Source organism: Barbatula barbatula (genome assembly GCF_947034865.1).
Source record: "Barbatula barbatula genome assembly, chromosome: 10".
Taxonomy (NCBI): domain Eukaryota; kingdom Metazoa; phylum Chordata; class Actinopteri; order Cypriniformes; family Nemacheilidae; genus Barbatula; species Barbatula barbatula.
In genome coordinates this window covers 131,510-396,614 of record NC_136773.1, presented here as the reverse complement: position 1 = coordinate 396,614, position 265,105 = coordinate 131,510, and the positions used below count along the sequence as shown (strand labels likewise).

At 43.1% G+C, this 265,105-nt stretch overlaps 4 protein-coding genes across 12 annotated transcripts; 2 read left to right on the top strand and 2 right to left on the bottom strand.

Annotated features, from left to right (window-relative positions):
• Positions 1 to 2,809: 2,809 nt before the first annotated feature.
• On the top strand, positions 2,810 to 14,736 carry LOC306899215 (sodium- and chloride-dependent GABA transporter 2-like; the record flags this gene model as incomplete). Its single annotated transcript, XM_079465330.1, has 14 exons — positions 2,810 to 2,924; positions 3,004 to 3,138; positions 3,421 to 3,561; positions 3,651 to 3,738; positions 3,826 to 3,958; positions 4,325 to 4,459; positions 4,678 to 4,781; positions 4,965 to 5,089; positions 5,170 to 5,282; positions 12,700 to 12,837; positions 12,996 to 13,098; positions 14,163 to 14,263; positions 14,375 to 14,545; positions 14,629 to 14,736. The coding sequence occupies exons 2-14, from the start codon at positions 3,075 to 3,077 to the stop codon at positions 14,734 to 14,736; spliced, it is 1,524 nt and encodes a 507-aa protein (XP_079321456.1). The 5' UTR covers positions 2,810 to 2,924; positions 3,004 to 3,074.
• A 15,645-nt stretch (positions 14,737 to 30,381) lies between these two features.
• reln (reelin) lies at positions 30,382 to 162,747 on the bottom strand (the record flags this gene model as incomplete). The annotated part of the gene is made up of 65 exons (XM_079465327.1): positions 30,382 to 31,350; positions 44,653 to 44,751; positions 45,686 to 45,883; positions 45,978 to 46,197; positions 46,289 to 46,446; positions 46,530 to 46,691; positions 46,786 to 46,859; positions 46,949 to 47,124; positions 47,206 to 47,448; positions 48,239 to 48,345; positions 49,373 to 49,548; positions 49,632 to 49,809; positions 50,515 to 50,729; positions 50,815 to 50,969; positions 52,335 to 52,585; positions 52,703 to 52,896; positions 54,790 to 54,967; positions 55,043 to 55,183; positions 55,270 to 55,438; positions 55,536 to 55,785; positions 56,570 to 56,828; positions 56,906 to 57,056; positions 57,418 to 57,641; positions 57,725 to 57,951; positions 58,067 to 58,169; positions 58,376 to 58,544; positions 59,677 to 59,859; positions 59,948 to 60,032; positions 60,141 to 60,318; positions 60,413 to 60,553; positions 60,645 to 60,918; positions 64,434 to 64,628; positions 64,737 to 64,895; positions 65,605 to 65,681; positions 65,780 to 65,993; positions 67,411 to 67,568; positions 68,113 to 68,348; positions 68,771 to 68,977; positions 69,385 to 69,556; positions 69,656 to 69,861; positions 70,045 to 70,231; positions 72,650 to 72,787; positions 73,079 to 73,191; positions 73,276 to 73,468; positions 73,687 to 73,923; positions 74,176 to 74,337; positions 82,096 to 82,329; positions 82,433 to 82,499; positions 84,218 to 84,327; positions 84,440 to 84,568; positions 85,569 to 85,777; positions 86,963 to 87,078; positions 87,519 to 87,670; positions 88,018 to 88,163; positions 88,485 to 88,725; positions 88,824 to 88,920; positions 89,061 to 89,112; positions 89,775 to 89,871; positions 96,533 to 96,611; positions 96,730 to 96,762; positions 106,388 to 106,458; positions 116,094 to 116,229; positions 144,060 to 144,167; positions 159,676 to 159,957; positions 162,654 to 162,747. 65 exons carry the CDS (start codon positions 162,745 to 162,747, stop codon positions 31,254 to 31,256), a joined length of 10,542 nt encoding a protein of 3,513 aa, XP_079321453.1. The 3' UTR covers positions 30,382 to 31,253.
• Positions 162,748 to 187,279: 24,532 nt separating this feature from the next.
• On the bottom strand, positions 187,280 to 230,136 carry ppfia1 (PTPRF interacting protein alpha 1). Of its 5 annotated transcripts, none has more exons than XM_079465231.1 (29): positions 229,377 to 230,136; positions 227,484 to 227,744; positions 223,332 to 223,433; positions 223,081 to 223,245; positions 222,927 to 223,001; positions 222,749 to 222,847; positions 220,546 to 220,767; positions 220,329 to 220,475; positions 218,631 to 218,765; positions 216,596 to 216,679; positions 216,153 to 216,284; positions 215,853 to 215,915; positions 215,678 to 215,760; positions 215,339 to 215,480; positions 213,003 to 213,226; positions 212,429 to 212,633; positions 209,590 to 209,705; positions 209,120 to 209,289; positions 205,810 to 205,900; positions 202,882 to 202,963; positions 200,951 to 201,151; positions 199,933 to 199,995; positions 196,695 to 196,870; positions 194,631 to 194,728; positions 192,627 to 192,802; positions 192,491 to 192,559; positions 191,180 to 191,348; positions 191,004 to 191,072; positions 187,280 to 188,298 (listed from the first exon to the last, which is right to left on the bottom strand). In XM_079465231.1, exons 2-28 carry the CDS (start codon positions 227,742 to 227,744, stop codon positions 191,014 to 191,016), a joined length of 3,609 nt encoding a protein of 1,202 aa, XP_079321357.1. In that variant the 5' UTR covers positions 229,377 to 230,136; the 3' UTR covers positions 187,280 to 188,298; positions 191,004 to 191,013. The 5 variants fall into 5 exon arrangements, with proteins under 5 accessions (XP_079321357.1, XP_079321358.1, XP_079321359.1 ...); XM_079465232.1 differs by having other exon boundaries at positions 220,546 to 220,764; positions 229,377 to 230,082; XM_079465233.1 differs by lacking the exon at positions 199,933 to 199,995.
• A 705-nt stretch (positions 230,137 to 230,841) lies between these two features.
• Positions 230,842 to 264,832, top strand: st7 (suppression of tumorigenicity 7). 5 transcript variants are annotated; one of them, XM_079465561.1, is made up of 16 exons: positions 230,842 to 230,944; positions 231,448 to 231,637; positions 233,387 to 233,469; positions 236,081 to 236,240; positions 236,353 to 236,407; positions 236,826 to 236,941; positions 237,039 to 237,114; positions 247,137 to 247,291; positions 251,047 to 251,144; positions 253,130 to 253,244; positions 255,491 to 255,563; positions 255,655 to 255,757; positions 255,830 to 255,980; positions 258,367 to 258,459; positions 261,484 to 261,623; positions 262,210 to 264,832. In XM_079465561.1, the coding sequence occupies exons 2-16, from the start codon at positions 231,616 to 231,618 to the stop codon at positions 262,303 to 262,305; spliced, it is 1,536 nt and encodes a 511-aa protein (XP_079321687.1). In that variant the 5' UTR covers positions 230,842 to 230,944; positions 231,448 to 231,615; the 3' UTR covers positions 262,306 to 264,832. The 5 variants fall into 5 exon arrangements, with proteins under 5 accessions (XP_079321687.1, XP_079321684.1, XP_079321688.1 ...); XM_079465558.1 differs by having other exon boundaries at positions 261,481 to 261,623; XM_079465560.1 differs by having other exon boundaries at positions 230,909 to 230,981; positions 261,481 to 261,623.
• The last annotated feature ends 273 nt before the right edge of the window (positions 264,833 to 265,105 follow it).

Below are 265,105 nucleotides of genomic sequence, written 5' to 3'. Positions count from 1 at the left end.
AATACTGTGTTGACCCCCTTTCGTCTTCAGAACTGCCTTAATTCTATTGATAGGATATTGATAGGATAGCATCTTGCAGTTGATGGAGATTTGTGGGATGCACATCCATGGCACGAAGCTCCCTTTCCACCACATCCCAAAGATGCTCTATCGGGTTGAGATCAGGCCATTTTAGTACAGTGAACTCATTGTCATGTTCAAGAAAACAATTTAAAATTATTCAAGCTTTGTGACATGGTGCATTATCCTGCTGGAAGTAGCCATCAGAGGATGGGTACATGGTGCTCATAAAGGGATTGACATGGTCAGAAACAATGCTCAGGTAGGCCGTGGCATTTAAACGATGCCCAACTGGCACTAAGGGGCCTAAAGTGTGCCAAGAAAACATCCCCCACACCATTACACCACCACCACCAGCCTGCACAGTGGTAACAAGGCATGATGGATCCATGTTCTCATTCTGTTTATGCCAAATTCTGACTCAACAGAAATCGAGACTCATCAGACCAGGCATCATTTTTCCAGTCTTCAACTGTCCAATTTTGGTGAGCTCGTGCAAATTGTAGCCTCTTTTTCCTATTTGTAGTGGAGATGAGTGGTACCTGGTGGGGTCTTCTGCTGTTGTAGCCTCAAGGTTGTGCGTGTTGTGGCTTCACAATTGCTTTGCTGCATACCTCGGTTGTAACGAGTGGATATTTCAGTCAAAGTTGCTCTTCTATCAGCTTGAATCAGTTGGCCCATTCTCCTCTGACCTCTAGCATCAACAAGGCATTTTCTCCCACAGGACTGCCGCATACTGGATGTTTTTCCTTTTTCACACCATTCTTTGTAAACCCTAGATATGGTTGGGGGTGAAAATCCCAGTAACTGAACAGATTGTGAAATACTCAGACCGGCCCGTCTGGCACCAACAACCATGCCACACTCAAAATAGCTTAAGTCACCTTTCTTTCCCATTCTGACATTCAGTTTGGAGTTCAGGAGATGGTCTTGAGCAGGACCACACCCCTAAAAGCATTGAAGCAACTGCCATATGATTGGTTGATAAAATAATTGCATTAATGAGAAATTGAACAGTTGTTTCTAATAATCCTTTAGGTGAGTGTATATATATATGTGAAAGTGAAAGTAACCAATTTGTCAGTTATGGTGAACCATACCTGAAATGTGACCTCTGCATTTAACCCATCCAGTGAGTAGTGAACACACGCACAGCAAGTGGTGAACACACATACACCCGGAGCAGTGGGCAGCTATTACTGCAGTGCCCGGGGAGCAGGTAGGGGTAAAGTGCCTTGCTGAAGGGCACCTCAGTCGTTTCCTGCCGGCCCTGAGGAGCGAACTGGCAACTTCCTGGTCACGAGTCCAACTCTCTAACCATTAGGCCACGACTGCCAATATATGTACATATATTTCAATTAGTTCCATATTCTACTAATAACTTGATTTATGTCCACAGACCACAGTCTCACTTACGGATAAATTGTTATTTTCCTTTGATAAGATCGAGAACAAACAAAACACTGCAGTTATTTCCATTACTTATAAACATCTTACAGGTTTACATTAGGCCTCCATTCAATTTAACTTAGTTTTATAAAAAATTAACAAACGTATTAAACATATAACAACTTTAAAAAGTGCATGTTCCTAGAGTACTGATACTCGTATGCCGACCGGTCTGAACAACACCCCATGAAAGTGAAACAAATTAGTGTCTTGCAAATAGCCTTGTGACACTTGTGCATACCAGTGCATGCTTGTATTGGATCGGACAACCAGAACAATTAATATTTATTATGATGTTTTGAACAATCAAATGAAGGTGAAGGGTTAAGACACCTGGCGAGCCACATGATTTTTGAAAAGAGCCACAGGTTCCAGTCCACTGGGTTAAACGTTAGAAATCTGTTAATGAGTCGATTCCTTTTTCGACACATTTCAACCTGACAAATCTAATCTAGTACATTTTCTATTTCTCAGATCATATACTTTGGTTTTAACAGGCCCGTTGCCAGGGGGGGTTCAGGTGGTTCAAACGACCCACCCCTCACTGTCATTTTTTGTGACATTTGGTATTGAAAATGTGTCCTCTTAAATAACTGTGTGAAAAAACGACTCAATCAGGTTCGAATCCAGCTTTCACCAAACTAACTTCTAAATTTTTATATCAAATATTTCGTGCAGGCATTTATTTTTCAATAACGTACAACAAAATTGTTGACAGTGAAAATGCCAGGTGGCTAGTGTAACAGCGACCAGTGAGAGAGAGCTGTGCAAGTAAACCTGACTACCAGACTTCAAGAATTGCTCATCTTTAGAGCCCTCTTATCCCATACCAGACAGATGCTGGTTCCAGAAGCAATTAGTCATTTTGGAAAACAAGTTAATGTATTAATTATCACCTCAAAGTAAAACTAACTAAAGAGACACGTTATAAAGAACAAAGGAGTTCTTCTGAGTATTTGTAATGAGCAGCTAGATTCGTAGCGGTCCTCAGATTACACATTTAACCGTTTGTATGGAGAATGGGGCATTCACATAAACATTGTAAGAGTAAGAGCATACAAGTATTTAATAAATGTAGGGGGAAACGACAGAAATGGTCCACTTTTTGATAAAAAGAACCACCCCCTTCCACAAGGCTGGCTACGGCCCTGTTTAATTTAAACTGGGAAAAAAGATTCAATGAATAGCTTGCTGCATTTACGTTAACTTAAGCGGTAAACCCTTTGCCGTTGTGGTATTACAGAAGTCTGGACATCATTTGAAACTGTTGAAAGTTATGAGTGGAACAGAAGCACAGATAGAGGACAGAGGGTACTGGGGAAGTAAAGCAGAATTTCTTCTGGCTGTGGCGGGGAATGTGGTCGGACTGGGTAATGTGTGGAGGTTTCCATACCTCTGCTACAAACATGGAGGAGGTACGAGACCACCAGCAGTCTAAAACATCTCAGACTTTTGCTATGTGGTATTAGTGTTATAATAAAATGTTGTACTAAGGTGCGTTCCTGATACCCTACCTGGTGTTTGTGGTTACCTGTGGGGTTCCACTGTTCCTGCTGGAGACGGCAATGGGACAGTACACACGGGAAGGTGGCATTACAAGTTGGCGTCGCCTCTGTCCTCTGGCCGAGGGTGAGTCAGAAAGAAACAAATCTCTTTTTGAAATGATTGTAACGACTCTTTAAAGCCATTGCGTATGCATGTTAAATATGATACAATAAGAAACAGGTTATTTTAGGATATAGTCTCGATTTGACTACTTTAGATGGAGGATGAAGGAATACATTTATTTTAATATATAACCAAAAGGATAAGGATAAAACTCAAAGTGCAGAAACAACTGTAATGTATTCATGAAGGTCAATCATTCTTAAGTTATTTTCCTTCTAGTTAGTGTGTTTTGTGTTTCGTCAGGTATTGGCTATGCAGGACAGATGATTCTACTGTACAGCTGCATGTGTTACATCATCATTCTGGCCTGGGCACTTCTCTACCTCTTCTTTTCTTTCAGCTCTGAACTCCCATGGGCCAGCTGTGACAACACATGGAACACAGGTGATCATTTCACCAGCACATAAATCAAAACATAAAGAGTTAACCATTGTTGAATGAAATCACAAACAGAGTTCGTATATCTGTGTTAGATAACTGTGTAGATGGTGCTGCAAGGAATCTGACCGTCAACCGCACAACACCAATGAATTCAACTTCTCCAGCTACTGAGTTCTGGGAGTAAATAAATCAAATTAGACTTTCATAAAGAGAACATTTACACAAAAAATAGTTATTAGCCAATGCTTTTCTCATGACATTATACAGACGCAGAGTGCTATCTCTCTCTGGAGGTATTGAGCAGATGGGTCACATCAACTTGGAGCTTCTTTTGTGTCTCATTGTAATGTGGATCACGTGTTATTTCTGTATCTGGAAAGGAGTCAAATCTACAGGCAAGGTGTGTAATACGCTCAGCACGACTCGCTTTACTTCGGCTCAGGTTGCTATTCCACTGCAGTTTAGTACCGTTTCAAAGTGGGTGGGATTATAGACTTATCGTTATAGTTGCACCACCTATACTGCTGTGGCTTCATCGTATAAGATACACAAACAGATTCACAACACAGGTGTAACGGAGCAAATGGATAGAGTGGTCTTCTTGATTCTTGGAATGTGGATGTCTTTCCCTGCAAGATGAAGTTTGTTTGTTTAGAAAGAGGTTGATGCCAGCAAAACAGAAGAAAATGCAGAAGAAGAAGATGCAGAAGAAAATAATTAATCAGATCCCGTGGAATCATGAGCATTTTTTGTATTGTACCTGTAGGTGGTTTATTTCACAGCCACGTTTCCTTACGCGATGTTGCTGGTGTTACTGATTCGTGGGTTGACTCTTCCAGGAGCCTTACAGGGGATCATGTTTTACCTTTACCCTGAACCTGCCCGTCTCTCTGATCCACAGGTACTTCACCATCTGCACTCTTCCTCCATGGTACCTTATAAACACATTTAAATGCACATCAGGTTAGCTAGAATCAACTAGAATGATAGAAAGTGTCCAATTGTCAAAAAATCTTAGTTTATGAGTTTACATCATAGATTATTACAAGCATTAGAAAAAAAACTTTTTAAAATAAAACTAGTAGTTGGTGTATTGAAATCAGGGTGTTGTGTGTGCAGGTTTGGATGGAGGCTGGAGCTCAGATCTTTTTCTCCTACAGTCTGTCTGTCGGCTCTCTCACTGTATTAGGCAGCTACAATAAATACAACAACAACTGCTACAGGTTAGTTATCGTGCAGTGGAAGGAAGAATAAGGATTGAAAAAATGTGAATAAATGAAAGGCTTTTTGTTGTGTTGTTAGATCCTGCAGATGTCTTCAACAGAGAAGAGCATTTCTTAAACATGTATAATGACAGACAAGCATATTGTTGTGTGTTTGTCTGTAATCTATGTTTGTTCTACTAGAGACAGTTTGTGGCTGTGTCTACTGAACAGTGGTACCAGTTTAGTCGCTGGTTTTGCTGTGTTTTCTGTCTTGGGTTTCATGGCCCATCAGCAGGGCGCCCCCATTGAAGAGGTGGCCGAATCAGGTACTGCACAGCATAACAAGGTGTAAGACATTAGAAACAACATTTCTTCCAAAGAATATATTCTCAAACTTCTTTTTCAGGTCCAGGTCTAGCGTTCATAGCTTATCCCCAGGCTGTGGCTATGATGCCTCTCCCTCAGTTGTGGGCTGTATGTTTCTTCATCATGATTATTTTGCTGGGTCTAGATACACAGGTGACACTTAACACACATACAGTACAAACATAAAGGTGCAAGTGTGATGAGCTGACTCTAGTTATCAGTGATAATGTAAAATTCTTTACAGACACACTGATACTGCTAAACACTATCAAAACATATCCAAATTTTAAACCATGGATGAACTCACAGATAAAATATCTCTTGTATAAGAAACAACGTGCCTGCAAGATCAAGATTATAAACCAGGACATTAAAAATGAAATCCCCAAGGCAAAAAAATCTTAGCCAAAAAGCTATTCAGCTGATCAGGCTTCAGTTAAACAGACTACTTGTGTGTCTGAAAACGATGACGTCAAAGTCATGCTTATTACGCGTTCAGTCTGTAGGCATGCGCAACTATTACTAAAACAATCATGGCGGCCTCCGTACTGTATGTTTGTCCTTCATGACAAACCTATTATCATTTCTTCATCAAAAAGTAGATTAACTGCACCACTAGGACCATCTAAAAAATACAAATGGAAACACACATACACTCCGACAAAGTCTATTAAAAGCATTTTTAACTTAAAACAGGGTATGCATATATGCTGAGGCACATTAATAATGCAGTGTTCCCTTTCGAGGGCATTTCCGCTGCGTTGCCATTCAGCGCTCTTGTGGAACGGCTCTGCGATACTGCGTCTGAAGTTTGTTTGTCTAAATATACATTTGTGAAATGGTATATCAAAGGCGGGATGACGTATTGGACCAGGAAGTATAAAAGGGGCATCCAAAACCGGGATTTTCAGCTTTGATGGCTCAGTGTTGTATTGTCCTTTTTCTTTAGTGTAGAAGTAGTCCAGAAGCTGGGAAAATGTCAAAGCATGTGTTCTCCTTGCGTCTCCTTGTCTGCGTTACATCTTGGATGAAACGAATACACTGAACCGCTGCTTCATTATCACAATGCACTTAGCAGTCCATTCTCTTCCCCACAGAAAGGCTGCAACGACGAGAGTGTAGAACTCGAATAGAGCTGAGGACTGTGGTGAGTCTTGCAGCTGGGGGGGGCACTGGGGAAGAAAATAAGCTATTATAGAGGGAGGATAGACCGTTCAATTGTTTTAAAATGCTATCCATAGAGAAAATTTGAAGCTATGAGGATTATCCTATTGCTTTTAGCCTCAAGTAGAGAAGCCTGGAGTTTGGTCAAATCTAAGTTGATTCCTAGAAATTTGATGAATGTGTCGGGCCCATAGTTTTTTCCTGGGTGATGGGAATGTGTGGGAATCATTTTTGGACTGTAAGGATGTGTGAGGTTGAGACAGTGTCGTGGGGGCGAGATGATTACGAAATCTACTAGGAAATGAATATGGTAGGGAAATGCATACTGTTGACAAAATCCAACTAACAGCCTCTGAAAGCATTGAAAAATATATAAAAAATATATATTTATGATGCCAGAAAACAGGTGCCAAAACTCTGGATCTACATTTTTTCAGCATTTCGATTGTGTGGTTGAAATTGTGGTATTTAAGAGACAATTCTTTGAGGTGAATGAAGTTGTTTATGCCTGGAAACTGAGAATTATTCAGTCGTTTCTTGCCTGAGAATTTCCCCAAAAGCATAGTTTGCCAACTATGGTCGCAAATTCCGTTTCCAGCATAGTTTTATGAGTTAAGTATTGCGTAGTTGGAACCACAGGTCCTAGAGCTGTATTGAGAAGCATCGTTATGACATGTAGACTCACATGCAACAAGTAAGCAAGCAACATGCAGTGTATTCCATATCCATCATTCTTAATTAATATATACAAATATATTCTCCATAAATGAATTAGATAAAACAACAGATAACAAAAAATAGGATAACAAAAGTAGTCCTTAAATGCAATAATTTGACATTAATTCGATCTAAATGTATTTATTAGTAGACGTCATTTTTCCACCACCTGTGTAAAATAGATTGGTTCAAACAATTGATTTCCGACGACAGAGTTACTACGGTTCCGGGAAACCGTCATAACTACATTGTTAATTTACCCAACGATGCATCATGCTATGGTGGTTAGCCAGCGAGATATGTAGTTGTTCAGGAAACGCACCACTGATCCGGTTAATATTGGGAACGGGGGAGTATCAAAAGGGCGGATCATAGAGCCAGATTCTACTTTTTCAATCATATTATTTATGCCTACGGCCCAGCATACTGGCCCGGAAAGCACGACCGGCGTAGCGTACTAAACCTCAGGGTGGCATTCGCTCGCTGCAGTCATCGCAACTCGCCCAAACGCCTCCTCCCGTGGAGACAGCAGGTGGCAAAGCCCCTGCATGTCACACGCCCACCGGGTGTCCTGAACCAGACAGCCAAGCGCTCTCTCGTCAGTTGACACCTCGTGGGAAGTGACGACTCCACCCCTGCGGGCCGGCTTGGGTGTGGTTTGGGCGGGCACAGGTGGACCTGTTGCCTCCCTGAACACCACCCAGTACCGCTGGGCACTCCCTGGACGAGGCCCCCCCCTCGACACGGAGGCCCTAGCGCGCAGCTGGGCGCGGGACAAGCGGAAGTACGCTTCCCCCCAGTGAGCTTCATTGCGCAGGTCCTGTGCAAGGTCTGGGAAGGGAGTATCAAGTGCTGCTAGTTGCGCCTACGGGCCCAACTACACTTGGTCCTCGGAGCTAATACTCCTGACGACAACTCCCCCTGGCCAAATCCCCAGGCGAAGGGCCTACTCGCAGGGGGATGGGCACGTTGTGGCATTCGAGCCGGATCTTTGGGTCTGGCTCCTGGATGGGACGAGGAGTTCCTGGATGATCTACCCCCCACAGTGGTGGAGACTATCACTCAGGCAAGGGCCATGCCCACAAGGCTGGATGCCTTTAAGTGGCGCCCCTTCTCGTCCTGGTGCTCTTCTCGAGGAGAAGACCCGCGGAATTGCTCGCTCAGGAACGTGCTGTCCTATTGCAGGAGAGGCTGGGGAGTAATCTCCCCTTCCACATTGGAGCGTGGGTACCCGTTGTCGTGGTCATCACGTACCAGTTGCTGGTGAGCCTATGGGGCGGCATGACCTGATTATTAGGTTCCTCTAGGGCGCGAGGGGCTAAGGCCTCGTCCGCGCCCCGAACCCTCTTGGGACCTTAAGGTGGACCTTTGGGTCCCCTTTTTTCGGGCCCTGCGGAGAGCCTCCTTCCTCGTTCTGCGAGGGGGGTTGGCTCTCCTGCTGGGGCTCGAGTCCATCCAGAGGGTGAGGCACCTGCAAGCATTCCGTGTCCACCAATTGCCAAAATTAAGGCCCGGTAACTCTCACGTGATCCTGAGACCCTGGCCGACTTACGTGCCCAAAGTTCCGCAGCCCCCCTTTTGGAACTAGGTGGTGAACTTGCAGGCGCTCCCACACTGGGAGAAAGACCCAACCTGTACGTGGGGTGTCCAGTAAGCGCATTGCGCCTCTACTCGAACCACACGGAGGGCTTCAAGGCCCTGAGCAGCTCTTGTCTGTTATGGAGGTCAGCAACGGGAGTGCTGTCTCCGAGGAGAGTTGTCGTGCTGGATCGCACACGCCGTCACTACGGCGTGCCGATCCTAGCCCGTGCCCAATTGAGTGAAGGTACACTCTGTTTGGGGTGTGGCCTCCTCGTGGGCATCGGCTCAGTGCGCCTCTCTGGCAGACATCTGTAGAGTTGCGGGTTGGGCTACGCTATACCTCGCAGAGGCTTGCAAACCTCCGTGGGGACTCGGCAGCTCGAATCTTGCCAACAGGTGAGACCAGCAGTCGTAGGGCGTACGCCTGCGCATAGCGCCATTCCCCTTCTTAGGTGGATCAGTGCGCTATGGGCTGCCTCCCTTCTTTCCCCAAGGGTGAAGAATAGGCAGTCCGTCCATCCATCAATAAGCACTCAGGGCGGCGGGCTCGGCGGAGCAGCCCTGCCGCCTATGGCCGGGTATCAAGCTGAGTTATTACATATAGCTCTAACCGGACCTAGTGCCCCACACGTAGTAACCCCCCACTAGGGTGGTTCCGTCTGAGATGTCGTCATGAGATGGTTCCCCGCGTGGCAACCCATGACCTCCCCCAGGTGGACATCCACCTTGCGGAATTCCTCACATACCTCCCATGAGTTCTCCCCTATTTGGGGAGACCATGTTGGTGTCTCCACTGTATTCCCCCCTATTGTGGGAAGTGGTCTCCGTAGCGCACGTCCACATTGAGGGAACAGCGCTTACCCAGTAGCCCTACGTTAACGGACGGCTTCTCGTTTAGAGAACAAGGCCTCCGTCTGTGGTGGCCGAGGGCAGGGGCTACTCATCTTTGCCAAGCTCTGGGAGCCCCTGCCTGCCCACTGGAAGGTTACAAATTTCACGATAGCGCTCACGTGTGGCTCGCCCAGGCCGGTCAACGTTGCTTCGCTAGAGATTGTGACGCGGCTTAGTGCTGTGGCGTTTTCAATAGGAACCCCATCCGTCGGTTCGACACAACGTCGAGAGACCGACAGAAAGGGAACGTCTCGGTTACGTATGTAACCTCTGTTCCCTGATGGAGGGAATGAGACGTTGTGTCCCTCATGCCACAACATTAGCCGTCCGCTGCAGCGATCGTGAGATGCTCTCAGGCTCCTCAGCACAAAAGGTGAATGAATGAGCACGCCGGCTCCCCTTTTATACCCGGATATCCGGGGGCGGAGCCCGGCATGCAAATTTAATTCGCCAATATCATTGGCCTTTTCAAAATAGTCAGAAGATGATAGGTTCTCAGGGGCGAACCCCATCTGTAGGTTCGACACAACGTCTCGTTCCCTCCATCAGGGAACAGAGGTTACATACGTAACCGAGACGGTTGTTTTGATAACGCTGTCGTGTGTGCGTGAAACTTTTCAGAAACGTGAAGGAAAACTTTTTTTATGAACTCTAATTGAAAAGTGGTCACACACTCCATGGGGCCAGTGAAAGTCTGAAAAATGTAAAACTGAATTAACTGACTCACACTTGACGCATACTTGAAATAAGCAGAGCCCACAGTCCTAAATTGTAACAAAGAAAATAAAACAACTTCTAAGCACTGCTAACCAAGTCTGCACCAGATATCTGCAATTAGAACAGACACCAAAAGATGCTACAGAGTTATTATAGTTTTGATTTCAGTCAGTTTTTATTAATATTTCAATTTCGTTAAATTTTTCGTTAAAGATTTAGCTTTGATATATGCTTTTGTCATTTTATTATTTATTGTTTATATTGCTATAAAGATTCATTACTTTAGCTTTGTTTATTATCATCATTTTAGTGCTTTTAACTTATTTCAGTATATTTCTGAGGCAACATTTCAGTTTTTATTAGTTGATTTTTTCCAATTATTTTTAGGCCAATATTTTATTTGATTTCAATAAATAAAAAGCTTTCAAAGTTTTTATTTTAGTTAACTGAAATTACCACGGTCACCAAGAAAAAGAAGAAAACAAATGAATACAGCACTATTCCTTACAAAACTCATAACAAAAATGGAAAATATAAAAAGAAAATTAACAAACCAAATTAAACTTAAAAACACAAAACAAAAACACATTAATTGCTCCCAGGCTTTATATCCAAATGTATAGGAACCGCCGTGAACAAACAGTGAAGGGTGACAGGGCTCACATACTTTCAACATCTGCAAGATCAATCCGTCATTTAAAAATAAATTAACAATGTGTCAGGGATTGGAAGGAGAACCCAAGCGCAGGGAGCAGTGAAGGGGTTAAACAGGCTTTAATAAATAATAAACACAAATTACAAATAATACACCCACGATGGGGGGAAAACTGAACTGAGGCACGATACAAAAACAGAAGACAAAGACTTCCCACGAGGGGGCATAAAAATGTATATACATACACCAAAACAAGGGGCAAGGTAATATTCTGCAAGACACAACTGAGGAACAAGACACGGGTACGGGTACGGGTACGGGTTCGGGTACGGGTTCGGGTTCGGGTACGGGTACGGGTACGGGTACGGGTACGGGTACGGGTACGGGTACGCTTGACGTGAGTTACAAGTATAACGAACGAGCACAAGACAATAGACATGAGGGCATTAAATAGGGAAACTAACAAAGGATTATTAACAAGGGACAGGTGAGGGTAATGAAACACTCAGGGGAAGCTAACAAGGAAACGAGAGGGGCGGGGCCAGAGACGAGACCGGAGAGAACACATATTATGTCAAAACTGACAATAATATGTTTCTCTCCACACAAAACACATGGACCTGTCATGATCCTGCCACTAGACTAGGAAATCAAGACATGAGAAGGCAGGATCATGACACAATGAATATATTTCACTGTTGTATGTGTCTATGTTATGTTGTATGTGTCTAGAATATGAACCTTTACTGAATAGACTGGTGTGTGTTTTAATTCACTTTTGGGAAACACTTTAGAATAATGGTTCGTTGCTATCAAGTAACTATGCAGTAACACGTTATGAAGTAATACGCAGTTCTACATTAACACTGAACATAAGCCTATTAACTAATATGGAACACAGCTAATCAGTAACTAATAGCAAATTTGGGACAATGGTAGAGCCTTATTAGGTATTCCATAATTACTCAATATAAATATCCTCAATGAGAACTACTTGTGAACTGTGACTAATTATTAGGAAGTACCAATTAATTACTGATAATCACAACATAAACATGCCGAGAAAGTGAGTAATCATATATTTTTTTTAAATGTGTAAAAAATAATAACTTCAAAGTTCTGCTGAATAACTAAAAATTTAACAATTGACTAACCATATTTGTATTTATTTCCATTTCTATTATTGCTATAATTGTTTATAATTCATGTAAAGCTGATATGCAACAAACATAAAAATGTGTGCCCTTTAAAAAAGTGCTATATAAATAAAATTTTATTGAACAACTCGTAATATGAACTCTATTTCGTATCAATTCGTCTTCAACTCCAAAAGACCTACCTAGAGGGGAAGACTTCGCTTTAGCATATGATGACGTTATGGGTTAGGGTTAGGGTTGCCAATGACGTTCTCTTGTCAAAAAAAAAATATCTTCCGGATTACTAATTGTTTTTTTAGAATATCACCAGTGCCGCACCGAAACGTATGGCTGTACAGTATGTATCATATAAAAATATATTAAACAACTTGTGAAATCTATGTCAACTCCTTACTACTTATACAAGTTTTACCTTGTTCATCTGCAAGAACTTCTTGTGATGTGGACCAATATTTTAAAGTGCAAAACAATTAATGGTTAGAGAATCAGACTTGTGACCAGAAGGTTTCCGGATTGATCCCTTGCCAAGAAGTCCTCAGAACGTGGCCACAAAGTAATGTCACGGTGACCAAATGAAGACAAACTGGCGACGTAGTCAGAACGTACTGTTTTAGCTGGGCAGTTACTTGTTAACAACGGACCATTATTCTAAAGTGTTACCCAATTTAGTTTTTCTATATCTTTAAAGTTTGTTGGAATGGAGGTCGTCATGACGTCTGTCATGGATCTGTTCCCCACGGTGTTGCGCAAAACAGGACGAAGAGAAATGTTTCTACTTATCTTTTGTCTCATCTGCTTCTTTGGTCAACTCGTCATGGTTACAGAGGTGAAAGGTGTCAAATTACTGAAATAATTATCACATAAATGTGAATTTTATTGGAAATAAAACAGAAGAATGCTGATTGCGTGTTATAAGCACCTTATACTACATAGTAGGCATGTGACACCTTGTCCTCAGTTGTAATGTTGTATTGTGACTCGCAGGGAGGAATGTATGTGTTCCAGTTGTTTGACTACTATGCCTGCAATGGAGCCTGTGTTCTGTTCCTATCTGTATTTGAGTCTCTGGCCATGGGATGGACATTCGGTGAGTCAAAAACAAGCAACAGAAATTAAAAGAATAGTTCACCCAAAATGACAGTTGGATATAGCGGAATTAAATATAATAGCAGTACACGCTGACTAATAATAATAATTATTATTATATTAATAATTTATTCATATGTAGAGGACAGTGGTAACAGACATGAGCATGAGGGTGAGCCGGTCTGAGATCAGGACATGACGTAGGTCGGACTCTAACCCCAGTCCCTGTGAGCGAACATATGTGTGTCTAACCACTGGGTTACAGCTCTGACACTATGCTCACTAAGGTTAAATAAAGAAAAAATTTACTTTTTAAAACCCGTTTCACACCGCACGTGTAAGCAGTGCATAAGCAGTGCATGTATTCTTCATTGCACATGTTAAAACATGAGAGCATTGTAAGCAGCATTGCAGAGATCATTTCGTCACTGAGTCTATTTTCCCGACACGCTGCTCCTGCTGCGCCTACGCACTGCTTTCGCGCTGTAACGGCTACCTAGTGTTTAGCAGGGTTCATGACATGAAGGATGATGTGCCTTTAAGATGACTTCTTCTATGGCGTACGTTATTGTATGCGTGCTGTTCTTGTGAGCGCGTGCGCAGTGAGAGTGAGAATGCTCGTGCAAAGGAGGTGGATGACCGCTCTACTGCTGACTTATTATAATGTGTTTACGTCTAATTTGATTTGTAGCGTGTTTCAGAGTGTTATCTTTTCCCTGTTAACATTCACTCATTGACATGTATGTGAAGAGTGTGTTTAACTAAGGAGAAACATATATAAACGACTCGTGGAACTACCAGTCCGGTTGTACTGTGTCTTTCATATTCTTCATCTGTGCAGACTTCAAACTCTCTGAAAGACGTCACAGCGTGCAGTGTGAAACGGGCGTTAAAGTGGGTAATACAGCCATTTACTTGATTCCATTGAGCTGGGAATTCATTACATGATCTTCTTTAGGGTTTTCAGCAGCACTTTTGGTTGAACTATTTCTTTGACATACTACAGTATAAACAAATACACAAGGACAGTATTTATGCACCAGTCTCCCCATATACATACCCCAGGTGCTGAGAGAATGTTTGACATCATTGAGGACATGACAAAGACTCGACCCAACTACATATTCATGTTGTGCTGGAAATACTTTACTCCTCTAGTGTCACTGGTATGTGTCTGAATCTGTTAAATTTATAATTTAGTATATCTGTTACTTGAAGCATTTCTCCTGTCATCTGTCTGATCTTGTACTCACAGTTTCTCATTATTACAACATCAGGTGTCTTTAGTCTATTCTCTGGTGGAGTACCAACCCCTGACATTTAACCGCTGGTATGTGTACCCAGACTGGGCCTACGCATTAGGCTGGTTACTGGCTCTTTCTACTATTCTGCTGGTACCTGGATGGGCACTGGGACGACTGTTTACTGGAAAAGGGAATCTGAAACAGGTGAAGCTAATTTACATTACAATTACATTTTCAAAAACCGCCAAGCTTCTCTACTAGTAAACTGTTTACTCTGTGTATCTTAGCGTTGGCGTCACCTGTGTAGTCCTGACAAGAACCTCCCACTCACCTGTAAACAACACACTCAAATGCAGCAGATGATGCGCACCACAGAGATGGAAGATTTGATTTGATAGTAGTGATGCAGAGGAACATGTCAATATACAATGAAAGACTATTTACTAGTCATGAAAATGATCTACCAGCAGTAGAATCAGGACATAAAGGAAACTTCCTTTTCTTCCCATGCATTAAGCAAAATAATAAATCTCCCAATGAAACTCTTTTAAGATCGTCTTTTTTACATTGGTATTTATGCATTTTCCCATAATGTTTTCGAATATTTACTTATAAGACATACATATGCTAGCAACAATAACTTGGCCTACGCGTGTGGCAGGATTCGGCCCATTCGATTTAAACAGTCCGACTGCTTTAAGAGAATACCTTTCTGAGCAAAGATGTTCCTGGGTCTTCAATCAACCAAACTTTTCTCACATTTGTGGCGCCTTGGAACGTAGGATTGGAATAACGTGGTGACTCCTGAATTCAATGTTCCTGAAAGACAGGTTCACACAGCTTACTCATGAAGTCTTATTGAAGTCTTATTGAGGTGACAGCCATCATCATACATGGCATCTATAATAATAATACTGCATTTTATTTCATGGCACCTTTCAAAACACCCAAGGTCGCCTCACAAGCAATATACTGATCACATAAAAAAAAACAGCATATACATGTACAGTGCAGATAAGTCTCAGTAAAACATGTTATAAAAAAGCCTGTTTAAAAAGATATGTCTTTAGACGCGTTTTAAAAGTAAGCAAGCACTCACTATTGCGAACATCAAGAGGAAGAGAGTTCCATAGGCGGGGGGCAGCATAACTAAAGGATCTAGCACCCATGGTGGTAAGTCGGATCCGAGGTACAACAAGAGAAATTGAAGAAGAAGATCTGAGTGCACGTGAAGGGGTGTAAACATGGAGAAGATGAGTAAGGTATTTTGGTGCAAGATTATGAAGTGCCTTATAAGTGAGTAGCAAGATTTTAAATTCAACTCTATAGAGAAATGGGTCAGTATAGGGTGTTCTAGAGAGAACACAAGCTACAGAATTCTGAACCAACTGAAGCTTATACAGCAATTTAGAGGCAATACCTGTGAGAAAAGCATTACAGGAGTCTATATTTGAGAGAAAGGGATGGAGGCGGTTGATATTGCGCAAATGGAAGTGTGCAATTCGTGTGATATTATTAATGTGTGCTTTAAAGGATAGTGTACCATCCATGATGACACCCAAACTTTTGACCTCAGAAGAAGGACAAATTTCAATATTGTCAATGTATAAAGAAAAGCAGTTTGATTTAGACACAGCAGATTTTGTGCCAACAATCAGAGCCTCAGTTTTATTGCCATTTAACTTCAAGAAGTTTGCTGATCCGCATAACAGTGAAAATGGATAGCATATTTCCTTAGAATATTACCAAGAGGGAGCAAATAGATAATGAAAAGAAGCGAGCCCAAAACAGAACCTTGGGGAACACCGGTGGTGACTGTCGATATTCTTGAACTAAAACCTTTTAATTTAAAGTGCTGACTGTGTCCAGATAGATAAGACCTATTAACCTGTCAAGGAGTATCTGATGTGAGACAGTATCAAAGGCAGCGCTCACATCAAGAAGGACAAGTATGGTTAAAAGACAAGAGTCAGCTGCCATCAGTCGATCATTAGTTATTCTGATAAGAGCAGTCTCAGTGCTGTGGTGGGGACGAAAACCAGATTGGAATTGTTCATACAAGTTTTTATTGGAGAGATGCTCATGAATTTGAATTGCAATAAATTTTTCCACTACCTTAGAGATAAATGGTACATTTGAAATTGGACGAAAATTTTCAAAATTAAATGGATCACCCCCTGGCTTAAGGGGACGATTGGCTGGTAAAGCGAGAGATGTGGTTAAGGTGTCCCTGCGAACCCGTCCTGATCTGAGTGCTAGTGAGCTCCCAAGTGCAGCATTTGACATACTGAAACGTAACTTAATTTAAGCCATCTGAGAAGCGGAGTGCCGCTGAGGTCCAGGAGCGATTAGATGGTCATCCAAGGGATCTAAAGAGAGTCTCTTCCCGGATGCAGCACACAATGTCCTTGTCAGCTTGTAACCAATGCACTGCTATGGCAGGCCTTAGTCCTGAGTCCAGTTCTCCTCAGCAGCCTGTTTCCATGCCAGCCCAGTCACTGTCTCCTGAAACTCATCTCAATTCTAATGGTGTTCCTTTCTCTCCAGACACCAGCCTTCAGCACATGGTTGCTATTCTGGATAGAGTCCTGTCACTGTGCACTGCCTCTTTACCTTCATCCCGTCAAGTTCATACAGGCAAAACTTCACATATCAAAACCAACTTAAGCTCCGCATGTAGGGTCTGTAGATCCAAGGAACACATCACGTACGAACATTGTAGACGTCAGAGGCTATGTCGTCACTGTCTCAGTCCTGGCCACTTTAAGAATGACTGTCCTAAAGCAGCAAGCCCTGTGGGAACTGAAGAGCCCATGCAATGAGAGGGGTAGCATGGACAATTCAAATAAAACCTCCCTTGCAGAAGATGTGCGAAATGTTTTTGTTGACAGCTGCAAACTACTGCCAGAAGACAAAACTGTGTTATATGTGGGTGTGGGGTTTCTGAGGTCTGGAAGAGGAAATTGGTGGATCTTCTTTTGTCCTATCATGATGTTTTCTCCAAGGACAAGCTGGATTGTGGAGAGACAAAGGATTTTGTGCACAGGATCCATATTTATGATGAGCGCCCATTCCGTCTGCCCTATTGCCGCATCCCTCCTGCCCACTATCAAAAATTGAGAGAAGTGTTGTCAGAGATGGAGGAAAAAGGCATAATCAGCAAGTCTGTCAGTGAATATGTATCACCCTTAGTGATGGTCTGGAAAAAAGACAGTAATCTGAGGGTCTGCACTGATTTTTGTTGGCTCAATGCTAAAACATTCAAGGATGCCCACCCTCTGCCCCATCAAGCTGACTGTCTTGCAGCCTTGCCCTTTTCAGCACCATGGACTTAACTTCAGGATTTTACAACATCCCACTCCATGTGTCTGTCTGACGATACACTGCCTTCACAACACCAATGGGCTTGTATGAGTATAATCGTCTCCTTCAAGGTCTTTGCAATAGCCCCGCGGCTTTCATGCGCATGATGCTCAGCATTTTTGGAGACCTTAACTTTTCCAGTCTTCTCTGCTATCTTGATGACCTGTTAGTCTTTGCACCTTCTGAAAAGGAGGCATTGAACTGGTTGGAGATCGTGTTTTCTCGATTGAGAACCAGCAACCTGAAGCTAGCACCTAAAAAGTGTCACTTTCTGAGAAAGTCCGTAAAGTTCCTGGGCCATGTGATAGATGGTGCTGGTGTTTCAGTTGATGAGGAGAAAGTTAAAGTCATCTCTGCTTTCCAGAAGGAGGACTTAATGAAGGAAAACAGAACCACACCGTCACAAAAAAAGATCAGATCGTTTCTTGGTATGGTCCTGTACTACCAATCCTTCATTCCAAGTTGCTCACGCATTGCCAGACCATTATTCAACTAAACAGCTGGCCAGAAACGCTCAGTGAAAGCTGCTGGTAGTCACAAGAAAGCAGGCACTTTTCGGGAGTTGACATCCCAGGACTGGACCCCTGACTGTGATGTGGCATTTGAAGAGCTAAAAAGGGCCCTTGTTGACAGTGTGGTGCTGGCTCATCCTGATTTTGAGCGTCCTTCTCTTCTCTGTACTGACGCCTCATTGGATGGCATAGGTGCAGTACTCTCTCAGATCCCTGCTGGTGAGGACAAGGCTAATAGCCAATAGCGTTTGCTAGCAAGGCTTTGAGCCGCAGCCAAACAAAGAGTCCTGCACACAGACTGGATTTTTTAGCTCTGAAGTGGGCGGTGTGTGACAAGTTCAGTCACTGGCTTAAGGGCCATGAGTTTACTGTGTGGAGGGACAATAATCCGCTGACATTATGACCAAGCCAAAGTTGGATGCATGTGAGCAGCGCTGGGTCTCGAAACTTGCGCCATTTCTTTTGAGATCAAAAATGTTCCTGGAAAACTCAACGTGGTGGCAGATGCGCTCAGTAGGAATCCATTTGTCAGGCCAGTGAGCCAGCGGCTTTTGTCCGAGCCTTATTCTGAAATGTTGCGACAAGTACACAGTGTAGAGGATGGAAATGTGTAAGAGGTGTTTCGTCTTACCTGCCAACCGCAAACATTAGGGACAGGATCACTTGATGCTGGGCTGGATACATCAATGTCCGCTGATGATGTGCCTTCCATTTTGTCCTCCTGTGATGAATAGGAAACAGGAACTGAATGTAGAGCAACATCTTTTGCAGAACATCTGAACTCTTTGATTAGTGGAGGCGAGGAAGTGTTTCATTATCTTTCACTGATAGACTTGCAAAAACATCAGCACAAAGACCCTGTCATTGCTAGGGTGGCTTATTATGTCGAAAGGAAGCACAGACCATCAAGATGTGAACGTGCCAATGATAACCAGTGCGTGCTGAAGATTCTGAAGCAGTGGGACAAACTTTCTTTGCTTAATGGAATCCTGTACAGAGCTATTAAAGAACCTGCTCACCAAGCACAAAAAGTTCCAATTCGTTTTACATGACTCCTTGAAATCTGAGGCACTTTCGGGCGTTCATGACTGGTCATCAAGGGCAGCATCGCACGCTGTCTTTGACCCGTCAGAGGTTTTCTGGCTTGACATGGGGCATGAGGTGCGGGATTACGTGAAAAAATGTCCCAGATGTGTCCTGAGCAAGACTCCAGAGCCTGCAGCGAGAGCCACTTTGGAGAGTATTAAAACCACAGCCCCACTGGAGCTCGTTTGCATTGACTTCTGGTCTGCTGAAGATCGAAATAACAAATCTGTGGAGGTTTTAGTGGTCACGGATCACTTCACAAAACTGCCGCATGCATTCCCGTGTCAGGGCCAGACAGCAAAAAGAGTGGCTAAGAAACTCTGGGACAGCTTTTTCTGTCTCTATGGATTTCCCCAACGCATCCATTCTGATCAGGGGGCTACCTTTGAGAGTGAGTTGATTGCTGAGCTCCTTGAACTGTCCGGAGTTGACAAGTCGAGAACCACCCAATGGGGAATGGTGGTACCGAACGTTTCAAGAGGACATTAGGAAATTTGCTGAGGTCTCTTCCACCTAGGCCTAAGTAGAAGTGGCCGCAATTGAAACAGACCATGACATTTGTGTACAACTGCACAGCACACAAAACAACAGGTTTTGCCCCTTTTTACCTAATGTTCGGTAGGGTACAGAGATTGCCAGTTGACCTCATGTTCCGCAGTGTCCTGCAGGATAAGACAATCTGTGACTATGACAAGTATGTCAAATCTCTTGCCAGCGACCTCCAGTCTGCCATGGCATTAGCACAAAAGAATGCTGTTGTGGAACAAAAACACCAGTCCAGCCAGTACAACAAAAGAGCCAAAGGCCTACCTCTAGCCGTTGGTGATCAAGTGCTTGTGGCTTACAAGGGTTGTAGAGGGAAACAAAAACTTGCTGACAAATGGGAGCCAGTCATGTACACTGTCGTTGCCTCAAAGCCTTCCATCCATGTCTATAAGATCCGTGACAGGGCTGGTAATGAGAGAATAGTGCATCGAAATCTTCTTCTTCAAGTGAACTTCCTCCCTCTGCTTGAACCAGAAATGGTTAGTTCTGATCATGAGATTGCTGAAGCACTTGCCTGTAGTGTACCTTCACAGATATCTGATGCAGCACACTGTGGTGGTCCAACCGAGCAAACATGCAGTGGTGAGTCCTATGTTGCCGAGATTTGGTCTGCTGGGAACGCAGATGATGTGCAGAATGAGGCTGAGGAACTCTCACATGCAGACTCTGTGTCGAACATCTCCAATGTTGCTACTTATGGTGAAAACCGCACTTCTTCATGGGTGCATTCTCAGTTGTCCAATCAAGAGCAGCCAAATGCACAAGTTGCTGTGTCATTGACTGATGATAGTACCGTGGCTGTGGCTGGTGCTATTCACTCTCTCCAAACTCCTGTCTCTGCCAGTGAACCCTTTGGGCAAGATCCTGAAGCTAATTTAAATCCAGATGATTGTTACACTACAAGGCTTGGTAGAGTAATTAAGCCTGTTCGTAGGTTGATTGAGTCAATGGTTCAACTCGAAGTCTTACTTGGTCTGGAGTCTGTATCCCCTGTTCATGTTTAGATCTGTTTTCTTTTCCTTCTTCCTGCTGTCTCTGACAATGCTAGTGTAATGGGCACTATGGTAATGCCTACAAAATGTGTAAAAGTTCTTCCAAAATGTCTAAAAGTACTTTCTTCATATTTGTATCCCTTTCATTTGGGTAGCTTTTTATGCTTTATCTTCATTGTGGGCAATGTAATTCTAGTGACCAGTGTTTTTTTTGTTATACTCTGGGAATTTTGTGTAAATTCTGAGGGGTGAGTGTACAGGTACAGAAAGTGTACTGTTAAATATATGTATTATTAATTCTCACAAAATTGTTCATTTACATACACCTGATGACTGCCTAAGTGAAGTGAGTGCCTTTCCCCTTTAATTGATGTGACGTCGTGAATCCATAGAATTTCCTGTTCTGTCCCCTCCTCTTCCTCTTTGCATTGGTTATGCAGTGGAGAGGTGAGGTTATTTTGGACTCCTCCATCCATCCATCCATCCATTTTCTACCGCTTATCCGGGGCCGGGTCACGGGGGCAGCAGTCTAAGCAGAGATGCCCAGACATCCCTCACCCTAGACACTTCCTCCAGCTCTTCCGGGGGGACACCGAGGCGTTCCCAGGCCAGCCGGGAGACATAGTCCCACCAGCGTGTCCTAGGTCTTCCCCGGGGTCTCCTCCCGGTCGGACGGGCCCGGAGCACCTTCCGGGGAAGGCGTCCAGTAGGTATCCTTAACAGATGCCCAAGCCACCTCAGCTGACCCCTCTCGATGTGGAGGAGCAGCGGCTCTACTCCGAGCTCCTCCCGGGTGACCGAGCTTCTCACCCTATCTCTAAGGGATCGCCCAGCCACCCTGCGGAGGAAGCTAATTTCAGCCGCCTGTATCCGGGATCTTGTCCTTTCGGTCATGACCCAAAGCTCATGACCATAGGTGAGAGTAGGAACGTAGATTGACTGGTAAATTGAGAGCTTCGCCTTGCGGCTCAGCTCTTTCTTCACCACAACGGACCGGTACATCGACCGCATTACTGCAGAAGCTGCACCGATCCGTCTGTCAATCTCCTGTTCCATCCTTCCCTCACTCGTGAACAAGACCCCGAGATACTTAAACTCCTCCACTTGAGGAAGGAACTCTCCACCAACCTGAAGTGGGCAAGCCACCCTTTTCCGACTGAGGACCATGGCCTCGGATTTGGAGGTACTGATTTTCATTCCAGCCGCTTCACACTCTGCTGTAAACCGTCCCAGTGCATGCTGAAGGTCCTGGTTTGAAGGGGCCAACACGACAACATCATCCGCAAATAGCAGAGACGAGATCATGTCGTCCCCAAACCTGACACCCTCCGGCCCCTGGCTGCGCCTAGAAATTCTGTCCATAAAAATTACGAACAGAACCGGTGACAAAGGGCAGCCCTGCCGGAGTCCGACATGCACTGGGAACAAGTCCGACTTACTGCCGGCAATGCGAACCAAGCTCCTGCTTCGGCCGTACAGGGACCTGACAGCCCTTAGCAAAGGACCACAGACCCCATACTCCGAAGCACCCTCCACTGGATGCCACGAGGGAAACAGTCGAATGCCTTCTCCAAATCCACAAAACACATGTGGATTGGTTGAGCAAACTCCCATGAACCCTCCAGCACCCTGTAGAGGGTGTAGAGCTGGTCCAGCGTTCCACGGCCTGGACGAAAACCACACTGTTCCTCCTGAATCCGAGGTTCTACTATCGGCCGTATTCTCCTCTCCAGTACCCTGGCATAGACTTTCCCGGGAAGGCTGAGAAGTGTGATCCCCCTGTAGTTGTAACACACCCTCCGGTCCCCCTTATTAAAAAGAGGGACCACCACCCCGGTCTGCCATCCCAGAGGCACTGTCCCCGACCGCCACGCGATGTTGCAGAGGCGTGTCAGCCAAGACAGCCCCACAACATCCAGAGACTTGAGGTACTCAGGGCAAATCTCATCCACCCCCGGTGCCTTGCCACTGAGGAGTTTCTTGACTACCTCAGTGACTTCGGCTTGGGTGATGGACGAGTCCACCTCTGAGCCCTCAGCTTCTGCTTCCTCAATGGAGGACGTGACGGTGGGATTGAGGAGATCCTCGAAGTACTCCTTCCACCGTCCGACGACATCCCCAGTTGAGGTCAACAGCCTCCCACCTCCACTGTAAACAGCATTGGTAGGGCACTGTTTCCTTCTCCTGAGGCGCCGGACGGTTTGCCAGAATCTCTTCGAGGCCAGTCGATAGTCCTTCTCCATGGCCTCACCAAACTCCTCCCAGGCCTGAGTTTTTGCCTCCACAACCACCCGGGCAGCAGTCCGCTTGGCCTGCTGAGACCTGTCAGCTGCCTCAGGAGTGCCACAAGGCAATCAGGCCCGATAAGACTCCTTCTTCAGCTCGACGGTTTCCCTTACTTCCGGTGTCCACCACCGGGTTCGGGGATTCCCGTCTCGACAGGCACCGGAGACTTTACAGCCACAGCTCCGAGTGGCCGCTTCGACAATGGAGGCGGAGAACATGGTCTACTCGGACTCAATGTTTCCAGCCTCCCTCGGGATCTGGTTGAAGCTCTGCCGGAGGTGGGAGTTAAAGATCTCTCTGACAGGAGACTCGGCCAGGCGTTCCCAGCAGACCCTTACAGTACGTTTGGGTCTGCCGAGTCTGTCCAGCTTCCTCTCCTGCCATCGGATCCAACTCACCACCAGGTGGTAATCAGTTGACAGCTCCGCCCCTCTCTTAACCCGAGTGTCCAAACCTGCGGCCTAGGGTGTCCTGGTGCCACGTGCACTGATGGACACCCTTATGCTTGAACATGGTGTTCGTTATAGACAAACTGTGACTAGCACAGAAGTCCAATAACTGAACACCGCTCGGGTTCAGATCAGGGGGGCCGTTCCTCCCAATCACGCCCCTCTAGGTGTCACTGTCGTTGCCAACATGGGCGTTGAAGTCCCCCAGTAGGACGACGGAGTCCCCAGTCGGAGTACTTTCCAGCACCCCTCCCAGAGACTCCAAGAAGGTCGGGTACTCTGCACTGCCGTTCGGCCCGTAGGCACAAACAACAGTGAGAGACCTATCCCCGACCTGTAGGCGCAGTGAGACGACCCTCTCGTTCACCGGGGTAAACTCCAACACATGGCGGGAGAGCTGGGGGGCTATAAGCAGACCCACACCAGCCCGCCGCCTCTCCCCATGGGCAACTCCAGAGTGATGAAGTGTCCATCCTCTCTCGAGGAGTGTGGTTCCAGAGCCCAAGTCATGCGTAGAGGTGATCCCGACTATCTCTAGTCGGAACCTCTCAACCTCACGCACCATCTCAGGCTCCTTCCCCGCCAGCGAGGTGACGTTCCACGTCCCTAGAGCTAGCTTCCGTGTCCAAGGATCGGGCTGTCGAGGCACTCTCCTCCGACTGCCGCCCGATCCACTACGCACCGACCCCCTATGGTCCCTCCCGCACGTGGTGAGCCCACGGGAAGGCGGCCCCACGTCGCTCCTTCGGGCTGAGCCCGGCCGGACCCCGTGGGGAAAGGCCCGGCCACCAGGCGCTCGCATACGGGCACCGACCCCGGGCCTGGCTCCAGGGTGGTGCCCCGGTTGCGCCATACCGGGCGACGTCACGGTCCTTGTTATATTCAACATCATAAGGGGTTTTTGAACCACTCTTAGTCTGACCCGTCGCCTAGGACCTATTTGCCTTGGGAGACCCTACCAGGGGCATATAGCCCCCGACAACATAGCTCCTAGGGTCACTCGGGTACTCAAACCCCTCCACCACGTTTAGGTGGCGGTTCAAGGAAGGGCTGTCTAAATTTTATTGTTGCTTTTATGTCTATATTTTCACTCTAATTTATGTATATAGTATTAATTTACCTATCTGTGTGGTTATTTTTGTCATTTCATCCCGTTTAAGTTATATTTTTTATCTGGGCCTAAAAGTGAAATGAGAGCACATGTGATAAATGTATATCACATTTGCTTTATAGAGTAACCAAGGGCAACTTTTACTAAGAGGCTGATTACATTTGTTTGTGTACATCATGGAATAAAAGATCAGCGAAACTGCGAATGCTGTCCTGTTCTTCTAAATACTGTGATGGAAATTTTCATGACGTGGGTTTCTTCATGCTAATCTCTGTAAAAATTGATTCAAGACTTTCTATCTTGTTGTTCTTAAATTCCTGAGAAATGTTTTGCTGCGTGGCAGACCACTCAGCTCCTTTGCCCTTGAGCAAAGACCAAGAGGTTCTGGTAAAGATAAGGGATGGCGACACATTTGTGTTACCAAAGATACGTTCTTGCTCAAGGGAGGGGAAAAGAAGGGGTGTCATGTTTGGATCATATAAAAGCCCCTGTAAATGAGCAGGAAGGGGCCTTTGCTCTGCACCATGCTCATTGCTTATGATGCAGATTAAACGACAATAAAATACTTTGCAAAGTACCTGATGTCTCTGTGTGTTGCGTTTGTCAAAATTGACTCACCTTGATTAAGAAATAAGAAAATTCCACAACAATACACAACGCAGACAATAGACCAGTTACACTTACATACCACAGGGATCGGTTCTAGGACCCTTGCTATTCTCCTAATACATGCTGCCCCTCGGAGACATTATTAAAAACATGGAATTAGCTTCCATTGCTATGCAGATGATACTGTATTCTAATGATGAAATATTCTATGTGTTGCTGACGCGGAGAAGCTTATTTATGCATTTATGACCTCAAGACTTGACTACTGTAATGCACTACTTAGTGTTTGTCCTGAATCATCAATAAACAAACTACAGTTAGTTCAGAACGCAGCTGCCAGAGTTCTGACCAGGTTCAGAAAATACCATCACATAACCCCAATGATATCAACCCTTCACTGGCTACACATTAAGTATCGTATTGACTTTAAAGTTCTTTTAATCACTTATAAAGCCTTAAAGGGTTTAGCCCCTACCTACCTAACAGAGCTTCTATCACACTACAACCCATCACGCTCTCTAAGATCTCAAAACGCAGGACTTTTGATAACACCTAGAATAACTAAATCCACCAAAGGGGGTCGAGCTTTCTCATACGTAGCACCTAAACTCTGGAATAACCTTCCTGATATTATTCCAGGATCAGACACACTCACCCAATTCAAATCTAGACTAAAGACACATCTTTACAGACAAGCATTCACTTCATGCAAAAAAACCACCGGGAGAGATTTACTATAATAATCTTGCTTGTTATATAAACACCATGTACTGTGCTGTGTTTTACCTTTCTAGTTTTTTTAGGTTTTCTTATTTTCTCCTGTAAAGCTGCTTTGGAACAATGCAGATTGTGAAAAGCGCTATATACATATAATTGAATTGAAATGGTAATGTTTGGTATTTCAGTCTCCTGAGACCTCAGCTTGTAACTGTTTTTTTCCAGAAATAAATATCATAAATGTGAATGGCGATTATGCAGACATGATCATGTCAATAAGCATTGTATGTATCTTGATAGATGTCATAGACTGCATCATAGCCCCCTGAGGCCTCAGGTTATTATCCAAAAATAAATTATAATATTTGGAGGTGTTTAAGTATTATTATTTTAATATTTCAGATTAGTAACAGTATATCAATCAAAACGGAATTGAATCAATAAGGAAGCTGACTGATTATAGTCTCCTAGACCAGCCCTTCTTAAAGTCTGGAGCGACCGCCAAGAGCCAAGCAAACATGTGCAGGCACGCATGTACACACACACACACACACACACAGGCACCGCATGCACAAACCAGTGTAGGGGCCACATAGAAAGCAATTAATACTGTTAGATATGTCTCCTTTGAATTGTTTTCAGTTGGCCGAGGCTGTTTTGTGTGATGCTTATGTGCACCTGGCGCCTCACGTTTTCGCCGCCTTCAGCAGTGTTTACCGACTTCTTTAGGTAAGGTGTGTAGATTTGCTTTGCAGACGCAACTTGTCTCTCTCTATCTGTGCAGCGACCGGCAGAAAACAGCAGCATATTCAACTGATGGAACAAAACGGTGTTTCAAAACTCTGTCACTGTGACAGTCTGCCTGGGCACATGAACATGAATGTACTTTGTCTGTAAATATTCTCATAGGTTGCTACCCAGACAGATATTTGTGCTGCATGATTCACTAAAAGTTACATTGAAGTACTATTTTATAAACAGAAAATATGTAAACGAGAACGGCTTTATGCATTTTGTTGTATAAAAATCATCACTGTATGTAACAGTTAAGACATTAAACGCAGGTACGACTAGATAACGCCATGAATATGATGATTAGCATATGAAGAGTTGATCTGCAAATAATAACTTGTTCAGAAGATGTTAAAAAACAATGTTTTATTGTGCATATGAATATCGTTGAAACTGCTTTTGGGTTTTTTGATTAAGTAATAATATAAAATACAGCTAACTAACACAATAAAAACATGTCCTAGACAGTGTTTGACTTATTGTGCTCCTATCACCAGCACTGAAACAAAATGGTCTGGGTCAGCATGAGTGAAGAATCTTCAGTTTACTTTAATGTGGCAAGAGAATTGAAGTGTCATTCTCAATGTATTACATGCTGGGCCTAACGGAACTGTATTTTTCCTCAACACAGGTGATTATGATGGGAGTGTGTTTGAAGACCATTCCCTGACCCAAACCTGTTACACTGCAGCTCCAGTCACGCCAAGATCATCATCAGGAATAACCTTTGGGCAACTGAGAGGAAGGATTTGTGTGTTTTTAAAAGTCTGAGGATTGAACCTGACGGGGCCTGTAACACATCATCCGAAAAGAGAGGAGACCTGTGATGGAGGTGCAGCCTGATGATGATCTCTTAGACCTTCATGAGATATCAGTTTTGGAAGAAAATGTCTTTATGATTCTTAAAATAAAAACAACACAAACATGCTTAGGCCAACATGCATTTCATTTGAATGGATCATAGGCAGGTATCAGTCAACGTTTGCCAGCAATTAGAGATGTTAGGTCTGTAAAGAATGTTAGAAATAGTGATGTAGCACTTACTGTAAAGTTCCCTTTAACACAGCCCTATCTCCAGTTTTAGTTTTGGCTATATGTTCTAGATCTGTCATGGTCCTGTCCTCCTTGTCTTGAAATTTCTAGTTTTGTGGAAAGGGTCATGACAGTACCCTCCCGGTTTGTATTATTAATCTAGTTAATTAATGTCTAGTGTTGTATGTAGTCTTGTCTAGTGTAGTTAGTATTTGTTCCCGTTTACCCTCCATGTTAAACCCTTGTTCTGAGGTTTTACCCCTTGTGGGTTTTTGTTTTGTATTTTTATTAAATTAGTCTTGTTAACAGTCTGCGCCTGGGTCCTCTGTCCTTCTGTTCCCTCACTGATCGTGACAGAATGCATAGAAAGATCATTCCACAACCTAGGGGCCACGATTGAAAATGCTTGATCTCCCTATTTTTAAGTTTTAAGAATTGTTGGTCAGCAGACCTTAATGACCTCAGGGGATTATGTGTCTTCATTAGATCATCTATGTATATTGGGGCTTGACCATGAAGAGATTTAAAAACAAACAATCAAATCTTAAACTTAATTCTAAAACAAACTGGTAGCCAATGAAGAGAGGCAAGAACAGGCATAATATGCTCTCGTTTACAAGTACCTGTAAGGAGTCGAGCGGCAGCATTCTGAACCATTTGCAATCTAGAGAGAGGCCTGGTTAATTCCTATATATAAAGCATTACAATTATCCAGGCGAGTGGTGATTAAAGCATGTATAACCCTCTCAAAATCTTTAAAAGATGAAAATGGTTTCAATTTGGTTAGTAGCCTTAGTTGAAAGAAACTAGCTTTAACAACAGAATGTATCTGTTTCTCTAGTTGAAGATCACTATCCATCTTAACACCAAGGCTCGTTACCATAAACTTGACGTAGGGCGTCAGAGGTCCCAGGTCCAGTTTGGAGGTGCTAGTAAAACTGCTGGGTCTAAAAATCATAATTTCAGTTTTACTTTCATTAAAATGTAGAATGTTTAAAGCCATCCATGCTTTAATGTCATAAAAACAATCTAACAGCTTAACAAACAATAATGAGGAAACGGGAGGACGGAGACAAAGACAACACTGTAGAGAGTGCATATTATGCCATAACAAACAATAATATGTCTCTCTCCACAAAAATGATTCTGCCACTAGACCAAGAAAGACATGACATGATGAGGGAAGAATCATGACTAGATCAATGTCTAAGTTTTTGCTTTTTAATTTGAATATGTTCATCCTTTAAAGACTTTATATTACCTTAAACATGTATAAAAGGATGAGTCTTGTACCTTTGTTGAGGAGAAGTGAATAATCCACATAAAATTAACACAACAAAATTGACTTTCCTCATCTCTGTACCACTGTGCAGACTCCGTAGCTTTAGATGATGTGGACTCCTACAACTGCATCTGAGATAATGCAATTGAAATTTTCTTGAAATAATTAACTTCTCTAATGGTAAGTCAGCTGAGACACTTTCTTCAGTGTTTTATGTAATAAACTCTAATTTGTATTGAAACACTTCATTCTGTGTAGGAAAAATGCCATCTCATTGCAAACAATTTCTAAAAAAAAAATACATTTTGTTTATCAGTTATATTGTAACTGCTTCTAAAATGTTACAAATATCTAGACATTTCATATTCAACTTTTTGCAAGAGATACCTGTTTGTGCAGGTATTTCTGACATTTTAATAAGGTTTTTAAATGAGTCATAATCTTCAAGCAGCGTTAAAACAAATATGGACGTAAGTACGCCTTTAGACCGAACAATCGGCCAATAGCAGCGTTGCTGATCAATGGTGCTTTTATGATATATGCTGTTTTTCCAAACAGCATGAGAGCGAGGATGATTTTCCAATATATTCTAGATATACTTATCGTACACAACACGTGTGTTCGAAGAACCGTACTAGTCAGAACAGTCTTAGCGCGATAATTTGATCTTGGATATAATAAGCAACCTACAAAGACTTGACTGCACTGTGTGTTTGTGCTGCTCAACATACTTATTAACATCTCTAAAGCAAAAAGTAGATCAACTGAGTCATATTTTTATTTAAATTCGCCAGACTTTAAACACACATATATGTTGAGGGTATAAAATGGTATAAAAATCACTTTTGAGTTAAAAACATGCATATGTGCTCAGGTGCGCAGTGTTTATTTACTAGGTGACATCCCAACCACTGGCCTGGCATTAATAATACAGCATTTCTAAGTAGTTTTCGCAAATCTGTGTAAACAGTGTCTATGTAATCATAAAATGCAAAGAAAAAAACTTTTCAGTTTCTCATGGTATGAACGTAGCTATTTTCTAGATTGTTGTGTCACTCATTTGACATGCATAATTGTTCTTTGTTTCAGATTAATCTTACTTACGCAGAACTTTACTGTATAGTCTGCCATTAAACAAACAACATAAATAAAAACACTTTTAGTTGGTGGTTTTGATAGTTCTTTATTTCACTTTTATAATGTAATGGATGTATATATATATATATATATATATATATATACACACATCCATCCACTGGGATACTGAAAAGCTACACCAAGAAGGGCAGAGGGGAACATTATAACACTGACAACGGAAACGTTCAGGTATCAACCAAAAAGGGGAAATGAGGAGATGGATAATGGCACAACTGGATGACATTGAATATGGAGGGTAGAGTGTTGATAGGGCAACCAAGAAACATACTTTTGTCGAATAACTTAAAATAAAATACATATTCCACGCACAGTGTATTTTAAGTGGAGAACCATTTACCATAAATATTTTAAGTAAAATGAGATTTATCAACATCAACAAAACAATGTTAGTCTGTCTTTTTTGTCTTTTCATTCATTCACTTTTTTTCCTTTATTCGTGCTGACGTCTCCATGTGCTTTGTCTCACAAAAGAAAAAAGATGAAACCCAAAAATACAAGTTAGTAAAAAACTAACAAATGAGCGGAACACCACAATCAACGCATTACAAAACAAACCCAACACAGACACACAACAGCAAAACACATTATCATTAACTCCCTTGTTACAACGGCTTCGACGTAAGTCATCTTCTGTTTACCTCTGTGGTTAATGATCATCATAACCTTTAGATTACTTCACAGTGTGGTAGAGAGTGAGGTGAATTCAGGAGCGCTTTGTAAGAGTTCACATCAAGAGAATAAAAATAAGAAAACCATAATAAAAAAGAACAGTTCATTAAGAGAATATAAAATTGGCCACGTTTAGGTGCTTTGTCTTTCCCATGACACTGCTTTGGGAAGGCGTTGATTGGCTAGAAATAGGACTGGATGGTCCACGTATAGTTCAGATGGGAGAGGATGGCCAAATGTTGACAGAAGTGACATAACACGGTGTTTTTTATAAGGGAAATCATATTATGTGATTGGCAGGTTCCGGTTCAGGTTCGCTGTCGCAATGCCCGCCTCTTCCTGTTGTAGTAGTGGTGTAGACCGGTCTGTCTAGAGTAGTTCATCATGTAGTTTTGTTTGCGAGTGCTGTGAGGAAGAATTCAGAAAGAAATAGAGGAGGTAGTTGGCCTTGGTGATTAAAAACAGCAACCATTCATGTGTTTAACATCTACAGTATTAATTTAGCCCCTTCACAAACTGTACAACCAAACCACTCGTAACCTCAAACACAGTCTTCACACAGTTTCACAGGACTGGGTACACAATGCAAACAAACATTGTTGGGGGTCAGAATACTGATGTGTAATACTGATGGTTTGGTGGTTCTGGCTTTCTCAGCCATCTTCTTGAAAACCTAAAATCACTACACAACCTGAAAAGAAAATCTTATCATTTATCTAGCTAAATTGGAGTACAGGCTAAATATGTTCACATCTGTCACAATGAAGGTTATCTGATTCGACAGAAGGAATTTTACTAAAGCTTTGGAAAAAGAGAAAGCACCGTGTAATATCCCTTTAATAGCATCTACAGATAAAAATACCACCAACATATGCATTCATCCAGAATGGAAAGATGCTAAAAACAAGAAGGACAGTGTCTTACATTGTTGAATGCAAGACAGGATGTAAGAATACAGATCCAAGGTCTGCCAAAATTGATGCAGTGCTCACTGAAATCATTGCCCCTGGCAACCAACTATTTTAAGTGGATTTGACTACATTTACATTTTACATTTAGTCATTTAGCAGACGCTTTTATCCAAAGCGACTTACAGATGAGGAAACATTGGAAGCAATTATAACAACATAGGCAACAAAATACATAAGTGCATCAAACTAGTCCATTAAAGCCTAGCACAGTATAAAAAGCTAAGAATAGTGAGGTTAGTAATTTTTTATTTTTTTTTATAAAGAAGGAAAGGGAAAAGAATTAGGAAAAATCAATCAGCGACGTGTTGACGAAAGAGATGCGTTTTTAGGCGTTTTTTAAAGATGGCAACCGAGTCTGCTGATATTGTAGCAGCTGGTAGATCGTTCCACCAATGTGGAACAGATCCAGAGAAGGTAAGGGAGAGTGACTTTTTTCCTTTTTGGGATGATACCACTAGTCGTTGTTCCTTTGCAGACCGCAGTGATCTGGCAGGAACATAGATCTGCATTAGCGAGTGGAGATACGATGGTGCAGATCCGGTGTTGGTCTTGTAGGCCAGGAGCATAGCTTTGAACTTTATGCGGGCGGCAACAGGGAGCCAGTGTAACCTGATGAAGAGCGGAGTTCCGTGCGCTCTCTTTGGTTCATTGAAGACCACTCTTGCCGCCGCATTCTGGATCATCTGGAGAGGTTTGATTGTGCAAGCAGGCAGTCCAGCCAGAAGCGCATTGCAATAATCCAGTTTGGACAGGACAAGAGCCTGGACTAGGACTTGCGTAGAGTGCTCCGATAGGAAAGGTCTAATTTTCCCAATGTTGTAGAGGATGAATCTACAGGACCGGGTGGTGCTGGCAACATGACTTGTGAGGTTAAGCCGATCAAAGCTTTGTCTAAAATTCCAATCATGGTGACAGCCCCTTCATAGCCCACACAACTGGTTGAAAGAACACATGTGCATTTCATCTCTAAGGTCTGGTCTAGAATATAAGTGATGACACACTGTTTTGCACTGTTTGCCTGGCCGGGGGAGCTGCTAGAATTTGATAGTCTTATTTAATTAACACTGCATATAGGAATTTATTTTGTGTCTGATATTTGACCTGTGTTCTGACTTGCTTAACATTATATGTTTTACTTATAGTCAATGTTTTCTTGTACAGCTGCTTTGTAACAATGAAAATTGTAAAAAGCGCTATATAAATAAAGCTGACTTGACTTGACACACACAGCCTGAACATGCTGGAAGATTAGGATATTGTGATGAAATATGTCCAGAAGTGGGCACTGAATGTGTATGCAGCCAAACCTGCTGCTTATCTGAGTTTTTAGCAGTTTGCATTATCCCCAGTGTGACTGTTTCTGATTAAATGTCTTGGTTACGACTGTAACCTCATTTCCCCGATTGAGGTAACAAGAAGTTGTTTTGAGACAGAATGGGGTCATCTCTGATTGTACTTTTAAAAGGCATGGCATGACAGTCTACGCCCTGTGCATATGGGTTTACAAGGCATGGCATGACAGTCTACGCCCTGTGCATATGGGTATAAAAGGAAGAGGGCATGCCCATTCATTCACATTTTGTGCTGTGGAACCTGAGAGGCATCTCCTGGTCACTGCAGCAGATGACAAAGCTTTGTGTCAAGAAGGACACAACGTCTCGTTTCCTCCATCAGGAAACAGAGGTTATAGTCGTAACCGAGATGTTCCCTTTCTCTCTGTCTCTCGACGTTGAGTCGAGACAGAATGTGGTCCCTGTAAGACACACAACAGCGCTGAGCCCTGTCACAAGCTCTAACGGAGCAACACTGACTGGCATGGGTGTGTCACAAGTGTGCGTTACAGCAAATTATGACCTTCCAGTTGTGTAGTGAGGTGTCAGTTTGAGAGTGTCAATGACGAGAGGCCCTTGCCATTGGCCATCGCAGGCGGTGGCCTTCCTTCTCCAGAAACAAGATAGCTGCCCAGCACTGCAAGGTATGGGGAGTGCTACGGAGGCCACATCCTACTGTCCAAGAGACTTACCCCCAACAAGCATGTGATTTGTGGCAACAAACACCTTGAGGGTGGCAGGGCAGAGGTTGTTATCAAGTTTTTCCTAGAGAAAGGACAGCACGACATCGATAGCACAACTTTGTGGGTCTTCCCCACAGGACAAACACCAGGACAAGAAGAGACGCACCTTAAAGGCATTCAGGCATCTGGAGCTCTGGCCTGCGTGATGGTGTTGGTGACTGCCGGTTGCAGGTCACTCAGGATCTCCTCGTCCCATCAAGGAGCCTGGTCTCAAGTGCCACATCACGCCCTTCCCATAAGAAGTCATTGTGAGAAGCATCAGCTCGGAGAACCAAATCTGGCTGGTCCAAGAGGGCACAACTAGCAGCACTTGATGCTCCTCTTTCCTGACCTTGCACAAGACCTGTGCAAGCAGGCTCAATTGGGGGAAGAAGTACTTATGGTGGTCAAGATCAGCTGTGTGCTAAGGCATCCGTGCCGAGGGGGCCTCGGTCAGAGAGTACCAAAGCAGGAAATGGGTGGTACCAGGGAGGCGAACAGGTCTACCTCTGCCTGCCCGAATAACTCCCAGATGAGCTGGGCAGCGCGGGGTGGAGTCGCCACTCTTCATGGAGCGTGACCTACTGAGAGAACTCGCCGGCTGTCTGTGCCGGAACCACGGCACAAAGAACGGTGACATCTTGGCAGTGGGGCTTGATGGTAATATGCCTTGTGCCTCTGTGCCACGCTCTCCAGGGAACTGGACTGCTGAGGATGCCATGTGCCCCTGGAGCCTCTGAAAGAGTTTGAGTGGGACCACTGGTTGCCGTCTGCAGAGTCAGGCAGTTCAGCACTGAATGGGTACACTTCTTTTTAAGGTGCACTGTCATAGTGACAGAGTCTAGCTCCATACTGAGGTAAGAGATGCTCTGCGCAGGGGAAAGCTTGCTCTTGTCCCAGTTGACCCAAAGGCCCAGTGGGTCAGGTGCTGAAGCACAAGGTCCCTGTGCGTATACAACAGATCTCTTGAGTATGCCAAGATGTGCCATTAGATGTGCCAAAATTGTTGAGAATATGCCGGGTTGAGCCAGAGGTGTCTCTCCTGGACCACCAGAGTGGACATCGTTTGACCCAGCATCACCTTGGTCACCCGGAGAGTGAAGTCTGCAGTGGAGCGGACAGCTAGGTCTTGTCTACCCTCGTTCAGTTGTTTCAACGCCTTGGCCTGTTGGCCTGGTGGTGCTACTTGGAACCGCATTAGCCTCGTCCTGGGCTCAACCAGCCGAAGCCAGGAGCTACAGGGAGTCTTTGGGGTCCGATGACAGCGAGTCGCCAGTTGATGCAGCAACAGAAACCTTATCATGCTGCATGGATCTGCGAAGGGACGGTTGACTGCCGCCTATTGGAGATGGGTTCAGTGAGCTTGGCAGGGCATGGACGGCATGCGGGGCTGGCACCGGCAGATTAATGTCCATGGGAGTCCTCATATCAACATGTCGCTGTGGATGGCTGGGTAGTCGCCGTGGGATGTGAAGCATACAAAGTCGTGGCTGCGTCTAGGAAGAACACAGCCAACCGTGACCGCAACACCTTGATAAACATGTGCTTGCAGTGCGGGCATGTCGTATCAATGAAGGCTACCTCAGCATGCTGGCGACCCAAGGGTATCATACCCGTAGTGTTGGAGGATGAGGCGGCCGCATTCATGGGCACAGGTGGTGAGACATGTATTGAGAAAAGTGCACGCTGTTAGATATTGCTCTTTTAGACACTTCGGTCCGATGCCGAAAAGCCAAGTCGCACACCAAGAGGACGAGTCCGGCAGGATCATCTCTTCAAACGCTCAGCATAAGTAAATGCCTAGCTGGTTCTGAAGAACAAAAGGTGAATGAAACGGCACGCGATCTTCCTTTTAAGTTCATTGGCCTTTTAAAGTACAATCAGTGATTATAGGTTCTCAAGTTCAAACCCCATTCTGTCTTGATACAATGTGGAGAGGCCCTCAGAAAGGGAACTGATGCTTACCATTCTTGGAGATCTTTACAACTTTACAAGACCATGCCTAACATCCTGACAGGGCAAAAAAAGCTTTATGCGTGAGCTTGTTTTAAACACCAGCACCACTGACCAGGAACATCATGTGCAACCCACCCTCCACTGTGTCAACTCACGAGGAGCCAGCTTTCCTAACAACTGTGCTTTCTGTTAAGTTACTCAAGTTTGAATATGAAAAAACAGTTAATGCGATACTTGTTAAATGTTTTGTATATATGTAGTGAAACCTTTACATTCAGTTTTGTTCTCATGCATTTACTTTATTCACTATTTCACTTTGCATGTTATAATCAGAAATTGTTTCATCGGTTATTGTGTCCAACTTAGCTATCAGCAAAAAACAATATCTGTTCAAATGTAAATGAAACATGACCATAACATGACAGAAAGTGTTATATTGCTTATAGACAACAATTCAACTGACATGGTATATAGTTAAAACAAAAATGTGCCTGAAAACCCCTTCTGTGTGTGGAAATTACTATCTTATATTTTTACAGCAACCAGGAGTGGAGATAAATAAATGTTGATGTATAAAGTAGCATAAAAAAGCTGAACCACTTAACCATTCGTATTAGTTACGGGTTCTTAAAAAATGTAGACAGATCTTACAAAGATGACTGGACACACCCTTAATACAGTGCTTGAGGTTAGAGGTTAGAGCTTGAGCAAAGACAAAACCGATGGAACAATAAAGAGACAAACAACAGTGAATGATTGTGAGGAGGAGACTGACAGTGTCAAATAAATGCGAAAAAATTGTGAGTTGCTGTTGCTTAGCCTGTCATTGCCTCTTCTGTCCGTCAGGTTGGGACCAATGAGCCAGGAATGCAGCCAGAAGAGGAGGGGGCTTCTGCAAAGCATGAAGGGACAGGAGGGTGGGAGATGATGCTGTGATGAGGGTGAAGGCCGTTGAAAGAGATCTGTGCTTATCTGTGACGCTTTGGACTAGTGGAGATACAACCATGCCAACAGAGCCGTCCACACCAAGCACCAGGACCTGGTTGACGGGCTGCACTGGGCACTGGCGGACCCCACCCGGAGCGCCGCAAAGGACAGTGCACATCGATGGCCGGCCAGTGACAGCCACCCTCGACTCGGGAAGCTCCGTCACACTGGCCTAACCCAGGATCATCCTGGCCCAGGCGGGGAGGTCATCCATGATCCCCATTACCTGTGTGCACGGGGATACTCAGGAGTTCACCGCCTACCAGGTCACCATGGCCACACGGCAAGGATCCTGGGTACTGGAGGTAGGGGTTGTGGATGACCTACCGGTCAGGATTACCCGGATTTTGAGCAGCTGATGGCCACATCCATCAGGCCCACCGATCGGGGAGGTTGCCGTCGACGACAACCACGGCCCAGGACGAGGGAGCAACGCCCGGCACTAATGGCCACGGAGAGCGAACGGGAGGGTGAGTACCAAGACCATAATCTCTTCTCTGACCTGTTCCAACAGATAACAGGAGGAGGTTCGTTTGGAAGGGAGCAAAGAGAGGATGAACGACTCCGAAACTGTTGGGACCAGGTACGAGTAGTCGAGGAAGAAGTCCGACTCCCTGGCCCGCACACTCTCCCGTACTTCATCATAAAAAATGGTCTGTTGTACTGGGTCGCCCAGAGGCGGGGGGAGGAAAAACAGCTATTGGTGGTACCCAAAGGGAAGACAGCAACCATTCTGGAGCTGGCTCACACTCACACCATGGCAGGTCACCTGGGAGCCGCCAATACGGCGCAACGCATAAAGGACCGGTTTCACTGGCCCGGTCTGGAGGCAGAGGTAAAGAGACACTGCCAAGCCTGCCCGACGTGCCAGAAAAAGTCTCCCAAACGACCTCCCCCCAGCCCTCTCATTCCTTTACCCATCATCGAGGTACCCTTCGAGCGCGTGGGGATGGACCTGGTGGGACCGCTGTCCAAGTCTGCCCGGGGACATGAGCACATATTGGTCAAAGTCGATTACGCCATCCGGTACCATACCCCTGAGGAAGGCCACCTCCAAGGCCATCGCAAAGGAGTTGTTCCTGTTCTTCAGCCGGGTGGGTATCCCCTCGGAGATACTGACCACCCAGGGGACCCCATTCATGTCCCAGTTGATGGTCAACCTCTGCCACCTGTTAAAGGTAAAACAACTTCGCACATCCGTGTACCACCCGCAGACGGATGGACTGGTGGAAAGGTTTAATCAAACCCTGAAGCGGATGTTACGACTAGTGGTGGCAGAGGATGGGCGCGACTGGGACCTTATGCTGCCGTACGTGCTGTTCGGGGTCCATGAGGTGCCCCAAGCCTCCACAGGGGTTACCCCATTTGAACTTCTCTTTGGCTGGCAACCTAGAGGCTTACTCGACGTGGCCAAGGAAGCTTGGGAGCAACAACCAGCTGCACACCGCAGCATCATCGAGCACATACGTCAGATGAAGACCTGCATCGATAGAGTGATGCCTCTGGTACGGGAACACCTCGTAGAGGCCCAGCGTGCCCAACGGAGGCTGTATGACCGGCCCGCCCAACCTCGGGAGTTCCAGCCATGTGACCGGGTGCTGCTCTTACTCCCGACGGCAACCTCAAAGTTCCTGGCATCCTTGAGTGTGCGCTGTCGTGGAAAAGGTGGGGCCGGTCAACTACCGCGTTCATCAACCGGGACGTCGAAAAGAGGAGAAGCTGTAACATGTGAACATACTAAAGAGATGGATAGCGCCGCCAGCCCAGATGGGCGCTTTCGCAGTAACAGAGCCGCCAGAGATCCCCATGGGAGAGCACTTATCCGCCATTCAGATGCAAGATCTTCGCAACCTGGTCATTCAGTTCCACAACATGTTCTCCCAGAGGCCCGGGCAGACTAGGATCATCCAACATGAGATTCGGACCCTTCCCGGGCTCATCATCAGGCAGCGGCCCTACCGGGTCCCGGAAGCTTGCCGACTGGCTATAGAAGAGGAGATCACCCACATGAAGGAGTTGGGGGTGAGAGAGCCTTCCCGCAGCCCCTGGTCGACCCCCATAGTGATGGTCCCAAAGCCCGATGGCACTCTCCGTTTTTGCAATGACTTTCGCCGACTAAACGAGGCCTCCAGTTTCGACGCATACCCAGGAGAAGAAGGTGGAGGCCATCCGGAAAGCCCCACAACCTCGGAACAAGAACCAGGTACGAGCTTTTCTGGGACTGGCGGGATACTACCAGTGTTTCATCCCTAACTTCTCTTCTGTCATTCCCCTGACCGACCTGACCTAAAAAGGCAGCCAGAGACTGTCAGCTGGAACCCGGAGGCTGAACAGGCCTTCCAGACCCTACGGCAGGCCTTGTCGTCGTCACCAATACTCCACGCCCCACACTACAGCTGCCCCTTTACCCTTCAGACCGATGCCTCGGACACCGGCCTGGGCGCGGTGTTATCGCAAAATCGCGGGGGTGAGGAACACCCGGTGGTCTATAACAGCAAGAAGCTCACCCCCGCAGAAACTTGTTACGCCACTGTTGAAAAGGAGGCCCTGGCCATAAAGTGGGCAGTCCTGGAGCTGCAATACTATCTACTGGGGATCTACTAGTTACCGACCATGCACCTCTCCAGTGGATGGCAAAAGCAAAGAACACGAATGCCCGGATAACCCACTGGTTCTTGGCGCTCCAGGACTTCCACTTCACGGTGACGCACCGGGCCGGGCCTCCCACGGAAATGGCGACGGTCTGTCAAGGATGTGGGCAGGTTGGACGTCCCGGTCAGGTAAGGAAAAAAACCCTCCCCTACAGACACAGCCATCAAGCAGCAGGACGTCCCGCCATTACAAGTCGACGCTTAGGGGGGTGATGTGGCGAGTTACCCCTAGCGCAATCAGCGTCGCCATGGCAACAGCGAGAGGTAACGAGGCACAGCTGTCGGTCGTCAGAGAATCATCTCAACCGGCATAAAAGCCAGTTGTACAGACAACACGGGGAGCTACCACTCCATAACATGCCAATGCCTAATGTTGATTTCTCCTGTTTATCCCAGGTTCCGTTTGACGGCCGACTGCAACCACGTACCCACGCTTACCGCAGCAAGACTCTACAAGGGATTGCCCGGACACGAGCACACGGGATCGCACGGATAAAAGGGACTTCACAGACACGAGGGATTGCACGGGCCCGAGGGACTACACGCAGACAGGGATCAAAGAAGAGCACGGCTCACCACCCTGCAACGTACCCCGGCGCACCGAGACACTGTCTTTTTGTTTAATTTTGGACCCTTTAATAAATTCCCCTCCGGGGCATTGAAAGAACAGGAAGAGTTGTACGTGTCGTTTCTCCACTCGTTACAAACATAATAACAGTTCCCTTTCTGTCGGTCTCTTAGTGTTGTGTCGAGACTGACAGAATGGGGTTTGACTTGAGAACCTATCATCTCCGATTCTACTTTGAAAAGGCCAATGAACTTGGCGAATGGGATGGCACGCCAGACTCCGCCCCGTACATACGGGTAATAATAATAATAAATTTAATTTATATAGCGCTTTCAAGTACTCAAAGTCGCTTTACAGGAAGGTACAAAAAAAGACAAAAAAACTAAACGGGGCCTAGATGAAGAGGGGAGGGGCATGGGGCTATGGATAGGCAGAGATGGGTCTTGAGGCGGGACTGGAAGATGGTAAGTGACCCAGAGGTGCGAATGTCATAGGGGAGGGAGTTCCAGAGCCTGGGAGCTGCCCTAGAGAATGCTCTGTACCCAAAACTGCGGAGTTTGGACTTTTGGATGGAGGGGAGACCGGCTGAGGTGGATCTGAGGGTTGGTACAGGGAGAGGAGGTCAGTGAGATATGTTTGGGCCAGATAGTGGAGGGCTTTATAGGTGAGGACCAGGATTTTGTAGGTGATCTGGTGGGAGATGGGAAGCCAGTGGAGTTGTTTTAGGACTGGAGTGATGTGATGCCAGGATTTGGAGCGGGTGATGAGTCGGGCGGCTGAGTTCTGGATCAGTTGGAGTCGGTTGATGTTGGTAGAGCTGATGCCGAGGAGAGGTGAGTTGCAGTAGTCCAGTCGGGAGCAGATAAAGGCATGAATGAGTCTTTCAGCAGCTGGGAGTGTGAGAGAGGGTCTGATTTTGGCGATTTTGCGGAGGTGTAAGAAGGAGGTTTTAACGACTTGACGGATGCGAGGCTCAAGGGAGAGGGTGTAGTCAAAAACCATGCCAAGGTTGCGGGCCTGGGGAGATGGGGAGACAATGGTGCCGTCGATGGCGAGAGTGGGGTTATGAGGAGGAATTCCGTTTTATCGCTGTTGAGTTTGAGAAAGTTGTGTTGCATCAAAGTTTTAACAGCTGACAGACAGAAATTGATGTGGGAGAGGGGAGGATTGTGGGGAGATTTGGTGCTGAGTTTGATCTGGGTGTCATCAGCATAGCAGTGGCTATGGGACATGTACTTCGTGCCTCGATTCTCCGGCAGACTGTTTCTTCGGGTTTGCTCTCAAGGGTCGAGCTTACAAGTACAGTCTCCTTCCCCTAGGTTTGGCCCTGCCTTCCTGAAGTGTAGCGTCCTCGAGGTGTAGCGTCCTTGTCAGAAGTATCATCCCTTGGCTGGCAGATCTCAGGCCCCTGCCCACTGTAGTGACGCTCACTCCGCCGGAGTGCAGCCTCCTAGTGGGCACGGGCTCAGTGCGCCTCTGTGGCACACATCTGCAGAGCTGCGGGTTGGGCTGCGTACAGCCTTTTTTCGCATGGCCGTCAAACCTGTGTCGGACCGGGTTGTGAGTGAGACTGACGGTGGCTGGGTGTACGCCTGCGAAGCGCCCTCTCCCCTCTTCAGGCAAGTAAGCCAGTGTAACAACTCGCATAACAGCTGCCTAGATGACATCTCAGCTTGAAAGAGCATCACCTCCAGCTGAACCTGGCCAAAATAGAACTACTCGTGTTCCCGGCACACCCCACGGTGCAACACGATCTCACCATCCAACTTGGCAATTCCACTATCTCTCCCTCCGAATCAGCCAGGCTGAGTCATATTTGATGAACAGGTGTCCTTCAATTATCACATTGCAAAGACAATGCTACCCTGTCGATATGCCTAATTCAACATTCAAAAGGTTAGACCCTACCTCACTGAGCATGCGGCACTCCTTGTCCAGGACCCGGGTGATCTCAAGGTTGGCACAACTGCAATGCTCTCCTTGCTGATCTTTCTGCAAAGGCTATCAAACAACTTCAGCTGGTCCAAAACGCAGCAGCATGCCTCATCTTCCAACAGCCCAAGAGGGCTCATGTGACACCCCTTTTCATCTCTCTCCACTGGCTACCGGTTGAAACCTGGATCAGATTCAAGTCACCCCATCAAGAACCCTGCATTCAGCAAGCAAGTGGCACCTTGTAATCGCTTCGCATAAGGGTATTAAATCTCTGTTCCAGCCTCCATATTTCCTCCATTAGACGGAGTATAGGAATTCCATCCATCACTAAGCACTTGGGGGTACGAGCCTGGTGGAGCAGCTCGTATTCATGCCCAGTATATGTGAGTTTCCCTCACGAGGTAAACCTTTGTACCTGGGCGAGTGCTTCACATGTACTGACTCCCCTCCTTGGGTAGTCCCGTCTGACGGGGTCAGCTGTGGCCTAATGGTTAGAGCATTGCCGGTTGCTGCTACGAATCTCAGTGCCAGCAGGTCATGACTGAAGTGCCCTTGAGCAAGGCACCTTACCCCGATTGCTCTGCAGTAATGTGACACTGTAAATAACTACTTGTTAGTCGCTTTGGATAAAAGCGTCTGCCAAATGAATAAATTTAAATATAAATGTGACGCTTTCTCACTATTGGTTCCCCTGTCGGCGAACCTGTGACCTCCCCTTGGTGGTCTCCACCACTTATGTGAACCCCTGGTTTCGGCTCCCATAAGTTCCCTCCACTTGTGAGACCGTATAGGTATTCCACATATGATTTCCCTTCGGCAGATGTGGTCTCTGTAGCGATTCCCAGTGGTCCTTATGGTGTCGGGCGGCCTACTCGCCTCTTAAGTAGCAAGGCCACCGCCTGTATGGCCAGAAGTAAGAACCTCTCATCGTGACTTCACAAATTGATGTCTTACTGCACCAATGGATGGTTACCATTCGCGAGGACGCTCATTCGTGACTCGCCTAGGTTGGTCAGTGTCGTTCTGCTGGAAATCGTGACTCGACGCAGCAAGTGGCGTTTTCGACAGGGACCCCATTCTGTCAGTCTTGTGTCATTCATGCCACAAGCGTTGTGCCGGCCCGCTGCAGCGAACGAGAGTGCCTCTCAAGTTCCTCATCCCAAAAAGGTGAAGGAATGCCGTCCCATTCGCCAAGTTCATTGGCCTTTTCAAAGTAGAATAGGTTCTCAAGTCAAACCCCATTATGTCAGACTCGACACAACCTCTCTTTCCCTCCATCAGGGAACTGAGGTTACATACGTAACCGAGACAGTACTCAAAACCTTTTTCAGAACCAAATATCTTACAGGTTACATTCCAAATATTTCAGTGTTCTTCTATTCGCTTTAGGTTTTTTGTCATTTATCCAAGCTTCTTCAGGAGTAATATGATGTAGATCACACCATATCGTGAATTAGGACCAGAATTGTTTATGAATTGAAGTCTTTGCATGAATGAGAATCCAGTGGCTTCATAAATGTGTTCTGAAGCTGTTTGTAAGAAAACTATTAACATTTTAACAAATGTAGCAAAATCCACAACGAACCAAACACCTCAGCGCTAAAATCAAATATTGCAGCACACCAAATAGCTTTCGATCTCGATTGGCTCTTGCATGTTTTGTGTTTAGAGATATTTTTTCAGATTACATTATGAAAGTGTAATTGACAAATCGCTGTGAGGCTGTTATGTTGGCCTTGACAATCTATCTCTGTGTATCTCAGTGTTTACAGCAGCCTGATGGGCTCATGCCATAAAGAATTTACAATAGTCTGACCACATTTGACTTCATATTTACAGCCAATTCATTTTTGTAACAGACAATAAAATAAATTTAATGTTTTTACAATATGTACATTAGATGGGCAGATACGGAAATGGAGATGAACCTTCTGTGACTGCCCTTTGAAACCGTGTTTGTGTTATGATTTAGTCACTTTGAACTTTTCAGGTGCCGTTTCCTACTTTGTCCATCTCTGTGGACTCTGTGCTGATGTACAAGACAGATGAGATGAGGGAAGGGAGAGCACGGGCATGCATTCTGCCAAGAGCAAAGCACTTACCTGACACTACAGCCATGCCAAGGGGAGCACAATACAGAAGAAAGGAAAGGTTATAAGATGCAGGAAAGGACTGCTGCTGGCTTGCACAAAGGTCTGGGGTTTGGAGTAGCCTGACCTGCGTTGGCAGGACCAGAGCAACAGAGGGAACAATGTTGGGGGATGTAACGGTGGAGATCAGAGCAGCGGGACATGAAGTAGGCAAACGGGTCATGTTATTGCATGCAGAAGGGGGATAAGAGAGAGAGAGAAATAGAGAGAGTGTGAGGACAAGAAAGCCAGGGGGGCGGGAAAGAGATGTGTGGGTGTATGTGAAGAGAATAGGAAGTGTATGTAACGTATCATGTGTCTACTCAACCACACATCAGGAGAAACTGTGGTATTAAACGTGTATTATCATCATTAGCTTCTTGTGTCTGATTACTCATAAACACTTTTTACTGATGTCTGAGGGAGGAGCTGTAAATATGCAGGCACAAGTACTCACAGAATGACTTCCACATGGTCCAGCGCCCACTGGTCATGACCCGCAGCCTCGTGTCGCGGCTGCCACCATCGTAACTGCACCCCCCTCACGCGAGCCTCACTACAGCAAAGAGCAGACACTGTTTCATCTCATGCACATCATTCAGACATTGAGACTCTGTGCAAAAAGTAACATCAGTTCATCTACATGTGTAGACATTATGATTTTGTGAAGGAACGTGAAATGATGGGAGTTGTGGCCTTTACTCTTCATTGCCGATGGAAATCAATTCGACTCACAAATCATGCTCATGTAAGACAAAGTTATATATAACCTAAGCCATTGGTAGCTTGATCGAATCGACAACATAAACAACTACTATCTGGCAGGGGTTAAACTGGGATTTGTTATGTCAGGGGCCTACAGTGCTGCAGTATTTAATAGTATTGGCGTTTATTACAAAACATAAATTATTTGAATTTAAACATGCCTGATTCTGGGATAATACTAATAATTCAGGATGCATTTGAGCAGAAAACAACACTTAATATAATATATTATACAACACAATTACTCAAATGTCTAGACAAGCTTGATATGAGCTTCGGTGATGACATGATCACATTAAAACAGATCTTCTGATCCACAGTCATATCTATATGATGAGTCTGTTGCGTTTCACAGGAGGCCAAATTTCGGTACATCCCAATGTTATGTTGAGACTTCGCCAGATTTAACCACTGCTACTTAAATATTTTGGAAGTTTTTTGGAAACCACGGATTACGTTTTCAAGACACCATCAAGAGGCGACACATTTCTCTAGATTCAAACATTCTCGTACACATTTGGAATAATGTAAAGAAAACAACAATATGTGCTAGGGGTTTTGATATTTTTAAATGTGTATTTTAACAAAATGGATATTGTCAAAGGTCCTGCTACGGATGGGCTACGACTTTATCTGGAGCGATATAAAGTGCATTCTAGCTATACTGTATGTTTGATCGTAAATAGAATATGTGATGTGCGTAAAACACATGTTTGGAGACTTACAGTGGGATGTTGTAGGACACTCTCTGGGCTTTGATGAAGTCTTTCGGCTGATGCTGTGCTATGACATGCCAGCTAACGCCGTTATTGACACTGTATTGGAGAAGGACGGCCCGGTCCACCGCATCAGCCTTATCCAGAGCAGCATTACAGCTGTCTGTTTGAGATACACTGCCTATCTGCAGCACGAACATGATTTTACTGGAGGAGAGAAACAAGTGCCCAGGATAGTCAGTGATGGCATGAGCCAAACAATCTCAGTAAAGTAAAAACCAAGAGATCCAACAGACGCTACCTGGCACGAGTCAGATCCAGAAGCCGGGTGATAGCTTGTCTCATCTTGCAGCCATTGAAGTACAGCGAGTCTCCATGAGCATGAGGAGAGAGCTGACCACAGCCGCTGCCCACCCCGCCACCCTGAATCAAACTCCAGATCTCCTGGGACACTGCACCGGACTCAAAGTTATCTTTTATAGTGCTGGGCAGCTCGCTGCTGGATGAAGAGCAGTCGTCACCTGAGAAAGACAAAAGTTGTTCCCGTTCGTTCTTCTGCGTTGCAAGTTTCACACCATCACAGATGTTACCAAGGTTAAAGCGCATGCCCACCGTGAAATCCTTCATCACAGATGCAGACGGGTCCACTGGTGCAGTACCCGTGACCGCTGCACAGACCCGGACACGCTTCCCCGATATACACGTGGTCTACGCCCCAGCTGTAGCGCTCACCGGCAGCCTCCTGCTGAATCCAGCGAAATTGTGTGGCACTGAAGACGAAAAAGAGATTCAGCGGTTCACTGAAATGTTCAGTGGCTCCTTAAACTCATATGATTGCTTTATAATGCCGTACCCAGAAGAAACATGGTCGGGCAGTTGAATGGTGACTCTGGTCCACGCCGAACTGTTGACAGGACTGTAAATGGTAGACTCGTGAAACTGGAATGGTGAGCAGCCCACGTTGCTAACAGAAGAAGGGAGACAGGCAGACTGGACCAACTGCCACACATCTGACCTGAGGTGCCAAAGATTTCACCAAATACAACATATTACTGACCAATTCCTTTCTCATTTCTGCTCTCTCTTTCTCTCTCTCTCTCCATAATCACCTGGCATCCTTCCTGTACTGTAAAAGCACTGAATGATGGTCGTCACATATGTCGGCCTCGCAGCCAACCACGATCTAAATAGAATGGAGAGCAGAATTAAGTGTTCATGAGTTGCAAGTACATGTGGCATTTGAATAGAAAACCATGCCCAGAGTATACTGACCTTGAACTGTAGGATGTACCCAGGCTGAACAATAAGCTCCCGGGTTGCCAGGATATTGTGGGACCCATCTAGGTTCTTGTTGGGCCAGTACAAGTGGAAAGAGGGGTTTCCACAGAACCCCGCTGTGCGGACAGCGTTGGGATAGAAGCTCCAGCTCTCTTCATGAGAGGCACCCTCTGGAAGAAAGAGAAGATGAACTGAACTCCGGAACAGAGCGAGTGGTCGCTTTGTACAGTGAATAACAAATGTCAGCTCACCATCATCAAACGTGTCCAGTAGAGTGCTGGGGTTGATGTCAGATCCTCCGACTAGGATGTTGTCTAAAGCCCACTGAGCACGCTCCACACTCGGCCTGACCAGACCTGACCACAGCGAGAACGGCTGCCACCAACGCAGACGCGTAGCGTTGGTCAGAGCTCTCTCGGGCAACACGATGTAATCTCTTCTCACCGATACATATTTCAAATAGTCCATCTCATGGAGCAATGTCCAAGACACACCTGGCCAGAGTGAACAGCAAAAACACATATTAGAACGTCAGCCTTTTTCAAAGATTGCACACCGTTGCTAAAAAGTGACATTTATTTGAAGAAACGGATCAAATGCATGTTATTCTGTTATTCTTGTGTTGCATTTTTAAGTAGGGTTATAGAGAAGACTCAAGCTATGGCGATTATTGGTTGCAAGGTAGCAATTTCACTGCCGTTGGGGAGGGGCTCAAATGCACTTTGTTTGCAACGATAGATGTGGAAACGTTTGTGTACAAGATTTACAACACATTGATTAATTATTTTGATAAATCGTAGCAGTAACTGCTTTTTAATAGACTTGGTTAAGTCTGCAGCAATGACAAAACAGGCTGTATAAAAATGTAAGGGCTGAACAGTGTTCAGTACTTACACAGTAAATGTGTTTATTGCACAATATCACATTTATAACAAAATGAACATACAACAAAATTCAACAAATCGTTTATTAAATACAATTATTAGACAGTAAAATAATAATACAAATGAATTAACATAACTGATATAAAATATAAATAGTTATTTTATTAGACATAAATTATTAGATTTATATAACAGCTGAAGATATCCTAAAATAGCAAAGGATGATGGTTTAACCTAGTCGGCAGTTTAAGACAATAAAAATAATGTTCTGTAATGCTATTTTTAACTTATTATTAAATATCGGATAAAGATGGTTTAAAAACAACAAATCAAGAATCAGTGTTTTAAAAAAACATTATGTACTAGTAACACCTGTGTATGTGTTTTCGATGAAACATACCTCCATCAATAGAATAATCCAGTAACACACCCTCCTTGCGACAGGTTGGACGATGGCACAGTGTAATATTCTCCTCACTGCCAATTCTAGCCCAGTACTCAACAAATCTGAAACATTCAAAATGGCAAAAATACTGTATACAGCTGCTTCTTAAAAAACTTGACAAGCCTCAACATTTGTTTGTAATTTAGATAAAAGTATATAATTATTTATTGTCGAACTTGATCAAATTCCCGGAGGGCCACAGCTCTATGGAGTTCAGCTCCAACCCTAATTAAACATAACAACGAATCAATATCTTCAGGACTACTACAAACTTCCAAGCAGTGTGGTTGGAACTAAACTCTGCTAAACACAGACTCTCCAGGAACTAAGTCTGACAACTGTGAATGAGGAGAATTACAAATATTAGTGTAGAATTATTAACAACAGAAAGAGCATAAAAACATGTCTGATAAAAAGTAGAAACGTGCAGTTAGGGACAGTTGCATAATAAGGGGCTTAACTTTCTGCATTCAACGTTGCATGTTGTGTGAGGAAACAAGGACTCAAAATGTAATTCCATGTTCCCATTCAGTACAGTACAGCTGAAGAGAGTCATTTATGGCACGAAGGTCAGTAAATGATAAGAGACTCTGCAGCAGGATTTTTTACTCATTAGCCTGAATTATGTTTTGGCCTTGGGAGTTGGATGATTTGTGACCCAGGATCACAAAACGAATCAAAGGGGTCAATTTTGTGAAATTGAGATTTATACATTACATCATCTGAAAGCTGAATACATAAGCTTGATGTGTATGGTTTGGTAGGATAGGACAATATTTTGCCATGATACAACTATTTAAAACTCAGGAAAAGAAAATTTATACTTTTTTTAGTTTTTGGCTATGGTTACAAGACCCGTGCTACTTATGACTGGTTTTGTGGTTCAGAGTTATATATTACACCAATTAAAGCATCTATTATATACATGTAAGTTTTCTTACATTCACAAATTTATATTTATAAATAAAAAATAGAACAAGAACAAATAAAAAAAACAGATCAAATGTATGTATTTTGCATCATACAAATTGTCGTGTCACAAAAACCCTAAACCTAAAAAGTCATGCTGGCATGAGCGAAAGTAGTTACTTTGCCCCACGCAAATCCAGATCTTTAGTGACTGCCTGTCTGGCGTCCGCCCCATTAAAATACAATGCTGTTCCCTCCACCAGCACACCGCAGTCAGTGCACGGGTAACCACCCTCCAACAGCTGCCACTGCGCTCCACGGACGCCGTCCCAGTCAAAGCGTTCCTTCAGTGATGCCTGCTGGGTAAACAGTGACAGCATGATGCTAGCCGTACGTATGTTTGTACGTTGAGTATGCTCAACACCGTGTTCTGTTTTACCTTGAGAGTCGTGCTGGCGTAGCAGTTGGGTCCAGTGAACCCTGGGTCACACAGGCACTGTTGGTCCAGACAGTCTCCATGACCTCCACAGTGGTTTTCACAAACAGGACCAATGTAAAAATTCTCCACTGCCCAATGCACATCTGCATGCTTCTGATAGAACCGGAAACGAACCGTACTGTGGACAACACAGAACAGATCCATCATTCACCCAATTTAGTCAGTTCTTTAAGTGCTGTGTTTCTTAAAGATGTCAAGACTATGTTGCTGTGTATTATGTATCGGTGTTATGAGTGTTTGTGGGCAGAGCTTAGGTGGAGGAAGAAAGAATCCCCTGAACACTTTACTAAGGCTAGCAAGCATGTATTGTAAACTTGTTTTTTGATATTGACTGGACAAATTGTTACTTAATTTTAATATGTAATGTCATTTTGGGACCACGATTGTTGTTGAAAAAGCTAATTTCAAATAAGCAGACCGTTTAGTAAAGAGAATCTGCGAAGCAATATGAATATTTAGATGTCTAATTGAACACATACAACACAGCATAAGCCTTCTTAATGTTCCCTCTCTCTCTCTTTCTACTAATGCACTTATGGAAACTGTAGAAAAATGGACGATATATTTAGTCTTTGGTCATAAGCTGACTGCTAGTTGTACCATAAACAAAGTTAGCTTATAAAGTGAGAGAAATAATTATTTATTGTAAGTTTGCCTGCTTAAAAAGAAATGAAAGGTCTATAATTTGTATGGTATGTTTATTTTAACTGATAGAAATGGAATATAATTTGGACTGGAGTATTTTTTCCCTTTTGATAACAAAATTAAAGTTTCAATGTTCACTCTGTACAGAACCTGAGAAACGAGTGCGATATATGCTCACGTGTCTGCAAGACTGTTTGGTAGAGTGTAGACCGCTCGCTTCCAGCCATCTGCTGGGAAAAACACAGACGGCTGTGACACTTGTCCGGTACAGTGCGCGTCTGCAGGTAAACACTGAGAGACCAGGTACTTCCAGGTCACACCGAAGTTCATGGAGTACTGTACATGAACCTGTCTCTCTGCAGGCTTCTCCGGTACACTGCAGCCAACCGCTATCTAAAGATAAACCCAACAAAACATCTGAATAAACGGACAAATCAACAAACAATAAAGAGCATGCACACAATAGTCAAGAATTTACCTTAAACTGCATGGCCCAGCCTTTGGCAGGCACTATGTCATGTGTGACAGCATTAACTTCCTGTCCATCAGTGCCGCCGCACACCATAACCCCGTCCGGAGAGTTACAGAAACGCTTGATGGAGCAATCCTCAGAGAACAGCCAGTGATCACTCACTGACAGACACACAAACGTCAGACAATGAACCACTTTCACTGGATTTACTAAACTGGGTTTAATTTGGCGAATGCACTTTACTCACATGCTCATGTCATTCACAGACACACACATACACTCACCTAAAGGATTATTAGGAACACCATACTAATACTTCGTTTGACCCCCTTTCGCCTTCAGAACTGCCTTAATTCTACGTGGCATTGATTCAACAAGGTGCTGAAAGCATTCTTTAGAAATGTTGGCCCATATTGATAGGATAGCATCTTGCAGTTGATTGAGATTTGTGGGATGCACATCCAGGGCACGAAGCTCCTGTTCCACCACATCCCAAAGATGCTCTATTGGGTTGAGATCTGGTGACTGTGGGGACCATTTTAGTACAGTGAACTCATTGTCATGTTCAAGAAACCAATTTGAAATTATTCGAGCTTTGTGACATGGTGCATTATCCTGCTGGAAGTAGCCATCAGAGGATGGGTACATGGTGGTCATAAAGGGATGGACGTGGTCAGAAACAAAGCTCAAGTAGGCTGAGGCATTTAAACGATGCCCAATTTGCACTAAGGGGGCCTACAGTGTGCCAAGAAAACATCCCCCACACCATTACACCACCACCACCAGCCTGCACAGTGGTAACAAAGCATGATGGATCCATGTTCTAAGCCAAATTCTGACTCTACCATCTGAATGTCTCAACAGAAATCGAGACTCATCAGACCAGGAAACATTTTTCCAGTCTTCAACAGTCCAATTTTGGTGAGCTCGTGCAAATTGTAGCCTCTTTTTCCTATTTGTAGTGGAGATGAGTGGTATCCGGTGGGGCCTTCTGCTGTTGTAGCCCATCCGCCTCAAGGTTGTGCATGTTGTGGCTTCACAATTGCTTTGCTGCATACCTCGGTTGTAACGAGTGGATATGTCAGTCAAATTTGCTCTTCTATCAGCCAGAATCAGTCGTTCCATTCTCCTCTGACCTCTAGCATCAAAAAGGCGTTTTCGCCCACAGGACTGCCGTATACTGGATGTTTTTCCCTTTTCACACCATTCTTTGTAAACCCTAGAAATGGTTGTGCGTGAAAATCCCAGTAACTGAGCAGATTGTGAAATACTCAGACCGGCCCGTCTGGCACCAACAACCATGCCACGCTCAAAACGACTTTAATCACCTTTCTTTCCCAATCTGACATTCAGTTTGGAGTTCAGGAGATTGTCTTGACCAGGACCACACCCCTAAATGCATTGAAGCAACTGCATTAATGAGAAATTGAACAGGTTTTCCTAATAATGCTTTAGGTGATATATAGACACCATTCCCATGCTCCTTTACCCAATGAAAGCAAGGTCAGAAAAATGTCATCTCATACCGACAATGTCGTCGTAGTGGGTGAATGAGCCGCTGTTGCGGGCATGAGTGCCGTCTGCGGGCGCTCTCTCGTGACTGGGAAGTGCCACTCCACTAAAAGTGTCTGAGATCTGAGCGTGAGAATCTGACCCAGAGATCAGCACATTATCCAGAGCCCAGTCGCTGCGATCAGCCCCATCATGCTGAGGTTGCCACCAGCGGATCCGAACGCCTAGTGCCCGGGCCGCTGGGGGTAGCAGAACATTTACAAACCTAAAAAAAAACACAATTATATAACATTTTATTCAGCTGTATAGTTATCATATGGTTGTCTTAGAGCAGATGAGATATGAGGAATAAAAAAAGCGTGAAAACTACTGGGAGACCTACTCAGGCTTGCGGTACTGGTCATAGAAGATCTCGGTGAGCAGGTTCCAGCTGATCCCAGCGTTAATGCTGAACTCCAGGAGAACACCCTGATTACGACCGCTGGGCGCGATCATGCAGCCGTACATGAAGTAGAACTGAATGAATTCAGCGTTGGTCAGATTCAGATCCACTGTGACCAGCTGACGTGAACAGCTCTGTCAAACATCATAGAAGACATTCACTGTTACTTTACCATAATGTGGTGAAGTGAGTTACTCGTTACCACATCATCCTCATTCTGTATTTAGCCAATGGGGTACCGCCCTTAGCGTATATAGACTCTGTGTTCGTGCCTCCTGCATCATTGTCGGAAGCCCGCCCCTTGTCTTCATTCCAAGAGATCGCGGAGGTATGAGTTTCAGCTGTGCAGCGGGTTGTTTTGATTTTAGTATTAGGTAATGTTGCATCTTTCTTTATTTGTATTTGTTTAGTGTGAGAGTTGGCCATCAAGGCTGCTCGTGGTTTTCGTGGTGACATCCACACATCCACATTGTAAGTTTTAATGTTGTATCGTAACTTTTCGGGAAGTTTGTTTGTTTTTTTGTTGGAATGATCTGGAATGCATTTTAGGGCGGTGTGCCTTCGGGGCTTCCATCGGTGTGGCATCTCTTGGTGGGCGTGTCGGAGTGCCAGCTGTTTGTTGACTCGCTAACAGATCCATCGTATGACTGTGTGCCTGTGATTACGTGTGCGTGTGTGTGTGCTTGCCGATATTCAATCAGGGTGAGTACATTAGCTATTGATTCGTTTTAATCTGCAATTGTTTTAATTAGATATTTAATAAATATATGTTTAGGAAATCCCTTTGCTCTCGTTAAAGCCAGGTTGAGCCGCTATATTCAAAACTTAATGTCAAGTGACCCTTGCTTATCGAGCTACGTCTGCTGCTTTGGGGGGAAACAGAACTTACTTGGGATCCCATCTCGTCTGTTGCTCAGATGATCTGTCTTAGGCTCTAGTGGGCCTTAAAGGGTTCTTGTTTCTGTTATTTCATGATTTTGTTTATGTGTCCGTCTTTGTAAAGATTTGGCTGGTTCTGTCACCAGTCCTTTAGCTGCATGATCATCGCTGTTTAATTAATTGCATGGATTGATCGCAGCCAAATGGTCATGTAATTTATATAATTTTTGTGATTGATTTTGTGACGTGACCACGTCATGTTGAATGTGTGTTTTGTCATAGATTGTTGTTTTCTGTCTTTGTTTAAGTGGATTGTTTATCTTTATTTCTTTTATTTCATTATTCTGCAGGAGCTAGTTTTTTTCTGGAAGTGGGCCGGTGTTGGTAGCTAACTAGGGGTTTATTAGTGCTGTGTTATGTCTGATCACTATTTGTAGTGGAGCATGACTTTCTGATTGTGGTGTTTCTGCCGTATGCAGCTATAGCTAGCCCGCTTTCGGGGCCTTAGCCCTTGCAGTGATCTACCTATTTTTGTCTTTTTGTTTACGGATCAAGATAATTTATTGTGAGTTGTTATTATTTGGTTAATTGTTCTCTTTAATAAAATTTTTTGTTTAATTGTGAACTCACACCTCCTGCCTTTCTTGAGCAAACTGACTTGTGTCCTGTTCATTAGATTATTTCCCTGGTAATTCGGGGTGGCGTAGTCACTACTAGTCGAGCCACGTTTTGCTACAATAACATAAGGGAACAGACAGACGGACACAGAGTTTGCCGGGAGACATGTAAGAAACACAACTGAAGCAAGATTTCATGGTCTGATGAAGCTAAAATTGTGAAGTACAGCAGGGGCCAGAAACTCATAAAGAAACAATGAAAAATGGATGGAAATCAGTATGTTTAAAACATGAGCAGAGCCACTTGAGTAAGGGGACTGAATCTTCCTGAAAGAAGCCGTTTCCCAAAGGAGCTCCTCTCTATTAACTCTGGAAACTTCTTCCTGGAAGTACTTCGAATTTAAATTTGTTTGTTTTTATTAAACACTTTTCTATGAGATTACAGATACTGTTACAAAAAAGTTGGAAAGGGACACAATTGTCAACTTTTTAAAGCAGTTATGTAACTGGGGTGAGAGATTGTTGTTTTACCCCGCTGAAGTGCAGGGCTGATCCAGAGGCCACAGCTCCACACACAGTGCTGATCTTGGCACCAGTAAGCAGGTGCCAGTGATTGAGCGCTGGAGCTCGATTGAAACTGTCCTTCAGCTGCGTGGGCAGAGAGACCAGAGTCTCGTCACAGATCTCACCACCCCACTCAGGATCACATCTAAGAGAGAAGAGTCATGATGAATTGAAAAGACATTAAATTTACTGACGCCATTACATTGTGCAAGCAACTTACACACAGGTGCTCTGTCTACAGAACCCACGGCCAGAACACATTTCAGGACAACCTTCGCCGATGTAAAGGTTATCCAGAGCCCACGTCTGCTGCTTATCAAACGGTGCTGGCTGAAACCAGCGGAACCTCGTGGCTGTGGACCTAAGAGTGTGTTACGATAAAAAAAGTTGTTAAAAAGTTCACTTCAACATGTTCCGAGGTCTGTGCATGTGTGTGTGTGCGCCTACCTAGCATGAGGTGGGATGGGTAAAGTAACTCTTCCCCACTTGTTGTAAGTATCGGACACCAGCAGTCTCTGCAGTGTATATGAGGTGCAGTCAGGACTCGTGGGTAAACAATCCCTCACCAGTGGCATCCACCTGAGACCCAGATCCAACGAGTACTCCAGTTCCACCGCTGAGTACACACAAAACAATCTGAGAAACACACTTCTAACCTCTTTCAGGGAAAACGCTCCACGAGAGCTTATGGGAAGTATTTTTGCAAGGCGTACTGTAGCAAGAAGATGTGACGGAGCAAGAAGCTGAAAAATCAAACTGGATGAAGGCGTCCGGCCCCAAACTGATGTCCGTGGTGACACCGTAGCGCGTGTTTGACTTCTCGATGAAGGCGAAAGCTTCACCGTCAGAGCCACACACTGGCATTCGTGTACCACCAGGGTGCAGCAGCCAAGAGCGTTCGTTTGTGGAAGAGAAGTCATCCTCTAATGGCCCCCAACCACTGGCACTGCCGCCCACCACCAACTGCACACACAAACATAGAGAGTGCTAAAACACATTCCAGTATTGACAAGCACATTTATTGCGTGTATAAGATATGCTTTGAGAACTTTGCTCAACGATTTCCTAAACTTCTTTTACTGAAACTAGTCTTCTGTGCTAAATTAAGGATCTTTAATATGGCCAAGAAAATGAATAATACACTGAACAGCCACAGCATATAAAGCACAGACAGATGAAGTGAAAAGCACTGGCACCTGTTCAGGAGTGGGATATTAGGCAGCAGGTGACAATATCCGAGTAATTTTGTAACTGAGCCAGATTACTTGGCCTGTGGGGTGTTACGGTATGCAGGAACGAAAATAGGTGAACCGGCATTTCCGCACCCAAGTTCACACACTGTGTCCGAGCACTGAAAAAACCGACTGCTCCCCATAATAACAGTTCAGTCATCACAATTCTTGAATTGATGATTTCATCCAGCATTTATTAGCATGGACATGAAATGTCAAAGCTTGATTTTGGCGCACAATATCTGCTACTGCTGAGATAATACAAAATAAAATTTCAGCTTGGTCAAAAATAACAAAGGAAGGCAAGAATGTAGAACCCCCGTAGCAGATCTCTACATGTGGAGCTGGGGATGAGGAGGGATAAAATATGCTTTGATAATCGTGAAGCATGCTGAGCACAGGTTAAAATGCCATATACTGTATATGATTACGTTTATTAGGAACTTAGCCTCATATCGAATCATATTTATTTGCATATTAAGCAATATGCATGTCACGTATGTCTTGGTGTTTACCTTATCTATAACCCAGGGACTATGGAAATGGCCATTCTCAGATGGCTGCCACCAGCGCAGGCGTGTCGCTGAAGTACGGCCTTTGAGTGGAATCTCGAGGGCCACCAGGTGTGCCTGGTTACTGCTGTTGCTGTAAAGGAATTCCTGAACAAGAGTCCAGCTCAGCCCTCCATCCATGGAAAACTGTAGGAGCACGGGCTGAGAGCGTGGATCAGGAGAGGCTTTTCCACATCCCAGTCTCAGAAAAAACTGAATAAACCTGTTCAGTAACACATAAAGGTTTACAGAAGGGTATCCGTGTAAATTGAATTATTCCTGTGTTTGTGTGTGGAATACCTGGCATTAGACAAGTCAAGATCTAAAGTCTCCAGCATACGCAGACCATCCTCGCTGAAAAACAGATGATTGCCGCTGGTGGTGATGCCACACTTTCTGGAAGGTTTTCCGCCACTCATCAACTTGAAATGCTCAAATTCCAAAACACCACCTACATTTGACACAAGAAATGCTACACATGAAAAGCTACAGAAAGCAAACATGCAGACATTGGCACCTTTACAATATGTTTCAACCCTGTTGATTGACGAGGAGAATGTGTTTCAAGCAAGACAGCTTAGAGGTACAGTATGCACAATAAGTAGTGTTATATCAACATACTTGGGAAAAGAAATGTCAAAGGCAATTTTCCTTAACCCATGACATGCTACTTGCCATCAGCGGCAGGTGGCTTTAAAAGTACATTTGACTAAAACTAAAACTGTACTGATGGTATTAAGCAGACTTGACAAGCATTGTGCTGGAAGAGACAGACGTCTGAAACGCAAGTATCTGTTTCCATATATCATTACCTTCAAAATCCTCCTTCAGGAAATCTGGATTTGGCATGTCAGGGATAGAGCAGTCAGGTCCAGAGTAACCCGGATCACAGTTACAGTGAGTGCCCTGAACACACGCACCGTGCCCGTTACACATGTTCTGGCACTGAGGGCCGATGTAAACGCTGTCCAGAGCCCAGGTGGGTGGGCTCATGCCTCCGGAATAAAATCCCTGGTACCAGCGGAACCTCACAGAGCTATGAAACGAATTGACACACTGTCAGAAAAAGCTGTGAACAACAACAACTACAACAGAAGTTTTGTGGGCTCTTGAACTCACCCACACAATCGCAGCTTGCCAAAGGGGATAACCTCTCTTCTCCAGCCCTGGGTGGTGCCAGGATAGTAGATACTGGCAGGGTGGAGCTCAGTGGAACAAAGAGAGCTGAGTCTGGGTCCTCCGGCACACAGAGGAACTAACAGATGCCACGTGGCTCCAAAGTCTCGTGAAAACTCCAGATGAACCGGGTTTAAGGATGAGCTGTCTGATGTGCAGCCCACATTAATCTACAAAAAATGTAAATTAATTTCATTCTGATGAAGGAATGTTTGCCATTCCCGAACACAAAAATTATTGAATCCAGATTTTTACTTTACAATGAAAAGTGTCTTGTGTACCTACCTCGAACTGAATGACGGTGTTCTCATTTACATCAATATCTCTGGTGGTAATCGAGTGTTCACCCAATTCACTGGACATAAACACCATGGCCGAATCATCTTCCCTGCAGGCACAGGACGAGGGAATAATGTTAAATTCAGCATTTATAAAACCAAACTACAGCAATGCACTGACAGCTGTACCCTGTACCCTGGTTAACGTCCTTGCTGTGACACGAGCTGTGCTGAGGTTGCTCTGTGTATCCAGGGCTTTGAGCTAGGTATGAGCTGCATACATCATTTGTAATGACAGTGTGAATAAGGTACTCACAGTCCTCCCCTCTGGTACGGGCAGAAGAACCCAGTGTTGCCACCAGGATTAAACAGCCAGTTTCCATCCTGAGGTCCACCCTCAAAACTCTCTAATATCACTGGTGGATTATTGGCAGTGCTTCCATCTATGATGAAGTCATCAATCACCCACACTTCTTCCTTCTTACCTGTGGAATTAAAAGAAGACTGGATGGTAAGGATTTTTATCTTCAGAAGATCACATGTCTGTAATTATTATCATTTCTCCTGCAGAAAGTAGATTTACTGCACCACTACAATCAGTGGAGACATAGTATTTATATGCACACTACTATAAACACACATATACAGTGACAGTGTATTAAAGCGCTTTTAGTTTAAAACAGTATATGTGGATGTGCACAAGCACATAGGGTTTCTTTATAGCACAACAGTGCCATCCACTGGCCTGGGCTGCATAATACATAGTTTTTTGTTCGTTTTCCCGGATCCGCGTAAAAGCAGATCGTTTTGATAACTCTGTCATGTGCACCTAAAACATTTCAAAAACGCAAAGGAAAAACCTTTTTATCGTGTAACCGTACTCTAAGGTCCTGTCCACACAAAACAGGTATTTTCAAAACCACAGGTTTTTCTATGTACTTTGGCCATTCGTCCACACGCAGTTCCCGGTCACTGAAACCGAAGGTTTTAGAAAATTCCGGCCAGGGTGAAGAAATTTAGAAACTCTGATTTCAGTGTTGTCATGTAGAGCCGCTATCTCCTTTGTTTGACGTCAGATTCCAGGCTTCTAATTGGCCAACACGGCTTTATGGTTAGGGTTATATCACCACCTGTTGGGTTGGCATGCTTTTGACAGTGCTTTATAGCGTGTTTTTGCTTTTTCGTGTGGACGCAGGTTTTTTTTTTAAAAAGAAGGAAAAACTCAGATTATAAAAATTCCTGTGTACGTGTGGACTAGGCCTGAGAAGGTTTCTCATATGTCTCTCTTTTCTAAAAACAGCACAGTGCAGATGAGCAATTCTTTACAACAACCCAACATTTGCCCTGCAGACAAGAAACACCGGAACAGTAAACACTTCAGAAGACCTTGACTAACACAAGTTTAAAAGGTATGGGGTTCTTATGACCTTTGTCCTGACCAGGACAAACATGAGGAGTGACTGCCAAATATATTCAATTACTTGTTTTGAAGCCATTGTCCATGCTTTTACAAATTATGTATTCACCTTCAGGCACATTCCCAGGTTCACAGACTAGAGCTAAAGTACTGAAAACATTTTATCAGTATGGATGTGCATGCACACAACTCTGTCTCACCACTGTTGTATGGCTGCCACAATCTAAAGCGTGTAGCATTTGTCTGTGCACTGTGGGGTAAAGCCATGTGAACAAACATTGTGTCAGTAGATGTGGGAAAATAAAACTCGTCTATGAGCAGCCAGCTGATTCCTCCATTCACTGAATACTGCAGCAACACAGAGTGAGAGCGCTCGGGTACTCCTGCACACAAAAGGAGAACAAACCACTACAATCATCCATTCATTAATACAACAAAACAAACAAAAATCAGGCTTAAAACCAGACTGACCTTTTGTTATGAACTTGAAGGAAAACTGGATGTACATTGTGTTCATGCAATCTAAATCTGTTGAAACCAGCATACGCAGTCCCTCCTGGCAGAAAACATGACACATACTCAAAATAATCAAAGTAAAGATAAAACCAGCTTACAAGATGGCTTGATAATTCTCCATCTTTATAAATCTGTCTGGGACACTCACCCCTTTAAAGATGAGTGCCGTTCCTGATTTCAGGGGTTCTCCACTCAAAGTGCCCCTCTCTGCCCCGTACACCTCCGGCCAGGTATCTAGTTTTAGGTTCTCATTGAAATCTTCCTTCAGAACAGACGGCAGAGGAACTAAGGGCACACAATGAGCACTGCCATAACCTTTGTCACAGCTGAACGAGAGAGAAAATGAGAGTGGTTCAGAACAGACCAATCTTCACAAATGATCAGTCTGAGAAGCATAATGTTGCTAGCGTAGACACTCACATGCAGCGTCCGTTGTCACACATCCCATGTCCTGAACACATCCAGGGACAGCCAGGGGTAAGCAGCACATTGTCCAGAGCCCAACCATCTGCTCCTGGAGCAAAGAGGGGTTGAATCCAGCGAAACCTTGTTCTAGGTGAGCTAAAGATTTAGACAGAGGTTGGTATGTTGGACACTCAGTCTGATTCTGTACTAAAGGAAAAGTAAGGAAAATTTAAAAATGCAATCATACATGGCGGCACTTGGAAGATAGACGGTGACCCTCCTCCACTGCAGATACTGAGGAGCGCTATACACAGATCTCTGTGTGTATCCAGAGCAGCCGATGGACGGAGGCACACACTCCGCTGTGATGAGAGTCCAGTGACGACCAGAGTCTGTGGAGAACTCCAAGCTTACTCCGTGGGCTGGAGATGCAGCCTTACTGCAACCCATGCTCAGATCAAACTGGAGGAACGAAGAGCCAGACACCTCAAAATCCCAGCTCTCAGCGTAACGTGGCCTCTCTAGTGAAGGAGATAGCATTTCAGTGATATTATCAAACAATAATTGCAAGGTCATGTACTAAATTCTAGGCTTTTAGGTAATGTACCAGTACAGGAGAACAAGACAAAATACTGATATACAAAAACTGGTCACACCAATTTACGCACTACTAAACAATTTTGCATTGCACCATTACACTTAGCTGAAGTGTAACTCAATGTTTAAACTAAATATTTACTCATTCATCCTTCATTCATTTTCTTCCGCTTATCCGGGGCCGGGTCGCGGGGGCAGCAGTCTAAGCAGAGATGCCCAGACATCCCTCACCCTAGACACTTCCTTTAGCTCTTCCGGGGGGACACCGAGGCGTTCCCAGGCCAGCCGGGAGACATAGTCCCACCAGCGTGTCCTAGGTCTTCCCCGGGGTTTCCTCCCGGTCGGACGGGCCCGGAACACCTTCCGGGGAAGGCGTCCACTAGGCATCCGGAACAGATGCCCAAGCCACCTCAGCTGACCCCTCTCGATGTGGAGGAGCACCGGCTCTACTCCGACCTCCTCCCGGGTGACCGAGCTTCTCACCCTATCTCTAAGTGATCGCCCTGCCACCCTGCGGAGGAAGCTCATTTTGGCCGCCTATATCCGGGATCTTGTTCTTTCGGTACCAAAGCTCATGACCATAGGTGAGAGTAGGAATGTAGATTGACCGGTAAATCGAGAGCTTCGCCTTGCGGCTCAGCTCTTTCTTCACCACGACAGACCGGTACATCGACCGCATTACTGCAGAAGCTGCACCGATCCGTCTGTTAATCTCCCGTTCCATCCTTCCCTCACTCGTGAACAAGACCCCAAGATACTTAAACTCCTCCACTTGAGGCAGGAACTCTCCACCAACCTGAAGTGGGCAAGCCACCCTTTTCCGACTGAGGACCATGGCCTCGGATTTGGAGGTACTGATTTTCATTCCAGCCGCTTCGCACTCGGCTGTAAACCGTCCCAGTGCATGCTGAAGGTCCTGGTTTGACACAACAACTTCATCCGCAAAGAGCAGAGACGAGATCGTGTGGTCCCCAAACCTGACACCCTCCGGCCCCTGGCTGCGCCTAGAAATTCTGTCCATAAAAATTACAAACAGAACCGGTGACAAAGGGCAGCCCTGCTGGAGTCCGACATGCACTGGGAACAAGTCCGATTTACTGCTGGCAATGCAAACCAAGCTCCTGCTTCGGTCGTACAGGCCTTAGCAAAGGACCCCGGACCCCATACTCCCGAAGCACCCTCCACAGGACGCCGCGAGGGACACAGTCGAATACCTTCTCCAAATCCACAAAACATATGTGGATTGGTTGAGCAAACCCCCTGTAGAGGGTGAAGAGCTGGTCCAGCGTTCCACGGCCAGGACGAAAACCACAGGTTTCCTCCTGAATCCGAGGTTCTACTATCGGCCGTATTCTCCTTTCCAGTACTCTGGCATAGACTTTCCCGGGAAGGCTGAGAAGTGTGATCCCCCTGTAGTTGGAACACACCCTCCGGTCCCCCTTCTTAAAAAGAGGGACCACCACCCCGGTTTGCCATCCCAAAGGCACTGTTCTCGACCGCCACGCAAGACAGCCCCACAACATCCAGCGACTTGAGGTAATCAGGGCGAATCTCATCCACCCCTGGTGCCTTGCCACCGAGGAGTTTCTTGACTACCTCAGTGACTTCGGCTTGGGTGATGGAAGAGTCCACCTCTGAGTTCTCAGCCTCTGCTTCCTCTAGGAAGACATGACGGAGGGATTAAGGAGATCCTCGAAGTACTCCTTCCACCGTCCGACGACATCCCCAGTTGAGGTCAACAGCTGCCCACCTCCACTGTAAACAGCGTTGGTAGGGCACTGTTTCCCTCTCCTGAGGCGCCGGACGGTTTGCTAGAATCTCTTCAAGGACAGTCGATAGTCTTTCTCCATGGCCTCACCAAACTCCTCCCAGGCCCGAGTTTTTGCCTCCACAACCACCCGGGCAGCAGTCCGCTTGGCCTGCCGGTACAAGTCAGCTGCCTCAGGAGTCCCACAAGCCAACCAGGCCAGATAGGACTCCTTCTTCAGCTTGATGGTTTCCCTTACTTCCGGTGTCCACCACCGGGTTCGGGGATTGCCACCTCGACAGGCACCGAAGACCTTACGGCCACAGCTCTGAACGGCTGCTTCGACAATGGAGGTGGAGAACATGGTCTACTCGGACTCAATATCTCCAGCCTCCCTCGGGATCCGGTTGAAGCTCTGCCGGAGGTTAAAGATCTCTCTGACAGGAGACTCGGCCAGACGTTCCCAGCAGACCCTTACAGTACGTTTGGGTTTGCCGTGTCTGTCCAGCTTCCTCTCTTGCCATCAGAACCAACTCACCACCAGGTGACAGCTCTGCCCCTCTCTTAACCCGAGTGTCCAAAACATACGGTCGCAGGTCAGATGAAACGACCACAGAGTCGATCATCGACCTGCGGCCTAGGGTGTCCTGGTGCCACGTGTACTGATGGACACCCTTATGCTTGAACATGGTGTTCGTTATAGACAAACTGTGACTACCACAAAAGTCCAATAACTGAACACCCCCCGGGTTCAGTTCAGATCAGGGGGGCCGTTCCTCCCAATCACGCCCCTCCAGGTGTCACTGTCGTTACCCACATGGGTGTTGAAGTCCCCCAGTAGAACGATGAAGTCCCCAGTCGGAGCACTTTCCAGCACCCCTCCCAGAGACTCCAAGAAGGTCGGGTACTCTGCACTGCCGTTCGGCCCGTAAGCACAAACAACAGTGAGAGACCTATCCCCGACCTGTAGGCGCAGTGAGACGACCCTCTCGTTCACCGGGGTAAACTCCAACACATGGCGGGAGAGCTGGGGGGCTATAAGCAAACCCACACCAGCCCGCCGCCTCACACCATGGGCAACTCCAGAGTGGTGAAGTTTCCATCCTCTCTCGAGGAGTGTGGTGCCAGAGCCCAAGCCATGCGTAGAGGTGATCCCGACTATCTCTAGTCGGAACCTCTCAACCTCACGCACCATCTCAGGCTCCTTCCCCCGCCAGCGGGGTGACATTCCACGTCACTAGAGCTAGTTTCCGTGTCCAGGGATCGGGTTGTCGAGGCCCTCCCCTCCGACTGCCGCCCGATCCACTATGCACCGACCCCCTATGGTCCCTCCCGCACGTGGTGAGCCCACGGGAAGGCGGCCCCAAGTTGCTCCTTCGGGCTGAGCCCGGCCGGACCCCATGGGGAAAGGCTCGGCCACCAGGCGCTCGCATACGAGCACCGACCCCGGGCCTGGCTACAGGGTGGTGCCCCGGTTGCGCCATACCAGGCGACGTCACGGTCCTTGAAATCTTACTCATCATATGTTTTTTTTTTATATATTTACTATTGAATAAAATGTATTATTGTATAGGAGTAAAACTGGCTGAACTAAATCAATAAAAATACTTAAATTCTCGCACTCTGCTGAACTAGTCAAATTTACATACTGGTCCCGTTGAAACATGTGCAGGTGATGTGCGAGTTACTCACTGTTCATGATTTCAGAGTTGAAGTTTAACACAGAGTCTCCAGTCAGACAGTCTGCTGTGATCTCTGCACCCACAACTCGATACCAGTTGTGTCTTAATGGAGATGCGCCATCAAACGTGTCATTAAATCCACTTCTAGCACTGTCGTTCATTCCAATGAGAATACTATCCAGACCCCACTGGGCTGAGTGTTTACCTAAACAAAATATTTGAATAAAAGGTCATTAGAATTACAATCAGGGCTTTTCCAAGTGATCAAAATGCACATGTAGTCATGATGGTGTGTATTCTGTAATGCGTTCACCCTGTTGAGGTTGCCACCAGCGGAACACAGTGTGTGGTGTCTTTGCTGCAGGGGGGAGCTCAATAGTCACCACCTGAGGTTCCAGAAACAACCCAAAATCCAACTCTCGTAAGAGGTGCCACTGGACACCGTTGTTTGTTGAAAACTGGACAATCACACCTGTCAAACACAGTACACTTTGAGCGGATATAAAAAACAATATCAGTAGACTCATGAATGTGAAATAATTCTAAACTCATAATTCTAGTTAGAAATCAGGACAAGAATAACAGTTCATGGTTTTCGTTCCTGCTGTTATACTGCAGCGCTTTACACATAGATTTTAAGAGTGATTTCACAACATAAAAATACACCTGTGATAACAGTTTTTTTCTAGTTGTGATATAGTGGGCTGTATTGACTTTTAGTTTCTGTAAAACTTGTAACTTGTAGTGATGTCAAACGTTGCCGTTGCACATTTGTTGTACTGCTTGGACCATGCATTACTTACAATAAATAACCTAATGATGAGTCTGTTTACATGCACCTTCATAACCCTACAGAAACTAAAACAGCTGGTTTGGCAATTTTTTTTAGCTGGCCAAAACGAGATTTACCTGGTCAGGCTGGAACCTACCAACTAAAACCAGCTAAACACCATGCAACTTGACCTGCCAGGCTGTGTGGATAAGCTTAAACCAACCACTTTCATCCTAAATCAGCTGAGACCACCAAGTCCAGCCTGTAAGTGAATTATTGATGTGTAATATTAAGATGAAAGAATATATAAAACAAATTACTTAGTTCCATTCTAATACATGTATGAAAAAGTATAATCTGTATTTTGCATACATGTATTTTCAACCATTAATTTGTCCACTGGCTTCACCTTCATTGCGGGAGCGGGGTCGTGTACAGGTCGGACCCATGTTCTTCCCTCCGATCCGAATGTAAAACTGATTCAAACTGAACAAGAGCAAACAAGAAACTAGTGAGGATTATCTCTCTAGATTAAAACAATACAAACATCACTTTCACTTTTCTCAAGACTGGGTGACCCTGACCGAATGTTGGTGGTATCCAGGGGTATGGTACGGGCCTCGCGTCTGCCAGGGCTGTTGAAGTAAAGGGCTTTGCCTTCACTGATGGTGCCACATCCATCCCCAATGTGTGCCCCACTCAGGCTTTGCCACAGCGGGCTGAGTTTACTCTCAAAGTCCTCGATTAGTTCAGTGGGACTTGGTGAAGATGGGACACAACTCGACCAATCAGCCTCCACTGGAATAACAAAACATATAGACAGGCGACTGAGAAACTTCTAGATAATTCTAGATAGAAAACGAGATAGTTAAAAGCCGCTGGCGCGTTGTGGCTGCTGCTTCTCCAACCCTGTTTTGTTATTTTAAAGTTTTAATTTTGGCTGGATCTGGATTCCGAACTGGATCTAACAGTATACGCACTGGTGTAAATGCCGCTCAAGATCGGAACTGTATGTACTGTATGCTGGCATCATCTGATGTCGCACAGCACTGGCTCCACTGCTTGCTCAGATGTTTCTACATGTGAGAGCAGGACAGCAGATTTGGTTTGCTCTATTGGGTTGGTGTTAAATTATTGTTTTATTATTCTTTTATCCAAAGCGACTTACAAGTAGTTTTTTTACAGTGGCACATTACTACAGAGCAATCAGGGGTAAGCTCAAGGGCACTTCAGTCATGACCTGCTGGCACTGAGATTCAAACCTTCTGATCACAAGCCCAATGCTCTAACCACTAGGCCACACTACCAAACACTACTATTACTGACATGCAGCCATTGAAAAGCTCAACTATCACTTTTTCGGGTTTTTGAAATGGTTGGGATTGACACCATTGTTGCTAGAGTCTTGCCACTAAATTCAATGACTCCTGGATCCACTAAGAAGTATATTGCATCAATTTGTCAATTTATCGATATCATGAGTCATTTATTAAATATCGAATCGTATCGTGAGGTACCCTGTGATTCCCATCCCTACTTCACAGCTGTGGAATATTGTTGTTATTTTTGAATAATTATTTGATGCACAATATTAAACATATTACAAAAATTGCCTTCTATCAGCCCAAGAATATTGCTCGAGTTCGACCTTTCCTTTCATTTGCTTATGCTAAAAGACTCATACATCCCTTTATTACTTCTAGGTAAGATTATTGTAATGCCCTGTTCTCTGGACTTCCAGCTTCATCTCTAAACAAGTTACAGTATGTTCAAAATTCTTCTGCTTGTGTGCTTACTCGTACCTTTCCTTGTGAACACATTACACCGGTTCTCTCACAGTTACATTGGCTTCACATTGATGCTAGAATTGATTTAAAATGTTTAGTTTTAACATACAAAGCATTACATGGGATAGCACCAGCAAATCTGTGTGATTTGATCAGTTCACTTACTCCTCTTTTCTCTGCTAAAACGTTTCTACTTTACCAGCCTGATAAAATGTAATCTTAATACAATGGGGGCAAGAGATTTTTTATTTAAAGCCCCCAAGCTATGAAATACACTTTCTTTTACTATAAGAAATACTTTGGAACATTCTTAAAAGATGACTAAGACTCGATGTATAATTTTTTTATAAACTTTGGGTCTAAGAAAAATGCCTTAAGAATAAAATGCATTAATATTATTATGTAAAGTTGAAGACAGGTATAGTTACCTGTATAACCCATATCACAGAAACAGACCCCTGAGATACAGTCTCCATGACCCCCGCAATGATTAGGACAGGGCTCTGAGATGTAGACGCCATCCAGAGCAAATGCAGGGACGTCCCGGTGTACACTGCTCTCCTGAAACCAACGGAAGCGCATCTTACTGAAAACAGAGAGAAACACAAGGATGTATAGAAGTTCTTGAGTAAAAAACAATCGTCTTGTGCTTTCTATAATGGAACAAAAACTGTGCCTATAATTACATGACACTTCCCTTATTTCAGTTAGCGTCTATAAAAAGATGATCTTTCTACAAACATTTTCAAATGCACTTTTAAACCTCACATAAACATCACAAGATTCAAATAACATGTAAAACTATCAACAAAATAAATATGCTGTTTGACCATCTAGTACATTTCTGCCACTAGTTTAAATGCAGTGTGCTAACTAACTGCATCTCAACTGCCACCTTTTTTACAATTACATTTTGGACAAAGGCGTTCGCTAAATAAATAAATGAAATGTAAGTGTCAATTGTTTCTGTTTGCTGTGTTTAGAGTTTTATCCAGGGCTGGAGATGGGGGAATGTGGGGAGATGGAGTTCTGCATTGATGAGTTCAGAAAATATTTCCACAACTAGAGCCCACAGTGAATCTCAGCCATTTCCAACACTTGTTACATGAGATATCCAAGTGACCAGGTACCTGCTTGTTACGATCCGTGGTAAAATGACAGTGATTCTTGTCCAGCGCTCATAGTCTCCTGTGTTGTAAACCGTGGGCTCGCGGAGTTCACGTCCACTTCCCTCACAGTTCGATGCCCCCGGGGATCCTGGGTAACAGCCCTCCTGTAAAAGAGTCCATGTGCGGCCTGCGTCGTGAGAGTACTGAAGCAGTACGGGCGCCAGGGCACTGAAGACCGACTCACAGCCTATGTTCAGCTGAAGAAGACAGAACAACTCACAATTACTGAGAAGTAAACAAACCAAAGGAAGAGATTAAATTAAGAGATTTAATCATGGCGTCATGACTCATTGCCTCGTGCTGAAAAAATCTCAGGATTTTTGGTTCTTGCACTTGTTCAGCGTCTAACACAAAGACTTCCTTCGGCAGGTGGCCATATGCTGAAGGAATGTGTCAGGGGTGCCCAAGGCTGTTGCTGGATCTACTGTCTGTTTCTTTTCAAGTCAGCAAACCTTGATAAACTCAGGTGTGTTTCTTTTGGGTTGGAGCTGAACTCTGCAGGGAAGTAGATCTCCAGGAGCAGGACTGGGCACCCCTGGAATAGAAGCACACCCTCTCGATTGCTGTGGATGTAAATCAGCTCTCCTCTATAGGACAATTAATGAGTCTGACAGCGTACCTTAAACTGCAATGTGTAGCCAGGACGGAGAGAGAGATCTCGAGTCACAGCCATCCGGTCTCCATCGGAGCGGCCGAACACTATGGCAGAGGGTGTGGGTGCACAGAAACTCCCGTTCCGATCCTTGTCCATTCCCTCATTTCCCAGCATCAGCCACACGCCCATCTGATTCAGTGGATGATCAAACGCTGGTTTCTCGTAGAAGTTCTACATAATGAAATTAAGCAAAGTGTCATTTATTGTGTTAAGCTGAATCGATGAACGATGTGCCTACTGGAGAATTGAAGAAACCTATTCGAAAACAATCATAGCTTAAGCTAAACTTACATTATCCGCTAACATTTGCTGTAATTGTTGGAAACGGTTAGCATTCATCATTTGGTGCTACATCTCAACACTGGAAAACAGTGGCTAGTTAGGGAGTGATGCTGTTGCATTTACTTTTATGCATTGATAATTGTATCCAAAGTGACTTACATTGCATCGCACTATACATTTTGTTTGTAACTATGTGCAATCCCCTGGAATCGAACCCATGAACTTGAGCACCATGCTCTAACCACTGAGCCACACGAAAGCTCACTGCTTGTGTGGCTTTCGAAGGAGAAGCTCACCTGAGGACGTGTGGGATCAGCCATCGGTATCACATGCTTCTCTTTCTCAGAAAGGATGATGACATCATCGATGGCCCACTGGTCATAACCCTCACCTGAGTGAATGGGTTGCCACCAGCGGAAACGGGTGCAGGGCGTTTTAGAAGCCAGAGGAAGCTCATAATGAACAAATCTATGGCCAAACAATGAACATCATTATCAGTTTCTCCACACAGACACAACACACAGAGAGATCACGTAACAGAGCCATGTGTCGCTGTTGTGTTCTCACCTGGGTTTGGTGAAGTCAGTGAAGTACATCTCTGCTATCAGACCCCAGCTGATTCCACCATCATTACTGTACTGCAACAGAAGCCCTTCCTCTCTGCTGTCTGCTTGATTACACTCCGCCCCGTCTCCACCCATACGCAGATAAAACTGCACAAACTCCGCCCACTCTGTGTCCAAATCCCAGCTCACCAACTGCCTCAGCCCCGCCTGATTTACACGTATATTTAAATGGCATATCAACCGCATGCTGTGCATCTTATGGGATATTTTCTTTATGTCTATGTATCACTCTGCCAAGGTTAAAGACATGGATATGGACATCAAATGAGGAAAAGCATACTGAAATTATCAGGTCAATTAGATACCTGAGGAAACAGGTGTTTATCCTACCTTACTGAAGTATAGAGACGATCCAGAGGAAACAACCCCACAGCCCTGATCGGGGGGCACGATCTGTCCACCGGTGACCTCCTGCAATGTTGACGTCAGTGTGTTCTGAGACTCAAAGTCAGAGAGAATGCTGGAGGATAAAGTGGAGGACGGCTGGCAGTCTGAACCACTGAAGCCTGCGTCACACCTGGAAACACAAAGACATAAGAAAAGACTAATCTAGCGTCTGATAACATGAAACTGATTGGTGTGGTTAACCTGTCACCAGCTCGTAGATGAATCGTGTACCGATGAGACCTGATGGACATTCAGTTCTAAGACTGGAAATATATCAGCAGATTCAACAATTCAACACAGTCACTTTATTAAAGTATTTTAAGATTTCATCTTTTCTTCTAGTTTTTGAACCACATCTGAAAGGCACTATGCACATGCAGACTACGCATAAACAATCTGCACATATTAAAACAAGGCACAGTGAGCTCCATGTATAGATATTTTGGGTAGAATTTATAATGTTGCAGTGTTGAGTTATAAATTTTACTGGTGTACATACAGTTTAAGAAATGCTTGCGTGTATTCTTAGCATGGAATGTTAGTTTTATTCGCAGATTTAATACATGAGCCTGTGTCCTTGCACATGATTAGATCGGCTAGGACACAGTGCACCCACTACATCTTTTTTTCTTTTGAAATGAAATGAATCACAGCTGACCCTCACACATGGTATTTATGTGCAGCAATAAAAGCAGAAGACCAATTCAGGGCTGATGGCAAAAATCCCTGCAGATATGGTTGGTGAACTCTGGGTCAGGGGTCAGGGCTCAACTCCTCTGCCAGACACATACAAAAAAATTTGTTGGGTTTCCAACAAATAATTAAATCATTAATTAAATCAATGATCATTAGGGCTCAATCATGTCTACAGCCTATACCAAACCCTTTTCTCTTATATCTATCAGGGCGACCTAAAGTACAGCTGAATAAGCTGTGTTTATGGCACTGGGGCTGTTTCTAAAGATAAATAGCAGACAATTAAACCCAGATGCTGGAAAACAAGGTTCTACTTCATATTGTACCTGATTAAATACCTCACACAAAGCAAACAGATAAACTTTGGATTCTTGATCACAACAGCCCCTACAAAACAGCATTTCATTGTGAGCACCGTGTTATCTGTATCCGGGTGTATATTGTAGGAAATATCCCTCAGGACAAAAACCTCGCAGATAAACAACATGTCATAACAAGAGAGTCAAATAATGTAAACCAGATGCAAAACAGTAAAGAAAAGAGAAACAGACTCAGGAAACAAGATATTTATATACAAGACTAAGTGAACATACGGTCTTCCAACACAATATCATGGCAATTTTGTGATTTTGCAATCAGCTTACGATTTTTGCTCTGCCCTGCTCTGCTCTGCCCTGCCCTGTCCTGCCCTGTCCTGCCCTGTCCTGCCCTGCCCTGCACTGTCCTGCACTGTCCTGTCCTGCCCTGCAGATTAATCTCTCCAACCCTGCTCCTGGTGAGCTACCATCCTAAAGATATTAGCTCTTACCCCAATCCAACACACCTGGACCAGCTAATCAAGGTGTTCAGGGTTTATTGATAATCACAGACAGTTGTGTTGGAACAGGGAGTCTGGAGGACGGTAGCTCTCCAGGGCTGTGTCCCAATGCATTTTAAGACACAGCAGTGCGACTGAAGGCTGGTAAGGCATTATTGTTTTATAAATTTATAAGGTTGGTTAATCTCATATTCTGTTGGGCTGTTTAAATCTAGATAAACATGTCATATTCTCTAAAATAAAACATCAATTTTCTGGCTCTGTATTTGTTTAAAAAAGTCAGAAATGTGTCTCTGCTGTGTCCTGCTGCTTCTGTTCCCAATTAACATGAGCAGCAGGTGACGCAATTAGGAAATCCTCTGCGAGGCTAGGCCGTCTCATATCAGTTTGGTTCTTGGACTTTTAAGTTTCAAGTCCTCATCTTTAAGTCTGGGAACTTAGAAGGTTGCAGTCCCCAAATTGGGACACAGCTCAGGAGCAGGATTGGAGATCCCTGGTTTACAGCATGAAATAAATCACATTATCCTACCGGTATGAAATCGAATTTAAAGCACAAAATACTATAAAATATCTGGTTCTCCTACGAGTATTAAATAAATATCTAGGATAATTTAACAATGCAAATACTCTCTCAGATTGTCATAGCGGTATAAAATAAACAGTTAGGATGGTTTTACAGTGCAAAACAATGATACGGTATTGATGTGCACATGCCTGGTATGTCAATCTGACAGGTAGGATGAGAAGTCAGGACATCATGCTTGCTTTTATAAGAATCGTTTTCTAAAAATCAACATCTGGTTGAATAGTTATGCTTTCCCGGGAGATCAGATTGGGTGATCACATTCGGGTCAAGGGGAGAAGACAAAAAAAAAGCTAAGCACTGTTTCAACTGCCAACAAGCTAGATCCTAAATAGATCAACAAAACCTAAATAAACCCAGCCATGCTCAACCAAGTGATTACTTTAGATGGAAATTATGTTTGGGGTTTCAAAATGTTGTTATTTGTATGTGTCCAAGCGTTTCTGACTGACCTGCAGTGACCGTGATCACACCAGCCATGGCCACGGCACATCTGAAGACACTGCTGCCCGATGTATATGTCATCTAATGCCCACTCATCCTGTTCCTGATAGTAACTCTGAATCCATCGGAAGCGTGTCGCACTTGACCTAAAGCCAGAATCAAACATCACAGAGGATAAGACATGTTGGTACTTCAAAAGGCATGGACTGACAAGCTAGTAGCTGAACGCTTGACTTTGGTAAAGTACAGCACTATTCCACAGAACTCCATGAAAGACAGGCCAAGATGTGGCAGAAATATGAAACGTTGCTCAGGAAAATACGTTACATCTTGATTTACAAACAGTTTTATTTCAAATGGTAAAATTCGCTAGAAGTCTGAACATGTAAGTATGTTGATAAAGCATCAGTTCCAAGTTGTTTGTGATGACATTTTACCAGGTTTTATATGGAAGTGGAAGTGTGATCCGTCTCCAGTCTGTGAATTCAGAGGGATGGTACACACTGGAAGCAGTGAACTCTGAACAGCTCGGCATTCCTGGGAGGCAGGCCTGTATTCCACAAACAACAGGAATACTCATCAACATATTGCCACGGATGCATGCAGCTCTTCATCATCAACCTGTAGTTCTCACCTCTTTTACAAGATGCCAAGTCAAGCCATGATTGGTGGAAAATTCCAGCCGAACCTGTGTGTCAATGTTAGGGGACGGCTCTCGGCCACAGCCCATGACCAATGAGAACTGGATCATATAGGACGCTCCAATCTGCATGGATTGCGTTTCCACATAGCGAATGCTGGAGGCCGTGCCGTGATCGCCTGAGAAACTGAGCAAACATTTTCCTCAGTGTCTTGCACTTTCATCATAAACTCACCTCACAGCTCAAACTGTCTACAATAAGACGCTTTGTCAATAGCTATAGCTTGTCCATCAGAAAGAGACTTCTGGCATTTTATACCATGTGTGTCACCAAACATCAAAGGCAGGTGTAAAGTATAGGATAAATCCAAATAAAAGATGTGTGTGCTGTGATGAAAATGGTACCTGAGAGTCCAGTCATGTTGACAGTAAGGCTGTACGTTTCCCAGATAGAACCCCAGACTCTGAGTGACGTCCAGCACATTGCTAAAGTCCAGGCTGATGATGTTAAAGAGGACAGAGGTCATGCTGATCTCATCAAGAGCCCAAACGTCCTGTCCATGCCCCGAGTGGTATGGCTGCCACCAGCGGAACTGGACCCCGAATTTACGGGCCCCAGGAGGAAGTTCTACAGATACAATTCTGGGAGGAAAAATGCAACTTAACTGATAAATTAAACAAATTAAAGGAGTCTTAATGCTCGCAGGCTTGTGTACCCACTCAATCATTTTTTAGGTACAAAGCTGTACCCAAAACCTGACAAATTTAAGCAAAATGGGCTTATGTGTTACAATAAAAAGTTATTTTAGGGTTTGGGTTTTATAGAGCTTATAACTAGCTGTGTATAAAACAATATAAGTCTATGGAATGTTTAACGTGTTGATTGAGGTGTACCTGGGTTCATGGAAGCCCTGATAGGTGTAATGCTGCAGCAGTGTCCAGGTAATGCCGTTATCTGATGAGTAATGCAGGAGGACGCCCTCTCCAGGCTGATCTGGAGCAGGACATGAACTCAGAATGCTACGACTGCCTAATCTCAGAGTAAACTGGAGATACCTAAAGAAAATACAGAATCAGAGGAAACAAATCCTGAGCTCGTATCATGGTGCACTAATGGGAACATCTGGAAACCTTGATGTATTGAACAAATTCATGTTTTTCTAGGGATCGGGATGCTCTGATACCACTTTTAAAAGATGAGTACGAGTACCAATATTTTTTTCTGGTTCTCGTCAATACCAACACCGATGCCTGTACTTGTATTTTTTTATAAAAATAGAATAGCTTCTTCTTACGAACAACTCCACCTTAAACACATTATGAAAAAAGACAGTTTTATGTGGTTTTCACAAACTTTCAAAGCACAAATTTCAGTCAGTTCTGTCAGGTATGTCACACGAGGTATTGATCTTTGGTATCGGTGTATCTTTATGAGTATGAGTAGGAGTACATGAGCTTGGTATCAGGCCCTGGTGCATCGCTAAATAGTGTATGCAATATAATTCAGAAACGACCAGAACATTACATCATTATATCAAGCATCACCTTTCCAACTGAACACAAATGTCCAAATATGTACAATGTCACATCACCTGCTAACATTACAGTGAAATATCCCTTGACTAAAATTCTGTCCATCTATTCACTTTACTGTTCATGCATCATGAACACACATCATGACAGGAATCCTTTTATAAAATGACTATACATATTTAGTGATCTTCACACAGGCACCAAATAATGTAGTGAGCCATACACATGACCCACTGTGAGTTCGCTCACACATCACCTCAAGTGTGTGTGTGTGTCAGATGACCCCTCCCTCTATCTTAATCGGGGAACTTTGTAGAGAATTTCACCCTAACGGTAAAATAGATCCAATTAGATCATACAATAAAAATGTGTCAATTGGAGGAGGTACATAACCTGGTTTATCTGAAGGATTTGTGAGATTCAGCTAACTTTTAGAGCCCTTTACTATATTATTTACACAAGTAACACACATATGTAGTCAAATAGAGTTTATTAAGAAACAATATACGAGAAGAACTAACAACTACTAAAAAGATAATGATAGTAAGATTGGAAAGTAAAGTACAAAGAATAAAAAAAAATATAGGTGACTGAGGAATGGCAGAATGTTCTCTGTTTCTAATAGATCTAATAAGCAAATAATTGGAGAATTATCCGTTAAACATAGTATAGTCAATAATGCAATAAGACAACTAAAGGCAAAAAACAACCTTGAACACGTAGCACTGTGGGATGCTGATAGCATCCCACAGTATAGGGTCCTACTAATCTGGAATAAGCTGGTGGTGCGGAAAGGTCATAGACAATCTGGAACGTGCAGAAGAAGGTACCTTAAAAGGAAAGGTTTGCTCTCCTGAGCTCCACCTTGTTGCAGACGTTTTATGCACCTCACTGAATGGTAGACGGTGAACACAGTTGTTCTGCATGGGCTGGTTACTCAGAACTTTAGTCAATCCGTTACTCATGGAGCAGTGACTCAGAACTTGTGTTGCTGCTTCAATCTCTAGGGGAGGCTCAGAACTTGTTGTTTATGTTTTATGCTTCTAGAAAGGGGAGACTTGGAATGTCTCTTCTGGGGAAAGACTCAGAGCTTTCCTGATCTCTTACAGTCAATGTGGGAGACTCAGAACCAAAAGTTTCTGCTGAAAAGGTAATTTGATCCCTTTTCAGATAAGGAGGAGATTGCATTGGCGCTTCTCCAACTCAATGCTGTGATTGGCTGTTGATGTCAGAGGGGGCCCACTCACGATGCCTCCTCTGTATGGAACTCATTTGCATAGGATAAAGTATGACATTAAATTGTTACTTTGTGGTTTACTTATTCATATTTCACTTACCAAACCACTCTCAAAATACATTTGGCATTGACCTGAATCAACATGTTAATCTATCATGCATGCATTTATTCATTCATACGTTAATAACTGGCCGATTGTGTGAACAGTTGAATACACATAGCTGTAAATGAGAATGCATGTGTCTCTAACAGGTAATGAATCAATATGTGATAGATTGTCTCATGTGATGTAAAAAATGCATCCCATACGTTTACTGCCGTTGGTGTATTCTGTAATGATATTAGTGATCACTGCTCGGTTGTTTGTGTGAGAAATGGCGAGAAGAGATTTTATTTTATTCTAATGAAAAGGCTTCCTTGGGCATGGAATGATTTACAAAATGTACTTAAACTGGAGTTTTTACCATCCTTTTGTACTTTTAAATGTATTTTGTATTCTATTTTAAAAGAGTCTTGTATGTGTTTTTCTTGATTCACGTTGTTATTAGTTATAGTACGGAGTGTTATTTGTTCTTGTTTGGTGTGAAACTTTGTTTGCCGCTGTCTGGACCAGGTCTCCCTGGAAGAAGAGACTGTGAAGTCTCAATAGGTTTTTCCTGGTAAAATAAAGGAAAAAACAATATTGTGTATAAAATAATGTAAAGATTTGTTCTTTGTTTTAGGCAATGCTGCCGCATGGCCAGTTGATTACATGCTACATCTGGAGGTCTGAGGAGGTTTATGGCTGCCCTGGCCTGAAAGGAGAGGGGGTTTGGTGATAAGACTAAATCCTGTGAAAGACTGAGGTCTTGCATCCTGCCCTGTAAGAGATCTCTGGTGGTTGTCCTAGCAGCCTTATCTGATGGCACTTTGGGCATTTGTTAATGTTAGCCCACCAAAACCCAGACCCAATGTAGCAAACCTTTCCCCATCATGGCCGTCAACCTGTATAAATGACCTTTTTTTGCTAAACAGAACAGAAGATTCTTGGAAGCTTGGCAGTAACCAAATAGATCTCATCCCCCATTTAATACCATAGTAGGGAAAATAAATACTATGGGAGTAAATGGGGGATGAGATCTGTTTGGTTACTGACATTCTTCCAAATATCTTCCCTTGTGCAGAACAAAAAAAATGTATGAAAACAACCGATTTTTTTAACTGGGGGGGACCAATCTGTCAGCAAATTATTTAAACTCCGTTAGTTATTATGTGTAATTTGGCTTTAACTAGCGCTCAAGTAGTTACTTTGTGTAAATTGGACTAATTGTTTGCACTGGCTGATCAACACTAGCAATGCATGATCAAACTGGTATTTGTCTAGCATGCCAATCACCCACCAAAACTTCATGCCTTTCGCAAAATATGTTTCATTTAAACATTTAAATATAAATCAGTCAATTTCCCTCAGTCAACTTAATTTTATCCAGACAGATCATTATTCCAGATCGTCCAGATAGATCATTATTTCCATCGTGCTCTCCATGTTTTGCTGTGTTTTCAAAATAATTGCAAAAGACAAAACTAACCTGCCACATCTGGGAAAAGTCAACAGGCATATTATACTTGCATTTTGTTTTTTGAAAAAACGAGGATTGTTTTTTGTCTCTTCATTGCCTTTATATGGCAGTGATGCAGTAAATTTTTTCAACCAGTAAAATCACCAGCTCAGTGTAGACGATGGCATTTGATCACTATGATTACTGCTACTACAGGCACAATTGAGGCAAGTAACAGGACCCCGGGGTGGTTAAGGAGTCATAGCAGGCTAGCAGCACACAGAGAGAACATAAACGTCGGTGGCCGACACGGTTCTGAAGCAGTGACAGCAAAATAATAAAGGAGCGGCAGACTTTACTCCACTACTAAGGCTGATATTCTGTACCCCAGCAAACACAGAAGACAGAACAACATTAGTTTTTGGTTCCCTTTTGATTCGTTTTTTGGGATCCAAAAAATAACATTCTAAGAACATTCATGTGTTTGCGTCCTTGTATGTGTGTACTGTATTCTCTGCCCTTCATTTTACTTCACCCAGTAACACATTGGTTTAACGGTTTATTTATTGCATTTTTTTATTTAAGAACGTACAGATTGGAGAGTAATGTTATATTTTTGTGATTTGATTTGACACCTTAATCAACAGACCATGATGTAAGAACTGAAACTCAGTTCTTTTGATTGTTTTATCTAAAGACGGAGCCGCCCTATACTTTGTGGTGAGACAAGAATATATTCAGCCTGAAGAAAATTAAATGTTTATTCTTCTGTCAATAAAAATCTGCTTGGTTATTTTATTTCAATATCTATATTGTCAGTGTGGTTTTATTAGAAATGATATAATTTTACTGTACTGTTTAGATCGAAAATTAGGCTACTTCGGTAATAAAAAAGGAATTATGAGGCTAAAAGAATAATCTAATGCATTGATTTCATCCTCCATATTGTGTTGGATGATGTATTTGACTTATTTTAATTAGATTAGACAAGCGATTGATAAAAACCTAATTTTTCTTGTGTCTGAGCAAAACACACAAACTCCCTGAGAATTTCTTGGACCAATGTGAGCAACATCAGACGTGCACACTGTGGCCACACCAGTATCATCACACCTGTCCAAAACCTAAGATCATAACAAGTTACATGGTTTATTAAAATAATCCAATTACAGCAGTAATTTCCGATCTCTTTAAATATAAGGGATTTGGCCCACTTACAATGAAAAACCATGAGCTGTGTATGTTCATATGAAAAAACCCCAAAAGTGACCAGCTTTGATAGATGCACGTCAAACATTCTGCAGTAAAGAAGGTCCCCTTTAGACAGCTTCTCTGCCTGAATTTTAGTCTGCAGCTGTTCTGGAAGAATTGAGTGTTAAATATACACCTTTCAGAGATCAAATCTCTGGTCTTGGTGAGTGGATGTGCCACTAACGCCATAGTTTTGGGTTAGCTAGCTTAATTTTGACCCTCTCTGTAAACTAAGCGTTAACCTGCTATACAGCGGCACGTATGCATAAAGCGCTTTTCATGACATTGATTGGCTGCGTAAGTAAATAAGTGTGAGACGCATCATGTCATTGGCAGGACAGTGTTTTATTTGTAGTTACCACTTGTCACTCGCTGACTTGCATTGCAAATTGGTACAGAATACATTTTTATGCATTTATTTACGGATCAGGTAGGATGCATGGATATGCTATGCGTCGGAGATCGTGGGAGCAGTGCGCGATTGCGCAAGCGCGCAGCTTATAGGGAACATTGCATGGCTCTATTCATTACTGATGTGTAATCAGGCCAATGGACCCGAGAAAAATATTTTAAAGTGCTAGTTCCCCTAATTGTAGATAATGATACAGATGCTTAAGAAATGTCTTTTAAAGACACTCTTAACTCCATGGGCGTTAGTCAACATGTGTCAGGACCCACTCACCTTCGTAATCATACTTTAGATTTAATATTGTCTTACGGTATAAATGTGGACGACGTAAAAATCCTTCAGCAGAGCGAAGACATTTCGGATCATTATCTGGTATCATGCTTGCTTCACTACCCAATGGTGGCAAATCAAACTCCTTGTTACAAATATGGTAGAACAATAACTTCAACTACAAAAGGTGCGTTTCTTGATAATTTGCCTGAATTTTCTCAAATCTCTAGCATGAGTAATAACGTTGAAGATCTTGACTTTACCATTGAAAATATAAATGCAACCTTCTCGGAAACGCTAGACATAGTTGCTCCTCTGCGCTTAAAGAAGATTAAAAATGACAGCCCGACACCGTGGAATAATGAACACACTCAGGCTCTAAAGAAAGCGGCACGAAAAATGGAGCGCAACTTTAAGAAAACTAAATTTACATTTACATTTTACATTTATTCATTTGGCAGACGCTTTTATCCAAAGCGACTTACAAGTAGTTTTATACAGTGGCACATTACTGCAGAGCAATCAGGGGTAAGGTGCCTTGCTCAAGGGCCCTTCAGTCATGACCTGCTGGCACTGAGATTAGAACCGGCAACCTTCTGATCACAAGCCCAACGCTCTAACCGTTAGGCCACAGCTGACCCACAGCTGACCTAAATTAGAGGTATTTCGTACTGCCTGGAAGGATAGTATTAAAAAATACAGGAAAGCCCTAAAAACGTCTAGATCCGCCTACCTTTCATCACTAATAGAAGAAAACCAGCATAACCCTAGGTTATTATTTGACACAGTGGCTAAATTAACCAAAAATAAATCGTCAGCGACTTCTGATTCTGTATACCAGCATAGCAGTGATGATTTTATGAATTTTTCACAAGATATTCGAGAAAAAATTATAACTATGCAACCAGAAGTGAAACCCGCTGAACAAACGAGTAACTACAGCGCCTCTAAGAAGAAATTACAATTATTCTCTACCATAGATCACAATGAACTCTCTAAAATCATTAGATCATCTAAATCAACTGCATGCATGCTAGACCCTATACCTACAAATCTACTGAAAGAGATGCTCCCAGAAATTATAGATCCTCTACTTAGCATTATCAACTCATCTCTGACAATAGGACATGTGCCTAAAGCATATAACCTTTCTTATCTAAAGTTCTGGAAAAAGTAGTCTAAACTCAAATATGTTCCTTCCTCCAAAGGAATGAGATTAATGAAGATTTCCAGTCTGGATTTGGAGCACATCACAGTACAGAGACTGCTCTGATTAGAGTTACAAATGATCTGCTTTTGGCGTCTGACCGCGGTTGTATCTCCTTATTGGTGCTGCTAGATCTTAGTGCTGCATTCAACACAATTGACCACAGCATGCTCCTACATAGACTCGAAAATGAAGTCGGTATTAAGGAAATAGTTTTTAAATGGCTTAGATCTTATTTATGCGACCGTTTTCAATATGTAGCAATAAACATTGAGGTGTCACGCAAATCGCAAGTCCAGTACGGTGTACCACAGGGCTCAGTCTTAGGGCCTATGCTCTTCGCATTATACATGCTACCTCTAGGAGAGATAATAAAGCGACACGGAGTAAGCTTTCACTGTTATGCTGATGCTACGCAACTTTATATTTCCTCGAAGCCTCATGACAGTAATTCCATTGAATAGTGGAATGCATAGTCGATATAAAAAAGTGGATAAGTTGCAATTTTTTATTACTGAACTCGGACAAAACTGAATAGTTACTTATCGGACCGAAATCCGCCCTACGTAACAACCAAGAATAATGCTTAACTATTGATGGATGTTCCATAAAACCCTCATCTACAGCAAAGAATCTTGGCTTCATATCCGATAGTACTCTGTCATTTGAGAACCAGGTCGCCAACACCTGTAAAATTGCGTTTTTCCTTCTTAGAAATATATCTAAACTACGTCATATGCTGTCACCATCAGATGCAGAGAAGCTTATACATGCCTTTATGACATCAAGACTAGATTACTGTAATGCACTATTAGGTGGTTGCCCTGCAGGCCTATAACAAAAACTCCAACTGGTCCAAAATGAGGCAGCTCGAGTTCTTACACGTACAAAAAAGTATGAGCATATTAGCCCTGTTCTGTCAACCTTGCCATGGTGTGATGCTGTGATGATAAAGCTGGACGAAGGACGTGGCGACTCTACAAAACTTCAGCCGCTATTAGATTATTAATGATCATTTTAAATAATTGCCTGGCCGGGGGGGCTGCTAGAATTTGATAGTCTTATTTAATTAACACTGCATATAGGAATTTACCGATGTTTGTCGCCTTTCGTAGGGAAAGTGAGGGAGACGGATTGGGATCTGAGGTGGTCATGTCCCCACATCCCTAGTGCTATCTGCACAACTGAGTTAAAATAATATTTAATAGTTTTTAGATCTGTTGGGGCCCCACAACAGAACATATTTCATATGGCTCTCCTTCCTAATCTGAATCATTACTTGTTTATCCCTACTGTAAATTAAATCCTTTACACAGACAAAATGGGGTTCCTAAAATAATAACCCAACCAATGAGATGGGTGTGTGTACCTGGCCTGTGAGCTGTCCAGTGGTGTTGTAATGATGTGTCTTCTACTGTCCCTGTTGAAGACCAAGGCCTTGCCACTGGCTAAGACCCCACAGGCAAAGCTGACCTCTGCCCCTCGCAGCGAAGAGAAGCTGTGATAGGACGACAGTCTCACGCTTGAGAAACTCTCTGACAGAAATGCAGGGAACGTCTGAGAAGCAAGCTCACATGCTGGGCCACTGAATCCTGGGTCACACCTAAAGAAATATCAATGAAACTATATTTTAGAAAATGAGACATTAATTATTATTTGCATTTAAACAGCATTTATCTATCAACGTGAATGAAGGGCTTCCTTACTTGCAGCCTGTGCGTGTACAGTGTCCTCTACCCGAACAGAAACGGAGACAGGACGGCCCGATATAAACTGAAACACGACAATCAAATGTTTTTTTTCCATAACTTCAAGTGATGTTCCATAACTCAATACAAGTAGCTAATTTTAAAAATGTATTAGTAAATACGGCAATGAACATGGACTATGATGAGTAAATGCTATTGAAGTATTGTTCATTGTTAGTTTATAGGGTTAGGGTTTATTTAGATCCTTTTCAAGTTTTTCCCATTTGTCATACAACTCATTTGGGTTGTACTCCTTTGTTGTTGTCACAGTCTGGTCTGTTCACCTGCCTGTTTCTCCTATTTGCTCCACGCCCCCTCTCCAGTCCCTTGTTAGAAATCCCTGCACCATCCCCTCATCACCCAGATACAACAAGAACTTTCTCTGTTTTCCCCAATGTTTTCCTGTCTCTGTTGTGCTAAACCGCTGTATTAGCTAAGTATTTCCTGGTTATTATTCAGTTGGATCTTTATTAAAAGTATTTACCTCCCGTCTGCACTCTGACTGACAGATGACTGGCCCCATAAAGATGGAATATTTTGGCAACTGCTATCCTGAGGCAGTTTCACAGCTCTGCCAAGACAGTCGTCCTCTGAAGAGGTATGTGGACTTCGTAGACATTTGCCATCAGGTGGGTTGGGATGATCGCTCAATTAACAGTTGCTTTTTGATGGGATTGAATGTTGACTTCCATTGGTCTTTGACCCCATGTGTTGCGGGAAAGACCCTTGGTTGAGTTTGTCAGTCTTATCCTTGAGCTGAATGGCTCTTGCTTCAGCCAGAGTGAGGCTATTTAAGATAAGATTGATCGTCATCTGATCCCATCGAAAAACCTGTTGAGCCTCCCAGGTCACGCCAACATCAAGGTGAAGTCCTCCACCAAGCCATGCTGCAGTGATCCCAAGGCACAGTGATGTAAACAAAACCTCCAAGTTGTTTTGCACCTGAGGCTCCAAGATGCTCCGCCCCAAGCTCCATGGCTTCACTGCTCACTAGCCCCATAGCCTTTCTGTTCCCGAGCTCCCCCTGGTGGATTACTTGTGATCCACTTCAAACTCTAATAACAGGTGATCCAACGGAATATCTTCATTATCCCCTCCAGAGTTTTGTCCCGATCCCTCTCCTGAGTTTTCCTCGATCCCTCTCCAGAGTTTTCTCCGATCCCTCTCCAGAGTTTTCTCCGATCCCTCTCCAGAGTTTTCTCTGATCCTTCTCCAGTATTTTTTTCCCTGAGCCAACCTTTGACCTCTGCTATGGTGGCCATCACTGAACCGCCGGTACCTCTCAGACCCCCTGAACTGCCGGCACCTCATAGCCCTCTTGATTCCCTGCGCCACAAGCACCATACTGGAGGCTTCCTGTCCTGTCCCGCATATCCTGCACTGGCCTCCAGCAAACATCAGTGTATATAGGGGATAATCTCCTTTCCTCCACAGGGCAAATGCAATGAAGTTTTGCATTCAATTTTATAACAGTAAACAGTCTTCATTTAACATGTTACCCTCTGTTAAAATCGAGGGAATGAGGGTCTGCCATATAAAGTCTGCCTGTTACTCACTTCAAAATTGCGGCAGGGATACCCCGAGGGGAAGTGCTTTGGGAAGTTTGCGAGTGCTTAAAAGTGAAGGGGAACGCAACCTTCAAATAGACTGCCACTTAGCGGTAAATGTTCGCAAACATCTTTAATAGAAAATTATTATTCTGGCTGGGTAACATCACTACATGAAAGGTAACTGGCTACTTACCATTGTCAATAGCCCACATGTTGTCTGTTCCAGCAGTGGCCTGTCTCCAGCGGAAGCGTGTGCTTTCTGTGAGGGCGGCGTTTGGCAGATGAATTGTGATCCTCGTCCAACTAGAGGCACGCAAACACAGCGAAATTCAAGTTTCGAAGTTCATGTCAGAGGGTTTTACATTTACGAACGTATAAAGTTAGTATAAACACTAAGTATTGCAGAGTGACTGACCCACTGTAGTTCTCTGATGAGTAGATACTGCTGTGTGGGAAATGTGATCCTGCACACAGCTCAGGAAGACACTCGGTATGGAGAAGTGACCAGGAGCGACCATGACTGGTTGAAAACTCAAGGCTGACTCTATAAATACGTTAACAGGGAAGAAGAAGATTTCAAAAACGTTCACGGTTTTATTGCGATTATTGTGTTACTTTGATTAAATTAAGGCTTTTTATGACTGCTAAACCTTTTGATTTTCTTACTGTTCATCTTATGTTCATACCCTTCATTATAGTAAGTGGAGAATATGTATATTGTGTTAAGTGTGCATGCACACTGTTTGTAGGAAGACCTTTAACAACAGACTGGACAGGTTTACCAATCAGAGCAGAGTTTTAGAAAGATAATCTTCCTAAATGTTTTGATAACTTCTAGCACATTTGGAGGCAGTCAAAATGTACATGGTCAAAATGAGTTAAGCTCATCTAAAAATAACCTTCAAATGTACCCAAATAAATTTGTTCTGTGATGTTAGCATGCAACAACGCAGATTTAAATCCATTCATTGTATGTACTCCACTTAGAATTCTTCACTAAACATGACCAATCAAAATTGAAACATGACATCTGTTTTCCATACACTTCACAGATAATAGGAGACCCTCAAATTCTGAATACAACAGTCATGGAGATTACTGCGTGTACAAACATATGCAATGCAATGTAATTTAATGCATTATTTATGCTAATTGTCTTTTTATGTTGTCTTTCTGTTATGCCCTGTTTGCATTATAAGCGTTGTTAACGCAATGCTCTTACCACTGAGCTACAGTAGCAACTGTTGGCAACCAGATGGGGCGAGTCTAGCAATCTGACAAAGTACAGAAACGTTTAACTATATACAAATGAGGAGCGACTTTCAGGAGTGACAGCCAATAGGAGAGAAGATGGGAGATAACGTGATTCTTCTGCTCTCACCAGTAGTGGGAGCAGCCACTAGAGACCTAACCACCAACCCCTGACGCGTTTCAGTGACAAAGTCGCTTGTAATGTAAACAGGACATTATTTAGTTTTTCGGCCCATGGCTCCGAATAGGCCTTTCTGCATATCAGATTCTACTTTCATGTTAACATTGTGCACCTGTTGGCTGGCTGATATGCACCGCATCCCAGGTTGATTGAAAACTGCACCAAGTGTGTGTTTGCACCAGGCAGCACAGGTAGCAGCTGAAGGAAGTCCACAGCCCAAACATGACGGTTAAGCCCACTGTGGCTCTTTTGTTCTAAACAAAATTGAGTAGCCGGAGTCTGTAGCTCTGTGGGTAAGCTAACCGATACAACTGTAGGTGTCTGAAACAGAGAAGCAAAAGATAAAGGTTGTAAGGGTTGAGTGATTGTATACACAATATCCCCTTTCACACAGTAATCCTGGTAAATGGTCATAGAATCACAAGAATGCCTTTACTGATAAAAACAAAGTCTGTCTTTTCACTGGTAAAACAGCATTCGCACATCAATGCCAATATACCTAACACACCTAACTGTCATGATTCTGCCGCATCATGTCATATTTCTCTTGGTTTAGTGGCAGGATCATGACAGAATCTCATGTCTTGTGTGGAGAGAGGCAGTTATGGTCCTTATGGCCTTCCATACACTCTCTCCGGTCTCGTCTCTGTTCCCATCCTCTCGTTTCCTTGTTATTGATTCATGCCCTACACCTGTTCCCCTCTTGATTTGGTCCTTTATTTAATGCCCTTGTGTCTTCTGTCTTGTGCTGGTTCATTGTTGTTTGTGTGGTGAGTTCATGTGTCTTGTTAGTTTAGTTATGTGTAGTTCATGTCAAGAGTTTATTTAAGTCTTGTTTAAGTGTAGTTAGTTTTAGTCCTGTCATGTTATTATTTTCCCCTGTTCTGTTATGTTACCCCCTCGTGGGTTTTTGTTTTATATGTATTATTAAATATCTGTTAACCCCTTACCCGCTGTCTGCACCTGGGTCCTCTGTCTGTCTCTCACCACCAGTGATCGTGACACACAACAGCTAATTTAAAGGCGGAAATGGGATTAACAGGAATATATGGACATGAATACGAATTTTAATAATGGATAGCTATCATGGTGGGATGTTGTTTCTTCTCGTTTCTGCAAAAGGGTTATAGTTTGATTTGAAGTGTTCATTTGTTCATGTACCAGCTACTTAAAAAGCAGTGATGTTTAGATGTATCCATAGACACAGGGTGTGCAGAGGACGTGGGGACTTATACAAGCAATATGAGCAAATACAAGAAAAGTGTTTTTTGGTTTGAACAACTGTGGTGAAGAGATGTGCAAGATACATAAACAGCATGAAGTAAGAACGTTATGATTGGCCAAAAGCAGTACTGATTTAAAGGTAATTTTTAAAAGGTCAGATTAATTGTGAAAGCAGCTATTATTAGGAATACTGAATAGGAAGGAAGGAGGCTGGAGCAAGATGGGCCGAGTTCAGGAATATAACAACTGTTAAACTGTATATGGACTAAAAAGGATCTATACCCTGTAAGCAGAGTATGGAAGTATATCCAAGAGCACATGATCCTTTCTGCCCTCTGACCGTCCATACAGAAGAACATTATTTTTGTTGGATTCTCCAGGGTCGCACCCTTCACCACCTGCAAAAGCATACATACAGATCAAAGACTGAAAAGTTTCCCACCGCATGTAATCTACTTACTTTGCCTGATTTTTGGAAGCAGAATTCTAACACAATCAACAAAAATGTCCGAATATCCTAAAGTACAATTTCACAGTTGATAATGCAACATTGCTTCTTGATTTTAGTACTAGTAATGTTGAAAGCTAAAGTGAATGGAACCTCTGTTCACACCACAGAGTTGGAAAAATGCTAATCTTAAGATTTTATTCTTATCCTAAATGTTTTAATGCCTTCCACTCAGTTCACATAGATGTGCTTATTCATTTATCAAAACAGGAAAATGTAAACAAAAAACATTCAATGAGAGCAGGTCATAAACATGATGCTTTATTTTCTAGTACTGGTTTAGAAGATCAGTGTACACATGCCAGCATGAAGAAAACGTTTCTGACGTACCCATGGTAAAGTGGAATCGCAAGTTGCCGTAGAGAGTGGTGTTAAGATATGGAGTGCACACTTTCCTCTGTCCGTCTCTGAGAAAGACGAGCGCTGAGCCTGATTCAATCTCCCCACATTGAGATCCATACACAGCACCACTAATGTCCCATCTACAGGAGAAACGTTTAAACACACCACAATAACTTCCAAATGAACAAGTAGAGAGTATCGATTACAATATCTGACGTGTATGTGCACCAGACAGACATGTACCCATCCCATCATGCCTTATCAACCAGTTACTTTTGATGTTAACATTTCTGTGACCTTGTTTCCTCAACAGAAGAGTTATCATGAATTTCAGAAAAAACTACCCACAAACGCACGCTCACATCACACATGACAATTTACCATTCATCACTACAGTAGCTAGCAAGACCATGTAATGTATGTTTCTTAAAAAATGCTGAAGAGTTGCTGGCATGAAATGAGGGAGTTTTCAATAGATCTCACTTACCCACTGACTGGACTCTCAAAGTCCTCCTCCCAATAACTGCGCCCTTCCTCTCGGTGGAGGTCCACATCTCGTGTTGAAGCAAAACTATGTTCAAATCCTTCTCCGCCATTAAAGTACAAGGAGTTTCCCTCTGACTGACAAGCATGCTGTTGAACGTTTTGAAAAAATACTTTGTGTGAATTGTGTACAGGTAGTTAAGTTGTGGATGACCTTCATTAAAGTGTCCTCTGATTAAGACTTGATGAGTTGTTAAAGATGAAATGGATCTGTTACAGCTGTAACCTCATCCTGTCACATTATAACTGTATCATTATAACTGATCCCTGTATATAAAATGGTCTCTATGGCTCAACTGCTAAAGCGTTGTGTTACCAGACCAGAATGTGGTGGCTTTGAATTCCGGGGATCACACATACCTAGATACCTAGTATCTAGATTGAATGTTTTGTAATTGATCCTGCTAGTACCTTTACTGTAGCTCCTGGAAAGAAAAGCCAGTTGGCTGTGTCCAGAGGATCCATGTTGTCCTCCAGCAAGGGAGGCCGGTTGGCTGTATTGACAAGCAGTACGTTATCCAGCCCCCAGCAGGACTCATAACCATCAGGCCCAACGGGTAACTCCTGACTCCAGCGCAGATGCATGGCCTCCCCTCTGCAGCCTGGAGGTAAAGGTAAGATATGGACCACTGTGCTGCTGTTAGCGGGAGCCCTGTGTGTGAGCAAGAAAGACATTTGTAAAATGAAGAGAGATAAAGTCTAATGCGATGTCAGCTACAACAAAGTGCCATTAAAGACGCATAAACAAACCTGATCTTCTCCAAAGTGTTCCAGTTATCGGAGTTGTTCAGACCGCACGAGATAATTAAACTGGGGTCTGAGTAACTGTACCGACAGGAACCGGATCCTGGAAAACAAAAACAGGTCAATCAAAAATGTACATTCACCAGTAATCCCAATAAACTCATCAACAATCACCCCAAAAACATATAAACAGTAAACCGATGGCTAAAGAGAAAAAAGTCAGTTTGTGGTGGTCACACTCACCCAAAGCAAACTGCAGCATTGAAGCTGTGCTTGTGTTCAGAGCCACTGTAGTCTAAAAGAGAATGGGAGAAAAATCATGAACTCCTCAATGCCAGTTGTTGAATGTCTGCATTATCGTGTGATTTGTGTTCAGTGTACACTGCATGTGGCTTGCGTTATGATGTCATTCAAACAAAGCATGAAAGAAGTGAATTGTCAAGCTTGTTGCTATTTTTTTTATTCCCAGCTCATCTTTTCAGAAAAAAACATATATACAGTATATACACTGTATAAGACAGACTTTCACAAACAGCTTTTAAAGAACCTGTTTTAATGTATTTAATTATATCATCAACTGTATTATTGATGTGGCACAGTTGAGAAGGTCTGGCACACAGTGTCTAAAACAGGTAACATATTGTTAGTGGTGTCCAGAGTTTAAGTACGTAAATGGAGTGGACTGTAGAGGTCAGAAATTGCTTTAATTGTGTATTGCTTCATTGTCCTTGGCACTATCAGCCCTGGCCCTGAGATTTACTGTTGAACCTGGGCAGGGCACAAAGGCATCAGCCATCTTTTGCCTTATTTTCCATTTGTCTCACATGTCTTTAATGTGTTTTGAGTGGGGAAAGTAAAGGTGAGAATGTTACATGTACTGTAGCAAGTTAAGGTGTTTTAACTTAACTGCACAATGTTTTTATTTTATTTAGGACGCCACTATTCATAAGGCATTACCAGTTCTCTCGGTCCAAAAGGCTCACAAAACATCACAGCTTTTCCATGCATCAGTACACCACACTGCTCTCCAACTTCACAGTTACTGCAGTCTGACCTGTGAGAGAGGGAGACAAAAGAAAAAATATTAACAGGGCCCTCAAACTCACTAGTTTCACTACACATTTACACAACCATTGCCAGGACTCATCAGCCATTATTGTTTTCACCTGTATCTTGTTAACCTGTGTTAGTCTGTCTATTTATAACTCAATCGTTGTGAGGTCCTGTATGTGTTTTGTACTGAATTTCTGAGCGGTCTCTTGCTGGATTACCCGGTTTGAATTTTCTTGACAATGCTGTTTGGACTTGACACTGGACATAACTTGCGCTTATTGTTTGTACATCTACTGTCTTAAATTCTCCAGCAATGACAAGACAGTTTAACTTCCACTGATGAACGAATGTAATCAGTGGCATAGCGTTTGGGTATGCAGGTACATATGGGCCCAGGGGATTGGAGGCCGCATCCAAGTTTTATTTCTGGCTGTACAATACTATAGAAAATGACTAGATGACTGATCTCATATCTGGTCTACCCATGGGCAGATGTTAAGGGGGTCCTTATTCAGATGACACCACTTTTCCAGCAGCTTCAGTGGTGTAGCGAGTAAGCTGTGTGACAAGGACTTCTAATGCTAGATACAGTAGCAATGCAAGATAGAATCCGCTCTTTGAAAAACTACATTTTCACATATGAGATCATATAGGCATTTGTTTTCAACAAATGAAGAAAATATTTGAAAAATGGCAAACAAGTGTTTAATAATAAACTGTATGGTTAGGTTAGGGGTAGTAGAGAGGTCCCCTTCTCTTCACTCTCTCAACGGAGGCAGTCGCATTTTTTTTGTTCCCGTCCTCCCCTTTTTTTTCATGCTGATCTCCTGTCTTGTCTCGTATCATCTATTGAGAGATTCTCTCTGCACTGCTCTACAACTGAAATTATGGATCTGATCAACTGGTCTCTCAACGCTATTGACACGATCTTCTCGACGAGAAGCTTGGGTTCGGGGGAACCTGTCTGCCCTGACGGAACGTTCGCAGCTGGCTACACGATGGACGCCTGGGAGAGAGGGCGGATCGTGTGTCTGGCTCCTCTTTCCGTGGAGGACATTGAAGATATCTACCTATTCGGAACCATGATAACAGGTATTATGCTGATTGGATTAGGCTGTGCCCTTAGTTATCGAGAAATTAAGAAAACGGTAACAGCTCTCAAAAGTCTCACAAGGCTGCCCATTATGATGGAAGTCGTGGGAAGAGCGGTCGGCTCGGAAATGAGACTAATAACCGCAATATGGATTCTATCACAGAGAAGCTCACGACTTTGCAAAGGAAAATTGATGTTGTTGGAGGCCAAAATGGATAAATTGGACAATGAGGGTAGCCGTGGAAATGGAATGCGGTTGCTCGCCCCAAGACAAAACAATCAATCTTATCTTTTTCGACTCCCCCGTATCAGCCTTGGCCAAGGCTGCTGCTAGAATTCAACCCTGAGTGGAGCAGTGCGGAGAGACGCTCTTGCGTCCCTCCTCCATTCTACTGAAACACCTGCACAGACTATCACACAGACTATCAAGGCAAGGCAAGGCAAGGCAAGGCAAGGCAAGTTTATTTGTATAGCACATTTCATACACAATGGTAATTCAAAGTGCTTTACATAGAAGAAATTAAAAATATCCATTTGATAAAACAGTTAAGAAATAAGAAAAATAAAAGTAACCAGTTAAGAATAAAAAAATAAAATAACATAGTTTAGAAGAAATAAGAAAAATAAAAATTAACCAGTTAATAAAATAAAATAAAGTATAGTTTAGATTAGATAATCAATAAAATAAAGTACAGCACAAACAGTCGGACGGTCAGAGGCACAGTGGCACATTAATCAAATGCAAAGTTAAACAGATGTGTTTTGAGTCTGGATTTGAATGTGGCTACTGTGGGAGCACATCTGATCTCTTCTGGAAGCTGGTTCCAGCTGCGGCTCGCATAATAGCTAAATGCAGACTCTCCTTGCTTGGAGAGAACCCTTGGTATTTCTAGCTGATGCGATCCTAATGACCTGAGTGTTCTTTTGGGTCTGTATTCAATGAGCATATCTGCAATGTATTGAGGTCCTAGGCCATTGAACGATTTATATACCAGTAATAAAACTTTAAAATCTATCCTATATGTAACTGGTAGCCAGTGTAAAGACCTGAGGACTGGTGTGATATGATCATATTTTCTGGTTCTGCTCAGAATCCTTGCCGCAGCGTTCTGTATGAGCTGCATCTGTCTTATGGTCTTTTTGGGAAGGCCAGTAAGGAGCCCATTACAATAATCCACCCTGCTGGTGATGAAAGCATGCACTAGTTTCTCTAAGTCTTGACTAGAAACAAAGCATCTAATTCTTGCAATATTTTTCAGATGATAGTATGCTGATTTAGTTATTGCTTTGACATGACTACTGAAGCTAAGGTCTGACTCTAGAGACACACCGAGATTCCTGACTTGATTTTTTGTTGTTTGACCTTTAGAGTGAAGGTACGCGTTCACCTTGAGAACTTCATCTTTATTTCCAAACGCAATGACTTCAGTTTTGTCTTTGTTTAACTGAAGAAAGTTTTGGCACATCCAACTATTTATTTCATCAATGCATTTGAGCAAGGAGTCAATGGGGCTGTAATCGTTAGGCGATAGGGCTAAGTATATCTGTGTGTCGTCTGCATAGCTGTGGTAAGCAATTTGGTTATTTCTCATTATTTGGCTCATTGGGAGCATGTACAGGTTGAATAGGAGAGGCGCAAGAATTGAGCCTTGGGGGACTCCGCATGTCATGGATGTCCACTCAGACTTATGGTCACCTATACTCACATAATAACCTCTTGCTTCTAGGTATGACCTGAACCATTTTAGGACTATCCCAGAAAGCTCCACCCAGTTTTCCAGCCTGTCTATAAGTATGTTGTGATCGACCGTGTCAAATGCAGCACTGAGGTCGAGTAGGACCAGCACGGATAATTTGCCTGAATCAGTACTTAAGCGAATGTCGTTTACTATCTTAATGAGTGCTGTCTCTGTGCTGTGATGTGGGCGGAACCCAGATTGAAAATTGTCAAAGTATCCGTTTGAGCTTAAGAATTTGTTCAGCTGGTTGAAGACAACTTTTTCAATGATCTTACCTATGAAGGGAAGATTTGAGATCGGTCTATAGTTGTTTAATATGGTCTTATCCAGATTGCTCTTTTTCAGGAGGGGTTTGACAACAGCAGTTTTCAGGGAGTTTGGGAAACTTCCAGAGAGAAGTGAGGCATTTACCACATCTAGGAGATCTGCTTCTAAACAGTTTAACACACTTTTGAAAAAAGATGTGGGAAGTGCGTCAAGGGCGCAGGTTGATGTTTTAAGGTGTTGAACGGTTTCTTCCAAATTTTTGCTATCAATTTCTTCAAAATCAGACATTGTAACTACTTTCTCAGGTTGTGGTGTGATCTGCCTGACCCATGCGCTACTCAAGGATGTGCTGATCACCTTTCTAATATTATTGATTTTATCAGAGAAGAAAGAAGCAAACTCACTGCACTTGCTTTCTGAGAGCATTTCACTGGGAATCTGGCTTGGGGGGTTTGTCAGTCTGTCTACAGTAGCGAAAAGAGTCCTGGTGTTGTTTAAGTTGCTATTTATAATATTTGAGAAGAAAGTCTGCCTAGCTTTGCCTAGTTCCATATTGAAAGCATGGATGGTGTCTTTGTAGATGTTATAATGGACTACAAGTTTTGTCTTCCGCCACAAGCGCTCTGCTTTTCTGCATTGTCTTTTCATATTTTGCACCGCTGTTGAGTTTCTCCAAGGTGCTTTTTGTCTACCACTCTTCCTGATTTTCACAGGGGCAATATCATCAATTACTCTTTTAACCTTTGAGTTAAAAGAATCAAGGAGAGAATCAACAGAGTCAGCAGATATGCTTGGTGTTAAGGATATGGCCTTCATAAATAGTACACTAGTGTTCTCATTTAAGCATCTCTTCTTGACAGACACAGATCTAACTTCAATGGCAGGGGAGATCAATATATCAAAGAAAATACAGAAATTATCAGATAGTGCTACATCCTTAATAACAATAGATGAAATGTTTAGACCCTTACTGATAAGTAAATCTAGAGTGTGTCCACGATTGTGTGTGGGTCCATGTACATGCTGAGTCAGGTCAAATGTTTTTAAAACAGTTTTGATTTCTTTTGCCATATTGTTTTCTGCATTATCTACGTGAATGTTAAAATCTCCGGCAATAGAGAAACAGTCAAACTCTGAGGAAATTGTTGATAACAGTTCTGTAAAGTCCTCAGCAAAGGATGAAGAGTATTTAGGAGGCCTGTAAATAGTGATTAGTAAAATGCGAGGAGCACCTTTTAACACAATACCCAGATATTCAAAAGACGTGTAATTTCCAAATGATATTTGCTTACATTGATAGACATCTTTAAAAAGAGCAGCTACTCCCCCACCTCTCCTAACTGATCTGCAGACACTTATAAAAGTAAAGTTAGGAGGGGATGCTTCATTTAGGACTGTTGCACTGCAGCTGTCTTCTAGCCAGGTTTCATTTAGAAACACAAAATCCAGGTTGTATGTGGTTATTAAGTCGTTGACTAGAAGTGATTTGTTTTTAAGTGAGCAGATGTTTAAAAGTGCTAACTTAACGGTCTTGCTTTTTGCCCCCATAGCAATCTTGGTTTGACGTGCAATTGGCACCAGATTCGTCTGGTTTGATCTACGACTATTGAAGGCTTTAGACTTTCTGTCGTGTGATAGCACAGCAATAGAAAAAGATACAGGCACACTAGATTCCCGCTTGTTCTGTAAACATTTGATAAAGTTACTGTTATCATAGCGGGGACCCGACACATATCACTTAGAGCTGGTATTAGTTGTTTTTGGTTGACCTCGAGGAGATGGAGGAGGGTGTGGGCCCTGGCGTTGTGGTAGAGGCCGAAGAGCTCTCACAGGAGGAGGGTGAAGGCGAGCTGGGCCTGCAGGCTTTGGTGGCCGTGGGGCTTGTCGTTTTTTGGTTGATATTTGGGGGCTTCCAGCAAGTTTGGTTCCAGCATACACCAGTTTTTCCATTTTCTCTGAGAAGCACAGAAGTGGAGATGCTGGGGAGAGAGATAACGTGTCTGGTGAGAGGGGCTGTGTCTCTGGTGTTATCGGAGGCTGTGATACGCTGTCCTGTTTTCCGTGGTTGTTTTCCAGGAAGTCGTCCTTGGGTGCTGAATCTTGGAGCAGGTCTAATATGTCACAGTCTGTCTGTGTTGAGCTCGGTGGGCAGGGCTCAGCTGAGATGGTGTCCATGAACTGAGTGGTGTTATCATTGTGTGACGTGTCAGCCGCATGTCCAACCAGGTGCTGAGGTGAAGACATGTGGTCATTCACACTGTGTTCGGGTGTGTGTGTGGCATTCTGGTTGAGTGGATTGGTAGAAGGATGACTGAGGGAGAAGAAGATATTGTCCTTAAGCACTCTTGAACCCAGTTTATTTGGCTGGTGGCCATTTTGTTGAAACAGTTGCCGCTGACTCCAGAAAATATTGAAGTTGTCAATGAAGTTCACTCCTTTTATATTGCAGGTTTTTTGCAGCCATGTATTAAGCCCAAGCAAACGTGAAAACCTGTTTGTTCCTCTTGCTGGAAGTGGTCCACTGATGAATGTTTGAACATTCAGTCTTTTTAGTGTTTCAAAGAGTTCATTGAAATCCTTCTTAAGAAGTTCTGACTGTTCTTTATGAATATCATTTTTCCCCACATGAATGATGAGTCGATTTACAGTCTTATGTTTCATCATAATGTTCTGAAGTTCCCTGTTTACATCAGTAGTTGTTGCTTGTGGAAGGCAGCACGTAGTTGTATCCCTGCTACTAATGTTTCTGATTATGGAGTCACCCACTATCAGAGTCCTGGGCTCAGCTGCGCTTTGAGCTGAGTGCCGCTGTCTGTTCGACCTTGAGCGCCTGGTAAAATCAGAGTTAGCTGCTGGCTGATTTAGTCTGTGTTCGGACACATTCATCAAATTTGGGGATTCCTCATTGAATAATACTTCAAATCTGTTCTCAAGATTTATAGGCGGTGTTCTGAGACCAGTGTTTGCAATCCTTGTAGCTGTATTTGGGGTAGAGGATGCTGCTGCGGCAATATGTGATACTCGTGACAGTCTGATGTCTCGAGTGCCTTTAGGTCTCGCTCCCTGTTTATGCCATCTATTTGTAAGTCGATCGGCTTGTTTCTCTACACTCAGAAAGGCCGGTCGAGGAGTACTAGATTTATGGGACTCACCGGCTGTGTGCTGAGGGCGTCCATGACGGAGCTCTGATTTCTGTTCCGTCTGGTTTGGTGGTCCCACAAGTAACTTTGTTTCAAGAACTGCAATCCTTTGTAAAAGTTTGTGGCAGTTTATGCAGCAAGTAGATTCCAGAGAAGGCATTTTCTCTTATCCTTATGAGTGTATTTGAGTGCATGTCAACATATGAATGACTGAAGCATTTATATAGAGCTTTATTGTGTATTGTTGTACACCTAAAGCACTTTCATATGGGGGGGATCTCTAAATAACAAACCTGAGTAAACAATCAATGTCGAGTAATGCGCAACGCAGCCCTGAACAAATGGAGGGGGCCCGTTAAAGGTTTTTGCATATGGGCCTGGACATGACTTGCTACGTCACTGAATGTAATGTATATTACTCACCAGATATTTAGATTCAGCTCTTCTGGTGTGTTGTACTCGAAATCATCACGGAGAACAACATGATCGCCATGAACCACAGCTTCAGCCAACAGAAACAGACACATTTCAAATAAGAACAGATAAATGCTACTCCAGAGTGGGATTGATGAGTGAAGGTATTATATTTTGGTAAGAGTTCTGTAGATGGTTTGACTCACCCAGACTGGGCCGCATTGGAGACTCAGTGGGAGCTGAAACATAGAAGTTACACATTACTGCACAGCAGCCACATCAACACTAATACATGAGACAAAGAGACACTTTCACAGAAAGTGTAAGGTGTCTGTGTTTTGTTCCAGTTGAATGTGATTTATTCAAATATATATGAAGTTTGTAGTCATGTTGGCCTTCGTAGTCTTTTGTGTAGCCCTGTCCAGGGGTTCTGTGTTTTTTCTCTTTACACCCTGGTCACAATTATTGGCACCCTTAGAAATTTCTATGAGTAAAATATCTCCAGCGTGTATTCCCATTGATATTCGCATTTTCTTAGCACACCAAGGTGACCAGAAACATTATGATGTCCAGTTATCATGATTTGTTGCACAGGAGAATAAATATAAATAAGCTCAACCCCTTAAACATTCATCACTATGAGTAAAACAAAAGAATATAGATCTGATGTGCAATACAGTTCTGTTGAGCTACACAAAATATAAAATGGCTTTTAGGAAATGGTTAAAACAATATAAAATCTCATTTCCAACATCAGGGCAATGATCAAGAAGTTTTGAAGGACAAAAGATGTTGAAAATCATCTGTAAACAGGACGTGTGTCTATATTGTGTCAATGCACAGCGAGGAGAAGAATCTGAGCGGCCAAATACTCTTCAGAGAGCACAGATGGAGAATTGCAGTAATCAGTTGAGTTTAATCAGAAAGCATTTCATAATAATAAAGGAAACTGAACTTCCATCAACACAAGTAGTTTGGGACACTGTTCAAGAAACAAATCTTCTGCTTTCATGCAAAAACAAACTCCACCATATTAATCTGCCATACCTAACTTCAGACAGGACTGGGGTCTATGGCCGTATGAGATAACACAAGACAGGTTTGGTGGCTCAATGTCCACAGTTAAATATCTTCTTTGCTCATATTTACCAAGGGTGCCAATATTAGTGGAGGGCACTGTATATATACAGTTTATTTTCCAAAAAGAGATAAATCCGTTTTTAAAATTGTTAAAAAATCATGTTTTTTAATATGTTATTGTGGTGATCCACAAGTAGGGAAAATAGACATTCACCAAGGGACAGTTCCTTTAAGGGGGTGTGTTTTGTGTTTGATAGAAGTTCCGGTTATACCGGTGTGTAGGAGTATACTCTGACTTGCTGTTCGTTATTTATTGTTTTAAGTGGAGAGTAAAGTTGACTCGACGCATCTCCGTCTCTTGTCTCCTTATTTATCGCACTGTACAATTGGTGACCCCGAAGCGAGTTGGATACAGCGGAATTATGTCCCACAATGACGGCAGTGAAAACACTGCGGTTAGCGGCTAAGCTAATGGCGGTGTTATCTATGATACCACCATCAAATTACCGGACTTTTGGCAACAAAACCGACGGCCGTGGTTTCAGCAAATCGAAGCTGAGTTTCAAGGCCACAGTTCCAGCTGAGAGGAATAACACAGGACGTGACGATGTATTTCGGTGGGGGCGCTATGTCTAAACACTTCTTTGTTGCCTATGTTTTTATAATTGCTTCCAATGTTTCCTCATCTGTAAATCGCTTTGGATAAAAGCGTCTGCCAAATGACTAAATGTAAAAATGTAAATGTACCATGGAGCATCTCCGCATCGTGCGCCGCTCCAACAGCCCGTGGGCCTCCCCCCTACACATGGTGACCAGGACTGATGGCGATTTCCGTCGCCTGAACAATGCCACCACCCCGAACGGTACCCGGTGCCACACATACAGGATTTCTTTGCCCACTTAGCCGGTGCCACTATCTTTTCGAAGGTTGACCTGGTGCGTGGTTACCATCAGGTGCCAGTCCACACGCAGGATGTCCCCAAGACAGTGGTCATCACCCCCTTTGGCCTTTTCGAATTCCTCCGGATGCCTTTCGGCCTTAAGGATGCAGCGCAGACGTTTCAGCGCCTCATGGACTCTGTGCTGCGGGATATGCCGTTCCTATTTGTTTACCTGGACGACATTCTAGTGGCAAGCGCGTCCGTGGACGACGACCGGGCACATCTTTGGCAGCTGTTCTGCCGGCTCGAGGAGCATGGTCTCATCATCCACCCAGCCAAGTGTGAGTTTGGCCGGTCCTCCATCGCCTTTCTCGGCCACCACGTCATCCCGCAGTGGGCTGTTCCTCTCCCTGCCAAGGTGGAAGTCATCGCCAGTTTTTTCAAGCTCACGCACAGTGAAGTCCCTGCAGGAGTTCCTGGGTATGGTGAACTTCTACAACCGTTTCCTCCCCCATACGGCCCAACTTATTCGACCCTTGTACGACGCCTTGTGGGGCGGGAGGCCTGCGGATGTGTTGGCTTGGTCCCCAGAGATGACGGAAGCTTTTAATGCTGCCAAAACCGCGCTGGCCAACGCTGCTCTGCTGGCGCATCCGTCTCTGACTGCCCCAGTTGCCCGTCCACTAGGGCCTTTACTACGCTGCCATGGCTGAGGACCAGATCGCGGACTCGGAGGTGCAAGCCTACAGGACGACCCCTACAGCGCTGCTCCTGGAAGATGTGGTTTTTCACACGGCCAACACTACACTCCTCTGCGACGTCTCTTCTGGCCAACCGCGCCCTATGGTACCTGCTGGCTGGAAGCGTAAGGTTTTAGACGCCATCCTTGGTCTCTCCCACCCGGGGTTGAAGGCCTCTACTAGGCTGGTGGGGGCTAAGTTCGTTTGGCCGGGCCTGCAGAGGGATGTCAGGACCTGGGCTGCTGCCTGTGTGGTGTGCCAGCACGCAAAGGTGACTCGTCATACCAAGGCCTCCTTGGCGCACTTCAAAGTGCCAGAGAGACGTTTTGATCATGTGAATGTGGACCTGGTGGTCCCACTTTCCCCCTCCCGTGGTTACACCTACCTCCTCACCATGGTGGACAGGACCAACAAGTGGCCTGAAGTGGTTCCCCTGTCCTCCACTACATCAGCTGACGTGGCTCAGGCGTTCGTTATGGCTTGGGTGGCCCGTTTCAGCACACCGTCCAACCTCTCCTCGGATCGAGGTCCACAGTTTACATTGGAGCTTTGGACGGCGGTCGCTGAGGTCCTGGGGGTAAAAGTCCGCCGTACCACAGCTTATAACTCACAGAGCAACGACCTTTGTAAGCGGTTTCATCGTTATAAGGGCCAGCCTTACGGGTTGCGACTGGGCTGACCGCCTCCCATGGGTGATGCTTGACCTTCGCTCCGCCCCCAAGGAAGATCTTCAAGCCTCAACAGCCGAGCTGGTTTATGGTACTGTTTTGTACTTTACATAGGGCCTTTTGTGCATCTCCGTCTCTTGTCTCCTTATTTATCGCACTCCACAATATCATGATTTGTGATGTTTTTCTAGCTTAAAACTGGAGACCATAACAATATTAATAAAAACTTTTCATTATCCTTATTTATTTTATAAAAAAAGTGTTGCCTCAAGCCAACATTGTACCACAATAATTGTTTTGGTTACAAGAATTCTTCCAAATATCTTTCTCTGTGTTCATCAGAACAAAGGAATTTATACAGAATGTATATACACATTTTTATGCAGAATAAAGAAATAAATGTAATGAAACATTAATTCCGTTAACAAGATACACGAACAAACACATTCAAAACTAGATAAATATATTTATCATATTTAATATCAGGCAGCTTTGTACAATAATGGAACAAAAGTAAACTTAATTTAATCGTTTTGATTATCTTCTATTAATGTACTTATGGATTTGGAATATCATCCTAACTTTCAGCAACTGGCAGTGCTACCTGTGATTATACCCTTAAAAGGGGCCAGGGGAAAAATGTATTAATCACCTGCATTCAATTATTATATGTGCAGATATTGTGAATTGCTATCATTATAAATGTATAACAAAACCCTGCAAGATAATTCGAATTTAAAAAGATGATATTAGTTCATTCATACTCTATACAAATACAATGTAATTATATCTAATTTAAGTGTCTTTGGTATGTTTATGATCACTTAATGATGCACATTAAGTTTTTTGTAATTTTCCATTTGAAGTTTGAGAACTTCTTTGCTTCCCAATAAAGGTGGCTCAGCTTATTTGTATCCATTTATTTTATCGGAAACCAGTGAAAATGCACTTTTCATTGGGGAAATAACAGGGCCGTCTAACATGTACACCAGTATTCATGTGCTGAATATACAGCTTACTTTTTGTAAATAAAAATGAATAAACATTCCAATCAAACAAGAATCTACCGTCAACTTTGCATCAATTTCCTATGTCATGTTTCTCACTCGCATGTTTAACTCGTAAACTGAGAGCTTAAAGAAAATCCTGAATTTCCCACTGCTGAGAATTACTTAGTAACACCTGCCTTAATTTATATAATGTTTTTGATGCTACATAAACAAGGAACTAGAGAACTTCAGATTTCATTGAGTCATGTGTATTACACCACAAATCAACATACATTCAGCAGCTCTCAATGTACATAGTCACTCAGTGGTAGGGGGAATATCAAACTTTTGGATTTTTGGAGTATTGTCTTTGATACAGTACGTTGGTGCCTTGTTGATGAAGTCACAGCTGAGTTTCCCAGTAACTGGCAGTAACGGAACGGTGGTTTGAGAATGGACCATAAAAACCAAAAAGATGTTGTGGAAAAACGAAGACCGTTAATCCCCTTTTGGTCAAGGACCTATCAATAGCTGAGCTTCCAGCTGAGGCCTGCCCGTTGAACCCTCTGCAGCAAACAGACAAATAAACTTAGTACCCCTATTAACCCATTTACTCCTCCCATATTTACATAAACATTACCCGACATCCTACATACAAATAAAGTACTAACAAGGGTACTTACATTTGAGTTAAGAACCTCAGGTTCCTCAAATGTGGTTAACACATACTTCCTACTCCTGGCTTCTTCTCCTATTCTTTTATACTAATAGGCAGCTCATTGCAGCTAAACTGTTACAACTTAATGTAGTGGACTAGATTGTGTAATTGATTAATCTTGTCTTATTGAGTTTAACGCAGAGTTGTTGCTTTGTTTACTACCGCCGTGTCATATGCTGAAATCCCTCATGTGACATTATCTCCTCTGAGTCACATGCTGTAACTGTCTTCCATCCTCTTAAAACTCATGTTGTAGTTATCTATCGTCCCCCCCATCAGCTTGGACATTTCTTCTGTCATCCTTCCCTGAGGATTTTACTCCTCTGGTGGTACTTGGAGACTTCAACATCCACCTTGAAAAACCACAGGCAGCCGACTTCAACACCTGACTGCATCGTTTGACCTCAAGCGAGTTCCCACTTTAGCAAGCCTTAAGTCTGGTAATCACTTTTGGTAATCAACTAGATCTCCTCTACACACGCTACTGCTCCACTCATCACCTCCAGGTCATCCTGCTGCACAAGTCGGGTAATTTCCTCATCACTCTTGATCTTTTCACTGAGGTACTTGCACTCTTGACGCAGCATCTCTCCAGTCAGCAGAAAGAGTGGGCCTTACCTGTGACGGCTGGACCTCCAGGGCGACTGACTCGTATGTCACCATAACATGTCACTATATCGGAAGCGACTGGACACTCGCTGTCATACTCTCTGAAAACCCACTAATCTGGTGGAAGATGCATGCAGAACAACACAACAAGCAAATAGGTATCTCTTTTTTCAAGTTTTCTCAACTGCTGGTGATATTATCACAGCACAAAGAAGCTGCCTTAGGCAGACCATGTTGATCAGCTACTTTTTTTGCAGAAAAATCTGGCAATCAAAAAATGAGTTAGTGCTAGTAAAGAACTTTTTGTTTTTTGGACAGTTACTATGTTTAATATGTCCAGAAAACGGTTTTATGGGCCTGTTTTGAATGTTACAATGAATCTGTTTTATTTTGTTATGAATTTAACTTTTAAAATAAAAAGTTAAAATCTGAATGTTGGTTACTTGTTTGGTTACCCAAAGTAAAAATAAAAAGTAATTCCTAACATGATTGTATGGGCTCTACTGTCAATGTGTATGTGTATTTAACTAATGTAAGAGAGTAAGAGTTTCAGTTACCAGCAAATATACTTAAATTTGGATTCCATGCCTGCACAACTAGCATTTTCATCTATGTAATGATAACTAATCGATATTGTATCGAATCGAAATCGAATCGAATTGAAACCATAACATAAGAATCGAATCGCCAATTTGGTCGCAAAACCCAGCCCTATTTATACACATCCCCTTCTGAAACCTTGTATCTCCATATTTTGTGATTTTTGGCAGTTAATCATTTATTTTAGTCACCCTTTATGTTTGTCACTTGGTTCTGCAAATGTCTAATCAACAAAAAGTATTAAAAAGTGCTTTTCAACATTGTCCTTTTTAAATGATTATATACTGTTTTGTCAGTGTTTTTTGCATTTCCTGAGAAACTAAATATTGAGTTTGTTTCCACTGGCTTACACACTGGGAGACTACTGATATTGCTACTTGTGATTCATAATCATAAACATCTTACATTTAGCTCTAAGGAGAATTAATTTTAGTTTGTTTTCTAATCTTTTATTTCTCCTTTTCAAAAAGGGAGAGTCAAAAATGAAGTTAACAAGCTCTATGGTCCATAAAACGCTGATGTTGGGTGTGGATTTAGACTATATAAGGAGAATGCTTCTCAAAGTTTAATAAAATGTATATATTCTGATGTCTTCAATATCACTATTGACGAAAACATCATGGTTATGTATCGCTGGTTACAATCTTAAATTATAACAACAGACAGTGAAACAAAACATGAGCAGATATTATTGACAGCGGAGTTCTTGTTCACTTTAGGTCTATAAGGTTTAAATTGCAGCTTTTCCTCAAATCTCACTTTATAGTAGAGCCTGACTGAAAGAACTCTTTCTAAAAGATTTAGTCCATCTTATCTAAAGCCTAAGAGCGCTAGAACTATCATTAAGCTGTGAAATGATACCGTCATTATCTGTTCTTCACTCACAGTGATAAAGCAAGAATGTTTCCAACCATTGTAGGCCTGACCTATTTTCCATGAACTCGCTTGTCGATTACAGTGGGTCAGTGGGGTGCTGTGGATGATGATGGGTTATGCTCATTATCATGCGTTCCTGTTTACGGGGCATTCTCACCATTATCTTACACACACAGGCCTGACCTCTGCACGCGCACAAACACACACAGGCGCATTCTCTGATGGTTTCTTGATGTCTATTCTCTTCTGTCTGCTGTCATGTGTTCACACTCAGTCAGACTCATTTCAGGCTTAGCTTAATCCTCCATTGCTCTGTTAAGAAGTTTAATTACCGCCGGCGCTCTCCCTGCAGATCTGTGCTAATGCGGATGGCTTACATTGACAGTTTAACAGTGCTCCGTTTCCTCCGATAAAGATGTGGAACAGGGCAGAACATTCTCCCAAGTTCTCTGATTTAAAGCCGGACATTCAGACAGAGGCTGGGACTGGATGTTATTAAGCTCGGGTTGCCTTGGGTCTCTAAGTCATTCTTTTAAAGCAGCGCATCCGTCATCTTTAGCTCATTTCTCAGTCTAGAGGCCACAGTGTCTCATGTCATATATTTCGACTCTTCCTGGACCTCCTGCTCTCCAAAACCGATCGCCCCCCTTGAGTTATATTCACCTATCAATAATCAATCCTCAGGGATACGGCTCCAGTGTGTCCCATAAAACCTGAATTTATGGATCTGCTGGAAATTACAGACTTCTCTGGTCGCCTTCACTCATCTCACCCTGTCACACACATGGCTGTATGATATACTGACACCAACTCCACCTAACACACTCTCTCTCTCTCTCTCTCTCTCTCTCTCTCTCGCTTCAGTCTCCAGTCAAGTTCCTCTTCTCTCATAATCTCTTCTGCGTGTTTATCATGTGTAAATCTGTTTACATAACATCTGCCATTTCACTCTGGCTAGGTAAACTTTGATGCATTTAAACAAACAGAGCTCCAATCTGAAACTGCAAATTCATGAGGAAAAATATCAAACGTGAATTAGGTTGACTGTACGGGTTATATCAAAAGTCTCTACAGTATTTGTGAAGATGCATTTCAAATCACAACTTTTTTTCAATAAATTGTTGCTGACTGGATTTCTGCAGTGCGTTGGTATAATCAGCACAAATAAACAGTGTTGGGCAGTAACGCGTTACCCTAGTTTGATTACTTTTTGGTAACTAAGTATTTTAAAGCGTTATAATTTCTAAAATAGTAATTAGATTATAGTTCCAAGCCCATGTAACTATACGTTACAGCTGCGTGACATATTTGCCGTTTTATAGTTTTAGCATATGAAAACTTTTTAGTTTCATTATTATTATTATTTATGACAGAATAAGCAGAAATAATTTATGAAAATAATTAAAGACAGGCTTAATTTAGTTTGTTGCGAGATAGAGAGTGCACTTTTCAATAAAGTTTAGTCATGAGAAGGCTGAAGGGGTTATTTAGTTTTTTGAGAGATTGGGGGAAGTAACATAACTAGTAATGCAACTAATTACTTTGGAAATAAAGTAATCAGACCAGTAACTTGATTACTTTTAATAGAAGTAATCAGTCATTTCATTACATTTCCAGAGTAACTTGCCCAACACTGCAAATAAATAAGGTTAACATTCAAAACGGATGGCTTGGATAATCCAAGAAGACCTCGATGAAGTACCAACAGAGAATGAAACTGTAAGAGGGATTTACTTAACAAAGGAAGACAAGAAAACTATAGTCAACTCTGACATTATTCTTAATGCTTCAGGTAATGATCACTGTATAGTCTTTTCCAGATTTGTACTTACTTTTATTTAAATACAGACACAACGTATACATTTGACTGGATGGTGGTGGTGTCAAAAGAAATATTACAAATCTTTTTCAAGAATAAATTTGATGTATTCAATCTTTCTACATCCGCCATATGCAGCTGTGAAATGTTATTGATCGGTCAAGTCTCTCTCTCTCAGATCTTTTCTTCAGCTGTTAATCTCCTGGCGTCTCATCACTGACGAAGAGTCTGCCTCTACTTCTCTATTCCATGTCTTTAGTTCTGTTGAGATTTGTATAATTCCTTTAACCACTTAAAGCTTTAAGACTTTGAAACTTGAAATGGATTTATTTAAAAATCTTACTGTGTAAGAGTTGGGAAAGACTTATATTGGGTATTCACAGACATACTTGATTTTAACAGGTTGAATGTTTGGGTAACTGTTTTGGTCTTCAGATGAGTTCCTCCTCCTCTTTGAATGCTGACTTATGTTCCTCTGGCTGCCAACTTGCCCAATATTTATGATGTTTAATGTTTTGCGTATGCATTCCTTCATCTTCTCCCTGGGTGTGATAGCAGTGATTTAGAGTAGTGTCTGTACCTCAGCTCTTTTGATAAATGTACACGTCTCTCTCATGTCAATGACAGTTGATCAGCCGCCACATTACAGAACTCTTCTGATGGACCATCTCGGACCTCTCCTGATTTCAATCCAGTGACTTTAGTTTCTTCTCCAAAAAAACATCCTTGCCCAAGAATCTTCCCCGTTTAATAGGCCCCCGTTACCTTTTCACAAGATCGACTTGTGTTCTGGTCATGTTGTGTGCATAACCATTTTGCACAGGTATATTAAGTTCAAATCTGTTTTTCTAACAACCACCTGAGGCAGTCAAACTCATCCTCACCTCCCTGTTCACAGAGCTGCTGAGCCAGAGCGTCCTTGAAGATGATCTGTCCTCGGTGCGTCGCTGTGGCCCTGAGGGACAGAAAGACAGGACAGGACAAAAAGAGAAATATTACAAAGTGTCAAAAGAAGGGCAAAGGAATAACACACCCATCACCAAAAATAAGACAAAGTGCTTTTACTGGTTGGGATTGAAGTTCTGGACATAAGGACTCTAGATATCACATCTGTCTGAAGAAGGCATCGCACAAGTGAACCTGAAAACACACCTTTCTGGATCAACAACCCTGTGACATCTAACATCCCTCCATTTCAGCGATTCATCCAAACAAATGATTACGTTTATGACTCTGTTTAAACAGACGTTTATTCGAGACCATTTATTAATATAACAAATGTAAACTAAACTTTTAGTTCTTTTAAGTTACTGTTTACGCAACAGTCTCCACGCTCACAAAATTGTGTATATTAACAAAGTTCAGGAGGAGCATGTGCAAATACCATTAGCTATTACGTCTCCCGTCTTATCAAATCAAGAGCGAGCTCTAAACATGGTTAAATTGCCTCACCTCCTCCACTCTACATTTTCCCTCCTCCACCCGACTCCTAACAATTAACCCTCTTTTCTACCCGAGGGGGGTAAGTGCTCTGGGCTCAGGCAAACACAGAGATTGGAGCCCTCTCCCCGGACAAGGGGGGGTGCTCTGGGTTCAGGAAAGAATGGAATGCAGCACGTCAAATACACATACAATATTCTCATCTTACTTAATTGCTGCCAATTTAATTATTTGCTAAGGTAAACTTGTGCAATGTCCAACATCAGAATGAATCGTTAAGAACGTAGGTCAGGATTAGGGGTTGTTTGATAGTTCCCTTTCTGTCGGTCTCTCGACGTTGTGTCGAAACGACAGATGGGGTTCGCCCCTGAGAACCTATCATCTTCTGACTACTTTGAAAAGGCCAATGAAATTGGCGAATTAAATTTGCATGCCGGGCTCCGCCCCCGGATATCCGGGTATAAAAGGGGAGCCGGTGTGCTCATTCATTCACCTTTTGTTCTTCGGAGCCTTCGCATCTGATGACATTCTTCGAATTGCCGAATTCTACGACGCGGTGCAGCGGAGATTCCCCTGGGCGTCCTGGCAGTTCCTGAGGTATTTTTCTAAAAGAGCAATTTCCTCAGCGTGGCATTGCCCGCTGATCTCTTGGGTGCAGTACACTCATCGAGGACGGGGACGGACACGGTGGTTGCCACAGGTGTTCGGGGGTCCGACCACTGTGGCAGCCTCGTGGATTCGTCCTGCCCGCACTGCGGGCGGATGGCTATTCAGACGTTGTGCTGTTCTGTCAAGATCAAGCCGCCACCTCGTTTGCTTCCCGTTCTGTGACCGCAGCGGCTACGGCCCTGCCGTCAGCGGCGGCGAGCAGCGAGGGTGATGTGTGGATTATCGTGAGCGTTAATCCGTCAGTCGGTCAGCTCGCGGACCGCTCGCGCCCCGTCTCGCTTGTTTAGCAGTTCACCAGGGATGGTCCTAAGCCATCTTATTCCTCAGCCACGCGCTCGGACACGAGCCGTGGAGATGAAGTGTCTCTTGCAACATCGGAGCGCGACCTGCTGGCATCAGACTCTGGCGATTCCCTGAAGCTCCCTCCCTCGGGAGGTCGAGCACAGGTGAGAGCAGACGTCAGGATGTCAGCCATGCTCGCTCGGACCGCCGTGAGTGTCGGTTTGCGGTGCGCCGCAGCCCTGGTGCTCGCGGCTGGGTACTTCGCACATTGGGCCCGGGCGCGACTCCAAGCCGTGTCCGGCTCAAGTGCCAAGTTTTACCGAGCTGCATAAGGAGTTCAGTAAAACCTGGAGCGCCCCCTTCGGCGCGCTTCCGTCTACCTGACTCTATCGCCCTCTCTTCCCTCAGGGCGGGGAGGCAGCTAGGGACTATGTCAATGCACCCTGGGTGGAGCATGCAGTCGCGGGTATCCGCAGACGGCGGCCACCTGGGGAGCTTGACCTAGACTCACCGTCCAGGGCATGTAAGGTCTCGACATCTCTGGTGGTGAGGCTGGCAGTGCCGTGGACCAAGCTGCCTCCACTCTTACGCCATGGCCATCCTGCAGGCCAGGGCGCTAAAGAGAGCCCCACGGGGTAAGACCGACCCAAGTAGTGCCGCTGCCGTCTTGCCCTCCGGGGACCACGGTGGCAGCGCAGGCTGGGTCGGACGATGTCCACATCAGTGGCCCGGAAAGACGCCTCGGACCCAATCTCGCGCAGGGGGGCGATGTCGAGAAAGGCCACTTTCCCGACTCCCCTCTCGCAAGGTCGGCCAAAATTCAGGCCCGGCGACTCTCACGTGATCCTGAGACCCCGGCCGACTTACGTGCCCAAAGTTCCGCCGCCCCCTTTGGGAACTAGGTGGTGAACTTGCAGGCGCTCCCACACCGGGAGAAAGACCCAACCTGTACGTGGGGTGTCCAGTAAGCGCATTGCGCCTCTACTCGAACCACACGGAGTGCTTCAGGGCCCTGAGCAGCTCTTGTCTGTTATGGAGGTCAGCAACGGGAGTGCTGTCTCCGCGGAGAGTTGTAGCCCGTGCCTATTTTAGTGACGGTACACTCCGCTCGGGGTGTGGCCTCCTCGTGGGTATCGGCTCAGTGCCCCTCTCTGGCAGACATATGTAGAGTTGCGGGTTGGGCTACGCTATACCTCGCAGAGGCTTGCAACCTCCGTGTGGAACCGGCAGCTCGAGTCTTGCCAACAGGTGAGACCAGCGGTCGTAGGGCGTATGCCTGCGCATAGCGCCATTCCCCTTCTTAGGTGGATCAGTGCGCTATGGGCTGCCTCCCTTCTTTCCCCAAGGGTTAAGAATAGGCAGTCCGTCCATCCATCAATAAGCATTTAGGACGGCGGGCTTGGCGGAGCAGCCCTGCCGCCTATGGCCGGGTATCAAGCTGAGTTATTACATATAGCTCTAACCGGACCTAGTGCCCCACACGTAGTAACCCCCCACTAGGGTGGTTCAGTCTGAGATGTCGTCATGAGATGGTTCCCCGCGTGGCCACCCATGACCTCCCCCAGGTGGACGTCCACCTTGCGGCATTCCGCACATACCTCCCATGAGTTCTCCCCTATTTGGTGAGACCATGTTGGTGTCTCCACTGTATTCCCCCCTATGGTGGGAAGTGGTCTCCTTAGCGCAGGTCCACATTGAGGGAACAGCGCTTACCCAGTAGCCCTACGGTACCGGACGGCTCTCGTTTAGAGAACAAGGCCTCCGTCTGTGGTGGCCGAGGGCAGGGCCTACTCATCTTTGCCAAAAGCTCTGGGAGCCCCTGCCTGCCCACTGGAAGGTTCCAAATTTCGCGATAGCGCTCACGTGTGGCTCGCCCAGGCCGGTCAACGTCGCTTCGCTAGAGATTGTGAAGCGGCTTAGTGCTGTGGCGTTTTCAATAGGAACCCCATCTGTCGGTTCGACACAACGTCTCGTTCCCTCCATCAGGGAACAGAGGTTACATACGTAACCGAGACGTTTTACAGCATACGTTTGCTGTATATCACCATTTTTTGTCCATTATGGCATTTGGACCCGGAAGCATAACTTCACGCTTCACTAACAGATAGTGAGTTTTCAACTACATCCACAGAAAGTTAGTCCAGTTGTAATAATAGATTTACATGATATAACTTCAATATGTGGCTCCACCTCCCTTATAATAATGATCCATTGTTTCATTTGGTTGACTCTGGTTTTGGAAGGCTGAAAATTTGCCTTTTAATATACATGCCTGTTAAACTGCAGCAATGAAATCAGTTATTTTCGTAAGGGCAAATAAGTATAAAAACATAATACACGTAATAAAGAATCATACAATGAGTTTTGCCTTCAGGTTACCCTCTTAAAAAAGGTGCTTCAAAAGGTTCTTTGATGCCATAGAAGATGCTTTTGGTTCCATAGAAAGGTTCTTTGTGGCTAATGAGGTTCTTCAGATGATAAAAAGTAAGAAAGAGATGATTCTTTAAAGAACCTTTGGCTGAATTGTTCTTTGTGGGACAAAAATGGTTCTTCTATGGCATCGCTGTGAACATCCATTTAAGCGCCTTTATTTTGAAGAGTGAATGTTGGAATGATCTTACTCATGTGCACATGAACTCCACAAAAATGTCCAGATTGGATGAATGCCTACCCACACACACACAAAACCTCTCTGCTGAATACAAAAGCCTGTCATAAAGATCTCCAGCAGCTCTTTCATATCTGCTGTATCACATGTGGTTTACTGTTGCTTCCAGATCAAAAGGCTCCACAGAGTTTTTATATAATACGAATAAAAAAATGCAGCTGATTTCTGCTGCATGTTCACAAACACTAATTGTTTGGAGAAGATTGAAATGACTCACATGTGTGAAAGAAACATTAAATTAAAATAATGTTACTACACGTAATGTCTCATTAGAAATATCAAGTGCTATGAGAATTCATCATAGACGGGTGTAAAAGGACTGTGTGTGTATAGTTTTGGAATCATGGCGAGAATGTTAGCACGAGGTCAGAAGGAGTTTTACTTGACGCTTGTTTCACTCACCGTTAAATGACACCAAAAGCATTTATGGTTCTGAGGCATTTTTGTTTCGAGTCTCATGAATAAGCAAACAACATCTCATGAATAAATAACAATCTGAAAAAGGCAGAGATGTTGATGGAGAAAAAAAATCACATTCATAGTTCGGGGCTTGGTAAAGACAATTTTGAAAATGGGATTTATAAATAAAACATGGAGCGTAATGAAGAGCAGTGGGTTATGTCGGAGCAAAGGACTTTAATATTTATGACACTGACTCCCAGACAGCTTGTTCACTAATATGCCGACAAAACATGCAGAAATGTGTCTAATGCTCTTATTCAAAGTGTCTGATATCAAGAAAGAGCAACACAATGTTTGAACATGCCAAGAATATAAGTCAGACCCTGCTGTAAAAACTGCTGAATTACCTTTAAACGTCTGTTTCTTTATTATTTAACATTTAAAGATTAAAAAAAAGTATGTGATTATTACTCAGGAAAATACATCTTTATATTTACACAATACATGTGCTGCAGTGATATGATGATGATATTCTCAACACGGTACAGTGTGACCATTTGTTTTACAGCATTTCAGTTATGTTGCTTAAGAACGTGTTTTGTTGGTGAATGATTGAAACCATCACTTTTTTTTAATCAAAACTGTGGAGTTAACTGAGAGGATCACCTTAACTAAATGAATAACTCAAGGACATGCTGGTGATGTTCATGTGTCCACCCGTGTTTTTGTGAAGTGATATCATCTGATGAACAGGGTGCTGTATCAGGACACACACGGTTCTCTCATGCTTCAGTCAGATAATGAAGAGTATCATTTACATTTATTCATTTGGCAGATGCTTTTATCCAAAGCGACTTACAAGTAGTTATTTACAGTGTCACATTACTGCAGAGCAATCAGGGGTAAGGTGTCTTGCTCAAGGGCCCTTCAGTCATGACCTGCTGGCACTGAGATTCAAACCTTCTGATCACAAGACCAACGCTCTAACCACCAGGCCACAGCTGACCCTTCTAGATAGTATCACTTCTAGATAGGTTTCTTCAGGTACACATTGAATGGCGAGGTAAAAGCATATGCATTTTCTTGCCCAAGCTCTTGTCGTTTCAACTATTGCAGCGCTCGCTTAACCAGCCTTCAAATGAAAATAAATCTGATGATCCAGAACGTATGGTGTTCAGTCAAGCGAACCGCATCACACCTCACTGACTGGATGTACCTCCCACATTCAATTTAAAACATTGACACTGGAACCCCACACGGCTACCTCAATACACGTCTACAACAGCGTCTGCCTGATTCTTTCCTACAAGAAAAATAAAATCTTGTTTGAAACATTCACCAGTTCTCTTCCTCCAGCGTCACCAACAAGAACAGACGCTTTTCTCTTTCTTTCAGTACTTTCTTTCTTTTTTTTAAACGAGCTCAGATACTAGAAAAATGTACAGTGTTCATCTGCACGTTAGTCCGTGAAGAATCTCCATCTTTAAAAAATTATCAAATTCTAAAAGCAATATATTTATGAAGCATGTGCTATTTTTTGTGTAACAATACATTACACACAGGAAAGCAGACGTTCTATTCATTTCTCCATGGTCTTTCCCTCACACACATCAGCTGTATGGGTAGATAAAGTGACAGTGTGTCATTTGGAAACAGGTAATTATGGTGAATAGACTTCACGTGACTGCATGTCGCTGTCCTCATAACAACACACGTGTGACAGCCAAAGCATGAGACCTCTCCGCTGACAGCCGCTATAGGGCATCACACTCACTCACTCACGCACACACTCACGCACGCACGCACACACACACGCACACACACACACACACACACACACAGGGCTTTCCCTACGGCCGCGTAACACCTGCTATTAAAAGCTCATCTTGTCTCTCCCCCAAAGCCCAAATATTCCTCAGTTTTCTAATCATGATGAATAACAGGAATTACATTCACTGGTTCTGCGTCCTTTAAAAGCAGAGCCTAACAGCCTGATTGATCTCTGCGCTTGAGCAGCAGCTGTGATGCTAAAGAAGAGTAATCCATCAGCAAAAGACAAAACAATATTTAGTGTCCTCTCATCTCATTTGGCCGTGAAACTCTGTTGATCAATTTAGCGAGTGTTCTCAAATGAATAGACTGCAAGGGAGGAAGCGTTGGTTGTGGGGAGCGCTCCCTCGGCACATGCAAATTTAATGAGCGTTTGGAGGAGACTTCCAGGGAGTTGTTGGCAAATTACCTGTACATTATAGCAGGTCAATGGAAGTCATTGAAGTAAAGTTGAAAGGAAATGACCTTGACAACAGTTAAGAGCTCATTACAAACAAGCACATTAGTGTGCGCTCGTCTTCGTTCAAATCGCTTTCTACTGGCATTACAGACAAGGGCGTCTGGCCTATTATCACTGCATCTGTTTCTGTTCTCTGAGCCAGAGACTCCCTTTACAAATTAATCATTTTAGACACATTTTAAGCACACATATCTAAGTAGACGTATCTTCGTTATAATACACTGACCACTTTTGGGCTGTATACCTCAACCTGAACATGTGCTGCCCAACCTGCAGGATTAGGACCAAAGCCAGACAAATCCTCAACACAACCTCCATGAGGCTCAGAACCATGCACATCCGCAACTAACCATGCGGAATGCACGCGTGCAGACGTGACCACTCATACACGAGTATACCCCAGCAAGAGCTACAACTAGATCCCAGAACACACGAGGCTGCCTTGAAACATCCACAATGGAAATTCTCTACTTCACGAAAGCCATGTCTGACATTTGCTTATACTGCACAAGTCTCTTTCTAGGAATGGGTAATTTAACAGGGAACATAACAGCAGGAATATTTGAATGTTGAATGCCCTGAACAGATGGGCCCGTCATAAACAGCCCAGACTGCATTCCATGTCGATGAATCACAATAACACAAAAATCACAGCTTTTATGCGGAATGAATGTGAAACGTGTGAATGGCGGGGTTATGAGCGCAGGGCTGTGGATTAGACATTCAGCCTTGAACACTCTCTGAACGTGACGGACGGGCAGGAGGACACATGCACATGCGTGCTCCACGCAGGGCCGCTCACCAGGGAGACCAAATTCCACCCTTCAGAGCCATATCTGTCAACCCTCGGCCTCGCTTTCCAAGATTTGTACGACAGCACGTCACAAATCCTGAAGAAATGAACGTCTGCTCTCAGGAGCTCTGCTGAATAAAAGCTGCATATCTGAGATTTCCAGGGAATACGCAAGGGTTTTTTCTCTGGCGGATGCATTCGTCTTCGCTTCTATTTGTTATTGTTTGCCTCAATATCAGCTGAGAAATATGAATTTTTACCCTTGATGTCATGCTGGAGTGTAGCTGTATATCTCCACAGGGACATCCAGTGCCTTGACAACGTCCTTGTACAGAATATTCCTGAAATAAAACTGAAACTCTCTGAATGCTCCTACTGCATTTTTGTCTTGGGACAGTTTTTGTGATGTTTTTTGTGATGAACATATGATGGCTGGGTTTTTTTCCTTCACCAAAACTGTACGTGAAAAATATTTCATACTAGTTCTCGTGTGTAGTTCTCGTGTGTTGTACCAACTGAAAGAGTAAAGTCATTCAAGGCAAATTTATCTAAATTGATCAAGTAAACATTTTAACCCTTCAAAAGATGTCTGAAGCCACAGTTTTTTTGGTTGCCCAAGATGGCGACACCAGAGTCGACAGTTTCCGGTCGTATAACACTATCGAGTTGTTTTGGCTTAACTAAGTGCTCAGTGACTTCTATTTAACATGTTTATCTATTCCAGTCATTCCAATCAAAACTAATATTATAAAACTCTGGTCCTGGGTTCTGATTGGTTGAGCTTTGTTCTAAGCTGTTATAAAATCCCCCGATCTGCAACTGCTGAATGCATTACATGCTTGGCAACCGCTCTGGAACTACTTGGTTTGACAAAATTATAATATTTTAATTATAATCGACACCTTGTTTGGACAGTTTTATAAAAGCAATAATCCCCGTGAAGCAGTGGGTAACTAACTATAGAAAATGTTAAGTTACATCACGCCGTGCTTAATTTTTCACCATCTTGGGAGGATGGCTGCTAGTGCGTTCAATGCAGTGTTTTTTTTCATTAGAAAATATAACTATGGTAGGTCGGTCTTGCTGTGTTAAAAACTGCAATAGCATCACGCAGAGTCGTGCAGGAATATCTCATGGTTCTTTCACTTTCGATTTCTCCATATATCAAACAAAACAAGTAATGGGACATATCAAAACAATAAAAGCAATGGAGGATGATCCTGCCAAGATGGCGCCGCCACTGCAACATGCAACATAGGGCGTAATGTCAACTTCATATTCGTTAGTTTGTGTGGTGGATCAATAAATGATGGAAAAAGGGAGAGAAAACTTGCATCGTGTCCTAACCAAACGCGACACTCGATAAAAGGTATCTTTTCCATGTTAATCAGAGGTACTCTAGGGGGACAAGGGTTGTCAGCAAAACCCAAAAAAGTGGAATACACCAGTGAATTCAGACTGTTATCTTGAATAGATGGTGAGGGACCCCCCAGAACACAATCCAAATTGCTCTCTTGCAAATAGGTGGGTGGGGGGTGGTGTGGAGTGGGGAGCGTGTCCAAAAACGTATGAGAACTCCTAATAAAGTGTATATGAGGAATGTATAAAGTCTTTCTATTGAGAGAGAATTCTTCAGACGAGTCATTTTCAGTAGTTCAGTATGCTCAGGTTTGAGAGACAGTGTGTGGTTTGTATGGGGGTAGACAACTATTATCATGTCTATTATAAAATACTATTAATCATCAGTTTACTATCTAGAAACAATCAGATGATCCCAAAACCTAAAAACGATGCTTTTTGTACATTATTGTATTTTTATGTGAATCATTTGAGGTTAAAGAAAATCTGAACATGTATTTGTAGATCTTATCTGTGAGTAAACAACTCTTTCTGTTCATTTGGGATTATGAGACAGTCACTGTTACTAGCCATATTTGTGGTGTTTCAGGGATGCACCTTCTTTCAGATTCCACTGACCACTGTCTGTTTGTTTCATTGTACATGCACTGTATTCTCTTCTTTCTTGTGATTGGATGAATTACTCACATGAAGTTGACGCAGCCTGTACCGGGTGGAGGGGCGATCCAGATGAAGCTCAGGCTGGTGGACAACAGGTGACTGACGTGGGACGCTACCACGCTGCACACAAACTGAGTCCCGAACTGCCTTTCGGACATCACACCTGAGTCAAACATGTACACAGAGACACATGTGAGGACATGCCATACAATAATGATGTCATACAATAACATCAACAAAAAATCTCTTTTTATCTGTAAAAGCTGCACATAGTCAGCAAAACTTCATAATAAAACAACAACAATGACAAATAAAATATAAAAGTAATATAGCAGCCGTAACAGTAGTGGGAATAAATATTAATTCATGGCTGTATTTGACAAAATCAACAAAAATACTATTCATTTGAATAATCTCCACCATGATAACAAATAGATTTCATATTTTTCTGTATATAATTAAGTATAAAATAAAGTGATGTACTGTATTCTTCTTTTCCTCACAGTGCTCAGCACTAGAGCACTTTCACCAGCTCTTAAATGATGTCAACACATGATAATGCTTTAATCATTTCATCATCCCATCACTTTTAACATACAGTAATATGGTCTGACTGAAATCAAATAGACACTAAACTACTTTTTCCCAATAATGCTAACGTGTAAACCATGATATTATTGAAAATTCTCTTCTTACTTTCATACCTTCTGTAACCTCTCTTACCCCATTCATCCAGCTAGTGTTCATAATGTCTCTGAATGTATCTCTTGAAAGACTTACAGTAATGCCATGCGTTTTGTACTCTATTATAATATATAATGCCTATATACAGTACATGTGTGCATTCATTGCTTAAAGCTATATCTCAATGTGTTCTCTGTTGATTAAACGGCTCGTTGGAAAGCTTGATTCTGATTGGCAAGTCGCGACATTTGTAGGTTCGTCCATTATTCCCAGATAACAACCTCTCAAAACGAATAACACACGGTAAACAATAGTGAATGAAATATGTCTAATGCACATTTCATGTCCATTTTTTTTCTCATGTGGCAAATAGCCGTGTAATAAGCGGGATAATGTACAAGCAGTCGGCTGTTATCATGAAATAATCCCCTTCAGTGAGACACAAGACCCTCCTCTTCAGGTCCTGATCACACTGAAGGGATTATTCTGCCATAACAACCGGCTGTCTGTACATTATCCATTGCTTGCTAAACGTGTTGTTTACAGAATTTACAAATTGGAAAATGCGCCTTGACTTGACGCACGTAAATAGTGAAAATCTTGTGTAGCACTGAAATAATGGCACCAGTCTAAGCAAAGCTATGAACAATGTTCTTTCACATGCAGATATTAGACCAGAGAGCCGTCTCTCATGATTAATGACAGTGAACTCCCACGGCCCATTCGCACCTCAGCTAAAAGAAATGTCCGACATCGAATTTCAACTTCATTCTATAGGCTCATAAGACATTTCCTGTGCACATGGCTGTAAATGAGAGGAAAGCTGATTTGGCACAGAGCAGATGGGCACAGACTGGCACACATAACGCTCACTGGTGCACATAAATATGCACATTTATAATTTCAGCTCAACACACTCATCAATGCCGTTGAACTGACTGCTTACTGTCAACTGTGCCATGAATTCTGATAAGACACCTATAGACTAAAATGCACTGTATGTCGCTTCAGATGAAAGCCTCTGCCAAATAAATGTAAATGTAATGAGGGCACTACGGAGGATGACGTTTCATTAGCACTTTACAACAACAGATCAGTAGTACTACCCAAAATCTGTACGGCTTGTGTGAAGCACTAATACTAAAATACAAAAGAGGGTTAGGGACACCAGTAGATGGGAAAGTTTCTTTCTGTCCTGTCTGTCCGCCACCCACGTGGTTACTTCTCTCTCTCTTTCTTCCGACAGTCTCATCATCTGTCTTAACAGGCCATAATGAAACAGCAGGGTATGAATATTTATCAATTAAACATACAGTATGTGAATGGCTGGGTCAGCCATCATTAAGAGAGAACTCGTATTTAACAATACGAACGAAAAAAACGAACTGAAAAAGAAAACGTGTTTGATAATGTGCTTTAACAAATAATGTGGTTGTTATTGACATGTGGAAGTATTGAATGTGCCCAAAAGCTGCTTTGTTTCCCTGAGAAACTGACCCGGGGTCAACTTGCAGCCGGGGTCAGTGCAGAAACTAGAGGTCCAGAAGCTTTTCCATCACTTGGCAACACTTTCCTGCATTGCCATTGGTCCGTTTCATAATATGCCAATCATTGTATACTTTCATTGTCACGCCGATGACAGAAGTGCTCTTTGTGTTGCCAAGAAGAAGCTGTGTGCCCGATTCTGAGATGCAGGGTGCCCGTGGCCGACGGGAGAGACCGAGACAATGAGCAGAGAATTATTGGCCAAAAGACAATTCGACCACCTGGGGGATGTTTATAGTCATACATAGCTTTTATTCGTTATACTATATTTTAAGCTTGACTACTGTAGATGCCTTTCGAAAGAATTGATCAATGTTGCAGTGTTAAGATGACAACGCTGCTCAGATGTTAACCAGCATTCACATGAGGGATCTTCTGAAAATGTATTTTTAACATTTAATCGAGCTTCACTAGGAAGCCTTAATTAGATCCTTTACGGTCCTTAGATCATTACACAAAACATCAATACGGCATCCTTTTCTACATCAACACAGTATTTCTATAAAACATATCATAGTACTTTTTCTCTTATGATCAGATCATCTGACTTTGAATGATCATATTCATCATGCTTTCTCTTTAGGTTAACACAAGGAGATGCTTCTGAAATGGGCCTTTTTGCAGGATAGTCTGAATGACATGGTAAGTTTTGACAGTACATCTGAAGATTCATTTCAATAAAAATTCATCAAATAATGAATCAATAAACAGAGAGTGCAGTCATGACCACACATATAATAAAGCTGACACATACGCATTTGATTAAAGAGAATGTGGACTAAATAAATTAGATCACAGTTTATTTTCTCAGTAATAGTTCAATTACTCACATGTCTACATTTTAAAACAATATGATTTTCTTAAACTTTAAGAAAATGTTTTTGTGGTGAGGAAGGCGGGACGAGAGCCGTGAGGTGGGGCCGATGTCGCGCACCGGTCCATATCTCACGGAGGAGATCGGGAGCTTAAGAGGACAAGCGGCAGGACTGTTGACGAGAGAGAACCGGGCCCGGACATGTGTTAAGTTTGTGTTTATGTTCTCGGGGCCTTGAGTTGACCGTGAGGTGGCTGCCGTTCCTTTACTTCCGTGTTATTGTTTGTTTTATTTGATTAAAGTTTGTTGAACGTTCGCCAGTTCCCACCCCACGGCACACATATAGGTAGAGTAGATCAAATCGAATGTATGGGATTATTGTTGGATCCTGAATAACCTTTCAAACCACATATTGATTATATAAAATAAAATTTGTTCTGCTGAACACAAATGAAGATATCTGAAAGAATGTAAGCAACTCAACATCATTGATGATCATAGTAGGAAAAGTCAAAATGGTTGTCAAATGTGCCACAAAATTGTTTGCTTTCCGAAATTCTTCAGAATGTCTCATTTAGGATGAACTATCCCTTTAATTAGCCCTGCAGTATGTGATGCCATACACATCACAATATCAGTCAACTCCGCAAATCAGAAAAGATCTTTGGAGGAAAGCTTTTAAGTACAAGGCTCCTGGTGATTGGAATAATTTACAAATACATACAGTATGTACTTTTTGACTTGATTATTTTGAACACACTGTGACTGAAATAATATAATGTTGGTTAACACTTATTTACTCTATTTACTCTTTAGTCTGTTAGTTATTTGTACCTTGTCTATTGTATTTGAATTTCTCCATGTAGTGGGATGTTTGGTGTTCCCTTTCTGTCGGTCTCTCGACGTTGTGTCGAACCGACAGATGGGGTTCGCCCTTGAGGACCTATCCTCTTCTGACTAGTTTTGAAAAGGCCAATGAAATTGGCGAATGAAAGCCTAGTGCATCTGATGACTGCATATATATTGTTGAAATTTCGATGTGGGGCAGAGGAGTGTCCCTTTCCGACCTTCTCTCGGCCTCTCGGCAGTTCCAGAGGTGCTCGAAAAAAGATTTCTAAAAGAGCTAATTTCCTCAGCCTGTCTTGTCCTGCTGCTCTCGTGGTTGCAATTCCCTCATCGAGGATGGGGACGAACACGATATATGCGGGTGGGTTGGCTATTCAGACGTTGCGGTCACAGGTGGTTGTGTTCTTTCAGGAGCCAGCCATCAACTCGTCTGCGACCGCAGTGGCTATGGCCCTGCCGTCTGCGTCGGCGAGGAGCTTAGGTGACATGGGGATTACCGTGAGTGTAAATCCATCAGCCGGAGGCTCGTAGACCGTTCACGCCCCGTCTCGCTCCTCTGGCCGTTCCCAAGGAGGCGGTGCTACACCGTCTTGCTCCTCAGCCACGCAATCGGACACGATGCGTGACGAAGATGCAATGTCTATTGCAGCATCGGAGGGTGACCTATTGGCATCCACCCCTGACGATTCCTTGTAGCCCACTCCTACTGGTGTTCGAGCTCAGGAAAAGGCATATGTCAGCCATGCTCTCTCGGGCCGATTGGACAATTGGTCCAATTGTACCAATCTAAGCTGTGCCTGGCCCCTGTGTTGTTTTTTCCCGAAGGTTCATGAGGAGCTCAGCAAGACCTGGAGTGCCCCCTTTTTGGCACACTCCCGTGAAGCTGACTCTGTCGCCCTCTCTTCTCTCGATGGATGGGCAGCTAGGGGCTATGTTGATGTCCCCCAGGTGGAACGTGCCGTGCATCTGTGCCCGCAGACGGCAGCCACCTGGAGGACTCAACCTAGACTCCCGTCCAAGCCGTGTAGGTTTTCGGTATCGCTGGTGTCAAAAGCCTACAACGCCGCAGGCCAAGCTGCCTCTGCTCTCCATGCCATGGCCATCCTGCAGGTTCGTCAGGCCAAGGCGTTGAAAGAGCTACACGAGGGTAAGGTGCCCGGCCATGCGCTTCCACGTGGACCGCACGCAGAGCTTCAGGAGCTCTGAGCAGCTCTTTGTCTGTTTCGGAGGTCAGCAAAAGGGGAGGGCTGTCTCCAAACAGAGACTGGCGCACTGGATCGTGGACGCCGTCACTACGGCGTACCGGTCTCAGAACCGCCCGTGCCCACTAGCAGTGAGGGCACACTCCACTAGGGGTGTCGCCTCCTCGTTGGCACTGGCTCAGGACGCCTCTCTGGCAGACATCTATGCCCAACACCTTCGCAAGGTTTTACAACCTCCGCGTAGAACCGAGTCTTGCATGGTAACAACATGTGAGACCGGCGGCCGGTACGGCGTACGCCAGCGAAAAGCGCCATCCCCCCTCTTAGGTGGGTCAGTGCGCTATTGACTGCCTCCCTTCTTTCCCCACGAGTGAAGAATAGGCATTCCATCCATCACTAAGCACTCAGGGCAGCGGGCTGAGCAGAGCAGCCCTGCCACCTATGGCCGGGTATTAAGCTGAGTTATCCACATATAGCTCTAACTGAGATATGGAGATGCCCTGATAGACTTTTTCAGAGTTTAGGGGCAGCAACTGCCAAAGCTTGGTCACCTTTGGATTTACAGCCTGGATGAGGGACAGATAAGAGAGGCTGGCTACAAGATCTTAATGAACTACAGGTTATATACGGCTGGATAAGATCACAGATACCGTCCAGGGCTGACTTTTGCAATGCATTGTATATGAAAAGAAGGATCTTAAAATCAACTCTGAATTTGAAAGGGGGCCAGTGCAATGAAGCAAGAACAGGAGTAATATGCTCCCACTTTTTTGTTCCTGTCAACAATGTGGCTGCTGCATTTTGAACCATCTGAAGACGAGACTGCTTTGAGGAAAGCTGACATACATAGAGGTACAATAGTCCATCCTAGAAGAAATTAGTGCATGGATGACATTTTTGAGATTTTACTTCCTCCTTTTGATTCATTTTGTTGTCTGGTATTGTTTATGTATGTGGATTACCAGAGTTTGCATTTTTAAAGATCCTTTTGCTTACAGAAACCTGTTTAAACCTTTTATCATCTGAACCTAACCGTAATTTTTCATCTTTTGTCGGGCATTGCTTATTTATCTGATTATTTCTTTGCAATTGTATGCCTCCTCCTGCACTTTTTCTCATCTTCATATGCTTTGAATGATTGTCTCACTAAGTTTCATAAGGAACTGGTGAGTAAAAGAATCCAAAAGTTTAAATGAAAGAGAGAAGCAATGTCAAAAGTCAGCCGTGACAACTGGGTGAGTTCCAACCCTGACACAGCCAAATCTCTCTCCTGCAGGCTCTCCTGGGAGACATTAGCACTAATTTGAAGTTTAATTTGACGTGACTTCTCAGCTGATCACGTGAGTTAGAAATTAATTAATGTGATTTGACTTGTGCTAATTTCTGAAGGCCACAAAGCAACAATCCCTACGGAGCCTCGAAAAAAAAAGAAAACGCTGGACGGCCTGCTGGCTGGCGGAGACAACACACTCAAAGGAGACATAGAGTCATCGAGACAGGTGGGACAGAGGCGAACCCCCCAGAGACCAGGCCTCATCTGACGTCTGTCGAGCACACATGCCATCCTAAAGATTTAGGCATACTGCTTTCCGACAGTTTCATGCCAACAGGCGCCAACATGTAATTAACAAACCAGGACGATGTTGCCAATACGTGAAGAATGTCATTTCTTCATAATTCAACAACATTTGGGTCACTGTTGCCGGCATGATGCCTTATACACAGCGCACAACACGATGCTCTACTCGGAGTGGATCAGCTTTTAGAACAAGAAATTTAAGGAGAGTTTTGCTTTCAACCTAGTCATTTAAACCTTTGGAGAGTGCGCCTCATTTCTCCTTTCCATTAAAAGCCTCTTCAAATGGCTCTTTTCCGTCGTCCTCGAGGATCTTTAAAAATTGAAGAGACACTGAAAGCGCATCCTGCAAAACTGGTCTTCATGACAAAAGAGGAGAAGAGTGAGATTAACAAGGATATCTTTAACATCCGTGTGGAGGACTGTAGTTTCTACCTTGACTGAAAGTGAGTCATTATGTAGCGGTGGGTGAAGAAGCAGTGCCCACCCACCAACGCACACACATACACGCCTACTGATCTCCATACACACTTCCAGTCTCTGTTCATTCCCTCCTCTCTCACCTTAAACTCGTCTACTTTAACCCTCATAAGATCTTTGGGTCTATTTTTACTCCTAGTAATACTGAATAAAAAGCATTAACCTTTTTGAATAATAAGCATGCTTCAAGATTAGAAACTTTTGCTGGATTTGCAATTTTAACAAAATAAATCAAATCTGGCTTCATTCGGTGATTGGAAGTGGTAGTAAACAGTAAAGATGGCACACAGAAATGGTCAGAAATAGGAAATGAATAGGAAAAAGCGATCATCATTTACTCACCCTGAGGTTGTTACAAAACCTGTATAAATGTATTTGTTCTGTTAAACACGGAGAAAGATATTTGTAAGAATGTTAGCAATTTTTCTGGGACATGATCCACTACCATAGTAGGAAAACAAACAGTGAATCTTTTTTGTTGTGTTGAACACAACCAGAGATATTTTGAAGAATTTAGGAAAGCAAAAAGTTCTTGGGCACGTTTGACTACCATTTCATTCTCCCTACTGTGGCAGTCAATGATGTCAGAGAATAGAAAATTGCTCACATTCTTACAAATATCTTTCACAAAGTCATTTATACATGTATGAAATGACATGAGGGTGAGGGAATGATGACAGAATTTTCATTTTTGGGTGAAGAACAATTGGCAGAACAATTGTTTATTTGGTTTTAAAAATATAACACTTTCATCGGAAAACAACTCATGAGAGAGGTTTGATCATGTGACAGAAAATAATGTGACTTTTGTTCTAACGCTGGTTTTCATCACTGGACACTGTAAGAACACCATGAGAAAACACATTGATAATAAAAACCATAAAACCTCATGATGATGCAGTCATCAATAATTCTGACACAGAAAAACGTCTCGGTTACGTATGTAACCTCTGTTCCCTGATGGAGGGAACGAGACGTTGTGGATCTTCTGATTATTTTGAAAAGGCCAAATAAATTACTGAATTAAATTTGCATGCCAGACTCCGCCCCCGGATATCCGTGTATAAAAGGGAGATGGCATGCTGCATTCATTCACCTTTTGTGCTGAGGAGCCTGAGAGCATCTCTTGACTGCTGCAGCGGACGGCTATTGTTGTGGCATGAGGGACACCACGTCTTGTTCCCTCCATCAGGGAACAGAGGTTACATACGTAACCGAGACGTTCCCTTTCTGCCGGTCTCTCGACGTTGTGTCGAACCGACAGATGGGGTTCCTATGGAAAACGCCACAGCACTAGCCGCGTCACAATCTCTAGCGAAGCGACGCTGACTGGCCTAGGCTTGTCAGACGGCACCGCTAGCGCGAAATTGTAACCATCCAGTGGGCTTGGCAGGGCGTCCCAGAGCTTTGTCAAAGATGAGAGGCACCTGCCCTCGGCCACCACAGACGGAGGCCTTGTATCTCTAATGGCGAGAAGCCGTCCAGTACCAAAGGGCCACTGGGGAAGCACTGTTCCCTCAAGGGGGATATGCGCTACGGAGACCACTTCCCGCCGCAGGGAGGAATATAGTGGAGACACCAACATGGTCTCGCCCGTAGGGGAGAACTCATGGGAGGTAAGCGCGGACTAAGGTACCGCTAGGTGGATGTCCACCTGGAGGAGGTCATGGGTCACCACAAGGGCGACCATCTTATGAGGAAAACGTCAGACGGAACCACCTAGTTGAGGGGTTACTACGTGTGGGGCACTAGGTCCGGTTAGAGCTATGTGCTAACTCAGCTGATTACCGGCCATAGGAGGCAGGGCTGCTCCGCACAGTCCGGCGCCATGGAATGCTTAGTGATGGATGGATTGCCTGTTCTTCGCCCAAGGGGAAAGAAGTGAGGCTAAATTAGCTCACTGACCCGCGTAGCTCAACCCACAGCTCTACAAATATCTGCCAGAGAGGTGCCCTGCGCCAGTGCCCATGAGGAGCCCACACCCCGAGTGGAGTGTGCCCTCACTGCCAGTGGGCACGGGCAGTCCTGTGATCGGTATGCCGTCGTAACGGCATCCACGATCCAGTGCGCCAACCTGTGTTTGGAGACAGCCCTCCCCTTACGCTGACCTCTGAAACAGATAAAGAGCTGCTCAGAGCTCTGAAGCTCTACGTGCGGTTTAGGTAGAGGCGCAACACGCGTACCGGACACAACACGGAATTAAGGCAATCCAGGGATACGGAAAATGGTTGTAGGTCCCTTACCCTCTTGATGGAAGCGAGCGCCAGCAGAAGGACCGTCTTCATCGAGAGGTGAGCCTAGGGGCTCGAAGGGGGGCCGGCAAGGACCACATTGAGGTCCCAAGAGGGAACGGAGCGTCGACGGGCCGGATTCAGCCTTCTCGCGCCCCTCAGGAACCTAATGACCAAGTCATGCTGCCCCTGGGGTTTGCCAGCAACTGGCTCGTGATGAGCTACATACACTTTCAGTGTGGACGGGGAGAGTTTCCTCTCCAGCCTCTCCTGTAGGAAGGACAGCATGTACCCGATCAAGCATTTCCGTGGGTCTTCTCCGCGAAAAGAACACCAGGACGAGAAGAGGCGCCACTTAAAGGCGTACAGCCACCTCGTGGCCGGGGCCCTTGCCTGTGTAATGGTCTCTACCACCGCAGGGGGCAGACCACTCAGGGTCTCCTCGTCCCATCCAGGAGCCAGACATGAAGGTCCCAGAGGTCTGGTCTCGGATGCCACAATGTGCCCTTCCCCTGCAACATCAGAGGAATCGGCCAGGGGGAGTTGTCGTCAAGAGCATTAGCTCCGAGAACCAAGTCCGGTTGGGCCAGTAAGGCGCAACTACTCAGACTTGATGCTCCTCTTCCCTGACCTTGCACAGGATTTGTGCAATGAGGCTAACTGGGGGGAAGACGTACTTCCGCTTGTCCCGCGGCCAGCTGTGCACTAGGGCATCTGTGCCGATGGGGCCCTCGGTCAGGGAGTACCAAAGCGGGCCATGGGTGGTGTCCAGGTAGGCAAACAGGTCCACCTGCGCCTGCCCGAACTGCAACCAAATAAGCTGAACTGTGCGGGGGTGGAGTCGCCACTCTCCCCGAGGCGTCGACTGACGAGAGAGTGCATCGGCTTTCTGGTTCAGGTCGCCCGGGATGTGTGTGGCACGCAGGGATTTCGTCACTAGTTGACTCCACAGGAGGAGGCGTCGGGCGAGTTGCGTTAACTCCCGTGAGCGAACGCCACCCTGGCGGTAGATATACGCCATGGCAGTAGTGCTGTCCGACCTGACCAGCACATACTGGCCCTGCACCAGGGGCTCAGCCCCTTCAGTGCAAGTAGAACAGCTAACAACTCTTGGCAATTGATATGCCAGCGCAGGCGGGGGCCCGTCCACCGACCCGATACTGCGTGCCCGTTGCACACCGCACCCCAACCCTGCGAGGAGGCGTCTGTCGACACCATGACTCGCCTCGAGACCTGCCCAAGAGGGACTCCGGCCCGTAAAAAAGGTAATTGAAGACCAGGGGGTTAGGTTGCAACGGCATGGAGGCGTGATGACGATACGCCTGCTGCCTGTGTGCCACGCTCTTCGGGGAACTCGTCTCTATAGCCAGTGCTGGAGGGGTCTCATGTGTGTCAACCCGAGGGGGACCACCCCCGCCGAGGATGCCATGTGCCCCAGGAGCCTCTGAAATAATTTCAGGGGGACCGCTGGCTGCTGTCTGAGAACAGTTCAGCACTGACTGTGCGCGCTCTAGTTGCTGGAGTACCAAGTCCTTGTGTGTACACAACAGATCTTGCGAGTGTGCCAAGATAAGCCAGTCTCCCTGCGGTGAGCGGTGGGCCGATGACGAGGGAGAATCGAGACATGAACGGCCAGCAGTGCCGGTCCCCCACCGGGGGTGACCCCCACGGGAAGGGACCAGCTCCGCTGTGTTTCCTGCCTGGCGATGGCGCAACTCAATGCACCGTCGAGGTGAGAGTGCTGAGGGCTAGCTATGTTTATACTCGGCACTGCGCGTCGCCGTGACGCAATGTCGAGTCGCCGAACACAGTCCGCAGAGGGCAAGAGCAGCTGTCAGAAAGACCCAGGTGGAACGAAAGCTCTTGTGAACATGTGGGCACCAGGCCCCCGAAGGCGCCCAGCAGTTGTTGGGACGGGGCAGGAACCATGGAATGGCTGGGGTGTAATGGCTGGGGTCGGGCCCAATTTTGTTCTCCTTGGGTTCACCTCATCAGGAGCGCTTGTGCTTCCGCGGCGGCTGGTGAAGAGACGGCGGACCTTTCCTTGACGTCTTCCTCCACAGGGCCACCTGAGGAGGGGCCCCAGAACCGGGAACGACGACAAAGGCGGCCGGGGCTGTTTATGAGCAGACCCCGAATGGGACCTCAACAGCCGGAAGGCAGTGCCTTGTCAACACATTAAACAGTGCTGTTAGATCCAATCACAATTATATTTCATACGTCTGGCTTCAAAACAAACCACTCCACTGAGACTGCACTGCTATCGGTCACAGAATCACTGTGGCTAGCCAATTTGGAATCCAAATCCTCGGTCCTGATTCTGCAAGACCTATCTGCAGCGTTTGACACGGTCAATCACCAGATACTGCTAGCAACCCTGTCATCCTTAGGAACCTTCCCTGGATCTGTTACACATTGGTAGAATGATCTACCTGCTGCTACAAGATCAGCAGACTCTGTTGCCATCTTTAAAAAACGCCTTAAAATGCATCTCTTCTGTCAACACGTCGCTGATTGATTTTTCCTAATTCTTTTCCCTTTCCTTCTTAAAAAAATAAAAATAATAATAATTACCTCGCTATTCTTAGCTTTGTATACTGTGCTAGGCTTTAATGGACTAGTTTTGACACACTTATGTATTTTGTTGCCTATGTTGTTATAATTGCTTCCAATGTTTCCTCATCTGTAAGTCGCTTTGGATAAAAGCGTCTGCTAAATGACTAAATGTAATGTAAATGTAGTGGTCTAGCTTTTGTTGAAACTAATAACTTTGTAGTAGCACCTAATGTACTATTGGTCTTTTATGACATATTGCTGTCACCATTTGGCAGGTTCTTGGCCACCAGAGGTCCCCAGAGAGTTCTTCACGCTTGATTTTGATCATTGTTTGCACCTGTGCCTTGTTTAATTTGAGTATTTATACCCCTAGTTTTTCCGTAGTCCCTAGCTCTAAGTTTGTATGTTGTAGCCCATCACATGTTACTGTGAGGTCAGAGAGTGATTTTGTTTTTGTAATATCTTTTGTGCCATTACCCAACTGTGGATTTATATTTTTGCGTGGAGGATTATCTTTTTATTCAATTCCTAGTGGCTCAGTCTGGAAATTGACCACTTATCACCCCGGAGACCCGAGTTCGAGACCGGGCCCTGACAATCGCTTATTGTTCCCCGAACTCGCTTTGGATAAAAGCGTCTACTAAATGTACCCTGAAACTTGGTGGCTATACACTTTCATAATGATCTCAAAAGACGAAGAGTGTGACTGATGTGCCTCAAATCACTCAAACCCAACATCTGACCCATCAGTCCAAAGATAAAGTAACTCGCTGTAATGCAAAATTGGGATAATGTTTAGAAATACTCAGTCAGTTTAATCAGTCAGTTAGTGGTTGTTCATGTATGCCCTTTTATATTTGTGACAATGAACAGATTCATTGACTAGTTAAATCTAGTTTCTTCCAATTGAAGCAATGATACATATGTACATATTTTTACCCCTATCAGTCTTGATTACTGTAATGTGGGTATTCGTTAGACTTTTTCCCGATATCAATTGGTGCAGAATGCAGCTCGTTATCATGAGCAGGAAAGCGAGAACACATCATTCCCAATCTGGCCTTTTGTCATTGGCTTCCTTGTGTGTTTTAGAATCGATTTGAAGATCCTTGTTTTTGTGTATAATGCTCTAAATGGCACCACGATATCTTTTGGATTTAATAAACCTTGCACCGTCATGAGTACTTGCACACTGTAGGTCTGCTGACCATTTGTTTCTATTCGTCCCTAGTGCAAGGCTGAAGAGCAGGCGTGACCATACGTTTGCGGTGGTGGCCTCGAAACTCTGGAACAATCTACCGTTATATATTGCCGTTTTTACATCTAGTTTTTAAAACGTGTGTTTACAGTTAATGTTTAACACAGTGTGAGAGCTGTTCCTTTCATAGTGCTATGTTTTGTTTTTGTTGTTTCTCTATTATTGTTGTATTTTACTCATCTTTGCACAGCACTGTGTTGACTTTATTTCAGTGTTACTCATCTGCAGACTTTCTTGTCATTGATAGAAGTTGTTATTACACAGTTGTTAGTAGATTAAAGCACAACAACTTTTTTGACTCAATTTACAAAATGAATGAGTTACTTACTTTTAAAAGAATAGCACACGCTTTTTATGTATGAAATGATGTGTATTATAATTCTGTGGAAATTTGTACAGCTATGAAAAACATCATTTTATTGAAAGCCGGCAGTTTCGTGTTACTTTTCTCAATTATCTTGATAGATTAATAAAAACCCACTGATGCACTGACAGAATGACAGAATGATCTTGAGCAACAGATAAAAATCCTGCATGAGCAAACATTATCAATGAGAATAGAAAACTGAAATATTGATGAGTCTCAATGACATGATGAAAGAGAAGCACTTCATAAAATTTAATTTGCAGTAATGAAGCACATAATGAGCACACACATGGACATGAGCGTTTTACTGTGCAGTGTTACAGAAACGCATGCGCATCAGCGGGTGAGCGGTGTGTGTGTGTGTGTGTGTGCGTGTTTGTGTGTGTGTAGCTGGAGCCTGTCAGTGAAGTCAAAGAGTAGACTGATCACAGAGCTGCTGAGCTTTTGAAGTCTCTCAGGGACTGACAGCTTTTCAACCCCATGAGAGTGCTGGCGCGCGCACACACACACACACTTTACAATGTGAACCCAGAATGAATGCCATAAAACAGCATGCAAATGAAAGCAGAAAGAGTGTAAATCCGGGACCCCTGCTCCACAAACACACACACTTCCGTGCATTCACTCCAGAAATCCTGTTTAATGCTGTTGCTTTACTCTAAAATATTTAACAAATCTGTTCATTTTCTAACAAAAACATGAAACAGCATGTTAAGAAAAATATACCGGCCACATTTTCACATAATGAAAGTAGAGACTAGAGCTACATTTGTAAAAGCATGGTTAAGGTGTATTTATGGTTGTGCGTAGGACCTCTCCAAAAAAAAGGAACTAAAAATGGACAGCCATCAAACTGCATCAATTGATTAGCCAAAACACAGTGTGCAGTGGAGTTTGTTAGCACTCAAACTACAGTTTATGCAGTAAATATGCATTCGCAGTTTCGTTTTTCACTGTAAACAGAAATTCATGTGTTTGACTTTGACAGTAACAGACAAATACATTTACATGTACAGTATATTTCAAAGTACTGTAAACAAACAGGCTTTTTACTGTAAAAAATAGGTGCATCCTGCCATATACTTTGTTTTTGTCCTCTTCCTCATTGCCCTTTTTCTCCCCATCCTCTCCCTCATAATCCTCTCCTCAGTCTCACAGTTTCTCTTCACCATACTTTCAGTCCCTTTCATTTCCCCTTTTCCTTTCCTCTAACTCACACTTTTTAATGTCAGTTTTGTCCCAAATGAATAAAAGTATAAATAATAATGCAAAACATTGAAATAAGATTAGTTAAACGAGTGAATAGTTTCACTGAGTAGGCCTCAAGTTTCCATTATGGTGTGAAGAGGCTGAAGAGGTGTCATACTGATCATAGTTCAGTACGGAGTGCCACAGGGCTCAGTGCTAAGACCTATGTTGTTCACACTTTACATGCTAGATATAGCTAGCTATAATTGAGACACATGGAATAGTTTTCAATCTTGCATGATGTACCCAGCTCTATATCTTCTTGAGTCCCCACGAAACGCATCAACGTTGATAAAAAACAGTTTGACTAGCAACTTTTTATACTGATGTTTTGATAGTTTTACTTTCTAAAAATTTTGATTTTAATTGTATTCCTATTTATTTTCACAAGAGAACATATAAAACCAAGACTTTATTTTCTCATTAATGTGATGGTGATTTACATATCTGTGATTTTACCACCATGACAGACATATTGGTTCTGATAACCTGGACACTGGTCCTTTTATATATGGGAAATGTATCATCAGAGTAAAATCTGTTATAATGTCAATTAGTCCAACTATTCACAGCTGAACATATTTAACAAGTTAAATAAGACACTGGTCCAGAAGCACTTCTGGTTTTAGATTTTATTTAGTTTCTTTTTTTAATCTTACATGAATAAATCTTAAAGATATTTGTTCAACCATTTAAGTCGGTTATAAATATTATGTTGGTTGTATTTTGTTACAAAATGTGTGTAACTGAAACCGGCAGTTCTTTGATTACAACATCTGAAGAGGTCTATACCTATACATGCGAACAGTGCTGTGAAAAAAGCAAGCAGACGGCATCTACTTGCATATCGCCCTGAATAAACCACTGATCTCTACCAAATTGATAATCTGATTAATTTGTTCAACTGATGCAGAGTAACATAAGGATCAGGATGTGGTGCCTGTATAACCCTGCAACTGAAGAAACCCACCCTTGATCCTGCACTGCTAAGAAACTACAGACAAGTATATCTTCTAACATTCATTGCAAAAACCCTTAAGTGTGTGGTAGCTGACCAGCTCTCCCCATTTCTCACACAGGACAACCTCCTGGAGAGCAACCAGTCTTGTTTCAAGAGCGGTCATTCCACCGAGACTGCCCTGCTCTCAGTCATTGAAGCCCTGAGACTGGCAGGGGCGGCTTTTAAATCATATCTGCCGCTTTCGACACTGTCAACCAGTCTGAACTTCTGAAACTGTCATCTTCACTTGAGCTAGCGGACAAAGACTGTCTGTTATACTGGGGAGAAACCGGGACGTATTTTAGCAGGGATCTTGAATGGATGCCTGCCCGTAGGTGAGGTTGAGAGGGGCAGCTTAGAGCAGGGGTTCCCAAGATTCGCAAGGCTATAATTAGAAATAGCTTATGTAACGTTAATAAAAAAGTATAACAAAATCTAAAAATATTAGTTAAGTTAAAAATAAAACCAGCCAAATAAAAAGCCACCAGCCAAAGGAATTTCCTCCTCCTCGATCATGACCCCTGAGGTGATTACGTCACATTAGCAAACACGTTAGGTCAGGTGCAGCAGGTCCATTTACAGCACCACATTAAACAGTCCCATGTGCACACGGCTTATTTTTCAGGCATTCCATTTAGGATATTCTTATTTGTCAAAATGAAACGTAGATTAATATCAACCAAAGACAATGCAGGGAGGCCAGTGGAGGTGGGCGGAGCAATTCCAAGTTTCCATCATCCTCAAATAAGAAAAGGGGCACATCCATAAGCACTCAAATCAGTTTGATGATATTCGATCATCTGTAGTAATATGTATTACAACAAGTAAAGTAATGAGTATATAACTATAAAATAATATTGTGTTAGACTGTGCTCATTGGTGTTATCATTGTGTGCGTTTGGGTAGAATATGTGCATGTGCGCAGTTGCATACTTTAACCACCTGCGAGGATAGTGGGGTTTCGAGTAGGGATGCTCCGATCCGATATTTGCATCGGGTATCGGCGTCGATACGTAATAAAATTCTAGATCGGGTATCGGTGCAATTTGTCACCGATACCCGATCTGACATAAAATTTGTGCTAGACGATGTAAAAGTTCATTGAGACACCGGCGCTTAAACTCTCTCGTGGGCGGCTGTGCTTTGCGCAACGTGTGACATCATACGCTAGCAACGTGTGACATCATACGCTAGCAACGTGCTCTGTACGTAGTGCACGTGAACATATAGCAGCGAACAGCATGGAGCGAGCCAAAATATCTGTCATTTGGAGTTATTTTACAACAGCTACGCCAATAAGTTCCACCGCTTTCATTGTTATGGATGGGCAACCGCTGTCCGTCGTTGCGAATAATGGCTTTAGACTCCTTATAAATCACCTGGAGCCGCACTACGATAAGCCGAAGCGTAAATATTTATCTCTACCTTAAACTGTACCGAAAAGTCTGCAAACACATATCCGAAAAACTTAAAGATGTCAATGCGGTGAGTTTTACAACAGATATCTGGAGCTGCGACGTGTCCACCGTGTCGCTTTTAAGTTTAACCGCACACTGGTTGGATGAGAATTTTGTGCGACAAAATGCCACGTTAAATGCAAAAAACATGTGCAGTTTTACTAAGCTAGGGAAGCTAGCGTTTTATTCATCTGTTTCTGTGTTGGATGTTAAATTTTATTTTCACTAAACTTTAGTTTAGTTAAGTGGACTTTGCTTTAGTGACTAAAGCATTAAAAAGATCTGATTCATGTTATTTTAAATATATCTAAAGCAGTAAAGCTATTACTTTTTTTGCTAAATTTCAGCTGCTTTATTGCGAATTGATTTATTAATTATTTTTGCACTTTCTTAAAAATTATTAAGAGATTTTGTTTCCATTTATTTATACCCGTTTATCAAGCTAGTGAAGCTGTTGTTCCCCTTCAGTCGGTCTCTCGACGTTGTGAGAGACTGACTGGGGTTTGATCTTGAGAACCTACCTTCTCCGAGATAATTAATTAATAAAACGCCAATGGGCTTGGCGAATGGCACGCGCACGCCAGTCTCCGCCCCGTGCATACGGGTATAAAGGAAGATGGCGGCGGTCATTCACTCATCCTTTGTTCTTCGGAACCTGTGTGTTTGCTGATGCTACACGCGATACTCGACTTCGAGAAAAACCTGCTGGATTTATGACGCGGAGCAGCGGACTTCTCCTTTCAGTGGACTTCCCCTGGGCGTTTCGGCAGAAGGCTACAGACCTTAAGAGGTAAGTCCCTCCGGCTACGAGCATGTTTCGTAGCTGTATCCTTGGGTGCGACAGACTCATCCCGGAGTCTGACGGCCATGATTCCTGTGTCACTTGCTTGGGGCTCAAGCATGCTGAGGCAGGTTTTCACTGATGCAATGTCCCGTGTGTGCGGACATAGCAATCAGGGTGTTGCGGTCACGGTTGGCTACGTTCTTTCGAGCGCTGCCACCACCCCGTCTGTTTCCCAGGCGTGTTCAGCTGCCGTTTCGGCGAGGTTGACCGCTTTGGCGAGCGGCGGGGGTGATTTAGGGACGCGATAGATGTCGCTCCGTCAGCTTCACGCTCGCGGACCATCTATACCCCTTCACGCTCACCTGGTTCGTCCCCTACGAGCGGCAGACGGCCGTCTCATAGTGGTAAGACTTCGCACACGGATGATGACGCTATCTCTGTCGCTGCGTCGGACAGCTGCCTGCTGGCATCGGATGCGGAAGAGAGCTCCGGAGGAGACTCAGGCTAAGATGTCGGCCATGCTTTCCCGGGCAGCCGCGTGCATCGGGTTGCAGGGTGTAACAACATCCTCGCCGGAACGCTCGCGGCTAGATGCGCGGTTTCGGGGGCGTGGTCAAAAGCCACGCCCCGCTCCGTTACCATTTTTCCCGGAGGTGCATGACGAGCTCGCCAAGTCCTGGAATGCGCTCCTTTTGGCGCGTTTCAGGCCGGAGGGCTCTGTGGCTGTGACTTCCCTGGTTGGTGGGGCGGCTAGAGTCTATGTTGACGTTCCCCGCGTGGAGCGTGCAGTCGCGGGCCACTTGTGCCCGCAGACAGCTGCCACTTGGGGGGGCTAGACCTAGACTCCCGTCCAGAGCACGTAAGCTCTTCGACACTCGTCGAAGACTTGCAGTGCTGCTGGACGAACCGCCTCCGCTCTCCACGCCATGGCGGTCCTCCGGGTTTTTCAGGTAAGTCCTGAAGGATTTGGACGGCGGGAAGTTCGACCCAACTCGTATGAGAGCTACTTACTGCCACAGACCGCGCGCTACGAGCGACGAAGGCCACGGCACGTGCACTGGGTCGATCGATGTCCACAATGGTGGTCCAAGAGAGGCATCTGTGGCTTAGTCTTGCGCAGGTGAGCGGCGCCCAGAACGTCGGTTCTGGATGCGCCCATCTCGCAAGCAGGGCTGCTTGGTGATACCGCGGAGGACGGCAGTTCTCCGCGGTCTGGCAGACTGAGGCGATCGAACAGATCCTGCCACGCGCCAACGTGCCCGCCAACAGGTCGGCATGGTCTCGGGCACAGTCTGGTTCCCAGCAGCCCTGCCCTCCCGCGGCGGCCCTCCGGTTAAGGAACCTCCCAGAGGACGACCCACCAGAGGTGGACCCCCGCGGAAGAGGGCATCTGTTCCCCGTCAGCAGCCCGCCAAGAGGTTCTTTAAGCGGCCCTGACGGGACGAACCAGGGGGAGATTTTACTGGGCCCGAATCCCGGCCTTTCCAATGCCGGATCGGAAAAGGACGCTGCCTGCCGCGTTCCATTGAGTCTGGGCCCTTTTCAGGGTCCGGCGCCCACATACTCTCAAAGAGACAAATCTCCCCTGGGTTTTCCTCCACAACACTCTCGTCCAGACGGTGTATGGGATGGATCGGGCCGCCGACCGCAATCTCCTCCGGACATTGCGTTGGGCCGCCTGAAGCAGGTAAACATACAGAGCCGTCAACCTCCCTGGGGGTCCCCCCTGTGCGAGGTGACCGTACTGTCAGCCACCGAACCAGCCTCCCCCGGCACGGTGAGGCAGATTGTCCTTCTGGTCCCGTTGTCACGGTTCTTGGGCGCTTGGTAGCGCACCAGCCCGTCACACTGGATAGAGAGGACGGTCCGTCTCGGTTACTCGATCCAATTCGCCAGGCGCCCCCCCCAAGTTTCGTGGCATTCTGTACACCTCGGGGCGAGGAGAGAATGCTTCCGTACTTCGGCAGGAGGTCGCCGCCCTTCTGGCGAAGGGTGCGGTCGAACCCGTCCCTATAACCGAGATGTCGTACGAGTTTTACATACTTCATCGTGCCCAAAAAAGGGCGGGGGGCTGCGGCCCATTTTTGGATCTGCGGCACCTGAACAAGCACCTGCACAAGCTGCCGTTCAGAGTGCTGACGCAGAGGCGCATCCTGGTCTCGGTACGTCACCAGGATTGGTTCGTGGCGATCGACCTGAAGGACGGGTACTTTCACGTCTCTATTCTCCCCCGACACCGGCCGTTTCTACGGTTCGCGTTCGAGGGAAGGGCGTATCAGTACAGGGTCCTGCCATTCGGTCTGGCCCTGTCTCCACGTGTTTTTTCAAACAAGTGGAGGCTGCCTTAGCTCCTGTCAGGGAGCAAGGCGTGCGAGTGCTAAACTATCTTGACGACTGGCTTATCTTGGCACACTCGCGAGATGTGTTGTGCACGCACAGGGACCTTGTGCTTCGGCACCTAGACCGTCTAGGCCTCCGGGTCAACCAGGAGAAGAGCAAGCTCTCCCCCGCGCAGAGCACCTCTTACCTCGGTATGGAACTAGACTCTGTCCGTATGTCAGCACGTCTCACCAACGAGCGTGCACAGTCAGTGCTGCGTTGTCTGAGGTTGATCAGTCAGAATCCCTCGACGCCGCTGAAGAATTTTCAGAGGCTCCTGGGGCACATGCCGTCCTCGACGGGGGTAAACCCTCTCGGGTTGATGCACATGCGGCCGCTTCAGCACTGGCTACAGAGTCGGGTTCCCTGGACGGCGTGGCACGCCGGCACCAGGCGGATTACGGTGACGCCTCAGTGCCTTCGCACTGTCTTACCCTGGTCAGACTTGACCTTTTCTCCGAGCGGGGGTCCCGCTCGGACAGGTTTCGAGGCGTGTCGTGGGAACGACAGACGCCTCCCTGCAAGGGTGGGGTGCGGTGTGCAAGTGGGCACGCAGTATCGGGTCGGTGGACAGGTCCCCGACTGCGTTGGCATATCAACTGCCTAGAGTTGTTGGCAGTCCTTCTGGCACTGAGGAGGCTCCAGCCCCTCGTGCAGGACAAACACGTGCTAGTCCGGTTGGACAGCACGACTGCCGTAGCGTACATCAATCGCAAGGCGGCATACGCTCACCGCAGTTATCACAACTCGCCCGACGCCTCCTCCTTGGGAGTCAGCAGGTGAATCCCTGCGGGCCACGTTTCTTCTGGGCAACCTGAACCAGACAGCCGATGCGCTCTCTCGACAGTGTACTCCCCACGGAGAGTGGCGACTCCATCCCCGTGCAGCCCGGCTCATGTGGGAAGCGGTTCGGCAGGCACAGGTGGACCTGTTGCCTCCCCGGACTCCACCCATTACCCGCTATGGTATTCCCAGACCGAGGGTCCCCTCGGCACGGATGCCCTAGCACACAGCTGGCCGCGGGACAAGCGGAAGTACGCCTTCCCCCCAGTGAGCCTCCTTGCACAGGTCCTGTGCAAGGTCAGAGAAAGGGGCATCAGGTTCTGGTGAGTGGTGCCATACTGGCCCAACCAGACCTGGCTCTCGGATCTGGTAGATCTGACGACAGCCCCCCCTGGCCCATTCCCCTGACGAAGGACCTTCCGTTGCAGGGGAAGGGCACGTTGTGGCACCCCAACGCAGGCCTCTGGAACCTCCATGCCTGGCCCCTGGACGGGACGAGGGCTTGCCCGTTAGCGGTCCGGGAGACTGTCTTACAGGCTAGAGCCCCGCCTCTAGGCGGTCATACGCTTATAAGTGGCGCCAATTGTCCTGGTGTTCTCCCTGGGAGGAGAACCCGCGGAGTTGCCTGATCGGATCAGTGCTGACCCGCAGGTAAGTATCCCCGTCAGCACAACCTGGTCACCAGGTTCCTCAGGAGCGCGAGAGGGGTGTGTCCACCCTGGCCGCGCTCCGTACCCTCTTGGGACCCTAATGTGGTCCTACAGGGCCTTGGTACGGCCCTGGTGAGCCCCTAAGTATTGCCAATCTTCCTCAGTCGGATGAAAGATGCACTCTTTGTGGCGCTCACCTCCATCAAGAGGGTGGGGGACCTACAGGCATTCTCTGTGTCCCAAAGGTGCCTGGAACTCGGGATCGGTAATTCTCACGTGGTCCTGAGATCCTATCCCGACGACGTGCCCAAGCTTCCCACTACTCCCTTCCGGGACCAGGTGGTGAACCTGCAGGCGCTCCCCTCCGGAGAGGAAGACCCAACCTTTCTATGTGTTGTGTCCAGTACGCGCGCTGCGCCTCGGTCTGGACCGCACACAGAGCCTCAGAAGCTCTGAGCAGCTCTTTGTCTGTTCTGGGAGACGGCACCCGGGGGGGGCTGTCTCCAAACAGAAGTGGCGCACTGGGTACCAATCCCAGGATCGCCGTGCCCGCTGGCAGTGAGAGCCCACTCCACTCGTGGGCACTGGCACAGGGCGCCTCTCTGGCAGACATTTGTAGAACTGCGGGTTGGGCTACGCCCAGTACCTTCACGAGATTTTACAATCTCCACGTGGAACCAGTTGCAGCACATCCCTTAAACGCCGCCAACGTTTAGGGTGGGCTCCTGGTTTGGGCGTACGCCTGCGAAAGCGCCTTCTCCCCTCACCAGGTGAGACTAGTGCGCTATTGTAGCCTACCTACTTTCCCCTCTCGGGCGAAGTATAGGCATTCCATCCATCACTAAGCATTGCACTTGGTAACAGACTGGGCGGAGCCGTCTGTTAGAACCAGGTCCGTTACAGGTAGAGTCATCCCTGCTCAGGCAGACCCCTGTATTAGGACTAGTGCCCCATACGTAGTGACTCCCCTTTGGGTCGTCCCGTGTGTTGAATTCCTCACTCAGGATTTCCCGATTGGTGAATCTGTGACCTCCCCGCCGGTGGTAATCCCACCTGGATTGTCCCCCTATTCGGGCTAACACCGTTCCGCATGTTGTTCTCCCCGCCGGGGAGACCATGTCATGTCTCCACATGTACCTCCCCTCCGGGTAGGATGTGGCCTCCGTAGCACACTCTTCTAAAAGGAGAGCAGTGTTTCCCCAGTGTTCGGCTCCGGACAGCTCCTCGCTACTAGAGGCGTACGCCACTGTCCGTGAGGCCGTCAGTAGAGGCTTCTCGGTATGACCAATACTATATGACTGGAAGATTACGTCTCGCGGTAGCACTCTGGGACTCGCTAGCCCAGTCAGGGTCGCTCCGCTAGAGGTCGTGATATCGGTGCAAGCGCTGTGGCGTTTAAGATTGATCCCCAGTCAGTCTCTCACAACGTCGAGAGACCGACTGAAGGGGAACGTCTCGGTTACGTCTGTAACCTCGGTTCCCTGATGGAGGGAACGAGACGTTGTGACTTCATGCCACAACGCTGCACCGAATCACTGCAGTGAACGGGAGTGCCCTCTCAGGTTCCTCAGTACAAAGGGTGAGTGAATGACCGCCGCCATCTTCCTTTATACCCGTATGCACGGGGCGGAGACTGGCGTGCGCGTGCCATTCGCCAAGCCCATTGGCGTTTTATTAATTAATTATCTCGGAGAAGGTAGGTTCTCAAGATCAAACCCCAGTCAGTCTCTCACAACGTCTCGTTCCCTCCATCAGGGAACCGAGGTTACAGACGTAACCGAGACGTTATATTCAGCTGCTTAATTTGCACTTTAATTTTGAATGTCTTTTGTCCAAAGATAGTGAACAGTTTTGTTTTATTTTTCATTTGTTTTGCACCGGTGCTGGTTTAATAAACTATTTACTAAATTTGTGAATCATTAGTTTGTTATTTTGTTTTACGGGGTCAGGAAATTTATGTTAAGTCGAGCCTGATGTCTTGCACAGCAATGCACATAGTTTATTAAGTAATTGTGCAGTTTAAAATTTTTACCTTAGTATCGGATCGGTACTCGGTATCGGCCAATACTGAATCTCAGGTATCGGAATCGGTATCGGAAGCAAAAAAGGTGGATCGGAGCATCCCTAGTTTCGAGTCACTGGCACTGTTATTTAAGGGGTCACGGGCTGAAAAGTTTGGGAACCCTGTCTTAGAGGATGAGGGCACAGGGGCAGTGGCTCTAGCCGCCTGTGCATGGCCCAGGTCACTTTCATTGTGAACTTGCACTAAGGTGTACTGTGGAAACGGATGTTACAATGGTTTCTAATCAATATGGGATCTCTTATTATTTTTATTCTATCTCTTGATGCTGCAAACGTTTTTATTTTATTTTTACTTCTTTTATTGATACTTTAAATTTTGATGACTTTTTATTTTAATGTAATGTCATTGCCCTTCTACCCTAGAGGTAGAAACAAAATAAGTTTGTATATTCAATTGTACCTAGGTACATATGACAACAAAATCTTGAATCTTGGTGCCTCTTCCCCTCTTGCAGTTCATTACGTAGCCAATCTATCTGCAGAAGCCAAGCTCTAAATGTCCTTATATATTATTAAACTAGTCAGTAAACCCTGAGAAATGTTACAAGTGAACAACATAGATTCAGTTTATTTACAGGTATATGTTTTCAAGTGGATAGACGTTTTGGAGGAGCACTGCCTAGCTGCCCATAGCTGGTTTCTATTACATATTTCATGTTAAAGACAATTTCCTTAACTTCCAGACTTCTCTTCTTAACTGCTACACCTTTAAAAAGCATTAGTTACTTTTTAATACATTGTTTGTGTTGTGCTATTTAAAACATGATGTGACTGTGTGTTGTTTTTGTTTGAATGAAAAAATGTACTAAATGTATTGTCCCTTAAATAACACATGTGTTATCCTTAGCTGAACACAAAACTGATGACCAGTCTGATGACCTCTTTACTCCCATATATTTTAGCATTTGAGGTTCTGCATTAAATGCAGGCAATTACGTGTGGCAGTAGTACATTTCAATTACTTTGAAGATGTTGATTTGCCCCAATTTGGTGAAAGTGTGTTAAAAGTGGGCATAGAGATCTAAACCAAGAGTTGAATTGCTCCACAGGAGACGTTCATATCTTAATACACATGCAGACCTCTGATGATTTCATTCATAGTTTCATTGTGATCACAGGAAACAAGTGCAAAAGCATATCTTGCATGTTAATACGTTACAACCCAACATAAATTTATTTCTATCTTTTGCTGAAGTGTGTTAGTAGGAAATATCAGTTTGCATTTTCAATAATAATAACCCAGTGAGATTTTTGTATGTACAAGAAGTTTGACAACAGCCAATGCTCCACATGGAGATCTGGTCTCACCATCATGATCATAGGGTATGTCTATTATTCCATGAAGAAAGAGAAACAAATGAGAAAGAGTACATTCAGAAGAAATGTCTCCAAGACACTTGAAGAAAATGAAAGCTGCCAGAAAAGGTTTGTAGACCTCAAGGCTATTATCATTTGTGTTTTCACAATGATTGTAAAAAAGCGTTTTGTTAACAGATATATTTTATCCTTCACGCTACTGCACAAAATCCTTAAGAAAAGAACACAAGTATTGTTATGCCTGGACTGGAGTATAAAGAAGCCGTCTCGGTTACGCATGTAACCTCCGTTCACCGATGGAGGGAACGAGACGTTGTGTTGTCCGAATGGGGTTTGACTTGAGAACAGATCATCTTTGACTGACTTGAAAAAGCCAATGAAAATTGGCGGATGAAATTTGCACGCCGGTCTCCGCCCCGGATATCCATGTATAAAAGGAAGACATTCATCCACCTTTTGTGCTGAGGAGCCTGAGAATCGTGTCTCGATTGCTGCAGGGGGCGGCCAGCGTTGTGGCATGAAAGGACACACGTTCCCTTTCTGTTGGTCTCTCTACATTGTGTCGACAGAATGGGGTTCCTATAAAAAAAGAACAGGCACTGTGCCGCGTCACAATCTCTGACTGGCCTGGGCGTGTCAGAGAAGTGAGCGCTAGCGCGAAATTGAAACCTTCCAGTGGAGTGGTAGGGGGTCCCAGAGCTTGAAAATGGTGGGGAGCCCCTTCCACCGGCCATCACGGGCAGAGGCCTAGTTTCTCTAATGTTGAGAAGCTGCCCGGCACCGTAAGGGCCACTGTGAAGCGTTATTGCCTCACTGAGAAAACTCACTACAGATACCACTTCCAACCGCAGGGAGAAGGTAAGTGGAGACCCTCACACGGTCTCGCCGATAGGGGAGAACTCATGGGAGAATGTGCAGACTACAAGGGAGTGCTGCGAGAAGGTGGAGGTCTACCTAGGAGAGGTCTTGGGCCACCGCATGGGAGCCAATCATGAGGATACATCAGACTGATCCGCCTTGTGGAAGTGTTACTACGTGTGGAGCACTAGACCCGGTAAGAGCCATCCGCAAGATGCTCACGTAACGGGCCTAAGGGGGTAGGGCTGCTCCGCCCAGCCTGCCACCAAGGAGTGCTTAGTGATGGATGGAATGCCTACTCTTCGCCCGAGCGGGGGAAGAGGGGAGGCTGAATAGCGCACTGACCCACCCAGGTGGGGGGAAGGCGCTTTTGCAGTCTAACGCACCACCGGCTGCAGGTCTCACCTGGTGGTACCATGTAAAACTTGGGCTGACACCGGTTCCACAGGGAGGCTGTAAAACCTTGCGAAGGTATTGGCTGTAGCCGAGAAGGGGGCATTCCAGGTCCTCTAAGCTCCTCATGCTCTTTCTGGGAAAAATGGCACTGGGGCCGAACGCGTCTTAGAGTCGTGCCCGGTCCCGAGAAACCAAGTTCCGGGAGGTGCGGTGCACTGCAGCCAAATACTTGCGGCGGCCAGGGAGAGCTTGGTTGACATCTCAACGTCTGCTTCATCCTGAGCTCAACCTCCTCAGGGAGGGTGCTCCAAGGATTCTTTGGGGTTGGATGCCAAGAGGTTGCCCTCTGATGCTGCAAGCGACATCTCATCATCGCCATGCACCGTTTCTGAATACGTGGCTGAGTAGCAAGACGGTGTGGGACTGCCTCTTGAGGGAGTGTCAGACGAGCACAGCGGGACATGCCGCACTGAAAAAAAAATCACTTTTAGAAAAGAAACACCTCTGGTTTACTGCCCAGGGGAAGTCGCTGGAGAAGGGACAAAATCTGCTGAACCACATCGTAGAACTAGCAATAGTAAATGCTGGAGTCGTCAGCATTCGATGCGATGGCTCTGAAGAAAAAACGGTGAATGAATGCAGCACGCCCGCTCCCTTTTATATTCCGGTGCGGATATCCGGTGCAATTTTCATTGGCCTTTTCAAGTCACTCAGAGATGATGTTCTCAAGTCAAACCCCATTCTGTCGACACAACTTCGAGAGACCGACCGAAAGGGAACATTAGATCTCCATGTGCAGTCTTTTCTTTTAACATGATAATACTAATTCCAAACCAACGATTCTTTTAAATTAGTGCCTTGCTGCTTCATTGAAGTTAGTAGTGAGTAGTGAGAAACAACGAGGCAGGATGTGTGTTTGAATGAAAGAGAGAGAGAGACTGTAAAAGAAAACTCATGAGAATATGTTAAATCCATTGCACTGCAGCACTTTACATTGTTTTTTAATGTAAACATGTGCGTAATATCATATCTTGTTTATTGTATTAAAGTTTTACAAATAAACTATGAGAAAAGATCAAAGAAGGAAAACATTTTGTAAAGGCTAAATTGCTTTGACTTGCTAGTCAAAAACAACCCAGCACTTTTTAGAGATTAGTCAAAGATAGCTTAGTGGCCGAGTGAAACAAACAACAAGTGAAGCGGTTCCCGTGGTGATACTGGTGGCTCTCAGCCAATCAGATTTGAAAACCAGAATTAACTGTTGTATAATATCACACTAATTCAGCGAGGGACCGGATCAAACCTGATCTGACAGTTTGTGTGCAGTACCATGAGCTGGCCTCGAAACATCAACGGACACTTCAAACATACATAACACGTTCACACATACTAATTAATAATATACCTGTACTATAATCATTATGCGTTAAAATGAAGAGGATAGACAATTCACTAAAACAGTGTTACATGAGGAACTTACCAAAGCCAAATGCTGAGGACGCTGGGATTGCAGATGACTGGACAGTGGTGGACGTGTAGAGACCAGTGACCAACAGCCCATCAAAGTAGGTACTTGTAGAAATTGTCACTGTGGACACACAGAGAGGGTGTGGCTTATAACATGGAACACATACAGTATAAAAGTCGCCTTTTAATATTAGCATATTAGTCAGTGAGATGGTCTCTGTGTGATCTAATATGTGCAACGAATGACTGAATTGATAAATGAATGAATGAATAATATTAAACTACAGCGGTCAAGATGACTCGCCATACCCGGATGACCACGTATTAGTTTGCAGCAGATGTTATTGGGGAATAAAAAACACAGTCCTGTCCTCAATTGGTATTCTTGTTTCTTGTGGACAGCATGGTGGCAGTATTTTGTGTATGTTGTGCTTGTTTCCTGGTTCAGTTATCTAACCCCATGCCCCACACCTGACCCTTGTGATTATTCCTTGTTTTGTTCACCTGTTTTCTGTACGTGCAGGGTACTTCTGCACCCGCTAAATGCTCCAGACCGAGATGAGTGCAATTCTTAGCATTTCATAATTTTTTATGGTTTTAATATCTTGTAGCACCTAACCCCACCCTCACCCTAAAACCAGCCATTTCTCAGCCATATAAAACACAACACCCAAATAAAAGTACGGTCACAGGTATTTATTGGACAAACTGACCAAAACACTACAAAGAATTACAAGCAATGTGTTTTTGCACAGAAGCCGTGCGATAACTTTACATGAAGATGCCGTGCATGAGGTCGGCAAAGGGGTAACCTGCTCGTTCAAAAGTGACGCTGAAGGGCGCCGACCGAGCGTCAATGTCAGGAGTGAGTATGTGCTGCACTGTCAATCACTTTGTCTGTGCCAAGGCTCTCCATAACCAATAATCAATTACGCCTCACGGATCGTCTAGTATTTATACTTCAAAACTAATTCATGTGAACTAGATAATTCATAAATGTCCATGCTTATATTATTGATGCCTTTCAGGATGATGAGATATCTGTGGAATGTTTATTTAAGGTAACCTTGCGTGTTGTGAACAGCATCAATAAATGAAACATTTTGACAAATGTAATATAATTACCACATTATCAATTGACATGACAATACACCGAGATATTCATGCGGGGTGATGAGGACCATCTGAATTAATTGTTTTCTTTATTTATTACAGGGAGAATCCATCTGGAGCTTATGTGTTGAGCATGATTCAAGCAATGCCAAGAAAAAGAGTTTCCCGGGCAACACAAACTGTTCAGTTTGATTTGCAATGTTTTGCTCAGTTGACTGGAATGAAAAATTACATAAAAGCTTTATTTTTTTGTAAAGTTTTTGCATTTTGCATGCATTACTGTACACGTGCATCCTTTTAATTTTTACCAACTGATAGATAAGTTGAAATGATTGTACCCACAGCACGTCACAGATATTGTACATAAGATGTTTAGTTGAGAATAACTCTGAATATTCATTTGACAGAGAATAGGAAAGCTGTGTGAAAGTGCGAGAGTGAGCAGATGTGTGTACAGGAGGCAGGCGGAGGCGGCCGTGACACCTCACCAGCACAGACGGCAACTGTCATAAAGCCATGTTAACATGGTGAAGATACAAGGATAAAGAGAGCAAGATGACTGGGGAAATGAAATTAATGGCAAAGTATTGTGTTTAGTCAAAAACATTTGTAGTCATTTAAAGCTCTTGAATCAGATTGACTTGATTACTATCGACTTTTTCTATGATTGTTGAGGAGAAATGTGGCGCAAAAGCACACGGCAACAACAGAATCACTCTGAACTGTTTATGAAACTGTGATAGAAAACCCACATGAATCATTTTAGTTAGTTTTTCATTATAAATATCAACTGTGTGTTTCTTTGTGGATATATGATGAAATGGTAAAAAGTGCTCTTTGTGTGTATGAGAATACACATCCCTCAGTCCAGCCTCTCTCCCCTGAGCATCACCACTTCAATAATTCATTCTCTCACGGCCAGTCTAATATCCATCCTGACTCTTTCCAATGTTTTATTTAGCTTTTTTGTTGTGGTTATTACATTATTTTTATTTATTTTAGTCATTGTCTTAACAAGCGTCACTCAGCACTCCGCAAATACAGAGCTTCACATAAGGGTAAATAGTTTTGGGCCCAGTCTTATTCTGAATGAATATGACATTCATTGTATCAGTGAGAGGACACTAGCAAAAATTCAGAAGAGAAATATACTGAGGAAAATAAATTCACTATGTCTTGAACGATTTGATTCCTTGAGTCTGCAAATGATAAACGGGTTTGGAGAATGGATGGAACAACTCATTGACAGGTGCGAAGAACGCAACTACATGTAGTCCAGACATGACATATTTACTTCTCATATATTTACTTGCTCTTTTCACACCGGCCACCTCACTCTCTAACCATGACTCCCTCGAGAACGCAGCGCTTTTAATTTGAAAAAAAGGAGAGGTATTTAAAGGGCGTGGGCGTGCATCGGCCACGAGGTTATTATAAAAAACAGGCAACACAGCGGAGGATGTTTTAAACATAGATGGACGGATTTCTGGAGAGACACATGAACAAGGAGTGATCGATGAAAATGAAAGACTTAAATAATTCAGAAATCCATCTGAAAAGAGAGCAGAAGCGGGGGAAGGGAGGAGAATAGAGAAGAACCTGGTCAGAGTAACTCATAAAAACAGACGCATTCACCTGCGGGGGCTTGCATGCGTGCAATAGCTGCGCTTTGATGAGAACTCTTAACATTCTCTCCACACTCGTACACACACTCATACTCTCCCGATGAGCCATTTTTGACTGTCTTTGCTCAGGAGATTGCAGGGAGCTGTTGTTGTGAGGGACATGAACGCAGCTGAAAAAAGATGAACCTGTTTCATATAAAGATAATACCATCACATTTTATTTTTCATTTATAGTATTGTCCTTCTACTCATTCTTCCCTCCATCGCTCCCTCCACTTCGTCCTGTCCGTCATGCAATATAGATGGCACAACGTAGTACATCTCATTAGCAACACTCACTGCCACACTCCTACTGAAGTATTGATAAACCTTGGGTCTGGAAAACATCCCCGGATGGACTGACATTAAGAGTAGGGGCTGTTTTCTCTAGCGAAAGAGCCCAAAACGGGAAAAAGCATAGGTAATATAGGCACAACTTCTTATTTTTCTCCAGTATTTTCAGAAAATGCTGGGTGGTAGAGACATTCGTCATCCAGACGGCGAGCCATTGATGTTGGTCCAGACACAAATGGCTCTATATGATTTGAACAGCACCTGGTGGCCTGAACGCCAGACGCAGAAGCTAAAGAGGGAAGCAAGGGCAGTTGGCAAGGCTATGCATTACCTCGCCCAAAGTGGCAACAGTATGGCAATGAAACAATGCCTTCCAGCGAGCAGTGAATGTGAAACCTTTCTGGTATGATATATGATTCTAACGGTTCACTCTTTCTAGTCAGTCAGTTTTGAATAGCATTTTCCATTGTGCGTATGGTTTTCTTCTTTTTGAGCATCATTGAGCAAGGGAACAACGAAGGGGGAAGATCGGAGAAATAAGGTAGATATGTGGGAGAAAACCTCACTGAAATTTGCAATTAGCATGGGTAGGCAACAAAGATCATGTGGGACCGATGGATATGAAGCTGGAAGCAAACAACTGTAGCCTAATGAAAACACGTGCGTGTGTTAGCCAACCCACCACTGTGTTACTGCAGGTTTGAAAATCCCCTGGGAAAAAAATCAGTTTTAACGTGATTAACCATCAAAGCTACAGTGCCATATTTTCACCTCCGATTATATCAAAAACCACAGGAAAGACATGCATCTCAGCAGGAGGTTTGCCATCTGAGCTGCAGTTGACATATCCCACTGGAAACCTTGTGTAGCCCTGAGAGTCCGGAAATAGGAAGAGGCAGCAACTCTCTGACCATCTGTTTCCCCGATCGGGCCAGTATCAAATAGCCACTTCCCCACTCGAGAGAATGGTCCTGAACCTGTGCTGTAAGTCCCCAGTCTGTACCATTTCAATCAATGGTGTGAAAGATGGGATGCGTTTCTGCATGCATTTGACAGCTGGATAGGAATTATCAAACTGAGATGATTCTCTTGCATAACCCTCTAGCACCTCTATGCCCTGCTGGCTGTGCCATCTGCTGTTGCAAGGGCCTGTTGCTGTCAAACATGCTCTATTGCTCTATCAAACATTAACAGGTCGGGTGCCTGAGTAACAAATTATTTTTAATGACGCTCCTGACCTCTTGATAGATGATAGATCTTTAACATTTTCTCAACAAACTTGCCTTTGTTGCATCCATGTCTGGTAAATGGTGGACCCCTGAAGGAATTTTGGACCCACTACACATATTTATATGACAGTATTAAAGCAATATAAGAGTACAGACTGTATGATTTAATTTACAGGGATTTTTTCAATTAGATTCTAAAACGTAGGTTCAGGAGTAGACTGAACATTCAGTCCTGTCAATCATATAAGCGGCAGTCTCTGCACCTAGTGACAATTCATCCATCATTCCTCCTCCTTCCCATCTCCTACATCACAGTCCTTGTTCATCCTCTGTGCAGTTCTTTAATAAGGGGGGTAAAACTCAAGAGCTCAAGCCGAGCCTCAGATTAAGTTCTCTTTGAGCACTGCAAGCCAAGTTTGTTTACTACAAACTATTAAGACTTGTTTAGGACAGTATCTACATAACATTTTATAAATGAGGTCTCACAAGTCAAGTGTGGAATGCCACAGGGATAAGTCATAGGCCCCCTGTCTTTCACTAGAAGACATTAGAAAATATGAAATACAGTTTCATTGCTATTCTGATGATCAGGTTTTTGCCAAACATTTAGCTATTTCACAGCTTAGATGAACTTAATCACATTAGTCTGTCAATCCAATATGTTCCATATAGTAACAATCATGTAAACAACAAATGCAGATATTTGACAAAAGATGTTGACAAAAGGCTACACCTGATAATCTGGATATATTTTGGCGCAATGCACTGTGTTTTGTGCTAGTTTCAGCCCAAAGCCGTTTTTATTGTCACGTCCTGCGCCACGTTGTTCAAATAGCAAATGCATCAACCGAGAGGTTTTTCGCATCCTTAAACTAGCAAAAATGGATTCGGACACGCCATAAGTTCACCTGCCCCCTGCGCTTTAGACTATGTGCGTAGATTGTCACAATAGCTTCCCTTATCTTTATATCTGATAAAACACGAAGGTTAATGAAAGTTAATGCTTAATGAAAGTTCAAACTAAAATATGACCCAAGAACTAGAGTCTTTTAACTCTGGAAACGATGGTTTTGGCATGGGGACAGATATTTATATTTTTGCTCAAAGAATTGTAGATTTTTTGTCAAGTTGAGATCATTATTAAAATGCAATTAAAATATATTTCTGATGCACCTTTTTAAATTGCTTTATTTTTTTGATGCTTAGAATATATATATATATATATATATATATATATATATAAAAAAATATAATCAGAAAACATTTAATGTATTCATCATGTTGCATACATTTGAAAAAGAAAAATGTGTTTCTTACGATCTACTGTAATCTACTAAAATTGTATATACCAAATCCAGATGATTTTCCTTCTGTTTTAATCTTCTGTTGTGGATGGGAAGTGATCTTCTCTAGAACACTGACCCTAAATTCAGCCTGACGCAGATCTAATTTTCCCATCCTGCACTGCTTTGTTTATATAGAAAATGCATTTGCGCTCATTTGTGCGGCCATGTTCGTGTTGGTGTAAAAAAGAGGTGTGCTCAGGTACATTATTGGCGCATTGCTATTTTGAGGAACTGAAAACAGACTGCGTCATAGAACGACTCAAACCTGCTCTAGAGTCTAAGGCCAATGACGCAATATTTGTTTAGTTATTTTGAGAAACGTTAGGAATATGCGCCTATAGGCGTTTTCCCGCCGTTTAACTAGCAAAAGTGTATTCGGACACACCCTGAATGCACCTGCGCCATGCGCTTTAAACCATGAGCTAAGATCGTGAAAATAGGCCTCATATGTCAATAACACAATAATGCTTCATAAAAACAAACTGACTTCTTGTTTTGTTCTTTACATGCCCATAAAGCACAATCAGGGAGATGCAATGTTAGGGTTACCGTATATACAGTATGTAGGCTCAGTTGTCAGTTTAGCTTCAATTGAAACTAAATGGTCTATGTGTGCTGCTAGAGACAGTGACAGTCACTTAAGTGTTAGCCCTGTGAAATTTTCTGTGTTTACGCTCCCACAGCATGCCGCTGATGGAGGGAAGAGGATTCTGGAAAAGTGATAAGCAGAGCTCTTGCTGTGCTGGAAATGAACTATGCAAATAACTCAACTGAAAACCACCCAATCCACTTTCACTCTTCTGTTTCGTTTCTTTCTTCTTGTGATGAAAAAATGACAAAACTAACAAGCATTTGTGTGTGGAGAAATATCACTCCATCTGCCAGCGCGGGCGTGAATGTCCGTACTCAGCGAGAAGACGGTAATCACTTCCATGTGCCTTCAGCTCCAGCTTAAACCAAGCAATGCAACCGCAGATACTCAGGCAGAAAGTCAAACATAAAGAAAGTCCCTTTCACCGATTCCACCTGTTAATAAAACAAGGGCTCTCACAGAAAACAGGAAATGTCTAAATGATGACAGTTCCACCCTTGACGGACCTTCATACTCCCACACAGCTAGATCATTTCCTCCTCCAGAGCTCGATGCACCCGGGCACCCAGAACACGTTTCAAATCTCTTCCATTAACATACTGTGGAAACTCACGGCCCATTGCTTTGACGTGTTTCTCGCAGTGCCTGTGTGACGTTAGCACAAATTAAAACTCAACGGGTCTCGATCGTGTCGCATGACCACCTTTTGATGTAAATCATGACATACAATGTAAAGTTGTCACCGGTTGAAAACAGGTGCATTGTTGTAGTAAACCAATATTTATTGCAAAAAAAGGTAATTCATCTGAAAAACAGGAAAAGAGCTGAAATAAAAGGTCAGTTGTGGTCTAGTGGTTTGAGCGTTGGTCTTGTGATCAGAAGGTTTGAATCTCAGTGCCAGCAGGTCATGACTGAAGAGCCCTTGAGCAAGACACCTTACCCCTGATTGCTCTGCAGTAATGTGACACTGTAAATAACTACTTGTAAGTCGCTTTGGATAAAAGAATCTGCCAAATGAATAAATGTAAATGTAAAAGCCGGGTCAACAGCCCGATCTCTGGCAAACAGCCAGAGATCAAAGAGAATAGTAATTAGGTTTCACCTGCCTTCCTCAAGGCTAGGCCCTTCTTCAAACTGTAGTTTTCTTAAGCTCAACAGTGCATTATCCATATTCCACTCTTTCACAACGACTAAATATATAAATAAATCTGCCGTATACGTCCTGCCTTCCGTTGCAAGAATATCCTATAACCTCATCCAGTTCTCTACCCGGTACATCCAGCACATGAATATACTGTAGTGTTTAACGTGATTTATTGTTCTGTCACTGTAGAGCCGGACTATTGATGGCATTTCAGTTTCAAATCTCGCTAGTCATTGAACCCACAGTGACCATCTCAAATGCATGTGATTTTGGTCTGTAAAGAAGTCTTTTCCTGAAAGAATGCTCGTCACTTATGAAAATGTACCATGGTTTTACTGTGGTATTTGTAGTAAACCACACCATGAACCATAGTTTAAGCGTAACATTTGTAGTAAAACTGTGGTTAAACAAATGTCAATACACCCAAAAAAAACATGGTTACAGTACTAATACTGTTACTTTAGTAAAACCATCGAAAACAAAGAACATAGGCATAAAACATATTCTGTTGTTTATTTATTTACTACAGATCATTCATTATTATTAATAGACAAAAAACATGGATTTAATATGGATTGTATTCCTCATCCAACACTAGTTTAAACAAAAAAAATTTTGGGGTCTTTTACGTAATACAGGGTTTCCCAAACACCAGATTATTGTTAAACATTTACATTACATCTGTCATTAGATCTTTTTATATCTTTATAAGAGCAATTTTCCAATAACCTTTTTAGGAGTTGCATTTTCTTTTATTTCAAATACTGAATTCTCAGAATAATGAACTGCATCTGAAATGGCTTACATAATACATAATATTTAGGATTAATGTCATTTTAAATGCTATGTATGAAAATGTAAATTATTATAAAAAGTACAAAAACAAAACTTAAGGCTGATTCCGTTATCTTTAAACTGAGTCAGAAGAGCACATGACATGGCATCAATATAAAAGCAGGCCCCGGTAGAGAGAACTAGAAGATTTAAAGATTTATTATTATTCCTCTTAATATTGTAATCATCATTTTAAATGTTTTATAACACAACACATTCAAATCTTTTCTACTACGCAGACAGACAGTTTATGGATTTTTTTACTTTTATCTTCTATTTTGTGCATTTTGGTGGCATTTTTGCCTAAAGCCACCATTATTATCTGACCCTGCTTATGAACCCCCTGCTATTCCCTCGGCGAACCCCCATTTGGAAAACTATGCCCTAAAGCCTGAGTAGGCGATTCTTTCCGGAAACATGTTTGTTATGCTACACATCCTGATTGCACTACATTATGTCTTCGGGGCAGTGGTTTCCAAACCTGTTCCTGGGGACCCACTGCTCTGCACATCACTTCATGGATCTGCATCACACTTCATGGATCTTTCCCTTAATGAGCTGATGATTTCAGTCAAGTGTGTTAGATTAGGCAGATATGCAAAATGTGCAGAGCAGTGGGAATAAGTTTGGTGCAGGACCATAAAAATGTTGTCCAATCATTACATTTAAATATAAAATTCCCTTAATGTAAATCTTGCCTGTTTAGTAGGACATAACTCGCTGCTTAACCACCAAAGTACGATGCATTGTTAGAGAATATAACTCCCTAGTCAACACTGTTTGCCAAAAACATAGACGAACCACCATCAACCATCAACAATCTGGCTGATGACATCACACAGGTGGTGGAGTAATGGCATCCCCTAATGAATCCGTTCAGATAGAATTAATGTTAGATTATTGCTGTAAAGAGCAACACATATCATATTTTTGTTCTCTGTTTATTTATTTCAAGATGTTTTATTCATTCACAAGTCAAGGAGCCCATGGGTCCGTGCACATGCTCATTTCTCAGAAATTCTTCTGACACACTAAAATAAATCAAATGTAACGTGTATATCGCTGCCGAATCATTACTATTAGCCATGCTTTATGTTTGTCACTGGGTTTTGAAAATATCTATCCAATAAAAAGTGTTTAGAACTCATTAAAAATACAAGGTTTCAGAAGAACAGTGACAATATATTTGGAGTCATTGATATTGAATGTGTCTACATGTCAGAATAATAAGGAACTACAGGTATGCTTCTAACCAAAGCGCTAGAGTTGCGGCTCCAACCATGCAGCTTTGCTGTGATGTTTGCCAATGTTTGTTGGAACGATGGTTTTGTGAAACACAGAATCACTGAACAATGGGAATCTTTAGGGAAGCGCACCCAGGTTATTAAATTACCAGAAATTCTACATTTAAAACTATATAACTATTTTTAATGTTGTTATGTTAATAATGTTGTTGTTCTTATTATTAAGTGAATAAATACGTTTTAAATAGTAAGAGACATTTGGTAATGAGCTAAAACAGGATCATTGGATCAGTGAGCAGGGGTGTATTCCAGAAGCAGCGTTAACGTTAGCTAAACCCTAACTCTGGGTATGTCGGTTCCAGAACACGTTTGAAGGGGAAGTTCACCCAAAATCTATTTTGTGTGATTTCTTACTCCCCCACATGTCGTTTAACATGTTTAGAGAACTTCCGGTGTCTTCGGAGCACAATTGAAGATATTTAGGAGACATCCAAAAGATTTCCAGGCCTCCTCATAGACATCATGATTATAGTTGTTGTCAAGGTCCAGAAAAGCACTAAAGACATGGTGACATTGGTCCATCCGCTCATAGTGGCTCAGTTGAATTTATTTGAAGCGACGAGAATGATGTGCGAAAAACAAACCAAAATATCGAGTTTAATCGATATATATGTGTATTGACGCATGGTTAGGGTTTGTTAACCTGGAGTTGGTTATCTTCAGAGGGAGTTGCTGTGGTTACTTACATATCCTGAAACTAATCTCCATTTTTGGAACTGAAAGTTGAGGTCATCAGCTAACCTACACCTAAACTTACCCGGGTATGTCACATAACCAGCTTTCTGGAATAACCCCTCATAACTCAAGAATCAAATCATTTGGGTTCCTCAACGGAATTCTTCAATTCACTGAAATAAACTGATTGAAAGCGATTCACCCATGAATCGGATGCATTGAGTACATAAATAGTGTGCATGTGCATGTAAGTCTTAAACAATTTCTCTGTACCTTAAAACGTTTACTCGAATGAATGTCCATGTCATGATTCCGCTATCATGTCATGTTTATTCTTGGTCTTGCAGTGGAGTCATGGCATAGCCTTAGGTTTTGTGTGAGAAAGACATGGCTTTGTCTAGATTTTGACTTGCCACCTTATTAATTATCCTGTGTTTGTTCCCCTTTAAAACATCCTCTGTTCATTGTCCTGTGCTCCTTCATTGTATGCTCTACCCAGTCTGTATCTGTATTGTGTATTACCTCGCATCGTGTCTTGCCTTACCCCGCCTTGCTCTTGTCAAATTCTGTTTACCTCGTGTTTGGTGAGTTAGTCTAGTTTTGTCCTAAGTGTTTATTCCCTCAGTCTAGTTAGTCCGTGTCCTAGTTGTTATTATTATTTTTCCTGTCTTGTTTTACCCCCTCGTGGGTTTTTGTTTTGTGTTTATTATATAATAAACTTTTTGTTAACCCCTTCATCCCTGCGTCTGCCTGCACTTGGGTTCTTCCTACACCATCCATGACAGTCCGTCCCAGCTCAGCATCTCGACACTTAAATGTGTTCATGTTGCTTATATTGTGTTGTTGTTTCCTTGGACGTTTCTCCTGTCCGACCTATGTGGAGTGAAAGGAACCAGTAAAGATCCCTCAATTCCATTATGGTGTATATTTATGTGTCAGTGGAGCCCTGCATTCACAGTACAATATAATATTTCTATTATTCGGAAGAATTTGTCATTTCCTTTAAAGCAATTGTCCGTGCCTTGGCACATACCCAATTGTGACTGACAGAATCGAGCAGAAAACAAGACTGAAAAAATGTTCATAACTGGCTTTCAAGAGAGCAACGACACTTCACTTTAAGCTAAAGAAATAGTCTCTGTAAGTAAACTGCTCCCCAAACTAGGAAGGAATTCATAATGTTCTGCTAAAGCTCCCACACAGAATATTAATGAACAATACTTTTCTCTTTCTGTCTGTTGTGTATCATGTGACATCTGTCATCAGAGGTCAGATACTCTGTACATGTATTCATTCAGCCGAAGCTGTCATCCAAACAAATGAGAGAGCGTTTAACATCTTCATGGTCGGTTGATACGGAAGAGTATGAGCGCTTCTCATGTTGAGGATGCAGGCGGAAGAATCAGAATCGTTGTCAGTGAGCTGCTGATGGCTGTAAAGGTTGTTCTGGTCATTGCTCGCTGACTGGCCTCAATCCACATTTCAAGTCTAATAAAAAAGAGAAACGTGTACTTCTTTAAACGGCTGTGTTGAGTTCTGCTACTCGTCTGTTGTTGGTGTTTTCTGTCGGGGTTAATGGATCAATGTTATCAGCTCAGCTGACACACACTGCCCCGGGCTCAGATTAAAGAAAGATGCCAAAGAAAAACAGGAGGGAGGCCTGGTGTTTTCATTCAGGCTTCAGAGAGACGCATGTGTCCTCCAAACAAGGTTCCTTGAACCCTTTTCATGAAACATTGATATTCACTGCTGTGAAACGCCAACAAACGAAATGAAATGGATTTGAAAATGTTGTATTTAAAACCTGTACATAATTTCAACATATTTATATGATTTATTATAAAGTAAATATAAGAGTGTTATGCCTTGTTAAAGTCAGTATTTTTATTGTAGCCTTTGGTGTGTGTGTGTGTGTGTTCTTGTTTATTATATATTCTGTATGAAGTTCTCTCTGTGTAAAAACCAATGGGAAGAAAATCATTGTGCTCTTAAAGAGCTCCAGGTTTCAGACGTTTGACATGTTAGAAAGAGTGTAGCAGATCATTTGTATTCTGATCAAAGGAGGCTTGACTTTCTGTGTGATAAACGACACTCTTTTTGTTTTGTCTTCAAAAAAAGGTATAAACAAATGATGCAATATGTGGATTTTAGAAGACACAGAATGATTCTTTTAAAGCAGAAGTTTGATGTTTAGTAGACCTGGATCACTGCTCAGCACTTGCATCATAAACACAGAAAATAAAACCAGTCGTATACAGCAGTAATTCATATTAGACTGTTGTAAGAATCTCGACTGGTTTATTGTGCTTGTTTATATGATGTTAATTTGCAATAAACAATTAAAATTAAGGATCACAATGCTGTTTTGCATTTGCGGAGATACATTTTGAGAATATATGTAACATTATTGAATGAATTCAACAGATCGTTATGCTTAACAAAAATATTAAAATAATACTGTCAAAAAATAGTAGAAAGATTTTAAATTTAAAAATACATCATCACCGCCACAACATGACAGTGTTTATCGATTGCATTGTAATGATGATAACACTATTTTGAAAAAAATTCGGAAGTGTTTTTCAATTCTGAACGAGACAAACATTATGTTGTTATAATTGCTTCCAATGTTTCCTCGTCTGTAAGTCACTTTGGATAAAAGCATCTGCTAAATGACTAAATGTAAATGTAAATCTGTATTTCCGTAACTAAGAGTATGTTTATACAATAACAAAAACACATTTTAAGTTCCACGTACACATGGCAGCATTATCAAAACGATCTACATGGATCCAGGAAAATGAACAGAAACAATGTATTATGCAGGTCAGGCCAGTGGATAGCGCTGTTGTGCTATGAAGAAACCCTAGGTGCTTGCGTACGTTTTAAACTAAAAGCTCTTTCAATACACTATGTAGGCGTGTATGTGTGTTTATAGTAGTGTGCTTATAAACACTGTCTCTGCTGGTTGTAGTGGTGCATTAAATCTACTTGTTGCTGGAGAAATGATAAGTATGTCACGCGGTACCAACATGCAGCATAGAGGGCGCTATTATTGTTTGGGGAATCCTCGCTCATGCCTACAGAACGTGTAATAAGCATGCATGTGATGTTTGGAAATGCCGCCTTCAGAGTTTACACGTAAACGATAATGCCGTCATTTTTAAAAACTTGAACTTTGAGACCCGTTCTAATTAGCATATGTACTGAGTTTCAAGTCTCTACTGTCCACCCTCTACTCTACGGTTAGCGAAATAATGACATCCCAAAAATTCAACATGGGGTGCATGAGAAAACTAAAACTCGAATGGACTCGATACTATGTATAGAGGGTGCCATTTTCATGTAAATGAGCAGCCAATACGCATTAAAAAGTTTTCAGTTTTTAGTTGAAAACGTTCTTGTGTGAATGGCCTCTAATATCAGTGACTGTGTAAAATGAGCACCAGCCTCACATCCACAATCACTTACAAAAAAGTCACGTGTCTATTGTTTGCTCATTGGAAACAATTCGACCTTGCAGGTTTGTGATAGTTATCAGTCGCCTTGATAGTCCAGTCACCCACAGATGGCTAGCAGCTTTGTGTGCACGCTGGCATCATTGTGTTGCCGTTTCGTATTGAGTTTAATGACTACCTGGCATAGTACGAGCATCTCTCTGGCATGTTAGACTGCCATCATGACTATCCAGGGTGAAGCCCATGGCCAGATGCAACGGATTAATTCTGAGCCGTGTTTCACTGTCACATTAGGAGCCAAGCAGGCAGCCATCAGCCGTGGCCTCGCGCGCATTAAACAGCTATCACATTATGCAGAAAACCACCACAATGACCAGCAAAACCATTCATGAAGCATCGCCACATATCTGGAGTGAACTCATTTGTGCATGCACTGAGAGCAGTTGTTATTTAACGCCTCACAAATGTGTCAAAATCTGAACTTCATTTGTCTAGGAAGGCACACTGTCATCTGAAATGCATTTAACAAAATTCTCTTGGCGTTTGTTGGTCAGTACGACTCTGTGTTCAAGTGTGGCTAATGGCTTTCATCGCACAGAGCTTCAGAGAAGAAGTGGCTGATTTATGTTTTCTGCACTTAATGAACATGAGAATGACAGGATTGTGTAATCTGATGACAGTAAGGTAAATCACGTCCGTGTCACACTCTAAACTTTTTTTAGAACAGTTGATGCCTCCCAATAAACCTTCCAGTCCTTAATAGAACCACGCAGCCTGAAAAAGAACCCTTTAGAAACCTTCTCACAGGTGACATCTGCATGATTGTCTGCCTCAGTGATGATTTTAGGTGAAAAGGAAGTCAGGGGGTTTGATCTGAGCCCAGTGTCTCGATGGGTGGTATATGAGAAGTCCACCCCTTCCTCAGAATTGAAATACGGAGCATTGACCTTCCTTCATGAATGACTGACAGCTCTAGTGTTCACCACTAATCTCTTTCTAACACAGAATAACCATTTAGCCAGGTGAATTTTGACATTTTCAGTGTAATGTAGTGATCATAGTTCTAGGTGGACATCAGGGTGGTCTGCGGGTTCATAAACTCTGTCCTGCCTCTAAACGGTGAAAGATGAAAATGATCACTTACTTTCATCTGCAGCATTGTTTGCTGATTTCTCTATGATTTCATAATAATTTCGATAACCAATCCTGGTCTGCCCATCTCACTGCCATTCTTAACACAATGGTCTCCTTAAAAAATATTTTTCTCTTTGTCTTTCAAATTTCCCCAAAATCCTGCCAAACACACGCACACGTCCCGGTAGATCTCACCGGTCTGCATACAGAAGATAAAGCTGAGAACACAAGACCTGGTGCTTCTGTTCTGCTGTAATGAACAGCGCCCGCTCTTCGACTACATCGAAAGCACATTTTTTTAAGGAAAACAAATGCGGATCTCAGCAGTGAGAAAAAAACTCTCAGATTCCTAGTCTCATGACTGCTGAAAGAGTTCTCAAACTGAACTAGTTCATAGTTGATGTCATGACGACACTTCGATTGAATTCTTTATATCTGATATTAACCTCCATGTTGTCGGTTCAGGTTTATTCAGACACACACATAGAGAGAGAGAGAGCGAGCTAGCGAGTTGCACCTGTTGTGCTCTTTTGGAGTTGCTGTGGATGTTTGTGTAGTTTTGGCTTCAGGATAAACCGCCCACACATGAGCACTGGGATCACACAGCACAGAAGATCTTGAAGTTCAACTTCACATCAATACTCTTACATAAACACACACACACTTTTACAGTCCTTCTTTCTTTTCTCAACTGGAAAGGCTCTAAACTGCTGTGGCTATATTTCTCAAAAACAGAATCACGCTGGCGTGCCGTAATAAAGTACTTGGTTCTTGGAAAGGTATGATATACGAGCGCATTGAGACATTCAGAGAAATGATTAAGGGTCAAAACAGGGACTCACCTTGATATTCCTGTCCCGGGATGTACGCCGAGGGGTTTCCGTTTATCTGAAAGGTGAGCAGCACCTCGCCTCCTCCCTCGGCCCCCGCCGGACCCTCCGGCTCACCGTGGTGAGTGCACAGGAAGAAGAAGGGGTTGAAGCGTGGGTAGAAGCCGGCCGGATCCGTGCTGCCCCACGACACCACAGTCAGCAGGGCACACGCCAGGGCAGCGGCCCACAGCATGTCAGCGTTCGCAGGTGAGTGGGTTCTCACAGGTACACTGTGATGTGCGTCTGTCCACCCTTCACACACGGGGTGTTCAGAGCCTTGTGTGCCGCCCCGCTCCACCACTTAAATACTTCTTAGCCCTCCCTCTCTCTCAAATTCTCTCCTCCCATGTCCCTCCCAGGTCTCTCTCTCTCTCGCTCTCTCGCGCACTCATGCATGCACTATAAAACACGCCTCATTTCTCTTTCATGTCTTTGCTCCCGCCCTGGTTTGTGTCAATCACTCTAATATGTATCTGTGTCTGTGATTTATCTGTCTTTGGTCCTCTCTGTGCTTCCCGTTGAAACAGCTTTTCCACTCATTCAAGCCTTCTTTGTCTCTCTCCAACACCCCCCATCCACCACCCCCAGAGCCGATTCCCTGCTTTTCCACCCAAAGATCACACCTCCCCACCAGCACCTCCTCCTCTCCCTTTCTCTCTCTCCCCCATCCTCTCCGACAGGACCCTCTGCTGTCTCTCACTGTGTCTTAGGCGGCTCTTTGTGCTCACTTCCATTTGTTTGTATCTTGTGATTAATTTGCTTTTCCAGTTCATTCTCTCACCTCTGTTTTGCGTGTATCTCGTTCTCCTTTACATGAACGGTCCTGTCTGAAAATCATGAGCAGTTTGTGAAAGCCCCCCCCCCCCACATACACACGCTTCACACTTTCTCCATCTGTTTTAATTGTATCCAGCCATCTGAATTTTCAAGACAAGCCTAATATTTGAATATGGATCTGCGATATTTCACATTTATATTTTTTCACATTAATCATGAATTTGTGCGCAACACCTGCAGGAATACATTTTGCATTATAAAATCCTTATGTTATAATATTAAGAATTTCATACACAATGCTAAAGCTGAATCATTGAAAGCCTTACAATATATTTCATTAAGGACATGGTGTGTTTTTATAAAGCACCGTTGCTAGAAAACTTTAAACAACAAGTCTGACCCCTATCAGCGAAATGTGTCTGTATTTTTAATGTTGTGTTCTGTAATGATGTTCACCTCATTGTTTGATTATATTGACCTATAATCTTCATATAGACCACTTCATAAAAACACGAACCCAACGCTGGCCCAGAACAACTTCCTGTTTCAGTTTTTCAACACAGAAGTGCTTGAACCAAATACAACCAGCAGAACATTTATAATGGAATGAAGATGTTAAATGAATAATATTGAATTATACTGTATATGTAAGAAATAAATCACTGAATTCAAACCAAAATACATTGTATGGGTCAAAATGAACAAAATCTCATTAGGATATACTGTAAATATTATGTTCCATCAAGATATTTTGTACATTTCCTACTGTAAATATATAAACATTTTATAGGTGGATGTAGCAAAATTGCAAACAAAAATGGAATATGAATGGAATAGAAACTTTGCACGCTGCTGCCTGCTTTTTGGGGATTTTCCAATAGTTATATCTCGGCCTAATATTTACCTATATAATATATTATCATCATTTAATGTCGTCATCAACAAGCATACACTAAGCAAGAAAAAACAAAGATGAAAGAAATATATTTGACCAGTGTGCAGTAATAACACATGCACACAATAACCTTTTCTTATGACAAGATCAATGACTTGAAAGGAACAAGTCAACAAAAACATGCATATTAACCTTTCCATTCTTCAGCATTTCCAGTTGAAACTAAGGGTGACCCCGACTAGTCTGTGATTAGATGCTTCAATAGGAAGAGTCTGATTCAACTACCAATCTCACAGTGGAATCTTGGCAGAGGTGTTATGCAATGGGGATTATATGGGCAGGGGTGTAGCAGATGACCCGCTGGTGACTCGCAAAGGAATGTGTACACTGTTTACAAACATTTGTAACTTACTGAAAGTTTGATCATTTAAATATGAATTAACACTTTGTCTGTAAAGGCACATTTGTTTTTTATTTAGACTGAACTTTGCGCTGCAGTACACCAAAAAATTATAAAGTAACCAAAATCACTGCATATAGCAAGCACGGCACAGACTTTCAGAACTTGTCATTCTCTGCACTGAAAGCAAGCGTGTGCGTCAGGAGGACGGAGAAAGAGTGCGCAGGGAAAAAAGTGAAGAGGGACTTTTTGACTGCTTTACTGCATTTCTCCTTTACATGCGGTAAATATAGTCACTTTATTGGTAATTCATTAGTAACTAGAAAGTAAAGTTCGAGTACAAACATTATGCTGGCTTGACAAACATATACACTATACAGTTTACAATAGTTTGAAAGGTTTAGGTTAGACATTTCTAACATGATGGAAAGTCTTTGAAAGTCTTTCAAGTTAGTCATCCAATTAATTTTATTCAAGACAGTCATATAAAGAAGTAGATTGGTCTCATTTTAACTAATTGCAAGTCAGTGGGACCAGCTGTTCAGACACAGTCTTACTTTAGCAGCTATGCTTATGCAACTGGCCCTATGTGAACCCAGTCTGTAAAAAACAGGCTAGAGTCTTAGTATGTTGTTTACATGAATTAACATGTTTAAGTATGTATTAACATGTCACTTACATGATGCTAACAAGAGTAGCACATTGTTAACACGATGCTATCACGACGCAATTAACATTGTGCTAACGGGATTAACATTTTGATGATGCCAGGTTCTCAATCACCTGCACTTGCCTCTCATCAGCACCAGCAGCATAAAGACACTCAGGCATCGTCTGGTCTCGCTACGCATACAGACTCAAACCTGTGATACCTACCTGGACTATCCCTCGTCTTACGTCTTCTTCTGGTCCCGTCATCCTCACCTCCAGTCACCATCTTCACTCCCGGATTCACCAGCCCTGCGTTCATGGTCTTCTGCAACCATCAGGTACAGTACAAACCATCAGCCTTCTCACTCATGCTGTACAGTATATTCAGTTATCATTATTTCTAAAGTTACTTACCATCTGCCTTCAGAGTGTTCTTTTACAACATTATTCATCATTTTGTTGTAGAATGAACATGACCTCTCAATTTAACTGTCTTTATTCATTAATCCAAGTTAATCAAGCAGATTAAATGAGTCTCAGTTAAAGTGGGGGAATGTCACACACACACACTAAGAGCACAGATGAAGCCAGTCTTTCTAGATTCCATAATAAATGTTAGCCAGCCAGTCAAAACTGCAAAAGCTATAGACGCCTATCCTGTTAGTAAACATTGTGACAGGTTTGTGTGGGCGGAGCTTATGTGGAGGCAGAAAGAGCCCCCTGACTGCATTACAAGTGCTGTCTAGGACCGCGATTGTTTTTGAAGTGAACTTCAACGCCAGGAACCTGGCCGATCTGTACGCGCTCACTCAATGGATCCAGAGACCAACCGATAGGATTACCTCCAGTTAAGTGGCCTGACATCTACACCCATCAGACAGAGACACCAAGTGTTGTATAGTAAAGATAAACTGAGAGCATATAGATCTGTACAGTGGCAAACGTTATCAAATGCATTTACTTGAACACAAACCTGACACATAACATGACCCTTCTCACTGTTCTGTTTTTCCTTTATACTAATGCACTTGTGACGACTAAAGAAGAAGAGATGACAAACACTTTCCTTGAGTTTCTGGCTGATAGTTAACTGCTGGTTGTATAACTAACAAAGTTAGCTAGCATATCCTATTCGCTCAAAAGAAAACGCTATCTGAAAAATAACCTTGTTCCCGAGTTTCTGATTTGGGCTTACGTGAAATTTTTAAGACCCAAACCATAATCTACACCAACAAAAGACAGTCGTTTTTTAATCTTAAGTGTTATGAAGTGAAACGCAAGCGTTTTTGATGATGGTTTCTGTTCAGTCCATCCGTTATATTGTGTTTATCTACGGCTGTCGTAAGTGTTTTTGTTTGGCAATGGCAGAAGATACTGTATGTGTTAAAATATCAAACTGGAGACTGTATTCTGTCGATTGTGGCACTGAACATATAGACTCACCATATGCTTTAGTGGCTCAACCGAAGCCTCGCACATTCAAGTTCAAAAATAGTGTCCGCACTTGCGTAAAAAATAGGGTGGACATATCGGCACACTGACCACATAGCTATCAAAGCAGACTTCTTAAATTCTTAAAAAACACTATATATAGTCATTTTGAAATTATACTAACTTTTATTATGTATCTGTCTACAAACATATGACACAAACACACAAACATCTCTTTAACCACAGGACAACATTTTTTTCCTGTTCTGCCACAAAGTGGTACATTCAAAGTCACCTTTTCCAAACTGTCTTTTATGTGGCACAAACAGACAGGCCACTCCGAAATGATTATACATAATTGAAGGCTATTGAAATTATGTGATGTATGTATTAATGAACAAATATATAAAATATATACATATAATCAATGTTTTCTCTAGAAGAAGACATTTTCAGTCATAACCTTACATATCCAAATAATGAGGGAAGATACAAGAGGCGTTAAGTCACTGAGTTACTGTTCATCTGCTCTTCCATCAATAAAACAACCTGTCACTTGGAATCGTTATGAAGTTACCACACACGCACACACACGCACGCGCACACGCACACACACACACACACAGACACACACTTTGTGACCCAAAGACAGAAGAATCATTCTCTATTAGGGAAAGTAGGTCAGCGAGATGTGGTGTTGGGAATGGAGAGGGGGTGGGTGAGGTAGAGCAGGGCTTCGGGCCAATAATTATTTTTATCTTCATTAAGTTCTACCTCAAGGTTGTAAAAGAGCCTTTGACATCTGCAGTTTCTGTTCGATCGCTGCATCTTTATTCCAGTCCCTCTGCTGCCATCTCTCTTCTGTAAGCAGCCAAATGCTTTCTACCTCAAGACGTTGTATAAGGAGTTTGGAGGAATATGAAGAGATATTACTGTCAAAGGCACATACACAAACACACACACATTACCATGCACACGGCCTGAGAATATGCCTTTATGTTTTTAACTAACACGATTCAGTAATTCAACAATTCGATTAAAATAAAACTCAGAAAAATTCAAAGGTTTAGATTCACTCACCCATTCTGTGTTTTAAATGTGTTTAATAGTTCGTTTTTGGGGTAAAGAGTAAGAGGTTATATGTAACTATGTGCAAATGCTTTAAATGTAGTTAAAGTGTACCAACATGTGTTTATGCAACAGATTAAGTGCATCACATCCGCTAAATGACTAACTATAAATGTAAACACGTCTGTATGAAATGTGTTGGCACAATCCTACACTATCTACAAAACAAATGTAAAATTCGTCAAATGTTTTCTCAGACTGAAGGGTATTTAAAGGCCTGAGAAACATTACAGCCAAATGATCCATCACTTTGGATTACGATTGCGGTAAGTTTTCATCACGATTATAATACTTCTACTACTTCTACTCCGCATGTTTCCGCAACCAGTCTTCGAGATCCCCACCAGGAACCGCTTTGCCGCTTTGCCGCTGTGGTCATCGGAGACTCAATCGTCCGTAACGTACGCGCTTCCTCCACTAAAGGTAAGGTGCGCACTCCTTCTTTTCCTGGTGCTTGTATTCTTGATGTCTCTGCCCAGGTACCTGCGTTCCTGAAGGACAAAACTAACGTCTGAGCTGTCGTGCTGCATGCGGGGGTGAACAACATCAGGATGCAGATGACAACTTCTCCCATCTGTAAATCAAAACTTTAACCATAGTCTGTGTTCCTCCCACTCAACGTTTCTGCTTCCAAATATATAGAGACCGTATCTGTCCCCCGAATGATATTACAAAATAATAATTTTGGCAAAAGTCAGTGTGTAATCCAACATAGGATTTCAGGTACAATAATCCCAAGCATTTACATCCATATAATCCATTGTGCGAGACAAAACTAAACTGATGACAACAACGCTCAACAGAAACTCAGTGAGAAACTCAGGCTTAAATAGTGTGGAACAAATTGAAAACATGTGTGGTGCATTAACAATCCAAGATAGGCTTGGGGCAATCTGGATGTTGCTGGTGAAATTCGATTAACAGGAGTGGGTCGATGATATCTGCCCAAGGGACCCAGGAGTTCTCCTCCGGACCGTATCCGTCCCATTCCACCAGATATTGAAGGTGGCCCTGGCGTCGGTGTGAGTCTAGTATCTCCGCTACCCGGTATACCTGCTGGGTGGCGTCGAGCGGTGGAGGTGGCCGATTGAGTGCTACGGTTGATTCTGTGGAAGAATCAGAGGAGAGGTTAATATAGGGTTTTAGGAGGGAGACGTGGAAGGAGGGCGCAATCCGGTAGTGACGGGGAAGCTTTAGTCGATACGTCACGGGGTTGATCTGACGGATGACGGGGAATGGGCCGATGAATTTGGGGCCCAGCTTCCGGCAAGGTTGCCGCAGGCGTAGATCCTTGGTTGACAACCAACCTGAGGTTGACTGTCGTGAAAGTGGGTGTGGGGGACCGGCGGGCATCGGCGTACCTCTTTTGCCGGTGTACAGCCTGCTGGAGTTGACGATGAGCTGAGCCCCAAACCTTATTACTTTCCCGGTACCAGTGGTCAACAGCCATCACCGCAAAAGGTCCAGGGGTCCACGGGAAAAAGGGGGGTGGCGTCAGCGGGTGGCGTCCAGCTTAGAGGTTAGCTTTTGGGTTTCTTCCCAGTCATCGTAGAGAGGGGTGCTGCAATTTAACTGATCCAGCAATGAACCATCGGTAAATATTTGAAAAGCCTAGAAAACGTTGTAGCTCTTTCACCGTCTGTGGCACCGGCCATCTCCGTACCGCCTCTACCTTGCAGGGATCCATGGTAACCTGGTTGTTCGAGATTATATAGCCAAAAAATGAATGGTCTTTACATGAAACTCACATTTTTCTAACTTCAAGTAGAGGTGGTAATCTCGAAGGCGTTGCAGGACTATGCAGACATCCTCCTTGTGGTCGGCTAGGGATCGGGAATAGATAAGAATATCATCTACCAACACGAATCAACCCAGAACATCTCTAAAGATCTCGTTCATAAAGTTTTGGAAGACCGTCGGTGCGTTGACCAGGCCAAGTGGCATTACTCTGTATTCGTAGTGGCCTGTGGGTGTTACAAAAGCCGTCTTCCACTCGTCTCCTTCCCGTATTCGAAGCAAATTATAGGCACTACGGAGTTCTAATTTCGAAACAAGAGTGGCTCCTCGTAGTTGTTCTAGGGCTGCAGGGATCAAAGGTAACGGGTAGGTGAAACATTTGGTGTGTTGGTTCTTCTTCCCAACGAAGAAAAAGTTGGAAGCGGCAGGGGAGACAGATGGTCGGATGAATCCTTGTCGAAGAGCCTCCTTGACATACTGTTCCATGGCACTCCGCTCCGGAATCGATAGTGGATAGATCCGTCCCTTGGGCATGACGGCGCCAGGTAGCAGGAGGAGGAGGTATGAGGAGGTAGTTCGGAGGCCTTCGGCTTGGAAAACACATCCATGTACTCATGATAGTGCTGGGGTACCTCAGGGTTTTGGACGGATTCCGGGGTCTCCACTGTGGTCGACTGACAGGACAACTTGGGACGTATCCGTACAGGTCTGGGCTGCGCCTTACGTGGTATGATTGCCGGGGACGTGTGGGAAAACCGTATCTCTCCAGTCTGCCAGTTGACTATGGGGTTGTATTGGATTAACCAAGGTCTGCCCAGTACAAGATCTGCTGTCGAACCCTCAAGCACCCAGAACAACCTCCTCTCGAGGTGCTCGGAACCCACACAAAGCGAGATGATCGGAGAGTGGTGAGATATTGTGCCTCGACCAAACGGTTTTCTCAGAATGTTCTGAATATATATCCTCCTCTGGTTAGGGATCTCTGTCAATCCTCTGACAGACTCATTGGATGTATAAATCACTGTGTCATCTGCATATAGATGAATACGACAGTCTGATCAAATTAAAGGTAGGTCATTAATAAATAAAGAAAATAAAAGAGGTCCTAATGAAGAACCTTGAGGAACACCTTTCTCCATTATTAAGGACTGCGATACACAACCATTAACATAGACATGCTGACGTCTACAATGGAGATAAGAGTTAAACCAGAGAAGAGAGTTTCTATAGAGGCCTATTGCATATAATTTGTCAAGAGGCAAATAGTGATCAACCATATCAAAAGCCTTGGTAAGATAGAACCACCATAAAGATTGCACCATTTGGTGACAACATTGAAAATTAATCGATATATTTGAATAATTGTTTAAATATTAGTTTTTCAAACACTTTTGCTATACTACTGATGATAGAAATAGGTCTGTAATTGTTAAGATCAAGTGCATCGCCGCCCTTGTGTAATGGTGTAACTCTGGCAGATTTCCACATTAATGGAACCACATTGTTGTGTAGTGGAATAGAAATCTCCCTATAACTCCCCCTGTTGGAGAACTGGCAGTATCTACCCAGTAGATTTAGTGGTGTCAGGTAACCGGCTGGTGACTAATTACCATGATTGCTCTAAATAAAAAGGCAGTATTCAAATGGTTGGGTATGCGTTACTCTTTGCATCCTGGTCGCCTGTTCCTAGTGGAGTCGTGTGGTTCGGGGCATTTAGTCTGGGTATTGGTCAATCAGGTATGTGAGTGAGTGATATGTGGTTTGTTGTCATATATTAGTGTATAATTTAAAGTTTGTTTCAGGCAGTCATTACACAGTGCTAGTGCAGCTAGAACCTGTACAGATGTGTTTGACTGGTTGAGAACGCAGTCAGAGGGACATGCATAACAGGCTTGCGTCCAGCTGAGCCGTGTAAGCATATCTTCCCATTCATTGTTTGATCAGGTACGTGAATCAGTGTGAATGTGATCTTACGAGTGATATGTAGAATGTGATTTTATAATATTAGTGTATAATGTAAGGTTTGTGTCCTGCAGTCATTACACCTTTCAAGTGCAGCTAGACGGATCGTGAACGCAGTCGGAGGGATGTGTATAACAGGCTTGCATCCAGTTCTGACTGTGCAAGCGTATCTTTAATGGCAAGACGCACTGCCCCGGATTACGCTGCTGTTTTGTTTCTATTTTGAATGTTTTGTTTCTATTTTGAATGTTTTGTTTCTATTTTGAATGTTTTGTTTCTATTCTGAATGCTTTATTTTCATTAATGTTTTTGTTTTGTGACAATTTCTCTCAGTGATTGCTATAATTTGGGTGTTTTGGTTTTCGTCCTTGGCTTACCCCATCTGTGTTTGTAGACGAAGTGCTTCCCATTGAGGAAGTTCACTGAAGAACCAGTAATTATTGATTTATTTATTTTTGTTTGTGGGTAACTGTACTTATTGTAAGTGCTCGGGGCTCCTGTGGCCACTCGTAGAAAGGGTATTTTACCCACCTCTTGTTGGGGTGCAGTGTTTAACACAAGTGAGTTTCTCATTCCCTGTTGTTCAGGGGGCAACACCAGTGTGTGTGGTTGGTTATAGTGAGTGATTTCTGTTTTAGGTGGGGCAATATTCTTTTTCCTTGTTTGTGCCTTTTTTTACGATCCAAGGCTGCCCGTAGTGTTTACATTGTTTGTTCTTTTACGTACCTTTTCTTGGCCCGTGTTGGTAACTGTATTGGAAGGTACCTTTTAGTGACTGTCATAGGAATTGTATTTTAATAAAATAAACATTTGTTTTAATTGGCAGAACTGTCTCAGTCCTCTCTGGAAAGAACGAACCTGGGGTTTAGATTTCCTCTGAACACTAGTATATCTTGGGGTGAAAGTCCTTAGGTGGCGTAGTTGGCTACAGTGAGTTTATTTTAGTTATCTTGCTCTCCGCCTTACCATCCCGTCACAGTCGGATAAAGATAAATTGAATAGATCTGATAAAGGAAATGCCAGTACATGAGACGCAAGCTTAATAAACTTGATCTCCAGGCCATCAGGATCAGTACCATTACCTAACTTTAGTTCAGAGATTGCCTGCTGAACTTCAGTATGATTTATTGTAGTAAATGAGAAGGAACTATTAGGCTCATCTGCCAGACTTAAGAAGGAAAAATTAGAAGATTTGGAGCTACTAATAGAGGAAAAGTGTTGGTTGATGTCATTGGCCACCACGGAAGGATCACTAATGACTTCATCATTTTTATGAACTGCTCCGAGACACGAAGGTGAAATCCAATTGCAGCTTTGTTGTGGGAAATCCAAAGGCGTAATCCAAATGTAGCCGGCATAGCTGCCTAGTTAATTGTAGTGACAACCTGAGTACGCACTGAATGGTGAACACCTAATTAAATGCAGGTGCGCTATGGGTGCGTGAGTGCGTAAAAGGAATGCTCCTGCGTTCATTGGGAAGCGCGTTTATTGTTGCCAGCTTGGAGGCTGTTTCTCGGAGTTGCTCCTGTATGGAGATTTCTCGATCTAAACCGCACAGATCTGTGAGTGGAGCTGCACAGCATCTGGGTATGTTGCCATGAAGTCAGGAATGTTAAAGTTGGGGTGAGCTGTTGGCTGTATGCGTTCTGTTCATTTTAGTGCACCTCCCGGGCTGTTTACCCATCGTGGTTTGATGTTTGAAAAGCTGTTTACCCATCGTGGTTTGATGTTTGAAAAGCTGATTCATTAATAATCAGGTGGGTAGACTATTGATTTAAAGAGTATCCGTAAAGGGACTTGTTGTTTATATCATGTTCCCCTCTGTTATAGCTGAAGTGATCGCGAGCTTTTAATATGTTCGTGTGATTACAGTGAACTGATTGGGACCGGGACCTGGGCTTCCTCTTCCTCTTGTGCTATTTTCCCTTTTGGTCCCTTTGTCGCCTCGGACACCTGGTTGTGCGTTGCCGCGGCGTCCCGCCCTGCCTCGCCTCACTTCATTCTGCGTTTCTGGACCAGTCCGTATTACGTGCACTTGACCTCGGGCGATTGTGAGATCCGAGTATTAATGTCGCCGGGCCGTTTGGACCAGCCCGCATACATCGGGAGATTGTGACACCAGAGTACAAATCCGTGTGGCATTTGGTCACCTCCGCACCGTTTCAACTGGAAGACTGTGTGGGTGGGGTTCGTATGGTATTATCGTGAGTGAATGAATTTATAAGCTGATGTGAGTGTCTGGGTGTGGTTGCTGCTAAAGGTGTGTGTGTGTGTGTGTGTGTGTGTGTGTGCGTGCGCATGTGTGAGTGTGTCCATGAGCGCAATAAGCGTTAATGTGAGTTTGATCTTATGGAGTGAATCGTGGTATATTGTTGATGAATTGTGTAATGTGATTGTATCTTATATTTTTGTTGTTGCTTTATTTTTGATTTAACTTTATATTTTTCGTTTCCTATTGTGTTCATTGCTTTGATATGTGACAATTGAATGACAGCTGGAACGTTGTTGGACTAGCTAGGAGGTATTGCTGACCTCTCGGGGTCCAAGTTACTGGGTACCCTTGTTCACTGAGTGATTTGATTCTGCTAAGTTCTGTCACCTGAATGCACGCGTGCTTATGGTGGAGTGCGTACATTAGAGTACGATTTAAGTGTGTAGTGAAGTGGAATTCGGTAGGTTTGCCATTTCTCCCTGTCAACTGACATGTTCCCTCCAATTGTCTGATTGTTTTTGTTTGCATTTGTTTAGTTTGAATCTATATGAACCCCTTGTCTCCTGAACTGTGTGTGTTGTTTTTATTCTAGTTATAATAAAAAATTATTGTTATACTTTTCGATATTCACGTCTCTGTCCTATCTTTGTGGGAACGAACCTGTGTCCTTATTGGACCATTCTTTCCCTGGGTGAAATTCCCAGGGTGGCGTAGTCGGTGTTGTAATTATAATTGAGTCCAAAATAACGAAATCCACCCATTCGGTGCTTCACAAAGAACAGGCAAAGGTCATGCACTGGCAGTCCAAACAAAGAAACAAACAAAACAGAGGGAACAGGGCAAGAAATCCAAAATAGAAGACACCTGGGAAACGCTCAGAAATGCTGTGTAATACTAACAACACTTCGCACTGAATGGGTGTGTGGAAGTGGTTTGTGTGTGTGTGTGTGTGTGTGTGTGTGTAGTGAATGACATGCAGGTGTGTGTGCAATCAGTCCCAGGTTAAGGCAATCAGTGATAATGAGTCCGGGCAGTGAGTTATTGGAAATGTAGTTTCTGAGTGAGTGATAATAGTCTGATGTGGAGTGGCCTCTGATGGTTCTCAAGGGCACTCCAGTTGGTGACCGTTATATAGCCCCCCCTTTAAGGAGCGGATTCTAGATGCTCCTAAAATTGTCCAGGAGGGAGGTGGAGCAAAGGCGGACCTGGGGGAAGGATGGAGGACCAGACCCGTGGAGCGGAAGAGAACCTGGAGACTGAGGTTGACTGAACTCAGCAGGCTGAGCGGGTGACCAGGGCGGAGCTGGCTGAGCCGGCGACCAGGGCGGAGCACGCTAAGCTATTTTTACTTGATACAATGGCTAAATTAACCAAAAATAAAATTGTCAGCGACTTCTAATTCTGTACACCAGCATAGCAGTGATGAATTTATAAACTATTTCACAAATAAAATCCAAGATATTTAAGGAATAATTATAACTATGCAACCAGAAGTGAATCCCGCTGAACAAACGACTAACTACAACGCCTCTAATGAGAAATTACGATGATTTTCTACTATATATCACAATGAACTCTCCAAAATCATTAGATTATCTAAATCAACTGCATGCATGCTAGACCCTATATCTACAAATCTACTGAAAGAGATGCTCCCAGAAATTATAGATCCTCTACTTAGCATTATCAACTCATCTCTGACATTAGGACATGTGCCTAAAGCATATAGGGGGCTGTTATAAGGCCCCTTGTCAAAAAAACCCCATCTGGACCCTGGGGAACTAGTTAACTACAGACCTATTTCGAATCTACCTTTCTTATCTAAAGTTCTAGAAAAAGTAGTCTCAATTAAAATATGCTCCTTCCTCCACAGGAATGAGATTAATGAAGATTTCCAGTCTGGATTTAGAAAACATCACAGTACAGAGACTGCTCTGATTAGAGTTACAAATGATCTGCTTATGGCGTCTGACCGCGGTTGTATCTCCTTATTGGTGCTGCTAGATCTTAGTGCTGCATTCGACACCATTGACCACAGCACGCTCCTACATAGACTCGAAAATGATGTCGGTATTAAGGAAATAGCTTTGAAATGGCTTAGATCTTATTTATGTGACCATTTTCAATATGTAGCAATAAACAATGAGGTATCACGCAAATCGCAAGTCCAGTACGGTGTACCACAGGGCTCAGTCTTAGGGCCTCTGCTCTTCGCATTATACATGTTACTTCTAGGAGATATAATAAAGCGACACGGAGTAAGCTTTCACTGTTATTCTGATGATACGCAACTTTATATTTCCTCAAAGCCTCATGAAACACAGCAATTCCATCGAATAGTGGAATGCATAGTCGATATAAAAAAGTGGATGAGTAACAATTTCTTATAACTGAACTCAGACAAAACTGAAGTGTTACTTATTGGACCGAAAACCGTCCTGCGTAACAACCAAGAATACTGCTTAACTATTGATAGATGTTCCATAAAGCCCTCATCTTCAGCAAAGAATCTTGGCTTTTTATTTGATAGTACTCTGTCATTTGAGAACCAGGTCGCCAACACCTGTAAAATTGTGTTTTTCCATCTTAAAAATATATCTAAACTACGTCATATGCTGTCATCATCAGATGCGGAGAAGCTAATTCATGCCTTTATGACATCAAGACTAGATTACTGTGTTGCCCTGCAGGCCTATTACAAAAACTCCAACTGGTCCAAAATGTGGCAGCTCGAATTCTTACACGTACAAAAAGTATGAGCATATTAGCCCGGTTCTGTCAACCTTGCACTGGTTACCAATAAAGCATCGCATTAACTTTAAAATATTGCTTATTACCTATAAAGCCCTGCATGGTTTAGCTCCTCACTACTTGAGTGAACTTCTCACGTATTACAGTCCATCACATGCACTACGCTCTCAGGCGTCAGGTCAGTTGGTAATACCTAGAATTGCAAAATCAAGTGCAGGCGGCAGATCCTTTTCTTATGTAGCGCCTAAACAGTCTTCCCTGCACTGTCCGGGAGGCAGACACACTCTGTCAGTTTAAATCTAGACTAAAGACGCATCTTTTTAATCTTGCATACACTACACTTTCATAATATTTATATTCCAAAGATTTAGGCTGGACTAGTTAGATCAACCGGAACCAGGAACACTTCCAAAAAACGACTGATGCATTTGTTGCATCAAAGAGTGCAGAACAGTAATCTACTCTCAGCCAGTCTTGTCTCATTGTTCCAAGGTTACCGGAGTGGGCAGGACGCAGTCCAAGGTTACCGGAGCGGGCAGGGCGCAGTCCAAGGTTACCAGACCTGACAAAAACTGTGATGATCGAGCTGGACAGTCTTTTACCTCAGGTAAAATGAATCAAATCAGTCATTCTGAGATTGAGCCTCAAAATCCTGAAGAAAAGACTCGCATCTCCAGGACTCTTTTAAACAAAACTACTTTGCCAACTGCATTGATCCTCCTTGAAAGATGTGGAAGCGGTTGCCTTTGTAATTTAGTTCCTTTTTGTCATGTGAAAGACGTAGAATTAGTTGTTTATCCTGGAGGCTAAGGAATTTCACCAGGATTGTCCTTGGCCCAGCATTTGGTTTAATCGTTTGCAACACAGTGGGAGAACGGTGGGCTCTCTCAATAACTGCAGGTTGTATGCCCTGCTGCAATTCTCTGCATCCCCGACTTTATCACGCAGGTAAGAGTTTTAGCTCAATAATGTTTTCACATACTTTTGAGTTTCTGTTAGTAATGGGGGTGGTCGCCAGAGTGTGAGAAAGCGTTCCAAGATGCTAAAACTCAGCTGTTAACACCCAGTGTACTCACACATTATGATCCTAGACTTCCAGTTCGTTTGGCCTGTGATGCTTCATCATATGGGGTGGAAGCCGTACTTTCCCACATGATGCCGGATGGGCGAGAAAGACCCATTGCCTTCGCAAAATGTAAAATGTAAAAATGTAAAATATTTTCATAGTCCATGCCCACTGTATAATATTTTCCTAATATTGTATTCTGTATTTATTCACTGTATATCCTGCATTTGCTAATTGCACTTCTGGTTGGACCTAAACTACAGTTCATTACACTGTACTTGTATATGTGTAATGACAATAAAGTTGAATCTAATCTAATCTAACTCTACAGAGAGCTGCGGCGCAGATCCATGGCCAGTCTTGTGGTGCTCGAGCACCACTTATGGCTGACGATCACAGAGATGAAGGAGGCTGACAAGGTTCCCTTCCACTCCGATCTCTTCGGAGCGTTTTACCGAATGCTGGGTCACGTGGCCTCCGTATCTCTAGTACTGCATGTGGGCCTCCTCCGCATGCGGCCACTTCAGTACTGGCTGAAACCGAGAGCTTACTCGTCCAAGTCGATTGAGTCTGCCTCGATGCGCTAGCTCCAAGGAGGAATCCCCTCTGGCTGGAACAGGGGCTGCCCCTGGGCACCAGATGCAGATGCATGGTTGTCACAACAGATGCCGACAACACGGGTTGGGGGGCTCTGTGCCACTGGCCAGATCGGGAAAGAGTCCTGCACATCAACTACCTGGAGATGCAGGCAGTATGGCTGGCCTTCACAACTTCCTGCCGGTTCTTCGGGGACGCCACGTCTTAGTCCGGTCGGACAGTTTGACGGTGGTGTCTCACATAAATCACCAGGGGGGCCTCTCCTCGAGGCACCTTTTCTCCCCAGGACTCCACCTCTTGCAATGGGCCCAGTTCAATCTGTGCTCACAGAGGGAAACACATGTGCCGGGCAAACTGAACCGGGCAGCGGTTATGTTATCTCGGAGCAACGTCCATTTAGACGAATGGATACTCCACCCGCTGACAGTTCAGAACATCTGGGAGATCTTTGGCAAGGCAGAGGTCAACCTATTTGCCTCAGAAGACAACTCTCTTTGCCCAACCTTCTTTTCGAAGGACAGGGACGCCTTGGCCCACGCTTGGACCAATCGCCTCCTCTTTACTTCCCCCTGATTGCTCTGATATCAGGAGGATCAGAGATCAGGCGCACAAAGTGCTGTTCGCAGCCCAACTCTAGGGGAACCACCCGTGTGTCGCTTGTGGCAGCCCAGTGGCCAATTCCCCTCAGGCAGGCAACACGACCTGGCACCCCCAGCCCGAGCTGTGGGCTCTGCACCTCTGGCCTTTTGATAAGAGCTTACGGTTCTCCCGGAAAGTGTCATGAAGACTATATCCCAGGCTAGAGCGCCATCCACAAGACGACTCTATAACCGTAAGTGGTCTGTCTTTTCCGCCTGGTGTGCACCTTCACAAAAAGTGCCAGACGCCAGCGAATGTGAGCATTTGCCAACTCAAGTCGGTTACAATGACAAACTGCAGTCAGGTCGAGACTCCGTTGAGGACAAGGAGTATGAAGAGAAGCTTCCCTGAGACAGTTTCTGACAGTTTGTGCAGAAATTCTTTGGTTATGCAAACCGATTGTTACAGCAGCTGTCCGGAGGGCTGGTCTCAGATGATCTTGGAGGTGAAGATGCTCGATGTGGAGGTCCTGAGCTGGTGTGGTTACACATGGTCTGTGGTTGTGAGTCCAGTTGGCTGTACTGCCAAATTCTCCGAGTTTTCAAACACAACAAACACGCGCCTCCTTGCTAGAAAACTACGTGTTTGTTTGCAAAAATCAGAAAATGTGATAATCATAGTAGTAATCATGAGTAATCATAGACATATGATCTGCTGTATCAGAAGTAGCTTTATTACCAAGTATGTTTAAACACACAAGAAATGTGACTTGGAGACAGAAGCTTCCAGTGCAGAAGAAAGTACACACATATGTGATAGTGAGAAGAATAGAGGAGCTCGGAGCTGTGGCTGCCATTTGCATGCGTTTCACATATTTAAAACCCACAATTCAGTACACAGAAGTAGTATTACAGCAACAAAAGACTTATGTTCTGCAATTTTAACCAATATATACAGTATATACCTGCAGATGCGTTGTTTGTTTATATGTTTCCAATGCGATCTCTTCAGGTGTTGCCATGTTTCATACTCTTTTTGGGTGGCTTTCTTAGGTCGGTTGTTTAAAGCGATTAGGTTTATATAGATATAAAAGTGGGCAATAGCAGGAATATATATTTTAAAACCTTTTGTCAATATAAAGCATTTGAATTTGATCTTTTTATACAAGGTTTTTGTTTTGTGTTCCTTTTTTGGTAAAATCTGGCAACCCGCTCGGGAATCTGCAGATAAAAAATCTAGTTTATACTACGTTACTACAACAACCCGACTTTCTGAGAAAAAAGTCTTCACCGACTGCCCAAAACTGTATTTCAGGCTTAACACAGATCTAGACAGGTTTGTGAACAATATTTGAGAGAAATAGGAAATTTATGTACATCGAAAAAGTCTTGGATCTTTGATGAAAATTGGGGACAAAAACAAAAGTGTTTTGTTCAGTGTATTTGCAAATGAAAAACTCATAACAAAATTGGCTTGTATCTTATTAGCTCACCCAAAACCTCTAAAGGCCTACACACACACACACACAGACACACACAGACACACACAGACACACACACACACACACCGACACACAGACACACAGACACACCGACACACACAGACACACACACACACACACACAGACACACACAGACACAGACACAGACACACACAGACAGTCACAGACACACACAGACACACACAGACACACACAGACACACACAGACACACACAGACACAGACACACACACAGACACACACACACACACACCGACACACAGACACACAGACACACACAGACACACACAGACACACACACACACACACACACACAGACACAGACACAGACACACACAGACAGTCACAGACACACACAGACACACACAGACACACACAGACACACACAGACACAGACACACACACAGACACACACACAGACACACACACAGACACACACAGACACACACACAGACACACACACACACACACACACACACACCCAACTCTGGAAGCATATGGCTTTGAAGACAGCTAGTGAGAGAACAGAAAGATCCCCTCAAACCCAAGTGACGGCTCCCTCTGTTGGATGGGTTGATGCATTGCACATCTAAATAAATCTTTTTAAAGCCTGACCTGACATTGTCAGAGTAACCTGTCAACATGTCTCAAACATGATGTGACCTGTCTAAGATCTAGAAGGAGGTGATCAATAAAATTATTTATCATTCGTTTGTTTCTTCGTAGCAAATAATACATTTACACATTCATTTTGCAGACACTTTCATCCAAAGTGATCAACAAACAAGCCAACATTTGCCATTTTACTTTAAGGGCCGACAAAAAAGAAAGCTCAACAAGTCAAACTTTACACAAAGGATTCGATCAAAAGATATGACAGAAGTGAACCGCATCAAATAGGAGAGCTTTTCCAAGTAGTGGTTTTGTCTGTTGATATTGAGAGAAGTACATTTACTGGTGTCATCCCTAATCATTTCTGCATTTCTGTTTAATTACATGTATTTATTACTTGCCATTATTTGTGAAACCTAGAGATGAAGAAATATACATGAAATACCAGAAGTTCAAGGGCCTTATTTCTAAAATGTTGCATAGAAACTGTCCTAAATTAGATTTTATGATCATTTCTCAAAATGTGTACGTGTGATTCATGGAGCGGGCGTACGCTCAGAAAACATGTGTATACGCCTCTTTTTCAGATGTGAAATCTATACATCACAAATGTTAAGATTGTGCGCAGCTGAACAGATTCAGATATCGTCTTGTTAACGGTGTCTGATTAATATCATTGACATATAAAAGAGAGCCTGTCAACGTCCAAATCCTTTACAAGAGGAAAGAATGGCTTATGTTTCCAAAAAAACGCAGCACTCGGACAAGCAAAAGTGTGAACGTCTGCTCAGACCCTGACATGGTGCTAAGCGCTTTTCCACATCAAAGACTGTTTTTAAAAAATATGAACGTTGCATTTTTATGTACGCGCACTTTATGATCAAATCCGTGCATACGCACATTTTCTAAGCCATCAGTGATTCCCTGTTCAAAGTCAGCTGATCTGTTTGATCATGACCGCCTACATAAATATACATGTTAACAAAGCAATTATACGGGTGTACTGTATAAGAAACGGGACAGTGATTGTTTGTTTTTTACATGGCATGTATACTCTTTCACGTCTCTTTTGCTTACTATTCAGTTTCTTTGGTTGATCTAATAAATCATTTGTAAATATGTTTCATGAAAAATAATACTACTAATAATGGCATAGTACACATTTTGTTGACATGAAAATGTGTTTTGTTTCAGCTCAGTGGCTTCATATTGAAGTATGTCAAACGGCTGCTGTTGAAAGTGATGATGTCAGCCGGCTCGTTCTCCTGTTTTCCACATCATTTCACATAAGCAAGAAAAAGGTCCTGGCTCGCTACTCATTACAGATGAAATGGTTTAGTAATGGGCCATTCCAGCTCACGCTGTAAACCCATGACACATTCGCTGGCCCTAAATCCTGTTAATAATCCTCCCTATCCATGGGGTTATCCGTCACCATCTCCATCTCTGCAAACAATAAATGTCAAGGTCAACAGGTCAGATGCCTACTGCCCCCTTCTGGAGAGCAGAAAATCAATACACGATTAGAATGTCGATCCTGACCTAAAGGGCATCCAGTAATATTCCAATGATGACAAAGAAGGCTCATCTTTGTCATCTATGGTTATGTTACTTCTGCACAAAATCGGCCTTCACACCTACCGTAGAGTTTCATTGTCTCTCACAGCTTCCCTATGTTGGTTTATTTTAGAAAACTTGATAATGCTTTTTTTGTGCATAGTCAACTCAATTCAAACCCATTTCTATAGCTCAGTTTTACATTGCTGCAAAGCATCTTTACAATGGAAAAAAGAGCAAATGACGGGGTACATCTTTAGATTGACATTATGTTAGCATAATCTGGGTGGTTGTATCTGGTCACTAACATGTTCCATGTGGTTTCTAGCTGTTGTTAGGGTCTTTTTACCTAATGTGTTGCTAAAATATTCTAGTTTGTTACTAGGTTATAATGGTTGGTACCTAGGAGCCTGATTTACTAACAGCTTTCGGTAGTGCAATCTCCTCTTTTTTCTGTATTTACTAAAGAAATGCGCTGAAAAGACGTGGACAGCAGTGTGTGTGACTCGTCAGACCCAAACATTATGAGAGGAGAGGATTTAAATGAAACACGCAACTTGATTTACTAAGGTTTGAGCTCGTCATTGTACTTGTATTTGCAACTTTATTTGTCGTCCAGATGAAGAAGCAATGGAGAAGAAATTTAGCAGCAGAAGCGTACAGAATTGTGTAAGTGTTTTTAAATTGTGTCTTGTTGAGTTTTAGTACTGTTTTAAACTGAGAAATCGCTTTGTATTTACTTCGGCTCTGTCAAGTGGTGAAACCGCGTGTAGTATAGTTCCTTCATTCGTTCTTGGGCTAGTTTAATTGGTTTGCTTTGTGTGCGTGTGTCATCTGAGGGCGGGGCCTGTTGAATTAAAGTAATTAGATGGGTATTTAAAAAGCCACTACCCACCGTGGCAGTGGTCGCGTGCAGCCCTCATCGCGTGAAGACCGAAGAGAGTAAAGACATCGACTCCACCGCGCCGGGACACACAGACAGGGCACTTGAGTATTGCACTTCTTTTGTACCTATTTTGTTTTGTGTTAACACTTGCACTTTTTGTCTTACTTGTTTGCACTAATACTTATTCCTTTATTGTTATCTTTAATGTTTCTCCCTATTTTCTTTCTGCTTCTCTTAAATATGTGTTTTAAATCCTTTCTGTTATCACAACACGTAAATCTTCTGCCGCATGCCGAAGGCGACGCAATGCTAATAATCTTCACACTGTATCACTGCTAGCAACTGCCCCTTCTACTTTCCCAATAGGATTGTGGAACTGCCAATCTGCTGTGAACAAAGCTGATTTCATTACAGCTTTCGTTAAACATTCTGGTCTTTCCATTGTAGCACTTACAGAAACATGGATCAAACCAGAGGACTCTGCCACTCCCGCTGCCCTCTCCCATAACCACACTTTCTCCCACAGCCCTCGCATCACAGGAAGGGGTGGAGGCACCGGTCTACTCATCCCCAAAGACTGGAAATTCAATCAGCTGACACCCATGTGTGACAACAGCTCCATCGAGTTTCATGCTGTTACTATAACCCACTCTGTTAAAAGTCATTTTGTAGTTAAATATCGTCCCCCAGGTCAGCTTGGACATTTCTTGGAGGAGCTGGATGTGCTTCTTTCATCCTTCCCTAAGGATGGTACTCCTCTGGTGGTACTAGGTGACTTCAACATCCACATTGGAAAGCCACAGGCTGCTGACTTCGTCAACCTGACCGCATCATTTCTCCTCGAGCAGGTTTCCACATCAGCAAACCACAAGTCTGGAAACCATCTAGATCTGATCTTCACAAGGTACTGCTCCACTCATCACTCTCAGGTCACCCCGCTGCACACGTCTGATCACTTCTTCGTCACCCTCGACCTCACTGCTCCGGATATCGCAGATGTCTTACGATGGTCACCTTCCGGCGCAACCTGCGGTCTCCCTCCCTCCTGTTTTTCCTCTGCTGTCTTCTCTGCACTCCCCCCCTCTGACAAACTCTCTCTTTTGAATACAGACAATGCCACAGACACTCTGTGTTCCACGCTTTCATCCTGCTTGGACAACCTATGCCCTCTTGCATCTGGACCAGCCCGTGCATCCCCGTCGGCTCCCTGGTTTACGGATGTACTGCGTGAGCATCGCGCCAGCCTCCGGTCAGCTGAAAGAAAGTGGCGCAAGTCAAAAGACCCTGCAGACCTCTCTCTCTACCAATCTCTTCTCTCTTCTTTCTCTGTAGACGTCACCTCTGCAAAAACTGATTACTACCACTCGAGGATCTGCAACTCTCCGGACTCTCGAACGCTCTTCAAAACCTTCTCTGCTCTCCTCTGTCCGCCTGCTCCCGCACCTTCATCGAACTTAACAGCTGCTGATTTTGCATCGTTCTTCGTAAAGAAAAAAACTACTGCCATCAGCAGCCAGTTCTCTACGCCACCACCTGTCGAACCCGCCCACATCCCTGACACGTGTGTGCTCCCTGCCTTTTCTCCTCTGTCTGAAGCTGATGTCTCCAAGGTCATTGGCTCCAACCACCCTACCACCTGCCCACTGGATCCCATCCCCACCCATCTCCTCCAGGCCACACGAGGGTTTACCTTTCGGGTAGGTCATTCAGAGTATCCTGGAGAGATGAGGTCTCCGCGTCCCAACAGCTCAACACGGGGGTGCCACAGGGCTCAGTGCTTGGACCGCTACTCTTCTCCATTTACATGACATCCCTCGGTTTGGTCATTCAGAAGCATGGCTTCTCCTATCACTGCTATGCCAGCAAACCCACAACTCTACTTGTCATTTCAACCGGACGATCCGACGGTCGCTGCTCGCATCGCGGCATGCCTGAGTGACATCTCGCTTTGGATGAAGGATCATCACCTGCAGCTAAACCTTGCAAAAACGGAACTGCTTGTGATCCCAGCCGACCCAAAGATTCACCACAACCTTGCCATTCAACTAGGCTCATCAACTATTACACCGTCCAGCACAGCCAGAAACCTGGGGGTGGTAATCGATGATCGGCTTAACCTCACAAGTCATGTTGCCAGCACCACCCGGTCCTGTAGATTCATCCTCTACAACATTAGGAAAATTAGACCTTTCCTATCGGAGCACTCTACGCAAGTCCTAGTCCAGGCTCTTGTCCTGTCCAAACTGGATTATTGCAATGCGCTTCTGGCTGGACTTCCTGCTTGCACAATCAAACCTCTCCAGATGATCCAGAATGCGGCGGCAAGAGTGGTCTTCAATGAACCAAAGAGAGCGCATGTAACTCCGCTCTTCATCAGGTTACACTGGCTCCCTGTTGCCGCCCGCATAAAGTTCAAAGCTATGCTCCTGGCCAACACCGGATCCGCACCATCGTATCTCCACTCGCTAATGCAGATCTATGTTCCTGCCAGATCGCTGCGGTCTGCAAAGCAACAACGACTAGTGGTACCATCCCAAAAAGGAAAAAAGTCACTCTCCCGTACCTTCTCTGGATCTGTTCCACATTGGTGGAATGATCTACCAGCTGCTACAAGATCAGCAGACTCGGTTGCCATCTTTAAAAAATGCCTAAAAACGCATCTCTTCCGTCAACACGTCGCTGATTGATTTTTCCAAATTCTCTTCCCTTTCCTTCTTTATAAAAAAAAAAACTTACTTACCTCACTATTCTTAGCTTTTTATACTGTGCTAGATTTTAATGGACTAGTTATAATGCACTTATGTATTTTGTTGCCTATGTTGTTATAATTGCTTCCAATGTTTCCTCATCTGTAAGTCGCTTTGGATAAAAGCGTCTGCTAAATGACTAAATGTAAATGAAGCATGTCTTAAACCCTGCATGCATTGAGGCCCCCTGAAGGACAGAATGGTTTTGGCAGAGGACTTATGTCGACTTGATGATGATTCTCAATGAAAACAGTGAATCTGTTGCTATAGTAAAGAACTTCCCCACGTATCTGATGGACAGACAAACAGCGATCTTTGTTGTTAATGTTGTGGATATTTCAGCAAAAAGTTAGCTGTAATATTACTGCATTATGTAAAAGAGGGAAATCTTTACACATCCATTTTAGATGCTTACATTATTTCTCCATCAATGCAGTCTTGAAAGAACGTGGCTATGCTTTTACTTCTCAAGCAATATTTTGAGAACTGGCATGCATGCCCATGAATCACAGGTGGTGTTTACATGTGCTCGTTGTCATACGAAAACGGCATTTTAAAATGAAAATGATCTGTCGTTTCCACATGTGTTCCACATAATCCATGTTATTAGTCTCGTTTGATTGAATATTCCTGCCATACCCCTCTATGAGTCCATCGCCGCCTGGTCGCTCGCGGGCAGTCCTCTCACTACCATCACTCACATCAGCCCGTGTGAGAAATTTTCTTTCTGGCAACCAATGTAAGAGTATTCAATGCTCCTCGATTCATCCAAGAACCCGTTAAAGTTGGGGCATCCATGGTTTGTACAGCACAATCCTTACTTGGATTGGAAAAATTATTCTGTATTAGCCTGGAGCCCGTCTTTTTTGTTTGCGTTATGCCTGTTCTCCTGTCTCTGTGTCTTGCAGGTGAAGACCCTGAATTCCGCTACGACTGTGCACTTCTCCACCTAAGGGCCTATGTTCCTGAAAGGGAGGCTGGGCTCATCCGTCACTCCTCTCTCGCAGGCGCGGGGTTCTTCTTCGTCCAGAAGAAGGACGGATCCCTGCATCCCCTTGAATGACATTACAGTAAAGAACAGATATCCCCTACATTTAAGGTCTTCTCCTTTCGAATTATTGTAGGGAGCCCGGGTCCCCACCAAATTAGACCCAATTTAGACCAGGACATTATGAGTATTTGGTTCTTCCGTTTGGTCTAACCAATGCACCAGCTATTTTACAGGGCCTCGTCAATGGTGTTCTGGGTGACATGATTAATAAATTTGTCTTTGTGTATCTGATCTGGAAGACATATTAATTTCCTCTTTCTCTCTCCAGGTGCACGCCCAGCACGTTAGATGAGTCCTCCAGCGTTTGTTAGAAAACCAGTTGAAAAACAGAATTTGTTACGGTCCTTAGCCATATTACTTCCTCGAAGAGAATCAACGCCGATCCCACTGAGATAAAGGCTGTCGCCGAGTGGCCCATCCCCGACTCTAGTAACGCCTTGTAGCGCTCCCTGGGGTTTCCGCCGATACATCAGGAACTTCGGTCAGATCCTCCACTAAGATCAGCTGTGGCCTGGTGGTTATAGCGTTGGGCTTGTGATCAGAAGGTTTGAATCTCAGTGCCAGCAGGTCATGACTGAAGTGCCCTTGAGCAAGACACCTTACCCCTGATTGCTCTGCAGTAATGTGCCACTGTAGAAAAACTACTTGTAAGTCGCTTTGGATAAAAGCGTCTGCCAAATGAATAAATGTAAATGTAAGATCAGACACACTGGTAGCCTTTGATACTCCAAAGTCCCATTTTGTCTCTGCGCCTTTTTTATCTGTTCCAGATCCTGCGCTCCAATTCATTTGCATGAGATGTCAGGGTTGGAGGAGTATTATCACAGCAGTCCCCTCATGATGGTAAAGTGCACTCGTGAACTTTTTTCTCTCATCAACTCAGCCCTGCAGAACGTTACTATGACATCGGCAAGAGGAGGCCGGACTATGGGTGCAGGTGCCAGCTGAGTGTCCGGAGGGCAGGTTGTCTGTGCCGGTTGCGCTGCATCCTGAAGTCCTACAGTGGGGTCATATGCCCAGACTGGTCTGCCATCCAGAAATTCGGAACGTTGGCTGCCGTCCGTCAGCGTTTCTGGTGGCCGTCATTGGCTGCTGATGTCAGACAGTTCATGTTGGCCTGCTCGATGAGTCTGACCTCTCCCAATGTTTCTGTAGGGCAGTCTGTCTGTTTAGGGCTACTGTAGAAACAACATGGTAAATTCAATGTATGGGGACCGGCGGTCTATCAAGATAGAAATAGCTCATTTTGAAGGTAAGAAAAACATAACGCTTCATTATATAAGGTCTTTATACACCTCTGAACACATAGTTATGTATATTATATTGCATTTCAGTCAATAGATCCTCCAACAAACTTCACAGAGCACATTAAGGCTCAGTGATTTAATACAGAAAGACATGGAAGGATTTTCTGCAGTCTCAAATTTTAAGATGCTGCGATGCGGAAAATCGGCCTCAGATTGAACAGAAGAATAGTGTGAATGGTAGAACAATAACCAAGGATAACTGCCAAACAGATGTGATTGCACCATCCGTTGCTTTTTGAGCGAAAATGGGCTGCATGGAAGAAGACCTCTACTTTTGGATTTGCTCTAATTCCTATTGACCAGCCACAATCCTTCTGGGAGAATGTCCTTCGGACAGATGAGTCAAAACTGGAGCTTTTTGTCCAGTCACATCGGCTCTATGTTCGTTATGTTCTTTCAAAGAAGTGCATACCTACAGTGAAACATGGAGGAGGCTCGGCTATGTTTTGTGCTCCTTTACTTCATCTTGAATCTGTGCAGGGCACAAAGGAATCTCAAGACTATCAAGGCATTCTGGATTGAAACATACTGCCCGGTGTCAGAAAGCTCGGTCTCAGGTCATGGGTCCTCCAACAGGATAATGATCCAAAACACTCAGCTCAAATCACCCAAGAATGGATAAGAACAAAACATTGGACTATTCTGAAGTGGCCTTCTATGAGTCCTGATCTGAATCCTGTTGAACATCCATGGAAAGAGCAGAAACCATCAAACCTGAGACAGATGGAGCAGTTTGCTCAGGAAGAGTGGGCCAAACTACCTGAAACATGTGCAGAAGTCTCATTGAGAGCTACAGAAAAGCTTTGCTTGCAGTGATCGCCTCTAAAGGTTGTGCAGCAAAATATTAGGTGAGGGGTCCCATCATTGTTGTCCATGATATTTTCATTTGTTTTATTATTTGCAATATTATGTTGAATTAAAAATCTAAAGCAAAGTCTGATTTCTATTAAATGTGGAATAAACAACTGTGGATGCCAATTACTTCGTTTTTTTGTGGAGGGATACCAACTAATTTCAGTAATACTCTCAAAATGCGTGTCTGTTCCTTCACTTACTTGGCTCTGGTGTTCAATTCAATTCAATTTTATTTATATAGCGCTTTTCACAATTTGCAGCTTTACAGGAAATAACACAGTATACAGTGGAATCCCCTGGTTAGGCCTGGTTTCCCTCCGAGGTTTTTTTTCTCCTCCAATGGAGTTTTGGGTTCCTCGCCACCGTTTTCAGACTGTTTTGCACTGTTTTGTCTGGCCGGGGGGGCTGCTAGAATTTGATAGTCTTATTTAATTAACTCTGCATATAGTAATTTATTGTGTGTCTGATATTTGACCTGTGTTTTGAATTCCATAACCTTTTATGTTTTACTTATAGTCATTTTTTCTTGTACAGCTGCTTTGTAACAATGAAAATTGTAAAAAGCGCTATATAAATAAAGCTGACTTGACTTGACAGTGCACCCCAAGCGTGGGACCAGGATGCTGCAGTCTCCTACAGTTAGGATCATAACCATGTACAGCGTGATCATTTCGCAGAGGAAAAAAGGGTTAGATGTGTAAGTGAATTCTGAAGCTGCCCCAAACATGGCAGCACTAGACCTGAAGGCCACGGCTGTGCTGAAAATCACCAGTGACAGGAACACATTAGATCCATGATTTGTGTGTCACCAAATAAAACAGTAATAAATGGAAGTCTAACAGAATTTTGCATCATGAAGGATTCAGAAGAATTCTGCTTAAAAAGACTTTTATTGGCAGTGGAAAATATGTTTCAGTATTATATTGAAATGTAAGCAATAAATAATACTGTGATAAAAATAGTCGGTAAGTAGTTAGACTGTACATTATTTCTATTACAGGACCAGGAGACTTAAATAAAATACAATAAAAAAGATGGTAACATGATTTCAATTATACATGTGACTAAAGAATGCACAATTACAAACGATGCAAAACCGGGATATGATTCCAGTTTGTGTGTCTGCACCCCTACTTGAACGCTGACGCATACAACAAAAGGGTCAAAATGTTCATGAAAAACAAATCAAGTAGGATACAAATATAAGGCTTCATTACAGTATCATATAGCTGAAGATTTCAAGACAAAAGGTTTGTGCTGAGGCCAGAGGAGGATTGGTCCACCTAAGAATAAACTTCTCTTCATACACACCTCGACTGCAGCACAAAGGAATGGATCAGGATTTTCAGTCTGACATCGATGTTTGGAGAAAGATAGCCCTCATAGATTATGGCTTATCCAAGGGTTTATTTTTGGTATCACAGGTAATAATGAAAATGCCACGAGTCAACAAAACAGCTTCTAATATATGTGCCAACTCTGACATTCACACCATACCCATGACTCAGGCCACTTGTGGGGACAAGTAAATATAGAAAAGTTGAGAATGTACTTTAGCTGGATGGGGTTAAAACTCAATTAGACGCCTTCAGTCAAACAGTTTACAAACTCTGGACACGTGATATATTAAAACAGATCAAGAAGACTTGAACTGGGTTAAGAAATAAGATCTAAGAGGTGACAAAAGAAAAGCAAAAGGTGAAATGAATGAAATGTCCTTGTGGCATACATAAATAGAAGAATAATCTAAAATATATACTCTTGGGTTTAAGATTTTACTGATGATGGCATCACGGATCTTCTGTGAGAGGCGATGACACTAAAGTTCCATCCTGATGGGATCTCGCTCTCTTCAAAGGCTTCACTTCACCTTAACAGGTAGTGCACGGACACTGAGAGGAAAGCATCAAACCGTTAGTCTGCAATAAAACACGGACAGAAAGAGACACACACCCAACGGAAAACGATACCCATGCAAAAACACAAGAACGTGTACACCAGCACAGTTTCTTAAAGGAACAGTTCTTCCAAAATGAAAAAAATCTCTAAATCATCAAAGCTAAATGTTCATATTTCCAGCGAATTTAGTAAAAACGTCATCTCTGCATTATCTCACTGTGTCATGACTGTGTATGTGTATGTGTCTTCAGATGGTAGAATTCATATTTATTATATATTTGCCAAAACAGAAACAAAAACACAAGACATTAACACTAAATTCACGTGGCAGCACATAAATCACTTCTTGAGCATCTTAAAGCTATAAAGCTGCTGTTTCATGTTTAAAAATAAGCTGGTAAATAATTATTTAAATTAATGTGTATAACATTTTTTCTTTATGTACTTATTATAGTATCCGAAATGTGTACCATGTTGTTTTATTTACTTTTTCTCTTGTCTTGTATTAATTAATAAAATTATGCTAAATTGATTGATAATGATGTATAAAGGGTAGGGTTAATAAGCAGAGGCTTCAGCCTACACCTTTTTCGGTTATATGCATAGCTTTATTTTTTATGAGTGATTATCTGTGAGGAGTCTGAGGACCGAAATAAAATCTTATGTTATGTTTCAATAAGAGTTTAGCGCCGTCTGATGTTTTGGATCGGGATCGATACAGACCTTTTTACTGGATCAGGTATCAAACTGATGGGACCAATCCAAAAGCCATTCTGTGCATTAGCCTCAGATGTTACTCAAAGCTTTGAAAGAGATTACTCTACTATAAGGCTTCCTTACTATGAGCACTTCCTGCCTCTCTGCACTTAACACTTATAGTGAGATAGTTTTGAGCAGTAAAACAGAGACGGTATACTGTAGTAGTAGTTTTACTCAAGTACCTGTACTTCGTGACCTCACTACATTATATATCTAGGCTTACTTTTACTCTAGTACATTTCATAATTACATTTTTACAAGGTTTTTTACCTTTAATACAGTACTTAAAGCCCCAGTGACATCAAAATGACAAAATTCCCATTAAGAAAATATAAGCGATCAAAACTGACAGTCTGGCACGTGCACTCAAGAAAACTAGAAACCCTAAATAAATCTAGAAAGCTTTCCTGTGACTCAGTGGTTAGAGCATGACGCTAGCAACACCGAGGTCATGGGTTCGACCCCAGACATTGCACATACAGCACTTAGAAACAATTGTATATATTATAATGCAATGTAAGTCGCTTTGGATTAAAGCATCAATATACAAGTAAATGTTTATTGCATGACTTCACACTACACTTCAGCCTCTCGTCAAAGTTCTCATCCAATCAAATGCGCTTTAGAGTCCCCCCCCTTCACTAACAGATCTGTGGAAGCGACGCCTCACATCAGACACTTGTTCACACATTTATAATGTCCTACATGGTGAATGACACATAGTGCACTAGACGGGGATGATCCAGACGGTGTAAACATTAACATCAAAGCCTTCATTTAGGGTTAGCGAGTGACCTCAGGTTAAGAGATACTATAGCTCAGAGCTGATCGTCATACGCACAAACCCGCTGAGAATACACCACGTATCTGACCCGTTTCAAGTCTACACTGAATGTAGTATGTTAAGGCTCAATGGAAGAGATCAGACTCGCTCACCGACGTAAATAACCAGCTTCACATGACACATCACAGCTATCGCTGAACTTCATGATCTGTTCAATAGACTTTCACACAACTGTGGTCATCATGCTGTAAAATGCAGTTTTGCCAGGCTGCCGCAAATGAAACCCTATTGGTTATTTTAAAAGGTTATTTTGTCCGGCGCTCTCTGCATTTTTCAGTTGAAATGGCATCAACACATCAGATAATGCTTCGTGTTCCGAGGCGTTTCACTGGGGCTTTAAGTACACTTCTACTTTTTAAGGTAAAACTGCTTCAGTACAAGAAAGTGGTGGATTTAAATGACCCATTATCATTACAATGTTCAAAAAAGATGATATATTCTTTAAAGTAAAGACGGTAATAAAGTGCAGATATATGAAAATGTGCTTGAAAGTAAAAAACCCTAACATTTAAGTACTACCCACCTCTGGTGAGCAGGATAAACCAGTGCTAGTAAGGGATGGGGCGATACTCAAAGAGTTCAGGTATGGGAGCGGGTAATGAAAGAGTGTTGTAGGTGCATTGCGCCGCTGCTGTTCATATAAGAGTTCCGGACCCGCTTATTATCAACACACACATTTACACTCACAGTGTCTGAGCGTCTAACACACAGCAGTGTCACAGACATGCACCCAGCAGGTTAATGGTCGATTAAGAAGAAAGAAAGAAATCTACAGAGAGAGTGTGAACCCAGGACGAGAGATTTCGTTTTTGGATGAAACATTCCTCCAGGCACTGGAAAAAGGCCACACTTGTATTGGTGTTGTTAAAACATCAATGGATTCAAAAGACAGACTCTTTTTACCTTAAGTTATAAATCTGATCCAGTAACAATGAGCGAGTCAAATGTTTGCTTTACAGCCTACATTTCATTTGTATTTGATAGAATTTCAGGTCACCGACATTTGTGTTTTAAACCCCCAGTATCACGTTCGGCATTGAGAAAGCTTCGATGAACGAGGCTTCATGCAGAAATAAAAGCAGAAATGAGACTCACCTGAGAGAGATTAACAGGAGTAGGTTCTGACTGTAGCAGAGTCCATCCGCTGAACTCCACTAACACTCCCTACAGATACATTAGTATACACCGCATTAAACCAATGAGATCACACACAACAGCCAAACAATCTGCCTACAGGCAAGCGTCTTCAAACACAGGTGAGTGTAACCCACCATCAAGCTGTGGTTTCTTTGACAGCAGGGCAGCAGATGGGGGTCCGCCGCTGGTCACCCTGAAGCTTGCAGGCAGCGTGTCAGCAGAGCCCACACTCATTCCACGCAGGTCTTTGGGCCGGAACTTCTTTCTCCAGGAGGGTGCACGCCGGAAATGATCCTCATCATCCTGCCGTCAGTGAAAACACATCTGATTCGTGATCTTTATCATGACTATTCCAGTGACACAACTCTATCTGCCTGGAAAACATCTCGGATAAGAATATACCATTATTGACATCATTGTCTTTCAGGTCTGCCCTAACTTAACCCAACCAAAACCCTTCCTCTGACACACGCACACCTCCTCCAGAACTAGGGATGCACCGATATCGATACCAAGCTCATGTACTCGTAACAATTCCCCGATACCTCTCGTGACGTAATTGACAGAACGTTCCAGTGCACACAGAGACACAATGTCATAGAGTGTTCACACCTAAATCGCGCTATTCGTGTGTAGTTGGACGCTTGAACATTTTGAGTTTACTCGCTTCATTCGCATCATGGGAGGGGCTTCTGGCAGGCGGCTCCAGTCTTCTGTCGAAATGGCGCACATGGATTTTGTTGAGCAGGTAGTAGCACATTATGTGCTATGGAAGGCTGAAGAACGACGTAGACTCGTTCGGCGCCGTGTCTGGGTCCATCAGATCCTTCAGAGGCGCAGTCCTTCATTGTTGTTTCAGATTTCACGGCGCAAATTTTCGCCAAAGTTCTGATTTTTCAACTAGCGCGAATAACGCAAACGCCCCACGCATGGCAATCTGCATGCTTATGTCCTTGGTTTTGCCCTTTGGAGGTTATTGGACACTGTGAATATTGAAATTTTTTGATAAGCACATAAGATTGATTTATTTTTTCATAATACGAGTTGAAGTTGTTAAAAATAAAGATGCTGATATGTTCATTAGTCTCATTGTGTTGTTCTTTGAAAATTGCCACAAACAAAAAAAAATGTACAACAGGTGTTGGTATCGGCGAGTACCAGGGAAAAAGTATCGGTACTCGTACTCGATCCTTTAAAAGTGGTATCGGTGCATCCCTATCCAGAACCCGTCGCTAACACTGCACATTCACTCTCTCTGACACTACTGCAACAAATGATTAATGCCATTTCATTTCATGCAGGATAAAAGTTTGTGTTCACATTATATATAGACCCTATAAAAGTATTTACCCGCTTTATTTTGTTATGTTGTTATGTCCATACACCTGAATGACAGAGCTAAACAACAGCTAGCGGTGGAACAGATGGTCAGTGGACACACTCACCTCTTCTAGTTTTCTTTCAGTTCCTGCAGCCAGCAGGTTACCGTACTCTCGCTCAAGCACTGTCCTAGCCTGAAAACACACCACAGAGATCAGAACAGACACCGATCACACCATCGGTTACCAGTGTGTGTGTTACCTGTGTGCACTGTGTAGGGATCTGCAGAAGCAGAGCCACGGTGTTGTGGTCAAAGGAGTCATCCAAGGCAATAAGAGCTCCGTGGACACCGCTCTCCTTAAGGTTTCCCGCGTACTCCTTCAGTCCGATAGACTGCACCCAAGCGATGACGCGCTCATTCGTCCACACCAGCACATCTGCAATGAGAGAACATTATCAGCACTTCCGTCACTTCCATCTGCAGGCCATTACTGGGCTGTAGTCGAGCATCCCATTGCTTTCCACGCAGACTTTACTCGGTGACAGACCAGGTGTATTAACGGCATCGGCCCATTTTTTCTAATGATATTAGTGGATAATCCCGATGAGATCAGCGCTCGGTCTTCTGATAGCATCTGAATAGCATCAAGCACCTGAGCAGGATCGTTTTGAAACGTCACCATAACTGTAGCATGACATGACGCTTCTCTTATTATAGATTTAATAATTTAAACCTAAAGTGAATCCCTAACTGAGAGAGAGTTTAAATTAATGGAGCAACAGAATAAAAATTCATTTAGCTTTAATGTCAAATTAAAACCTGGATCAAAGATAGCTTCAACATAAACCTGGTTATTTTAAAACAAGGTTTACAGTTTGAGCCACAGAATTATTCAATAAACCTCGATTCAAACTTTATCCTTGTTTGGTTCAACCCACCTATAATGTTATAAATGAGGTTTATTGCAAATAACGATGGATTCGTTTCACATTTATTACCAGGAGCCACGAGGATCACACGTGTGTTGGATATATGAGCTTTTAGACATTATATGAAGCACAGAGGGCTTTTACCTAGAAATGGTCTTTATTTTTCTACAACAGAAACAATTTTGTCAATTTGAATTCTAGGGTGAACTTTGACTTTGATATAATGTTGTAGTAGAAGATTCTTCTTAAAGAAAAAACAAGAAACGACTGAGTGCATTGACATCCAGTGACAGCTTCGTACACGCTAAAGATAAGGTTGAGGAGGCTGGATTTGAGAAGTGAACAATGTGCTATCACTATAATCATTCAACAAGTGTTGGTGAATAATACACAGTTTGTTTTCCATTGGGCACCACCTCAGATATATTTCAGACGTGTGGGAAACACAGGCATCTGTCAGCCTAGCTCTTGTGTTGTGTTCTTCACTAGTCAGACCCCGACCAAGCTTATATTCTTTCGTCTTCATATTTGAAGAAGCGAGATACGTCTGAATGGTGAGTGAGGCTGATGTGAAAGTACTAAGCTCCTCTTTTCTGTATGAAATGACTAATACGGCCACCTACTCAAACTGGTTTCCTCTCAAAGAGCCGCACATGATAGTTGTCTTGGCTGTGTCTAAGCACAAGGGTTTGGCTCAAAGTCTACTGTGACAGGGTTGGTCTCAAGTCTGTCTGGAGTTTTACTACTTCCCTTTTTTGTTCATAAAATAAAAAGTGCAGTCGTGGCCTGACGGTTAGAGAGTCGGACTCGTGACCAGAAAGTTGCCAGTTTGATCCTCAGGGCCGGCAGGTAACGACTGAGGTGCCCTTGAGCAAGTCACCTGACGCCTACTTGCTCCCCGGGCGCTGCAGTGATAGCTGCCCACTGCTCTGGGTGTACGTGTGTTCACTACTCTCTGGATGGGTCAAATGCAGAGGTCACATTTCAGGTATGGTTCACCATAACTGACAAATAGGTCACCTTTACTTTCACTAAAAATGATGTCAAAAACATGTTTTCTTGAATACAAATATTTAGTCAAATAAACCCATAACAAAAAGCGTTATTTTGATTGTTTGTTTTTACAGCATAATGCTAACCTTGTTTTTGTGTTAATTCCGGTGTAACCTAAAAATCTCTTAATCAAATGAAATGCTTTGGGCCTTCCGAGACCTAATATGATTTCATTATGATGACCAATTCATACTTGACCACAGGAAGACAAAGGTTCATGGAAAACAAACTTTTGCTACGTTTCACCAATTCAACTAATCGAGACAAACCAGACATGCTGACCTTTGACTTCAATCTGTGACTCATCACGTCTCAGTTCCAGTTCTTTTCTGTCGTAGTTGAGTCGTCTTAAACACATGACACCACACTGAAAGCTGCTCCTACAGGACAAAAACATACAGTGACAATCCTTTAATCCTTGAAGACGACCTTAAAATACAACTGAACATGTCAACTACAAAACATTCAAAGGTCAAAGATGTGTTCCGTTTAGTGTGGTGTGGGAGAATACTAGCCAGAAAAAAATATATTGTGTCACACATCTGCTTCAAGAAAGAGAACAACAACACCAGTAAGAAACCTGCTGGACAAATGGTTTATTTCTTCAGTCGTCTGGCCTACACAAGGCTCTCACAGCCAATCACATAATGAATGACCAACAGAGAGCTTATACGCAAATAACACCCTTCACATAACCGCATGCACAATTGTGTCCTTTTCAGATGCGGCAGGGCTAATATGTTGTATTTGAATCTGTGCGCAATTGAGGCATTTATCATATATTTTGTATAAAAATGCTTTTCATTATGTTGACAAGAGATCATGATGATAAATTCATAAGTGTCAAGAAAAATGTGCAAATGTCTACCATTCTCTTATGATGATGCTATTTATCCCATTAAAGTGTTAGCCAGGACTTTTATTCTGCTTCTGCTGTATTCTACAGCGATGTCAGAGTAAACATATATAGATATGTATGTGCCTGTGTAGTTTGAAAAGAAAGACATCGCATTTTATCACAAATCCCACTCGGCGTAAAGCTCACTGAGATTTGTACATTGTAGATTTTATTCAATCATGTATTTTTATAATTCCTTGTTTTCGCATCATCGGAGAGTCTTTACAACCATCTCTGGATTTTAAAGGAACTGGGGAAGGAATCCCAGCCCTGTACACAGTTAAACAAACCCCCACACATTATTCTAAACCCCTTCAGTGAAGTTATTAGTGAGGGATAAAGCGACAGAAAGAGAGACTGTAAAAGGAAACCCAACGAGAATGCGTCATTTCCATTGCACCACGGTGCTTTTAAATCATTATGGTAACATGCGCTTCTTTACAGTAAAGTGTGTCACGAGACCCTTGCGTGCCGTGACCATTCATTGCCAAATGTGTTAAGCTTCCATAACTGTGATTCAGCCTAGCTAACCAGAGTGACAAAAGACTGAAGTGGTTCCCGTGGTGATGCTGCTTGAATATCGCATGGGTCTCAACCAATCAGATTCCAGAACCAGAAATAACTGATTGGATTATAGAGACCAGTAATGTTCCCTGAACTCCTCACCAGGGCTTGACATAAACACCTCCTAACCACCGGTACTTTCAGCCACTCCGACTAGCCATTTGTTTTTATTGGAGTTTTCTGAAAGGTCATGTGAAATAACTATAACTCCCATGAGCGCTTCCTGCACCCAGTGTTTGGTCATGGAAAGGCACATTACCGATACACAAGTCCTCGTGAACTGAAAGGACGAGTCTGTTTTATTGTCATGAAGATACTAACTGCTTCATTTCAGAAAGGCAACACTTACATTTCTGGATAAGAATGAATGAGGGTTATATCTGAGGAGAAATAATTCAAATGTATTTGAAAAGGTTTTGAATCTAGCAAATTCAAGTACAATGACTCCAAATCAAGTAATTTTAGCAATTTGCACAGATTGAGTTCACTTTGGGAAACAACACACCAAACGGGCAATGTTACCAGTTCTCGTCTCTTCTTTCACCGCGACCCCGTCCAAACACTGACCTTGCAGATCCCTTATTTTCTAGATGGATCCCTAATAGGATTTTTTTTTCGAAAGGTGACCCGTTTGCATTCCTGTATAACGGGCTGTCAAACTCAATTCCTGTAGCAGAGTTTAGCTGCGACCCTAGTTAAACACACCCCATAATCAAGGTCTTCAAGATTAAGAAGAACTTCCACGCAGGTGTGTGTGTGAGAAGAACCAAACTCTGTTCAAACCGATATGGATGAACCATCAGAACTCAACCTACTGAATGCTGTTTTTTGACTGTGTATGATATGACTTCACGTATTGATAAACTAACAATAAACCGACTGACCTGTGGAAGCTATCCACCATTTTCAGCTGAGTGCGGAGATCTTTCTTCGTCAGATGATCCAGCATACGAGCATCAACCAGCGACTCCATGAAGTAACTGCGGTACTGCGGTAGACCGAGACTCGGCAGCCAGTCGTTACCGATCCACTCGTGATTCATGTCTCCATAGGCTAGAGTCTGAACTCAAACACAACATCACAAACACACATTCAGTGGATACAATGACACGGCAAAGCAGATGCGTATTCAATTTGCAAAACCAAAGAAAATAAATATAATGAGAACACTCCTCCTGTCGGGAGCATCTTTCATCATGACACAACACAAGAAGCTCTTTTCAAGACAAGACAACAGTGCTACAGAAAGATTTGTGAGTAAGATGTTCAGACCTGGGCCCAGCTGCCCTCCTCATCCTCCTGGTGTTAGCAGGTTAGCATGTGAAGTGAAAGATCTTTTGTCATTTATTAGTCTTAACATGCGCCACTATTAAATTTAACAAACTACACTACAGCTGACAAACACATCTACGTTTATAAAGGCTGATATCCCCCCCAAGCTTAACATGTCACCACAAACACTCAAGAACCCAGCTAGCACACGTACATCTGCAAGACGTCTGCTGTGTAAAAACATCTACGAGAGAGCGCTTTTACATATAATCTAAATCATACACGTCTTACAGATGTCTCCTAGATGTCTTTATGTCATCTGACAGCCGACGACTCTGAGACGAACTATGTGTTGCAGTCGTCTTGCAGATGTTAACGCAGAGGTCAAATAGACATCTACCAGACGGAGTGTGCTATCAGGGAAAGCACCAAATGGTACAAATGCACTTCCTTTAATCTATATATATATATACATACACATACATACTAAATAATACAATCACACTTTGTATGACAAATAATACGCCAATTTTTAAGACACCTGGGGCCAGATTCATTGGACGTTTGTAAGAACATTCCCAAGTGCGATTCTCAAACATTTCTTAAGAAGTTCTCAAATGTTTTCGTAAGAATAAATGATATATGCTTTGTCTGCTTACTGTATATATTCATATATACTTTTCATCTAACTTTATTTGTATAACAAGCCCCTTAAATGTTCTTATATATTCTTAAATATACATTAACCTGTGACGTGTTACACACGTATAATAATATGAATAGGTTGTGTGCAGTGACGTGGCTCATATGATGCGCGAGAGATTGTCCTCCATAGGAATTCACTATGACAGACTCAAAGTGTCTATGTTTAACAACCTGAACAACCACCAGGTAAGCCCAAATGTCTGTCAAACCTTACTTTTAGACAAGTACAGTGTAAGGAAATGTAGTTTAGGTCAAACCAGAAGTGCAGGATATACAGTTAGAATAAATACAGAAAACAATATGAGAGAATATAATACAGTTACTTGTTCTTGTAACGGAAGCTAGTGTTTATTACAAGCCCTGAAAAATCTTGCGTTAAGTGTTTTTTTCCCCATAGAAGTCCATTATAAGGAAACAGCTTAACCTACCAAACAACCACCACAGAAAAGCTAAATAAATACATTTGTTTATCACTGATTTCGAACATAAACACGACAACAGATCGTTTTATGTTGTCAGTTTGTCGCCGCCTTGAGGCACGTTATGCGCTTTCTTTTCAATGAACTTCTACAAGCTTAACATGACACTATTCTCAAGAAGTGCTTGTTCTTTTAACAGTAGTTGGTGTTTATTACAATTAAGGTTTAATATAAATTTGCTTTACATAGTCACGGTTTCATTATAATGGACTTAAATGGGTGAGATTTATCACTTTGTCTGTTTAATCAGGACTCGATCTTTGCATGTGTTCATGATGAAGTTCTGGAGCAGTAAATCTGAGCTCTCCTGGTCATTGTTTAGGTTGGTTAAACCTTGTTAAGTGTTTTATAAAGTCATCAGGCTCATCCCAACGGCAGATTAAGGTTTACAAGCCACTTTTATCTGTGTTTCTCAGTCAATCCTCACATTTTCCTCCTTCATCAACATCAACACAATAAAAACACCTTTCATGGTTTGATCGATTTGAACAGAACACTGGTTTTATGACTTTCTATGGAGGAAATCATTCCAGCCCTCCATCGGCACTTCGTGCAGTGCTGAGACGTCATGTGCAAACAACCTATAAATGTAGCATACAATACACATCACATGTGAAATAAAGAAATACATGCAAGTTCACAAACAATTAAGAACGTTTTTTCATTCCTAAAAATATAGCAGTTAAGAAAAATGTTCTTCTTAAGAATGTTTTGTGAATCCGGCTCAGATTATCTTTGCATTGTGACACCATGTTCATGTTTCATGTCAATCAAGCATTTTGAATTCTACTTCTTTTTTACCGATAGAGTCAAGAGTGAAACTACATGCAGATACATGTTTAACAGTCAAAATAAAAGGAGTCTGATAAGAGTGCTTGTTTGTCATGAATATGATGTGAGATATTTGAAATATGATGCAGACACACATCACACAGAGAACGAGACATATTAAATGCATGCATTGCTCATTGGCTGCTGGATCGTACATCAACGGCACCACCATTACAGTCCTGGTTCAAAGATGAACAAGTGAATGGAGGAGTAACGTTCACCGTTCTCAAACAGATTCACATTTACGTCAGGGGTGAGCCATTCCTAGCAATCGCGATGTGAGATGATGTCGCAAGAAGCTGCGATGTGGACGCGATGTAAAAAATATGAAACACGTCTGTTCCAAGCCCGCTTTGAGTGGCATTTTTGCAAACCTCCGTCATGCCCAATCAGCACTGCGCTGCCAAACATGATCACGTTAAAGTATACATGAAGTTATTGCTATCAGCCAAAACAACTCATCCACCAACGGCACTTTCAAATCCAGCCACTTTCCTCAGTGTGTACAGAAGGCAAAAACGTCAAAAAAAGAAGTGTAGTGTGGATCGGGTCTAAGATGATATCGCCGAAGCCCATTTAACGTTACATGAACAGATCAGAGGCTGATGTCACTCTGTGTTTTAAATGATTGTGCACATTATTTGACTAACAATGTAAGGGTCCTCCACGTTGATCATAAAACACTGAGACGTGTTCAGTAATGTAAAAGGTTATCGTGCAGGACTGATCCGGCAGTGATGTTGATGTATCGCAGCAGACGAACCAAAGCGCTCAATGCCCAGTCTATGTTTGACTTTGAGACGACAGCACTGAGACGGGCTGAGCAGTGACTGACCGTGACTGGTGTGGCGCTCAAACTCTCCATCTCCTCATGTGTGACCCAGACATTTCCAGAAGACTATCAGCACATGAGCCCGTGTGAGTGATGACATAAACGTTTGCGTGTTAAGAGGGGAGAAGACTTTGTTATTTAGCAGCAAGAATATTAGCAATATTAGCTTGTCAAACCCATCCCATTAGCTGTTAATGTGTGAGAGACATGCACCGCTGAGTCACAGCACAAGAAACACAGAAGAATGTTCAGACCGAGCGAAATAAAGAACATAATTGCTTGTGTAATGGTAAAACAATGAGTCTGAAAATATTGTACATGTTGGGGAAAAACTCATTTAGTTATCTTTAGAAAATCAGGTCTTAAAGGGGTCATACGGCGTGACTACGTGTTTTTCTGTGTCTTTGGTGTGTTATAAGTTGCCCATTCATGTATTAAGGGTGTTAGAACAACAGATGCCTTCGATCTAAAGCGAATGCTCACCCAGACCTGACCGAACCTGATGTTCCAAATATGGTAAGAGGCGATTAACTGGCCAATCATAGCACACCTCGCTTTTCAGAGCCATGAGCGTTTTTGAACCTTAAATCGAAATCTAAGAAAAATGATAATATTGGTTTTAGCCGTGTCATATGACCCCTTTAAGTTCCGGGTGGAAAAGACCAGAGGCAAAAAAAGTCTGAATGTTTTAAGTGTCGTATAGATGCTGTCTCTCATTACTCTCATGAGATCACGTCAAACACACGCATGTGCTCTAGAACAGATTCTGGAATCTACGTTTAGCCTGATCACAAATGACCCTGAGCTGGGGTCCCTGCCACACGGCTGGTAAACTAAAGCCCTTGCGTTGATGTGAATGAGAGACATTAGGATAAAGCGCAGTGAGGTTTTGGGAGCAAAGCTCTTTGCAAGAGAAAGGCATAGATCCTTCACCAGACACGTGTTAAACAATGTTTGGTGTGTATGCTCGTGGTCTCTCACAGCTGTTGGTTTATTGGGGTTTGTTTTGTGGTTTTGGTACCGTTCTAGAGGTGGGTGGAGCTGAAGGGCTGGTGAGAGACATGATCTCCTGAATAGCCAGACGTAGTTTGAGGCGGTGAAGAGGGTTGCTGATGCCTATCTCTCGCTGGATCTCTGTATCAGACAGGGCAGACATGATGGCACCACTCTTCACATTGGCACGACAGGCCGCCACATACCACGCAGGCATTCCCACCCAAAGCTGTCCAGGGAAAAAACAAGATTTTGAGATGACATTATTACTTTTTACAGCCTGAAGAAGCGTTGGTCGCCAGAAAGAACCTTTTGTGAAACAGAATGTCAAAGGTTCTTTATGGAACCAAAAGGTTCTTCTATCTGTGGCATTGAAGCACTTCATTCAAGCGTGTAGGAGAGGTGGACACAATCATGTAAGTAGCATTGCCTTCTCCTGACTGTCTAGTCACATCGACAGGAACCAGGAACAGTTTCCATTAAAGTGAAAGTGATTCTGTCTTCATTTGCTCAACAGATACGTTTAGGTTCCTTTGTGGATTTGTGCTTATGATCGGCCAACATGATCCGCTGTGAAATTGGTCAATAAAGTCGCTCAAATCTGCATTTGTCTTGCGAAGATTAGAAAGGTCTTAAGGCTGTGAAACGACTCGAGGGTTAGTCATTCATGACAGAATTTTCATGGTTTGAGTGAACTAACGCTAAAGATGAAAATGTGGCAGAACTAGGGCTGTCAACAATAACGTGTCAACGCATTAGATTCAGTTTTTCAAATGAACATATATAAAATATGTTATGCAGTTAACGCAGCGTCCGTACGTTTTGTCATTCTTCATCTAGCGATACATTATATAATCTCGCTCTTATTCATGTAAATGCATTTAAGCGTTCAGTATAGATAGACGTCTTCTAGCTGTGTGACGGTGCACAACTCAACATGACAGCGGTTGGTTCAGTCTGGTGTACACAGTCACAGGCTGCGTCAGTCAATCTCTGTTCTATTCCGTGTTTGAATGAACAGAAACACACAAGATTATGTCAGAAAGTCGTTCTTTCCAGCATTTCCATAAGCACAGACTTCAATGTGTTAAATCAAATCCTAAATGACTGCAAAGAGTTGTGAAAATGTGAAAGGGCGTCAGATCTGCGCAGAAGCACATCTCTTAAAGGGGCGGCGTTCTTAAACCTGCTGCTGTAACTTCTGTCATTAATGTTCATCAAAAAACAAAAGAAAAATTCTGTATATTTCCTACCTGTAAGACATGAGCGCTCTCAATTATACTGGACTTTAGTGTTAAACGACTATAATTTGATCAATGAATGGAGACATCAGTTGCAGTACTAATATCAGAATGTTGCCTTTCATTCATAAAATGATGCTGTTAAAGACATCTGTTGATTCTACATTCATTTAGACGTTAAATGTCAAATTATTACAATGTAAAAGTATATTTAAAAACATCAATGTTATGTGCGAAAAACTGTAACCATTGGCATGTCATTTAACAAGGATTGCTAAAGTCAACACATTCTACTAATAGATTCAGTATTTCTGTGTGAAAACAAAACAATGATGCTGACCTGATCCTTTAATACAATTATTTTTCATCCAACAGTAATGTGGCTCTAAATGTTTCAGTGAAAATAGTCATTTTGACATCATTGACATTGATCATTTTAGTATATTTTGCAAGTTGAGTTGAAAAGGAATGACTTTACTTGATGACTGTATTTGATGAATCCATTGACAATCCATTTACATTTATGCATTTGTCAGACGCTTTTATCTAAAGGGACTTACATTGCATTATCCTATACATTTATACACAGGTATCTGCAACACACAACCTTGTGTTGTTAACGCAATGCTCTTACCACTGAGATACAGGAAAGAATACACTTGTAATGTGATTGGACAGGCCTGTAGCTGTGCTTTCATCATACGCATGTGAAACATACCTCAAGCCAAACCACAACAGTGGGTCCATCCCATTGAGCAAAGGGCAAACCCTGCCGACAAGCCTCCTCCAGCAACTCATGTCTGAAACCACAAGAAACACTCATTCTAGTGTAGAAAACATCTTTCACACAACATGCTTCTTTGTAGAAAACAAAGCAGTTTTAGACAACAGAGAAAGGTCAAAGGCAGTTTAAAGGTGTCCTGAACTGCCCATTTTATTTTATACTGTTGTCTGAAGTTTACTTAGGACATTCGTGTGTTTTTTACATTCGAAAACATCAAAATCAATAAGTAATAGGCTATCTTTGAACTGGGGCCGGCTCAAAAAACGCTCAGTATTTATATTTTATGTCGCTATGGTTTGTCATAGTTTGTCAATTATCACAAATGCCGTAGTGTGTACTATATGTGGCTAAGGTCATTGGCGACCCAGTGGGCGGGGCTAGAGAAGTAGTCATTGATCTTCTTCTGTGGTGGCGGTGTTCAACCTATCAATGACGTCACATTCCATGACCTGGCGTTCGCTTTTGTCATCTCAGTAACAAAGTAACAATTACAGGATGTTCGCTTGAATACAATGAGCTTTTATATAACAAATGCTCAGGTTAAAATGGGTTTCTTAATTCATGACACCTTTAAAACATAGTGTTAGCCAATAAACAAGACATTACAGTTCCAGCATTACACAGACAAACTCTTCATTCCCAAACAAGCCATAAACTCAAGCCCTGACCACACTTCAACTGAAGGTCACAATTCAATCAGTATTTGATTTCGACTCATGCAACATGTGGTTCTTTTAGCTGTAATCTATGACACCAAAGACATGCAGATATACACACACACACACACGACAACTTTTCAGAAGAAATTAAGTTTTCTCTTCTGTGATTTCTTCACGTCTGCTTAATATGGAGCACATAAATCTGCTTTTATTTTATTTTTGGTTCAGTGAAACGTTTGCCTTGGTATGTTCAGGTTTTAAGGTGTTCATAAAAAAACACCGTCCCTTTGAAATCCTTCTAATATTTGTTAGTTCACCCAAAATTCTAAATCCCATAATTTACTCACCGTGTTGTCATTTCAAACCTTTCTGACTTTCTTTCTTCTGCAGAACACAAAAGAAGATATTATGAAGAAAGCGTCGGCACCCATTTGCTTCTATTGTATGGATACAAAACCAACATTCTTCTAAATATCTTTTTTTGTGTTCTGCGGAATATAGAAAGTCCGACAGAGGGCCAGAAAATGGGTTTTTTTTGGGTGAACTGTCCCTTTAAGGAGTGTAATGTTTGAATCATTTCAAAGACGTATAGAAAAGGGATGGGAGACTCTTCAACTGATTTTAACTCCCTACCGTCAGTCAAATAATCACATATATAGTCACATATGAACACTTTACTGCTAAGTTTTATTAAGGGAAAAAAATTGGTTGGATAAGGGACCCACAGAGTGAATTTTAGGGGGGACTGGACTAAACCTCCAAATATGAGGATTTCATCCATACAAGTGGCCTTTTCTGTATCTGTGGTTAAAAATATAAAAACGTCCCAATTTAGAGTCTTCCTAGTGAATGTTGTCAGTGGAGGTTAGTAGAGTTCAAACAAACGTGCTTCATCACGGTCATGCTGGACAGACCTTCAACACACTTACCCGGATTTGGGGCTAAAAATGACACAAAGGGGTCAAATGAGAAAGGGAAAAAACACAGAATGAGATGACAGAAGACTGCTCAAGTTAATGAGACATTACATGTGTTTGATATGTTTTACCAGTGTAAAAAAACAACAGCAGTATGAAACTTTACTGGCCATTGCACAAACAGTACTACACCTACACCCATCACTTCACATTGAAAGAAACAGCTCATTATTAACTCAATCTAAAATACATTTTGAAATAGTCAAATTATGTACAGTATATTATTGGTTTAGTTTGCTACATTGCGAAAGAAAAATATGCTATACATGTGTTAACATGCAGACACATGCAACAAGTCTCATCACACAAACCACTTGACGAAAAAGTTGTGGCATTAGAATTACACGGTTCAATCTGAAATGATTCTTTTGTTTTGAAATGTGTACATATTAGGACTAATAAAACAAAATGTGTCTCATTCTCCTCCTATAACGCTGTTTTTGTTGTTACATTATTGTTAGGATTGAGTTGTGTTTGGTTTATTTTTTTTTTGTGACTGGTTCTCTGATTGGCGCGCACCTGGGGCTCATCATGGCGGTTACTTAAACCTGGTACGAGAGTTCGTCTGGGCGGCTGCTCATCTGTTATCTGAGCAGTTTTGCCAGAGCCACGTTCAAACCTTGTTATGATGCATTTGTTGCATCAAAGAGTGCAGAACAGTACTCTACTATCAGCCAGTCTTCTCTCTGTTCCAAGGTTACCAGAGCGGGCAGGACCGGTCCATGCCCAGACCTTTCAAATGCTGTGATGATAGAGCTGGACAAAGGATGTGGCGACTCTACAAAATTATTAATGATAATCTTAAATCGAATTATTTTTTTCTTTTGTCTTGTTGTGCGCGCACTGTCGAACTTGTGCAGAGGCTGTAGTTTTTTCCAGAAGGGAACTGGAATCCCCTGGTTAGGCCTGGTTTCCCTCTGAGTTTTTTTTTTCTCCACTAATGGAGTTTTGGGCTGCTAGAATGTTTTATTTCATTAACTCTGCATATAGGAATTTATTGTGTATCTGATATTTGACCTGTGTTTTGACTTGCATAACCTTATATGTTTTGCTTACAGTCAGGGTTTTCTTGTACAGCTGCTTTGCGTCTTTTAGATGTTTAATGTTAAAATGATGTCTGTTAACGGTTACAGATAGCGAGTGTTGGTTAGGCAAACGAACATCAATAGTTCCTCCCATAGAAGTGTCTGGTGGCTCTACTGTTGTGTGATGCGTTATTGACTTACTTCTTCTGCAGTTTTCTGCTCTTCTCTGCAGGTCCAGTGAGTTTGTTGAGTGTCATGGAGTCCTGAGAACCTCCTCCATCAGATAAACCACCTGTTATCACAAATACAATACACCATTTGACAGTTACACTGTAAACAAATCTGTTTAAAAATAATCTTGTTCATATTTTTGATTCTGACATTTTCAGGCAGCTGGGCCGCCAGAAACAAACTGTAAAAATAACATATTTTCCCTGTAATATAACAATTTCCCTGATTTTCCAGTCTTTTTTTAAGTTTTTTACCGTATTACATGTAAACAATAAAAACAAATTACATTCCGAAAAATGAAAGGGTTTCTTTTACAGTGTAGGATGCACAGACGTGTTTGTGATATTGGTAGGGGTGTGAAAAGACACTTATCCCACGAGACAAGACTGGGTTCGCGAGAACGAGACAAGATTTTTAGACTTTTTTAAAAGAAATCCTCAATGATGAAATGGTATATACGAATGGTATATACTTATATTTTAAAGAATTATATTATGCATTAATAAACTATTTTAAACACTGCAAAATGTTTTGTCACAGTCTCAACTGAAACGGCATTAATTCACAAAAAAACTGATGCAGCGTTTAGTAAAGAGCTGTGGTTGTTTTCTCATTTTTTTTGCATAGTGCTTGTGAAAGCAGAAGTAGTGATCATATCACACTGTCAATCCTCCTTCCTCCATTGACTGAACCCTCATAGCCTTTAGAGAAACAGTTAAAACTACATTAACACATGTCTTCTGCATACGTTGCACAAGCTCTCGTCACATTTTTACTGGTTAACGTAAATAAATGAAAATGTAATTATTGGATGTATTGAGGATGATCAGATGATGGCGGTAAAATATAGGTTGGATCGAGGATGAAGGATGATTGCGGTGAATCGATGATGGCGGTGAGTTAGTGGTTGGAACGAGGATGAAGGCGGTGAGTTGGCGGTCCAATCGAGGATGAACGGATGAAGGTGGTGAGTTAGCGGTCGAATCGAGGATGAACGGATGAAGGTGGTGAGTTAGCGGTCGAATCGAGGATGAACGGATGAAGGCGGTGAGTTAGTGGTCGAATCGAGGATGAACGGATGAAGGTGGTGAGTTAGCGGTCGAATCGAGGATGAACGGATGAAGGCAGTGAGTTAGTGGTCGAATCGAGGATGAACGGATGAAGGCGGTGAGTTAGCGGTCGGATCGAGGATGAACGGACGAAAGCGGTGAGTTAGCGGTTGAATCAAGGATGAAGGCGGTGGGTTAGCGGTCAGATCGAGGATGAACGGATGAAGGCGGTGTGTTAGCGGTCGGATCGAGGATGAACGGACGAAGGCGGTGAGTTAGCGGCCGGATCGAGGATGAACGGATGAAGGCGGTGGGTTAGCGGTTGGATCAAGGATGAACGGACGAAGGCGGTGAGTTAGCGGCCGGATCGAGGATGAACGGATGAAGGCGGTGGGTTAGCGGTTGGATCAAGGATGAAGGCGGTGGGTTAGCGGTTGGATCGAGGATGAACGGATGAAGGCGGTGGGTTAGCGGTTGGATCGAGGATGAACAGATGAAGGCGGTGGGTTAGTGGTTGGATCAAGGATGAACGGATGAAGGCGGTGGGTTAGTGGTTGGATCGAGGATGAACGGATGAAGGCGGTGGGTTAGCGGTTGGATCGAGGATGAACGGATGAAGGCGGTGGGTTAGTGGTTGGATCAAGGATGAACGGATGAAGGCGGTGGGTTAGTGGTTGGATCGAGGATGAACGGATGAAGGCGGTGGGTTAGCGGTCGGATCGAGGATGAACGGATGAAGGCGGTGGGTTAGCGGTTGGATCGAGGATGAACGGATGAAGGCGGTGGGTTAGTGGTTGGATCAAGGATGAAGGCGGTGGGTTAGTGGTTGGATCGAGGATGAACGGATGAAGGCGGTGGGTTAGTGGTTGGATCAAGGATGAACGGATGAAGGCGGTGGGTTAGCGGTCGGATCGAGAATGAACGGATGAAGGCGGTGGGTTAGTGGTTGGATCAAGGATTAAGGCGGTGGGTTAGCGGTCGGATCGAGGATGAAGGCGGTGGGTTAGTGGTTGGATCAAGGATGAACGGATGAAGGCGGTGGGTTAGCGGTCGGATCGAGGATGAACGGATGAAGGCGGTGGGTTAGCGGTCGGATCGAGGATGAACGGATGAAGGCGGTGGGTTAGCGGTCGGATCGAGGATGAACGGATGAAGGCGGTGGGTTAGCGGTCGGATCGAGGATGAACGGATGAAGGCGGTGGGTTAGCGGTCGGATCGAGGATGAACGGATGAAGGCGGTGGGTTAGCGGTCGGATCGAGGATGAAAGGATGAAGGCGGTGGGTTAGCGGTCGGATCGAGGATGAACGGATGAAGGCGGTGGGTTAGCGGTCGGATCGAGGATGAACGGATGAAGGCGGTGGGTTAGCGGTCGGATCGAGGATGAACGGATGAAGGCGGTGGGTTAGTGGTTGGATCAAGGATGAACTGATGAAGGCGGTGGGTTAGTGGTTGGATCAAGGATGAACGGATGAAGGCGGTGGGTTAGTGGTTGGATCAAGGATGAAGGCGGTGGGTTAGCGGTCGGATCGAGGATGAAGGCGGTGGGTTAGCGGTTGGATCAAGGATGAAGGCGATGGGTTAGCGGTTGGATCAAGGATGAACGGATGAAGGCGGTGGGTTAGTGGTTGGATCAAGGATGAAGGCGGTGGGTTAGCGGTCGGATCGAGGATGAAGGCGGTGGGTTAGCGGTTGGATCAAGGATGAACGGATGAAGGCGGTGGGTTAGCGGTTGGATCAAGGATGAACAGATGAAGGCGGTGGGTTAGCGGTCGGATCGAGGATGAACGGATGAAGGCGGTGGGTTAGCGGTCGGATCGAGGATGAATGGATGAAGGCGGTGGGTTAGCGGTCGGATCGAGGATGAATGGATGAGGCCGGTGGGTTAGCGGTTGGATCGAGGATGAACGGATGAAGGCGGTGGGTTAGCGGTTGGATCGAGGATGAACGGATGAAGGCGGTGGGTTAGCGGTTGGATCGAGGATGAACGGATGAAGGCGGTGGGTTAGCGGTTGGATCAAGGATGAACGGATGAAGGCGGTGGGTTAGCGGTTGGATCAAGGATGAACGGATGAAGGCGGTGGGTTAGCGGTCGGATCGAGGATGAAGGCGGTGGGTTAGTGGTTGGATCAAGGATGAACGGATGAAGGTGGTGGGTTAGCGGTTGGATCAAAGATGAACTAATGTGGGGTGGTGAGCTTTCGGATGGATTGAGAATGAATAGAAGGCAAACCTGGGTTGGACGTCTCTTTAGTCACAGGAAGGGGTCGGTTCTTCTCTTTCTTTGCAAACAGTCGGCCAATGGAGGACTTGATGCTTTTCTTTTTTGCACCTTTGTTGAGTGAATCCTGACTGCTGTTGCTGCTGCTGGGATTACTTGACTGACCGTCATTCAACCCAACACTACACACACACACACACACGACATCAGTTTGCGTGTGTTTGTATTACAGGGTCAGAATTGTTGCTTAATTATGAATAAATATACTATGATACAGAAATTAATGATGCACAAATAAAAAACTAAATATCTCAAATGCATCAAAAGCAAACATTGTTAGTCGTTTCACAAAATGGAATTTAAATCACTCATAAATAAAATGAGATTTGAAAATAAAAAACATTGACAAGTATACTGAAATGGCAGTAATTTGTGGAAACTTTTCTAGAGATCAGAGTATATTCAAGAGGAATGTGTCATACCTTCTTATGTCCTCATGACTGGATGTGTGCTGTGCTCCTCTATGGAGTCTCATAAAAGATGGTGTGGACGGAGGAGACGTTTCACATCTGATAGACCCTTTATCATCTTGTGCACACTAAACACAAAAGTAATAATGTAAGCATCACTGAATGCCCTGACATGCCGTTAAACCATTTCATATTTTCTTTAGTTAGATTTGTTCATTTTACTATATTTAGTAAAACAAATCAAATCAACTTATGCAGTATTCATGTGACAGCAAAACCAGATAAGTGTCATTTAAATGATAATTCACTTCTGCTATTAAAAAGATGACTTGAGACATTTGATTTCCAATGTGTGTCTCAATGTAACTGTTAGATAACCCACAAAACAAGACAAACTCTGAAGGGGGTCGCCCAAAGGCAGGGGTCTCCAACCCTTCTCCTGGAGACTGCTTCTCCAGCCTTGTCACAATACAGCTGTTTGTGATTATCAAGCATCCCTGAACACCTTGATGAGCTGCTTCAGCTGTGTTTCATTGGGTTAGCGCTGAAATCTCACCAGGAGCAGGTTGGAGACCACTGTCATCTTTTTTTCTATGACAGAACACATACTGGCTGCGCCATGAAAATGACATGTAATTTATATCAAATCTAATTGTGAAAGTACACCATAACTCCACCATAGAGATTGTTAAGAAGTTAAAATTTAATTTAATTCAGTTTAAATATGAATATAAATGGCTGTCAATTAAATATACAATAAATTGTATATGATAACACAACACAGACTGAAAGTTAACTTTGGCCCAGTTAATAGTTTTTTCTGGTTTACATTAATATGCATGTTTTACTACTAGGAACATTTTTGTTGACACTTTAGTTTATGTACTTCATATACATCATGTACAATTGTTCAAAATAATAGCAGTGTGTCAAATCCTTATTATTTCAGTACACGCAAATCCATTGGGAACACTGCACATTAGATTCTCAAACAGAACATGAAGAAAAATATAACAGATTTGTTACTTAACAGAAAGTGAAGAAAAGGGAATTTTAGGAGTGTCTGCATTTATATCTACTAAGTTAAACATTTAAACAGAGAAATGCTTGAGGATTTAGCCTTCTTGTGAATCACTGAAGTAATATTTAGTTTCTGAGAACTGCTTTGAATCTGTGTTGCATGGAGTCGACACGAGATGGAGTCGACACGATCCATGTTATGTGATTAATAGTACGAGAAACATCCTTATATCATGATGCTTCACATGCTGACTTGAATTCAGTCTGACAAAGAACAATCTTGCTTTCATCAGTCCAGAGAATATTGCGCCATTTCTCTTTAGGCCAGTCAATGTGTTCTTTAGCAAATTGTAGCCTCTGCAGCACATGTTGTTTTATCAACAATGGGTCTTTGCAGGGTATCTTGCAGATAGCTTGGCTTCACATAGGCGGCGTCTTCTTATTGTTACACTTTCTTTGATCACCCTGGAGCTGATCATTGGCCGAGTCTGCGCCATTTTGGATATTCTTCCATCCATTCCAATGGTAATGGTTTTCCACTCAAAGTTTTTAAACTAAATACGCTGTTCTTGTCCAACATTTGCTGCCTTCGCCCTTGATTAAGGGTCACCTTTTTGACAGAAGTTCTCACCCAATCAATGACCTCACAGGTTGAACTCCACACTGCTATGATTTTGAACACGCCCCTTTCCATTATTGATTCATTCACAGAATTAGCAGCATGCACGTCATGACTTGAATGGATTTGTTGGTTTTCTATTACTCTACTACACCTACTCGTCAAATATTTGGTGGTTGATCTGGTTAGTGATGGTATTGGATTTCTTTTGTGCGATCTGTCTCTGCTTTTTTAACCTTTTAAAGACGTGGCACTTGAGGACTTGCATTTTATAAATTACTTACAAAATCAAACATGACCTGAGAGTGAGAAAATGAACAGTTTTCTGTTCGATGAACAAATGCTTTAACAAAGACACACGTTACAGCAGAAGTCATCAGATATGACAGATAAAATCATTATGGATGTCCGCAGTGATGATACCCTAATGTTGAACAAAGAGAGAATTACAGATGTTTGTGATCAACGAATCTGCTCTAAATTACCTTCCTACGATGTTTCCGCAAATCGGAAGGCTGTTGAAGAAAGCGTAAGCAATGAAGAAAGAGAAGAAACAGCACATTAACAGCATTTCAAAATAAAAGCAGAGCAGCAGCTCAGAGTAAAACATGAGCGGTCGGGAGAGGAAATGAATGCAGTGAACGTGGACAGATGATTCACATCAGATACACCCTACAAAACACACACACACACACACACACACACACATGTGCTGCTACAGCTTTCCTGTGAAATCAATGATAAACAAATGCTGGAGTGCAGGATTAACATAAGTGTGACTATCTGTGTTAAACACTCATCATTGAAAAACATACTTTGATCCGTTGGTGGGCACTTCTCTAACTTTTGAGTCTTTGCTCTATTGTTACTTCGATCTTTTCACATTTCATTAGTGAAGTATTTGAAAATGAATGAGCTGATTTTAGACGCAAGTATGCCATGTGTTGTATGCTAGTGATTTGTCCAAAGTAAACACACAGTTATCTGATGTGTGATAATAGCTCATTTCCTCACACGTCTATTAAGGGAAGAGAGCAGGATGTGCTTTGGTAAACATATGGACGCTACAGAGGGGACGATCCACTGAAACCATGATCATATGAAGGATGGTCGCTTTACCCATGTCACTTCTCCAACACGCACACACATGATCAGTGCTGAACATGAATGAGATGTGTGTAGACATCCACTGAAGAGCGTGGACGGCCTTACCAGGGTCATCACCCCCATGCGCTCCAAACGTGGTGTGGACTGCCCAGAGCCTGGGGGTGAGGGCTCAGTGTGGGTGGAGCTATGGAAAGACTGTGGGAGGGAACTCATGGAGCGGAAACGCCCACCCAGATCATCCCCGCTGCCCACACGACTCTCTATCTCCTCAGCTCTCAGCGTAGTGTTCTCTTTCTCCTCCTGAATCATTCTGCTCACAACACAAACACAACAGAGTAATGGCATACACAAACAAAACAGTCAGTACATACAGGCCGGGACGTGGATAAAAACAATGATTTTCAGCCTTTTGATGACCGCATTAAAAACATGCTCTTCATCAAAATCCATGTACGTTTACCTCTTGCATTACACTAAAAAGACGAAGAAAAATGAAAAAGCTTGGGAATAAAAACCGCTCAAACAATTTCTTTCATTATAAATACATTGAGGTTAGCTGGATAAGCATTTTTGAGTTTATGTAGAAATAAACTTTTACTGTACTGTATATTAAACAAACAAAAAAATTGTGTCTGAAAGCTTCATGTAAACAATAATCTTGCAATGTCGAGATTTGTACCGTATCTCATTGTTAATGGCGTCGAGCTGCTCCTGCAGCATCAGAGCGAGGGTCTGAGCATCTGTCTGTCCGGCAGGCGACAGCAGGTCCATAGAGCTGAACACAGTGTCTCTGTCGTCCTCCACATCAGATACGTCCATATCGCTCTCAAAGGCATGAGCAACATTAGCCAGAACACTGGCCTGCTGCAGACGATCCCATTCCTGCTCATCCAGAGTCTGCACCTGCACAAATACGACCTCAGATCCCATCAAACTACAAATAATCAACAAAACTCGAAATATCAAACTACGAAATCAACACAAGGCAACTCAACATATAAAACCACAAATAATCAAAAGCAACTGAAGATATCAGACTACAAATAAATCAACAAAACTCGAAATATCAAACTACGAATAATCAACACAAGGCAACTCAAGACATCAGACTACAAATAATCAAAGCAACTCAAGACATCAGACTACAAATAATCAAAGCAACTCAAGACATCATACTACAAATAATCAACACAACTCAACATATAAAACTACAAATAATCAACGCAACTCAAGATATCAAACTACAAATAATCAAAGCAACTCAAGATATCAGACTACACATAATCAAAGCAACTCAAGATATCAGACTACAAATAACCAAAGCAACTCAAGATATCAGACTATAAATAATCAACAAAACTCAACATATCAAACTACAAATAATCAAAGCAACTCAAGATATCAGACTACACATAACCAAAGCAACTCAAGATATCAGACTACAAATAATCAAAGCAACTCAACATATAAAACTACAAATAATCAACGCAACTCAAGATATCAAACTACAAATAATCAAAGCAACTCAAGATATCAGACTACACATAATCAAAGCAACTCAAGATATCAGACTACAAATAACCAAAGCAACTCAAGATATCAGACTATAAATAATCAACAAAACTCAACATATAAAACTACAAATAATCAAAGCAACTCAAGATATCAGACTACACATAATCAAAGCAACTCAAGATATCAGACTACACATAATCAAAGCAACTCAAGATATCAGACTACAAATAATCAACACAACTCAACATATAAAACTACAAATAATCAACGCAACTCAAGATATCAAACTACAAATAATCAACGCATCTCAAGATATCAAACTACAAATAATCAACGCATCTCAAGATATCAAACTACAAATAATCAACGCATCTCAAGATATCAAACTACAAATAATCAACGCAACTCCAGATATCAAACTACAAATAATCAAAGCAACTCAAGATATCAGACTACAAATAATCAACGCAACTCAAGATATCAAACTACAAATAATCAACGCATCTCAAGATATCAAACTACAAATAATCAACGCATCTCAAGATATCAAACTACAAATAATCAACGCAACTCAAGATATCAAACTACAAATAATCAACACAACGCATCTCAAGATATCAAAAAAAACAACTAATCAACGCATCTCAAGATATCAAACTACAAATAATCAACGCAACTCAAGATATCAAACTACAAATAATCAACACAACGCATCTCAAGATATCAAACTACAAATAATCAACGCATCTCAAGATATCAGACTACAAATAATCAAAGCATCTCAAGATATCAGACTACAAATAATCAACGCAACTCAACATATCAAACTACAAATAATCAAAGCAACTCAAGATATCAGACTAAAAATAATCAACACAACGCAACTCAAGATGTCAGACTACAAATAATCAATGCAACTCACGATATCAAACTACAAATAATCAACAAGCAACTCAACATATCAAACTACAAATAATCAACACAACGCAATTCAAGATATCAAACTACAAATAATCAACACAACGCATCTCAAGATATCAGACTACAAATAACCAAAGCAACTCAAGATATCAGACTACAAATAATCAGGGTTCTCACACCTTTTACAAAGTCAAATTACAGCACTTTTCGAGTACTTTCAATACTGTGTGTTTTCATGTTTTCTTAACACATTTATTTTGCACATTGTTTCATTTTCAAGATTTCAAGATGTGACAATTCTTATTCAACTATGTTAATCCTTAGTTAAGGACACAACCCGGCCCAACTTAAGTTATCAAACTACAAATAATGTTGCAATCAACACAACGCAAAAAATAGTAATGAACCAAATTGATGCGGTTGACATATGCAAGTAATAATCCAAGAAATAAGAGTCTGCTTTGCATTTAATATTCGAGTAATCAGTTCTTTGTTAGCAAGTTGTAAGTAGTGAGTAAAGTGCTTGACTAGTTTTTGTAGAGTGAAACTCAGACAACACACAGAGGTCATTCTGTTCACCTTATTGGGTTCATCTCTGGTCGAAGATACTCTGCCCTTCTGAGGTCTCCTGAGCACCAGAGCACCACCGTACTGACTGTCCATCACAGACGACACAGACACTGGGTACCTGAAATCTGGTGTGCCACTCGCATGACAACGGCTACACAGCAGAAAAGAAAATGATCACAACTCAAAGCAGAAGTTCGTATTCTTTAAACAGGTTAGGTCACCTGCACACTAGCAAACATAGCTGTGCTGACAGATATACAAGAGATGGCTCAAATTCAAACTCTCAACAGCACCAGCCTCATGCATTTCTCATTGGCTTTCACAGAAAAGATCAATCTGATGCCTTACCCATGATGCAACATTGAGTTGCTTCTGCTGCGAGTCCTGTCGTTCTCAGTCCTCATGGTCTCGATCTGAATAAGCAGCTGTTCCTGAGGTCACAAACGCACAAACTCATTCAGAAACACACATACACAAACAATACATGAGATGATGTCAGAGAGATCAAGACAGAGACACTGACCTTCTCATGATGAGCCTCTTCTATCAGTTTCTTTCCGTGTTCAAGATCACGGATCAGAGCGTTCTGTCGAGGAACCAAAGCACCGTGAGGAAAACTACTGCACTGTCAACACTACAATTTCTTGACATACACAATCCACACCTACACATGACCTGTGAGGCTGTAGAGGCTTACAAAATACAAGATTACAAACTTAAACAGCATCTTACAAAATGCATTATTTATACATTTTCCAGAGATCAAACAGCAGTAGTTTGACACATGTCAGATGTATATGTGGCCAGATAAAACATGTATGACCTTTTCTTCTATTGCAGACATGCGCTCCTTCAGGTGAAGCTGCAGTCTCTCATTGGATTCAGACAGCAGTTTGTCCACAGTTTCTGACAGACGTTTGTTGTGCTCCTCGTTCATCTTTTCACGCTGACGGGCCTTCAAACATCAAGCAAATCATATCAAACATCGGCAATTAAAGGCATGGTATTATGGGGTATTCTGAGACCTTTACCGTGTTTTGGTTTATTGTGCAATAACAGGTGTTCAATCTTAGTTTTTGGAAAACAAAACATTATGTTTGAACATATTTTATCTTAATAATGACACACGGATCTCTTAATAACCGAAGTTTCCATACTGTGATTTAACAGCACTGGTGTTCTGTGTGCTTCGAGCGTGATGTCAAGTATTTTTAGAAATAGGAAACTTTAGGGGCAATTGACTGTGTGGCGTGGGAGGTGTTGTACCCTGAGCATCTCCTGGTTCTTCTCCTCTAGCTGAGCCTCCATCTGTCTGAGACGCTCCTCCACGTTGCCATGACGCTCCTCAGCCTTCAAACGAGAACAATCGAGATCTTAAGAGAACCTCACATGCCAAAGGGAAAAAATGCTCCACAACCAAAGCAAAAAGAGCCGCAACGTAGAGAAGTGAGTCCTGTTCATGAGTTCATACTGATGACATGAATGCACACTAATGAGCTGTTCTACTTTCAATGTGTGTTTTCATGTTTTTCAAGTATACATAGTTAATCACAGAAGTGATGATAAAAAAGATCATTCAAAACTTTAATTGTTGACTGAGATTTAATAGGCCTACATTTTACATACTTCCAAAAATTTGACTATGATTTGCAAGAGCTTGCATGGCCTGAATTTTATTTAGTTTCAAACGAGGTGTGTCCAGGCACATTGTTGGCGCGTTGCTATTTTGAGGAAACGGACATAGACTGCGTCACTGACCAACTGACACCTGCTCTGAAGTCAACGGCACAATATTATTTGGTTATTTAAAGAGCGCGTCAGTAACATGGGCCTGTAGGCGGGTGCAACACCCTCATACATTCTGCTTATTACACACAGAGGGACGCGCACAGCACACAATAATGACACAAATAAATGGATTACAAATAAAACATTATTGTGTACGTAGGATAAAAAGATGCGTTTCCTCTCTGAAGAAGCGTTCAGTTGTCATGTCAAGTCAAGTCAGCTTTATTTATATAGCGCTTTTTACAATAGTCATTGTTACAAAGCAGCTGTACAAGAAAACATTGACTATAAGCAAAACATAAAAGGTTATGGAAGTCAAAACACAGGTCAAATATCAGACACACTATAAATTCCTCCAAGTAACTAGCGAATCCGCCATGGCGTAAGGGCAAATGGCTCTTAAAGGGAATGAGATATAATATTCTGATTGGTTTACTACACGTCATGCCCAAACACATGACTCATAAAGAAAATAGAGAAACCTTTTAGATCATGTGCCAGGCGCGCTGACCGTTTCTTCCGTCGTTAAGCTAGCAAAAATGGATTATTAAAATAGGGCCCAATGAGATGATCCATTGCGCTTCGTAGTCTTGAGTCTATCACACGCACACACCATAAAGAGAAAAACAGCTTTTAATGTAGGAATTTGATAAAAAATATATATCATTTGGAACATGAGATGAACTCAATGAATAGGCTCTATATCACTTTGGTAAATCTGTTATAGTTTTCTTCTGCCTGATATTGGAGGTAAAATAATGTATCCATTGCGAAAAATAACCATGGTAAAATGACAAAACGTCAAATCAATGAAAAAAACGTTTGATTAACTCCGTGGGAATAGGCTATTACCAACATGGGCGTGCACATGCCCTTCGGGTCCGTACATTGGCTGCCTACAGCGCTGCGATTTTCAACTACCACTCTCGAGGTTTCCAAACCGCTCACTCGGCTTCGGTACATTACACTTAAAAAAAACAGCTGCATGACTATAAATGACACTTGTTTATGGATTCACACGTATATTGTGCTTGGACAACCGTTTCGCAAGCAGCGCGTTTATAGCACTTTTGTATTCTTTTACAGATGTATGACCATTTATAGCTGTCACAAATAACCGATATACACGTTTTTTTTGATAATTTGAATGTGTAAATTATTTCCTCTGATGCCCTGTGGCTTTACAGTTTCCATGTTTCACAGTCTCAGTCGTTATTTTTTCTAATTTGTGCTCACTGTCCTGTAGTCCCAAAGTTTCTGATGAACTCAGGCAAGGCAACCAACCCTGTGACATCACCGTCAGTTGTACTGCAAGATGGCGGCATCCTTGCTCTAAAACCTTTAACAAGGGGGCCATATATTTTAGAACGTATAATATAGTCACCAGATTCATGTTACCTTGACTGGAGTGTAGACCCCATTAATAAATGTTAACTGGACAGGATGGTTTAAAGAGAAATCGCTCATCTCCAGTCGTACAGCTGTTGTTTGCATGTGTGTGTGATGTTTTCACCTTTGACAGAGCCACGACTCTCTGTGCTAGTTCAGCCTCCACCTCAGGCAGCGTCTCAGCCTTGCGTAACGTCTGCTGTAGTTTCTGCTCAGCCAACTCCAATCTCTCCTGCAACTGTCTGTTCTTCTCTTCAATCTGTACAAACACACAACAGCACAACCACTGTCTGTTTATCAAGGATGATTCAGTTGATCTCATGGGTAACAGGGATTTACGGTTACTTGTTTTTTGAGGAGCGCCTGAGCTCCTAATTTAAAAGATTGGGGAGCACAGACAACAGGGGACAAAAACATGAATGTGGCACCCTTCAACATGCACAAGTATGGAAAAGAAGGATAAACTAAGCTTATATTGATTATCACTTATCACCACATAGCGCTCTAGAATAGCCAATTCTGAGTGGTGACTCAAAGCTATTATTTCATTCTTCTACTGGAAAGCAAGACGACGATGTTGTGTGTAGGGGTCAACCGATTATGGTACTGGCAGATTATTAACGTCGATATGAAGAATTCTTTCAATTATTAACATCGGCCATTTTAAATGCCAATTTGCCGATAAAGTAATTTAATTTTTAAATGTGGATTTAGGGAGGGCCGTCTGAACACGTCAGTTGTCTAGAGTAATGCCCGCCCACAGATCTTCTGATTTGTTGGGAGTCACAAGTCCGGCCAATCAACACGGAAGGCTGAATGCACTGAAAGCATTTGCTAGCTCGAGCTGCTTCAGTGATCGCGCATCAGTTGACATTTAAGTCATGTCAATTCAACCATACAAACCTTTTTAAAGCATCAAGAACTAGCATCTGTAATAAGTGTTATTCCTTTATGTATTAACGCGCCGCCACATCTTTTTAATTACTGCGGAGAAAGACATAAATACTCAAATACATGATTAGAAACTGTGATTGGTCTACTTTTATTTGTGTGTACTCATTATCTACTAAATGTTTTGCTTTTGTAAAAGAATGAAAATATACAGGCTGTGCATTCAGGCGTCTCTCTCTCCGTGTGCATCTTTCTGAAACACGTCATTAAAACAGATTTAAAACTCTGCAAATACTCATCATTGGATAAAAGCGTCTGCCAAATGACTAAATGTCATAAAAACATGGAGCATACGTCTAAAGAAAGCTTGAATTGTCTAGTTTTAAATGATCCAATTAATGTTAATATTCTCTGATTATGTGCTATGTATGAAAGTAAAGAGAGGCGCAGTGTCTCCCCCATCAGCTCATTATGTGATCACATCACATCTATTTCACATGATCCGCGCGGGCAAGACCCAAACAATGGCACAACTTCGTTAAATATGTTGATTTCACTGCGCGTTTGGCCGATGTCACGCTGACAGTGCAGACAGTCCTTAACAAAGAGGAAAGGTTTACATTCCCTTTAACAGATGGGCAAATGGTTTCACTGTAAAGAACAACATGCATCAAGTGGAGCGTCTTTTTGACAACAATTGTTTGTTTATTTCCTTACTGTTTACCATAGTGTTACTATAGTTAACGTGTAGCAACCATGGTTTTTAGGCAAAGTTTTAGAGCTCTTGTTATTCTTCATTTTGAACATTTTTCATTTTTACCACAGACATATAAATCGGTTCAAAATATCAGTTATCGGTCTACTAGACCTGGAATAGTCGATATCAACACCGGCCCTGAAAAACACATATCGGTTGACGGCTCATGCTGACCTGACAGAAGAGAGACTCTTTGTTGGCCATCTCGTTCTCCAGTTTGTCATTGAGGTCATGGACAGATGTGGCTTCCCTCTGAGCACCCAGGTACCTCTTCTCTAACGTAGTGATCCTCTCCTCCATGTCTTCCTTCTGAGCGAGCGCCTGAAAAAACACACGTCTGGTTGAGATCAAGCATCCTGAGGTTGTGTAAGATGAAATCAACGGATCATACCTCTCGTATGTCTCTCTGCAGGCGGCTGTTGATGTCCTCTGATTTGATGAGATCTTTACGGGCCGTGTCTAGATCTTCCTCCAGTTCTGCGACATGGCTGCTTAAAGACACCACGCGTTCCTTCATTAGCATGAGCTCTTTATTCAGTCTGTCCACCAGCTCCTGCACATCCCCATCTTTACCAGAATCCTCTGCATCCACAGAAACATCTGACAAGCGCTGCTGGAAAAGCAACAACACATGAGATACTGAGAATATATTGAGTCTTTCACAAAGTGTCTCTGCAATTACTGACTGAACTCAAAGAGTCCATTTATTTCTGTCTTTTTGTATATATTTGTTTGTATTTATACATTTGATATGTTTTGCACTTATAATGCTATATCAAGCTTTCCTTCCTTAGAGCACTTAAGAGCTTTCACACCGGGTTCAATGTCTTTTATAATTCTTCCTTTAAAATGCAATTAACTCTTAATACTAAAAACAACATTCACGAGTTTTCATTCATACGTCTCTGAGAAATGATGTATTTACTGGATTGACAACAGCAATTTCTTGACATGGGTTATTTTATTTTCTTCCCTGAGGTGCAATTTTTCCAGCCAGTTTTTAATCCTCTCCCTAAAAAGTCAAATGTGAGTTTCCACTTTTAAGAACCTTTGTTTGCCTTTGATGTTACTGCCGACATCTGATTAAAAAATAAAAACTCATGTCATAACCCCTTTAAAAACCGCATCTCTTTGTTAAACTAAATATTATTTTCAAAATGGATGTATTGTTCACAAACTAATGCACAGTCCCACAAACAATTTTGTAATTATTTACATTTAGTCATTTAGCAGATGCTTTTATCCAAAGCGACTTACAGATGAGGAAACATGGGAAGCAATTATAACAACATAGGCAACAAAATACATAAGTGCATCAAAACTAGTCCATTAAAGCCTAGCACAGTAAACAAAGCTAGGGTCTATTTGCAGGGTCTCTGTTCTATGAGTGTTGAACAAATCATGTATATGCATGTAGTCCTGGCTGTGTCATTAAGAGATACAACTCTATCATGATAACACTCTAATAGCCAATTAGCATCAGGGGGCGTGTCTATTGGAGAGTGAGCAAGTGGGACAAAGACTGTAGAAAGAGTGATGTTTCAATTACTACATCAAGTAAAGGGTCGGAGGATTATGTGATCATCAGGCAAGAGCTAGTATGCCTTATTTATATAGAGCTTTTCACAATGTTCATTGTTCCAAAGCAGCTTTACACCAGAAAATAAGAAAAACACAAAAAAGCACAGCACAGTACATGGTGTTTATATAACAAGCAAGATTATTCTAGTAAATAATATCTAATGTCAGCAGTCTCTTTATCATATTTAGCATGAAGTGAATGCTCGGCTGTAAAAATGTGTTTTTAATCTAGATTTAAATTGGGCGAGTGTGTCCTGGAATAATATCAGGAAGGCTATTCCAGAGTTTAGGTGCTACGTATGAGAAAGCTCGACCCCCTTTGGTGGATTTAGTTATTCTAGGTGTTATCAAAAGAGTTTTGAGATCTTAGAGAGTGTGATGGGTTGTAGTGTGATAGAAGCTCTGTTAGGTAGGTAGGGGCTAAACCCTTTAAAGCTTTATAAGTGATTAAAAGAACTTTAAAGTCAATATGATACTTAATGTGTAGCCAGTGAAGGGTTGATAACATTGGGGTTATGTGATGGTATTTTCTGAACTAACTGTAGTTTGTTTATTGATGATGAAGGACAAACACTAAGTAGCGCATTACAGTAGTCAAGTCTTGAGGTCATAAATGCATGAATAAGCTTCTCCGCGTCAGCAACACATAGAATATTTCGTAACTTGGCAACATTTCTAAGGTGGAAAAAGGCTGTTTTTGTGACATTTGAGATGTGATTTCTAAATGACAGGTTGCTGTCTAATATAACGCCTAGATCTTTTACTGTATTTGTTGGAGTAAAAGTACATCCTTCAACTTGCAGTTTATAATCAGAAATATTCTGCTCACGGGTCTTAGGTCCAATAATTAATATTTCTGTTTTATTAGAATTTAAAAGAAGGAAATTACAGGTCATCCAATGTTTTATATCTTCAATGCACTCTGCCAATTTGGATAAATCATTCTTTACTTTACGCTTGACTGCGTTTGAAGCACGTGCAGGCAGCAGTCAGGATAACGTGATGTGTTTTACCTTGCCGTTAGCGTTTAGTGTGCTTTCAGAACAGTGGTTCACATCTGCCATACCATCAACAATCATCTTCCTTCGATTCTGATCCTTCAGAAATGCCAGCTACAACACACCAATGACAACACATGACATGGAGAAGTGTGACGGTTATTAGAAGAAAAGGCGCTGGAGATATTCTCACCTCTTTATGAGAGACGGTCAGTTGCTCCTCAAGAGCGCTGCATCTCTCCAGAGCCACGCGTAATCGCTCTCTTACCTGACACAAATGCCAAACCATCATCATGTCTCAAGTCCTCCAGCTGTATGGCACAGCGAAGGCAGAAATGTGGACTTACCTTCTCGTCCAAGGCTTTGTGGTGCTCAAAGAGAGATTTGAGCGCTTTGAGAACCTCCACTTCACTGGAGACACCTGCAGGAGACTGCGCCTGACGCTTCACCACGGTCATTCTCAGAGAACGCTCATGACGAGACACCAGACACTCCAAATGCTCCAATAACAACTGCATCAACAACAAACACAAGCGTTACATTAACATGGAACAGGATCATCCGTTGCACGAAACAAGATAATCAAGTGAAAACTCACACGTGTGTTGTTCCTCTCGGCCTTCAGCTCAGCGATCTCCTCCTCTCTCTCCAGCAGCTGCTCGCGACACATGTTCACTTCCTTTGTGAGGGCGGCAAATTCCTTTAAGGATAAAGAAGAAGCCGTGACCGCTGGCCATCATTTCTTGATAACAAGATCACAGATGATGACTGCATAATGACTTATATCTCTTATAAATAAATAACTATAATTGTTATTGGTTTTAATGTTAAAAGGATTGGTCAGAGCAGAGTCTCAGTAACATACACTCAAACGTGTGAAAAGTCAGATTTTTATTAAAATATAAATTTGAATGCATGCATGACAGATTGACATTTTTTATGTTGTGTTTGGACTCTATAGATTCGGGCCAATGCCAAAAGTATTTTAAAAGTAGTGTGGGAAGTGAAATATGCATTGGTAAAACACAAGGTCAAATTTCAATGTCATACTTATGCAATGAGTTCTAAACCGAGGAGGAATGGTGAGTGAGTGAGCCCCCTCTGACATCAACAGCATTGGAAAGGAGAAGCGCCTAATGCAATCTTATCTGAAGGTGGGATAAAATGACCTTTCAAGCAGAAACTTTCAGAAAAAACTTTTCAGAAAAGTTCTGAATCTCCCATCAAGAGAGACTGAAATGGATCGATCCAAAATTCTGAATCTCCGGCCTTTGAGCCAGAAAGGATAACAGATTGACCCAAGCTGTGTCTCTCCGCCCAGGGACTGTAATAGATTGGGTCACCAGAATCTGCACCAGATCAACCGTGTTCGGAGTCTACCATCCAATGAGGTGCATACAACGTCTGCAACAAGGTGGAGCTCAGTAGAGCAAACCTTTACTTCAAGGAACCTTCTTAGACATAGTGGGCTCATATCTGATCATCAGCACTATTTCAATAGAACAGCCAGGGATGCAAACTCATCGGGGTGAAAAAAAGGTGACAATGATGGGAGGCCCCCCCAAAGCTAAATGTATATAGTCATAGTTTATATATATATATATATATATATATATATAACTATTACAATTTATATTTCATATTATTCAGTACACATAATCAGAAGAGTCCATAGTCAGCTAAACGTGTCTTAGACAGACAACCACATGAAGAGTTCATGAAAACAGGATACATCATTTTCATAAATCAGTTTTTACTGTGTTTTTACTTTTTGAGTTATGAGTTATTATTACTTAATCAAAACAATCCAACTGTTTGAATGATATTACTTGGAATGCACTATAAAAAACATAGCTAATGAAAATGAGTCTGTTTTCATCTGTTTTTGCAAATGAACTCTTCACATTTACTTCAAGCTAGGTGCTCTGTTTACACAGCTTACAGTAGAGGCTTAAATTCATTACGCACCCACCCGCTCCTGCTGAGAATTCACTCGTGTTTAAATGATTTTCAGCCCGACCCGATGGATCCTGCTAAATTTACATCACGTTTCCAGATCTGACATTTACATTTTCCCACAACAATTATAAAATACACTATAAAAAACATCAGTTATTTTTTATCGTCTTGTCAATATACAAGATTGTTCTTACATTTTAATGTCAGTACTGTAAACAAACTGTAACAGAGAAAAATAAATTAAATGCATTAAATACAACTTCTTTCACTCAAACTAAGCAAAATATGAATAAACGAAACATGTTGGCTTATAGCTAGCTCGTGCAAAATGAAATAACTGTTTTTAACATCACTTCTCTAGGGTGCAAGAATCCATATCGGGTGCAGCGGGAATGCAGACCTCAAGCTTACAGTCACAGCTCTAGTCTAAACATGAATGAACAGTCAAACTTGTAACGTTATACTATTTGCACAGCATGCCTTTAACCATAGTGACTGATTCAAATTGTGTTTTTACACAAGAGGTTGTGTTGTGAAACATTAGGTGTGATACTATCTGCAATGTTGTACTAAAACCAAGCGCAACACTCACATGCGTACAGTATGTTGTACAGCTACCTGAAGTCGACTAGAAATCATCTAGTGGGCTGCTTGTGGATACAATACCTTCAAACTTTAAACTTGAGATGCATTATTTTTCAGTAAACAAATAGTGTTTTCTGTCACATATTTTTGCACTTTAATACATCAAAGCTAAAAACACGTGCTTTTAATAACATTTGCATTACGATATAGTCACATATGCGTCTACTGTCCAGAGCGTTTTTGTTGAGACCTGTGTTTGGCAGGCACCTTACAGAGATCATGTGGGCTAGCAGGTGCATCATGTTGGAGACCACCGATACACATCAGGGCTTCTCTGTAAATGCGGTGATATCGGTTGTCACAGTGTTTTAACGCACTTACCCCATAATATGTTTCTTGGGTCTGTTCAGTTAATTTCAAGACAAACAAAGCAGCGCGCCTTTACCTGTTGCTTAGTGACGGGTGTGAAGAACTTTCACAATTATTTACAGTTAAATGCCGCCACATCTGAAAGCCAGAGGGCGCTCTCTGAATATGGGACACAGAAAAATCATTTAAGTTCAACTACAAATGTAGTTCCAGGAAATACCAACATTCATATTCTAGTCGCTGTTCTTCAAACCTTTTCAGGTATAGATGATAAAGTATTTTTATAATGTTGATGTTTGACGCTTTTTCGAATGTACATTATAAGCGATTTAATCTCCTTGTGATTTTAGATCGAATAGTACTTGCTACTGATCAAAGAGCCGTAGTTTATGGAAGAGCTGTGCATAAAACACAGAATCCTTTTTCAAATCGACCTTGACAGGTATAATTAGTGTGAACTGATATATACAGTGCTATGCAAAAGATTGGGCACCCCTTAGGAAAATCACTGCATCAGTTTGTCACTTGCTGAGCTTTTGAAGCTGCAACTTCATTTTAACATATGTTATACCTTATGGAAACAGAAACATCTCAGTAGTGAAACATTGTTATTGGTCCAACAGAAACATTTTTATGTGCATTTAAAAAAAAATAGGCATATGCATAACTTTGTGCACCCCAAAGAAATAATTCCTTTAATATTTAGTAGAGCCTCCTTTTGCTGCAATAACAGCCTGTAGATGCCTCCTATAGCCATGGACAAGTCCCTAAAGTCTGGCAGGCTGTATTTTATATTCCTCCATACAAAACGCCTCCAGTTCAGTCAGGTTTCTTGGCTTCCGTGCGTAGACAGCCTGCTTCAAATCAATCCATACATTTTCAATCATGTTAAGGTCTGGCGACTGGGATGGCCATTCCAGAACATTGTACTTGTGCTTCTGCACGAATTCCTTGGTGGATTTTGAACAGTGCTTAGGATCATTGCCCTGCTGAAAAATCCAACCATGGCGCAGTTTTAACTTTGTGACAGACTCTTGAACATTCTTGTCAAGAATCTGCTGATACTGAGAGGAATTCGTGTGGCCCTCAACCTTAACAAGGTTTCCAGTACCTGTGCTAGCCATGCAGCCCCATAACATGATGGACCCTCCACCATATTTCACAGTAGGCAATAAGTTCTTCTCATGGAATTCAGTGTGGGTTTTTTTCGCCATTCATACCTCCTCTTGTTCTGACCAAATAAGTCCATCTGACCAGTGTTTTTTTTTCCATGTGCTTTTGCATACCTCATACGACTCTTCTTGTGACGAACACTCAGGAAAGGCATTTTGCAAATCACCCTTCCAATGAGCTTTTCCTGGTGCAAAGTACACAGGATTGTGGAACGATGAACAACTACACCATCAGCAGCCATATGCATCGCTTGTGCCTTTCCTGTATTTTTTCCGGCCTACTACATCTTTCCTTCACAAGAACTGTTCTTGTGGCCTTCCATTTCTGCACTACATTTCTAACTGTAGAGACAAACAGTCCAAACCTTCCAGATAATTTCTTGTACCCTCCTCCTAATTCATAATAATGAATGATCTTAGTTTTCAGGTCAGTGGAGAGTTGTTTAGAGGCCCCCATGTTGCCACACTATAAGAAAGAACCGAGGACAAGCACAGCCAGCAATTACCTGTGTTAAACAGTCTTTTTCATGATTTGTTCCACCTGTCTTTGTAATTGAAGGTCTCACAAGCTAATCAAAGCAATGTTAAAATCAATGACTATTGAATATGACAAGACCCCATAAAACATGAACAGCCAACATGTGTGTGTGTGTGGGATTAGTCACCTGTGGCAGTGCACTGTTGAGTTGTCTCTGTAGGGAGTCTCTCTCGTGGCTGACCTCATGTAGTTTACTCTGAGTCAAACACAGGTTCTCTTGTGTTTCTCTCAGTGTGTCCAGCAGTCGATCTCTCTCCTCTAACATAGACACCATCAAAGACTCAAAGTGACCCTCAGAGTCTGACTGCACCGGCGACCCGGAGCCCAGAGCGCCTCCGTTACTGCCGACCTCCGCCTCGCTGATGGTAGGCATCACCTCGCACATCATCTGCAAGCACACAACATGAGTCAGATACATAAGACACACAGGGCTACGATGACATTAGCAAAAATCAAATCGGTGCCAAAGCGATCACTGTACTACTTTTTCAGCACAGATCCTTTGACGTAAGCACTGGTGCAGTGTGAAATCGCTAATCTATTAGCATGGGTCCCAGAGAAAATGTGGAACAGATCAGTGCTGTAACAGACAGGAGATCAGATCGATGCTATAACAGACAGGAGATCAGATCAATGCTGTAACAGACAGGAGATCAGATCAGTGCTGTAACAGACAGGAGATCAGATCAGTGCTGTAACAGACAGGAGATCAGATCAATGCTGTAACAGACAGGAGATCAGATCAGTGCTGTAACAGACAGGAGATCAGATCAATGCTGTAACAGACAGGAGATCAGATCAGTGCTGTAACAGACAGGAGATCAGATCAATGCTGTAACAGACAGGAGATCAGATCAATGCTGTAACAGACAGGAGATCAGATCAGTGCTGTAACAGACAGGAGATCAGATCGATGCTGTAACAGATCAGATCAGATCGGTGCGGTAACAGACAGGAGATCAGATCAGTGCGGAAACAGACAGCAGATCAGATCAGTGCGGAAACAGACAGGAGATCAGATCAGTGCGGAAACAGACAGCAGATCAGATCGGTGCGGTAACATACAGCAGATCAGATCGGTGCGGTAACATACAGCAGATCAGATCGGTGCGGTAACATACAGCAGATCAGATCGGTGCGGTAACAGACAGCAGATCAGATCGGTGCTGTAACAGACAGCAGATCAGATCAGTGCTGTAACAGACAGCAGATCAGATCAGTGCTGTAACAGACAGGAGATCAGATCAGTGCGGAAACAGACAGGAGATCAGATCAGTGCGGTAACAGACAGCAGATCAGATCAGTGCTGTAACAGACAGGAGATCAGATCAGTGCTGTAACAGACAGGAGATCAGATCGGTGCGGTAACAGACAGGAGATCAGATCGGTGCGGTAACAGACAGCAGATCAGATCGGTGCGGTAACAGACAGCAGATCGGATCGGCGGTAACAGACAGCAGATCAGATCGGTGCGGTAACAGACAGCAGACCAGATCGGTGCGGTAACAGACAGCAGATCAGATCGGTGCGGTAACAGACAGCAGATCAGATCGGTGCGGTAACAGACAGCAGACCAGATCGGTGCGGTAACAGACAGCAGATCAGATCGGTGCGGTAACAGACAGCAGATCAGATCGGTGCGGTAACAGACAGCAGATCAGATCGGTGCGGTAACAGACAGCAGATCAGATCGGTGCGGTAACAGACAGCAGATCAGATCGGTGCGGTAACAGACAGCAGATCAGATCGGTGCGGTAACGGACAGCAGATCAGATCGGTGCTGTAACGGACAGCAGATCAGATCGGTGCGGTAACAGACAGCAGATCAGATCGGTGCGGTAACAGACAGCAGATCAGATCGGTGCGGTAACAAACAGCAGATCAGATCAGTGCTGTAACAGACAGCAGATCAGATTGGTGCGGTAACAAACAGCAGATCAGATCAGAAACAGAGAGCCGATAAGAACAGTGGGCGGACCAGTAACTGTACATTCGTATATAATAACAAGTGTTTATTTACCTTGATTCTCTTAGCTGGGTTCGATTCTCCTCGTGTTCTCTGTGATGTCGGGTTAGATTACAGCCAGACAATTAATAGATCAAACTTCACGACATGAGTTAATGAAGTGAACCGAATATCTGACGTAGCGTAAAAAAACAAACCGCCGCCGGAATTATGAGTAAGAAACATCACTGTGAGCCGGGCGGAGAATACATCACTGGTCAATAAATGCTCTTCTTTGATTCCTATTTATAGACTCAAATGTACACATATGAAAAATAAAATATATATTTATCTATCTATACATATAAACTCCTGAAGTGGCCTAACGATACGCGAGTTAGCATTAGCAGCTAAAAGAAGGAGTAATGGAAATAAACCTCAACTAAGCGCATGTGACATATATACTTCAAATAAACTCCTAAACAGCATTTAATAAAAGGCTTTTAATGGAAGTTTTGATTAAAACGCGAATACAAACGCATCTATTAAAGTGATTTCTCCTGACGCGTCAGCATCTGATCCATGAGAAGAAACATCGGGACAAAAGTACACATCACACACTTAAAGAACGAAACACGCGCGTTAAACGATACTGTGCGCACACACAGCGTGTCGGTGGACTATTTCAACTTAAAAACAACGAGTAAAGCGAAAAAATGAGTTAAAAGCAGCAGAATGTTTGTCGTTGATCCAGTTTCCTGCGCTCGCGAGAGGTCAGGACGTGCTGACGTCACGACGCCATGGATAGTGGATCCCAAACGGGAATCACGAGCGAGCAGACACCGTGTCAGAATGAGAGATCTTAACACACACACGGGAAAGAGATGAAATATAACATTAGAATAAAGAATGCAATACACACAAAAAGGGAAATATATAATATGAGTTATTTACAGTGTCATTAACCTACTTTCATTGGTTAATATTGTTATATGTTGAACACTCATATTGGGTTTATGTATATAATGTTTGAATGCAATAATAAATGGACAGAGAAAGCGCTCGTGACCTGTGAAACCCAGCTAATGTGTGTTTCCATCATTAAATACCTCACGTACAGTAATCTACGAACAAACCGTGTAGCAAGCTTGTGCTATATCCAGATAATGTGGACTGAATAAGGCCATGCCAAAAGTGTAAATGGGTGAAGAAATGCTCATTATATCATCATAAAGTTAAAGTATTCATGTGCTGTGTTTTACGTTTTTGTGTTATTCTTTTTCTCCTGTAAAGCTGCTTTGAAACAATGCCCATTGTGAAAAGAGCTATATAAATAAAATTGAATTATATCATCAGATTATGGGACTGGTCTTCAAAAGCAGGGTCACATCTGTCTTGGTCTGAAAACAGCTTTATTCTCTATTAAAAGTCATATCTGAACACACACAATGATCCAGATGTTATTTAAAGCAGAAATATGGGAAGCGGGGTTTGGAACGCTTGAGTACGTCAGCGGTCGTGGGCGGGGCCTGCGGTTGATGGGGCGTGGCCTGAGCGTGTGTCATGTCTGCTGTGTTTCTTTCTTCTGCTGTTGTTCACTCGTGCCACGTTGATCTGTTGTGTCGTGTCGTGTCAGACTGCAGGTGAGCTCGTGAATCATCATCATCATCATCATCATGCGTAAATATAATCACAATCATAACAACACTGTGTTTGTTCAGATGTTTACATTTTGATCAACTTTATGCGGTTGTGTGTGTTAGCAATGCTAAGTGTGTCCATATGAAAGCAGTGTTGCTGTGTTATTGTGTAAGTTGGCTGAAAAGACCCATCAGACCAGTTCCTGTACATGTCGACACGTGTCATTAAAGACCTGCACACACTTGATCAAGTCTTCAGGTGAATGAATGATTTCGTCCCGTTCGATTTGCTCTATACTGTGTACACAGGCTTCGTGGTTGTGTTGATCTGGTGAAGTGTGTGTAATGTTGAGATCAGTGGTGTGTGTGTGTGTGTGTGATGATGATGATGATGGAGTGTGTGATTGGCTGCTCTCTCTCTGGTCCAGCATCAGTCAGACGGTGGGTCGGTGTGTTGTCGGGCGCGTGACGTCATGACGTTTGCTGATCTTTTGTCTCTCATGTAGGATCATCATCTGGCCGCAGGATCGAATCGGAGCGGCAGCAGCATCTTCTGTCTGGTGTGACGCGTCGGGGCTGCGGCTCGCTTGCATTGTGTGTTGATGACCCCTGCTGTTTAGCTGCCTGCTCACCCCCACCCCTCTTTCTTCTCCATCCCAGCTCCTGGATCAGCCATGTTTGGCACAGAATCGTCATGTAAGTCACCCATCCTCCTCCGCCGTCGCAGCAGCAACTCTGCCTCCTCTTTATCATCCCGTGATCGCGTGTCTCTGTTCTGCGTTATCATCTCTGCTTCTTTGCATTTGTCTTGTGCTTCTCTGATTTTCTGTCTGTTGTCGTAGACGTCAAGGCCAGACTCTGGTAGATACCATTCACCCCACAGATGACTAACACGAGCGCGTGCACGGATGCGTTTCACACCCTTACCTTCTGTTTCTTCAGCCTGTATTCAGTGGTCCAGATGCTTCTTTCATTGACCGCTGTGTTTTTCATATCATGTGAGATATCATGTGTCAGCGATGCTAAGACATGGTACAGCCCCGAGCGCGTCAGATGCATTAGCAGTCCTGTGCTAGTGATCTCCTGTAGTGATGTCTAAACGCTTATGAGCGCTGGTGTTTTCTTTAGGAGATGATGTGATATGTGCATGAGCTTGAGAGTTAGCAGTGCTGTGTGCGTCTTCAAATATCACCTGTATGAAGCTTGATAGCACGTGTGTGTGTGTGTGTGTGTGAGACGGTGGTCTGCATGGGGGCCATGAATGGAGCTTTTGTGTGTGTGTGTGGGGCTCACTCACTTCAGCTGAATGAATGAACACAGCTGCTGTCAGACTCGGCCATGTGTTACACACTCCCATCCATCAGCTAGGGTCACTTCAGACTCAATGAAAATTCTCTCATCATTTATTCACCTGTGTGAGTTTCTTTCTTCTGCAGAGCACAACAGGAGATATTTGGAAGAATGTCAATAATCAAACTACATTGATCCCCATTGACTTCCATTGTATGAAGACGAAACCCCTGAGACTTTGTGTTCCACTGAAGAGAGACTCACGCACAGGTTTATAAACACACAGGAGTGAATAAATGAGGACAGAATTGTAGATTTTTGGATGAACTCTTCCTTCGTTCCTTACTAATGGTTGTATCTGAAAAGTTCAAAATGCCCTCCATGTTCAGAACATGTAACCCTGTTTGTATAGTCCCTTATTTGTAAGGGAATAATGTGATCTTTGTGATGTTTTCTCATATTTTCAGTATGAGGTCATCAGGACAACATTGTTTGCATATTCTGTTGTTTAGTCTGACGTCACGCTCCACCATATATGGAAGGTCATATACTGTTTCCGGGTCCAAATGCTCAATAAGATGTTATAGTCAAACAACAAAAACAGCTAACATTAGCTTGTGGCGAGCTGTAAAACTGTTGGAAAACCACAATCCTAACCTTTATCTTCGTAACAAAATCCCACATGGCAAGTCAGCGATTTATTTCTCATCATTTATTCAGATATTGATGTGGGAGATTGCGCAAGCCTGGAGACTGTAGAGTATACTGTAAGTTAACAAATGCTCCGCTTTCATATGCGATGTGAGTAAACAGTGCTCAATAACGGCTGTTCAAACTGTAGCCTGGATTGAAATGAACAGATGCTTGGACCTGATAACAGTATTCCTTACGTCACAACCGAATAGCAGCGATGCCGTCCTGAGATCTCCAACCTGCGCTTTTCGCTGCGTCTTGAGATTCTGTCTGTCAATGTCATGTTTTCTGGCGCATTAGGACGAAGGGTGATCCTGGAGCTCACTAGCCTTTGAACAATGGGGACCAGCCGGGCACAGCCGTGTCTTCGCTGGTCGTATTGGGAACACAGGCGGTGGAGGTGTGTAGATCCGTGATTTGTCTCTCACTCTCATTGGTCTCTTTTGTCTTGGTGTGTTTCAGTAAGCATGTTCCTCAACACTCTGACCCCAAAGTTTTACGTGGCATTGACGGGCACATCATCCCTCATTTCAGGACTCATACTGGTGAGTAACTGTACACTACTCGTTCATGATTCCATCTCTATGTTATCCTATTGCCACACTTTCACTAGACATGCTATGGTTAAACGATGGTCACCATGCTTTTCTAGGGGTGTTGGAACACAAATCCTAAATCATTATAGCATGGTCTGGCTGAATGCTGATCCTGATTGGCTCAAAGGTGTGCAATGAAATCATTTAATGCACAGCCGCTTCCGGTCAGTTTCATCACCAGTGAATGTGCCACAGACAGACACTATAATTAATTTCAATCAATGCAGTCTTACGACAATACTTCATCTCTGTGTCGGGCTTTAAGCAGTCATAACTGACAGATTAACCCTCATCATCACCGTTATTATGATCATCATTAGTATTATTACAGGGCTCTAGACTCATGTTTTCTCAGTTGGTCGCAGTCTTTTTTTTATAGTAATCATAATGATCTTGCTTGATGACCTCAGTTGATGAATCGTCTTTTAAAATAGTTGGCTATAGTGCGCTTCATATTTGTGCTTTAACCCTTGCGAGCCAAATAAATACAACATAATTGCAAAGAAACTCTGTATTATGTTATTGTTTAGTTTTATATTAAAGTTTTTTATCGGCTATGAAATGATGTGACACAAATATAACCTGTCACTCTTCACAATCCTCCTTTATTGTCCTCTTTGCAAAAAGCTGGAATTTTGCCACTGGCCTTCTTTATCTTCACCACATAAAATGTGATAAAATGAGCTTACTCAAAAGTTACAGAGAACACATTCTTTAAGATAGACCCATAAATGTGCTAATGAGGCTTCTGGAGTCGTTTTTTCTGCATCTGAAAACCACCCAAACTGGAAGTGACGTAACGGGAGGATCCGCAGCGATGTAAACTATAGGAAAACAATGGATCTCGATGACAATGAGAGTTTGGAGGATGTTATAAATGTTTCTTGACATTCCTATGACGGACCAAAGCAATCCAATGATGAGCCTGCTATGCAGACAAGAGAGCAGGGGCCCGTTTCAATAAGAAGGTTCAACCAACATAGAGTTAAAATGTGAACTCTGAATTAATTTACACCGAGATGCGAAACTTTTGAGTGTTTGGTTTCAGATCAGCTGATTTGAGTTAGCTTATCACCTCTGGGTAGGTTTACTTTGAGTTAAGCGCTTGCACTACAACTTCGACAAGCCATCATCAATGGAGCTCTGACATGACGATTCACCATGACAACGGCAAAAAAAAGCAACATTTACATTTATTCATTTGGCAGATGCTTTTATCCAAAGCGACTTACAAGTAGTTTTTTTACAGTGTCACATTAGACATGCAGAGCAATCAGGGATAAGGTGTCTTGCTCAAGGGCCCTTCAGTCATGACCTGCTGGCACTGAGATTAGAACCTTCTGATCACAAGACCAACACTCTAACCACCAGACCACAGCTGACCCACAGCTGGCCCACAGCTGGCATGGCAGCAGAAAGCGATGGAGGGCGAAGCACACCTCCTTACAGCTCTGCATTCAGTGGATTCACTGATGTGCTGAAAACGACTCGAGTGTAAATTCGAGAAATAAATAAATAAATGTACCAATAAACAAATAAATTAATCATTAAATGAACGAAACAACAGAAATAAGACAACAAAAAATTGCCATGAGTGATCTAGTTATGCAAATTAGATGTCATGGTGTATAGGACACCTGTAGGGCATCAGTCTCTCGCTCATAGTTTGACTAATCGCCGGTTTGAACCCCGATCTGGGCAGATTTGATTTTACCTTTATCGATTCATCTATAAATTTCTTTATTCATGCACTTTATTACACGTATGATGGCTGATGTTATTGATGATATTTTGATATATCTAATTCACTGTTAAGGAATATGGTACAGTTTTAATATAAATAAATGCTCGGGGATATGAGGTCCTAAACTGCTCTCCTGAATTCAAAGTTCATCTCTATGAATGAATGCAGCCTCTTCACATACAGGAGCCTCTATCAAAACACATGACATATTAGTCAGTGAGATGGTCTCTGTGTGATCTAATGTGTGCAATGAATGAACGAGTTACAGCACTTGAGCTTTAAAGAGGGAGGAGATTGAAATAAACTCTGGGCTCAAGAAAGAACAGCTGCTCCTGACCAGGTTAGGGTCACAGAGTAAGTTACTATGGTTACTGACTCTGAGTGTAAGTGACCTCTCTTTTAGAAACAGGCTTGAGTTACCCCCGCTTTCTCAGGTTTGACACACGGCCCCAGGACAGAAACGGTTAGAGGTCAGAGGAGACAGTTGTGGTGGAGAACAGGGCAGGTGTCTGGTGAGAGACCAGTGTTAGCTTATAGACACATACAGGCTTGCTAGCGATATGTAACAGCAGTCCGATCACAATATTGCATATATTATTATCATCTATCAGCCGATAGTAAAGCTCATAAGTTATCTATGAGTATTGCTACTTACCACGCTAAGAAGAGTTGATCCGTCATACGTCACACGCGTTATGTGAGAGAGAGATAAACATGTTTTGTGTCATAGTAATGGTCCCACACAAGCTCCTAACACGTTCATCTGTGTAGTGGAAGGATTTTTTTAAGAAAGTGTTTTTTGTGTGTGTGTTGCAGATTTTTGAGTGGTGGTATTTCAGGAAGTATGGCACGTCATTCATCGAGCAGGTGTCTGTAAGTCACCTGCGTCCTCTGTTAGGTGGAGTAGATAACAGCTCTCCAAACCCATCAAACAGCACTAACGGAGACACAGACTCCAGCCGTCAGAGCGTCTCAGGTGAGCATCACATCACATAGCTTTGACCTTTCAATACTTTGGATTTGAAGATTTTTATTGGTCATTGAATGATGTGTGCACTTTTTAAGTTGATCTGTGTGTGTGTGTGTAGAGTGTAAGGTTTGGAGAAATCCAATCAATCTGTTCAGAGGAGCTGAATATAACCGGTAAGTGAAGCACATCACTGATGTCGTGCTCTTGTCCTTTTATTAGTGTGATTTGCTACATTATATTTAGGTGATAATAACCGACGATTTCTGCCGTAATTCCCTTCATGTGCATGTATCTTGAATCTGATAGTTGTGATGCATGTTTGTGTCAAGACAGATGTGTTTGATATTTTGTCTGACAAAAAGATTTCATGTGAAGACAGGCACTTGTGTGTTCAAAGGGAATGGAGAAACGTTTAAATGTGCATATCTGGATCTGTGTCATTTCTTCTAATAGCTTGAATAAGAATATTGGTGCAGTGAAGGTTACACGGGTTTATTTGACATTTCAGTGGTTTATTTTCTGAATAGTTTATATACCTGCAGAACGTAAGGTCATGATCTGGTGGTTATATTGAGACGATGTTTGTTGAAGGTACACGTGGGTGACCGGACGAGAGCCGCTCACATACTATGACATGAATCTGTCGGCACAAGATCACCAGACGTTCTTCACCTGTGATTCTGATCACCTGCGACCTGCAGACGCCAGTAAGAGAACTGAGAAGAGTCATGAGAGCATCATTCATTCAGAGCTGCTCATTTACACGCATTAAACACATCTGTGTGTGTTTGTGTTCATCCACAGTAATGCAGAAGGCCTGGAGAGAGAGAAATCCTCAAGCACGCATCACAGCGGCCCACGAAGCCCTGGATCTGGAGGAGTGAGTGTGACACGCACACACAAAGACAAGCACACACACAAAGAGACGACCACACACACACACACAAAGGCACGACCACGCACACACACACAAAGAGACGACCACGCACACACACACACACACACACACACACACAAAGGCACGACCACGCACACACACACAAAGAGACAACCACGCACACAAATGCACGACCACGCACACACACACACACACACAAAGAGACGACCATGCACACACACACACACACACACACAAAGAGACGACCACGCACACACACACAAAGGCACGACCACGCACACACACACAAAGGCACGACCACGCACACACACACAAAGGCACGACCACGCACACACACACAAAGGCACGACCACGCACACACACACAAAGGCACGACCACGCACACACACACAAAGGCACGATCAGGCACACACACACAAAGAGACGACCACGCACACACACACAAAGGCACGACCACGCACACACACACAAAGGCACGATCAGGCACACACACACAAAGAGACGACCACGCACACACACACAAAGGCACGACCACGCACACACACACACACAAAGAGACGACCACGCACACACACACAAAGAGACGACCACACACACAAAGGCACGACCACACACACACAAAGAGACGACCACACACACACAAAGGCACGACCACGCACACACACACAAAGGCACGATCACGCACACACACACACAAAGAGACGACCACGCACACACACACACAAAGGCACGACCACGCACACACACACACACACACAAAGAGACGACCACGCACACACACACAAAGACACGACCACGCACACACAAAGGCACGACCACGCACACACACACAAAGAGACGACCACGCACACACACACACACACACACACACACACACACAAAGGCACGACCACGCACACACACACAAAGAGACAACCACGCACACAAAGGCACGACCACGCACACACACACACACACACACACAAAGAGACGACCATGCACACACACACACACACAAAGAGACGACCACGCACACACACACAAAGGCACGACCACGCACACACACACACACAAAGGCACGACCACGCACACACACACAAAGACAAGCACACACACACACACAAAGAGACGACCACGCACACACACACAAAGGCACGACCACACACACACACACAAAGGCACGACCACGCACACACACACAAAGAGACAACCACGCACACACGCACACAAAGGCACGACCACGCACACACACACACACACACAAAGAGACGACCACGCACACACGCACACAAAGGCACGACCACGCACACACACACTCAAAGAGACGACCACGCACACACACACACACACAAAGGCACGACCACGCACACACACACAAAGAGACGACCACGCACACACACACACAGACACACAAAGATACGACCACGCACACACACACACACACAAAGAGACGACCACACACACAAAGAGACGACCACGCACACACACACACACACACACACAAAGAGACGACCACGCACACACACACAAAGGCACGACCACGCACACACACACACACACACACAAAGAGACGACCACGCACACACACACACACATACACACAAAGAGACGACCACGCACACACACACAAAGGCACGACCACGCACACACACACACACACACAAAGAGACGACCACGCACACACACACACACACACACACAAAGGCACGACCACGCACACACACACACACACAAAGAGACGACCACGCACACACACACACAAAGAGACGATCACGCACACACACACGCACACACACACAAAGACACGACCACACACACACAAAGAGACGACCACGCGCACACACACACAAAGAGACGATCACGCACACACACACAAAGACACGACCACACACACACACACACACACAAAGAGACGACCACGCACACACACACAAAGGCACGACCACGCACACACACACACACACAAAGAGACGACCACGCACACACACACACACAAAGGCACGACCACGCACACACACACACACACACACAAAGAGACGACCACGCACACACACACGCACACACAAAGACAAGCACACACACACACACAAAGACAAGCACACACACACACACACACACAAAGAGACGACCACGCACACACACACACAAAGAGACGACCACGCGCACACACACACGCACACACAAAGACAAGCACACACACACACGCACACACACAAAGAGACGACCACGCACACACAGACACAAAGAGACGACCACGCACACACACACAAAGGCACGAATACGCACACACACACACACACAAAGAGACGACCACGCACACACACACAAAGGCACGACCACGCACACACACACACACACACAAAGGCACGACCACACACACACAAAGAGACGACCTCGCACACACACACAAAGGCACGACCGCGCACACACACACAAAGAGACGACCACACACACACACACAAAGGCACGACCACGCACACACACACAAAGACACGACCACGCACACACACAAAGGCACGACCACGCACACACACACAAAGGCACGACCACGCACACACACACAAAGGCACGATCAGGCACACACACACAAAGAGACGACCACGCACACACACACAAAGGCACGACCACGCACACACACACACAAAGAGACGACCACGCACACACACACAAAGAGACGACCACACACACAAAGGCACGACCACACACACACAAAGAGACGACCACACACACACAAAGACACGACCACGCACACACACACAAAGGCACGATCACGCACACACACACACAAAGAGACGACCACGCACACACACACAAAGGCACGACCACGCACACACACACAAAGGCACGACCACGCACACACACACAAAGGCACGACCACGCACACACACACAAAGGCACGACCACGCACACACACACAAAGGCACGATCACGCACACACACACACAAATAGACGACCTCGCACACACACACAAAGGCACGACCACGCACACACACACACACACACACAAAGAGACGACCACGCACACACACACAAATCACACACGTGATTTATAAATGGAAAATTGCGTGCAGGTGTGCGTGCGCACGGTTCTATAAGTCAAAATGTTTGTTTGCATACGCCATTTTTGGCTTTCGGGCGCACGTACACTTTTAGTAAGGATCCTACGCACAATTTTAAAAATGAGACCCCTGGACCCTCACAGTTTAGAAGGTGAAGAACGTCTGGTGATCTCTCCTACTAAACCCTCTCCTTCTATACCCTCTCCTTCTAAACCCTCTCCTTCTAAACCCTCTCCTTCTGTACCCTCTCCTTCTATACCCTGTCCTACTAAACCCTTTCCTTTTATACCCTCTCCTTTTATACCCTCTCCTTCTATACCCTCTCCTTCTATACCCTCTCCTTCTAAACCCTCTCCTTCTAAACCCTCTCCTTCTATACCCTCTCCTTCTAAACCCTCTCCTTCTATACCCTTTCCTTCTATACCCTCTCCTACTATACCCTCTCCTACTAAACCCTCTCCTACTAAACCCTCTCCTTCTAAACCCTCTCCTTCTATACCCTCTCCTTCTATACCCTCTCCTTCTATACCCTCTCCTACTAAACCCTCTCCTTCTATACCCTCTCCTTCTAAACCCTCTCCTTCTATAGCCTCTCCTACTAAACCCTCTCCTACTAAACCCTATCCTTCTGTACCCTCTCCTTCTATACCCTCTCCTTCTATACCCTTTCCTTCTATACCCTCTCCTACTATACCCTCTCCTTCTAAACCCTCTCCTTCTATAGCCTCTCCTACTAAACCCTATCCTTCTGTACCCTCTCCTTCTAAACCCTCTCCTTCTGTACCCTCTCCTTCTATACCCTCTCCTTCTATACCCTTTCCTTCTATACCCTCTCCTACTATACCCTCTCCTTCTGTACCCTCTCCTTCTAAACCCTCTCCTTCTATAGCCTCTCCTACTTAACCCTATCCTTCTAAACCCTCTCCTTCTGTACCCTCTCCTTCTATACCCTTTCCTTCTATACCCTCTCCTACTATACCCTCTCCTTCTATACCCTCTCCTTCTATACCCTCTCCTTCTAAACCCTCTCCTTCTATAGCCTCTCCTACTAAACCCTATCCTTCTAAACCCTCTCCTTCTGTACCCTCTCCTTCTATACCCTCTCCTTCTGTACCCTCTCCTTCTAAACGATCTCCTTCTAAACCCTCTCCTTCTGTAGCCTCTCCTTCTAAACCCTATCCTTCTAAACCCTCTCCTTCTGTACCCTCTCCTTCTATACCCTCTCCTTCTATACCCTCTCCTTCTATACCCTCTCCTACTGTACCCTCTCCTTCTATACCCTCTCCTACTAAACCCTCTCCTTCTAAACCCTCTCCTTCTAAACCCTCTCCTTCTATAGCCTCTCCTACTAAACCCTATCCTTCTATACCCTCTCCTTCTATACCCTCTCCTTCTAAACCCTCTCCTACTAAACCCTCTCCTTCTAAACCCTCTCCTTCTGTACCCTCTCCTTCTAAACCCTCTCCTACTAAACCCTCTCCTTCTAAACCCTCTCCTTCTATACCCTCTCCTTCTATACCCTCTCCTACTATACCCTCTCCTTCTGTACCCTCTCCTTCTATACCCTCTCCTTCTAAACCTTCTCCTTCTATACCCTCTCCTACTAAACCCTCTCCTTCTAAACCCTCTCCTTCTAAACCCTCTCCTTCTATAGCCTCTCCTACTAAACCCTAATCCTACTAAACCCTCTCCTTCTAAACCCTCTCCTTCTAAATCCTCTTCCTTTAAACCCTCTCCTTCTATACCCACTCCTTCTATACCCTCTACTTCTATACCCTCTCCTTCTAAACCCTCTCCTTCTAAACCCTCTCCTTCTGTACCCTCTCCTTCTATACCCTCTCCTACTATACCCTCTCCTTCTGTACCCTCTCCTTCTATACCCTCTCCTTCTATACCCTCTCCTTCTAAACCCTCTCCTTCTAAACCCTCTCCTTCTATAGCCTCTCCTTCTAAACCCTCTCCTTCTGTACCCTCTCCTTCTATACCCTCTCCTACTAAACCCTCTCCTACTAAACCCTCTCCTTCTATAGCCTCTCCTACTAAACCCTATCCTTCTAAACCCTCTCCTTCTGTACCCTCTCCTTCTAAACCCTCTCCTTCTATACCCTTTCCTTCTATACCCTCTCCTACTATACCCTCTCCTTCTGTACCCTCTCCTTCTGTACCCTCTCCTACTAAACCCTCTCCTTCTAAACCCTCTCCTTCTATACCCTCTTCTTCTATACCCTCTCCTTCTAAACCCTCTCCTACTAAACCCTCTCCTTCTATAGCCTCTCCTACTAAACCCTATCCTTCTAAACCCTCTCCTACTAAACCCTCTCCTTCTAAACCCTCTCCTTCTAAACCCTCTCCTTCTATACCCTCTCCTTCTATACCCTCTCCTACTAAACCCTCTCCTTCTAAACCCTCTCCTTCTGTACCCTCTCCTTCTATACCCTCTCCTACTAAACCCTCTCCTTCTGTACCCTCTCCTTCTATACCCTCTCCTACTAAACCCTCTCCTTCTAAACCCTCTCCTTCTATAGCCTCTCCTACTAAACCCTATCCTTTTAAACCCTCTCCTTCTGTACCCTCTCCTTCTATACCCTTTCTTTCTATACCCTCTCCTACTATACCCTCTCCTTCTATACCCTCTCCTACTATACCCTCTCCTTCTGTACCCTCTCCTTCTATACCCTCTCCTACTAAACCCTCTCCTTCTAAACCCTCTCCTTCTATAGCCTCTCCTTCTGTACCCTCTCCTTCTGTACCCTCTCCTTCTATACCCTCTCCTACTGTACCCTCTCCTTCTATACCCTCTCCTACTAAACCCTCTCCTTCTAAACCCTCTCCTTCTAAACCCTCTCCTTCTATAGCCTCTCCTACTAAACCCTATCCTTCTGTACCCTCTCCTTCTAAACCCTCTCCTTCTAAACCCTCTCCTACTAAACCCTCTCCTTCTGTACCCTCTCCTTCTATACCCTCTCCTACTAAACCCTCTCCTTCTAAACCCTCTCCTTCTATACCCTCTCCTTCTATACCCTCTCCTTCTAAACCCTCTCCTTCTATAGCCTCTCCTACTAAACCCTATCCTTCTAAACCCTCTCCTTCTGTACCCTCTCCTTCTATACCCTCTCCTTCTATACCCTTTCCTTCTATACCCTCTCCTACTATACCCTCTCCTTCTGTACCCTCTCCTTCTATACCCTCTCCTTCTAAACCCTCTCCTTCTATACCCTCTCCTTCTAAACCCTCTCCTTCTAAACCCTCTCCTTCTAAACCCTCTCCTTCTAAACCCTCTCCTACTAAACCCTCTCCTACTAAACCCTCTCCTTCTAAACCCTCTCCTACTAAACCCTCTCCTTCTAAACCCTCTCCTACTAAACCCTCTCCTTCTAAACCCTCTCCTACTAAACCCTCTCCTTCTAAACCCTCTCCTACTAAACCCTCTCCTTCTAAACCCTCTCCTACTAAACCCTTTCCTTCTATACCCTCTCCTACTAAACCCTCTCCTTCTAAACCCTCTCCTTCTAAACCCTCTCCTACTAAACCCTCTCCTTCTAAACCCTCTCCTTCTAAACCCTTTCCTTTTATACCCTCTCCTTCTATACCCTCTCCTTCTAAACCCTCTCCTTCTAAACCCTCTCCTACTAAACCCTCTCCTTCTAAACCCTCTCCTACTAAACCCTTTCCTTCTATACCCTCTCCTTCTAAACCCTCTCCTTCTAAACCCTTTCCTTCTATACCCTCTCCTTCTAAACCCTCTCCTTCTAAACCCTCTCCTACTAAACCCTCTCCTACTAAACCCTCTCCTTCTAAACCCTCTCCTACTAAACCCTCTCCTACTAAACCCTCTCCTTCTAAACCCTCTCCTTCTAAACCCTCTCCTACTATACCCTCTCCTTCTAAACCCTCTCCTTCTAAACCCTCTCCTTCTAAACCCTCTCCTTCTATAGCCTCTCCTACTAAACCCTAATCCTACTAAACCCTCTCCTTCTAAACCCTCTCCTACTAAACCCTCTCCTTCTAAACCCTCTCCTTCTAAACCCTCTCCTACTATACCCTCTCCTTCTAAACCCTCTCCTTCTAAACCCTCTCCTTCTAAACCCTCTCCTTCTATAGCCTCTCCTACTAAACCCTAATCCTACTAAACCCTCTCCTACTAAACCCTCTCCTTCTAAACCCTCTCCTTCTAAACCCTCTCCTTCTAAACCCTCTCCTTCTATACCCTCTCCTTCTATACCCTCTCCTTCTATACCCTCTCCTTCTAAACCCTCTCCTTCTAAACCCTCTCCTTCTAAACCCTCTCCTTCTAAACCCTCTCCTTCTATACCCACTCCTTCTATACCCTCTACTTCTAAACCCTCTACTTCTATACCCTCTCCTTCTGTACCCTCTCCTTCTATACCCTCTCCTACTATACCCTCTCCTTCTGTACCCTCTCCTTCTAAACCCTCTCCTTCTATACCCTCTCCTTCTAAACCCTCTCCTTCTAAACCCTCTCCTTCTATAGCCTCTCCTACTAAACCCTATCCTTCTAAACCCACTCCTTCTGTACCCTCTCCTTCTGTACCCTCTCCTACTAAACCCTCTCCTACTAAACCCTCTCCTTCTATAGCCTATCCTACTAAACCCTCTCCTTCTATACCCTTTCCTTCTATACCCTCTCCTACTATACCCTCTCCTTCTGTACCCTCTCCTACTAAACCCTCTCCTTCTAAACCCTCTCCTTCTATACCCTCTTCTTCTATACCCACTCCTTCTAAACCCTCTCCTTCTGTACCCTCTCCTTCTAAACCCTCTCCTTCTATACCCTTTCCTTCTATACCCTCTCCTACTATACCCTCTCCTTCTGTACCCTCTCCTACTAAACCCTCTCCTTCTAAACCCTCTCCTTCTATACCCTCTTCTTCTATACCCACTCCTTCTATACCCTCTCCTTCTAAACCCTCTCCTACTAAACCCTCTCCTTCTGTACCCTCTCCTTCTAAACCCTCTCCTTCTATACCCTTTCCTTCTATACCCTCTCCTACTATACCCTCTCCTTCTGTACCCTCTCCTACTAAACCCTCTCCTTCTAAACCCTCTCCTTCTATACCCTCTTCTTCTATACCCACTCCTTCTATACCCTCTCCTTCTATACCCTCTCCTACTAAACCCTATCCTTCTAAACCCTTTGCTACTAAACCCTCTCCTTCTAAACCCTCTCCTTCTAAACCCTCTCCTTCTATACCCTCTCCTTCTATACCCTCTCCTACTAAACCCTCTCCTTCTAAACCCTCTCCTTCTATACCCTCTCCTTCTGTACCCTCTCCTTCTATACCCTCTCCTTCTATACCCTTTCCTTCTATACCCTCTCCTACTATACCCTCTCCTTCTATACCCTCTCCTTCTATACCCTTTCCTTCTATACCCTTTCCTTCTATACCCTCTCCTTCTATACCCTCTCCTTCTATACCCTCTCCTTCTAAACCCTCTCCTTCTAAACCCTCTCCTTCTATAGCCTCTCCTACTAAACCCTATCCTTCTAAACCCTCTCCTTCTGTACCCTCTCCTTCTGTACCCTCTCCTTCTATACCCTCTCCTTCTAAACCCTCTCCTTCTATACCCTCTCCTTCTAAACCCTCTCCTTCTAAACCCTCTCCTTCTAAACCCTCTCCTACTAAACCCTCTCCTTCTAAACCCTCTCCTACTAAACCCTCTCCTTCTAAACCCTCTCCTTTTATACCCTCTCCTTCTATACCCTCTCCTTCTAAACCCTCTCCTTCTATAGCCTCTCCTACTAAACCCTATCCTTCTAAACCCTCTCCTACTATACCCTCTCCTTCTAAACCCTCTCCTTCTAAACCCTCTCCTACTAAACCCTCTCCTTCTAAACCCTCTCCTTCTAAACCCTTTCCTTTTATAACCTCTCCTTCTAAACCCTCTCCTTCTAAACCCTCTCCTACTAAACCCTCTCCTTCTAAACCCTCTCCTACTAAACCCTCTCCTTCTAAACCCTCTCCTTCTAAACCCTCTCCTTCTATAGCCTCTCCTACTAAACCCTATCCTTCTAAACCCTCTCCTTCTAAACCCTCTCCTACTAAACCCTCTCCTTCTAAACCCTCTCCTTCTAAACCCTCTCCTTCTAAACCCTCTCCTTCTAAACCCTTTCCTTTTATAACCTCTCCTTCTAAACCCTCTCCTTCTAAACCCTCTCCTACTAAACCCTCTCCTTCTAAACCCTCTCCTTCTATACCCTCTCCTTCTAAACCCTCTCCTTCTAAACCCTCTCCTTCTATAGCCTCTCCTACTAAACCCTATCCTTCTAAACCCTCTCCTACTAAACCCTCTCCTTCTAAACCCTCTCCTTCTAAACCCTCTCCTACTAAACCCTCTCCTTCTAAACCCTCTCCTTCTAAACCCTTTCCTTTTATAACCTCTCCTTCTAAACCCTCTCCTTCTAAACCCTCTCCTACTAAACCCTCTCCTTCTAAACCCTCTCCTTCTAAACCCTTTCCTTCTATACCCTCTCCTTCTAAACCCTCTCCTTCTAAACCCTCTCCTACTAAACCCTCTCCTACTAAACCCTCTCCTTCTAAACCCTCTCCTACTAAACCCTCTCCTTCTAAACCCTTTCCTTTTATACCCTCTCCTTCTAAACCCTCTCCTTCTCAACCCTCTCCTTCTAAACCCTCTCCTTCTAAACCCTTTCCTTCTATACCCTCTCCTTCTAAACCCTCTCCTTCTAAACCCTCTCCTACTAAACCCTCTCCTTCTAAACCCTCTCCTACTAAACCCTCTCCTTCTAAACCCTCTCCTACTAAACCCTCTCCTACTAAACCCTCTCCTTCTAATCCCTCTCCTACTAAACCCTCTCGTACTAAACCCTCTCCTACTAAACCCTCTCCTTCTATAGCCTCTCCTACTATAGCCTCTCCTACTAAACCCTCTCCTTCTGTTCCTATGTGTAATGATCAAATGTGAACAACCTGTTTGTGTTACAGTTGTGCAACAGCTTATATTCTTCTCGCTGAGGAAGAAGCAACAACAATTGTGGAGGCAGAGAAACTCTTTAAACAAGCGCTGAAGATCGGAGAGAGCTGTTACAGACGCACACAACAACTGCAACACCACGGCTCACAATATGAGACACAACACAGTGAGTATGACAATTACTCAGAAAACACACAGAAGAGTTCCACGAGCTGCTTTTATTCACTCCATTCTGTTATTATAGGACATTTGAGTTTATAGTCGGCATGAAACAGAAGTAGTGATTGTCTTTTTTGCGTATGGTGACGTGTGACACGAGTGAAACGACTTCTGAATAATCTTCAGATGCTCCAGACCTGCACAGATACAAGTATAAAGTATTTCTCTATACAGTCATCTTAAAGAAATCTCCGGTGTGAAATTACACTATGAACTAGTATTGCACGATAGAGATTGGTACAAGGAAAGTACCGCGATACCCTTCTGTTATTTATTTGGTACCGGTACTTTAATGGTGCGCGTTTCTCAGATAAAACGGGTCCTGAAATGCGTATATTTGCGGCAGCCGTATGTGTATGCGCACATGTGCTCTCGGCGCTCTCTTCAATCAGTGGACGCCTACAACTTTCTTTTCTCGTATTTGCGCTGCAGACTTCAGGGTGACGATGAAATGAAAGTCATGGAGGAAATCATAAGTGCCCTTTCTGTCTGTTCACGGCTTGTCAGTGAAGTAGATGGGCAAAGAGGCATTATGGCCGTGTTAAAGCATGCAGCAAAGTGTAGACTAAGTCCATCTGTGCAAAATCTGCGGACCAAAGGAGCCTACATGATACACTTGGCAAAGCATTTTAACCATAGTCTGTGCTCCTCAACTGCTATAAATGTTACTGTTTCCAAATATATAGAGACCGTATGTGTCCCCCGAATAATACTGCAAAGTAATTATTTTGGCAAAAGTCAGAGAAAAAAATTGATCGTGATTAAACCTGAAGACAATGTAATAAACCAATTCATAAAGTTCGGCCTACTTAATATTAGATCACTAAATTCAAAGGCAGTTCTTGTAAATGAAATGATCACGGACAACAGTTTTTATATACTCTCTCTGTCTTACCGAGACCTGGCTTAAACCAAATGATTATTTCGGTCTAAATGAGTGTTCCAAACCAAGCTACTGTTATATGCATGAGCCACGTCCGGTTGGTCGTGATGGCGTCGTAGCTACAATATTTAGAAACTTTCTTACTGTAACTCCGAGAACAGTGCATAAATCTCCTAACCAAAGTAAAAAAAGACTGCTTTCTTTTACATTGGCTACGGTGTATAGACCCCCTGGTCCATCAATCCAATGTTTTTATTTAGCACAGTCGCTAAATTAACAAATAAACAGACATCAACTGACCTGGCTATTCCGCCTGCACCTCGGTAGCAATGAACTGAAAATCGAAAACATTCACGACAAAATAGTAAAAACTCAACCTCCAAATTTGTCCTATGAATTAGAACCAACCATCTCCAAAAGAAAGGCTACAGTGTTTTTCACCTATAAAACAGGAAGATTTAATTTAACTTATTGCAACATCTTAGACCCCCTGTTGCAACTTGCTTATAAGACCCCATACCAACTAAATTATTAAAAGAGTTACTACCTGTTGCAATTGAGCCCATTTATAACATTATCAACTCGTCAATTAATCTAGGCCATGTCCCAGGACCCTTTAAGATGGCCGTCATTAAGACTCTAATCAAGAAACCAAACTTAGATCCAAATTAACTAGGAAACTATAGACCGATTTCAAATCTCCCATACCTGTCTAAAATTCTAGAAAAAGTTGTGCTCTTTCTTACAAAATAATGACATACATGAAAAATTTCAGTCAGGCTTTATACCGCATCATAGCACTGAAACTGCGCCCGTTAAAATGACAAACGACCTGCTTATAGCATCAGATAAAGGTCACATCTCACTCCTAGTCCTGCTTGACCTTAGTGCTGCGTTCGATACCGTAGACCATAACATACTTCTAGATCGCTTACACAATTACACCGGTATTGAGGGACAGGCACTACAATGGTTTAGATCTTACTTGTCAGACAGACATCAATTTGTCCATTTAAATGGGGAATCATCAAATCTAACGCAAGTAAACTATGGATTACCTCAGGGATCGGTTATAGGACCCCTGCTGTTCTCCATATACATGCTGCCCCTCGGAAACATTATTAAAAAACATGGAATTAGCTTCATCTTAGATTCATCTTGCTCCAGCACCAGGCGGACGTCCCTCGGGACTGCGATGCCCCTCGGCAGCGAGGTCTCTTCGACAGCATGTCCCTCCTTCCTACCGGTTATGGCACCAGTGTAATGAGATCCATAAAAGGGAAGGAAGGAGGCGGGAACCGGCGAACATTTAACAAACTTTAATAAAAAATAAACACGGAAGTAAAGACCGGCATCCACCTCACGGTAGACTGCCGGCCATAAAACATAAACTTGACACATGTCTTGGCCGGTCCTCTCTCGTCAACAGTCTTGCCGCTCGTCCTTTTAAGCTCCGATCTCCTCCGTGAGATATGCGGGACCGGTGCGCGCACAGCTTATTGCAACTATCACTCACGCCACCGGCCCCGCCTCACGGCTCTCGTCCCGCCTTCCTCACCACACATGTGTATTGGTGAAATCATGCTTTTGTTACAGTAACAGTAATTTCTCGTGTGTGTGTGTTACGGCTGGGTGGAATGAGGGAATATACCGGTACGGCACAATAAAAAGTCCGCCGCAAGAGATTTTTCTATTCTGTGTATTCCGCTGAATGTGAATGAGTAGGCGTGGTTAACTCGGCGCTCTGCAAGTTTGGCGTTTATGTAAATTGATGAACCCATTACTAATGAACGTATCAAACGTTCTTTTGATCTTCTTTGAGTCTTTAGTTTGGTTATCCGCAGAAGTCAGGTCACTTTGTAAAGCTGTTAATAGTTTCAATAAAGTTTAACTTTAGGTGAGTCAAGTCAAACTTGATGCTCGCCGCGTGAGCGCTTTTAACGTTACACGCTACTAACCAGCTCGAAAACCTGCCAAAAAGCAATGAAAACTAGCCCAATATTTTCCGTTGTTAAATCAAAGTTAACATCTTGAGGCCATGCACGGAAACGTGCTTCTCTTCGTAAGACTTGCAAGAACGTTCTTAAGAAAGAAGCATGGTTAAATGTATTGCATACTGTATGTATAATGTGTACAAGCACCTCAATGTTTTAGTTGGTCTAGACTGCGAATAGAGCTGCTCAAACGTGATATTTGGCAGCCGGAACAATCAACTGTTGTACACTCACACGTGATTTCTTTCACTGTTTGCCTAAGTACGAAACATTGGTACAAACATAATGTGGATGCATTGTCTCATACCACCACTATATCTGTCCTCTCTGCTTGAGATCCAGCGTCCCTCCCGGTTCTGTAGCCCACCTGTTTGTCAGACGCTCGTTCCCACACTTTAGAGAGAACGGTCCGGTCCTTGAGTTCCCAGGTTTTCATTCTTAGTATGAATACACATTAATTAACATTTATCCCTAGAATATAAATAAACATTCTGACCAAAAATGTAAGAATATTGAGGTTTAAGATATAGAATTATAATGGGAGATTGTTACTGTGAAATCAAATGGTTCCGCTCACCCCTCGACTTAATGTACAGTATATGTATATGCAGTGATAGCATTGTTGTGTAACCTGAAGGAAGCCTGTGTCTCTGGATAGAAGGTCTAGTGGATTTACAGTAATGCTGATCATTGACACTGTCATAAAACAACATCATCTGCTTGTGTCAGTACATGTGTACGCTTGTAAGAGGAAAGAGAATCTCCCGCAATGTTTTTAAAATTCATCTTGAGTTTCATCCACTTCTACACTTCTTCTTCCATCAGGACGTGACACAAATGTGTTAGTTTACATCAAGAGAAGACTTGCAATGTGCTCCAGAAAACTGGGACGAACACGAGAAGCTGTGAAGATGATGCGGGATGTGAGTGATCTTTATTCATTCTTAAACTTGTACATTCATCAGACAGTTCCAGACAGATCTCTTCTTCATGTTTTTTTGTGCGGTCGTTCTTTTCTGGTGCTTTATTCATATTCTGACATAACCCTTCATTTAAGATGAATGGGTTATGATTGTATTTTGACTGTTTTTAAAGGCATACTCCACCTAGAACGCCGCTGATGTTAATAGTGTGCTCCGAGATGTGTAGAAACATCAGCCTTCACTTAATCTGCTTGAATAAATCATCTTAGAGGAACTCTTGAGTTTACGGTTTCTTTGACGGGCGCATATATCGTGACCGGTTCCGAAAAATATAAAACAAATCTCTCAAAGATTAGTAAAGACATAAGCTGTTTTTCAATATGTGTTCTTCAGGTTTCTTGCATCCTCGTGTTCTCGCTTCATGTCATCATCAACCAATACTCAACAACACAAGTACTGAGAACACATGAAAGGGGGGCATGATTTGAGTAATCCAGTATTGTACCAATGATTTCATCCTTTAATCGGGTGTTCACATAACAAGAACTTTCCATATTAAAGCGTAATACAAGAGGAAACGAGACAGGACTCTTAAAATGAACAACCTTTTAGAAACATTGACATATTTATTGCCTGTGAAAACTAAACCTGTTTAGTTCATTCCATTGCCATATTACATTCAAAATTCAATATAATACAAATATATAAATAAGAAACATCAATCAAAATGGAAAGAATAATTTCAAAGGTAAACGACTAACTTCATCTTATGCATGATGCACTTAGTTGATTAGTTAGATTAGTTTTAATTTTCAAAGTTTTGTTTTTCATTTTTTACTATTAAATAGTAATATATTTGTCTGACTAAAACTACTGTAGTTAACCGGACTTTTATGTTTTCAGGTTGTGGGAAGACGTGTGTGTTTGATAGCTTCACTTCACTCAGTAAAGTTCTTGTCCTCATACAGCGCAACACAAACAAGCGGCTGTGTTTAATGCACCTGACAAACTGTATCTCACGTGGGCTACACCGGTAAATACATGAAGTTATATGTCGCACATGTGTTAAACAGACGCTTTCAGCCTTTGCTCATAATACAGAGGGACCTGCGCTAGTCAGACTGAAGTCCTAAAAGTTGTGTTTAAAGATCAGGAACATACCAAGCCCAATGTTCTCTCTCTCTCTAAAACACACACACAGGGTTTGTCGCAGTTGTCTGAGCAGAAATGAAAACCTGATTCTGTGCGTACATCACACGTCCAGAGTTCTGCGGGCCGTGCGTCAGTAATAATGGTCCATGGGGGAAACACAGTGCTCCGTGTTTTCTGTAGTTAAATGGATTAAATGAAGCTTCCAACTTCAAATTTGCCTGGATGATTTTTTTTGTATTCGAATGACTGGGGTGACTCGAGGAATCACTGCATCCAATGCAGACCTGCTTGTACCGAGCTCGCTTGAAGTCCCTTAAGTCAGTGCGGCACGTCCACTAGAGTTTGTTCCTGCGAGTTTGCCGGACAAGACCACAAATCCGTTCTTTGCATTCTTGGATTTGAGAAACGGCCATAGTGTTGTGTGTCTGATTTGTCTGCACAATCTCATCGATCCTTTTGCCAGCTTCCCTTAAATCTCCATACCAAAACAGCTTTCCTCCACATGGAGACATCATTTACATTCAACAAGGACCTGTTATGATCTGGGACCAGACCATTGGACAGAGCACATTTGAAATAATAGATATTGAATTTCATATACAAACAGATGAAGATGTGAAACTCTGTGTTTGTAAGAGGTTCAGCCTTACACACTATTCTATTAAAAAATGATCGAGAGGCCCTAATCGTTTCTCAGAGACTCTATATGTCGAATATCATTTAGCTTGACAGCTTGATGGAAATCATCAAAAGGGGTCCGTGATCACAGTGATGTTTGCTGTACATGTTTTTCTGCGTGTGGAGTGTGATGGGATATGTGGTGTGTTCTGCAGTTAATGAAGGAGTTTCCTCTGCTCAGCATGTTTAATATTCATGAGAACCTGTTGGAGTCTCTTCTAGAGCTGCAGAACTACGCTGATGTACAGGCTGTGCTCGCCAAATATGACGGTACGAGCACACACATCCACCGTCAGATGACTTGTGATTTTGGGGATTTTATTCCACATAGGGACCTGTTCACTGCATTTGAATAAGCTAATAAACCACAGCACCTGACATTTGTGCATTATTGACACATTTTGGTCATATATGTTTCACTTTACATACCTACATGGGCCATTCTACAGAATTGTTGAAAAATCAGAGTTCGAAACATCTTGTTTTTCCCGGAATTGTTTTATGTTCGCAAATCGTATGATATCAAATGTTCACATTTCTTGTAATTGTGCAGTTAATTTTCGTATAAAAATTTGGGATTTAGAATAAAAATAAGAAAGATTTTATTGACATAAGATTGTTTCAATCTACTTTTTAAATAAATGTTTTGCTGTTTAAAAACAAGTTGTAAATCCATAACATTTACAATTTTAACTATATTTCAAGTGTAATTTATGAGATTTGTTGTATTTTGGATCCAATCTTTTGTTGTAAAAGGCATAAAATAGATTTCAAAGTCAAAGATTAATTTGTTTATATATACATTGAACCTATATAACTCTCATAACATCTTCGTTGATAATTTGATATACTTCATTTTTGAAAAAACATGCCATTGTCCGTAACGCACACATCTTCAGTAGCTATAGTAATGTTTTGGAAGTGATCACAATATTTAATTTGCACAGCTGAACCAGACTTTCAATATTTTATGTTTATACAAATAACTAACTATGTAGCACATACTATATAGCAGACATACATCTGACAGTACATATATATATATATATATACATAGAAAACCTCCAGCTCACATACTATATCACTACTAAAATACTATTAATATTTGCAGAACTGTACAGAGTTTTGTTTATTTCCCCAAATGCAGGATTCATTGTCCCTTTTTGTTACTACCGAAACAATGATCCCCAGTGATACGTTTCGGTTGGGACTGTTTTGGTAGTACTTTGTTAGCCTAGCTCAAATACGCTAATCAACACATGGTTTGCAAGCACAGTTCTAATCAGATGTACACACATAAAAATGACATTTTATGGAATAATGCCCCAAAAAATATGTTTGGAAGTGATGTTCCTTAAAGGCGAGATGTCCAGCAGTGAGGTCCAGGGCGCACAGGACGGACATGAGTCGAGCCGAGCGCTGACGGAAGCTAAAGATGAGGGCAGGGGTGTGTTTGTTTTGACGATTTGAACATCAACAACGGTTAAGAGAAGTCGGACACACAGATTTTGAGACTTTTTAACACATTCACTTCACAATGATAAGACCGATCTACTCATCATGTAGCTGTTCACAGAGACAGGGGCACAGTAATGATTCTTGATCAAAAATGTAGGGTGTGAGTCTCGGCCAATGGACTAAAACATACACTGTTTCTGTAGTGACAAGAAAATACGGGACGTTTAATCATTTAAAAATAAAATAAATGTTTTTGAACTTCAGCTTTTTAAAAACATCAACAAGATATTTTTAAATCAACAACAGAAAAAAATGGCAACATTTTAAAAATATCATTTTCATAAATTAAAATGGGTTTGGGACACCCATCTCCCAATTGAAAGTTCCCAATGAATGATGATTTTTTTATATATCTATATATATATATATATATATATATATATATATATAAAGCTTACTGATATTATAAATATAATTGTGGCTTTTGAAAGTTGATAGAAGGATCTTCGTTAAAAAGTCGATTTGAATACTCGAATGCTTTTGTTAATGTACATGTTTTTGATGTGGTTCAGCAGTTTGCATTAATTCTGTAGAAGGGTCCACATGGAGATTATTTTTTCTTACACGTCTCGGATTACAGTTTACACACGCCTATTTTATTTGTGAATGCTTAAAAATATATCGTTTTTAACCAGTAACTGTCAGATTACTTGATTATTTATATTTTGATAGTGATAGACCTAATTGTAACATACTGTACTTGTTAGCCACTTGAAAATGTAGTGAGCAAATCTAACAGTTACTCTGGATGAAATGAAACTTCACCGGAGAATCATTGAAGCACCTCTGATTGGCCGGTATATCCATAGGCTGAACTGGGATTGTTTGTAGCAGATCAAAATGTAACGCTGTCATCTCCATTCTTTCATTGTTTAGATCGCAACTGTCATAGTTTGTTTTTATTATGCAGCGGTACATGTTGAATACCTTTAAATATTGAAACGCTGAACAGGTGTTTGAGTTTTGATTGTTATTATTTATCCGTGTTTATTTCACAGACATCAGTTTGCCAAAGTCTGCAACCATCTGCTACACAGCGGCTCTTCTAAAAGCCAGAGCAGTATCTGACAAGTGTGTTACTTTTCTCTCTGTACTCAAATTGTAACGCTTTATATTTGCCATGAAGTAAATACAAATATATTAATTGAGCTTAATTCTGTAGGTTTTCACCAGAAGCAGCGTCCAGAAGAGGTTTGAGCACAGCAGAAATGAATGCAGTAGAAGCCATACACAGAGCGGTGGAGTTCAATCCACATGTACCTAAAGTGAGACAAACACCTGTCAATCATCACAGTACATGTTTTACGTGCTGACATATGCTCTCTGTCTGTCTGCAGTACCTCTTAGAGATGAAGAGTTTGATACTTCCACCAGAGCACATACTGAAGCGTGGTGACAGTGAGGCTATAGCATATGCTTTCTTCCACCTACAGCACTGGAAGAGAGTGGAGGGAGCACTCAACCTCCTTCACTGCACCTGGGAGGGAAGTGAGTGAGAGTTTTCACGCATTTATGCTTTTATCATTCAATCACACACTCGCACAATCACATAAGATGACTCAAAATACACAACAACTTGAGTCCCAGGGGCTTGTGGAGGGACGGGGGTCTTTCTGTGTGGTTTGTGTGTTCTCGCTGTGTTAAAGTGATTGGAATTCAAGTACTTTTCAGCTGTAGTGAACGATAGACCCACGTTGCATGTACGGTTGAATGTTTTCAGTCTGTTATTTGCTGGACACTGTCCTTATTTAAATTTCATAGATTATCTCTGAGTATATTACTCGGAAATAAATCAAAGAAAAAAAGTAAAACTGCAGTTAGAAACTAAATAGAAGTCTAAATCTTCTGTCCTCATTCTGCTAGATCTATCTGCACTCTTCAACACGGTAAACCACCAGATCGTCCTAGCAACTCCACCCTACTGATTCAAATCCTCTCAGATAGATCATTCAGGGTGTCTTGATGGGGTGAGTTGACCAGAGCTCATAACGTCTCTGGGGTTCCTCAGGGATCAATGCTTGGACCAATCCTGTTCTCTATCCACACAACATCCTTAGGCCCTTTTCTACAGGCACATGGCTTCTCATATCCCTGTTATGATGACAACATCCAGATGTTTTTCTGGATCTCTGTCAGCATACCTTTGCTCCTTTCTACACACCTACTAGGGGTACAAATTGTACATTTCATCACGATACAATGCAATATAGTTTTTTCTCCACCAGCCATGCGAGTGTAACGGGTGCAAGCTAGTGAAGAGCTGTGCAGTGTGTAAGCCTCACTCCCCGATCAACAGAGACGCTCTAGCGACAGACGCAAGAGACTGCGGTCTTAAGTCTCCTCGTTAGAGCACCCGTCTCCCATTCGGACCGACGTCGGTTTGAAGCCCGTGGAGAGCGGGGCGAGTGCGACCGGCTACACACCTGAGATTTTTGCGATATGATTCGGTTCATTGAATCGATATTTTGATATTTCTCGCCTAGTTTACACAAGCAGTTACATTTTCTACTTTTAATATATCAAACAGCCAGTAACAGTGTTATGTTTTTTGAAACTCAGTTTTTTGTATTCATTTATTCACCATTCGGCCACCGAACTCGACGTGCTGCTTCTCCAGAGATACTTTTATCATAGGGAGATGAAAAACTAGCATCTGGACTCCTTCACTGCGTTCCGTTGAAGCCAGGGCGTTTAGCATTATCTGTTATGTTTTTTAGGCTAACGTTAAAAGTTGTAGGCTTTACATCTAGTAGCTTTGGCAAATCCCTTCGCAGAGAGAGAGAGAGAGAGGCAATCCCTCCAATGCGTCGATCCATACGGATGTTTTACAATTTTCATTACCTACACCACATGCTTAACCCTGTGATCAGCGAATAGCTGATGCCTTGTAGCTCTTAAACAGAGGAGCTCAAAATTACTCTCCCGCTCATTCTCCTACCTACGAATGATCATCCAAATTCAGCCACATCATTCACAATATTCAAAATACAATTAAAAACCCTTGCTCTTCTTTGAATACAGACTGTGACAGGAACATGCTCGCAGTTCTTCTCTTGATGAAAGAAAACTCTCTCAACAGGTTCTGGGTCGCACTGTTGAAACTTGACAGCTTGATTTAGTGTGGCTGGTATTAAACCTCTTATCTTTTTTCATCACGCTTGAAACTGTTGTAAAACTGGTGACAACAAATGTGTTTGATGGTGACATGTGGAGTGTTTGAGAAACCTTTCTTCAGCATTCATGATTTGTTCAGAGGGAAATGAGTGCAGAAATACAGACTGCACACATCAGGAACAAACTGTTCGTCAATGGAAGAATTGCTTTCCAGTACGGCGGCTGTTATTTATTGCCAGTATTTTTTATTTTCATGAAAATGTTATAACAAAATTATAACCGCAACACCCTTGTTTTTGCCCCCATTTTTCATGAGCTGAACTCAAAGATCTAAGACTTTTCTATGTACACAAAAGGCCTATTTTTCTCAAATATTGTTCACAAATCTCTGTTAGTGAGCACTTTTCCTTTGCCGAGATAGTCCATCCACCTCACAGGTGTGACATATCAAGATGCTGATTAGACAGCATGATTATTGCACAGGTGTGTCTCAGGCTGGCCACAATAAAAGGCCAATCTAGAATGTGTAGTTTTACTGTATCGGGGATCCAGGGGGGTCCGAAAAGCAGTCAGTATCTGCTGTGACCTCTATTTGCCTCACGTAGTGCAACACAATATTTGAGAGGAACAGGCCCTTTGTGTTTCATTTGATGATGTAAATTAGGGGCAAAAACAAAAGTGTTTTTTATAATTTTGTTCTGTGTAAATGAATCTCAGTGACCGCACAGCTTTAAAATCTAAATGTTCTGTGTTGTTTCAGCTTTCAGAATGATTCCATATCCTCTGGAGAAAGGTCATCTGTTTTATCCATATCCAGTGTGCACAGAGACGGCGGACAGAGAACTGCTACCAAGTAAGAGATTTTCCTCAACATCATTTTTTATCTGAAAACTCGTCGTGTGTAAAAGGGCACCGCCCAATATTCTAAAGTAAAACTTCATCTTTGTATGGCCTTTTTCTTCCGTTCGGTCAAGCGACCATTCGCATGAATCTGTCTTAAAATATTCTTCTATACTTCTGTTAAGACAAGTTTAGATTAGTCTTATCTTAGATTTAAAGGACATATTTAGCTTAAAAACACTCAATGGCTGTGTAAACAAATCCCTTTTAGCCTCGTCAAAAACAGCTCTGCTCACAGCAACCCATTTTGGTGCATGTCTCTTTAAATGATAATGAGTTACAGTGCCCCCACCCCTTTTCCGTCCGGTGTGTCAACACAACACACGCATAGTAGTGCCATGGCAATGGGTTAGCTAAACTATATTTCCTCCGCAGTTAGTCTGGTTTTAAATCCGTCACAGTAAACAGCGCATCCTAATGCCTTCATGCTGTGCATGTATGCTTGCCTAAAATCCACTGAATGTGCACCTGCGGATCTCAGCGGAATTATGTGGATTTTAGCACTAGTCATTGACGAGTTATAACGTTACACACAACGTGAGAGCTTAACTAGTATGCTGTGACATATTTTTTTATTAGATTAGATTCAACTTTATTGTCATTAGACCTATACAAGTACAGTGTACCGAAATGTAGTTTAGGTCTAACCAGAAGTGACATTAGCAAGTGCAGGATATACAGTGAATAAATACAGAATACAATATTGAAAAAATATGATACTGTTATGAAAATATTTTACAGTAGGTATGTACTATGAACAATATATACAGATGACTATATACTATGAACATTAACACTATAAACATTAATGTACAGGTTGATATGAGCAGATAATAATTTACAGTGCAGTTAATGTACAGGTTGATATGAGCAGATAATAATTTACAGTGCAGTTGATGAGTTAATGCAGTTGTTGAAGTTACAGTTCAGTAGATGAGTTAATGCAGTTGTTGAAGTTACAGTGCAGTAGGTGAGTTAATGCAGTTGTTGAAGTTACAGTGCAGTAGGTGAGTTAATGCAGTTGTTGAAGTTACAGTGCAGTAGGTGAGTTAATGCAGTTGTTGAAGTTACAGTGCAGTAGGTGAGTTAATGCAGTTGTTGAAGTTACAGTGCAGTGGATGAGTTAATGCAGTTGTTGAAGTTACAGTTCAGTGGATGAGTTAATGCAGTTGTTGAAGTTACAGTGCAGTGGATGAGTTAATGCAGTTGTTGAAGTTACAGTGCAGTGGATGAGTTAATGCAGTTGTTGAAGTTACAGTGCAGTGGATGAGTTAATGCAGTTGTTGAAGTTACAATGCAGTGGATGAGTTAATGCAGTTGTTGAAGTTACAGTGCAGTGGATGAGTTAATGCAGTTGTTGAAGTTACAGTGCAGTGGATGAGTTAATGCAGTTGTTGAAGTTACAGTTCAGTGGATGAGTTATGCAGTTGTTGAAGTTACAGTGCAGTGGATGAGTTAATGCAGTTGTTGAAGTTACAGTGCAGTGGATGAGTTAATGCAGTTGTTGAAGTTACAGTGCAGTGGATGAGTTAATGCAGTTGTTGAAGTTACAGTGCAGTGGATGAGTTAATGCAGTTGTTGAAGTTACAGTGCAGTGGATGAGTTAATGCAGTTGTTGAAGTTACAGTGCAGTGGATGAGTTAATGCAGTTGTTGAAGTAACAGTGCAGTTGGTGAGTTAATGCAGTTGTTCAAGTTACAGTGCAGTGGATGAGTTAATGCAGTTGTTGAAGTTACAGTGCAGTGGATGAGTTAATGCAGTTGTTGAAGTTACAGTGCAGTGGATGAGTTAATGCAGTTGTTGAAGTTACAGTGCAGTGGATGAGTTAATGCAGTTGTTGAAGTAACAGTGCAGTAGGTGAGTTAATGCAGTTGTTGAAGTTACAGTGCAGTGGATGAGTTAATGCAGTTGTTGAAGTTACAGTGCAGTGGATGAGTTAATGCAGTTGTTGAAGTTACAGTGCAGTGGATGAGTTAATGCAGTTGTTGAAGTTACAGTGCAGTGGATGAGTTAATGCAGTTGTTGAAGTTACAGTGCAGTGGATGAGTTAATGCAGTTGTTGAAGTAACAGTGCAGTAGGTGAGTTAATGCAGTTGTTCAAGTTACAGTGCAGTGGATGAGTTAATGCAGTTGTTGATCAGGGGTAGGGTGTCTTGCTCAAGGGTACTTCAGTCATGACCTGCTGGCACTGAGATTCAAACCAGCAACCTTCTGATCACAAGACCAACTCTATAACCACTAGTTGGGTTTGGGTTTGGGTTAGGGTTAGGGTTATACACACTACATGGGATTTCTGTAAATGCGAATGTCACTACTTGTATTTATCAGGAGTTAACCTCAGTGCGGTTGTCACTCTCAAAAATGAATGAAGTGTGTGTGTGTGTGTGTGTGTGTGTGTGTGTACAGAACATGATTAAGCACTTAAAGGTGAAGAAGTGATAACCGAATTTAGATGCACTACATGGCCTCTACTACTGAAAACACACTACATAGTTAGGGCAGTCAATAAGACTCTGCTGTGACACATTTTGTGTCCGCTATTTCCGGCTAAAGTCTGGTTTTGTCCGGCAGATTAAAGTAAATGACCGCGGACAGACGCTGACAGTGTTTTATCAATGCTCTGAAGGTTGCTTCATGCTGCGCTCTTTTGCAGTGTTTGTGTATTTATGAACACTTCAATGCTTGTTGTTCGGTCTTCAGCATGTAAAGCTTGACACTTCAGGAGTTCATAAAGTGGTCCGTTGCAGATATTTGAGATGAGATTTTGTTTAAATAACTTAAAGGGAACCAAAAAGTAAAGTATGGGGAGTGTTCTGAGTTTGCTTGGAGGACTCTTGAATAGATTATTCTCTCTCTCACAACTAAATAAAGCCACGGTGTGTTTGTGGACCGATGTTGCTTCATTGTTTGCTTTGAGGATCATTTCAGGTCTTCATCTGTGGTGTTAATTGTCGAGTGTGTTTTTGTGTGTAAGCAGTGTTCCACGAGGTGTCCGTGTATCCCAAGAAAGAGTTGCCGTTCTTCATTCTGTTCACGGCCGGTCTCTGCTCCTTCACAGCGATGCTGGCGCTCCTCACACATCAGTTCCCAGAGCTCATGGGGGTTTTTGCTAAAGCGGTGAGTTTCTAACAGGAGAACGACAGCAGCGTTCAGGGTCTCATCATCATACACAGCACATGTGGTGGATCACAGCTCGAGTTTCCTGAAGATAATCTCTGTATAGAAGAGCAAATGTACAGATGTTATGGACATTTATGCTCACTCATTCTTCCACAATTCAGAACAACACTAGTATATTGAGCTGAACAGCAGCTCTTCACACACATCAGATATATATATATATATATATATATATATATATATACATACATACAGAAGTGTCACCTGAAGGGGTTCGCTTAAATTCCTTTCTTTCATGACACAACTCCTGCTGTATTCAAACACAATGTTATTTTAAATGGGTTCATTATTAAAGAATCATGAACTAAATTCATGATTTATGATGCAGCAGAAACGGACTGTTAAATATGACACGTGAATGATGTCACTTTCGTACAGCTGTGTGTTCACATCAGACTTCAACACTAGTCTTAAATGTTCATGTTTGTAACAGGATTTCTCCGTATATATATATATATATATATATATATATATATATATATATATATATGAGAAGTACATTTGTTCTTTTATTCCACCGCAGTTCCTCAGCACCCTGTTTGCACCTCTGAACTTCATCATGGAGAAGGTTGAAAGTCTTCTGCCCTCCAGTCTGTGGCACCAGCTAACACGAATCTGATCTGATCTCATCTGATGTCATGGACATAAATCGACTATATTCTGACTGAGGTGCCAAGATCTTCAGAAGTGCCCATAGCCAGCAAACCAGACAAACACAATGAACCCGGAAATGAAGGGAATTCATGCCCCCACCTAATGTACAACGTTTTTGTTTCCAGATTTTAAAGGCCTTCAGTGTGTGCGTGTGTGTGAGCGTGTGTGTGTGTATATATATATATATATATATATATATATATATATAATAAAATGATTTCTGTAATGCTGCAAAATGCTTGTCAGACACTTCGATTCGCTTCTGCTTTGTTGATCTTTGTTTTTGTTTCGAACGACTGGCAAGAACTAGGGGATGTAATAATATCACAATCTCACTATATGATAAAACCTCGGTATAAAGTCCACGGTACAATATTTTTTGCAATATTTACTTGGAAACGTGCCATAAGCGTTTTCTTTTCTTTATCATCCAATCGTAACAGTTGATTAGAGGAATGAGTCATTATCCAAATGACCTAACAATCATTTTTATAAAGTAAAATCATTGCACCAGATGGACCTTGACAAATGTTACATCTATTATTTTGTCGAGCATTCTCTATGTTTGGCCCAGAAGACATTTGGCAGATGCTTTTATCCAAAGCGACTTACATTGCACCGTACTATACATCTGTTTCTGACTGTGTGTAATCCTCTGGGATCAAACCTGCCGGGCCACAGGAAAACTTCATACAGTCATGTGACCACCATAATATTGAGACGATTCTGCTATTGATAACACGATATCGATAATATTGTTACATCTCTAAAAAGAACACACTCACACACACACACTACAAATTTACAAATTCTAACTACACCCTGCAGAGATCCCGAGAGCGCAGAGTAAAGGTCACAAAACCACTTTGATTTGCATAAAGGAGCGACTGGGGCTAGTAGTCACACAGGGTTTTTCTGTTGGATGTTATTTCTCAAGCACTGGTTTGGTGTGATGGGTTTAAACACCCAGATGATCACTCTCGTAGTGTGGATGTGGAATATTGCAGTATTATGTTCTTGACACAGGTGCCAGCAAACTTTTCTGTAATGGTGGCTTGGTAATGTTTGTAATATGTTTATATATGTTGACACTGGTGTTTTATATGTTGTAATTCATTGATTGTATTTTTATAATTATGTATTGTATTTTATACATCTTATTGGTCATTTATTACATGGTTGCTGCAAAGACGCAACAGCTGATAATACACTTTACATTTGTTAAAATATAAAAGAATCGTATTTGCTACTTTGTGCAATGTTCACTTTAGAGCAAAAAGTGTGACAACTAGCCCCCGTCTCCACTCAAAATATACCATGCAAATATCCAGTATGTGCATCCCCCCGTCTCCTCCAGTGCTCAAGACCTGAATGCTGTCAGATATTTTATTCATCAGAGCGTTTATGTGTGTCATTTTTTCCCCGACACAAAATCCTTGAGAAACACAGGTCTGTTCCACATTTCAAACGGACGTCCTGGTTATTTACATTTATGGTACATTGATTTGTTAAGCAGACACTTGTTTCCAAACAGGGAACAATACTACTGTATGTGAGGAAGAAACAATATTTGCAGTATACGAGGACGCTTTACAATGCAAGCAAGATTACTATACAGACTGGAAGATGCCGAACAAAGAGGGGTCTTTATGAGTGAGGTGTAGGACGTGTGCTTATGGTTGTGGTTTAGTCCAACGCTTGTAGGTCGTCGCAAAGTTGTTTCTGGAAAAGTGTGCTAAATGTTGGCGGCTTCTTCCACAAATAAAAGGAAAACGAGAAGGTTAAAGTGTTGAAAGAGACTTTGTGCCGTAGGTAACACGAAGGAACGCACACGTGTATGAGGGTAAGCTGCTGAATAGTCAGAGCGGGAGGGATGTGATGTGTAAGAAGATCTAGACTAGAGGGGTTCCCTCTCATATGGAGGGGCTTGAAGAAGCATTCAGTTGCTTTCTGTGCGGTGAAAGTAAACACTGATGACGAGTAAAGCCACGGCCTCGCAGGGAGATTCTACGAAGGGTTGAGTTGGCACGAGGATGAGCATCTAGCTGCAGGTGTGCGTGTTTGGGTTAGGCATTTAACTTGAGTCTTAGACCAGATGTGTAACAAATAGTCATTTCGTTCAGATTCGCTTAGTAGAACTAATATTGGGTGTTATAATCCCACTATTGAATTGCCCAATAGGACACATCCAACGCTTATACGTGACTGGAGGAGCAGTCAAGAATATGAATAGAGGAAAGGAGGTCCAAGGCTTCACTGGGTTTGTCAGGTAGGCATCCTCTGTATTATGGTGATATAAGACTTTAAAATACATATTTGTTGAATTATAAGAAAGGTCTTCACCTTATGAGAAACCGAGAACATTCTGCCACTCATCGGTCACCTATAATTTTCTATTCTTTATTTGCACTTTACTTTCCAACCTTACGATCCTTTATAGCATTCTAGTAGTAGTTAGTTTTTCTTGAAAGTCTTTTGTTAATAAACTCTATTTTCATAAATCTGTGTCTTCCTTGTGTAGATAAAACAGTAAGCGGCTCCACAAGTTAAATCTCACAAAATTCTTCAGATAAACCAAATGATTTATGTCCTCCAATTAATTTCATTTATCTTATTTTGTGATCTAGTTGGATCAATTTATATGTTGTTAATGTGAAAATCTTTAGCTCTGCGGTTCATAATCGTGGTCCTCTCAACCCCTGTTTCTCTTATGCTTCAGAGGTTTGTTCAATCTGACCGTAAGTGAACATCACTGCACTGGATAT

Excerpts from the sequence above, each read along its gene's own strand:
- st7 (XM_079465558.1), top strand. The coding sequence starts at position 231,616 with ATGTTTGGCACAGAATCGTCAT. Across the intron at positions 251,145-253,129 it reads CTGTGAAGATGATGCGGGAT|TTAATGAAGGAGTTTCCTCT; the intron begins GTGAGTGATCTT and ends TGTGTTCTGCAG. Across the intron at positions 255,981-258,366 it reads TCACTGCACCTGGGAGGGAA|CTTTCAGAATGATTCCATAT; the intron begins GTGAGTGAGAGT and ends GTGTTGTTTCAG.
- ppfia1 (XM_079465231.1), bottom strand. The coding sequence starts at position 227,744 with ATGATGTGCGAGGTGATGCCTACCATCAGCGAGGCGGAGGTCGGCAGT. Across the intron at positions 216,285-216,595 it reads AGAACCAGGAGATGCTCAGG|GCCCGTCAGCGTGAAAAGAT; the intron begins GTACAACACCTC and ends TGATGTTTGAAG. Across the intron at positions 192,803-194,630 it reads GTCACAGATTGAAGTCAAAG|ATGTGCTGGTGTGGACGAAT; the intron begins GTCAGCATGTCT and ends CTCTCATTGCAG.